Source organism: Mobula hypostoma, chromosome 20 (assembly GCF_963921235.1).
Source record: "Mobula hypostoma chromosome 20, sMobHyp1.1, whole genome shotgun sequence".
Taxonomy (NCBI): Eukaryota; Metazoa; Chordata; class Chondrichthyes; order Myliobatiformes; family Myliobatidae; genus Mobula; species Mobula hypostoma.
This window is the reverse complement of record NC_086116.1, coordinates 43485891-43774248: the sequence shown is the minus strand read 5'-3', so window position 1 is coordinate 43774248 and position 288358 is coordinate 43485891. Positions and strand designations below refer to the sequence as shown.

General features: G+C 43.9%; 1 protein-coding gene across 1 annotated transcript; it reads right to left on the bottom strand.

The window, feature by feature from the left end:
• Nucleotides 1-72732: 72732 nt before the first annotated feature.
• On the bottom strand, nucleotides 72733-200083 carry prkcq (protein kinase C, theta). Its single transcript, XM_063072161.1, has 18 exons — nucleotides 200022-200083; nucleotides 146384-146521; nucleotides 133257-133456; nucleotides 124890-124950; nucleotides 112628-112790; nucleotides 111264-111295; nucleotides 111091-111176; nucleotides 108023-108152; nucleotides 102611-102720; nucleotides 101008-101107; nucleotides 96516-96673; nucleotides 95136-95309; nucleotides 86851-86942; nucleotides 84131-84193; nucleotides 80184-80322; nucleotides 76402-76590; nucleotides 74599-74727; nucleotides 72733-73885 (listed from the first exon to the last, which is right to left on the bottom strand). Exons 2-18 carry the CDS (start codon nucleotides 146496-146498, stop codon nucleotides 73733-73735), a joined length of 2094 nt encoding a protein of 697 aa, XP_062928231.1. The 5' UTR covers nucleotides 146499-146521; nucleotides 200022-200083; the 3' UTR covers nucleotides 72733-73732.
• Nucleotides 200084-288358: the final 88275 nt, after the last annotated feature.

Below are 288358 nucleotides of genomic sequence, written 5' to 3'. Positions count from 1 at the left end.
GCCAGGCAACAACGTGGCTTTGAGGCCCAGTCTTCGCATATACAAGGACGTATAGAATATTAGTAAAAACACAACCAAACAAAAATATATGTACATACAGAATACATGTATATGTAATAAGATCTTATAATCTTATTCTCTTCTAGCAAGTAGATTCAGATTCAGATTTTTATCACATACACAGCGAAACATGAAGTGGAATGTGTTGTTTGTTTTAACAACCTAATGACCCAAGGACGTGCTAGGGGCAGCCCGCAAATGTCGCCACACATTCTGGGGCAAATGTAGCATGCTCACAGTGCACGTTGTATTAGTGCTGAACGTCTGAATCCCGGTCTGAACATGTTGCTGAAACCTGAAACCAAAAGAGAAGGTTTGGAATGCCCGGCAGATCAGTTGGCGTCTGTGGAGAGAGATTAATGGAGTTTAAATTACAGATGCATAACCTCACAGCAGAGCTGATGTGTTCTGAAGCAAACAGAAAAGGAAAGTGCAAACACGAGAAAATCTGCAGATGCTGGAAATCCAAGCAACACACACAAAAATTGCTGGTGAACGCAGCAGGTCAGGCAGCATCTATAGGAAGAGGTACAGTCGACGTTTCAGGCCGAGACCCTTCGTCAGGACTAACTGAAAGAAGAGATAGTAAGAGATTTGAAAGTGGGAGGGGGAGGGGGAGATCTGAAATGATAGGAGAAGACAGGAGGGGGAGGGATGGAGCTAAGAGTTGGAAAGTTGATTAGCAAAAGGGATACGAGGCTGGAGAAGGGAGAGGATCATGGGATGAGAGGCCTAGGGAGAAAGAAAGTTGGGGGGAAGCCCAGAGGATGGGCAAGGAGTTATAGTGAGAGGGACAGAGAGAGAAAAAAGGGAGAAAAAAAGAAAAGGAAAATGATCTGTATTTGTTGAATTCATTATTGAGTCCCAAATGTTTCAGGGTGCCCAGATGAGATGTTGTTCCTCGGGGTTAGGTTGGGCTTTAGGGGGCCACAGAGACAGAGAGGTCAGAATGAGAGTGGGCTGGGGCACTTAGGTGACAGGCATTGAAAGAGTCATTATGATACGACATTGAAACTGGTCTTTCAGCCCAACTTGTCCATGCTGACCATGGTACTGGTCCCATGCTAGTCTCATTTGTTTGGCCTGTATCCCTCTAAACCCCTCTTATCCATGTACTTATCCAAATATTATATTATTATACCTGCCTCAACCACTTTCTCTGGGAGTTCATTCCACATATGCAACACCCTTTATGTGAACTGTGGTAAACCATGTATATATGTTGTAACTGGGTTACCTGTCTGGACACACACCTCTGCTGACTGCCCCTGTGGCTCCTCCCACAGAGTCTTGTACAAAGGTGTTCACCTTGCCCCTCCCCCTCAGTCCGGGGGCAGACACTCACTGTGGAGGTTGTATTGTACAGCGAATAAAAGCCTTTCAGTATTTTACCAAACCTCAGTCTTTTGGAGTAATTGAAGGTGCTTCAATTTTATTCGCTGTACGTTTTAAAACGTGGAACAGGCCCTGAGACCAGAAAAATTAGACCTCGATCCGCAAATGCCTGACGCTGGAAACGCTTTCGAACTCTGGCTGGCCTGCTTTGAAGCGTAACTAGAGGAGATTAAAGCGACCGACCCCGTAGTGAAGCGCAGAGTTCTACTCTCCAGGGTCAGTCCACGGGTTTATTCGCTGATCAGAGACCAGCCGAACTACGACGGCGCGATGAACGCACTCAAAAGACAATACCTGCGGCCGATAAACAGCGTCTATGCTCGGCATCGCTTAGTGACACAGCAACAACGGTCCGGGGAATCGAGTGCTGAGTTTGTCCGGGCCCTACAGACACTCGTGCAGGCCTGCAATTGCCAGGAGCTGACGGCGGCGCAGCATGCAGAACTCCTAGTGAGAGACGCCTTCGTCACGGGGACCAGGTCAGTGTACGTGCGCCAGCGGCTGCTGGAAAAAGCCAATCTTACCTTAGGTTTGGCGATGGAGCTGGCCGATACGTTGGGGGCCGCTCTGCATAACTCCGAGGCTCTCCAGGCACGCGATCCCCCAATGGCCTCGTGGGTGCCGCAGACCCCGCAACCTGCCGGCGAATCGGCCTCGGCTGCCGCCAGTCGTGAGTCGGCGAAGTGCTACTTCTGCGGACTGGAGAAGCACCCCCGGAAACGCTGCCCGGCCCGACAAGCTACCTGCTCCAGCTGCGGAAAGAAGGGCCACTTCGCCAAGGTCTGTAAGTCAAAACTGTGAGCGGGATCGTGCAGCACCGCGTGCGAGACGTGGGGGTTGCCATCTTCCCTGCACGCCGCCACCACGTGTGAGACATGGGGGCCGCCATCTTCCCTGCACGCCGCCACCACGTGCGAGACATGGGGGCGGCCATCTTGGTCGGCGCCACCTCCCACCGCCTACGACCAACGGGTGCTCATGGGCCACCCCACCGCACCGGACCAAGACAGCGACCCCACCCTGGCTTCCGTGACCCTCGACCAAAGCGCTCCCCACCAGCACGCAAGGTTAATGATGGACATCCTGGTGGAGGGGTGCAGGACAAGCTGCCTGTTTGACACAGGCAGCACAGAGAGTTTTATCCACCCGGACACAGTGCAGCATTGTGGACTAATGATACGGCCGGTAAGTCAGAGGGTCACCATGGCCTCCGGGTCGCATACAACAGACATCCGGGGGGGTTGTGTAGCGACGCTAGTGGTGCAGGGCACAGAATATCGGGACTTTACGTTACTGGTCTTGCCTCAACTGTGTGCCCCTGTGCAATTGGGGCTCGACTTCCAGAGCCACCTGAAAAGCATGACAATGAAGTATGATGGGCCCCTCCCACCAATTACTGTCATAAATCCCCTGTTTTGTAGAGATATGTCACGTACCCCGCTACTGACCACACACACACACCGACCCACCGACACACACACATCTCTGCCCCTGATGCTCTCGAACTTCCGGCATATTGCTAGTGTTTTCCACAGTGAAGACTGTCACAAAATAGTTATCCGGTTTGTCCGCCATTTCTTTGTCCCCTATTTCTACCTCTCCAGCGTCATTTTTCAGCAGTACAATATCCTCTCTCGCCTCTCTCTTACTCTATACGAAAAAGATTTCGGTGTCCTCTTTGATATTATTGGCTAGCTTACCTTCATATTTCAACTTTTTCCTCCTTAAGGCTTTTTAATTGTCTTCTGTTGTTTTTTAAAACCTTCCCAATTCTCTAACTTCCCACTAATTTTGTTTTATTACATGCCCTCTCTTTTGCTTTTACACTGGCTTTGATTTCCCTTGTCAGCCACAGTTGTGTCATCCTTCCTCAAGAATACTTCTTCTAATTTGGGACGTATCTATCCTGCACCTTCTGACATGCTCCCAGAAACTCCAGCTATTGCTGCTCTGTTGTCATCCCTGCAAGTATCCCCTTCCAATCATTGTTAGCCAGCTCCTTACTGATACCTCTATAATTCCCTTTACTCCACTGTAATACTAATACTAACTTTAGCTTCTCCCTCTCAAATTGCATGGTAAATTCTATCATATTATGATCACTGAGGTTTCTTTACCTTAAGCTCCCTAATCAATTCTGGTTCATTATGCAACACCCAATCCAGAATAGCTGATCCCCTATTGGGTTCAACCACAAGCTGCTCTAAAAAGCCATCTCATAGGCACTATATAAATTCTCTCTTGTGAGACCGAAAATCGGCACCAGCCTGATTTTCCCCGTCTACTTGCATATTGAAATGCCCCATGACTATTGTAACTTTGCCCTTTTGAAATGCATTTTCTATCTCCTGTTGTAATTTGTAGCCCACATCCTGGATACTGTACGGAGGCCTGTATATAACTCCAATCAGAGTCTTCTTACCCTTGCAGTTTATTAACTCTATCCACAACAATTCTACATCTCCAATCCTGTATCACTTCTTTCTGAGGATTTGATTTAATTTTTTTTAAGTAGCAGAGCCACCCCAACCCCTCTGCCTACCTGTCTGTCATTTCCACACAATGTGTATCCCTGGATGTCAAGCTTCCAACTATAATCTTCTCTCAGCCACGGCTCAGTGATGCCCACAAGTTACACCTGCCAATCTCTAACTGTGCTAGAAGATCATCTACCTTATTCTGTATACTGCGTGCATTCAAATATAACACCTTCAGTCCTGTATTCATCACACTTTTCAATCTTGTCCCCTATTCCACTGCAACTCATCTCTGACTGCAATTTTGCCCCATCATCTGCCTGTCCGTCCTGATTGTCTCACAACGCACTACCTCTGCTTGTGTACCCGCTGCCCCATCCTCAGCCCTATCACTCGGTTTCCTGCCAAATTGGTTTAGACTCGCTCTAACTATACTAGCAAACATGCCTGTAAGGATATTGGTCCCCTTTGGGTTCAGGTGTAACCCATCTCTATTGTACATGTCATACTTTCCCCAGAAAAGATCCCGATAATCCAGAAATCTGAAACCCAGTCCCCTACACCAATTTCTCAGCCACACATTCATCTTCCAAATCATCCTATTCTAACCCTCGCTGGCACATGGCACAGGCAGCACTCCAGAGATCGCCAGCCTGGAGGCCCTGCTTTTCAGCTTCCTACCTATTGTAGCTCCTTAAATTCTTTCTTTAGGACCGCCTCCGTTTTTCTACTTATGTCATTTCTCCATGTCTTCGTGAAACACAGAACATAGTTTTTTTCCTGCCTTCTCCCCACTACCTTTGACACCCTTATTAATTAAGAATCTATCAACCTCCACTTTAAAATGTCCCCGCTTGGTGGCGCAATAATATCAGCGCCGGACTCCGGAGCGAAGGTTCCCGAGTTCAAATCCAAGTTGGGTTGAGCGTTGAGCTAGCAACTCGACCTCGTAAAACAAGAATAGCTTGCTAATGAAACACCGTCAAAAGACAGTGCCCCGATAACTCCACTGCCGAGTTAAGGGCTATTCTTCTTCTTCTTCCTCCACTTTAAATATACTCAATGAGTTGACCTCCTCAGCTGTGTGTGGCGATGACTTCCACTGGCTGAAGAAATTCCTGTTCTAAAGGGATGTCCTCGTCCTTGAATCTCAATCCAGGTAATTTCTGAGGTTAGAGTTGATGCACATCACAACTAAGCTCTCAAAGCACTTCACTACAGTGGGTTTGTCTCCACCATCTGCCCGAATAACCACCATTATTGTCCATAATCGCTGACACCTTCTAAATGTGATGTCACCACCAGAGATACTTTACCTTCCCCCTTCGGCTTCCAAAGGCTTCCCTCTACTACTCTAGTTTTCTTGAACACCTCCACCCCTCAATATCCTCCTTGTAGCAAGTTCCCATGCAACTGGGTCATGCTGACAGCATCAGAGGCACAGGCAGGTAGGTAGTCAGAGTGTTTTTCGCAGGATGGAAATGCCCAAAGGCTTGTGGGTTCGTAAGATGTGGACATGCTATGTTGCTGCTGGAATCATGCCCACGCCTGTGAGCTGCCCCCAGCACATGTTCGGACTGTATTGGTCATTGACGCAAATGACGCGTTTCACTGTATGCCTCGAAGTGGCAAATAAAGCGAATCTTTAAATACTGGAACGCAGAGGTTTCAGGTGAAATGGGAAAGTTTAAAGGAATTTACAGCGCAAGTTTTTTACAGGAGGTATGTGAAGGCTTTGCAGGGCATGTTCAACAGGATACTGCCTGGATTAGAGGACATTAGATATGAGGAGAGCACAGAGCACACTGCAGAACATGGAATATTGAACGTAGAATATGGAATCTGGAACACAGAACACAGAGCAGTACAATTCAGACTCTTCATTCCATGATGTTGAGCCAGCCTTTCAACCTATTCCAACCAAGTTCAATCTAATTCCTCCCTCCCACATAGCCCTCCATTTTACTTTCATCCATGTGCTTATCTCTCTGGCTATCCACCCCATAGGATGATAATGGTTCCTTTCAGTCAGTTAGTGGGGTGGGATACCCCACTCCTCAGAAAGGAACAGCGTGTGCATGAATGGATTTAGGTGAGTAGGGGGTTGCACAGGTCCAGACCCACCCTCTCGACATCCCCTCCCGGATCCAGCGGCATGGTGGGGTCCAAGGCAGCTGGGGATAGTCCTGTTGCAGTGAATGGCCAGACCAAGCTTCGATGCAAAGGATGCCCTTTCCGCGCTTCACGGCACGTGTTTGCTAGGTGGCCGTTGACCCTAGAGAGGGTTTGTCCACCCTTTGACAGGTCTTGTTTTTCATTCTGCAAGGTGTCTAGCCACCTTCCTCACCAGGCAAGCCTGGTGGGGGAGCCAGTTTAGTCGCCGACCACCCGACCATGCGACAGGTAGTACTGGGTTACATGGTACCAGTAGCACTCAGACCAGTGACCTGACCTATCTAAGAGACCCTCAAATGTCCCTAATGTATCTGCCTCTAGCACCACCCCTGTCAGCATGTTCCACACACCCAACACTTTGTGTACAAAACCTACCTCTGACATCCCCCCTATAATTTTCCTCCAATCACCTTAAAATTATGCCCTTCCCCTCTTGTATTCGCTACTTCTGGGCGGGGGGGGGGCGCAGGGGAAGAGTCTCTGGCTGTTTACCCTATCTATGCTTCTTTTAATTTCAATTTCAATTCAAGTTTAATTGTCATTCAACCATACATGAATACTAATGAAAACATCTAAATGATAAAGAGTTACTTTGTGGTCGAGGTGCTGAAACACATTACCAACAGTCACACACAAGAATACTTCCACGGAATAAAAGAGTCCTGATGCCGCCCTCCTCCCTTGACACCGTGGCTTGATGCCTGGTTCCTTGCACACACAAGTCGACAAAGCCGTGCAGAATATCGGCAAAATACAGCGATGCAGAATATGCATGTATATAGTCCTGACCCTCCTCCTTCCCCCAGCCCACCAGTGTCATGTGTCGACCTGCCCCAATGCGCAGACATCCGCCAGGCAACAACGTGGCTTTGAGGCCCAGTCTTCGCATATACAAGGACGTATAGAATATTAGTAAAAACACAACCAAACAAAAATATATGTACATACAGAATACATGTATATGTAATAAGATCTTATAATCTTATTCTCTTCTAGCAAGTAGATTCAGATTCAGATTTTTATCACATACACAGCGAAACATGAAGTGGAATGTGTTGTTTGTTTTAACAACCTAATGACCCAAGGACGTGCTAGGGGCAGCCCGCAAATGTCGCCACACATTCTGGGGCAAATGTAGCATGCTCACAGTGCACGTTGTATTAGTGCTGAACGTCTGAATCCCGGTCTGAACATGTTGCTGAAACCTGAAACCAAAAGAGAAGGTTTGGAATGCCCGGCAGATCAGTTGGCGTCTGTGGAGAGAGATTAATGGAGTTTAAATTACAGATGCATAACCTCACAGCAGAGCTGATGTGTTCTGAAGCAAACAGAAAAGGAAAGTGCAAACACGAGAAAATCTGCAGATGCTGGAAATCCAAGCAACACACACAAAAATTGCTGGTGAACGCAGCAGGTCAGGCAGCATCTATAGGAAGAGGTACAGTCGACGTTTCAGGCCGAGACCCTTTGTCAGGACTAACTGAAAGAAGAGATAGTAAGAGATTTGAAAGTGGGAGGGGGAGGGGGAGATCTGAAATGATAGGAGAAGACAGGAGGGGGAGGGATGGAGCTAAGAGTTGGAAAGTTGATTAGCAAAAGGGATACGAGGCTGGAGAAGGGAGAGGATCATGGGATGAGAGGCCTAGGGAGAAAGAAAGTTGGGGGGAAGCCCAGAGGATGGGCAAGGAGTTATAGTGAGAGGGACAGAGAGAGAAAAAAGGGAGAAAAAAAGAAAAGGAAAATGATCTGTATTTGTTGAATTCATTATTGAGTCCCAAATGTTTCAGGGTGCCCAGATGAGATGTTGTTCCTCGGGGTTAGGTTGGGCTTTAGGGGGCCACAGAGACAGAGAGGTCAGAATGAGAGTGGGCTGGGGCACTTAGGTGACAGGCATTGAAAGAGTCATTATGATACGACATTGAAACTGGTCTTTCAGCCCAACTTGTCCATGCTGACCATGGTACTGGTCCCATGCTAGTCTCATTTGTTTGGCCTGTATCCCTCTAAACCCCTCTTATCCATGTACTTATCCAAATATTATATTATTATACCTGCCTCAACCACTTTCTCTGGGAGTTCATTCCACATATGCAACACCCTTTATGTGAACTGTGGTAAACCATGTATATATGTTGTAACTGGGTTACCTGTCTGGACACACACCTCTGCTGACTGCCCCTGTGGCTCCTCCCACAGAGTCTTGTACAAAGGTGTTCACCTTGCCCCTCCCCCTCAGTCCGGGGGCAGACACTCACTGTGGAGGTTGTATTGTACAGCGAATAAAAGCCTTTCAGTATTTTACCAAACCTCAGTCTTTTGGAGTAATTGAAGGTGCTTCAATTTTATTCGCTGTACGTTTTAAAACGTGGAACAGGCCCTGAGACCAGAAAAATTAGACCTCGATCCGCAAATGCCTGACGCTGGAAACGCTTTCGAACTCTGGCTGGCCTGCTTTGAAGCGTAACTAGAGGAGATTAAAGCGACCGACCCCGTAGTGAAGCGCAGAGTTCTACTCTCCAGGGTCAGTCCACGGGTTTATTCGCTGATCAGAGACCAGCCGAACTACGACGGCGCGATGAACGCACTCAAAAGACAATACCTGCGGCCGATAAACAGCGTCTATGCTCGGCATCGCTTAGTGACACAGCAACAACGGTCCGGGGAATCGAGTGCTGAGTTTGTCCGGGCCCTACAGACACTCGTGCAGGCCTGCAATTGCCAGGAGCTGACGGCGGCGCAGCATGCAGAACTCCTAGTGAGAGACGCCTTCGTCACGGGGACCAGGTCAGTGTACGTGCGCCAGCGGCTGCTGGAAAAAGCCAATCTTACCTTAGGTTTGGCGATGGAGCTGGCCGATACGTTGGGGGCCGCTCTGCATAACTCCGAGGCTCTCCAGGCACGCGATCCCCCAATGGCCTCGTGGGTGCCGCAGACCCCGCAACCTGCCGGCGAATCGGCCTCGGCTGCCGCCAGTCGTGAGTCGGCGAAGTGCTACTTCTGCGGACTGGAGAAGCACCCCCGGAAACGCTGCCCGGCCCGACAAGCTACCTGCTCCAGCTGCGGAAAGAAGGGCCACTTCGCCAAGGTCTGTAAGTCAAAACTGTGAGCGGGATCGTGCAGCACCGCGTGCGAGACGTGGGGGTTGCCATCTTCCCTGCACGCCGCCACCACGTGTGAGACATGGGGGCCGCCATCTTCCCTGCACGCCGCCACCACGTGCGAGACATGGGGGCGGCCATCTTGGTCGGCGCCACCTCCCACCGCCTACGACCAACGGGTGCTCATGGGCCACCCCACCGCACCGGACCAAGACAGCGACCCCACCCTGGCTTCCGTGACCCTCGACCAAAGCGCTCCCCACCAGCACGCAAGGTTAATGATGGACATCCTGGTGGAGGGGTGCAGGACAAGCTGCCTGTTTGACACAGGCAGCACAGAGAGTTTTATCCACCCGGACACAGTGCAGCATTGTGGACTAATGATACGGCCGGTAAGTCAGAGGGTCACCATGGCCTCCGGGTCGCATACAACAGACATCCGGGGGGGTTGTGTAGCGACGCTAGTGGTGCAGGGCACAGAATATCGGGACTTTACGTTACTGGTCTTGCCTCAACTGTGTGCCCCTGTGCAATTGGGGCTCGACTTCCAGAGCCACCTGAAAAGCATGACAATGAAGTATGATGGGCCCCTCCCACCAATTACTGTCATAAATCCCCTGTTTTGTAGAGATATGTCACGTACCCCGCTACTGACCACACACACACACCGACCCGCACATCCCACCCAACATCATGCCAACTGCCACACTACCGACACCACTTGCGGCCTCTCCACCCTCAGGATCCCTCCCCCACCGCTGTTCGCCAACCTGACCCCCGACTGTAAACCTGTGGCAACTAAAAGCAGGAGGTACAGCGCGGGGGACAGAGCTTTCATTAAGTCGGAGGTACAGCGGCTGCTCAGGGAGGGGGTCATTGAGGCAAGCACAAGTCCTTGGAGGGCACAGGTGGTGGTTGTTCGGAACGGGGAGAAGAATAGGATGGTCGTGGACCATAGCCAGACCATCAATAGGTTCACGCAGCTCGACGCATACCCTCTACCCCGCATCGCGGATATGGTCAATCAGATAGCACAGTACAAGGTGTACTCGACCATAGACCTAAAATCCGCTTACCATCAGCTCCCCATCCACCGGGAGAACCGCCCTTACACTGCCTTCGAGGCGGACGGCAGGCTTTATCAATTCCTGCGCGTCCCCTTCAGTGTCACGAATGGTGTATCTGTCTTCCAGAGGGCAATGGACTGGATGGTGGACCAGTGCCAACTGAAGGCCACGTTCCCATATCTGGATAACATCACCATCTGCGGTCATGACCAGCAGGATCACGACAACAACCTCCAAAAATTTCTCCAAGCGGCCAAATCTTTCAACCTCACCTATAACAAGGACAAGTGTGTATTTGGGACCACCCGACTTGCTATCCTTGGGTGTGTCGTGGAGAATGGAGTCATTGGCCCTGACCCCGACCGTATGCGCCCCCTGTTGGAACTCCCTCTTCCCAATACCCTCAGAGCCCTCAAAAGGTGCCTGGGCTTCTTTTCATATTACGCCCAATGGGTCTCTAACTATGCAGACAAGGCCCGTCCCCTGGTCAAGTCCACCACATTCCCCCTCTCTGCCGAGGCCTACGCGGCCTTCAACCGCATAAAAGGGGACATTGCCAAAGCAGCAATGCATGCGGTGGATGAGGTCATTCCCTTCCAAGTAGAGAGTGACGCCTCCGACTTTGCGCTGGCTGCTACCCTCAACCAGGCGGGAAGACCAGTGGCGTTCTTCCGTACCCTTCAAGGCCCTGAAATTCGGCACTCTGCGGTAGAGAAAGAGGCCCAGGCCATAGTGGAAGCTATAAGGCACTGGAGGCACTATCTTGCCGGCAAAAGGTTCACCCTGCTAACTCAGCAGCGCTCAGTCGCATTCATGTTTAATAATCAGCAGCGGAGCAAAATCAAAAATGATAAAATTCTGAGGTGGAGAATCGAACTCTCCACCTACAACTATGACATCATGTACAGGCCTGGGAAGCTCAATGAGTCCTCCGATGCCCTATCCCGGGGAACATGTGTCAGCGCGCAGATCGACCGGCTATATGCCTTACATGTAGACCTTTGCCACCCGGGAGTCACCCGGCTTTTCCACTTTGTGAAAGTCCGGAACCTGCCTTACTCCCTTGAGGAGTTCAGGATGATGACCAGGGACTGCCAAGTCTGCGCAGAGTGCAAACCGCACTTCTACCGACCCGAAAAGGCACCACTCATCAAGGCCACCCCCCCCTTTGAGCGACTGAGTGTTGACTTTAAGGGCCCCCTTCCCTCCACCGACTGCAATGTGTACTTTCTTAATGTAATTAACGAGTACTCGCGGTTCCCCTTCGCCATCCCCTGCCCCGACACCACTACCACGTCAGTTATAAAAGCCCTGCGCAAGCTCTTCACTTTGTTCGGATACCCATGCTATATCCACAGTGACAGAGGGTCCTCGTTTATGAGTGACGAGCTGCGCCAATATCTACTGGCTAGGGGAATTGCAACCAGTAGGACCACGAGCTATAATCCCCGGGGGAATGGACAGGTAGAGAAGGAGAATAGCACAGTGTGGAAAGCCACACTCTTAACCCTCAGGTCAAAGGGAATGCCGGTCTCCCGCTGGCAGGAGGTCCTTCCCGAGGCACTCCACTCCATCCGCTCCCTGTTATGTACAGCCACCAATGCCACCCCTCATGAGCGGCTCTTTTCATTTCCCAGAAAATCGACCACTGGAACCACCCTACCAACTTGGCTGACATCCCCGGGGCCAGTGCTGCTCCGGAAACATGCGAGGAGCAATAAATACTCCCCGATGGTCGAGAGGGTTCACTTACTTCATGCGAACCCCCAGTATGCCTACGTGGTTTTACCTGATGGGCGGGAGGACTCGGTCTCCATCCGCGACCTGGCGCCCGCAGGAGCTCCGGGCCCCTACCCTGAACACTCCGTGGTGACTATTGACCCCATACCCACCAACGAGACACTACGCACTCCAAACCCTACACAGACACCACACGACATTCCCATACCGGGCGCGACGCACACGCACGAGGGATTACCGATGCCTAACGTGCTGGCACCTGAAGTCAGGCCGGAGCCAGCACAACCGCCATCGCCGGTGCTACGTAGATCACAGGGACGGACTTGACTGCCTGATAGACTTAACCTGTAAATATACTTCTTCTAAATATTGTCAGTCACTTCACCCCGCGGGACTCCTTTTTAAAAAAAGGAGGGGTGAATGTGGTAAACCATGTATATATGTTGTAACTGGGTTACCTGTCTGGACACACACCTCTGCTGACTGCCCCTGTGGCTCTTCCCACAGAGTCCTGTATAAAGGTGTTTGCCTTGCCCCTCCCCCTCAGTCCAGGGGCAGACACTCACTGTGGAGGTTGTATTGTACAGCGAATAAAAGCCTTTCGGTATTTTACCAAACCTCAGTCTTTTGGAGTAATTGAAGGTGCTTGAAATTGCTCCCTTATGTCCCTTTTAAATCTTTCGCCTCTCGTCTTAAGCCTGTGCTGTCTAGTTTTCAGTTCTCCTTCCCTGGGAGGACAAAACTGTGTGTTCAGCTTAATGTGGACTGTGCAGGGCTGCTCTGTAAAGCAATCACACAATTCTCATGTGTTTATTTTGGTGCAGAGGGGGCCGCATTGTGGACAGCAAACGCAATACCTGGAACTGGCAGAAACGCCAGTGAGTGGTTGCTTCACCTGGAAGGATTGTCTGGATGGTTGGACGTTGTGGGATTGGGCGGGGGGGGGGGGCGCGGTGAAGCAGATGAATGCGTGCTGTATCCCCTGTGGTTGCACTGGGACCACAAGGTGCATGCTTTAAGACGGAAATAGAAGCCAAAAATGCTGGAAACACTCAGGCCAAGGTAGCAACTGTGGTGAGGGAAATAGTCAATGTGGTTGAGAATTTTTGGTTTCTCTTCTCTGTTCTTATTTTCTTTCATGAACCTTTGAATTATTTACTAAAATAAAGTGTGGAGTTGGGCCCTTCTGGTCCTCCAAGCCTCCCAGCAACACCTAGATTTAATCTTAGCCCAATCATGGGACAATTTACAATGGCCAGTTAACCCACCTACCAGTACGTCTTTGGACTATGGAGGAAACCAGAGCACCTGGAGGAAGCCCAGGCAGACACGGGGAGAACGTACTAACTTCTTACAGGCAGTGGTGGGAATTGAACCCTGAACCCTGGCCACTGGTACTGTAAAGCACGATGCTATTGTGCGGCCTGATTGTCTTTATAGATTGCTGTTGCTGACTTTCTCCCATGGTCCACCTTCCTCTCCAATCAGATTCCCTCTTCTTCAGGCCAGTTTCATCTCTCAGCTTCTCCCTTCATTCCCCCCCCCCACCCACCTTCCACCTTGTATTCAATCCCCTCCCCCCCACCTTCTTTCCCCTTGCTTTCCAGTCCTGATGAAGGGTCTCAGCCTGAACTGTTTATTGACGCTGCCTGACCTGCTGAGTTCCTCCAGCATTTTGCATGAGTTCCAGCATCAGTAGAATCTCTTGTGTTTTTGTTGGTGACTGTACTTGTAATTATAGGGTAGAAGGAGAAGTATGGCTTGCTGTGTGTTGGATATGCTGTGTTTATCAGACTTCACCATCTAGTTTGCTTTGTCTATAAGATGTTGTGCCCATTTGATATCCTTGGACTGACGACCAATATCTGAAATGCTATCACATTCCACTGGAAGAAATCACATAAGTATTCTTTATATTTGGGTATAATTTCAACAAGCGATAAATCTACAGCAAAAATATTGTAAGGTGCTTGCAGCGCTGGCATTTATAGAAAGCCTGGATGCTTAAGACCACAGCGTGGAAGATGAACCGTGTTCTGCAGTGTGAACGTTCAAAGTGATAAGATGACTGAGATTCTGAAGGTCATCATGACCATTTCAAACTCTCTGGCCACCATAAGCATAAATATTGTATAAGAGATTTTGCAGATGCTGGAAATCCAGAATAGCACGCACAAAATACTGGAAGAACGCAGCAGGTCAGGCAGCATTTATAGAAATGAATAAACAGCTACGTTTAGGGCTGAGACCCTTCCTCAGGTCAAGCAAAAACTGCTATCTCTCTGTAGCCTTTGTCCTGTCAGGAGTAACGCCCGGGGCTCGGTGTTAAGGATTCACTCACTCATTTATTGCTAGCATTCATCTCCCATCCCAAAGTTCCTTTTTCAACAGTAAATTTTAATAATGATAATAAATTTTAATAATAATAATAAAAAATGATTACCTGCGAACCCGGGGTTGACTACATCACTCTGTGCAAGTTTAAAATTAAACAAGGACGAGAGTGGATAATGAACGGTTGTTGAGTGCCATCTGCCTGTACTTGACTGGCCTCTCTCTCCCGCTGCTGTCAATGGAAAGTGCTGGAATCTAGGGTCCCACGCGGTAAGGTTCGATCCCTTCAGTGGCTCGTGGCTGTGGACTCATTTTCAAGGGACTCTGTGGTTTGACGTTCAATGTCCTCAGCGCTGAACGCGGGCTGTGGACTTGCTTTCGGGGATTCTGCAGTCCACGCTCCACGCGTTTTTGTTTACTCTTTATTATTTGCGCGATCTGATCGAGGCGCTCCAGTGCGGAACCCACGCTCGGTGACTCTGTGTGTCTCTGCATTTTGATGACGTTTAATGTTCGCTGTGCTGTTTGCTCGCTTTTTGTTTGCACGATTCATTCTTTTTTTTGCGCATTGGGTGTTTGATGCTCTCTGTAGTGTGGAGTTTTTTTTCAGACGGGTTCTACGCCGTTTCTTTGATTCGTGGCTGCCTGTGGGAAAACAAATCTCAGGGTTGTATACTGCACACATACAATGTCGGTAAAAAGTTTTCACCCCCTTGGAAGTTTTCATGTTTTATTGTTTTACAACACTAAATCACAGTGGATTTAATTTGGCTTTTTTGACACTGATCAACAGAAAAAGACTCTTTGGTATCAAAGTGAAAACAGATCTCTACCAAATGATCTAAATTAATTATTTTGTGTTTTATATTTGTAATTAATTTATATCACTTTACAGTATAGAGATCTTTTCTCGCTTTGACAAGGGAAAATCTTTTCTTGTTGATCAGTGTCAAAAAAGCCAAATTAAACCCACTCTGATTCAATGTTGTAAAATAATAAAATATGAAAACATGGGGGAATTCTTTTTATAGGCACTGCACTTTGATAATAAATGTAGGTTGAAGCTTTGAAAAGTATACAAGAGAGTAAACACAGTGCAAGCATATTTTATATACTTAATATCATATGGATAATGCATTTTAAACCATAGCACCATTACCACTCATGTCAAATAGCTCATTAAACCATATGGGTGGCAGGGAGTCAGTAATAAATAAAGGCAACATTTCCCACTCATGAATGGAGAAGAAACTGCCCCTTATTTTGGGGCAGATTTGAACAGGTGGCAGTGAAGTGCCTTGATTTAAGATTAAGATTTAATATTCACTCTATTTGTCACATGTACTTTGAAACATCAAAACATACAGTGAAGTACATAATTTACGCTGACAACCAACACAGTCCGAGCATCTATTGAGTGCAGACCACGTGTGTGCCAACACAACATGTCCACAACTCATTAACCCTTTGCAATGTGGGAGGAAACCCACGCAGTCATAGCACAGGCAACGGCAGAAATTGAATCCTCACTGGCACTGTAAAGTACAGGTCGACCTTCACTAATCCGGCACCACTGGGACCTGAGGAGTGCCGGATTAGTGAAAATGCCGAATTACAGAAGGATCACATTAAGTATAATCAGTGCCGGATTATCGAAGGAACCGGATCACAGGTAGTCGAATTAGTGAAGGTCGACCTGTATTATGTTAACTACAGTGCTGCTGGTTGTTTGAGAGATTTCCTAAATGGGCTCGGCCCCTCCAGTAGCAGAAGGAGCCCAGACTGTGCTCCTTCCCTTCAGAGCCGTGACATTGGCTGCACTGAGCTTTAGTGCATCCCTCAGCATGTATTCCTACAGCCTGGAATCCCACCCTAAATACCCCTACCAATTGCCACTCTTAAAACTGAGGAAAGTTGCTGTGGGCTTGAGGTCACAGTTTGATCAGACTGGATAGGGTTAATGTGAGCCAGATGGATTTTTACACTGTCACCATTACCAATTCCAGATTTTTATAAAGGCCCAGATACTCACTTGACTAAAAGAGTCAAGAGTCACAGAGTCCCTTGAGTCAGTGAGTCGACTCCAACTATTTACACTAATCCCATTTTATTCTCCCCATTTTCCCATCAACTCCACCTCCCACCCCCCCCCCCAGATTCTACCCCTCACCCACACGTGGTACAATTTACAGTTAACCTACCAACCAACATGCTGTTGGGATGAGGGAAGAAACCAGAGCACCCAGGGGAAATCTGACAGTCACTAGGAGAACATGCAAACTCCACACAACAACGGTGGAGAGGGGGATTGAACCTGTTTCACTGGAGCTGTACCAGCGTGCTGTATTGTCAGTCTGGGAATGTAAGATCCAGTAATTTAATAAAATAGAGATAAAATAATGAAATAATAAAACACCAACAACAATAATAAATAATTATTGTGATACTAATTAATTATTAATATTAATTTCTGTACCACAGGTTCTTCCAACTTGAGCTGAGAAAAAACTAATAATAACTGCATGAAAATGGGCTATCAAGTCAGAAACAACCATATGAATTATATCTTGACACGCCTTCTATACATGGACGACATGAAATTATACACTCCATCAGTAAAACTAAAGCAATTCTGGTAAGGAGTACACACCACCAAACTTAAATGAAACCACACCCTATGAAAATGAAGAAAGTATTACTACAGAAGGAAAAATTAACCAATGGAAGAGCATGACCCTCTATGGAAACACATCCCTATGATCTGAGAAGACTAGATGTCGACAAGGAAGTGTTGAACACCCAGCTCAGAGTTAGAGAGCTCTTCCCAGAAACAATACAGGACAAGATGGTTAACAGAAAAAAATACCAAAAATACATAATAAAAGACCAACAATTTCAAGACAATAAATGCAGAAAATGCTAAAAGAATTGGAAACAGTTCAATACATTACAGGATCCTGCAGCAGTTTAACTCAATCTGATTACTCACACAGGCACAATCAAGTGGCAAACATCATTCACCAAAATCTTGCTTTAAAATACACACACATAAAAGATACCATACTTTCCTGTAAATACAAACCTGATCCAGTTTTAGAGTCAGAGTCCTACAAATTATATTACAACTGATCCATTATTACAGGTAGAACAATCCATAATAATCATCCAGATATAATATTACAGGATAAACAAGCAAGAGCAACTTAATAGACATAGCCATTCCAAACACACAAAACAAACAGAAATCAATCAGTGAAAAACACCAGAAACATGCTGAATTAAAAGAGGAAATAGAAAGACTATAGAACACGAACAGGATTGTCCAAATAGTTATAATGCCACTACACAATAGCATTCAACAATTAGGCCTATGCAGCAATATTTATGTAAATGTCCAGAAAGCAGACCACGGTACGTGTGCATGCAACACTGTGTGTCCGACAGAGTGATCAGCAGCACTGGGGCTCCACAGGGGACTGTCTTGTCTCCCTTTCTCTTCACCATTTACACCTCGGAGTTCAACTACTGCACAGAGTCTTGTCATCTTCAGAAGTTTTCTGATGTCTCTGCCGTAGTTGGATGCATCAGCAACGGAGATGAGGCTGAGTACAGGGCTACGGTAGGAAACTTTGTCACATGGTGTGAGCAGAATTATCTGCAGCTTAATGTGAAAAAGTCTAAGGAGCTGGTGGTAGACCTGAGGAGGGCTAAGGCACCGGTGACCCCTGTTTCCATCCAGGGGGTCAGTGTGGACATGGTGGAGGATTACCAATACCTGGGGATACGAATTGACAATAAACTGGACTGGTCAAGGAATACTGAGGCTGTCTACAAGAAGGGTCAGAGCCGTCTCTATTTCCAGAGGAGACTGAGGTCGTTTAACATCTGTCGGACGATGGTGAGGATGTTCTACGAGCCTGTGGTGGCCAGTGCGATCATGTTTGCTGTTGTGTGCTGGGGCAGCAGGCTGAGGGTAGCAGACACCAACAGAATCAACAAACTCATTCGTAAGGCCAGTGATGTTGTGGGGATGGAACTGGACTCTCTGATGGTGGTGTCTGAAAAGAGGATGCTGTCTAAGTTGCATGTCATCTTGGACAATGTCTCCCATCCACTACTTTTAAATATTGGTTGGGCACAGGAGTACATTCAGCCAGAGACTCATTCCACCGAGATGCAACACAGAGCGTCATAGGAAGTCATTCCTGCCTGTGGCCATCGAACTTTACAACTCCTCCCTTGGAGGGTCAGACACTCTGAGCCAATAGGCTGGTTCTAGACTTATTTCCTGGCATAATTTATATATTACTATTTAACTATTTATGGTTTTATTACTATTTAATTATTTATGGTGCAACTGTAATGAAAACCAATTTCCCCTGGGATCAATAAAGTATGAGTATGACTATGACTAAATACAAAACACCACGAGAAGAGTCTGAAAGTTCCTAACAATTGTGAAATAAGTGTGCTTGGCTATGCCCGTACCTCAGGTTTTACCAGCTTGATTTGAGAAAAAAATAATAATATCATGGAACTACTGTATTGTCCAAAATATTCTCCACTGGATTTACTAATATCTTTCATCAATGGGAATCATAGCAAAAACAAACATGGAACTCAAGTATAGGTCAAGACACTGCAAGAAATTGCAGAGAGTTGTGGACACAGCTCAGAACATCACAGAAAACAGTCCATGGACTCCGTTTAAACTTCTCTCTGCCTTGGTAAAGTGCCAACATAATCAAAGACCCCACGCACCCCGGACATTCCCTCTTCTCCCCTTCCCCATCGGACAGAAGGTACAAAAGTCTGAAAGCACGTACCACCAAGCTCAAGGACAGCTCCACCCTGCAGTTATAAGACTATTGAATGGACTCCTTGTATGTTTAAATTGACTCTTGATCTCACAATCTACTTCTTGACCTCCGTACTTTTTGCCTGGACTTTATCTATAACACAATATTTTGCATTTTGTTATTATTTTTCCCTCAGGTTACTGATGAAGTGATTTGTAAGGACAGCCTGCAAGACAAAGTTTCTCCCATAGTAAACCAATTTACCAGTTTGAAAGGTAACAGGTCATAGTGATAAGGCATAAGGACAGAATTAGGCCAATCGGCCCATCAAGATATGGTGATGAAGAAATCCAAATCAGAATTAGATTTACTATCACTGATCTACACCCAGTGGCCACTTTATTAGGTACGCCTGTACACTTACTTGTTAATACAATTATCTAATCAGCCAATCATGTGGCAGCAACTCAATGCATAAAACCTTGCAGACGTGGTCAGAAGGTCCATTTGTTGTTCAGACCAAACATCAGAATGGGGAAGAAATGTGATCTAAGTGACTTTGATGTGGAATGATTTTTGGTACCAGACCAAATGATTTGAGCATCAAGCTCATATAAACACACACTACAACAGTGCTCATGTTCAAGTTAAAGTTTTCCAGTTGCCCCCTCACATTCCAAAGGTGTACGGGTTTGTAGGTTAATTGGTCACATGGGCATAATTGAACAGCATAATCTTAAGGTGACTGGAGGACAGTATGAAGGAGATGTCAGAGGAAAGTTTGGATCACCCTGGCAGATGCATTAGGGACATTTAAAAAGCTCTTAGATAGGCACATGGGTGATAGAGAAGTGGAAGGCTATGTGGGAGGGAAGGGTTAGATTGACTGTAGAGTACGTTAAAAGGTCAGCACAACGTTGTGGGCCAAAGGGCCTGTACTGTGTGCTGTAATGTTCTATGTTTTGATTTGGGCAGTGTAGGCTTGTCAGGCTAGAAGGACCTTTTACCGTGCTGCATCTCTAAGTTAAAATAAAACCCTTGGATAGAAACTTCCTCCGTTTCACCACCTTCTTACTTGAGTGGTTGACCCCTTACTTTGAGACTGTAACCCCTAGTTTAAGATGGTCCGGTCAGGGAATAATCATCAGTACACTATCTACTTTATGAAACCCAGTAAGAATTTTGTCAACAACCACAGTCTTTTTATATTTATAGGAACGTAATCATCTCTTTATATCAGGGCAAGATGATGGTGTAGCAATTAGTGTAACAGTTTACAGTGTCAGTAGTTGGGGGTTGTTACTTCCTCTACTTGTTTGTTCTTTATCCCCGTGACCTCTGTTTCCCCTTACATTCCAAAAGGCACGGGGTTAGTAAGTTGTGGGCATGTAGTGATGGCGCTGGAAGCATGGGGATACTTGTGTGCTGCCCAGCGCAGTCCTCGGACAGCGCTGGTCGTTGGTGCAAACAACGTTTTTCACTGTGTGTTTCGATGTACATGCAACAAATAAAGCTAAAGAAGAAATTAAAAATTGGCTTTATTCATCACCTGTGCATCAAAATACACAGTGAAATGCGTTGCTTGGTTCAAACCCAATCTGAGAGGATTGTGTCGGAGGCAGCCTGCAAGTGTTGCCATGCTTCTGGCGCAAAATAGCATGCCCACAACTTAACCGTACGTCTGTGGACTGTAGGAGGAAACTGAAACACCCAGAGGAAACCCACGCAGTCATGGGGAGAGTGTTCAAACTCTTTATAAACAGCGGAGTGGATCGAACCCTAATCTTACAGCTGGTGCTGTAAGGGTTTGTACTAACCACTATGCTACCACATCACCCGAATTAGTTAATCCTTACCTTTAAGAATTTACCTGTCTTACTTAAAATTCATCCATTCTAATGCTGGATTCTGACACTGTTTGCAAACTATGTTTGCCCCAGGTGAGACTGACAACTATTGCCCACTTCTACATCTGAAAATGGAAGCATTTAGTCAATGAGGAAAATGCTTGCACTTGGCTTGGATTTGAAGCAAGCCAGCATGCCTTTCAAAAGAACAGACGGTAGGACTAACATATGTTAGGCACAAAGGGCCCATTCACGGCTGCTCTGCAGTAAATGCTAATGGAAAGCAAGCCCCACAAGGCAGTCCTCTCAACGGCTGTCACTTTGTTGTAGTTATAAATAATTTCATTTATGTGGCTCGTCATTCCTTAGCAGCTCAACAGACTCAGGCCCAAGTGCTACCTTGGATCTTGTCTGTTGGCATCAAGTTGTATAAGACATAAGAAATCGTAGCAAAATTAGCCCAGAACTGCTCACAATACTCTGAATGTCGTCAAACCAATGCTTTATATAGCCTCAGCATTACATCTTTGCTTTCATATTCTCGTCCTCTGGAAATGAATTCTAACAAGGTGAGCTACTGTTAGTCATTTCTCTTCTTTCTGCTACATTCCTTGGGTGACGCTGATGACAAGTTCTAAAGGGAGATGCAGAATGCTTCACAACTTCATTGGGAAGAAGGTGCAGGAGCCTTGGGTTCCATACCACCGGGTTCAGGAACAGCGATTACCTTTCAACCATTAGACAACTGAACCAGTGTGGGTAACTTCACTCACCTCAACACTGAACTGATCACTGAAAAGAACCAATGAACTCACTTTCAAGGACTGTACAACTCATCTTCTCAGTATTATTTATGTACTTATTTATTTATTATTACTTTTTATGTATTTTCGCAGTTCGCCTTCCTTTCCACATTGCTTCTGTGTAATTTCTCACTGATTCTATTGTATTTCTTTGTTCTACAGTGAATGCAGGGTGGTACAGTACATGGTGATGTATACATACCCTGATAACTATTGTGAATTTTGAACTTTGAACATCACTTTGGCCAGAGTTAGATACTGTTTCAATGTGCCCTAGACCTGAATTGATTGGTGACTTCCATGACCTTACTACTACTCCCGTCTGGTTTGCCAGGAATCACAGAGGAGATATAGCAATCATGACAGAGTCCAAACATTTTGAGTTCACGACGTGCTCCAGAGGTTTGAGCTCAATCAACTCGATGAACCCTCCCGTGTAATACCAAGAAAATGCTGCCCTGGCGGAGGCACCGTCTTCTGGAAGAGACATTAAACCAGAGCTTTGTGGGTACAAAGGATCCCAAGACACAGCTTTGAATAATGGGCGGGGGGTCGATATCTCTGGCCTGTACTTAAAGTCCAATCAGCATCTTTGAGATCAGAATATTTAAATATAATCATGTTTTCAGATTGCAGGATCTTCTGTCTGTCTTGTTGTACGTTGGCTGTGTGCCCTTCTGAACGTTGTGGGCATGCTACTGCTTTTATTGAGATAGAGATAAAGTGCAAAACAGGCCTTTCCAGCCCAACGAGCTGCATCGCCTAGCAAACCTCCTATTTAACCCTAGCCTAATCACAGGACAATTTACCCCGACCAATTAATCTACAAACTGGTACGACTTTGGACTGTGGAAGGAGACTGGAGAACCTGGAGGAAACCCATGGGGAGAATGTACAAACTCCTTACAGACAGCGCTGGAATTGAACTTTGAACTCTGGAACCCACCCCACCCGAGCTGTAATGGCATCGTGCCAACCCCTATGCTACCATGGCAACACCTACAAGTTGACCCCAGTGCTTCCCCAGCCTGTGTTGGTTGTTAATGCAAAAGGCCCATTTCACTGCATATTTTGATGTACAAACGTTTGTACATGTGACTAATTAATCTTATCTTGTATCTATTTCCCACCCAGGTTTCCCGTCTACAAAGTCACCACACTCTGTCTCACATCCGACTAGTTCCTTGATGGAAAGACCGATGCGGAAATCATTCAGCCTCTAAGATCAGCAGTCCGGGACCAAGGTCACTCGAATCTCGGTCGTCGAGTTGTGGTAGACATGTTGATGCACCATAGAAACCATCCTATCCAAAAGCATCACGGCTTGGTATGGCAACTGCTCTGCCCGTGGCAGCAAGAAACTGCAGGGAGTTGTGGACAACTCTGCACGTCACAGGAACCAGCCTCCCCTCTGTGGACTCCGTCTACATTTCTCCCTGCCTCAGTAAAGCAGCCAACATAATTAAAGCCCCTTCCCACCCTGGATATTCTCTCTTCTCCTCCTCCCATTGGTCGAGAAGATACAAAAGCCTGAAGGCACATATCTCCAGGCTCAAGGGGTTTCTATTCCACTATTATCGGACTCTTGAACAGACGCCTTGTACGATAAGATGGACTCTCGGCCTCACAGGCTACCTCATTATGGTCTTTCACATCAATGTCTACCTGCACTGCACTTTCTCTGTAGCTGTAACACTTTATTCTGCATTGTTATTGTTTTACCTTGTTCCACCTCTAAGCACTGTGTAATGATTTGATCTGTACAATCACTATGCAAGCCAAGCTTTTCAATGCATCTTATTACATGTGACAATAATAGTCCTGACGAAGGGTCTCGGCCTGAAACGTCGACTGTACCTCTTCCTAGAGATGCTGCCTGGCCTGCTGCGTTCACCAGCAACTTTGATGTGTGTTACAATAATAAACCAGTTGCAATACCCATGATTCACAGGAATGGTTACCAGGAAGAGGGATTTCAGCCCCAAGGTTAGACTGGAGAAGCCAAGGTTGTTGTCCTTTGGATGGAGAAACTGGAGAGGAGATTTGATAGAGGTAAAATATATCGTGAAAGGTTTCAATGTGGTTAATAGAGTGTTCAGCTGGTGAGTTATAAATTGTTTGGAGAGTGGGTGGTTGATGGTTGATGCAACACACTCAAAATGGTGGAGGAACTCAGCAGGCCAGGCGGCATTTGTGGAAAAGAGTGAACAGTCGACGTGTCAAGCCGAGACCCTTCAACAGGGCTCTTCATCTGCCCCAGTGAAGGGTCACAGCCCGAAACGTCGACTGTTCACTCTTTTCCATAGATGCTGCCTGGCTTGCTGGGATCCCACAGCATTTTGTGTGCGTTGCTTGGATTTCCAGCATCTGCAGATTTTCTCCTGAGTTAGTGGTTGGTGTGGACTGGATGTCCCAAAGGGCCAGTCCCCTCTCCATGGACAACATCGGTGGTGTGGAGAGGGTAAACTCGCTGCTTGGGCAACTGGCGGTCTTCCACACAACCTCGCCTAGGCCTGCGCCCTGGAGAGGCTGAAGCAAGACCTTCCAGGCGCAGATCCACGGTCTCGCGAGACAAACGGATGCCATCCCATGACTCTGTATGTGAGAGCTGGTCTACACATTGCAAGAGACGACAGATAAGGTGAAAGAAAGACTATGCAGGATACTATCTAAAGATAATTTCAATTATGTTGAGTCAGCTCAAACTTATTGTTATGTGCACAGATACAGTAAGTTATGGGTACAATGCTTACAGCAGGGACGTAGGCACAGACAACACACAGAACATAACAATGTAGAAATTACACATAAATTACACCAAAGTATGAAGAAAAAGACCATGCAAAACAAGACGCTACTGCAAAAAGAAATTCAGAGATGTCCATGGGAGTGCAAGAGGTGGTCCGTAGTGTTTCGTTGCTGAGGTGGGGTAAGGGTTTTATGAGAGGTATAGATAGGGTAAAGACAAGGAGGCTTTTTCCACTGAGGTTAGGTGAGACTAGTACTGGAGGCCATGGGTTAAAAGTAAAAGGTGAAATGTTTAAGGGGATCCATTTCACTCAGACAGTGTTGAGATTGTAGAACGAGCTGCCAGTAGAAGTAGTAAATGTGGGTTTGATATCAATATCTAAGAGAAGTTTGGATAGGTACACAGATGTGAGGGATATGGAGGACCATGGTCCAGGTGCAGGTGCGGGTCAACGGGACTACGCAGACTAATAGTTCAGTACATGCCTAGATGGACCAAAGGGCCTGTTCTATGACAATGTTTGGGTTTTATCATGAACGAAACCAGCCATTAAAGAGTTAAAGGTGCTTCATTCATGCGGATAAGAATCTATTTTTCCCTTGGCAACATACTGAGCATGTGCAGAGAGTACAGCTGTGTACAGCAGAAAGCCCCTTGAGGCTCCCCAGTCAAGTCCTGCCTTCACTGGGGCGCACCTGAGCAACTCAAAGGCAGTGAACCCTTACAGAAATTCTCAGCAGCTCCAGTGCTTTTTAACAACATGCAGGCTTCTTACATCCTGTTAGGCAGGAAGAGCAGCCTGAAATGGTAGGTAGGGATACCAATCACATCTGAGGCACCTTATAGAATTCAACCCATTTAAAATAACTCACCTCATTTAAGTAGTGTCAGGGTGAGGGAAGTCCTGGAAGCATGTTAAGTTTTTTCTTGTTAGTTGCCTTGGAGTAAGGTTGGGAACTCTTGGACAATATGTGTCTCCTGGATACCGTACGTGGAACATAGAACACAAAATATAGAACAGTACAATGCCACATGGGTCCTTTGGCCCACAAAGTTGTGCCAGCCTACAGTATATAAACCTATTCTATGATAAATCTAACTTTTCCTTCCTACACATACCATAACCCTCCATTTTTCTTACATCCATGTGCTAATCTAAGAGCCTCTTAAATGCTCTTATTGTGTCAGCCACTAGCACCATGCTTGGCAGTGTGTTCCATGCATTTACCATTCTCGAAATCCTATCTCTGACATATATGTATCTTGATGATAAATTTTACTTTGACTTTGATTTTATCTCCCCTCACCTTAAATGCACATCCTCCAGTATTAGAAAGAGGTACCAGCTGTCTACTCTATCTACTCCTCTCATAATGTTGTAATCTTCTAGCAGATCTTCCTTCAGCTTCCACTGCTAGAGAGAAAACAACTCAAAGTGGTCCAACCTCTCCTTAAAGCACACGCTCTCTAATCCAGACAGCATCCTTGTAAACCTCTCCTGCACCCTCCCCAAAAACTTCAATAGAGTACAGAGAAAGAAGTGATGGTGGGAGTGTTTGCAGTGCTGAGAGCTGGCATTGACTCGATGGACTGAATGGCTTCTTTCTTTGTCGTAAGAAAATATGATTTCCCCCACAACGCATTCCAAAACTTAGGGATGTGTTCTGAAGGTTCCCTCCTGCGGAACTCTCTAGATCAAGCTCTCTGTGTTTAAAATATATGTGATGTAAGTTTTTGTAAGGTAAAAAAATAGTTTATCTGATCCATCGAGAAAGATTTAACACATCACTGAGTGGCAGTGAATTAAAGGTGGGTTTGTTGCCCCAACTTTATAGCATCCTGCCATCAGTCATTCAGAGCTTGGAATCTGGTTACAGTTCCTATTGAAGGTAATGTGTCTGCTCTCTCTGACAAATCCTCTGCTCAGTCTGCTTAATCACCTAAGTACACAGCCAGAGACATTTTCAGTTCAGCAGTAAGGTGTACGTGTGCTTGATCACATCGCATTGGAGGCCGGCCTCTGTGTTAGTCAGACCACACTGCATCCAGTTGGAAATGAGAAACCACTCCTTTCCTCTTAACCTCTCATGTGCTGATCTCCTGCCTGCTTCTTACTCTACCCTGAGGATGCACAAAGATGAGTTTAAAGATGAACAAAGTGCTTTATTTATTTCCTGCAGGTATAGCGAAACATACAAGGAAATGCAACTGTTTGCGTCGGTGACCAGCGCAGTCCGAGGATGCACAACACAGATGTGGAGGGGAAGGGAGGGCTGTGGTCCAGGAGTGAGTCGATGGGACGAGGCAGAATAACAGTTCAGCACGGGTTAGAAGGGCTGAAGGGCCTGTTCCTGTGCTGCCGTGCTCTGTTGCCGTATGTGCTGGAAGCAGCACACAAGTGTCGCCATGTTTCTGACACCAACGTAGCGCGCTCACAACTCACTAATCCTAGCCCGTACGCCTTTGGAATGTGGGAGGCAACAGGGGAAAACCCACGTGGTCGTGGGGTGAACGTACAAACTCCTTACAAACAGCAGTGAGCACTGGACCCAGCTCACCGGCACCGTAGAGCGCCGGGCTGCCACTACGCAACCATACCACTCACATACTGCATTCAGTCAGACCAGCAGAAAAACACATTCTGCAACATTTCAGCTAATCTTGTGTGGGAATGTATAGACCGTAACAGAAACATCTGTAAATGACTGACAGTTATTGAATGGTTTATTGTACATAATTTTACTGTTGAATAGAGTATATCTTGTAAAAAAAAATTTTGTGGAAAGCCTATCGAAAAGCAGATTCTGTCAGACTGAACTGTGTGGCCCATTCTTTTACTTAAGGTGTCGTTCCACGCAGTTCTGACCGCAGGATTCTGGGAGGGGTTGGCAGGGTGTGGACTGCTGAAAAGTCTTGAGCAAGCAGTCACAGTCTCAGTGTATAGGGCTGGTCTCCTGCATGAGAGATATTTCTTGACACTGGGCTCTGTGAATGCTTGAAACTCCCTCACTCTCTCCCCAGAGAGCTGTGGATGTCAGTATTAAGTGTGTTCAGTGCTGTGATTTGGACACAGATGATATGGGGAGTCAGAGAGGAAAGTGGATTAGTTTTCATCTAGCCCCTGGTTCTTGTGTGTGTGTGTGTATCCTGTAGCTCTGTGTGATTTCACATCTGCGTGTGAGTATGTATTTAAAGATCCTGTCACTTCTGTTTTATGCTCCAGCTTACAGGATGAGTTCTTCGAGCTGTCAGTACTGGGAGGAGGTTTCATTGATGCAGAAGGAGGTCAGAAATTACAGATTGCAGTCCGATGGTTTTGTTACGCGTAGCAGATTGTATAGAATTTGTAGTGCAGGAGAAGGCCGCTCTCGATGCCAAGAGCATTCCAGACCTGTGACCTGTACTCCGCAGAAGAACAGACATGGTGGGTGTGGAGTGCCACAGCCTGCAGATTCCCCTCCAGCCTGGAAACACACGACCCAGGCTCTCCATCACCGGTGCCCCCTCCCCAACACCACTGAGGCCAGCACCAGTTTGAGGAAGATCACCCGCTCCTTCTCCAGCGTAATTGGGGGTGCTGGCCTCGTCGGTACCGCCCACATCCTGTATATGGAGTATATTGCACTACACCAAAGCCAGTTTCCCAGACAATGCCTCTTCTACACCTAATCCAGTTTAGGGCAAGTCCCTTCAAATGTAGACTGACTGAGACAGACCCAAGTATTCTCCTCCCCCCGCCCCCCCAGTATGACCGGCAATGCGCAGTAGTACAGGTTTAATGTGTGGGGGCAAAATCAAAAAGGGCGATGGATAGAGGACTGAAGGTGTTATATTTGAACATATGCAGTATATAGAACAAGGTAGAGATGATCTAGTAGTGTGGTTAGGGATTGGCAGGTATGAATTTGTGGGCATCACTGAGTCATGGCTGAAAGATTATAGTTGAAAGCTTAACATCCAAGGATACACACTGCAGGTAGGCAAAGGGGGTGGGTGACTCTTGGTAAAATGTGAAATCAAATCTTTAGAAAGAGTTGACATAGGATCAGAAGATATAGAATCCTTGTGGGTAGAGTTAAGAAATGGCAATGTTAAAAGACACCGATGGGAGTCATATACAGGCTTCCGAACAGTAGCCAGGATGTAGGCTACAAATTACAATGGGAGATAGAAAAGGCATGTCGAAAGGGTAATGTTATGGGAGATTACAAGATGCAGGTAGATTGGAAAAATTAGGTTAGTGTTGGATCCCAAGACAGAATTTGTAGAATTCCTCCAAAGTGGCTGTTTAGAGCAGTTTGTGGTTGAGCCCACTAGGTGATCAGCTATTCTGAATTGTGTGTTGTGTAATGAACTCCATTTGGTTAGGGAGTTTAAGGTAAAGGAACCCTTAGGAGACAGTGATCATATGCTAGCATTCACCCTGCAATTTGAGACGGAGAAGCTAAAGTCAAATGTATCAATATTACAGTAGAGTAAAGGGAATTACAGAGACGTGAGAGGGCAGCTAGCTAAAGTTGATTGGAAGGTGACACTAGCAAGGATGACGGCAGAGCAGCAACGGATGGAGTTTTTAGGAGGAATTCAGAAGGTGCATCCCAAAGAAGAATAAGTATTCTAAGGGAAGGATGTCACAACCATTGCTGACAAGGGAGGTCAAAGCCAACATAATAGCAAAAGAGAAGACATATATTGGAGCAAAAATTAGTGGGAAGTTAGAAGATTGAGAAACTTTTAATAACCAACAGAAGGCAACTAAAAGGGCCATAAGGAGGGAAAAGGAGGGGGTAAGCTAGCCAACACTATCAAAGGGGATGGCTCCAGAGGACTGGAAAATTGCAAATGTCATTTCACAGACATCCCACCTCTCCTGAAACTTCCGGGAGTCTCCAGCATATTAATAGTGGCTCCCTGATGCCTGCAAATTATATACAGTATCATGGAAATCAATTTTTTTGAGAGCGAGCGAGAGAAAAGCAAGAGAGAGTGTGAGAGTGATCACGAGAGAGAGCGCGTGCAAGGGAGAGAGCGAGAGCGAAGGCAAGCGAGCGCGCGAGTGAGAGAGCGAGCGAGCGAGAGAGGGAGAGAGAACGAGCAAGAGAGAAAGCAAGCAAGAGCGTGCGAGTGACTACGAGAGAGAGAGAGAGAGAGAACGAGTGAGAATGCGCCATGGCAGAGTGTTCCAAAAAAATATATAAAACGTATGTCACCCCAGACTAATAGGGGCCAAAATAATGACAGTGTTGCTCGCTGCGCTGTTTGCAACAGTGACTTTTCTATTGCTCATGGTGGGTTAAGACTGTAAAAGACATGTTGAGGTGAGTTTAACAGGTGTCATTCGTTCATTAGCATAGCTAACGTTATTTAAACTAGCTGGCTGCTAAGGAGCTACTCTATTGCAGACATCCCACCTCTCCCGGAAGTCTCCCGCAAATTGATGGTGCTACCTCCCTGAAATGAGTTTTTGCAGGGTGGGGTGTCTGATTTCACTCTTCAAGAAAGGAGGGAGGCGGAAGAAAGGAAATTATAGGCCAGTTAGCCTGACCTTCGTGGTTGGGAAGATGTTGGAGTCGATTGCTAAGGATGTGGTTTAGGATTTTTGGAGGAACATGCTAAAATAGGCCAAAATCAGCATGGTTTCCTTAAGGGAAAATCTTGCCTGACAAACCTGTTAGAAATCTTTGAGTAAATAATAAGCAGGATAGAATTGGTGGACTTTGTGAACTCCGATTATCAGAAGGCCTTCGACAAGGTGCCACACATAAGGTTGCTAACAAGATAAGAGCCCATGGCATTACAGGAAAGATTCTAGCACAGATAGAACATTGGCTGATTGGCAGGAGGTAAAGAACGGGAATAAAGGAGTCTTTTCTGGTTGACTGCTGGTGACTAGTGGTGTTTCTCAGGGGCTGGTGTTGGGACTGATTCTTTTTACCTCATATGTCAATGATCTGGATGATGGAATTGATGGCTTTGTGGCCAAGTTTGTGGATGATATGAAGTCAGGTGGAAGGGCAGGTAATATCGAGGAAGCAGAGAGACTGCAGAAGGACTTAGACAGATTAGAAGAATGGGCAAAGAGGTGGCAGATGGAATGCAATGTCGGGCAGTGTGTGGTCATGCACTTTGGTAGAAAGTATAAAAGCATGGACTATTTTCTAAGTGAGCAGAAAATTCAAAAATTCAAGGTATAAAGGGGCTTGAGTATCCTCATGCAGGATTCTCTGAAGGTTAATTTGTGGGTTGAGTCAGTGGTGAGGAAGGCAAATGCAATGTTATCATTCATTTCGAGGAACGAGAATATAAAAGCTATGACGTAATGCTGAGGCCCTATAAGGCACAGAAGAGGCCTCACTTGGAGTATTGTGAGCAGTTTTGGGTCCCTTATCTCAGAAAGGATGTGCTGACATTGGAGAGGGTTCAATGAAAACAATTCCAGAAATGAAAGGCTTATCATATGAAGAATGATTGATGGCTCTGGGCCTTTACTTGCTGGAATTTAGAAGAATGAGGGGGGATCTCACTGAAACCTATTGAATGTTGAAAGGCCTAGATAGAGTGGATGAGGAGAGGATGTTTCCTACAGTGGGGGAGTCTAGGACAAAAGGGCACAGCCTCAGAAGAGAGGGACATCCATTTAGAACAGAGATGAAGAGGAATTTCTCTAGCCAGACAGTGGTGAATGTGTGGAATGTGTTGCCACAAGGAGCTGAGGAGGCCAGGTCATTAGGCAGAGGTTGATAGGTTCTTGCCTAGTCAGAGTGTGAGAAGTTATGGGGAGACGTCAGGAGGATGAGGTTGAGAGGGATATGGATCAGCCACGATGAAATGGCAGAGCAGACTCAATGGGCCGAATGGCCTAATTCTGATTCTGTGTCTTATAGTCTAACACTTGAGCACTTTTGGGCCCTTTATCTGAGAAAGGATATGCTGACATTGGAGAGAGTGCAGAGGACGTTCAGAGGAATAATCCTGGGAATTAAAGGCTTAATATACGAGGAGTGTTTGATGGCTCTGGGCCTGTACTCACTGGACTTTAGGAGAAGAATCAGCAATCTCATTGAAACTTACTGAATAGTGGAGAGAATATTTCCAGTAGTGGGGGAGTCTAGAACCAGAAGGCACCGCCTATTATATAAAATACACTTCATTGTGACTTTGTGATGGATGTCCTGACTGTGAACAGTATACAGAAGTGTTCATATAGTATTTCCCAAACCTTGTGATCTAAAAGGACAGGGATTTTGGGGGCATGGTTACACCGCCACCTGCAGGTTCCCCAGTATTTACATGGAGCGCTACCACAAGAAAGCAGTATCCGTCATCAAGAATACCCACAGCTCCAATCTGATTCTGAAACCTACAGGCTCACTTTCAAGGACTCTTTACAACTCATGTTCTCAACATTATTTCATATTTTATTTGCACAGCTTATCTTCATAGGCACATTGGTTGTTTGCCAGTCTTTGTAAATTTATATATTTTTTGTCATTATATTCTATTATACTTTGTTTTCCTGTAAATTCCTGCTAGAAATGCAGGACCTTCCCCAGCATTCTGGACATCTTCAAGACGCAATGCTGCAAGAAGATGGCATTCATCACTGAGGAGTCCCATCACCCAGGACATGCCCTCTTCTCATTGCTCCCATCAGGGAGGAGGAACTGGAGCCGGAAGGCACACACTCAAAACTTCCCCTCTGCCATCAGATTCCTGAATGGACATTGACCCATGAGCACTACCTCACTACTTTTATTTCCAGTTTAGCACTACTTATATCAACAGTTTTCACAACTTATGCTGATGATATTAAAACTAATTCTCATTCTGAAAATGAATCTCAAGCTAGCATATGGCAACAAGTGAGTACTTTGATCATAAGTTTTACTTTGACTTTGACTGCTTTGAAGTCACACAGTCACTTGATACAGCCTCACCCTTAGTCATAGACTCATAGCGTCACGGTGTAGTACAGTGCAAAAACAGGCCCTTCTGCCCAATTGTCCAAGATGATCACCTAAACTAGAGTAACACATAAAATGCTGGATTGGCTCTGCTGGTCAGGCCCCATCTATGGAGAGGAATAAATAGTTAACATTTCAGACCGAGAATCTTCATCGGCAATGGGGCAGAAGCCAGAATAAGAAGATGGGGTGGGGGAGTACAAGCTGTCAGGTGATAGGTGAGACCAGGTGAGGGAGAAGCTGGGTGGGTGGAGGGGGGGATGAATTAAGAAGCTGAGAGGTGATAGGTGGAAGAAGTAAAGGGCCGAAGAAAACGCAACCTGATAGGAGAGGAGGGTGGACCATGGGGCAAATGGAAGGACGAGGGGCACCAGACAGAGGTAATGGACAGGTGAAAAGAAGGGAAGGGATGAAGAGAGCCAGAATGGGGAAAGGAAAAAGAGAGAAAAGGCATTTTGCTCCTATCCCTCTAAATCTTTCCTATCTATGTACTAATCTGAATCTCTTTAACTGTTGTTGTTGTATCTACCTCAAACTCTGACAGCTTGTTCCATATGCACACCACTCCAAATGAGAAGTGCAATAATGATTTCTATCTGATTTCTTGGTAGCTATTCCTGAAGTTGGTGAATTGCTGCTACAGAAACTCAACCTTTGACACTTTCGAGATGGTTGTCAACAGGCCCACCCCTACGGGCTCATCACTTCTTTTCAGAGTGTCAAAGTGGTCCAGACCTTGGAACCCTGACAACTGAAGGCATGGCTTCTAACCTAGAGATGTCCTTGGCTCCAGTGTTGTGAAACTACACAAATAATGGTGATCCTATTTAATAGTGAATTCCAGAGTTTAGAACCAAAAGACCATAAGACATAGGAGCAGAATTAGGCCATTTGGCCCATTGAATCCACTCTACCATTTATTATCCCTCAACCCCATTCCCCTGCCTTCTCCCTGTAACCTTTGACACCCTTACTAATTAAGAACCCATCAGCTTCTGCTTTAAATATAACTAATGACTTGAACTCCTCAGCTATCTGTGGCAATGAATTCCACAGATTCACCACCCTCTGGCTAAAGAAACTCTTCCTCATCTCTGTTCTAAAGAACATCCTTGTATTCTGAGGCTGTGCCCTCTGGTCCTAGACACCCCCACTATAGGAAATATCCTCTCCACATCCATTATATATAGTCCTTTCAACATTCGATAGGTTTCAGAGAGATCTCTCCCTCATTCTTCTAAATTCCAGTGAGTTCAGGCCCAAAACTATCAAACACTCCTTATACATTAACCCTTTCAGTCCTGGGATCATTTTCATGAGCTTCCTCTGGACCCTCTCCAATGCCAGCACATTCTTTCTTAGATATAGGACCCAAAACTGCTCACAATATTTGACCAATGCCTTAGTGCCTTGACACTAAGACTCCCAACTCCCTCCGCACCTCCAATTTCTGAATTTGCTCCCCATTTAGAAAATAGTTTATGCCTTTATTCCTTCTACCAAAGTGCAGCTTACCTTCATATTTCATCTTTTCCCCCTTATAGTTTTTTTTTAGTTGCCATCTGTTGGTTTTAAAAACCAGATAGGTGGAGGGGCAGATAGAGTTGAGGAAGCATGAAGTCTGCAGAAAGTCTCAGATAGACTGGGAGAAGGGGCAAAGAAGTGGCAGCTGGATTGTAGTGTATGGTCATGCACTTTGATAGAAGGAATAAAAGCTAAAACTATTTTCTAAACAGGGAGAACATTTTTAAAAAATGAGATACAAAGCATTTTGGAGTCCTTGTGCAGGATTCTTTAAAGGTTAATTTGCAGATTGAATTGGTGGTGAGGAAGGCAACTGAAAGGTTGGCATTCATTTCAAGAGGACTAGAATATAAAAGCAAGGATGTAATGCTGAGGTTGTATAGGCACTGGTTGGGTCTCACCTGGTGTATTTTCAGCAGGTTTGAGTCCTTTATTTAAGAAAGATATTGGAGAGGGTTCAGTGGAGGTTCACGAGAATAATTCCGGGAATGAAAGCATTGTAAGATATTAAATGCTGAAAGGCCTGGAAAGAGTGGATGTAAACAGCATGCTTCCTTTGGTGGAAAAGTCTAGGACCAGAGGGCACATCCTCAAAACAGAGGGCCTTTCATTTAGAACAGAGATGAGGAGGGATTTCTTTGGTCAGAGGGTGGTGTGTCTATGGAATTCGTTGCCTGATTAGGTACCTGTGGAGGCCAGGTCACTGGGTGCATTTAAAGCAGAGGTTGATGGCTTCTTGATTAGACATAGTGGGAAAGATTATGGTGCAAGGACAGGAGTACGGAGTTGAAAGGGAAATGGATGAGCTATGATGAAATGTGGGAGCAGGCACAATGAGATATGGCCTAATTCTGCTTCTATTTCTTGTGGTCTCATGGTCTATCTTTGTATCATCCGCAAGCGGCCACAAAGCCATCAATAAGGTGAAAAGAAGCCGGCGCTGACAACTGAATTCAGAGATGTCCTAAGCACCAGGGTCGTTGAGGTCAGAATCAGAATCAGGTTTATTATCACTGGCATGTGACGTGAAATTTGTTAACTTAGCAGCAGCAGTTCAATGCAATACATAATCTAGGAGAAAAATAAATAAATAAATTACAGTATACATATATTGAATAGATTAAAAATTGTGTAAAAAAACAGAAATACTGTATATTAAAACAAGTGAGGTAGTGTCCAAGGTTTCAATGCCCCTTTAGGAATCGGATGGCAGAGGGGAAGAAGCTGTTCCTGAATCGCTGAGTGTGTGCCTTCAGGCTTCTGTACCTCCTACCTGATGGTAACAGTGAGGAAAGGGCATGCCCTGGGTGCTGGAGGTCCTTAATAATGGACGCTGCCTTTCTGAGACATAGCTCCCTGAAGACATCCTGGGTACTTTGTCCCTGGGTCACAATCAATTATGATTTTATTCAACAGTGGAATAGGAGTAGAGGAGGGGAGCCTTAGTGACATGATTAATTTGCTCCTTCCTGTATTTTATGACAGATATGACAATGAACATATCTTATGACAGATATGACAAACAGTTGGGGTTTCACGACTGGCCATTATCCAACATGCCAAGGATGCGGCCTAGGAGCTTAGATTGCCTTCAGAGGCCTGGGATCTTGTGGCTCTGGAGACGGGCAGGTTGAAGGTCGGTGTCCCCGCAGGAAATGGGTGTGTCACGGGAGTTGTAAGATCTCTGGCTGTGTGCTCAGAGACCTGAGACCTTTGGGCACAGAGCTCGGAAAAAGCGATGCAAGGGACTTTTAACATCGTAAACCAGTGAGTTGTTTGTTATGTCTCCCCTCTCGTTGTGAAACAGAGACACTTTTTTCTTCCTTATCAGGGGGAGAGAGAGCCTGTGGAATGTTGAATGCCAGGTGAACGAGTTGTCTTTGGGGTACTGCAAGTCTGTGACTTTGCTGCTACTTCGCTGCACACTTGAGTGTTCAGTGGGGGGTGCCGATGCTATTTTTTGCTGGTGGGGGTAGGGGGGATCGTTGCTTGCTGCCGCATACGCATGGGAGGGGGGAACTTTAGTGTTCCAACACCTAACTGTCATTTATCCTTTGGCGGCACTCCTCTGGTTTCGTGGATAGTTGTGAAGAAAAAGCATTTCAGGATGTACATTGTATACATTTCTCTGACATCAAATGATTAAATGTACTTTTGAAACCTTTGAAATTAAGCACGCATACTGGAGGATCGTAATTCCTTCTGCCCAGGCTGAAGCAGTACTGAGTGGAGCTGGAGCCCATGGGCTGCAAGTGAGACAGCACGCAGTGCACGGACACAGCCTGCGGAGATGGTGTCAGATGCTGGGAAATGGCGTGTAATGACACTGCGGTGATAATATGATATACTTCATTGAAAAGGAAGCTGCAAACTCTGGGATCACTGTCTCACACTTACGATTTTAATTTGCTATGCACTGAATAAATCCCTTTTCTTATATTTAAAGACATTAGAAATGAAAAGATTAGCTTTATTTGAGACATGTACATTGAAAAATACAGCCGAATGTGTTGTTTGCATCAATGACCAACGCAACCCGAATAGGCGGTCTGCAAGTCTCGCTACGCTTCCGATAGCAACATACCATGTCTGCAACGTCAAACAAGAGAAAATCTGCAGACGCTGAAAATCCGAGCAACGCACACAAAATGCTGGAGGAGCTCAGCAGGCCAGGCAGCGACTATGGAAAAGAGTGAACAGTCGATGATTCAGGCCGAAACTCTTCGGCAGGACTGGAGAAAGAATGCCGAGGAGTAGATTTAAAAGGTTTGTTTGTGATTGCTCTTGTTTGTGATCGGATTACTATTCTGTGAAGTCTCTTCCAGGGATGCCTATCCTGAAGAAGTTTAAATCTTCCACCTTCTAAATCTACTCTTCGGCTTTTTTCTCCAGCCCTGCCGAAGGGTTTCAGTCCAAAACGTCGACTGTACTCTTTTTTCCACAGCTGCTACCCGGCCTCCAGCATTTTGTGTGTGTGTCTACAACTTACTGACTGTAACCCACACAGCCTTGGAATGTGGGATCCGGTGGAATCCCACACGGGTACTGGGAGAACGTACAGACTCCTTACTGACAGCATCAGGAATTGAACCCTATCACTGATTACTGGCGTTGTGAAGTGTTACGCTAGCCACTACACTGCCTTGCCACCCACTTTTGTTGCATGTATTGAAAGATAGTGAAAATCTTCACATTTGTTTACTTATTTATTTAGAGATATGACATGGGACCGGCCTGTCCAGCCCAACGAGTCAAACCACCCAGCACCCACCTATTTAAACTTGGCCTACTCGGGTGCTTGCTATCCAGACCGATAACGCGGACGGTGAAACGCAAGTCCGGAGGTTGAGGTCTGTTAACCAGAGTCCTGGGCCTGCGAGTCCATTGGGATAGTCACGGGCCCAATGTCTACATCTCTGAGTCTGGATCCAAGTCTTCTGGAGGCTGGAGTCCAAGGAAGACGGCCTTCCTTGGGGTTAGAGGACTGTGTTTGTGTGTGGGTGGGTGTTGTTTTGCTTGTTATGTTCTCTGCTGTGCGTGCTTTGTTGGTACCGGAATATGGGAGCCGGGATCTCATGCTACAGCTCTGTAAAACATCAGTTAGGCCACACCAGGAGTATTGTGTGCATTTCTGGCCACGGCACACTATAGTGGGGGATGCAATTGCACTGGAAAGGGTGCCGAGGTGACTCCAATATCTGAGAGTGCAATCGCGGGCAGTACCATATAAACACTCTCCAAGGATCGTCACCTTGTTGTTGAAGAGAGGCCTGTGAGATCCTGAGAGCAACGCCATCAGCTGTTTAACCATCCGGAGCTTAGCTTCTGTTAGGGTCACCCATGGCAGAAAGGTCAAAGGGGAGATTCCAGTCAAAGAGCGTTCCAACCAAGACTGTCAGAAGATAATGATACGTCACAACTGTGATGAAGGTGGGGAAAGGCTGTAGCAGTGAAGGGCCCACAGTCATCACACATTCCATGCCACAGGATCCTGACCCCCGATCTGTCGAGGACTGTGTGGTGGCGGCCCAGGGTACTTTAAATAACGTCACGCACAGGGTTCTCTGCTAAGGGAATGCACCCTAACGTCCTAGAAATAGCCCCTTAGGAGAACATCATCTTCGACCCACGTGATCACACTAATACAACAGTAGGCACCCGGTAGCCCTAGAACATTACCACTGAAGATCCTTACAAAAGATTTTGAGGATCATCCGGAAGGACAGATGCAGTAACACCATGAACACTGGTGGAGGCCAACATGAACAGCATCTCCACCAGGATAAAGCAACACCAACTCCGATGGATAGGTCGTGTCTCCCCGATCAGATCCTTTACTCCCAGCTGAGGGAAAGCCAGTGAGCCTCTGGTGGGCAAAGGAAACACTTCAAAGCAAACATCAATATCGGCCTGAAGATATTCAACATTGCATCTAAAAGCTGGGAAGACATTGCACTCACTAGATACACCTGGAGGAGATCTGTTCAAGAGGGAGACGTAACCTCTGTTATGTTGCAGAGAACAAGCAGCAGCTGAAAAACGAGGGACCGAACAACCAGAAGACCCAAACACTCACCACAGCCACCACTTCCACTGGCACACACTGCACCAGAATATGTGGATCCCGGATCGCCCTCTACAGCCAACCTGAGGACCCACCAACAGGCAACCCCTTTGGGAGAACATCGTACTCGACCCGAGTGATTGCACTTAGACTTATACCATATAAAAAAGGCCAGCTGGTGAGCCAAAGCTCTCAGCTGCTATCTGCTAAGCTCGTCCATCTATAAAAAAAGAGCTTGATTCAAGTAGTCGCTCTAATAAACAGGCAGTGGTTCATCTTTTATTTATCAGATTAGAGCTTACAGTGCATTAAGAAGAAGAAAATAAAACCCTAATGCTACTGTCCTCAGTTTCCCTTCTTCCTGAAGCCATTAAATCATCTGCAAAGCCTTTATTTCCAAAGCCTTTGCCATGCTTAGTAAATGTTCTCTTAGGATCAAGGATCACTATATACCGTACATTTACACGTGTTAGGAGTTTGCTGTGGTGTGTTGGTCACAGTTGTCATGCAACAGGAAGCAACAACATTCAACAATTGTAAAGAGTATCTGAATCAGAATCAGGTTTATCAGCACTGGCATATGTTGTGAAATTTGTTGTCTTCTGGCTGTAATACAGCACAATACATTAAATATATTATAAATTATATTACAGCATAAAGCATTAAGTCATAGGAGCAGAATTAAGCCATTCAGCCCATCGTTTTCTCTGCTATGCCATCATGTCTGATCCCGGATCCCACTCAACCCCATCCTCTTGCCATATCCTTTGATGCCCTGACTGATCAAGCAAACTATCAACTTCTACGTTAAATATACCCATGGACTTGGCCTCCACCGCAGTCTATGGCAGAGCATTCCACAGATTTACTACTCTCTGGCTAAAAAAAATTCCTCTTTACCTCTGTTCTAAAGGGTCGTCCCTCAGTTTTGAGGCTGTGCCCTCTAGTTCTGGATACCCCTGCCATATTAAGGAATATATACAATTAATTAAGTAAGTATTGCAAAAAGAAAGCAAAAGGAATAATAAAGAATTATATTCAAATAACTTCAAGGTAAATTCATTATCAGAGTACATTTATGTCACCATACACGACCCTGGGATTAATTTTCTTGCAGGCATTCACGGTAAATACAAGAAACACTACAGAATCAATCAAAGACCAACAGCACAAACAACCAATGTGCAAAAGACAACAAACTGTACAAATACAAAAAAAATTGTAATAATAATAATAAATAAATAAGCAATAAATATTGAGAACATGAGATGAGAGTACTTGAAAATGAGACCATAGGTTCTGGGAACAGTTTAGTGATGGGATGAGTGAAGCTAAGTGAAGTTATCACCTTTGGTTCAATAGCCTAATGGTGGAGGGGAAGGAACTCTTCTTGAACCTGGTAGTGTGGGTCCTGAGGCTCCTGTACCTTCTTCCTGATGCCAGCAGCGAGATGAGAGCATGGCCCGGAAGGTGGGGGTCTTTCATGATGGATGCTGCTTTCCTGTGATGACGTTCCAAGTAAACATGCTCAATGGTGGGGAGGGTTTTGCCCACGATGGACTGGGCCATATCCACTACTCTTTGTAGACTTTTCCGTCCAAGGGCATTGGTGTTTCCATACCAGGCCGTGTTACAACCAGTCAATATGCTCTATAGAAGTCTATGTAAGTTAGAAGTATGGGTATAGAATAAAATGTTCATAAATACAGAAACACCAGCATGTATTTACAATGTAAAGAACATCATAAAATGTGGTTTAAAGCGTTTACAGTGCAGTGCAGTGATGGGGGTTGTAGATAGAGAGATGGGAGGCAGCTAACCAGAATGATTGATCTAATCAACTGCCTGGGGGAAGAAACTTTTAAGATGGCATGAAGTTTTGGTTGTAATAACCCTATAGCACTTTCCAAAAGGGAGCTTTTGGAAGATTTCCTGAAAGTAAGTGAGAAGCTGCCTGAAATATCTTCAATATCTAAAAGATGAAATGTCCTTGGATGCATTGTTATCCCCCACAAATACTTAAAGCAGTGTTTGTGCTCTGCTTGGGTTTTTATCACGTTGTTTTGGCTTCATCTCAGACATTTGACTTGCATTTAAACAGAGCCTGTCGTGTGATCAGGGAATTGCAAATTTAATTATCCTTCTCCTGTAGAAAATAATGGTGCAGGCAAGATTAGTAATTACTGCTCATTGAGAAAATGTTGAGAAAACGGAGGTAAGCCACCTTGAACCATTGCCGTCCTTCTGGTGAAAGTGCTATTGCTGAGGAGGAAAAGGTTAAAAGGGACTTGAGGGTCAACTTATTCACATGGAGGGTGCCAAGTGTATGGAACAAGCTGCCATATGGTTGACACACATCAAAGTTGCTGGTTAACGCAGCAGGCCAGGCAGCATCTCTAGGAAGAGGTACAGTCGACGTTTCGGGCTGAGACCATTCGTGAGGACTATCGACGAAGGGTTTCGGCCCGAAACGTCGACTGTACCTCTTCCTATAGATGCTGCCTGGCCTGCTGCGTTCACCAGTAACTTTGATGTGTGTTGCTTGAATTTCCAGCATCTGTAGATTTCCTTGTGTTTGCCATATGGTTGATTTAGGTTAATATCTATCTATGTGTCTATCTATCTATTCATTTATTTATCACATGTACATCACAACATATAGTGTAATGAGTTGTTTGCATTAACAACCAACACCCAAGGTTGTATAGAGGGCAGCCCACAAGTGTTGTTACACTCTCTGACTAGCATATGCACTGCATTGAAACCACGCTCCGTTAAATATGACGTTGGAAAGGCAATAAAGAACATCTTGTTAGCATTCAGATTTCTTTCTGCAACCGAAAGTCTTGATATGATTTTCTGAACGTCAGCTTCAGCTGAAAGCCCTTTTGCAGTGAGATCAGTTCATTACAAGTACTCAAGAATGGATTTATTACCCAATCTGGAATTTGGATCGAGAGAAGATCCTGAAATCTCCCTGACATGCCTTTATGCAGCTCACCCAGCTGAGCACAGTATACTTGAAGATCAACATCTGGTATTCTTTCTTTATCTTCCAAATCAGAGAGGCTCAGAAATTGGAAAGGGTCTTGACAGCCAATGTTGCACTTAAATGTGAAGATGACCGATTTGACTTTGATAAGATTTACATCATTTCCTTGCAATTGAAGATTGATTTAATTAAACTTTGCAAATACCTCTGACAAATATGCAATGTCATGCCTAATATTCTTGAGCTGTTTACTAATGTAGGATTCAAGTCTTCAAATAATTTTATCACAGTTTCAAAAAGCGCATAAAAGCATTTCAGAAAGTTTCCCTTGAGAGCGAACTGTGTCTAACAGCAAGCATTCAAACTGTTCACCGTTCTCAATACAAAGATCTTGAAATAGTCGAGAATTGAGAGCAAGGGACTTGGTTTTATTTGCCGCTGTGATAACAGTATTTAATGATTTGTGCATCTGATCACTTAGGTTTTTTGCAACAAGATGTTGAAACAAAATAGTGAATGGTAAGTATGTTAGGTGCAGCTATTCTAACCCCACAGTTGTGCCCATCTGTTGCACAAGCAAGAATGCTGGTGAATATACTTTATACTTTATTGTCGCCAAACAATTGATACTAGAATGTACAATCATCACAGCGATATTTGATTCTGCGCTTCCCGCTCCCTGGATTACAAATATTAAATATTAAAAATATTAAAAATAGTAAAAATTAGTAAATATAAACATTTAAAATTATAAATCATGAATAGAAAATAGAAAAATGGAAAGTAAGGTAGTGCAAAAAAACCGAGAGGCAGGTCCGGATATTTGGAGGGTACGGCCCAGATCCGGGTCAGGATCCGTTCAGCAGTCCTATCACAGTTGGAAAGAAGCTGTTCCCAAATCTGGCCGTACAGGTCTTCAAGCTCCTGAGCCTTCTCCCGGAGGGAAGAGTGTGTTGGCTGGGTGGGTCGTGTCCTTGATTATCCTGGCAGCACTGCCCTGACAGCATGCGATGTAAAGTGAGTCCAAGGACAGAAGATTGGTTTATGTGATGTGCTGCGCTGTGTTCACGATCTTCTGCAGCTTCTTTCGGTCTTGGACAGGACAACTTTCATACCAGGTTGTAGAATGCTTTCTACGGTGCATCTATAAAAATTAGTGAGGGTTTTAGGGGACAGGCCAAATTTCTTTAGTCTTCTCAGGAAGTAAAGGTGCTGGTGGGACTTCTTGGCAGTGAACTCTGCTTGGTTGGACCAAGTCAGGTCATTTGTGATATTGACCCTGTGAAACTTAAAGCTTTTGACCTGTTCCACTTGCGCACCACTGGTGTAAATTGGGTCGTGCGGTCCAGTACTCCTTCTGAAGTCAACAACCAATTCCTTCGTCTTGCTGACATTGAGGGATAGATTATTGTCTTCGCACCATGCCACTAGGTTCTTAATTTCCTCTCTGTACTCAAACTCATCATTACCCGAGATACGGCCTACAATTGTTGTGTCATCAGCAAACTTATATATTGAGTTTGATGGAAACTTGGCTACACAATCATGGGTGTACAGTGTCCTTCTCTTTGAAAAATTGCTCAACAACCTGAAATAAATAAATCATTAAACAGATTAATGAATATCTATCTATCTATTTATCTATTTGAGACGTGCCACCCAGCAATCCCCAATTTAATCCTAACCTAATCACAGGATAATTTACAATGACCAATTAACCTATCAACCAGTACATCTTTGGAGTGTGGAAGGAGACCAGCACATCCAGAGCAAACCCGTGCTTAAAGTCCTTAAAGGCACCTGGGTTGCTGGTACTGGCCACTATGCTACTGCACTGCCTCAAAGATTGGTGCTGCCAACAGAGGATATAACGGTTAATATTGACTCCCCCCCTGTATTTGTTTCTCGTCCCCTTGCAAGTAACAACTCTTGAACTATCTTTCATCTTTCATGAAGCGAACATAACCAAGCAATAAAGATTCGATGCCCAGCAAAGTTGATTCATCCAACTGCAGAGCAAACTTTGATGTCCTAGGTATGTTGCACAATATGTCTTTCACATTCTTAGACGTTTTATCTCTTTGTCTTTGAACAGCGTTGTCACTGAGCGGAATCGTTTTAATTATTTGGTCTGGTGACTCATGCAAAACCATAAATCAGCTCTTCTCCAATTGTATGGGGCTTCCCAGACTTAGCAATGGGCAATGAAACGTTGCATGAAGCACACATCCACCGCTGTTTTGTTGTGAAGCGCTAGCAAATATGTTTTGAAGTGTTTTCCATTTCAGAAAGTCTGCACAGAGTGACCGAAAAGAAGCCAAGTTCTTGTTTGCTTCATCAGAGTGTATTCTCTTCAAATGTCCAAGGATGGTTTAGAGTTTGTAAAATGTGTTCAGGAAAGTTTTCTAAATCAGTATATAGAGGGACCAACTAGAGCGGATGCAATATTGGATCTCCTATTAGGAAACGAATTAGAGCAAGTGACAGAAGTCTGTGTAGGGGAGCACTTTGGTTCCAGTGATCATAACACCATTAGTTTCAATTTGATCATGGACAAGGATAGATCTGGTCCTAGGGTTGAGGTTCTGAACTGGAAGAAGGCCAAATTTGAAGAAATGAGAAAGGATCTAAAAAGTATGGATTGGGACAGGTTGTTCTCTGGCAAAGATGTGATTGGTAGGTGGGAAGCCTTCAGAAGAGAAATTTTGAGAGTGCAGAGTTTGTACGTTCCTGTCAGGATTAAAGGCAAAGTGAATAGGAATAAGGAACCTTTGTTCTCAAGGGATATTGCAATTCTGATAAAGAAGAAGAGGGAGTTGTATGAAATGTATAGGAAACAGGGGGTAAATCAGGTGCTTGAGGAGTATAAGAAGTGCAAGAAAATACTTAAGAAAGAAATCAGGAGGGCAAAAAGAAGACATGAGGTTGCCTTGGCAGTCAAAGTGAAGGATAATCCAAAGAGCTTTTACAAGTATATTAAGAGCAAAAGGATTGTAAGGGATAAAATTGGTCCTCTTGAAGATCAGAGTGGTCGGCTTTGTGCGGAACCAAAGGAAATGGGGGAGATCTTAAATAGGTTTTTTGCGTCTGTATTTACTAAGGAAGCTGGCATGAAATCTATGGAATTGAGGGAATCAAGTAGTGAGACCATGGAAACTGTACAGATTGAAAAGGAGGAGGTGCTTGCTGTCTTGAGGAAAATTAAAGTGGATAAATCCCCGGGACCTGACAGAGTGTTCCCTCGGACCTTGAAGGAGACTAGTGTTAAAATTGCGGGGGCCCTGGCAGAAATATTTAAAATGTCGCTGTCTACGGGTGAAGTGCCGGAGGATTGGAGAGTGGCTCATGTTGTTCCATTGTTTAAAAAAGGATCGAAAAGTAATCCGGGAAATTATAGGCCGGTGAGTTTAACATCAGTAGTAGGTAAGTTATTGGAGGGAGTACTAAGAGACAGAATCTACAAGCATTTGGATAGACAGGGGCTTATTAGGGAGAGTCAACATGGCTTTGTGCATGGTAGGTCATGTTTGACCAATCTGTTGGAGTTTTTCGAGGAGGTTACCAGGAAAGTGGATGAAGGGAAGGCAGTGGATATTGTCTACATGGACTTCAGTAAGGCCTTTGACAAGGTCCCGCATGGGAGGTTAGTTAGGAAAATTCAGTTGCTAGGTATACATGGGAGGTGGTAAATTGGATTAGACATTGGCTCAATGAAAGAAGCCAGAGAGTGGTGGTAGAGAATTGCTTCTCTGAGTAGAGGCCTGTGACTAGTGGTGTGCCACAGGGATCAGTGCTGGGTCCATTGTTATTTGTCATCTATATCAATGATCTGGATGATAATATGGTAAATTGGATCAGCAAGTTTGCTGATGATACAAAGATTGGAGGTGTAGTAGACAGTGAGGAAGGTTTTCAGAGCCTGCAGAGGGACTTGGACCAGCTGGAAAAAGGGGCTGAAAAATGGCAGATGGAGTTTAATACTGACAAGTGTGAGGTATTGCACGTTGGAAGGACAAACCAACGTAGAACATACAGGGTTAATTGTAAGGCACTGAGGAGTGCAGTGGAACAGAGGGATCTGGGTACAAAATTCCCTAAAAGTGTCGTCACAGGTAGATAGGGTCGTAAAGAGAGCTTTTGGTACATTGGCCTTTATTAATCGAAGTATTGAGTATAAGAGCTGGAATGTTATGATGAGGTTGTATAAGGCATTGGTGAGGCCGAATCTGGAGTATTGTGTTCAGTTTTGGTCACCAGATTACAGGAAGGATATAAATAAGGTTGAAAGAGTGCAGAGAAGGTTTACAAGGATGTTGCCGGGACTTGAGAAACTCAGTTACAGAGAAAGGTTGAATAGGTTAGGACTTTATTCCCTGGAGCGTAGAAGAATGAGGGGAGATTTGATAGAGGTATATAAAATTATGATGGGTATAGATAGAGTGAATGCAAGCAGGCTTTTTCCACTGAGGCAAGGGGAGAAAAAAACCAGAGGACATGGGTTAAGGGTGAGGGGGGAAAAGTTTAAAGGGAACATTAGGGGGGCTTCTTCACACAGAGAGTGGTGGGAGTATGGAATGAGCTGCCAGACGAGGTGGTAAATGCGGGTTCTTTTTTAACATTTAAGAATAAATTGGACAGATACATGGATGGGAGGTGTATGGAGGGATATGGTCTGTGTGCAGGTCAGTGGGACTAGGCAGAAAATGGTTCGGCACAGCCAAGAAGGGCCAAAGGGCCTGTTTCTGTGCTGTAGTTTCTATGGTTTCTATGGTTCTATGGATCCTGGACAGTTTCATTGGCTCATTTGAAAGAAACTTTTTCGCATATCAGACATATTGTCTGCTGTTGGTTGCTTGGTGCTGGAATTAATCCAGATTTCAGCTACCCTGCACTCTGCTGTCTACACTCCTTTTCCATTTGGTTTGCTTCTGCCATTTTCATTATGGATTATTGATCATGGTCAACCACCCATGCTTAAGCTTAACTCCAGCACTGTGATCAATAAAAGGGAAAAATATGTCATCATAGTTCAGGCAAAGCCTGATTCTGACTGAACATCACAAAGTGGGGCAGTGATATCTCAGTTGAGCCGTTGCTACAGGAATGCAGCCAAGATAATTCGTAAGGTCAGATTCTGCACTGAATGCCATACCCTAATTCACACGAATGTGTGTCACGGTGTGATTAGAGTATGGGAATTGTATTAGCTAACACTGTACTACAGTAGTGAATGGCAATAACGTGCAGGTTGCGTCCAGAAATAACACAATTTTTTCAGTTTTTTCTCATGCTGAAGTGTCACATTGCTTCTCTACAACTATAATGAAGTCTAATTGAGTGAAGTCTAAGAGAATGGTGGGTTAAAAACAGATGAGGTAATTATAGGGTCATTGTAATCAATTATGAGGCACTGAGGATGAAATACTTATAATAAATAATTCATTTCTTAATTTCAAACTGTCCTCCCATTGCCTCCTTTATTGCCCCCTTAGAAACTCCTACCATGAAGTCACCCACTTTCGGAATCTTTGGTTTAGAGGAATATGGGCTAGACACAGGCTAATGGGACTAACTTAGATGGGCATCTTGGTCAGCATGGACCAGTTGGGCCGATGGGCTGTTTTCCATCACTGACTCTGTTACTGGAATGACCTGTCTCGAGAGAACTCCTGCACGACATGAACAAGATACTGGAAATCCGAGCAACACTCACAAAATGCTGGAGGAACTCAGCAGGCCAGGCAGCGTCTCAGGAAAGAGTACAGTCGGTGCTTCGGGGTAGATCCTTCAACAGTCCTGCGGAAGGGTCTTGGCCCGAAACGTCGACTGTACCCTTTTCCGAGACGCTGCCTGGCCTGCTGGGTTCCTCCAACATTTTGAGCCTGCTGTTCCTGCTTCCCCTGGTGGCCACCCATCTCCCCTTAGCTTTGGCATGACCTTCCTAAGTATAACGTCGACCACATTTTCCACATAGCAGATTCTCCATATGGGTCCCAGCTGTTCAGTATGGTAGACAGAAGCTGCAACTGAACATACTCCCTGCAGATATAGTCAGCAGGGACTTTGGGAACGTCTCTGATCAGCCACATATAACAGCAGGACTACTGCCCCAGCTCTCATATTCCTTATCCCTAATCCCTTCTACTGAGAAAGAAAGAAAGAGAAAGATTAGCTTTATTTATCACATGTACATTGAAACATGTGTCATTTGCGTCAATGACCAACGCTGTCTGGGGATGTGTTGGGGGCAGCCTGCAAATGTAGCCGTGCTTCTGGAACCAACATAGTATGCTCACAACTTACTAACCCTCACTAACATATATGTCTTTGAAACGTGAGGGGAAATTGGAGGAAAGCCACATAGTCACAGGGAGAAGGTACAAATTCCTTACAGACTGCATGGGAATCGAACCCCACTCGCTGGGGCTGTAAACCATTAAGCTAGTTACAATGCCACCACCCGTCACTTCACACCCTCCTCACAAGCCACAAGGGTTTGGGGCAATGAAGTCAAAGTGCGGCCACTGCTGAGAATTGGCCTTCAGTGAGGAAACATAGAAACATAGAAAATAGGTGCAGGAGTAGGCCATTCGGCCCTTCGAGCCTGCATCGCCATTTATTATGATCATGGCTGATCATCCAACTCAGAACCCCGCCCCAGCCTTCCCTCCATACCCCCTGACCCCCGTAGCCACAAGGGCCATATCTAACTCCCTCTTAAATATAGCCAATGAACTGGCCTCAACAGTTTCCTGTGGCAGAGAATTCCACAGATTCACCACTCTCTGTGTGAAGAAGTTTTTCCTAATCTCGGTCCTAAAAACCTTCCCCTCTATCCTCAAACTGTGACCCCTCGTTCTGGACTTCCCCAACATCGGGAACAATCTTCCTGCATCTAGCCTGTCCAATCCCTTTAGGATCTTATACGTTTCAATCAGATGCCCCCTCAATCTTCTAAATTCCAACGAGTACAAGCCCAGTTCATCCAGTCTTTCATCATATGAAAGTCCTGCCATCCCAGGAATCAATCTGGTGAACCTTCTTTGTACTCCCTCTATGGCAAAGATGTCTTTCCTCAGATTAGGGGACCAAAACTGCACACAATACTCCAGGTGTGGTCTCACCAAGGCCTTGTACAACTGCAGTAGTACCTCCCTGCTCCTGTACTCGAATCCTCTCGCTATAAATGCCAGCATACCATTCGCCTTTTTCACCGCCTGCTGTACCTGCATGCCCACTTTCAATGACCGGTGTATAATGACACCCAGGTCTCGTTGCTCCTCCCCTTTTCCTAATCGGCCACCATTCAGATAATAATCTGTTTTCCTATTTTTGCCACCAAAGTGGATAACTTCACATTTATCCACATTAAATTGCATCTGCCATGAATTTGCCCACTCACCCAACCTATCCAAGTCACCCTGCATCCTCTTAGCATCCTCCTCACTGCTAACACTGCCACCCAGCTTCGTGTCATCCGCGAACTTGGAGATGCTGCATTTAATTCCCTCATCCAAGTCATTAGTATATATTGTAAACAACTGGGGTCCCAGCACTGAGCCTTGCGGTACCCCACTAGTCACCGCCTGCCATTCTGAAAAGGTCCCGTTTATTCCCACTCTTTGCTTCCTGTCTGCTAACCAATTCTCCGCCCACACCAATACCTTACCCCCAATACCGTGTGCTTTAAGTTTGCACACTAATCTCCTGTGTGGGACCTTGTCAAAAGCCTTTTGAAAATCCAAATATACCACATCCACTGGTTCTCCCCTATCCACTCTACTAGTTACATCCTCAAAAAATTCTATGAGATTCGTCAGACATGATTTTCCTTTCACAAATCCGTGCTGACTTTGTCTGATCATTTCACTGCTTTCCAAATGTGCTGTTATCACATCCTTGATAACTGACTCCAGCAGTTTCCCCACCACCGACGTTAGGCTAACCGGTCTATAATTCCCCAGTTTCTCTCTCCCTCCTTTTTTAAAAAGTGGGGTTACATTAGCCACCCTCCAATCAAGAGGAAATCAAGAGTTTATCTTTATCACAAGGCCATAAGACATAGGAGCAGAATTAGGCCATTTGGCCCATCAAATCTGCTCCACCATTTACTTTCCCTCTCAACCCCATTCTCCTGCCTTCTCCCCATAATCTTTGATGCCCTTACTAATCAAGAAGCTATTAACCTAAGCTTTAAATACACCAACGATATATGTCCTTCATGGCTATCTGTGGCAATGTTTTCATAGAATAGTACAGCACAGTACAGGCCCTTTGGCTCACAATGTTGTGCCGACCCTTAAACCCTGCCTCCCATATAAGCCCCCACATTAAATTCCTCCATATACCTGTCTAGTAGTCTCTTAAATTTCACTAGTGTATCTGCCTCCACCACTGACTCAGGCAGTGCATTCCACGCACCAACCGCTCTCTGAGTAAAAATTTTTCCTCTAATATCCCCCTTGAACTTCTCACCCCTTACCTCAAAGCCATGTCCTCTTGTATTGAGCAGTGGTGCCCTGGAGAAGAGGTGCTGGCTGTCCACTCTATCTATTCCCCTTATTATCTTGTACACCTCTATCATGTCTCCTCTCATCCTCCTTCTCTCCAAAGAGTAAAGCCCTAGGTCCCTTAATCTCTGATCATAATGCATACTCTGTAAACCAGGCAGCATCCTGGTAAATCTCCACTGTACCCTTTCCAATGCTTCCACATCCTTCCTATAGTGAGGCGATCAGAACTGAACACAGTACTCCAAGTGTGGCCTAACCAGAGTTTTATAGAGCTGCATCATTACCTCGCGACTCTTAAACTCTATCCCTCGACTTATGAAAGCTAACATCCCCATAAGCTTTCTTAACTACCCTATCTACCTGTGAGGCAACTTTCAGAGATCTGTGAACATGTACCCCCAGATCCCTCTGCTCCTCCACACTACCAAGTATCCTGCCATTTTCCATAAATCCACCTCCCTCCAGCTAAAGAAACTGCTCCTCCTCTCTGTTCAGAAGGGACATCCTTCAATTCTGAGGCAGTGGATGCTGTCTACCTGGATTTTAATGAGGCACTTGTCAAAGTCCCATGTGGGAGGCTAATCCAGATTCGGATGCATGGGAACCACAGCGAGTTGGCTGTTTAGATTCAGAACTGGCTTGATCATAAAAGACAGAGGGTAGTAGTTGAAAGGACTTCTTTAGCTGGAGATCTGTAACCCTTCCTTGCTCAACCTACTCTCTAATCATGGCAGCATCCTGGTAAATCTTCTCTGCATCCTCTCCAAAGCTTCCACATCCTTCCTATAATGAGGTGACCAGAAATGAACACAATATTCCAAATGTGGTCGAACCAGGCTTTGATACAGCTGCAACATTAATTTGCTTTGGTGTTTCTTTGGAGTTTATTTTGGTGAATGGTACAGTCTATCCCCAGATTATGAATGCCCTTACATACAATTGAGCTCCCATAATGATACTCCATTTAAAATTCCAACACGTGTACAAACATTCATTGCTGTAAACAGAACTAGTTTCCTTTCTCCCTCCACTTTTAGTAATTATTCCTTTCGAATCAGTATTAGGAGCATTAGATGCAAAATTATGAGGGCTATAAATAGGGTCAATGCAAGCTGGCTTTTTCCACTTAGGTTGGGTGCGACTAGAGCTAGAGGTCATGGGTTAAGGGTGAGAGGTGAGTTGTTTGAGGGCAGGACGAGGGGGAACTTCTTCACTCAGAGGGTGATGAGAGTGCAGGACGAGCTGCCAGTGGAAGTGGTGAATGCGAGGTTAATTTCAACATTGAAGAGAAGTGTGGGTGAGAGAAGTATGGAAGACCATGCTGCAAGTGTGGGTCAATGGGACTAAACAGAATTACAGTTCAGTGCAGATTAGATGTGCCAGGAGACCTGTTTCTGTGTTGTTCTGCTCTATGACTCGAAATCAGAAATAAACAAATAAATAAGACTCCAAATAAGAAATAAACAGGCAAAGCTTGGTCAAAGAAGCTGGTTTAAAGAAAATTCTTAAAAGAAGGTGTAAGGAGTGGTGTAAGGAGTGAATTGTCTGAGGGATGTAGATGGGAAGAGTGACGGGCAAAAGAAAAATAAAATTATGGGAGGCATAGATAGAATAGACAGTCAGAATGGGCAGAGACAGCAAATACTACAGCACATGTGTTTAAGAGGGGGAACATTTAAAGGAGATGTGGGGGTGGGGGACAGATTTTTACACTGAGAGTGGTGGCTGCCTGGAACGTGCTGCTTGGAGTGGCTGTGGAACAGACAGAATGGTGGTGTTTAAGGGGTTGATAGATATGTGAACGTGCAGGGGATGGAAAGATATGGATTATGTGTGCAAAGTCTGACGCAAACTGGAAAAGCTGGTTATTTGAAATGGTCGAAACCAGCGTTAAGTCCGAAGGCTAATAACATGCATGACGATGAGCTGCTTTGTCTCGAGCTCCGATGCGGACACACTCCAGTTTGGAGTCAGTCCCTACACAGAGGAAGGTGGTTGTTGTTGTCGGAGAGACAATCATCTCTGCTCTAAGTGATCACCACCACTGCTCCTCAGGGCAGCATCCTGGCTCCAAATATCTTTAGATGCAATCGTGAACATTGTGGCCGATGTTATAAGATTTTCTATGCCCGCACTTCCAGAATGAAAAATAGCTTTTTCCCCGGAGCTATAATTGCTCTGAACCAATCGATCAAGCATCATCCATAAATTTGTTATATTGCTACTTTAATACTGGGTTTATGGCTGTCATGCATCTGAGTTGTGCTTTTGTACTGCTGGACATTGCGTGTACTGGCTGGTTACTTGATTTTATTTATTGTGTATTTATTTTATTTGTTGTTTTATAGCATTGAGTATGAGAGTTGCAAACTCATTTTCGCTGTATTGGTGCATGACAAGTGGTACTATTCAATGACAATAAAGATAATTCATTTCATTACTTCATTAGGAGATTCCAGATGTCATCAAAGACTCTTAACCTTTCTACAGGTGACAGGGAACATTCTGACTGGTTCCATCACCGTCCAGTATGGAGCTTCCAATGCACAGGATGACAAGAGGCTGCGGACGGGGATGAACTCAACCAGCTCCATCATGGGCTCAATCTCTCCACCATCAAGGACATCTTCAAAAGACGACGCCTCAAAAAGTCGAAATCCATCACTGAGAACCCTCACCATCCGGGACGTGCTCTCTTCTAATTACTACCATCGGGGAGGAGGTACAGGAGTCTGAAGACCCACAGTCAATGACTTATGAACGGCTTCTTCCCCTCTGCCATCAGATTTCTGAACAGTTCATGAATCCACAAGCACTATCTTATTTGTGTTTCGTTTTATTTATTAATTTATTGTAACCGTTTTTAATGCTTTGCAATGTACTGCTGCCATAAAACAACAAATTTCATTCCATATTTCAGAGATAATAAGCCTGATTCTGACATGCACACAGAGTGCAAAATATTGTTCTGCATGCCATCCATAACAATTATTTCATCACATATCAGGACATTAAGGTATTACAAGGGAAAACGATAACAGAATACAGAATCTACACTCAGTGGCCACTTTACTGCTCATTCATACTAATATCTTCTCAGCCAATCATGTGACAGCAATTCAGTGCATAAAAGCAGGCAGACATGGTCAAAAGGTTCAGTTGTTGTTCAGACCAAACATCACAATGGGGAAGAAATGAGATCTAAGCGACTTTGAATGATTGTTGGTGATTGAAGGTGGTGTGAGTATCTCAAACATTAACGACCTCCCAGCATTTTCATGCACAACAGTCTCTAGAGTTTACAGAGAAACAAAAACAAAATAAAAACCATCCAGCGAGTGGAAGTTCCATGGTTGAAAATGCCTTGTAAAAGAAGTGAGGTCAGAGGAGAATGGCCAGACTGGTTCATGTTGACATCAAGGCGACAGTAACTCAAATATCACACGATGGTGTACAGAAGAGGATTTCTGAACCCATAACGTTGAATCTCAAAGTGGATGGCCTTCAGCAAAAGACCACCGGGTTCCACTCCTGTGGCCACTTTATTAGGTGCTCAGCGTACAATCGTGTTACAATTACAGTGGAAGTACAGTTTAAAGAGAGAGGGCCACAATGAGGTTTGATCTAGTATTTGATCAAATCGCAGGTTTAACAGAATAAGGGTCACCATGTAGTCATTAGCTAAGCTCGGTGGTTATTTGCATCTGCTTTAACGACAGCCATTGCCGTTCCAGGGACCGAATGGATGAACCAAGGGCAGACAGCACCACCTAGTGTCCTTACATTGACATGCAGATGAAGGTGCTGTGTTAGGGGTTTGTATAATTCGAAAACAAACTGCAGAGGGTTGTCGACATCAGGGACACAAGCCTCCCCATCATCGAGGACATCAAGAAGGCAGCATCCATCAGAAAGGATCCTCACCATCTGGGGATACTACCCCGTCCATCACTGGTAAAACCCTCCCCACCATTGAGCACAACTATAAGTAGCACTGTTGCAGGAAAGTAGCAGACATCATCAAGAGCCCCCACCATCCAGGCCATGTTCGTTTCTCACTGTTGTCATCAGGAAGGAGGTACAGGAGCATCAGGACTTAAACCACCAGGTTCAGGAACAGTTATTACCCCTCAACTATCAGGCTCTTGAAACAGAGGGGATAACCTCACTCACCCCAACACTGAACTGTTCCCAAAACTTATGGACTAACTTTCAATGACTCTTCATCTCATGTTCTTTATATTTATGGCTTATTTATTAATTATTATTTTGATGTTTTTTATATTTGCACAGTTGGTTGTTTTTCCATCTTGTTTTTTTTTCATTGACTCTATTGTCTTTCTTTGTACTTACTGTGAATGCCCACCAGAAAATGAATCTCAGGGTTGTATATAGTGACATATATGCACTTTGATAATAAACTTACTTTGTACTTTGGGGACTTTTTGAGACCCCAAAGGTGATAACCTCCTACAAAAAATTCTCTCAGGTGCCATGCTAATTTTGAGTAGAGATTATCAATGATGAATGAATTAGTAACTTTTTAAAGGTAAAAGGATAAGTCACATTGCTTTTTTATGTGTATTCATTGTTTTACTATTAATACAAAAATAACAGAGACAGGTTGAAATAAATGAAGCATTTTAGAAGCTTGTTAAAAATTATTAATTATTTTTTAATATTAAAAGATTTAAAAAGACATTTGAAAAATAACATTATTCCTAAATATTGTTGGTATTTGTACCTCATATAAAACATAAGAAATGTGAATGTAAAATTATAAGCTTTGGGGAATACCTGGATCATCTTGTGAGACACACAGGCCTCTGTGCATTTCTAAATAAAGTCCGTGACAGCTGAGGCATACTCATCGATGTAATATTGCCACTGCAAGATTTTTATGACAGTTATGGCGGAAGTTATATGTGGTATTTTGTCCTGGGTATGACTCTAAACTGCAACTGGTGATGAGGCTCTGACTGGGGACTTTCAGAGCTTTGAGGAAAGTGGAGTTACCCCTTAGTCATTCATTGCTCCCAGGGCCACTCTGACCCAGAACGGTAGCACCTGCAAGGGTTCCTGCTCAGGATACGAGCGAAGGCCAACAGCAGATCCGGCAGGTTCAGTAACTGAACCTATGACGGAGAAGGCGGATGAGCTAGGATCTCAAATGTCAACGGCTATAGTACAGGTGGATGAACATTTGGGAAGAGAAATGGCGATTTCTTTAGTTCGCCCAACGGTAGGCAATAGCAAACCACCATTGCTAGATATAAGGTTTCCTAGAATCTATTTGCTGAGAAAACCATGGTCAAACTCACAAAATGTATCACACAACAACAGCATCAAGAGGATCTTCAAGACAATTCTGAAGATGCTTCCCGCGGTAGGGTTGATTCTGGTCAGCAGGGGATCCCCGGCCGTCATCAAGCTACTGCTCATAAAATTCAAGTAACACAAAAAAAATTATTGCCACTTGGAATGTAAGAACCCTTTATCAAGCAGGAAGATCGGACAATGTGATAAATGAAATGGAAAGACTAAAGATTAATGTCATGGGAATTAGCGAAGTTCGTTGGATAGTGCTGAAACATGTCAGAATAGAAATAAAACACTAACTTATTCTTGTGGAACATCCCATATTAATGGAGTAGGAATTCTTATGGATGAAAACATGGCAAAAAGTATTTTAGGACATTCGGCAACATCAGAAAGAGTGCTCCTTGTTAGATTCAGAGGACAACCATTTGATTTAGCAATTATATAGGTATATGCACCAACAACAGATGGAACAAATGAGGATATAGATAAATTCTATGAAGAGCTTGAACAAGCAAAGAATGCATGCAAATCTCAAGATGTTGTTATTGTCATGGGAGACCTAAATGCTAAAGTAGGACAAGGTGCTGATGAAAATACAATAGAAAAATTTGGACTAGGGGAAAGAAATGAAAGAGGTGAGAAATGGGTAGAATGGTGCAAGATGAATAATCAGGTCGTTATGAATACCTGCTTTAAAAACCATCCAAGACACCTGTGGACCTGGAAAAGTCCAGGTGATAACACCAGAAATCAAATTGAGTTTATTACTATAAACCAAAGATTTAGAAACTCAGTGACAAAACATATCCAGGTGCAGACTGTAATAACAACCATAATGCAATATATGTCATGTAAAAGTAAAACTTTAAAAACTAAAGAAGCAAAAACCTGAACAATCCCTCGACTACTTGCAATTAATTAAAGAAGAAAACTTAAGACAAAAATTTACAATTGAAGTAAGGAATAAATTTCAAAGTCTCGAAATAGAATCTGTTGAAGATGATAGCAATCATGTAGAAATGAAATTTAACTCTCTAAAGGATGCCTTGGTAGAATCAGCAAAGTCAGTGACTCCTAAAAAAGAAAAAAGCACCAAGAATAAATGGATGACAGACGGAAGAAAACAAATCCTAAAGAATATAAGTCCTTAGATAAAAAAGTTAAAAGCTTATGTCAAGGAGTCAAAAAAGAACGGTTAAACCAGGAATGTGAGCAAATAGAAAGAATCCCTATTACTGATCCAAAAAGGTTACATCAACAAATCAAGAATATCACTGGTAAAAAGCTCCTCTGTTCTTCAGTTGGATGTTTGAAGGCAAAGGACAGTACCATTATCATGGAAAAAGATGAGATTATGAACAGGTGGACTGAGTATATTCAGGAATTATTTGAAGACGATCAAGGCGAAAAACCAGAAATTAAGAAAAACATTGAAGGCCCAAGTATTTTAAAATCTGAAGTTCGTAATGCAATAAATAAGATGAAGAAAGGAAAGGCAGCAGGTCCTGATGAATTAGTAATGGAACAAATTATCGCCCTTGAAGATTATGGAATTGAAAAACTTACTGATTTAATCAATGACATTTATGAGACTGGAATAATACCAGAAGAGATGAAAATATCAGTATTTATCACTCTTCCTAAGAAACCTGAAGCAATAGAATGTGAATTACACAGGACCATAAATTTAATGAGTCATATCACCAAGATACTTCTAAGAATTTTGATGACAAGAGCTAAAAATAAGATACAAGCTGAAATAGTTAAAGAACAATGTGGTTTTGTGAAAGACAAAGGTACAAGAAATGCAATATTGATGTTAAGGATACTATCAGAACGAGCTATTCAAGTGCAAAAAGATTTGTTTGTTTGTTTTATCGACTACACAAAAGTATTTGATAAAGTGAAGCACAATAAGTTATTTGAAATATTACAGAAAACTCTAGATCTAGATTCGAAAGACCTCTGCCTAATCAGAAATCTGCACTGGGAATAAACTGCTGCTGTAAGCATAGATGGAGAAGCGAGTCAGTTTACGAAAATCAAGAGAGGCATTAAACAAGGGTGTGTTTTCTCCCCTGATTTATTTAATGTGTACAGTGAAACAATATTACAAAAATAAGAGACATCTTGGGAATCAAAGTTGGCAGTGAAAACATCAATAATTTCAGATATGCGGATGACACTGTGTTAATTGCAAGTACGGAGGAAGAACTACAAAACTTAATTGATATAGTTGTTGAAGAAAATGCAAAAATGGGTCTATCTATCAATTGCAAAAAGACAAAATGTATGGCGATATCCAAAAAGAAGGAGAATCCTATCTGCGGGCTGACAATAAATGGGGAAGACATAAAACAAGTACAGAACTTTTGCTATTTAGGGAGCTGGGTGACATCAGATGGCAGGTGCGACACGGACATCAATAGAAGAATAGGGATGGCAAAAGACACCTTTATGAGAATGAAGAGTGTACTGACCAACACTAAACTAGGCATGACAACCTGCCTCAGAGTACTGAAATGTTACGTTTATCCAGTTATGCTATCTGGGTCAGAATGTTGGACAATATCTAGTAACTTGAAGAAACGAACTGAGGCAGCAGAGATGTGGTTTTTGAGGAGGATGCAAAGAATAGCATGGACGAAACAAATATCTAATGAGGATGTCATGAATAGAGCAAACACAAAAAGAGAAATAATGTATGAGATCATGAAAAGGCAACGTAACTTCATTGGACATGTGATTAGGAAAGAGGAGTTAGAATGCACGGTAATTATGGGAAAGATTGAAGGGAAGAAAGCAAGAGAAAGGCAAAGACAAATGATGATGGAGACAGCAGCCAGAGAACTGGAAATGAATACCAATGAATTGATCCACTTGACCCGAAACAGGAGTGTGTGGGCCATGGCAGTCAAAGCTCAAACTGGGCACGACACCTGATGATGATGATTTACCGATGTTATCACTGAATATCCAGTGTTCACTCACAAATGCTGGAAGAAAAAATATAACCAGAGCAAAGGCAACGCTGACTGGCCCAACATTTTACCATCCAAATCTTGATGTGCACACTAGGTATGTGAGGATTTCAAAACACATCGTCCAATGTCACGTGTTCTCACAATCATCTGGCTGGTGTGAGGCATCTCCGCTGAAAATATCTTACTGCTCTCAGGTTGTAAAAATCATTCACTGATGCATTTACCAGTAAAGATAATCATTATTTATCTTTTTATTATGGTTGGGGTTTAAAAAATCCAGGGGTGGCACTGCGTGCTGCACGTCGACAAAAGTTTTGCACACCATCTTGGGCACGCGTGCCACAGATTCGCCACCCCAGACAGACCATGGGTCCTTTAAGGAACACTGGTTGTAGTACCCAGAACTGCCACAGTAATCAACACTGCGATCAAGTAATATCTTTGCTCTATGATCTAACATATTGTGGACGTGTTCACAAATCATGACAAGACAGAAAGAAAGTTTAAATAAGTAATTTAATGTGATATAATTCTATTGGGCCAAGAGGTCTAAAAATAAATGAAGAGCTTATTATTCAATTACATGAAATGGTGACATTTTAAATCGGGAGTATGTAATTATTGTAATAGAATGCCACTCCAAAAGTGTTCTGTTGCCCTTTGTTGCAGGACCATGCTGGCAGAATCCAACTTGGCCCTGCTGTTAGGAGTGCACAGTGGTAGAGCCAATGCCTCACACCTCCAGAGACCTGGGTTCGATTCTGACCTCCGGCACTGTCTGTGTGGAGTTTGCATGTTCTCCCTGTGAATGTGTGGGTTTCCCCACATGTCCCAAAGATGATGTGCGGCCCACGTCCCAAAGATGTGCAGTAGGACACTGTAATATTGCCCCTATTGTATAGAATCTTCGGGGGGGGCAGGGTTTTGATAAGGAGATTAAAGTCAGATTAGTTTAGTATTAAACTGGGCACATGGCCAAGTGATTAAGGCATTGGACTAGTGACCTGAAGGTCGTGAGTTCGAGCCCCAGCCGAGGGAACGTGTTGTATCCTTGAGCAAGGCTCTTAACCACACATTGCTCTGCAATGACACTGGTGCCAAGCTGTATGGGTCCTAATGTCCTTCCCTCGGACAACATTGTTGTCGTGGAGAGGGGAGACTTGCAGTATGGGCAACTGCTGGTCTTCCATACAACCTTGCCCAGGCCTGCGCCCTGGAGAGTGAAGACTTTCCAGGCGCAGATCCATGGTCTCGCAAGACTGATGGATGCCTTATAAACTGGCCATTGATGGCTAGCAAGCTCTGAATGGGCTGAAGGGCCCTTTTCCTCACTGTGTCACTTGATGACAGAAGTTCCATCAATCCTATGCCTCACTGGGGATCTAAACAGTCAGGAGCCCATATCTTGTAGGAAGAGGGGTGTTCAAGGTACAGCATTAATTAAATTAAATTTACTATGGTTTATTATACTCATGTGCACCAAAATACAGTGTAAAACTTTTGCATGCCGTCCATGCAGATCATTTCATCACATCAGTGCAAGGATGTAGTGCAAGGGTACAATGTACAGATAGAAAATAAGCTGCAAGTCTGTAAAGAGGTAGGTTGTGAGTTCTAGACTCCATTTTATCGCACTTGGGATCCGTTCAGTAGTCTTGTAAAGGCACTGTCTTTGAACCTGGTGGTACATGCTTTTGGGCTTTTGCATCTTCTGTCTGACGAGAGAGAATGCCCGGGGTGGGTGGGGTCTTTAAAGATGTTTGGCTGCTTTACTGAGGCAACGAGAAGTTTAGACGGTCAATTGCAGCCGTTCCGGGTGAAGATATATCTGCTGCTGGTGCTTATCTGTTTGTTCAAGGTACTGGTTTGATCTTTTGTACCAAGCTATATGCTGTGCAGAAAATTGATTTGGAACCAATTGATGAGGTAGATGCCTTCCTAAGGCAGAGCCTCGTGTAGGTACAACTGATGGTGAAGAGGGGCGTGTCCATGTTGAACTGCTCTCTGCAGCTTCTTATATTCCAGTGCATTGAAACTACTGTACCAGACCGCGATGCAACCAAACAGGATACTTTCTCCAGTACATCTGTACAAGTTTGTTAGAGAGTTTGGTGACAAGCCAAACCTCCTCAACCTTTAAGAAAGTAAAGATGCCTGTATCTATTACCGGGCTACGCAGAAGGGCTTGAACGGCAACTTCACGGACAGGACGGTCAGGACAAGCTGCTGGAGAAAGTGGTTGAGGCAGGTACATTAACAATATTTAAAAAAGACATTTGGACAGGTACAGTATGTGGATAGGAAAAGTTTTGAAGGTTATGGACCAAACATGGACAAATGGGACTAGGAGAAATGGGAATCGTGGTTAGCATTGACCAGATGGGCCAAAGAGCCTCACAATCTACCTTATGATCTTGCACTTTATCATTTAACTGCACTGCACTTTTTCAAAAACTTTTACACTTTTCTCTGCATTGTTATTGTGTTAACATACTCTAGCTCAATGCACCGTGTAATGATTTGATCTGTGCAAAAAGTATGCAAGACAAGTTTTTCACTGTATCTCACTACATGTGACAATAATGGACTAATATCAATACCTTCAATCAGGTGGGAGATAAAAACAGCTGAAAGCAAGTACTACCGGGCTCAAGAACAGCTTCTACCCTGCTGTTATAAAATTATTAAATGCTTCCCCATTATCATAAGATGAACCTTTGACCTCTGTGCTGGACAACTCCAAGTGGCTGAACCATGTGGCCTAGTTCGGAGTTCATAAAACACTGAGCTTGGCAAAGTCGGTCTGATTGCAAGCTCACTCTCGAGAACTCCTCATCAAAAATTCTCAATATTTATTGCTTATTTATTTATTAATTATTGTTATTTTGTTTGTTTTATTTTCTTTTTGTATTTGCACAGTTACCTTTTCCACATCGGTTGGTTGGCTGTCTTGTGTGCGGTTATTCATTGATTCTACTGTGTTTCTTTGTGTTTACTGTGAATGCCTGCAAGAAAACGAATCTCAGGGTGACATATGTGTAGTTTGATCATAAATTTACTTTGATCTTTGAACTTTGGTGTGGCTATTTTGATAGCTTTACCTGTTCCCTCTTCATCTCTACTGATTAAAATTCCTCTGTTGTATTATTAATTTACTTTTTAATTTAACTAATTGTATTTTTTAAATGTATTTCACTTCCACAAATCAACAAATTTCATTCCATATGTCAGTGAGAGTAGACCTGATTCCGAAGCTGGCTCTGGTGCATGTTGTTGGTGGAGGCTGCCCCCTAGTGTCTGTTTTATTGCAGGGCCCGCGGCACAGCCAGGCAGCCACAGGCAGGCAAGGATCAGGAGGATCATTTCTGTAATCCTCTTTGTTGAGAGCGAGCCACATTCTAGGGCTGGGATTCCGCTGAGTCGCATGTTGCACAAACTCTAAAGTGCTGAATCAGTGGGATTCCGGCTCGTGGCACATTATTCCCCTGACCTTTCCTGTACTGCTGAATTATAACTTGGTGTTCCTCCCCCTGCTCTGCCAGGAGCTATGTAGCGTCAATCTCAGCCAGTCTCAAAATGTGAATTTTAGCAGAAGGTTATTCTGCCCATTATATCTGTGCTAGCACCCTAGCCTAATCCCATTCCTACATTTATGTACCCATTTTACATACATCTGTCAGCCCACCCCTCAGTCCCCTGGGTGGGAGAGAGATCTTATTGAAACCTACCAAATATTGACAGGTCTAGATAGAGTGAACACAGAGAAGATGTCTCCAAAAGTGAGATAGTCTTGGACCAGAGAGCACAGCTTCAGAGTACAAGGACGCCCCTTCAGAAAAGAGATGAGGAGTAATTGCTTTAGCCAGGGGGAAGGGTGGTGATGTGTGGAATTCATTGTTTCAGATGGCTGTGAAGGTCAAGTCATTCAGTATACTTGAAGTGGAGGGTGAAAGGTTCCTGATTAGTAAGGGCATCAAAGGTTATGGGAGAAGACAGGAGAATGGGGTAGAAGGATAATAAATCGGCCATGATGAAATAGTGGACTCAATGGGCCAAATGGCCTAATTCTGATCCTCTTTCTTATGGTTCAGGGAAAATAAATCCAGCCTATTTTGCACAACAACACAGTACTGGCCACTGATCTCCATGCAGAATACTCTCCATTTACTACCACCCTAGCTGGCTAGTGGTGTGCTGACATCCACACTGGACTTTGAGGCGAATGGTCCTGGGTTCGAATCCAGCCGGCTCCTTGCACACTTACCTTCCGTGCTGGGCTGAGCATCGAGCGAACAACTCGGCCTCGTAAAAAAGCAGACAAATGCTAAGGAAACAGCAAGGTTGCCACCCGAGGCACCACAAGGCACAACAACAACTACCACCCTCTGCCTTCTGCGGACAAACCAGTTCAAAATCCATACAGTCAAGTTTCCCTGATCCCATACGACTACCGTGCAGAACTTTGTCAAGTGCCTTACTAAACTCTGTATACATCACATCCACCATTCTGCATTCATTAATTTGTTTCATCATTTCCTCAAAGATTTCAATCAGGCTTTCTGCAGCAGGCCCTGCACTCTCACAAAGCCGTACTGATTATCCCTCATCATCGAACCTGGGACCAAGGCTTGGGCCTACTCTGGCTGCTTTGGGAGTGGATTTGGGACTCACTCTGGTTCGGAATACTGTTGGTTTGCTTTCATTGTCAGCATGATTTGTGTTTTTTCCCCCTCCCTCTTTCTCTGTACAGTGGTTTTTGGTTTTTAAATTTTTTTAAAATTCAGGTTTCTTGCTTTGTGGCTGCCTGTGACAACTCTCAAGGTGTATAATTTATACATTCTTTGATAATAAATGTGCTTTGAATCTTTCGGAAGGATCTAGAAGCTTTAGAGAGCGTGCAGTGGAAATTTACTGGGATACTGCCCGGAGATGGCATATATATACAGAAGCGTGTTAGTAAAGGGACAGTAACATCATGAAAGATCCCCCTACTCTGCTCACGTCCCACTCCCATCAGGGAGGAGGCTTCGAAGCATCCACACCAGGACCACCAGACTCAAAAACGGTTACTTTCTCTAAGCAGTAAGGCTGATCAACACCTCCAGCTACTAACCCACACTTCCACACCCCCAACCACCACTACTTAATCATTCCCTGTTAGTCATCTAATAGACAATCAATCTATGTATATAACCTGTCTTCTGTATTTTTATGTATTTATTGTTTTTTTAAATTATTGTGCTCTTTGTCTTAATGGGTTTTTTTGTGCATCATCATCAGTGCCAAGAAACAGTTATTTTGTTCTTTTTTACACTTGTGTACTGGAAATGACATTAAATAATCTTGAAAGCCTATCTGAGAGTCTCTTAAATGCCCCTAATGTATCTGCCTCTACCACCACCTCTGGCATTGCATTCCATGCACCCAACCACTCTCTGTAAATCACTTCCCTCCGACAAACCCCTATACGTTCTTCCAATCACCTCAAAGTTGTGCCCCCTCATATTAGCCATTTCTGGCCTGAGAAAAAGGCAGTGATTGTCCACACTACACAAACCTCTTATCATCTCATACACCTCTATCGAGTCACCTCTCATCCTCCTTTGCTCCAAAGAATCAGGCCTGCGTCCAAACTCTGAGTGTGGTAGGACGTGGCAAAGGCCCCCCGTCTCCGCAGAGGCCTGGAATTCAGAGTCCCCTGATCGGCAAGTCCTGCTGCTTTGTATAATGTAAACTCTTTTTATAACACTGCAAGAGCTCTGGATGGAAGAGCAGTCAAAAGCAGAGGGGTCACAAGTAAAGGGCTATAGAACTAAAGATGTAAAGGCAGAGTGGAAGTGAGGAGAGGGTTCCTTTTCCCTCAGAGGGTGGTTGAGCCCACAACTCGTTATCCGAAGGTGTGACAGAGGCAGAGATCATCCTCTAATCAGTACATTGTATGTGCTTGGAGAGCTGTGATCTGTAGGGGCTCTGGTCCAGTGTGGAAACAGGGATTAGGCTGTGGGAGTCTTCATCAACTGGCATGGGCACGAAGGGTTGTCTATAGTTCTATAAAGCAACATTGACAGCTCAAACTATTGGCTAACACGTACAAAATTCTGGAGGAACTCATCAAGCTGAGTTCAGCCAGTGTTTTGTGTGTGCTGCCCAAGCGTTCCAGCGTCGGCAGAATCTGGTGTTCAAACAGTCGGTGGTTCTTCATTGTGGTCCACACCACCGACCAACACCTTCGTTAGGAGCCCAGACTTGGAAAGAAATAGCGAGGCAGACGTGAGGAACAGAGGGTCGGAGGGGATGGAGAGTGTGTGTGTGTGTGTGTGTGTGTGTGTGTGTGTGTGTGTGTGTGTGTGCGCGCGCGTGTGTGCATGTGCGTGCATGTATGTGTGTGTGTGTGTGTGTGAATGTGTGTGTGTGTGTGTGTGTGTGTGTGTGTGTGTGTGGGGGGGTGTGTGTGTGGGGGGTGTGTGTGTGTGTGTGTGTGTGGGGTGTGTGTGTGTGTGTGTGTGTGTGGGGGTGTGTGTGTGTGGGGGTGTGTGTGTGGGGTGTGTGTGGTGTGCGTGTGCGTGTGTGTGTGCGTGTGCGTGTGTGTGTGTGGGGTGTGTGTGTGTGTGTGTGTGGTGTGCGTGTGCGTGTGCGTGTGCGTGTGCGTGTGTGTGTGTGTGTATGTGTGTCTAATATTGGAAAACTCAATTTTCATGCCACTACGTCCCATTTTTGTTCCCCTTCCCACCCATCTCCATCCCACCCCCTTCACCCCTCTTTGTTCCTCACCACCCTCCCCCCATCCACCTTCATACACAACTCGCACTCCCACTACCTCCCCACCCATCTCCTTTCTGGTTTGAAATGTCATTCACCTCTCCTTTCTCCTCTAATGGTTCCCAGTCTCACCTCCTTTACTGTTCTGTATCCTGCTCTGGTACCCCTGTTCATCTTTCTCCAGCAGCTGTCTCCACCCTTACACTCCTCTTCTCTCATCTCTTCATGTTTATTTTCCTCTTCCCCCCCCTCACTCTCCTGCCACTGTCTCCCAAATTCACCCCGCTCTGCTCCCTGACCTCACACTACCCGTCGTCATCTCGCACCCCTCCTCGATCCGCCAATCACCTCACCCCGTCCCCTTCTCCTTTTACTGGCCATCTCCCCACTCCACTCTCAGTCCCGATTCAGGCTTTCAGACCAAAACGTCGACAGTTTCTTTCTTGACGCTCAACCCACTCAGTTCCTCCAGCCTTCCCGCACTGTTCTGGGGTTTTATATTAAAAACTACAATAATTGAGGGGCTTCCTCTCCCACCCGGCCCCTCCCTCTCCAGTGGAGAGGAACCCCACACCGTGGTCCTTCCCCACCGAGCCCTTGCAGTGGCTGCACCGAGTTTCAGTGCGTCCCTCAGCACGTACTCCTGCAGCCTGGAATGTTCTGCATTCTCCCACAGACATCTCGACAGGCTAGTAGACCAACAAGTTTCAGACAGACCAAGAGGGTCTGCCGTCAGCACTTGACGCTTGTCCCTGTGTGTGCCCCCGGGAGCAGCCCATAGATAACAGCGTCTTCTGTCATGCAGCTGTTTGGGAGGAAACACGACACAGGTCCTTCACAAAGCCGCAGCCTGCAAAGAGGTGACTGTCTCTTCCCCACTGCGGTCATCCAGTGGGCAGTGGGCTGTGGGGATGATGCTCTGGGCAAGCAGGAAGGATCTGACTGGGAGGGCCCCTCTCCCAGCCAGCCAGGTGAGGCCTTGGTAATCTGCCAGATGGGCTGGACAGCCTGCCAGGGAAACCACCCCACTGTGTCCGATGCGGTGTCTGCAGGCCATTCCATGCTGATGGTCTTGTGGTCAATGGTGTTGGTCCAGAAGAACTTTCCAATGAAGGACAGGTAGCGGGGCACCGTCCAGCTGTCTGGAAAGTTGTGTGGCAACGGGATCAGACCCATCTTTCGCAAACACTGGGGACAGCACGTAGTGGTACTTGGTGTCCACGCACTTACGGTCTACACACAGCCTGATGAATCCACACACAAAGGTGGTCATCAGGGTGAGGGCAACATTGGGAATGTTTTTGCCCCCATTGTCCAGGTACTTGTGCATTGTGACCCACCTAACCTGCTCCAGCTCGGATCCCCAGGTGAAGCTGAAGATACCTCGGGGGATTCCCAAGCTGGAGGTGTTGGGCCTCAGCCTGAAGGCACCTCACACCCGATGACCAGCTTTTTCCCAGTCCCAGATGGAAACACGCTCCCCTCAGTCCCAATTTCTGTTTTACCTTCCCAGCCCACTCCAGCCAATTCTTATTGCACGCCTCAGCCCCTCTGAACCAGATCCCCGGCACCTTCATGTAATCAGACCTGATGTTGAAGGGGGCACTGGATCGGTCAGGCCAGTTGCCGAAGAGCACGTCCGCAATCTTGGTGCTGTTGACCCTGACCCCTGATGCCAACTCAGAACTGGTCGCAGATGCTGATCAATCTGCGAACTGACCTCAGATCCGAGCAGAAGTCATCCATGTTCAGCAACACACATCAAAATTGCTGGTGAACACAGCAGCCCAGGCAGCATCTCTAGGAAGAGGTACAGTCGACATGTTGGGCCGAGACCCTTCATCCTGACTCCAGACTTGATGGGGAAGTGATCTGTTTCCCAACCTTTGACGGGACTGCACTACAGATGTCTGTGTAGAGCAGTTGGATCCAATTCCTGATTCCCTCCCCAAAGCCTATTTTGGAGAGTGTGCCCATCATGTAAGTGTGTGATATCCTGTCAAAGGCTTCCTCCTGGTCCAAGCTGACCCAGACAGACATCTCCCACACCCCCCCCACCCACATAGGCGATGGTGTTCCCCGGCAACATGAGGCTGTCAAAGATCTTCCCGCCAGGTACAGCAGGTTTGGCCCAGGTGGGTCACCTCACACAGAACAGACTTGACCCTGTTGGCAATGGCCTTGGACAGGATCTTATAGTCCACATTCCAGAGCAAAATGGGTCTCCAATTGCTGATGTCGTCCCTTTCCCCCTTCTGCTTGTAGGTGAGGGTAATGATGTGCTTCCCCATGGGGTCTGACATGCTGCCTGTTAAAAGGTTAGCATTGTACACTTCCAGCAGGTCTGGGCCCATCCAGTCCCACAGAGCCAAGTCCAACTTAGCTGGTAGGCTCCTCATTTATTAAACCTTCCATTCCTGGCAACATCCTTGTGAACCTCCTCTGGACCCTCTCCAGGGCCAGCATAAACTTTCTGACATATTGGGCCCAAAATTGCTCACAATATTCCGAATGTGGTCTGACCAACATCATACAAAGCCTCAGCTGTACATCTTTACTTTTATATTCTCGTTCTCGAAATGAATGCTATCTCAAACAATAACAAGGTAGCCTACAGGGAAGAAGTCATCTCTCTGACACTGTGGTGTCAAGAAAACAACCTCTCCCTCAATGTCGCAAAAACAAAGGAGCTGGTTGTGGATTACAGGAGGAATGGAGATGGGCTAACCCCTATTGACATCAAGGGATCTGGGGTTGAGAGGGTAAACAGCTTCAAAGTTCCTCAGCATCCACATCACCGAGGACCTCACATGGTCTGCGCACACCAGCTGAGTGGTGAAAAAGGCACAATAGCACCTCTTTCACCTCAGACAGTTGAGGAAGTTTGGTATGGGCCCCGAAATCCTAAGAACTTTGTACAGGGGCACAATTGAGAGCATCCTGACTGGCTGTATCACTGCCTGCTATGGGAACTGTACCTCCCTCAATCGCAGGACTCTGCAGAGAGTGGCGTGGACAGCCCAATTCAGGACATTTACAAGGACAGGTGTGTAAAAAGGGCCTGTAGGATCATTGGGGACCCGAGTCACCCCAACCACAATCTATTCCAGCTACTACCATCTGGGAAACGGTACCGCAGCATAGAAGCCAGGACCAACAGGCTCCAGGACAGCTTCTTCCACCAGGCCATCAGACTGATGAACTCACGCTGATTTGAGTGTACTCTATATTACATTGACTGTTCTGTTTATTATAAATTACTATAATTGCACATGGCACATTTAGATGGAGACGTAACGTAAAGATTTTTACTCCTCTTGTATGTGAAGGATGCAAGAAATAAATTCAATTCAAAACCAGGACAAATATGCAAATCAAGAAACACACAGGTAGGCATTATTGCCATTTTTCAACACAATTTTACTTTGTACAAATCTAATGAGGTAATTATACACCTGATGTAATTCTATCATACAACATCCACAACTATGTAATCACTTCACTGTTAGGGGTGAGTCTAAGTGCAAGATATGAGCATGCAGAATGCCAGTGATGGAGGCTGGAATGCCCTTTTATATATTAAAGACCAAGTGTCCATAACAAATAACCCTAGGCAAGGAAGAGTTTCAGATGGAGATTGAACTGCAGATATACCTACATGAAAATATCCACAGCTTTGTGTTATGAGGTTTTTTTTTAAAAGTTATAAATTGAATTGAGAGTTCCAAAATGTTATTTCTTAGGTTATTAGAGTCAGCAGTCAGTGGTGGCTCATGATTTTATTGAAACCCCTGACCTCTACTCCCCCCGCGCCCCCCCCCGGAGAGTATGGGAACGGTTACAATTCACAGTGTAACTAGATTCTGCTGTACTGTATTTTGAAGTGTGACTTTGACCTTTGTGTGTCATGCTTTCAGCACTGCACATTAACATCTCATAACCCATCTAAAATTTTCTACTTTGTATCAAAACAAACTGAATTGTGGCAAATTATAATACCTTCATTTAATACCTCAGACCCATTCAATCCCGTGGTGCACCTCTTGTGATCTTTGACCAAGGCAATATAACACCAGGGACATTAATATCTACCCAATATATTTAAAAAGATAGCTTTCAAATCCACGAGTAGAATATATGACCCAATAAAGTCCTTTAATATTCCTTTCGGTGGCCTAATGGAACAACAGAGGTAACCACCAAAATCATATAATGCCTCATATCTTGCCACATTTCCATTCTAATCAAATCCAAATTGATTCAAAACAGATGGCCTTGGAAAAAGTTATGACTTGCACCCATGTTGAAATTTTGTGTTAATAGAAATCAAGTATATTAGTTTTTCAAAGGTGTCAAATGTCCAAAAAATCCTTAACAGAGGAAATTCCCTTTCTGCAACTTTTTTGCAGATTTAGTGACAAAAACAATAATTACTTTGCACAGTTTGCTCATTAAGGTATCTGAATCTTTTTTGCTCTCTCCAGGTTCATACAATCAGACCACTGAAAGCTTCCAACATTGGTGCATTACTTGGAGACTTTTTGGTATCACAGTGCACAGAACATTGCATCTTCCCTCTTTGACAAAGATATCCAACTAGCCCTATACCATCTGATTCACCCTCATAAGTTTTCCCATTACATTATCCAACTTTCTTTGCACATTGGAATTCTAATTCCAGAACAAGATTACACATCCCAGCTGCTGGAAGTGAACCACCTTTCTCTTTATTACAAGTTGACGTCAACAGGGTAGTCAATTGTCCTGGTACGAATGCTCCCCAATCCAAAGCTTTCATTACTGTAATACCATTTCTTACTGTCAGCATCAGCTTGTCATAAAGATGAAGATTGTTCTGAAGATAAACCACAGACTCCTTGTGAATTCATTCCATCTACAGAAGACTCAGTCAACATTGATCCAAGAATGATACATGCCAACAACAGCAGTCTTTCCCGACTTAGCCTGCACAAGCTCAATTCTGGTTACTTCACTATAGGAAAGCTTTAAGCAGGGTGCAGAGGAGATTTACCAGGATGCTGCCTGATTTAGACAGCAGGTCTTATAAGGACAATCTTAATAAGCTAGGACTTTTCTCTCTGGAGTGAAGGAGATGGTGACTTGATAGAGGCAGAGACAGAGAGTGGACAGCCAATGCCTTTTTCCCAGGGCAGAGATGGCTGATACAAAAGGGCATAATTTTAAGGTCATTAGAATAAAGTAAAGCGGGATGTCAAAGGTAAGTTTGTTTTTACACAGAGAGTGGTGGGTGCATGGAACTCGTTGCAAGGGGTGGGGGCAAAGGCAGATACATTTGAGACATTTAAAAAACTCTTAGATAGGCACATGGATGAAAGAACAGTGGAGAGCTATATGGAAAAGAAGGCTTAAGTTTGATCTTGGAGCAGGGTCAACTCTACATCGTGAACCGAAGGGCCTGTACTGTGCTGTAATTTCTTTGTTCTAAGTTGAGGGCATTCCTTTAAACTGATGCAAATCTGGTGGGGTAGAACCTTTAGCCAGAGGATGGTGAATCTGTGAAATTCATGGCCAAGGACTACTGTGGAAGCTGAGTCAATGGGTATATAGGTTGCTAGGCTCTAGATTAGTTAGGGTTTCAAAGGTTACAGGTAGAAGGCAGGGGAATGGAGTTGAGAGGATAATAAATCAGCTATGATAGAATGGCATAGACTTGATGGGCCAAATGGCCCAATTCTGCTCCTATATCTCATGGTCTAATTAAGCAATGCCTCCTAGAAAAGAGCCTTTACTTTTCTTGAATATCCTAAAGTTGAGAACTGTAATAAGGGTGGAAAGAAGGGGAGGAGGAGAACTGAGAAAAATCAAGCAGTTTGTTTGTCTTCTGAATACCCATAGATCGGAAAAAGAAAAAAAACATAAATAAGGATTTGCCTTCATCTCTGCGGACACTGAATTAAGCACGGCTTTGACTGTAAAATTCTCAGCCTCGCTTTCAAATCCCTCCATAGAGTTAGTTGATCCCATCTCGCCACCTCAATCTCTGAAATCTCCTCCAGTTGTTATTATTTAGAGATACAGTGTGGGACAAGCCCTTCCAGCCCATTGAGCCTCACCGCCCAGCAACCCACCAATTTAACCCGAGTCTAATCGCAGAACAATTTACAATGGCCAATCAACCTACTAACCAGCTGTGGGAGGCAACTGGAGCACCCAGAGGAAGCCGACCTGGTTCACGGGGAGAACGTACAAACTTCTCATAGACAGTGCTGGAATTGAACTCTGAACTCTGGAATGCCCTGATTCCTGTCATGCTCCAAGATCTCTGCACCCTGTAATTCTGTCCTCTAGATCGTCCTTGGTTTTGCTTGCTCCACAACAGCTGGCCATGCCTTTAGCCATCTGCTCCAAGATCTGGAGTTACCTCCCTCCACCTCTCCACTATAAGCATGTGTCTTGGCCAGGCTCCTGATCTTATGCTTGATGACAATTTATGATTACAGTCTTCCTGGGACACTCTGGATAGTGATGCAAGTGGGCTATTTGATGCAGGGCAGGAGAGGGTTGTGCGTGGAAGGTCAATTCAGCACTGTGGCAAGTGAATCAGGTTGCCTGGGCCTGGAGTTTGGGAGACAATTCAGCAAAAAATCATTGAAACCAACAAACGAAAAATTGCAGTATAATGATGAAGTTATGACCTAAATAATTCTCACCAGAGTAAGATTGGGTCTGTTAGAAAACTTGATTGAACTATTGTACATGACCCTTTTTTATAGGGTACTTGAAACTCAAGTTCATGAAAAGCCAGACCCCTACATAGGATGATCCCAATTACATCCCACTCTTCAAGCTAATGCTCAGTACATACGTTTCCCTTTTTACCTAACTCCATATATATTTCCAGTGCTTGACTCATTGGAAAAGCCGACTACAGTATGTCAACACGCTTGGATTTCTTTTCAAACTTTCGGACTCCATCCAATCTCGATTGCTAGAATGGCCCCTGTGAATTTTCCTATTCTATTGCCGTTGACAGGGCAGTGTTAAAGGAAGTTAGCAGAACCATGCCAGCCACAGCTCATCATAACTAACTGATTAACCACCCCACTGGTAGAATACACATGAAACACAGAGACCTCATGTGTACAGGACACACCAACGCGATCCACACAAATACTACCCCAAGCACTTCTACAGTATACACACCCACACACACTTCTATACTATACAAACACCCCGCATGAGTTTCTATAACATAGTCTTATAGATACACACAGTTACTTCTACACTAGACACACACATCTCTTACACCATATCACACAGAGCAACACCCTCCACACAAACACACACAATCCAATTGCCCCGCCCCACTACAAACAGACCCACACCATACACATGCGGAAATATCTGCACAATCCCCCTACACTACTTGTGCCCTCCCCCCCAACACACAAACACAGCACAACTACCTGCTTCACACAAACACACACAACCCACCAACTGCACCCCCCACGACACACAGACCAACACCATACACATGTGGAAATACCTGCACAAACCCCCCACTACTTGTGCCCTCCCCCCACACATACAATCACACACACATCTCACACATCAACACACTCTCCCTCACAGTCACATACACACATACACTTCTACACCATGTAAACACATACTAGTCACATATACACATATCTGCATCACATACAAGCACACATACATGCATAAGTTCCCACACGCATGCACCACACACATGCACACACAGATCTCTATACCACATAAACACATACTGTACCCCTGCATCTCATACACACAAACAAAGCCAGCTGAAGGACAGATCCTGACACTAACATTGGTTGAACAGGATACCAGTGGGGATGGAGGTTGAGTTACTAGAAACAGATCTGGTGTGTTGAGGTCAGGGTGGGAAATGTTGCCAAGATTTTCATTTTGCTGACTCAGCAAGGGCAGTCACTGTGGTATGCAGTGGGTCCACCCGCACCAATTAGGAACTCCCGCTCCAGTTCACCGAGGCCTGTGCACGGCTCGCGTTGTCGGTCTGCCAGCTCAGACACAACCTTGTGAACTATGTTGAAGACTTTGGCATAAGTTCAGCATATCACTTGGGAGGAAACATTGCCGCATGCCCACAGCTCGAAAATGAGGAAACACCTTCCAAGAAACAGCAGTCTTGCCTCATGGTGTGTCCACATGAATACTTTTAAACACAAAATCAAAAACTAAACATTTCTACATGCAGTGATAGCCCAGTCCTTCAACAACTGTGCTTGAAGATTATAGACACCATAATTAGATACAAGTATCTTGTAGGTTTAGTCTAAGAAACAGTTAGGTTCTCTTCTCAGATACTAAGGATGATGTGCTCACAAAATGGCTTCCAATGCACATGTCCAGGTACACTTGGGTATATTTAACAAATGTGATACCACTAATTCATGCCACATGTTCAACACAGAACCTCGCAACAACTGATTCCAAGAGCATGCTGTCTTCAAGTGCAAACAGAGAACTTCAAACTCTTCAGTGTTACAGAAGTAAGATATTCTATGACATCATTTAATCTTCATCAAAGCATTCTCTCCATCTTGGGGTTGGTGAAGGAGAAATTGTTGAACATGTTTTGATCCATACTGTTGATGAGGGTCCTGTCTGCACACGACAGTCTTGGCTTCTCATTCAAGAATTCCTTGTCAAAGTTGCTGCAGTCACTTGTTGATTTCTGTCAAGGGGACAATGAAAGCATGAAGATCTGAAGAGCCTCATTTCAATAATTAATACAGCAGAATTAGGGCAATAACTGGTAGTACAACATGTTAGGACAAGAATTAGGGAAATCATAGGAAGGATATAGGTTTCAATGGGACAATGATAGGATGCAAAGCTGGGTGGAGACACGGCAGATGGAGTTTAACCTGGAAAACTGTGAAGTGATTCACTTTGGAAGGTCAAACCTGAAGGCCGATATAGGGTTAACGACAAGAATTTTAACCATGTGGAAAAACAGAAGGAACTTGGGGGCGCACGTTCTCAAAGCTGCAGTGCAAACTGAGAGAGTGGTTAAGAAGTTGAATGGTGCGTTCACCTTCATGGTAGAGGCAGATGCATTAGGAACTTTTAAGAAACTCTTAGATGCATGGAAGAAAAAAAATGTAGAGCTCGGTGGGAGGAAAGGGTTAGATTGATCTTAAGAGTAGGTTAAAAGGTTGTCACAACATTGTGGGCCAAAAGGCCTGTACTGTGCTGTGATGTTCTATGCTTACAGAAATAAGGAGGTTCTTATGCTTTGGGGATACATTGTGAACCTTATATAAAACTGTAGTTTCTATGTCCTGTTTAACCTTATTAAAGTCATGATGCAGGGTGGGAGCAATAACTGTGGAAGGGGGATAAAATGATGTGCCAGAGGCAGACACAATTGAAGACTGCACTTACCACAGTAGGTTTGAATGGTGGGTCCACTTCTCTGTTTTCCAGCGCCTGCCAGTTAATATCCCGGAAAAAGGAATGTTGACGAATATTCCCCTTTATTCCCAACCTTCTCTCGGGCTCCCTGACAAAGAGCTGGAAGAAGAAAACTAGTCACTGATCATGCAGCTTCTTATCATGAACCAAGGTATGTTCAGGCAAGCATGTTTTCCACTTGATTTACTGAAAACTTCTGCTTCATCATTTGGTTGTTCACGTGCGCAACCATCTGTCTTGATGGCATGCAAACAAAAGCTTTTCACTGTAACTCAGTGCATAATAATAGGCAGCATGTTAGCATCATGCTTTACAGAGCCAGCGACTGGGGTTCAGTTCTTGCTGCTGTCCGTAGGGAGTTTGTACCTTCTTCCTGTGATTGTGTGGGTTTCCTCTAGGTGTGTGTGTGGGCACGTGGCCAAGTGGTTAAGGCATTGGACTAGCGACCTGAAGGTCGTGAGTTCGAGCCCCAGCGCCCAGCAACTTGTTGTGTCCTTAAGCAAGGCACTTAATCACACATTGCTCTGCGACAACACTGGTGCCAAGCTGTATGGGTCCTAATGCCCTTCCCTTGGACAACATTGGTGTCGTGGAGAGGGGAGACTTGCAGCATGGGCAACTGCTGGTCTTCCGTACAACCTTGCCCAGGCCTGCGCCCTGGAGGGTGAAGACTTTCCAGGCGCAGATCCATGCTCTCGCAAGACTAACAGACGCCTCTAGGTGCTCTGGTTTCCTCCCAGATTCCACTGTTTAGGTTCAGTGAGTTGCTGGCATGCTATGTTGGCAGATGAAGTGTGGTGACACATGTGCTGCCCAGCACATCCTGGATCTGTCTTCATTGTTGACACAAACAGTGCATTTCATTGCATGTTTCGATGTACATCTGTTTAATCTCTTTAATCCCCTTTACCTATTACTGAAGGCCAGAAGACGGCATTTAATCTGATCTTGGCTTCAACTTCATCTTCCTGCCTGATTCCAAAGCCACTCATTACTCCACAATCCAAAAATCCACCTCAGCTTTGAATATATTCAGCCACTCTGCCCTTCAGGTTTCTGGTTAGAAAATTCCCTAGAGTCACCATCCTCAGAGAGAAGCAAGTCCTCTTCATTTTCAGTTTTAAATGGGCTCCTCTTGTGCACCCACACAAGGGGAGACATCCTTGCAGTATCTAGACCACAGCTGAATTATTGGTTCACTTCTGTCACCTCATTGTAGGAAGGATATGGAAGCTTTAGAGTGAATGAGAAGGAAAATAAATCAGCCATGATCAAATGGCAGATTCTTAAGGGCTAAAGAAGGCCATGAAGATCAAAGAAGCTCTTCTACTTCAAGTGAGAACAGGGATAGTGCTCATATGCTGGATATTACTTTCTCCTCCAATAGCCAAACCCTACACTTTGTTCATTATCAATCTGTTTTTGGGTACTTACTGTGCACAAATCGGTTGCTATTTCCACACCAAGAACACCTACTTCCCTTCAACCACTTAGTTCCTGAACCAGTCATTTGGATTTGAACCCACTGGCAGAATGCTAATCACCACTCCAGGTAGCAACACTATGTCCACTCTGATCACTTTGCGCTAAAATGGGCAATTCTTTGGTTCTAATTGTTTTTCATTTCTTGTAAAAATTGTGTATGTTTAATTTGTTTATCTGATTTTACGTACCTGTGATGTTGCTGCAAGTAAGTTTTTCATTGCACCCCTGCATACATGTACTTGTGCAAATGACAATAAACTCAACTCCAATATTTAAAAACATTCTTACTCTGACTAGGATGTCCTTGGCTTCCTTGCCCAGCCAGCGCGGGTAGATGGGATCATCTGTGCGGATGGATTGGAAAAGTTCATCTTCATCCCCACCGTGGAATGGTGACTGGCCAATCAGCATCTCATAGAGAAGAACCCCAAAAGACCACCAATCCACTGACATGCTATACTTCTGTCCAAGCAGGATCTGCACAGTGGAACAGATGGAACTCAGAACCAGAGAGAACACATTATGCTTCACTGCAGCATTATCAATTCCTGGGACTCAAACGCTCAGCAGGGATTTTATCTGAAGCATCAAGCTCTATGTCTTGGATTTGGCCCAGTGGGTTGTGTGTTTGTCTGTGAATCAAACCAGACCTTAACAAAGCCAATCTGAATGTAGCCAACACAAAACCAATATGACCACGACCATAAGACCATAAGATATAGGAGCAAAATTGGGCGATTTGGCCAATCGAGTCTGCTCTACCATTCTATCATGACTGATTTATTATCCCGCTCAAGCTCATTCTCCTGCCTTCTCCCTGAAACCTTTGATGCTTTTACTAATCAAGAACTGATCAACCTCCATTTTACCAGTGCGGCACGGTAGTGTAGCGGTTAGTACGATGCTTTACGGTATCAGTGACTTGGGTTAATTCCCACCACTGCCTGTAAGTTTGTAAGTTCTTCTTTTGACTGTGTGGGTTTCCTCTGGGTACTCTGGTGTTCTCCCACAGTCCAAAAACCTACCAGTTGGTGGGTTAATTTGTCATTATGAATTGTTTCATGATTAGGCTAGGATTAAATCGGGGGTTGCTGGGTGACATGGCTCAAAGGGCATATTCTGTGCTGCATCTTAATAAGTAAAAAATAAATAAATAAATGTTCCAATTACTTGGCCTCCACAGCCACCTGTGGCAACAAGTTCCACAGATTCATCACCCTAAAGAAATTCCTCCTCATCTCTGCTCTAAAGGGACCTCCCATTCTGAGGCTGTGCCCTCTGGTCCTGGAATCTCCCACGATAGAAAATACCCTCTCCACGCCCACTCTATCTCGGCCTTTCAATATTAGATAGGTTTCAATGAGATCTCGCTCCCCGCCCCCCCCCACCCGATTCTTCTAAACTCCAGCAAGTACAAGCCATCAAATGTTGCTCATATATTAACCCTTCCATTCCCAGGATCATTCGCTTGTATCTCCTCTTGACCCTCCCTAATGCGAGCACATCCTTTCTTAGGTAAGCGGTCTGAAACTGCTCATAATGCTCCAAGTGTGTTCTGATCAATGCCTTATAAAGCTTCAGCATTGCATCCTTGCTTTTATATTCTAGTCCTCTCAAAATGAATGCTGACGTTGCATTCGCTTTCCTTACCACCAAATCAACCTGCAAGTTAACATTTAGACGGAGACTTCCTAAAACCAACCCGAACCCTACCTGACCATAACCAATCTGAACCCAACTTGACTATAACCAAACAAAACCCAATCTGACGATAGCCAATCCAAACCCAACCTCAACATGACCATTCCAAATCCAACCCATACCCAAGGATTTGTAACTTGTTCTGTATCTAGTCCAGGTATTGTTGTAACTGTTGTCCAGCATTACAGTACTAAACTGTGTTTAGTACATTACGTTGTAGTGAAGCACCAATCCAGCTTTGCCACTTTGGTGGGAGAGTGAGTAGGTTTGAGAGAAAAAGTTCGGGAAAATTAGTAGGGATAGTCATTCATTGGATGCTCTTACAACTGCCAATTACTTGATGTGACTTATTTCTTAATGGCCTCTTTATGCCATTAGGAAATAAGAAATATGGACCCATCTGCAAATTTATAATGTCTTCCAAGCAGAATAAAGTGTTACAGTTACAAAGGAAGTGCTGTGCAGACAGACCGTAAGGTGCAAGGTCATATTGAGGTAGATTATGAGGTCAAGACTTCACCTTATCCTACCAGGACACTGTTCAATATTTTTAATAACAGCAGAATTGAAGTTTGGAACTTTATTCAATGGAGCACAGGAGATGAGGGGTGAACTTATAGAGGTGCATAAAATCACAAGGGACCTATGATGGGTGAATGCACACTGTCTTTTACCCAGGGTTGGGGAATCAAAAACCAGAGGGCATAGGTTTAAGGCGAGAGGGGTGCGATTTAATAGGAACTTGAGGGGAAACCTTGTCACTCAGAGAGTGGTCTGTATATGGAATGAGGAAGTGGTTGTAACAAGATTTTCAGGCAAACGAACCCAGATGCAGAGATGCAAAGTAGAATGTAACAATGAGGATTTATTCCAAGAACATAACAGAGGAATAACAAGCGACTCAGAGTGTACTTACTCGAGAGGGTTAGTGTATGTAGAACGTTAGTCCCCTCGGAACCCAAATTCAGGACTGAGCGATGAACGCTAGTTGTGATGAACGTAAATAGTGTATATGTAACCTGTAAATCAAAACTCAATATACTAAAAACAGGATGCATGAGGAACTAGTTTTGGTCAGCATGGACTAGTTCCTGTGCATACAGTGATTGGCATGGTCCTGAAACAGATACAGTGGGATCCAGCTGAGGGTTTGGGTAGCTGCAACTATCAGTCCCCAGAACTCAATCAGTTTCCAGGGCTGGCCAAGTGGCCCAGGTAGTAGGGCTGCTGTGTCACAGCTCCCGAGACCAGGACTTGGGTGCAGTCTGTGTGGGGTTTGCAGGCTCATCCTGTGACCAGTTGGGTTGCCACTAGGCATTCCAGTTTCTTCCCATCTCCCAAAGATGTGTGGGTTGGTGGGTTAACTGTAAATTGACTCTAGCCCGTAGACAAGAACCTAGGTGGAACTGATGGAAATGCCAGGCTGGAGCTAAACACAAGTTAGAGGAACATCTCATTCCATCTGGACTGTCTCAAATTACCGGCATCAGCTCCCTCTCTGTCTTTCTGTTCCTTTTTCTCTTCTCCACCTGATCTCTAGATCAAGGTCTCCTAAAGGACTTTTGCTTTTGCTTGCTTGGGGGGGGGGCGCGGTTGGTGCTTTTGCTGGTGCAAATGGGGAGAGGGTCAATGCTTCTGCTGCTGCTTGTGTGAGTGAAGGGGGCTTTGGGGTTCCGATATTGCTGTCACTCATTCTTTGGGGTTTTTTGTTTTGTGGATATCTGCGAAGAACAGGAATTTCAGGTTGTATACTGTACACATTCTCTGATATTAAACTGAACCACTGATTCTACTGACACCCATCACCTAATCTCTTTCTCTTCCCCCACCCCCTTTATTCCATGCTCCACCTTCCTCATCTTCAGTCCTTCCACTCAGTCATTGCACAACTCCCCGCATCCCGCACTCATCAGCCTCATCCATGTCATCTGGACCCAGCCATCACTGACTGCCTCTTGCTGCACCCCATTCCCACCACTATTTTATACCCACTATCATTGCTCTAACTTTCAGTACTGACGAAGGTCTCAATCATAAACATCAACAGTCCCTATCTCTCTGTTTCAGACCGAGGCCTTTTGTCAGGACAATTTATTCCTCTCCACCTGCTGAGTTCCTCCAGCATTTTGTGATTTCCAACATCTACAGAATCTCTTGTGTTTATGATTTGCTGGCATGTTATGTCTTCATTATACAATGAGTAATTTATATGTAGATTTCATAGAGAAATCATTTTCTCTTTTGTTCCCACACCTTCTGGTTCATTCAGCCTTTCTTCAGCAGCAATCTTTTCCCTACTTATTCTGATGAACTGTAATACCTTTTGGGAAGAATGTCACTGGTGTAGCCAAAATAACAGATACACTGACCTCGGGTGCTATATAGTCAGGTGTTCCACAGAACGTGCTGGTCCGTGCATCGTTGAGAATATTCTCTTTACACATGCCAAAATCTGCGATTTTAATGTGGCCGTCGCCGTCCAGCAGAACGTTGTCCAACTTCAGGTCCCTGGAAGTGAATTGGGAAGTTTTGTGCTGAGCAAGTAACATGGATATCTACACACCAGTGGATACGGACCTGTGTACATGGGAATGTCTTTTGCTCCAAACATACGAACTTCGTAGGTTCATGATTATATACGTACTCCCTGTAGTCATGGCTGGCTGGTGGCATAGTGGCATCAGTGCTGGACTTCGGAGCGAAGGCTCCCGAGTTCGAACCCAGCCGGCTCCCCAAGCACGCTTTCCATCCGTGCTGGGTTGAGTGTCGAGCTAGCAACTCGACCTCGTAAAAAAGAAATTGTCTGCTCTCTCGTGAGTTTAAAAGGCAATTTCCTTTTTTTCTCCCTGTAATCATGGGTGTACATAGACATATACTTAAAAAAATCATCTTGCATTTATATAGCTCCCTGATCTTCCAATTTACCTTTTCATGGCTCTTGAACTTTCTTTACCAGAACAGCACTTTTTCTGTCCCTGCTACATTTACCCTGCATTCCATTTTCTTTTTAACATGGAACACTACAGCACAGTACAGATCCTTTGATCCACGATGTTGTGCCAACCAACACTAAGATCAATCTAATCCTTCCTTCCTACATTGCCCTCCATTTTTTTAAATCCTCAATTCCTCAATGTGCCTATCTAAGGCTTCCTTAAATATTCCTAATGCATCTGCCCCCACCAGCACATCGGCAGGGCTTTCTACACACCTACCACTCCCTGTGTAAAAAAAAACCTACCTCTGACGTCCTGCCCATACTTTCCTCCAATTATTTTAAAATTAGGCCCCCTCGTGTTAGCCATTTCTGCCTGGGAGAAAGTCCCTGGCATTCCACTCACTCTATGCCCCTTATCATCTTGTACATCTCTATTGCTATATTGCTACTTCAGTGTACTTCTGTGTGGTATGATCTGTCTGGATTGCACACAAAACAAATCTACCCGAATAAGCAGATCCCTCTCTAGGTGAGTACTCTGGGGTGGTATTCCAAATTCCCATACAATAACAGTAAGAGCTCCCTACACCTGTAATCAAATCCTTTTGTAATAAAGGACAGATTATGGTTTGCCTCCCTAACTGCCTGGTGCATCTGAAGATGAAAGATTAGCTTTATTTGTCATATGGACATCGAAGCATACAGTGAAACATGATGTTTGCGTCAAATCAAATCAATGAGGGTTGTGCAGAGTTCTGCTGATGGTGCTGAGCCACACTTCTGACATCAACATAACATGCCAGCAACTCAATAACCGCAATCCAGACATATTTGGACTGTGGGAGGAAACCAGAGCACCCGGAGGTAATCCACACAGTCACAGGGAGAATATACAAACTCTTATAATCCCTATGTTGGCTTGTGTGGAATGATATCAAGTTGGAAACATGATGACATTCCCTGAATATTGACATTTTCTAATCCGACAACATTTCAAACATACTCTGTTATTGAGTTTTGTACACTCCAGTTTTGGCATATTCTATTTCAGCTGCACAACCTTGCACACTGATCTTACCCAGATCTCCCCCGAAGCCTCTGTGCCCATGATCCCACCCTAGTTTAGCATCGTCAGCAGGTTTGGAAATCGGTCTGCTCGGACAAATAATGGATATGGGTTCCTGATAGCTGGGGCCCAGGCACCAATCCCTATGCTGGTCAGATCTTGCTCACTGAAACAGGACCCATATAGTTCCACTATAGTTGAGATGTTTTGTCAAAGTTCTATAAGATGTTGGTGAAGTTGAATTGAGAATACTGTGTGCAGTTTTGGTCACTTACATAGAAGAAAGATATCAATAAGATTGAAAGAGTGCAGAGGAAATTTACAAGGATGTTGCCAGGACTTGAGGACCTGAGTTATAGGGAAAGGTTGAACAGTTTAGGATTTTATGCCCTGGAGCGTAGGAGAATGAGGGGAGATTTTATAGAGGTATACAACATTTTGAAGTGTATAGATAGGGAAATTGCAAGCAGGCTTTTTCTGTCAGTGTGGGTGAGACTAGATTGAAGGCCATAGGTTTAGAGTGAAGGGTGAAATGTTTGAGGGGAATTTGTGGGGGGACGTCTTCACTCAGAATGGTGTGAGAGTGTGGAATGCGCTGACAGTGGAGATGGTGGATATAGGCTCGATTGTAAAGAGAAGTGTAGATATTACATGGATGAGAGAGGTATGGAGGACTATGGTCTGGGGGCAAGTAGGTGGTTCCAGGCAGAAGACCAGACTGGCACAGACTAGATGGGTCAAAGGGCATGTTTCTGTCCTGTCATGCTCTAAATTATATGTTTATATATTCATAATCTTCTGCAGGGACCTCATCAAATCTTCTGAAAATCTAAGTAGACCACATCCCTTTTGTATTTTACATCACACAACCTTGAAGACCACTAACAAATTCATTTATACTTATCCTTGTAAGCGGAACAAGTGCTACACATGCCCTTACACTTCCTCCCTTACCACCATTCAGGGCCCCAGACAGTCCTTCCAGGTGAGGCGACACTTCACCTGTGAGTCGGCTGAGGTGATATACTGCGTCCGGTTCTCCCGATGGTGCCTTCTATATATTGGTGAGACCCGACGCAGGCTGGGAGACCACTTTGCTGAACACCTACGCTCTGTCCGCCAGAGAAAGCAGGATCTCCCAGTGGCCACACATTTTAATTCCACATCCCATTCCCATTCTGACATGTCTATCCACGGCATCCTCTACTGTAAAGATGAAGCCACACTCAGGTTGGAGAAACAACACCTTATATTCTGTCTGGGTAGTCTCCAACCTGATGGCATGAACATTGACTTCTCTAACTTCCGCTAATGCCCCACCTCCCCCTTGTACCCCATCCGTTATTTATTTTTATACACACATTCTTTCTCTCACTCTCCTTTTTCTCCATCTGTCCCTCTGACTATACCCCTTGCCCATCCTCTGGGTTCCCCCACCCCTGTCTTTCTCCCTGGGCCTCCTGTCCCATGATCCTCTCATATCCCCTTTGCCAATCACCTGTCCAGCTCTTGGCTCCATCCCTCCCCCTTCCAAATCTCTTACTAACTCTTCCTTCAGTTAGTCCTGACGAAGGGTCTCGGCCTGAAACGTCGACTGTACCTCCTCCTAGAGATGCTGCCTGGCCTGCTGCGTTGTGTTGTTGTAACAAATTCATTTGATTGGTTCCCCCTTATCTATTATATTTGACGTGTCCTTGACAAATAGTAACAAATTAATTAAATATGAGCTCCCTTTCATAAATCCATGTGGACTCTTTCATCTTCTTCACTGTGCGTTCTGATACCATATCCTTCTTTATAAATTATCTAATTCAATGAGCACTTTAACAGAATTTTAACTCTAACATAGAACATAGACCAATAAGGCAAAATATATGCCCTTCGGTCCATGATGTTTGCAGATCTCTTAGCCTACTAAAGATCAATCTAACTGTTCCCTCTATTTTTCTTTCATCCATATGCCTATATAAAGGTCTTCTAAATGTCCCTAATGTATCTGCCTCTACTACCACACCTGGCAGTGTGTTCCACACACCTACCACTCTCTGTGTAAGAAACCCCTGGATTTTCCCCCCTGTACTTCCCTCCAATCACCAGAAGTTTATGCCTGCTGGTATTAGTCATTTCTTCCCTAGGAAGAAGTTGCTGTGTGACCACTCGATCTATGCCTCTTATCTTCTCGTTCATCTTCTTGGCCTATGGTTAGCAACGGCTTTGCAAAAACAAATTTCTCAGCTCAGGGTGTTTGAGTGAATCTACAACTAAAATTCAGAAGTTATGCAGAAAAATGTGTGTTCTTGGGCCTCAATTACCTGTATATGATACCCCTGGAATGAAGAAACTGGAGACCACAAATGATTTCAGCCGCATAAAACCTGCAATGAGATTTAATTCCATGAAAACATTTCATATAAACAATTTCTGAATTAATATGTTTTATTCAATCATCAGATCCTCTGCAACTGATCTTCAACAGCGACTGGTGACTGTTTTCTCTCTTACCGCAGACGGTAATTTACTTTATAACTTACTTAATCCCTGGGGTCAAACCAAAGAGAGTCAGAGAAAGTGTTACCCATGGTTTTTGAGCAGGTACATCGAAACACGTCTTTTGTGTCAAATCAAATCTGTGTGTATTGTGCTGGGCCCGCAGCCGTTGCCATGCCCACAACTTATTAACCTGAACCTGCATGTCTTTGGAATGTGGGAGGAAACCAGAGCACCCAGAGGAAACCCACACAGTCACATGGAAAGTGTACAAACTCCTCGGCGGGAACTGAAACCCCATCGGTGACATCTGGAACAGCCGTAATGTTATGCTAACTACCACACTATCGTGCGGTTCGATTGGTGTCAATCTCCTTTCTGAGTTAGAAGGTTGGGATAATCATGAACCAGAAATCCAGAAATCTGGTCATGCAGCACTGAGGGAGAGTGGCAACGTCAGTGATACTGCCTTTTGGAATAGGATGTTAAACCCAGGCTCCATATACAGTGGGTCTAAAAAAAAAATCAACAGGCTTAGTTTGCAGAAAAGCAAAGGAGTTATCCCTATTGCCTGAGCCAATGTTTATCACTGATTGATCATTATTTAGTATTTACTGTATACAACTTCCTGTTCATTTCCAAACTGATAACAGTGATTCCATTTCAGGAAGCACACTTTAAATCCCTCTGGACTTTGCAAAAAATGTGAAAGGAATATAGAACATATGCACGGGAAGCTGTTGAGAGATCATTTGCTAAACCATTTCTGTTTTCCCAAGCAGTTTATTGATTGATTACCATAATATTCGTACATAATACCACAACCCTCCTTGCCATCGAGTGACAGTGCCTCAGGAAAAGAGACATCCATCTTCTTGTTACCACCATCACAGAGGAGGTACAGGAGCCTGAAGGCACACATTCAACACTTCAAGAACAGATTTTTTCCCTCCACCAGATTTCTGAGAATGGCCCATTAACCTATGGTCACTACCTTGTTATTCGTCTTTTGGACTATTTATTTATTTATCTTGTAACTTAAAGCAATTTTTATGTCCTACACTGTACTCCTGCCACAAAGCAACAGATTTCACTGACATTTTATACTGTATGTCTGTGATAATAAACCTGATTTTGACCTTTATCACAATAGAGGTCCTTCAGCCCACAATGCTGTGTCTGCCTTTTGACCTACTCCAAGATCGATCTAACCCTTCCCTCCAACATAGCCTGAATTTTCTATCATCCATGTGCCTATCTAAGAGTCTCTTAAATGTCCCTAATGTATCTGCCTCTTCCACCGGCTTTGCAGTGCTTTTCATTCACCCGCCACTCTCTGTGTAAGGCCTACCCCTAACGTGCTGCCAATGCTTTCCTTCAATCACCTTAAAATTATGCCCTTGTGTATCAGCTATTTCCGCCCTGGGAAAAGGCACTGGCTGTCCACTTGATCAATGCCTCTTGTCATCTTATATATTTCTGTGAAGTTACCTCTCATTCTCCTTCGCTCCAATCAGAAAAGCCCTAGGTCACTCAATCTTTCCTCATCACACATGCTCTCTAATCCAGGCAGTATCCTGGTAAACGCAAACAACAGGAATTTTGCAGATGCTGGAAATTCAAGCAACACACATCAAAGTTGCTGGTGAACGCAGCAGGCCAGGCAGCATCTCTAGGAAGAGGTACAGTCGACGTTTCAGGCCGAGACAGTCCTGACGAAGGGTCTCGGCCTGAAACGTCGACTGTACCTCTTCCTAGAGATGCTGCCTGGCCTGCTGCATTCACCAGCAACTTTGATGTGTGTTGCTTGAGTATCCTGGTAAATCTCTTTTGCACCACCTCTAAAGTCTCCACATCCTTCCTACGAGTTAACCAGAAACAATAATCCAAGTGTGGTCTAAGCAGTTTTATAGAGCAGTAGCATTACCTCATGGCTCTTGAACTCAATCCTTCAACTAATGAATGTCAACACATTTACCTTCTTAACCACTGTATCAACTTGCATTCTAATGGACCCATGGAACTTTACGTTTGTCGAGTTCCCTCTCACTGGTGGATACCGAAGCAAAGTATTTCTTAAGGATCTCCTGTTCCAACTCTAAGTACGTGTCTTAGTGATGAGAAACTGGTGCGTATAAAACAAGCAAAATCTGGGAACATTTGATGCACCTTAGTGCTGAGTTTCATTGTTTCAAGTTTTTCTGTTGCCAAGAGTGATAAGGCTGTTTAAGCGTGTACTGGGTTTGTAAATTCCATCAAGAATTCAAGCAAAACCTTAGGATAATGACCTGGGTATGGTAGAAGAACGGATGTGTTACTGGATTTCTTTGGAGCCAGAGTTGGAACCCACTTTGGAAGCTGAGGAATTTGGTTAACCCTGGAATGAAATACCACTTGCAACCAATAGTTTCACACCCACTCAGGTCCTTTATGGAAGGTCTAAATGTGACTCCAGACCACTACAAGGTTGACACTTAGTTGCCAGCTCAATGGACAGAGACAGCGGCATAGTCAGAAATGACATCAGAATGAAGAACTAACTCACGTTGCTCTTGGCACTTCAAACCTCTGGCAGCTTTGGATGTGAAACATCAGGTCCCCACCATTCAGATACTCCATTACAAAGAACAGGTTCTCCTGTGTAGAGGGAAAATCAAAGATCGATATACCGGTCCAAAACAGGAGGAATACAAAACGTCCCGATCAAAAGGCAGAGGTTCAATTAATCTCATAGTCACAGAATCACAGAGCAGTACAGCATGGATACAGGCCATTTGGCCCATCTAGTCAATGCCAACCACAGTGCCCACCCAGCTAGATCTAATCTCCTGTGTTCAGTCCATACCTTTTAAGCCTAGCCCTCCATGTACCTATCCATGTGCTTCTTAAATACTATTGTCGATCTGGATCTGACAGCTCATTATAGAGATGCAGAGAGGTGCAGTATGAAGCAGCCCCTTTATCAAAACAATTTGAACCAACCATCGGTCACCCATTTACAATAATCCTACATGAATCCTATTTTATTCTCCCTGTATTCCCATCAATTCCCCCTTATTCTATCCCTCACCTACACACTAGGAACTTTTTACAGCAGCAAGTTATTCTCCCAATCTGCACGGATTTGGAATGCAGATAGAAAGGCGGAGAGAACTCTCGCGATCACAGGAAGATTGTTCAAGCTCCACACAGACCGTGCTGTGGGATTTAGGGATATGTGATCTCAGTGCCAACTGGAGTTGTTTGCCTTAGCCAAGGTGATTCGAGTGTGTGTTAACCATTGCACTTAAATATAAAGATCATAAGGATAAAGATTAGGGTCTGCTTCTGTCCCATAGGGCGCTATGAGACCACAAAGGGGAGTTAACACTAAGATGTTACTCAGCTGGAATTGGCACAGATTCATTTTGTGGCAGCAGTACAGTGCAAAGTCATAAAATTGCTATAAATTACAGAAGTGAATAATAGTCCAAAATAAGAAGGAATAAAAAAAGTGTTCATGGATTCATGGACCATTCAGACATCTAGTGGCGGAGGAGAAGAAGCTGTTTCCTAATTGTTCATACTCCTGTACCCCCTCCCTGATGGTAGCAATGGGAAGGGGGCATGTTCTGGATGGTGAGGGTCCCTAGGGATGGATGCCATCTTCTTGAGGTAGCTACCTCCTCTCAGGAGACCCTCGATGGTGGGGAAGCTTGTGCCCCTGATGGAACTGGCTGAATCAACAGCCCTCGGCAGCCTTTTCCATTCCTGTGCACTGGAGCCTCCCTTCCAGGCTGTGATGCAACCAGTCAAGATGCTCCTCACTGTACATCTATAGAAATTCGGTAGAGCCTTTGGTGACATGCACAATCTCTTCCAGCAGAGCCCCTGGTGTGCCTTTCATCATGACTGCATCAACGTGTGGGGCCCAGGATGGATCTTCTGAGATGCTGATGCCCAGGAACTTGAAGCTGCTCAACCTTTCCACCGCTGATCCCTTCAAAGAGGACTGGGGTGTGATCTCCTGACATCTCCTTCTGGAAGACCACAATCAGTTCAGGGAGAGTGTGGAGGAACCAAATACTTTCTCACCTGCTGGAGTTGTGTGGCTTGTTGGGGCCATTTCACAGAAAGAGGCCCTTCACCCCAACATAACCATGTTGACCATCACGTACGTGGTAGATAAGGATCAACCACACTCCTCTGAGATGGTGGACTATTCTGCTGTACCACTGAGGTGAACTTTGATAACAACATGGCAAATTTATAGCCTTCCCTTCTACATTCATTTAACATGTTGAATTTAAATTCCCCACAGCGAGATCTGAACACCGGACTCCTCATGAATATCTCAGGGTTTTGATACTGACTCAGAAATCAGACTTCACAGAGCTGTGTCCTCAGTGATAAAATCAAAATGATAAATATGCATCAAACTGATAAGAAATGATGAACAGTGAGACAGAGATGAGGAATTTCTTTATCTAGAGGGTGATGAATCTGTAGAACTCATTGCCATAGAAAGCTGTGGGGGCTGAGTCAAAGGGTATATTTAAAGTGGAGGTTTTTGATTAGTAAGGGTGCTAAAGGTTAAGGGGAGAAGACAGGAGAATGAAGGTGAGAGAGACAATAAATTGGCTACAATAGAATGGCAGAGCAAAAACTTGATGGGCCAAATGGCCTAATTCTGCTCCCACATCTTAAGGTCATAGCTGATCAAAAAGAGTAGCTCAGCCATCCACTGGAAGGGAAATCAGCTGCACTTTTACATGTTATGTAAGAAAACAAAGTTTACCAAACAGAGACAGATATCCTTCAAGATCTTAATAGTTTGTGAGGTTGTGTTGAACAAATAAAATCTACTTTGCCATTACGATCAGATTTCCTTTATTTCCCCCACAAATTCACCATAATTATCCATTATTCTTGATTCAATCACTCCCATGTTTCTAGTGATCCCTACATAACTGCTCTGCAGATTCTTAATATACTTTATGTCACCATTCTCACTTATCTAATGTTCTTCATGCTGTTATATACGTGCTTCATTACTCCCTACATAATCATTCACATAAAACTTTGCGTTACTCTGTTCCAGCGATGAAACTAACGTCCAGATCCACTGCGGCATCAAGCTTTGTGTCACTTATCCGTGCGGGCTATGTATTAGATAAACCAATAAACGCAGCACAATCACCTCTGAATCGAGTTACCGTCTGAACATAGTCAGAATCTACAAGGAGTGCTGGCACAAGAAAACAGCATCTATCAAGGACCCGCACCACCCAGCCCATGCTCTTTTCTCACCGCTGCCATTGGGGCAGGAGGTACAGGACACGGGTCCCGCATCACCAAGTTCAAGAACTGTTATCACTCTTCAACCATCAGGCTCCTGAAACAGCATGGACAACTTCAGCTCAACTCTGAAATGACTTCACAGCCTGTGGACTCCCGTTCAAGGACACTGCAGCTCATGATCTCAGTATTATTTATTCTTTGTATTTGCACAGAGTGCCTTGCTTTGCACATTGGTGGCTTGTCAGTCTTTGTGTGCAGCTTTTCATTGATCCTATTGTGTTTCTTTGTTCTACTGTGAATGCCTGCAAGAAAATGAATCTCAGGGTAGTGTATGGTGAGATATACGCACTTTGTTGCTGTTCTGCTGAACACTGTGGGCATGCTATGTTGGCGTTTGCAGGCTGCCCCCAGCACATCCTCAGGTTATGGTGGTTGTTGGTGCAAATGACACGTTTCACTGTATGCTTTGATGTACAGGTGATAAATAAATGAACCTGAATCTGCAGTTAGCACTTGAGGTGCATGTGACAAGAAAGGGGACACAAAGTTGGTTCATCAGTGGGGGCTGGGGGTAATATTGGCTAGTGGTATCCAGTGAGTAGTAGTTCCATGGGCAAAAATACCTTGTCAACGAGAGAGGTCAGAGAAGCACAGCCAGACTGGTTCAAGTTGATAGGAAAGTGACAGTAACTCAGGTAACCAGGTGTTACAACAATGGTATGCTGAAGAGCATCTCTGAATGCACAAAATGTTGAATCTTGACAGTGGAACCAGAAAATCATGAACGTACATGTAGTGGCCACTTTAGCAGGTACAGGAGGTACCTAATAATGTGGCCACTGACAGTATGATCTAAATGACAGCACCCTGTAGAATCTTATGTGGAAATGGAGTGGGCAGTGCACAGACAGAGCAGATGTAATCAATAGGTAGAAAGTGCTTTGTTGTTTGAAAAATGTCCTTGTCTATAGAGGATAAAATCCAAATAGATTGCGTTGATTATCATTTTAAAGTGTTACTATAAGTAAACAGCTTCATTTTATTACAAACTGATTCCACTTGCACGTTTCTCTCCATCACAGTGCAGGGAAATTTTGGTATTATCACTTTGACCTTTGATTGTTATCGTGAATGGCAATTAACTCATTTCTGTGGGTGTGAGTTATTTGAGAAGGCATCTGCTGTCTGTCTCTTTGCCCTTCTTTATACACAGGTGTGGAAGTCAAGCAACACTGTCAAGGGGGCGAGTTATCGTTGAGGGTACTTGGGCTCGGATCAGCCCTTTCAGTCACAGGTTATTCACCGTTCGTAGTCTCATAGCATGAGAATATGCCCTTTGGGCCAGCTGGTCCATGCCGACCAAGATTCCCAAATACACTCAGACTCCACGTGGCGCTGATTCGTTACAATGAGGTCATTTAATTCTTCATCGAAATTTTTTTTAAAAAATGGCAAAAATTCTTTCTAAGCAAGAGTTATAACTTCTCAAGAGCAGCCACCATTACAGTAAACATTCAATCAGCCAATGAGAGTGCTTTATGTACGCTCTGAGCCACTCACAGCCAATCACATATTACTTCACGCTCTGCCTCCCCAGCGTGTGTAAACGTTCTTGCTCCCTCGCCAAGTTCTTCCATTTTTTTTCACCCATCATGACTGGCAAACGGCTTGCAACTTTCAGTGAGGGTAGTACATCTAAGATGATTAGGAAAAGCATCAGCACGGATGTGAAACTGCAAGTGACATGGCGTTTGGAAGCTGGTGAGCGTAAGGTTGATGTTGGCGCCTCTTTGAAATTGGCTGCATCGACGATCAGAACAATTATAACAAAATGCAGACAAGATAAAAGCTTCCGCAATGATGACCTCAAAGTTATCATCGATGAAGGTGACTTGTTCAAGGAGCTATTTGCTTGAAAAAAATGGAAAATAGGCCTAAATATGCGGGTGGGTGACCAAACACAATGAAGCATGCCCCTAGGCCAGCAGATAAACCAGCACCCACTTCCCTCCGGTGCTGCTATGAAGTGTTCCTGCTCCATTGATGAACAGGTTAGGCCTATTTGTATGTTTTTTACTCCATGAATTACTGAGTATAAATAAAATAATATATCATATATCTCAGGTTTGATTTCTTTACAATCAGGCGCACATGTCCATTTACATAATGTTATAATGAGCCTGCATAGCACTGACTTACAGAGCGCTCCATCTCCAAGGAGGGCATCCTCAGCGTTAAGCAGGGTCTGGCTGTATGCTGGTCCCGTTTGCCAGCACTTTTCATAGAGGACACGCTCAAAAAGAGGTGCCCCAAGAAGACGGCATCCATCACTGAGGACTCTACCACTAAGGAAGTGCCGTCCTCTCATCATTACCATCAGGGAGGAGGGACAGCAACCGAAGGACCCATACTCAATATTTTAGGAACTTTCGGTTTCACCAGGACCATTCAGTTCCAGGTGGGGACCAAGGGCTGAATTTCAAGGAATAACAACAAGGCAACATTTTGAATAGAGCGGCTGGGTCTGCATACATAGAACATCGAACATTGTAGCCGAGGTCTACGTACATAGAACATAACATCACAGTAAGGTCCTTCAGCCCACAATGCTGTACTGACCTTTCAACCTACTCTAAGGTCAATCTAAGCCTTCCCTCTGACATAGCCCTCCATTTCTGTCATCCATGTGTCTGTCTAAGAGTTTCTACCCAAAAGATCTGCTTCTCGTAATGCCCTGCCACAGCATTCCACACACCTACAATTCTCTGTTTAAAAATACTACCTCTGACATCCCCCCATACACCCTATCCTCGTTATATGCGTCTGCAGACAATGCGGATTCACAGTTATGCGAGGAACCTATTTCTACCAACGTCTCCTTATATGCGTCCAAAACTCACAGTTATGCGAGGAGCGCTGCTTTCCCGCCAATACAAGTCAGGTGCGCAGGCTCCACAGTCTCACTGTTGGGACAAGAAGCACCGCTTTCCCGCCAATACAAGTCAGGTGTGCGCGCCTCACAATCTCACTCCCGCCAGTCTTGCATTGGTTTTGGCAAGGTGTGGATGCGCGATCTTCCGCTCTTAAACTTCTGTTGGTTTTACCTACGGTGTAGTGATTTTGTGCTTAAAATATTTAACTATGCCTCCTAAACGTCCGATGTCATGTACTGGGCCGTTAGCCGAGCAGCAGAGAACCGCTTTAACACTTGAAAACAAGTTGGAAATTATAAATAGCGCGGTATCAGCTGAAGGTAACACAGCTCTGGGACGCTACTGCCGGGAACAGAATCTTGCCTTTGAAGTTTTTTTGTTGCTTGACAATGCACCAGACCTCCCTAAACATTTGGACAGCATTCATCCCAACATAACAGTGCTTTTCCTGCCGCCTAACACAACATCACTGATCCAACCACTCGACCGGTGTAACCCACATTCAAGGTGTACGTTTTTTTTACCGCGAACTATCTCTCAGATGCTGCAAGCAACAGACGATTTTGAAAATCCCGAGGGTTTACCAACGGTGAAGGAATGGTGAAAGTTGGAACACTTGGCACAAATGGCGATGGACACGGACCCAAGTTTAGAACGGAGTCAGCATTTCAGTCGTTCCCTGCTGTCAACCCTTCTTCCCTATAAGCAAATTTTTGCTGAAAAACAAAATGCTGCCAAGCAAACAACCCTCACCACTTTCTTCAAATCGGTGTCATCTTTTGCTGCCGGCAGTTCTAAGGGTTCTGTGAGTCTTCCTTCACCCCTTGTCGTGCTTGATATGATCCTGACGACCACAACCATCCACCTTATCCGTGTAAAGCTGCCCGACACCACAACAACCACTCATCTCCCGGAGCGAACACACCTGCCACTGGTGAGTACTGTAAACCCTCGGATGTTAACTTTCGATGATTTGTTATGTTGAATATTACCTTAAATTGATGAAATATAATACAAATGTTGTCTTGTGGTACTGCTTTTGTGTCGTATTGGTATGAAAATGTGAATAAATTACAGATAAAACATACTTAGGAAGCCCTCTGGAACGCATCCCTATTTTCTCCATTTAAATAATTATTCACATTATGCGTCAACTTCGAGGAACGTATCCCCTTGCATATAACGAGGATAGGGTGTACTTTCCTCCAATCACCTTAAAATTATGCCCCTGGTTATAAACATTACAAGGCAAGGCACAGAGAACTTTTAGAGGATCAAATGTGGCTACCCATGCCAAACGGCTACCAGGAAAATACCAATTATCAGTTAGAGAATCAAACTTACTACCTTTGATATTTATAAAGATAAAGATTAGCTTTATTTGTCACATGTACATCGAAACACACAATGAAATGTGTTGTTTTTTTGTCAATGACCAACACAGTTCAAGGATGCTCTGAGGACGGCCCACAAGCATCACCATGCTTCCATCACCAACATAGCACGTCCAAACTTACTAACCTTTATGCCGTTATATTTAACACTCTTCCCATTACTGAGTCTCTGACCATCTACGTACTGGGGAGTGGGGTTACTGACCTGGGAGACTCACCAGCCTGAGGTCCAGCAGCCCTTGTCCACGGGACTCACTGACCCTGGGGATTCGCTGGCCTTCATCCTCAGCACCTGCCACCATGACCTTAATCCTCAGTGATCACTGGCCTTCGAACACACAGCACTCTGACCCTGGATTCCAACCTCCGACTCCGGTCCCTAACTCTTCAACTCTTCATTTACTGCCCGCAACTTCTAACTTTCCCCCATCCTTGTCCCTCAACTTTAACCTGGCCCATAATTCCCTGCACTGCCTCCAAAACCTTCCCTACGAACCTAAACTAAGTAGGTAAGTCTGAGCCATGACCTCGATGGACTTTGCAGCTTAGCATTATTCTGACTGGATGCTCCCTCCAACTCTGGGGCATGGTTACTGCAGTGAGCAGTAAAATTTTACCAAAATTCACTGCAGTTACCCTGCCTAGTCTGACAGCACCTCTCATACCTGGGACCTAACCACACAGAAGGACAAGGCAACAGACGTATAGGAACACCACCTCTTTTAGTTTCTTTACCAATTCACACACCCTCTTGATTTGTAAATATATCTCTATTCCTCCAGTGAAATTGAATCAACATTAGGTAAGCTTAGGGGCAACGTTCTACAACACCAGTAATCAGGGTTCAAATCCCATCGCTGTCTGTAAGGAGCTTCTACATTTTCCCAAGACTGTGTAAGTTTCCTCTGGGTGCTCTGGTTTCCTCCCACGTTCCATAGATGTATGGGTTAGGTTTAGTGGCTCGTAGAATGCTACACTGGCACCGGAGGCATGGTGACATTTGCGGGCTGCCCCCAGCACATTCTGGGACTATGTTCGTCATTGACACAAAAACCCGTTTCACTGTATGTTTTGATGTAAGTGACAAGTAAAGCTAATCTTTAACGTCTCTTTAATCCTGAAAGTGCCTTCCCCAATGCACTGTAGAAGCCACTTACCTGAAGGACAGCAGGTGTTCAAGAAGGAAAAGTAACTTTAAGAATGAATTAGTAAGGGAATCCTACCTTCGTTTGGAATGTGCAGTAGAGATGTGTGAGAAACGGGTGTTCCCAAGCAAGGGACAGAACCCTTTTCTCGACCATGGTGCATTCCACGTCATCGTCCATCAGCACCACGTCCTTCTTTAGCGCCTTGATGGCAAAGAACTGGTTCTTGCCCTTTAGCTCCGCAAGAAAGACCTGTCAGGATCACAACAGGTACAAGAAACATTATCAGTTTGAACGGAGAAGATAGAACATTACAGAACAGTACCGTCCTTTTGGCTCACAATGTTGTGCTGACCTTTTAACCTACTTTAAGATCAATCTCACCCTTGCCTCCTACATAGCCCTCCACTTCTCTTTCATCCATTCTTTCAAGAAAGAGATTCTTGCTAAGAGTCTCTTAAATGTCTTTAATGTATCTGGCTCTATAATTACCCCTGGCAGTGTGTTCTTTATGTAAAAAACTTAACTCTGACATCCTCCAATACCTTTCTCCAATCACCTTAAGATTATGCCCCCTTGTAGTAGCCATTTCTGCTTTTGGAAAAAGTCTCTGGTTACCCACTCAATCTCTGCCTTTTATCATCTTGTACACCTCTATCAAGTCACGTATCATCCCCCGCTTCACTCCACAGAGAAAAACCCTAGCTTGCTCAACTTCTCCTCATAAGACATGCTCTTCAATCCAGGCACCATCCTGGTAAATCTCCTCTGCATCTTCTCTAAAGCTGCCATATCATTCCTATAATGAGGTGACCAGAACTGACTGGGGAGGGCTATTTCTCAATTCTTTTGTGGATGAGAAAGTACACAGAATGGCTCAGCACAGGAACTGGCCCTTCAGCTCATTTTCTATAGTCTAGGGCCAGAGGGCAAAGCCCCAGAATGGAAGGACATCGCTTCAGAACAGAGATAAGGAGGAATTTCTTTAGCCAGAGGATGGTGAATCTGTGGAATTTTTACAGCTGTGGTTGATATGTTAGAGGGTGTCAAAGATATCAAGGAGAAGGCAGGAAATGGGGTGGAGAGGAATAATAAATCAGCCATGATGAAATGGCAGCACAGGATTGATGGGCTGAATAGCCTAATTCTGCTCCTATGTCTTATGGTTTTATCTGTGTTGACCATGATGGTAAGCTAAACTAGTCCCACCTGCCTGCACACAGTCTATACCTTTCTATTCCCTGCCTGTTCATGTGTCTGTCTAAGTCCCTCTTAAAAATTGCTATCATATCTGCTTTTACCACCTTCCTTGGCAGTGAATTGCAAGCTTCCATTAGAGATGTGACCAAGGATAGAATTGGACAGCAGACTTGATGGGCTGAATGGCACACTAGTTCTTATACCTGTGAATCCTTTGTAATCTGTGACTGACGGAATGAAGTACTTTTATCTTCTTACCTTGCCAAAGCTGCCTTTCCCCAACATTTTGTGCAGAGTGAAGTCATCGATGATAAACTTTCGCTGGTCGACCCCGGGTGGTTCTTCATAGATGGGAGAGTCCGGGGGACAGCTCTCTCCCTCTTCTGTTGGTGTTTCCCAGCTGATACCTTGCACCTCTGGGGACAGGAGTGAGGAAAGGTGAAAGATTAGCTCTATTTGTCACACGTATATCAAAATATACATGTATACCAGTGGTGGGTGCGTGGAAAGCCCTGTCAGGAGTGGCAATGGAGGCAGATACATTCCAGGGATTTAAGAAACTCCCTCGAAGATGAAACAAAAATGCAGGACTATGCAGGAGGAAAGAGTTCGACTGATCGTAGAGTAGGTTAAAAGGTTGGCACAACATCTTGGGATGAAGGGACTGTACTGAATGGCAATGTTGTATATTCTATGATTCATCAAAATATACCGTACAAGGACAAACACAGTCAAAAATGTATTGGGGGTAGACTGCAAGTGTTGCCATACTTCTGGTGCTGACATAGCATGCCCAGAACTTACCAACCCTAACTCGTCTGTCTTTGCAACGTGAGAGAAAAACGGAGGACCTGGAGGAAACCCATGCGGTCACGGGGAAAGCAGAGATTGAACCCTGAACATTAATGCTGTAAAGTGTTCTGCTAACATGCACAAGGATCAGAATTAGCTCGCTATGCGGGGAGCTAATCTCAGATACTTGTTCCGTCTCAGAGATCCGGTCCAGAGCACATCTTCTTAAGGCACATCATGTCAATAACCGTAGACTTGGAGTTGTTAGGAGGAGTTAAATACTCAAAACAATGGACAGCAAGTCTAACTGGACCTCTGCTGTTGCTTTGTTTCATTAGATGGTTATTTAAACAACCGTGTAGTGTGGGAGAACTACTGTCTTGTTTGAGTGTTGTTGGTCACAGAGTCATAGTGTCACGCAGCAGAGAAACAGACATTTCCTCCCACCCCATCCACGCTAGCCTTCTTGCTCAATTACACTGATTTCATTTGCTTACATTAGGTCAGCTTAGTGTGACAACTGCTCCGCCTGTGACCGCAGGAAACTGCAAAGAGCTGTAGACCAGAAACCAACCACTCCTTCATGGACTCTGTCTACACTTGGCACTGCCTCAATAAAGCAGCCAGCATGATCAAAGACCCCACCTCCACCCCCGCAAACATTCTCTATTCTCCCTTCTTCCATTGGGCAGAAGCTATAAAAGCCTTAAAGCACTATACCATACCATCAGGCCCAAGAATAGCTTCTACCCCACTGTTATCAGACTCTTGAACGGACCTTCTGAATGGACTTGTCCTCACAAACTACCTCATTATGATCTTCACTTTATCGTTTAGACGCACTGCTGTGGAAAGGAAGGTAGCAGAAGCCAGAATAAGACAGTGGGAAGATGGGGAGTAGGAGGAGGAGGGGAATGCCACCTTCTAATTCTGGTTTCTGGCCCCTTCCTTTCCAGTCCTAATGAAGGGTCTCACCTCAAAGTGTCAATTCTTGAGTGTGTTGCTCAAGATTTCCAGTATTTGCAGCATCTCTTGTGCTTATAACTTTTGTAACGCCCGGTTCACATTTTTCCTGCTATGCTGTAGGTATTTCAGTTTAGCAGTTCTGCAAGACAATCTGTTCCGCTTTCAGCTTGTTTGGGTTATTGTTGAAGGTAAGGGATGCTGAGGAATGTGTGTCATCCAATTGGGATGGTGGAACTGGAAGGTTTTGTGAGGGACACTAAGGTTGGTCTTGGGTTTTTGTTTGTCCGGTGGGAGGTGAAGACAGAAGACACCGGAGAGAACCTGTTGTAGGATTCGACCTGGTGGGGGACCATGATTCGATGGAGCAAAGTACTGAGGTCTACTGAGGATCGGTGAATAAGACTTTTGGAAGAGCTGAGCTACAACTTGTGCACATTTGACTTTAGTTATAATGGGCCCTTTTTGTTTTTTTTCTTTCCTTTCTTTACTAACCCTTTAGTAAAGAAAGATAACTATAATTCCTTTAACGGTATGCAGTGTGCTGTCCATTATTTCTGGGCACTGAGTTGTAACAGGGTAGCAAATTACACAGCATCCACACAAACCGGGGTTTGGGGTGGGAGTGCCATCTCAATCTCATGGGACCGGAGCGTGTCTCTCCTAGATTTACACAGCCAAGGAAACCAGTGGGGTTTCACTTTGAAGAGAAGCTGCATGTATGGAAACAATGATGTTTTAAATTTTCCTTGTCCTTCCTGAAACAGCCACTCGAGGGAGACAAAGGACAATAACTCAGCAGAGAGAATGCATTCCCTCACAGGAGACAGGTAACCCAGATTGTCCTCGCCACCCACCCCCATCATCCGCAGACGCAGGCAGAGAGAGGAGAAACAGTCCCAAAGCAGCTGGCCGTATTAACACACACCCGTAAGGAAAGAGACCCCTCAGGACGCGACTGCTATTAAGCTACGTGATTTGAAGATCGGCCAGTAACTATCAAAATGACAACCAGGTTTAATGTTACTGACATGACATTTGTTGTTTAGTGGCAGCAATACAGTGCAAGGCATAAAAGATATAAGAATCTTAAAAATTAGTTTCATGTACATCGAAACATATAGTGAAATGATCGACACAGACCAAGGATGCACTGTCTTCTGGCAGTAATGTGGGATGCCAAAAACTTACTAACCTTAACCGTACATCTTTAGAGTGTGGGAGGAAACCGGAGTATCCGGAGGAAGCCCACGTGTCACAGGGAGAATGTACGAAGTTCTTAAAGGCAGTGGCAGGACTACTCTGCCACCCTTGAACTGAAAGGTTGCTAAAAGTTACAAAGAGTGCAAAAGAGGAATAGTGAGCTGGTGTTCTCTTGTGCACAGATTGTTTGTTTTGCAACTTAATTTTAAAAAATGTACTGCTGCCACAACTCAGCAAATTTCACGATGTATGTCGGTGACAATAAACCTGATTCTGATTCTGAATTCGTGGACCGTTCAGAACCTCATGGCTGGAGGGGAAGAAGCTGTTCCTAAAATGTTGAGTGTGGGTCTTCAGCCTCCTGTAGCTCCTTTCCGATGGTAGTATTGAGAGGAGGACATGTCTCCCGTGGTGACGGTCCTTCACGATGAATGCTGCCTCTTGAAGGCGGTTGACTGACTCAAGGTAATCGCAGATAGTAATGAAAACTCAGAAAGGGATTTAGGAAGGACGTCTACTGAAGCAGACATGATGTTGTGTCGACCTTTTAAACTACTCGAAGACCAATCTAACTCTTTCCTCCCACATAGTCATTCCTTTTAATTTCATTCGTGTCCATCTAAGAGCCTCTTAAATGCCCCTGATATATCTGCTTCCACCACCACCCCTGGCAGGGTGTTGCATGGACCCACCACTCTCTGTGTAATTAAACTACCTCTGACATCTCTCTTATACTTGCCTTAAATCACCTTCAATTTAGGCCCTTTTGTATTAGCCATTTCTGCTCTGGGGAGAAAAGATGCTCCATTTATGCCTTTTATCATTTTATTCACCTCTCAATCTCTTTCACTTTAATGAAAATAAGCCCTAGTTCGCACAACCTTTCCTCATGGGACATGTTTTCTAATCCAGGCAGCATCTTGGTAAATCTCCTCAGCACCCTCTCCACATCCTACCTGTAATGATGCCGCCTGAACTGAATAACTATGTTAGTCCTTTTGTCTGTACTATTTATCTATGTTATTTAATTATTTGTGCAATTTTTGTACAGTATTTTTATGTCGTTGCACAGTATAGCTGCCACAAATTTCACATCATACAAGTCAGCGATTATAAATCTAATGGTACACACTTGTGTTATCAAGATGTATGTCCCTCACATGGTTTTCCAAGATTGTTATAGTTGGGGGTGATAGTGGGGAACAAGCTCCCGCTACTTATTAAATGCTCCCAATGGTGTACATCTCAAGTAGCCTCTGATAACCAAATCCAGTTTCTGGTCCTCACGTGTGGATTAGCTACTGAATCCAGCAGAACCTTTTCTACTGACAGGAGAAGGGGCGAAGACAGGTTACTGGTGCCTTAAAGCCGTGGTTGGCAGCTCATCCAGGATGAGGAAAACTCTAATCTCAAGTTTCTGCTGTCTTGTGAATAAACCCATCATGGGGACAGCCTTGGGAGTAAACCTTGAGGAAAAGTCCAGAACTGGAGTCCCTAAGGTAGTCCTACTTTGAGTTCAATGCTGACCGGTAACTCCCAGAAGGTCACTGATGCCAAACTGTATCGGCCTCTGCCGTTCCTTTGGATTCTTCAGCTATGTGGAGGCGGGGGGCTGTTGCATGGGCAGTTGCTTGCTCCCCATATCGTACTGCGTTAGCTTCCGTATTGACTGAACGTAGACATCTATTGTCAACCCCGACTAATGGAGTGCCTCTTTCTTCTCTTCCTCTCTCACAAGTAACATTGGTTCCAGACCCACCACACAGAGAGTGACAAGACCCAATTACATTACCTTTCACAGAAGCTACAGCCTGCTGAGTGTCAGCTGGTTTTTTGAAAACGCTAACAGGTCCTTCTCGACTTACGTACTCATTGTCACGCAGAGTACGGGCCTGCATTTAAGAGACACAGAAAAAGGGCATTAAAAGTTCAGTGGTTGGATTTGGATGTTCCTTGAAACTTTGATTTTCTGTGCCCGGTGTCTGCAGTCCCCCATATGTCATTTCCAACCAAAATGGCAAATTTAAAACATGTGAAGGAGATGTATGGGATTCCTTATACACCCAGTGGCCAGTTTTTTACTGAAACCATCCCATCTGGGACCAACAATCACTTGGTCAACATGGTCAAAGTCACTTCGATCACATTTCTTCCCCTGTCTGATGTTTGATCTGAACAACAACCGAACCTCTTGACCATGGCTGCATGCTTGAGCTGTGCAAGTGTACAGACAGGTGTATCTAATAAAGTGGCCACTGAGAAGAAATCCTTTATTTCTCAGGAAGAAATACTTCCTCACCCAGTCTCAACACAGAGAGTGGTGGATCTGTGGAATGCTCTGCCTCAGAAGGCAGTGGAGGCCAATTCTCTGGATGCTTTCAAGAAAGAGTTAGATAGAGCTCTTAATGATAGTGGAGTCAAGGGATATGGGGATAAGGCAGGAACTGGATACTGATTGTGGATGATCAGCCATGATCACAGTGAATGGCGGTGCTGGCTCGAAGGGCTGAATGGCCTACTCCTGCATCCTTTGTCTATTGTCAATAACCTGTCCATTCACCCAGTCTCAGATTGAGTCCCAAAGCTGGATTTGTCTCTGCAGCCCTGACTGTAGCAAGGAACTTTGAGACCAACAGGCCAGGGAGAAATTGGTCAACCATTCTCTGTGAATCAAACAGATCACATAAAATGCTGGAAGAACGCAGCAGGTTAGGCAGCATCTGTGGAGGGGAATAAACAATCAATATTTCTGGGCAAGACCTTTCATCAGTCCTGCATAAATCAGGCATGACATTAATTCTAACTAAATGCTTAGAATTCCTTCCCTGCTGCCGTCACTAACCATGTGATAAAGGATCTTGCCCCGAAATATTGTCTGTCCTTTCCTGTCCACAGATGCTGCCTGACCTGCTGGGTCCCTCCAGCATTTTGTGGATGTACCAGCCGGAGTTTCCCTCTCCACAGATGCTGCCTGACCTGTTGAACATCCCCCACATATTTCCGATTTACTTAAGCTGCCCTCATTTTAATGCGCTCTCGGGAATTACAAAACACCAGCTGGAGAAATTGGTTTCTCTTCCTCTTTTTGACCTGCTTTCAGTTTTGCTATTATGGAAGCAGCTGTTCTTTTGTAAATGACCTTTTGCTCACAGAACAATAATCAACTGAACTTAGTTTTGATAGTCCTGGTGAAGGATCTCAGTCCAAAATGGAGGCTCTTTATAGCTCTCCATAGATGCTGCCCGATCTGCTGAGTTCCTTCAACATTTTGTGTGTGTCCTGCAGATTTGCAGCATCTGCAGAATCTCGAGTTTTCATTGGGTCTAGCTTTGCATTTGTTGACGTTTTACCTGGCGCGGAGGTGAGAAGCCAAGAAACAAGCAGTGATTCTGTACCTGTTGTTCACTCTCTATCTGGGCCAAGGCCTCAGCCATCATCTTCTGATTCACCCCGCACAGGTTGGCCACTTTGTTCTGACACTTGTGGTGGACGTTCATTCCACATTCTGTCAGAGAGAAGAGCAAACAGCAATCAGGGCTATCGTGTTAACCACACCGGTACAGGGCAAGGGCTGCTCACTAAGACGTTCTGCTCTACTGGAACTTTAAGACAATCCACAGGAGTTAGAAGCAACTGTTGGACGTCTATTGCCATACTGGTCTTCAGCTGTACCAAGTGCCTCTACTACCTCAGAGGCTAAGGAAGTTCAGCATGTCCCCATTGACCCTCACCAAATTTAATCAATGCCCCATAGACTCCACCATCCCCAGATGCACCACAGCTTGGTATGGAAACTGCACAGAGCCGTGTACACAGCCCAGTCCACCATAGGAATCGGTCTACGGACTCTGTCTATGCTACTCCCCTATGTTGGGAAAGCTGCCGATATAATTAAAGACCCCATCCACCCCAGACATTTTCTGTTCTTCTCTTTCTCATTGGGCAGAAGATAAAAAAGCCTGAAAGCATTTACCACTAGGCTGAAGAATGGCATGTGTCCCGCTGTTATAAGCCTATTGAATGGTTCTCCAGTACAATGAGATGAACTCTTGACCTCACAAACTACCTCTTCATAATCTTGCACCTTATTGCCTGCCTGCACTGCACTTTCTCTGTAACACTTCATTCTGCATCCTGTTATTACTTTACCCTTGTACTACCTCAATGTGCTGATGTGATGAGGGGATCTGCAAGGATGGCATGCAAAACAAAGATTTTCACTGTATGTCAGAATCAGATTTAATATCACAGACATGCCGTGAAATTCGTTAACTTTAACGGCAGCAGTACAATGAAATACATGATAAATATAGAGAAAAATACTGAATTACAGTTGTATATTAAATAGGTAAGTTAAAATAAGTTGTTGCGTAAAAAAAATAAGTAGTGAGGTGGTGTTCATGGGTTCAATGTCCATTTAGAAATCAGATGGCAGAAGGGAAGAAGCTGTTCCTGAATCTCTGAGTGTGTTCCTTCAGGCTTCTGTAATAATCCAACCAAATACCCAGCTCCCAATGTTCTGTTTAGTTAACTTCTATGAAACTGCATTTCCAAGTTCACAATAAAGAGAGGGCACACTCACACTCGATTAGTGCTGGTGATAAAAGACCAAGTTTCCCACTTTCCATAAACCTTAAACTTGAACATGATGTGAACTGGAGCTTGTTTATTTCTGTTACATGCACTGAGATACAGTGAAGAACTCTGGGCTGCATACATTCAGACAGATTACGTCGTATGTTCATTCCTAAAGCCAATATAGATCAGTGGCAGATATGGGAGGGGAAATGGTAGACGGGGGTTAATCCAGGCAAGTGTGAAGTGTACATTGGGAGATCAAATACACACTGTTTATGGCAAAATGTAGTCATGTACAGAAAGATTTTAGGGTCCATATCCATAGCTCCCTGAAAATGCCTACACAGGAGGCAAAGAAGGTGTTTGGCATGCTTGATTTTAACCAGCTTTATAAAGGTCTGCTTAGGTTGTATCTTAAGTATTGTATTCAGTTTTCGTTGCTCAGAAGGATGTGGAGGCTTTGGAAAGGGTGTAGAAATGTTTTACTAGGATGCTGCCTGGATTAGAAGGTATGTACTATAACAGGAGGTTGGACAAACTTGGGTTTGTTTTCTCTGGAGCAGCAGAGGCCTAGGGGAGACCTGATAAAAGTTCGCAAGATTATGAGACGCATACACAAAAGTTGATAGCCAGTAGTTTTTCCCTGGGTTGTAATGTCTAATACTAAAGGGTATGCCTTTAAGGTAAGGGGGGGAAATTCAAAGGAGATGTGTAGGTCAGTTGCATCTTTTAAACACAGAGTGGTGGGTGTCTGGAATATGCTGCCTGCGGTGGTGGTGAAGTCAAACATGATAAAAGTGTTTATGAGGCTCCTGGCGAGGCACATGAAGAGTGGGATATGGACATAGAACGGATTAATTTCATGAGTCATTTAATTGCTATTAAGTTAGTTCAGCAGGGCATTGTGAACTGAAGGGCCTGTTTTTATGTTGTACTGTTCTATTCTCTGTTTTAAGGCTTATGTTTGACCCTGGTGTCTCCATGACACACAGTCCACCCAGCTCACTGTAAATGGCCAACAAAACTGGGATAATCTGGCTCCCTGTCTCCTGGAATTTTGCTTCAACTAACACTGCCTCACTTCAAAGGGACCTTGATAATCTTCGTGTGCTCCAGGCTCTTCTTTCATGAGAGACAATTACACAACCAGCTGGCCAGTGAGGTAAATTCACCTGCCCATTGCTCCAATCCACTGCAAAGCTGGGCAAGAAATAGCAAAGGGAAACACAAAGAAAGATCTCCTGCCATCTAGTTCTCAATGCTCGATCCTTAAAAAAACGTAAGACATAGGAGCAGAATTAGGCCACATGGCTCATTGAGTCTGCTCCACCATTCAATCAGGGCTGATTCATTCTCCTTTTCAATCTCATTCTCCTGCCTTCTCTCCATAACCTTCGACTTCCTGACTTACCAAGAACCTATCAACCTCTGCTTTAAATAGATCCAATGACCTGGCCTCCATAGTCATCTGTGGCAATGAATTCCAGACTCCACAAATTCCTTCTCATCCCTGTTCTAAATAGACATCTCTCTACTCTAAGGCTGTGTGTTCTGGCTCTAGACCCGCCCATTATTGGAAACATCCTCTCCACATGCACTCTTTAAGCCTTTCAATATTCAATAGTGTTCAGTGAGATCCCCCCCCCCCCCATTCATCTGAACTTCAGCGAGTACATTTCGGCACGAAAGGTTTCATAGGAACGCTCTACATTAGCGGGGGAAATATGGGACAAGGGCTGTCCCATATATGGACAAATCAATTTCGCCCAATATACGGGAAGTCCCGGCAAATACAGGACAGTTGGCAACCCTTGAACAGTTCAAGTTCAACAGTGCGTGACAGGGAATGAGGAAAGGTGCAGCTGACTCATATCGTTTCCTCACGGCCCGGTAGCACATGCTTTGGGGACTTTGGTGGTTGGGGACTGCTGCTGTATACTGTCTAAACCTATATGTCTGTGATGCTACTGCAAGTCTGTCATTGTAACTGTACTTGCGCACACAACAATGAACTGGACCTTGCCATTGGCATTGCTCAGTGACCTATGCTGCCCCTCAGCTAAGCCGAGGCTCAATTTAAAGATCTTCGGCCATCTTTTCAAATCTCTCACTGGTTTGTCATCACTTACCTCCACACCTTCAGAAACCTGGGCATTTGTGATTCAGGGGTAAAATCTTCACCTGCTACATGGGAGACACGAGTTCAATTCCCAGCCAATGCAATAGGACTTCTTTTGAATTTGCACTTCATTGTTTACCTGTACGTACTGCACTTTCTCTGTAGCTATTACACTTCATTCTGCATTTACCTTGTTCTAGCTCAATGCACAGCTCATCTGTATGAACAATATGCAAGGCAAGCTTTTCACTGTATCTTGGGACATGTGACAATAATAAGACCATAAGACATAGGAGCAGAATTAGGCCATTCAGCCCATCGAGTATGCTCTGCCATTCCATCATGCCTGATCCTGGATCACAGTCAACCCCATACACCTGCCTTCTCCCCATATGCTTTGAAGCCCAGACCAATCTGGAAATGATCAACTTCCACCTTAAATATACCCACGGACTTGGCCTCCACTGCAGTCTATGGCAGAGCATTCCACAGATTTACTACTCCCTGGCTAAAAAAAATTCTTCCTTACCTCTGTTCTAAAGGGTTGCCCCTCAATTTTGAAGCTGTGCCTTCTAGTTCTGGATACCCCCACAATAGGAAAACATACTTTCCACATTCACCCTATCTAGTCATTTCAACATTCGGTAGATTTCAATGAGATCCCCCGCATTCTTCTAAATTCCAGTGAGTGTAGGGCCAAACACTCCTCATATGTTAACCCCCTTCATTCCTGAAATCATCCTCATGAACCTCTTCTGGACAGTCTCCAATGACAACACATCCTTTCTGAGATATGGGGCCCAAAACGGTTGACAATACTCTCAGTGTGGCCTGACTAGTGTCTTATAAAGGCTCAGCATTACAGAATACCTCTCCAGAACTTGCCGCTCTCTCCCCTTTTCCCAACCAGGATTCCCCTTCCCACTCTCAGTCAGGAATAGAGAGCCACATCAGAATCAGATTTATCACTCACATACGTTATGATTTTTTTTGCAGCAATTGCTATTGTACTGTGCAAAAGCCTTTGGCTCTCTTGCATGAGATGAACCAGTACCCATAATAAACCAATATTAGTAGCTTTCATCACACAGAAGATATAAAAGCCTGAAAACATATTATCACCGGGCTCAAGGACAGATTCTATCACTGTATAAGATTATTGAACAATCCCCTAGTATGATAAGATGGACCCTTGACCTCACAATCTACCTCACTGTGATCTTGCAGCACCTGACTGCTTATATGTACTGCACTTTCTCTGCAGTTGTTACACTTTATTATTGTTTTAGAACGTAGAACGCTACAGCACAGTAAAGGCTTTTCAACCCACGATGTTGAAATAGGTTAAAAGGTCAGCACAATAAGGCCTCCTACATAGCCCTGCATTTTTCTATCATCCATGTGCCTGAGTTTCTTCAATGTTCCTAATTTATCAGCCTCTACCATCACCCCCGGCAGGGCATTCCAAGCACCCACTATTCTCTGTGTAAAAACCTACCTCTGATATCCCCTCTATGCTTTCCTTCAATCACCTCAAAATTATGCCCCCCCCCCGGGTATTAGCTATTACACTCTGGGAAAGAGTCTGGCTATCCACTCTATCTATGCCTCTTACCATCTTGTACATCTCTATCACATCACCTCTTATCCTCCTTCACTCCAAAAGGAAAAGCCCTAGCTTACTTTTACCTTGTTTGACCTCAGTGTACTGTGTAATGATCTGACCTGTATGACCAATATACAAGACAAGCTATCCCACAGTTCCTTGAGTCATGTGACCATGGTAAACCAATTCCAATTTCAATTCTTCTGGCGTGTCTGTCTAATTCTGGCTTCATTATTTCTTTAATATCAATGGTTTGCCACCTGTGCCTGAGTCTTAAGCTCTGAATTCTCTCCCTAAACCATTCCACTTCTCTTTTCTGCATCTTGGCAACCTTAAGACTTCCTTCTGCCACAATAATATCACCCTGCCTTGCCGTTAACTCCGTTATATGTCAAGTTCCTGTTAAAGGTAGCTGTGAAGGAGAAGCTGGAAGCAGCAGAGGAAAAATTCCCAGTGGATCGCAGATAGGAAGCGAGGTGTTCAAGGCGTGACCTGTGCATTTACCTTCGCACTTTAACCCTTGCCTTGCAAGGCCCCAGAGTAGTGTTCCACAGTGCTCACAGAAGGTGGGGCTCTTGTAGTTGTAGACTTTAAACCTGTGTGGCATGTCAATTTTAAACCTCTCCTTGTGAAACTGGAAGGCAAAGGAAAATATTGGCGGTTAGTGAAAAGCCCTGATGAGAGAACATGAGCTGAACATAAAGTGGAACGTTTCACAGATAGATAAGGACAAGATAATTTTTTGGGCTTCTACGGCTGACTCAAGCGGTTGCGTTAGCTACCAAAAACACGGTAGAGTCATTGGAAATACTGAGCTGTCTTATAAAGGTTGATTTGACAATCCTAACACGAGTTAAAGCTTCCACTGCCAAATGTCACGGACTGTTAATTGAGAAAATACTTTCCAACCACTCGAACAATCTAGTTCCACTCCCACAAGCTAAATACTGCCAATCTCAATTGCTGCAGAAAGAAAACACCAAGTGTAATGAAAATCTGCATGAGAGGGAGAAAGTCCTGAGAACCCTTAGTGGGTCAACATGAGCAGACAATACTTCAAGCTGATGAACCTAACCTCCCTTGTTTATAAATTAAATCTGCAATGCAGTGACCTTCCAATTCTGCCTATTAATCTGCTAACTGTGAGTCAACGACAGAGTTTACTGACTTGGAATAATGCGCCTGTCTACATCAATGGTGTTGACATTGAGAGGGCTAAGAGCTTTAAGTTCCTTGGAGTGAACTTCACTGATAGTCTGTGATGACCAAGAAAGCTCACTAATGTCTCTACTAAAGAAATTCAGTGTGTCCCCATTGATCCTTACCAATTTTTTTATCAATTCACCAGAGAAAAGCATCCAACAAGTCACCTCGTTGCAGATGAATCTGAAGAGTGTTGTGGACACAGCTCAGCACGTCTTAGGAACCAATCTCCACTCTATGGACTCTGTCTATACTTCTTGCTGCCTCAGAAAAGCAGCCAGCATAATCAAAGATCCCATCCACCCCAGACATTCCCTCATCTCCCCTGTCCCATTGGGCAGAAGATACAGAAGCTTGAAAGCATGTACCACTAGACTCAAGAACACCTTCTATCTCACTGTTTTTAGACTCTTGAATGGAGCTGTTGTATGATGAGATGAACTCTTGCCCTCACACCCTCCCTTGTTATGATCTTGCACTTTATTGTTAACCTGCACTGCATTTTCTCTGAAGCTGTTACACTTTTCTCTGCTTTGTTGTAGTTTTACCTTGTTCTACCTCAGCGCAGAGAGGGAAACTCTGATTTCAAACATCCACTGCCTTGCGGCCATACCCACTCATGGGAGAGGCTTCGGGAGTAAACCCTGAGGACAAACCCGGAGCTGGAGTCTCTAAGGCAGTCCGATGTTACCTTCAACCTCGTTCTGGCAACTCTTGTGACGACACTGGTGCCAAGCTGTATCGGCCCTTTCCCTTCCCTTGGACAGCATCGGTGTGGTGGAGAGGGGAGACTTGCAGCATGGACAACTGCCGGTCTTCCATACAACCTTGCTCAGGCCTGAACCCTGGCGAGGACACTCCAGACTTTCCAGGTGCAGATCCACCGTCTCGCGAGACTAATGGATGCCACCACCTCAATGTGTAATGATATGATCTTATGAGTAATATACAGGACAAACTTTTCACTGTATCTTGGTACAGGCAACAATAATAAAACAATACTAGTACCAATACCACCCCCGACAGTGGGTTCCAGGCACCCACCACTCTGTGTAAAAAACCTACCCCTGACATCTTCCCTAAACTCTCCTCCACCCAGCTTGAAAGGGTATCCTCTGGTATTAGCCATTGTCTGCCCGGTAGTCCAACCTATCGATACACGTCTATCAAGTCCACTCCCTCCTCCTTCACTCCAAAAAGCTCCCTCAACCTTTTCTTTTGTTTCTTTGTTTGTTTTGTGTTACATAAAGTGCAGTGACCATGAGACAAAGGAGCAGAATTAGGCCATTTGGCCCATTGAGTCTGCTCCACCATTCCACCCCCTGATCTTTGTTCTAAAACAGGGGTTCACAACCTTTCCTTATGCAGTGGACGAAGGGGTCCATGGATTTCAGGTTGGAAGCCTCTGTTCCAAAGGGACGCCCTCGTTCTATACTGAAACTGTGAGCTGAAGGCTTCCAGTTTAATTGCATTTTGCTGGGTCAGTGTGGGGACCAAGTCTGAATGAACATGATAAAAGAACACCCTTTCGAACAGCCTCATTCAGCTCCACTGTCACAAGGATCGCCACAGAAAATCTTTCCCACCAAATGCAATAAGCATATATAACAGTTCATCTCTGTGCGACAGGAGAACACAAATCATAGTACAATAGCCTCTGTTTTATTATTTCGTACATTATTATTGCATATTGGTAAATTATTGTGTAAGTTATTATTTTGTACTTTATTATTTAATATTGTTATTATTATATTTACTATTAAATTTAGTATTATTTTTGCTAATTGTGTTTTTAAATGTTGCTGCTTGGGATCCCACGGGATAGATAAAGTATTTATTATTATTAATTCACATCAGCTTTGAGAAATAATTCCTGGTTAATGCTAACATGTAGGGATGTGTGTGCGTGTGTGTGTGTGTGTGTGCGTGCGTGCTGCATGGGTGCTCCCTATTGGGCACGCTACGTTGGTGCCAGAATGTGTGCGCTGCCCCAGCGCATCAGATTGTTAATGCAAAGGACACATTTCACTGTCTGCGTTAATGTACATGTGATAAATAAATGAACTCAAATCTGAATTTGAATCTGGATCCTCCGGTTTCATCCCTCATCTCAAAAGCATATGAGTTAACAAGCTAACTGGCTGCTTGAAATTGTCGTAGTGTGTCAGACAGTGGTAGATTCTGGGGGATAGGAGCATGGACAGATCAGTGTAGGATTAGAGTAAATTGGGGATCAATAGTTAGTGGTCCGTTTTTCTATGACTGTTTAGCTTAAACTCCAGGAAAAATACATCCCTTCATTATGCCTTGCCAATTGTAACGTACAACACTTTCTCACAGCTGTTCTGGGGCTGAGTTTGAATACGTACAATTGTCTCCCTACTGTTCACAGCAGACCCTGTGCACTTGGCGATGATCTTATCAATGCACTTTTTGTGAATCGCAGCATTGCACTCTGGAAGGTAAAAGGAAGGTGGAATTAGACAAGCAAATCACTATCCAAATCTTTCCTGGAAATGCTTGGAAGCTGAAAGCAACTTACGTCTGCACTGGTATCCTTGTTTATTCAGCCCCCTGAAAGAAACAAGAATAGGTAGATTTTAACCTGTCAGTACTTAAACCACAAAAAATCAGGACCAGGAATAGGGTGCTTGGATCTTCAAGCCTATCCCACCATTTGATACCAATCACAATCTAGTCCAGGCCTCAGTTCTAAATTGCTGCCAATCCACTGATCTTTCAAAATAAGAGCATGTCAAAGGAGCAGAATTAGGCCATTTGGCCCATCGAGTCTGCTCTGCCATTTTATCATGGCTTGTTTATTATTCCCTTCAACCTCATTCTCCTACTTTTTTCCTGTAACCTTTGATACTTGCTGATCAAGAAATAAACCAATATACCAATGACCTGGCCTCCACAGCCATCGATGCCAATGAATTCCAGAAATTCACCACCCTTTGGCTAAAGAAACATCATCTACCTCCTCTTTAAATCCCTCTCATGATCTAGACTCCGCAACCCTCCGGGGTAAACAATTCCAGAGATTCACCACCCTCCGTGAGTGAAGCTCATAGAACTGAATTAATACAGCACAGGACCAGGCACTTCTTTCCACAATGTTCAGCCATAGTAATTAAATGGTAAACTAAACTAATCTCTTGTCCACATCGCTCGCTTCCAAAATTCATGGGTGGCACGGCAGCGTATTGGTTCGAGTAACGCCATCACAACACCAGCGACCCGGGTTCAATTCTGCTGCTCTCTATAAGGAGTCTGTACATTATCCCCATGACAACATGGGTGCTCTGGTTTCTTCCCACATTCCAAAGGGTTAGTAGGTTAATTGGTCACAGGATTGCAATTGGGCAATGCGGTCTTGTTGGGCCGCAAGAGCCTGCTAACATGCTCTCTCTCTAAAATAGAAATAAAATTAAATTAAATTAAATGTGCCTGTATAGGAGCCCCTTCAATGCCTCAATTACATTTGCCTTCATTACCATCCCAGGTACTCACCCTTCTCTGTGTAAAAAACAACCTGCCCTGCACACCTTTGAATGTATCCCCTCTCACCTTCAACACATGCCTTCCAGTATAAGTATTTTGATCCTGTGGAAAAGACACTGGCCATCTTCTATACCTATACCTCTCATAGCTTATAAACTTCTATAATGTTTCCCTATAAGTTCTTGTTCTCCTTAGTTTTAAACGACTCCCTCCTTAACATGCAACAATGTCCCCTCCTTCGAGACTCTTACACTGGTGAATACATCTCAAGATCAACCCTGCCAAGCCCCCACCCTCTTCAGCTGGCCCCGTGAGCTTAAACCAACCTCTGCCCCTTTTACACCAATCAACAGGAAAGTGAATTGCCGCGTTTACGATGTAGCGTAAGTGAAAGCGGTGTACCAAACAAACTCATGGCAGACGGAGCAGAAGGTGGGCTGCGGGAAGAAGGTGGCGATGAACTCGTGACACTTGACGTTGTGAACTTTGGCCTGTTTGATGGCTCCCCTTCGTTGGCGCAGGGCGAACAAGCCTTCAGTTTCACCTTCCCCATTCTCCTTGTTTTCTGTTGGGAGAAACAGACACAGTGTCACACCACCAGCTTCAGGAACAGGTATTACTCGTCAACCAGAACCAGAGGGGAAAACTGCACTCAACCCAACACCAAACTCACTTTTAAGGACTCTACGATTCATGTTCTCAATATTTATTACTTTAAAATTATTTATTCATTATTAGGTTCCTCACGGTTGTCAAGGTTGTCTTAGCCGGGGGGAGGGGGGTGGGTAAATGAGCTCCCACTACCCTATTAGATGCTTCCAATGGCGTGCGTCTCATTAGCCTCTGATAACCAAATTCAGCTCTTGACTTCATGTGTGGCTTAGTTACTAAGCCCGGCAGAACCGTTTCTACTGAGAGGAGAAGGGACAAAGCCAGATCACTGGAGCCTTAACACCAGTTGCTCTGGACAGATGGGGCTCGTCAGCTGAGGTTATCATCTACGGGCAGGAAGACTCTGATCTCAAACCTCCAATGCTTTGCAGCTACGCCTACTCATGGGGAAGGCTTTGGGAGTAAACCTGGAGGAAGATCCGGTGCTGGAGTCTCAAAAAGTTCTACGTTGAGTTCAATGATGACTGGCAAATCCTGCCGTGCCTCTGGTGCCAAACTGTTTTGGTGTTTTGTTAAATTCATCAGCTACATGGAGAGGGTGCATGGGCAACAGCTTGTTCTCTATATCCTACTGCCCTGGCTTGCCTATACAGAGACAACCAGGATACAACATTCAATGGTTGGCCTTGACCAATGGAAGCTTCTTTTATTATTATCTTTTACTATTTTTTTCTTGCCTTTGCATTTGCATAGTTTGCTGTCTTTTGCACAATGGTTGCTTGTATTTGTTCTGTGTCTTTTCATTGATTCTATTGTGTTTTTTTCCCCGTATTTACTGTGATCGCCCACAAAAAAAATGAATCAGGGCGACATACACACACTTTGATAACAAATTTACTTTGAACTTTGAGAGCTGGAGGTTGGGTTTTGGAGGCAACTATGTACCGTAAGACTATAACCACAAAGGAGCAGAACTAGGCCATTCAGAACACCGAGTCACCACCACCATTCAGTCATGGTTGATTCATTATTCCTCTCAACCCCATTCTCCCCAGAACCTCTGACTAATCAGGAACCTATCAATTTCTGCTTTAAGTATACCCAATGACTCAGCCTCCATAGCCGTCTGTAGCAATGAATTCCACAAATATACTACCCACTGGCTAAAGAAATTCCTTCTGATCTCTGTTCTAAAGTGGTGCCCTTCTGTTCTCTGGTTTTAGACTCCCCCACCATACGAAGCATCTCCTTCATGTCCACTCTATCTAGAGGGTGATATTGCACCCTCCCCTCCGTGCCAGCCAACCTTCCCCTCAGTGATAATTACACACAGTCAACAGCGGGAATCAGGCCACCGGGAAAGCTGGTACTCCAAAGCAGAAAGTGCAATGTTCAAAGTAAAACTTATTATCAAAGTACCCATATGTTATCGTATACTATCTTAAGACCATAAGACCATAAGACAAAGGAGCAGAAGTCGGCCATTCGGCCCATCGAGTCTGTTCCACCATTTTACCATGAACTGATCCATTCTCCCATTTAGTTGCACTCCCCCACCTTCTCACCATAACCTTTGATGCCCTGGTTACTCAGATACCTATCAATCTCTGCCTTAAATATACCCAATGACTTGGCCTCCACTGCCACCCGTGGCAACAAATTCCATAGATTCACCACCCTCTGGCTAAAAATCTTGAGATTCATTTTCTTGCAGACAAATAAAAACAATACAATTTACAAAAAACTGAAGACCGATAAACAACATTCTGCCATTACACTCAAAGCTGGAAGAACACAGCGAGTCAGGCAGCATCATGGGAGTGAAATGAACAGTCGACACTTAAGAGTCAAGACTTTTCATTCCATGCCATCTTTTTGCAGTTACTACAGGGCAAGAGGTACAGAAGCCTGAAGTCCCACACCACCAGGTTCAACAACAGCTACTTCCCTTCAACCATTCTCTTTTTGAACCAACTGGTACAACTTTAATCACTACAGTTTCGCAACACTTTGACCACTTTGAACTAAAATGGACTTTGTTTTCTCTTTGTCTAATTGTTTCCTCATGTAAAAATTGTGTTTTATTTTTGTTCTGTGTGCTGCCTATATGTCCCTGTAATAATGCTGTACGCAAGGTTTCAATTGCACGTGTGCAGACATGTACTTGTGCACATGACAACGGTGGCTCTGAAGCGTAGTGGTTAGTGACACACCCTACAGCACCAGCTGTAAGATCGGGATTCAATTTTCACTGCCGTCTGTAAGGAGTTTGTACGTCCTCCCCGTGACTGTGTGGGTTTCCTCTGGGTGCTCTGGTTTCCTCCCACAGGTTCCTTTTAATTCTTTCCTGCTACCAAAGCCTATGCCTCATTGTTTTGGTCTTCCCCACCCTGGGTAAAAATAGTTACCACTCACCTTGCCTGTGGGTAAGATGAATTTCAGGGTTGAATACTGCATACGCAGTTTGATACTAAACGAATTTTGAATCTTTGAATCTATGCTCATCATATTTTAAAACTTTTCTACAATATGACCCCTCATTCTCTGAAGTTCTAAGGAAGAAAAACCCAGCCTGGTCAACCTCTTTGTATAACTCAGGCCCTCGAGTCCCAGAAACATCCTCGTAAATCTTCTCTGCACTCTTTCCAGTTTAATCACATCTTTCCTTTAAAAGAGTGACCAAAACTCTCCATAGTATTCTGTGTACGTAAACTTTACAAGTTACATAGAACATAGAACATAGGAAACCATAGAAAAACTACAGCATAGGAACAGGCCCTTTGGCCTGCAATGTTGTGCTGAAATTGCTGAAAAATTAAATCAAACACACCCAAAAATGAATCCCACCCTACCTATACAATGTCCCTATCCCTCCTCTTCCTCACATTCATGTGCCTACCTAAATGTCTCTTAAAAGCCTCTAATGTATTTGCCTCCACCACCATACCAGCCAGCACATTCCAGGTATCCACCATTCTAGGGTTGCCAGCATAGTGGATGCCTGAGAGTTGATCTACCTGCCAAGAGACGAGGGATTTCACTGACAAGTAAATGCAAATCAAAAGTAAATGCAGATGCTGGAAGTCTAAGATATAAGCAGAAAATGCTGGACATACTCAGTAGGTGATGATATGCCTGTGGCAAGATGTGGCCTGACTTGGTGAGTGTTTTTATTTCAGCTATAAGATTAGAATGGGGACACAGGAGCCTGTTCTCCTTGGAGCAAAGGAGGGGTGACCGCATGGGTCCTATTGCCCCACTCTAACCCCGTAACCTGCAACTCCTCATTTCTCCCATTTGTTTGAGAGAAGCAGAGGTTTACAGTTTTGGGCAAAAGATACCAAGGATAAATTTTATTCACCATATACTGTCTAATGTATTTGCCTCCACCACTATACATGTTTTAGCAATTTGCTCAGTGTGTTGGTCAGGGCAGGACATGCAACAAAAAAGCAAGAACATTAAACAATTATAAAGAATAATTATACAAGTTGGAGGTTAAACTACAAATATGGAATAAAATGTGCATAAATACATAAATCCCAGCATGTATTTGCATTGTAAACAGCATTATAAAAAGAGCTTTAAGGTGTTTATTGTGCAATGATGGGGGTAGTAGACAGAGGGGGCGGAGTGGGGGGCTAACCAGAATGATTGATCAGATTAACTGCCTGAGAGAAGAAAATTATAAGATGGTGTTAAGCTTTTGTTTTAACAGCCCTATAGCATTTTTTGGAAAAAAAGTTTGCAAAATGGGTAGTCTCAACAATGACTTCCATGTCCTGGCCACATACAAGTCCCTGTAGCGATGGTAGACTGCAGCCAATGATCTGTGCTGCTGGCCTGACAGTTCGCTGTAATTTTCGTGTATATTGAGAGGAAACCAATGGCTGATGTGAGGATGCTCTCTATGATGGCACCAGGGTGGTCTGGGGAAGACCAAATTTTACCAGCTGCCAAGGATATCGGTCGGGAATGAGAAATTCACTGCAGACTCTCAGAAGCAATCAGAAGGAAAATGGAGAGGTAATAAGTTCTGGGTCTCTATGAATAGATCAAGGAAAGGGATTGTTCTTCCAGGAGTAACACACAAAGTCCTGGAGGAACTCAGCAAGCCAGGAAGGAAATGGACAGTCAATGTTTCAGGTTGAGTCCCTTATCTGGACTGAAAGATAGAGGGGAGATAGCCAGTATAAGGAGATAAATTGGCTTATTAATTTCACATGACCCAAGGTACAGTGAAAAACTGGTCTTGCATACCATTCATACAAATCAATTCAATCTAATAGTGCCTCACGGCAGCACAGAGCAAAGCAATAACAGAATCTTAGAACCAGAATTAGAATCAGCCTTATTATCACTGGTCTATGTCGTGAAGTTTGTTGCTTTGGGGCAGGAGTACAGCACAATACATAAAAAATACTGTGAGTTACAACAAGAAATATATATTTTAAAAAGTAGTGCAAAAAGAGAGGTAGCGTTCATGGATTCCTGAACCATTCAAAAATCTGATGGAGGAGAGAAAGAAGCTGTCTCTAAAACATTAAATGCAGAATGGCGTGTCTGAGTTACAGAGACAATAAGGTGCAAGGTCGCAACAAGGGAGACCATGAGGTCAACGTCCATTTTATCATATTAGGTGGAGCAAGAGCTGGCAGGTGAAAGGTGAATCTGGGTGGGGGGGATGCGATAGGCAGGTGAGGGGGAGGGAGAGTGGGAATGGCGTCAGAGCTGGGAGATGAGAAGGGGTCAAGAATGAACCTGGATCACTGGTACTGTAAGGCAGCAGTTCTACTAATGGCACTACCGCGTGGCAGAGTTTAGCAATTAAATTAACCCCCTTTTGCAAAATGTATTCAAGTATTCTAGGAATCTCATTGGAAGTAGTTAGTTAGTGGCGGAGGGAGGAAACATTTAGAACCCCTCCTTCCACAGCCACAGACGGAGAGCTATTCCACTCTGATCCCACTTTCCAGCTGACGAAACGTTAACACGCTTGAGACACGCGCAAAATCCCTGTCATTCTCACCCATTCTGCTCCGAGCCAACTTCGGATCCAGCACCATTTTCCCTCGGATCTCACTGGATTTAGTTTCAGTGTCCACTCTGCCAGTGTGCTTTTATCCTGAGGCCTGGCTTGCTGAGATTCATTTGCATTACATCAGACATCCAAACGGCAATTTTTCCTTTTGAAGCATAATTGCCTCTCTTTCTTTGTATTAGGGAGGAAGCAAGGATTCTAGAATTATTGAATACAGGACTGTGGAGGTATGCACAGATTGTGGCTCTGTTACCATAGCAACCAGATGGCTTAAATTACTTGAAATGTTGGCAATTTAAGGGAGCTTTCTGGCATACACTTAAAATAAATGGCACTCTGGGTAATTTGTGATGTTTTGAAGGGCCAACGCTAATTTACTTGGTAAATTAAATGCTGCTTCTATTTGGTTTAGAGGCCTTGGTGCTGATCTTTCACCCCATAACTGCAAACCGCAGGTTGTATCAGGACTCCTGGGCGGAGAAAGGTGATATTGCTGATTTTGGCCCTAGGAAAGAGTCAAGTTATGAAGTGCGGCTATTGTTAGAATGGGAGCGTTTATGATTCAAAGGCTTCAGCTGAGAGGATTCAGGAGGTCACAAAAATCTCATGCAGAAGTAGTAGTTCAAAGTTCATAGCAACTTTATTATCAAGGTACGTATGTCACCATATACTCCCCTGAGATTCATTTTCTTGCAGGCATTCACAGAATAAAGGAATACAACAGACTCAATGAAAAACTGCACACAAAGACTGACAAATAACCAATATGCAAAAGAAGACCTTTTCTGCAAATGCAGACAAACAAATAATACCGAGAATGAGTTTTAGAGTCCTTGAAAATGAGTCTGCGAGTCTGTAGGTTGTGGGGTCAGTTCAGAGTTGAGGCGAGTGAGGTTATCCACCCTGAAGGGGTTCAGTCACAAGGCAAGGACAGATGAGAATGAGATGAGATATCAGTCCGAATGGTCATTCCATCGATGCTTTCAATGCCTGTTCTCCGATATAACATCGGCAGACACTGTAACTCAGCTGACACAGAGAACCAGCAGGGAAGTTCATTTGTCCATAAGACACAGAAGCAATATTAGGCCATTCTGCTCATCGCGTCTGCTGGGCCATTCAATCACAGCTCATTTCTTATCTCTCTCAACCCCATTCTCCTACCTTTGACACTCTTCCTAATCAAAAACCTATCACCCTCTGCTTTAAGTATATCCAATGACTTGACCTCAACAGCCCTCTGTGGCAGTGAATCCCACAGATTCCCCATCCTCTGGCTAAAGAAATTCCTTCTTATCTCTGTTCATTCACTGTGTGTTGTCCTCTCCAGGGTGCGGAGGTTCCTGGAGAAGACGCTTTTGGTACATACTTAGATAATAAATTTGAACTTCGAACTTTGAATGTTCTCGGAGAGAGTTTTAAGGAGTTTTAGATTGGAGGCAGGAGTAGCCCAAACTAGAGGAGTTTTAGAGACTGATAAATATTGAGAATATAAATATCAAGAAGGGGCAAATAACAGAGCAGAAAATATAAAATAATTGGAAACAGTGAGCTGGTTACCAATCTGTTAAGTGGAAAAAAAGGTGTTAATGAAGGGCTCTAACAAAACAGAAATGTCAAGTGTGCGTGGACCAGCCGTGTAAAGACAAAAAATTTACAATCTGAAGGAAACTTTCATAGGCAAATTCTCCGAAAGGTGCAAGGAACTATTTGTGATGCATCAGTAACACTCTCTCAGAACAGAGCAATTCAAAAAATGTTTTTATGGACAAGGCTTTATTAAAGTGTGAAGACAGGTCATTCAAATGCTCAAAGTAAATTTATTAAGTATATGTCATAATATACGAAGCTGAGATTCATTTTCTTGCAGGCATTCATAGTAGAACAAAGAAACAAAATAGAATCAGTCCAAAGTAAAATTTATTATCAGAGTACATACAACCCTGATTTCTTTTTCTGCGGGCATACTTAGCAAATCTATGAACAGTACACTGTAAACATCAAGAAATTTAAACTGTAAACAAACTGTGCAAATGCAGGTATAAATAAATAGCAAAAAAATGAGCATGAAATAACAACATAACAGAATCCTTAAATGAGTGTAGTTATCCCCTTTTAGTTAAGAGCCTGATGGTTGAGGGGTAGTAACTGTTCTTGAACCTGGTGCTGCAAGTCCCGAGGCACCTGTACCTTCTACCTGATGGCAGTAGTGAGAAAAGAGCATGGCCTGGGTGGTGAGGATCTTTGACGATGGACGCTGCTTTTCTACGGCAACATTTCATGTAGATGTGCTCAGTGGCTGGGAAGGTTTTACCCGTGACGTACTGGGCCAAATTCACTACCTTTTGTAGGATTTTCTGCGCAAAGGCATTGTTGTTCCCATACCAGGCCGTAATGCAGACAGTCAGTACACTTTCCACCACACATCTGTAGAAGTTTGCCAAGGTTTTCGATGACATGTTGAACCTCCACAGACTCCTGAGGGAGTAGAGGTGCTGTTGTGCTTTCTTTGTAATTATATTGAGATGATGGGCCCAGGACAGGTCCTCTGAGATGGTGACACCCGGGAATTTAAAGTTACTGACCCTCTCTACCTCTGATCCTCCGATGATTACTGGCTCATGGACCTCTGGTTTTCCTCCCCTGAAGTCTAAAATCAGTTCTTATTGACATTAACTGAGAGGTTGTTGTTATTTTACTACTCAGCCAAGTTTTCAATCTCCATCCTGTATGCTGATTCATCATCCCTTTGATACTGTCCACAACAGTGGTGTTGTCAGCACACTTGTATGTGGTGTTGGAGCTGTACTTAGCCACATGGTCATAGGTAAAAAAATCAATGAAAACCCGTAGACAACAGGACGGACAAACAACCAGTGTGCAAAAGACAAGAAACTGTGCAGATACAAAAAGAAAAGAACAAACAAAATAATAATAAATAAATATCGAGAACATGAGATAAAGAGTCCTTGAAAGTGAGTCCATAGGTTGTTGGAATAGTTCAGTGATGCGATGAGTGAAGTCGAGGGAAGTTGAGGGAAGTCATCGACAAATGCAGGCACTTCATAGTTAAGTTTCACTGCTGGGTGAAAGGGACATACCTGTACCAAAAGCGTCTTCTCCAGGAACCTCCGCACCCTGGAGAGGACAACACACAGAGAATGAACAGAGCTAAGGGGGAATTTCTTTAGCCAGAGGATGGGGAATCTGTGGGATTCACTGCCACAGAGGGCTGTTGAGGTCAAGTCATTGGTTACACTTAAAGCAGAGGGTGATAGGTTTTTGATTAGGAAGAGTGTCAAAGGTAGGAGAATGGGGTTGAGAGAGATAAGAAATGAGCTGTGATTGAATGGCCCAGCAGACTCGATGAGCAGAATGGCCTAATATTGCTTCTGTGTCTTATGGACAAATGAACTTCCCTGCTGGTTCTCTGTGTCAGCTGAGTTACAGTGTCTGCCGATGTTATATCGGAGAACAGGCATTGAAAGCATCGATGGAATGACCATTCAGACTGATATCTCATCTCATTCTCAGCTGTCCTTGCCTTGTGACTGAACAGATGCACAGAAGTTAAATTGGTAGTTTGGATATCAAGGATTCCATTCAGGACAGACAGATAAAAGGGTTTGGGGTTGTAGAAAAGCCGGCAGCCTTCATCCCAAGACGGCGCCGATGATATACGGTGAAGTTTCTTCAGCTCACAAAACCACTAGATATTCCTTCTCAGCTACGATCACTGCAATCTACAGCCTGTAATTTCCCTTTAAGTAACATACTTCTGAACCATCTAATCAAACTGGTGATTTTACGATCTTCTGATACTTTTTTAAAAAATTTGCATGGTTTGTCCTCATTTGCACATTGGATATTTGGCACTCTTGGTTGTTTGTGTGTTTTTTTTTGTGGATTCTGTTGAGTTTCTTTTTTTTTGTGAGTGCCTGCAAGGAAATGATTCTCAAGGTTGTATATGGTAGACATACTCTGATAATAAATTTACTTTGTGCACTGGCACGTTTTATGAGATGATAGTTAAAGTCCAAAGTACATTTGCCCCAAAATATTGTGGATGCTGCCTGACCTGTTGAGTTCCTCAAGCTTTTTCTATATTGCTTTAAATAACAGCTGTACTATGTCTCTGCTCAATCTGGAAACCAATTCTTATGACTCATTTTGACTCTTCAACTGTGCTGTGGCTTCCTGCACTTTTACAACTGCACCCTGGGCAACCTTGTGAAACAGCAATTCCTGCTCCATTGCTACACACCGGACTGGACACTTAGTTCTCCAACTTCAGGCAACATCTTCTGTGTCAGAACTGGCCATTTCTGCTAGTATATTGTGAGCAATTTTGGGCTCAGTGTCTAGGGAAAGATGTGTTGGTCTTGGAGAGGGACCCGAGGAGGTACTAAAGAATCATTCAAGGAATGAAAAGCTTTTGGTGTCTTCGGTCCTGTACTAGATGTGGTTCGGAAGAAAAAGCTCAAAGTAAATTTATTAACCATTTGCTACCTTGTGATTCATATTCTTGCAGGCATTTACAAGACAAAAATATATACAATAGAATTTACAAAAAGCTACATATACAAACAGAGAAAGACTGACAAACAACCAAGGTGCAAACTATGCAAATTAAACATAATTTTATAGCAGGATTTTGTTGAAAACTGACAGATACTGAAGGTCCTAGTTAGAGTGGATGAGGCAAGGTTGAGTTCATTAATAGGAGAATGAATTTGTGGAATTCATTGCTGCAGATGGCTGTGGAGGACAAATCACAGGTTGAAAGGTTCTTGATTGGGGGGGGGGGTTAAGGTTCCACCAGGTGTGCCAACCCTGCCCTTCCTCGGGGTGAAATTAATCCTGGAGTTCCTTTCAGAACACAGGCCTCCAATATGCAGTTTGGAGGTGGGGGGAGGGGAGGGTCCGCACTAGTTTGCTTTCACAATGCCTCACGTACGTGGTTGAGGTCAGAATCACAAAGGGGAACACGAGGGAGGGAATGAATCCATTCTCTCAAGGGGAAGCAAATAATTTTCCCAGCGTTCCAAAATTCGGCCCGGCAGCCACATTGAACTCAGCTGGGTTGTTGTGAGCACTTTAAACCCTCAGTGACCACTTCGGAATGGAAACTAGTATGGTCTTCTGCTGTTGTAGTCCATCCATTTCAAGGTTCGATGCGTTGTGCAACCAAGAGATGCTCCTGCACTCCACTGTTGTAATGCATAGCTATTTGAATCACTATTGCATTCCTGTCAGCTGGAACCAGTCTGGCCATTCTCCTCTGACCTCTTTCATTAACAAGGTATTTTCACTCACTGGACATTTTTTGGGGTTTTTTTTGCACTATTCTCTGTAAATTCTAGAAACTGTTGGGTGTGAAAATCCCAGGAGATCAGCAGATTATGAGATACTCAAACCACCCCGTCTGGCACCAACAATCATTCCACAATAAAAGTCACTTAGACCACATTTCTTCCACATTCTGGTGTTTGGGCCGAACAACAACTCAACCTCTTGACCATGTCTACGTGCTTTTAAGCGTTGACTTGCTGCCACATGATTGGCTGATTAGATTTTTGCATTAACAAACAGGTGTACAAGTGTACCTGATAAAGTGATCACTGTGTACACTAGACCCTGTGGTGAGATTTGGATTGTGAACTTCCTCCCTTATTCTCACTTCCTCCTTTTGCCTCTGGAATACAGCCCCAGACCTCGCCTGCTCGGGGAAACCCCCCCCCCCTTCTAACTGCACTGCCCATTCTCACAGCCCACAGGCTGACTCTGTCCTTACGCCTTCCCTAAACTCTTGTGCAGAGCTCCTCTCAACCCCTGCCTTACACAACATCAAAATCAAACTTAAACATTTCTCGATTTATTGTAATATGCACAAGTATCAGAATTCGAACTACAGGTGATTGGTTTAGAGCAAAATGTTTAAAGGCTATCTTCTTCACTCAGAGGATGGTGCAGGCGCAGACTTAATTGGAACATTTGACAGAAGTTTGGATGAGTGCATAAATGGGAGGGGTATTGAGAGCTATGGTCTGGGTGTGGGTAGATAGTACTAAACAGAAAAACAGGTTGGCACAGACTGGATGGGCCGAAGGGCCAGATTTTGTGCTGCAGTGCTCTATGACACTAAGTGTATCTATACACAGATGCAGCGTAAAAACCTACCTGTGGCAACTTCGCAGGCACACAGCACAGCATTCACATAAACACGTTAAATATAAATTATTCAAAAACCATACAAGAAAGAACAAGATTACAACAAGAAAAATCAAAGTCCATTGCAGTGCAAGGCGGTCATAGTGTTGCCCAACTGAGGTAGTGATTAGTGTTTTGCTGGTTGGTTTGTAAACCAGATTTGAAGGGAAGTAACTGTTCTTGAACGTGGTGATGTGGGACTTCAGGCTTCTGAGCCTCCTGTCCAATGGTAGCTGTGAGAAGAGGGCACGGTGACATTTGATAGTCGATGTTGCCTTCTTGAGGCAGTACCTCATGTGGATACTACTGACGGTGGGGAGGGATAAGATTGAGAGAGTACAGAGAAAACTTAGAAGGAAGTCGCTGGGACCCGAGGGCCTCACTTATAGGGAAAGGTTGATTAGGTCAAGACCTTATTCCCTGGAGTGTAGGAGAATGAGAGGGTACTTGATGGGAACTTCTTCATTCAGAAGGTGATAAGTGTGTGGATTGAGCTGCCAGAGGAAGTGGTAGATGCAGGTTGGATTTCAACATTAAGTTTGGGTAAGTACATGGATGGGAGGTGTATGGAGGGCTATGGTTGGGGTGTGGGCAAATGTGACCAGGCAGAATAACAGTTTGCCATGGCTGGATACTGAAGGGCACCTTTCTGTGCTGTAGCATGCTATGACTCTGCTTGAAGATGTCTCTTTGACCCACTCTGCTTTTTGAGTCCCAGCAAGCAGCAGGAACCCTTGATGTTTCGGGATGTGATACGGCACATCTTGCCCAGTACAAGTAACAACAGGAGCAGTCGCTTACCACTTTGCTCTAGGAAGTACTTCACGCTCATTAGCATTCGGCCCCGTGGCTTCAAATCCAACTATATCACAAAAAAAAATAATAAGAAGAATCAATGTGGGAAGGAAAAGATGATTAAAATATTATGCGCTTTTCACATATTTCTGCAGATTTAAAAATACCAGAGGGTAGAGAAAGGGGGGAAAGTTGAATTCTTAGCTGCTTAGGAATCTCCAAGTCCAGCCAGTTGAACTAATATCTCCTTCTGTGCCCTGTTTGCCAGAACTTTGATCTGATAAAATGCCTCAATATACTTGAAGTTACAAAGGCTGCTACATAAATAAAAAAATTGTAAAGTAAAAGACTGCAGATGATGCAAATCTGAAATAAAAACCGAATATGTTGGAAATACTCAGCAGGTCAGGCAGAGTTTGGGGAGAGAGGAGCTGAGTTAGGTCAAATGTAAGGAGACAGTACACTGTTAATGGCAAGACCCTTAACAGTGTTGATAAGCAGAGGGATCTTGTGATCCAAGCTCAGGCTCCCTGAAAGGGTGGCTAAAAAGGCTTATTGCAAGATTGCCATATGCTTTCTTAACTATTTGTTGAGCCATTGAGTTCAAAAGTCAGGAAGTTACGTTACAGATTTATAAAACTCTAGTTAGCCCACATCTGGAGTATTGCATACAGTTATGGTCACACTATAGGAAGGAAGTCGAGGCTTTCAAGAGGGTGCAGAAGAGGTTTACCAGGATGCTGCCTGGATTAGAGGCCATGTGCTATAACAAGGAGTTGGACAAACTTGGGTTGTTTTCTCTGGAGCGACGGATGCTGAGGGAAGATCTGATAGAGGCTTATATGCTCATGAGAAGAATAGATAAAGTAGACAGACAGTATCTTTTTCACAGGGTTGAAATGCCTAATACTAGATGGCATGAATTTAAGTGAGGGGGTAATCTTAAAAGAGATGTAAGGTGCAAGTCTTTTGTTTTTAAACACAGAGTGGTGGGTGCCTGGAATGTACTGCCTGGGTACTGGCAGAGGCAGAAACATTAGGGACTTTTAAGAGACATTCAGATAGGCACTGAATGTGAGGAAAATGGAGGGATATGGACTTTGTGTGGACAGAAGAGATGAGGTTAATTAGACATTTGATTGCTAATTTAATTGGTCTGGCACAACATTGTGGGCTGAAGGGCCTGTTCCTGTACACTACTGTTCGATGTTCTAACATTTCAGGTTGGTGACTTTTCATCAGAACTAGGAAAAGTTACAAGATATTGGGGTCATAGAAACACAAGGGACTGTATTTGCTGGAAATATGGAGCAACACAAACTTGCTGGAGGAACTCAATAGGCCAGACAGCATCTGTGGAGGGAAACAGACAGTTGGGTCGAGACCCTTCATCAGGACTGGAAAGAAGGGAGACAGTCGCAATAAAAGGGTGGAGAGAAGGGCTGGAGTAAGAGCTGGCAAGTGATGGGTGGATACAGGGAGGGGTGTCATAGGATCAGAATCAGGTTTAATATCACCAGCACGTGTTGTGAAATTTGTTAACTTAACAGCAGCAGTACAATGCAATACTTGATAATATAGCAAAAAGTAAAAGATATATATTTATGTTAAATAGTTAAATTAAAAATAGAGCAAAAACAGAAATAACATAAAAATAGCAAGGTAGTGTTCATGGGTTCAATGTCCCTTTAGGAATCAGATGACAGAGGGGAAGAAGCTGTTCCTGAATCTCTGAGTGTGTGCCTTCAGGCTTCTGTACCTCCTACCTGATGGTAACAGTGAGAAGAAGGCCTGCCCTGGGCGATGGTGCTCCTTAATAACGGACACCACTTTTCTCAGGCACCGCTCCTTGAAGATGTCTTGGATACTACAGGGGCTAGTACCCATGACAGAGCTGACTAATTCTTCAAGTTCTTGTAGCTTCTTTCCATCCTGTGTAGTAGCACTCTTACCTGCACCCCCCCCCCCGCCACTGTACCAGACAGTGATGCAGCCTGTCAGAATGCTCTGCATAGTATATCTGCAGAAGTTTGAGTGTTTTAGGAGAAAACCAGCATCTCCTCAAACCCTTAATGAAATATAGCTATTGTCCTGCCTGCTCTACAGTTGCATTGATATTTATCTATTTTTAATTTATTGGGACCAGGTTAGATCCCCAGAGATCTTAACACTCGAAATTGCTCACTCTCTGCACTTCTGATCCCTCTGTGAGGATTGGTTTGTGTACCGTCATCTTAACCTTCCTGAAATTCACAATCAGCTCTGAGGTCTTACTGACATTGAGTGCAAGTTGTTGCAGCAACACCACTCCACTAGCTGGCATATCTTGCTCCTTTATGCCCTCTCGTCACCACCCGAGATTCTGCCAACAATGGTTGTATCATCAGCATGTTGAAAGATGGCATTTGAGCTATACCTAGCCACACAATCATGGGCAGAGGGAGAGTGGAGCAGTGGGCTAAGCACATATCCCCGAGGTGCGCTGGTGTTGATCGTCAGTGAGGAGGAGATATTATTACTGATTTACATAGATCGTGGTCTTCTGGTTAGGAAGTTGAGGATCCAATTGCAGAGGGAGGTACATGGGAATGATGGTGTTAAATGCTGAACTATAGTCAACGAACAGCACCCTGACATGGGTGTTTGCATTGTGCGTGTGATCTAGGGCTGTGTGAAGAGCCATTGAGATTTCCTCTGCTGTTGACCTATTGCAGTGATAGGCAAATTGGAATGGATCCAGTAGGCAGGAGGAAGGCGAGAGATGGGAGGAAGTGGGAAAAATGCAAGGAGATGGGAGGGCATTGATGAAAGTGATAAAGGGCTGACGAAGATGGAATATGATAGGAGAGGACGGTGGACCATGGAATTAAAGGAAGGAGTTGAGGAAAGGAACTGGAGAGGGTTTGTGGGTGATGGGTAGATTGAGAGGGCAAGGGAGCAGAATGAGACAGGGATAATGGGGGCTGGTGGAATAAACGGGGAGGAAAAGAGAGACAGAGAGGGGTGGTTACCAGAAGTTAGAGAAACCCATGTTCAAGCTGTCAGATTGGAGACTATCCGCTTTGTTTAACAACAAATACAAAATGATAGAGGAACTCAGCAGGTCTCGCAACATCTATGGAAAAATTCAAGATTCAAGATTGTTCAATGTCATTTCTAATACTCAGATGTAAAGGAAATGAAATAATCGTTACTAAGGATCCAATGCAACACAAAAAAGCACAATATGATAAAGAACACAATAATAAAAAACCCACAATAAATATAAATAAGAAAGATAGCGTATATGCATAGATTTATTGTGCGTCTACAACGTGACACGAGGCACAGGAGTGCCCATACATAAGATGACTGACAGGAAATGATAAGGTAGTTGTGGTTGGGGCTGTGGATGGGTGGATGGGTGGATTAGCGGGTGGAGCTGTTGATCAGTCGTTCTGCTTGGGGAGAGGAATTGTTTTTGAGTCTGGTGTTATAAAGGAATAAAGAGTCGACCCTGTGGCCTGACACACTTGATCAGGACTTCTAGCACCTGCAGCATCTCCTATGTTTCTGATTGTTGAACATTGTTTAGACAATAAGGATGAGCTTGAACTTCCGGTTTCCTGTCATGCTAATTCCCCATCTCATTTCCAGTGTCATCTCCCAGCCTTTAGCCTTCAATAATATTTCAGTAAAGCCGAACATAAGCTTCAGGAGCAGATTAGTCAGGTCACAGCCCTCTCTGGAATGAAGAGCCTGTTGTATACTCTATTAACGGGTCCCTTTCGGAATGGCAGGTGGTGACCAGTGGGGTACCGCAGGGTTCAGTGCTGGGACAACAGCTGTTGCCAATATACATTAATGATTTAGATGAAGGGATTAAAAGTAACATTAGCAAATTTGCAGATGACACAAAGCTGGGTGGCAGTGTGAAATGTGAGGAGGATGTTATGAGAATGCAGGGTGACTTGGACAGGCTGGGTGAGTGGGCGGATGCATGGCAGATGCAGTTTAATGTGAGGTTATCCACTTTGGTGGTAAGAACAGGAAGGCAGATTATTATCTAAATGGAATCAAGATAGGAAAAGGGGAAGTACAATGAGATCCAGGTGTGCTTGTACATCAGTCACTGAAAGTAAGCATGCAGGTACAGCAGGCAGTGAAGAAAGTTAATGGCATGTTGGCCTTCATAACAAGGGGAATTGAGTATAAGAGCAAAGAGGTCCTTCTGCAGCTGTACAGGGCCCTGGTGAGACCACACCTAGAGTATTGTGTGCAGTTTTGGTCTCCAAATTTGAGGAAGGACATTCTTGCTATTGAGGGAGTGCAGCGTAGGTTCACCAGGTTAATTCCTGGGATGGTGGGACTGTCATATGTTGAAAGATTGGAGCGACTGGGCTTGTATACACTGGAATTTAGAAGGATGAGAGGGGATCTGATTGAAATTAATAAGATTATTAAGGGATTGGACACGCTGGAGGCAGGAAGCATGTTCCCTCTGATGGGCGAGTCCAGAACCAGGGGCCACAGTTTAAGAATAAGGGGTAGGCCATTTAGAATAGAGTTGAGGAAAAACTTTTTCACCCAGAGAGTGGTGGATATGTGGAATGCTCTGCCCCAGAAAGCAGTGGAGGCCAAGTCTCTGGATGTTTTAAAGAAAGAGATGGATAGAGCTCTTAAAGATAGCGGAATCAAAGGTTATGGGGATAAGGCAGGAACTGGATACAGATTGTGGATGATCAGCCATGATCACACAGTGAATGGCGGTGCTGGCTCGAAGGGCTGAATGGCCTATTCCTGCCATTGTCTATTGAAAGTATGAACCCATATGTCAGAATTGGCCTGTTCCAATCCAAGGTTATCAATTTGCAAAGGTAGCTCAGCTATTCTCTCCCTACAGCCATGATCAAATGGCAGAGCAGACTTGATGGACCAAATGATCTTATTTCCAGTGCCAGCTGTTATTTCAGATTTTACACAAGTGCAGTGCTTTACATCTCCTGTTCCAGCAAGACTTCCTTTTTGTTCCCACGCTCTGTTTGCACTTACACCTCCTCAGTTCTGATTCAACAGCCTTCACAGTCCTTACTCATCCAGTATCTTCTGGTCTCCACCCTGCTCCCCAGAGATCCCTTTGTTCTCTCCACCCCCCTATTCGGTATGAAGACTCCAAACAGTCCCTTGTCCTGATGAAAACTTAAACTGAAACTTTAACTCTATTCCCTTCTCCATGGACGCTGCCTGCTGAGCATTTGCCATTTACAGTATATAAATGTATTTATTGCCTAATCAACTTCCTCCCACAAACAGTTGTTCTGATGGAAGGAAAAGGAAAAGGGAATAGCTGTCTTGGAGCAGCTGAATGACGTGTCTGGGACAGTCACTCTCTTGCTGGTTTATAAACAGAGAAGTAGAATTTATCAGACAATAACTTCAGTTTGTTTAAAGCCCAAACTGCCATCTCAAAGAGTCAAAAACCATACATAAGGTTTAATGGAATACCTTTTTCTGAATAGCATCTTACAAATGGCCATAAGCTGACTGTTACAATAGAAAATATTGGTTACTTCATTCACTGTGAGAGAGCATTGGCCTCACGCTATATCAACTAGTATGAATTGTTAACACTGATCAGTGTAACTGACTCATACTGGTCAGTATAAGCACCAAATATAATGGTCCATATCCGTGGTTACAATGTACACACACATTCCCCCCCATTTCTTTTTTTTTTCTTTTTCAATCTTTTTATTAATTTCAAAATATAGAAACAAAACATAGCAATAATACAAATAGTAGGAGATATATTGTTACACTTAAAAAAGTAATTGCAAAACCAAATAGCGTAAATTAACAAAGCTCCCAATCATGTAGAACTAACAACGGATAATACAAAGCAAAAAAAAACTGGGAAAAAAAATCATGAAAAAGAAAAAAAAACAAACCCCATCCCCAAAGAAAAACAGAATTAATCAACTAAACTAAAAGACTTGGGCAAAACTAACAACTTAAAAATGGAAAAGAAGAAAACCTTAGTGTCGACGACTCCATTCCCCTCCAACAACAGTACAGAGAGATAAAACAAGTTTGGAAATGATCAACACCCTCATCTCTCTCTCACCCTCCCACCCTCTATGTATGATTACTATATTCACATATATCCAGTCTCTCTCTCTCCCTGTCCTTAGCATGCACGCGCACACACACACGCACACACACACGCACACGCGCACACACACACACACACACACACACACACACAGAATTTACAGAAACTGGAGGTAGGAGTCTCTCTATCAACTTCTCTGTCTGTGAACTAACTCAGGAGTAGGTCTTTCTGCCAATTATTTCAGTTTTACAGATTCCACCGTGTATTCTAACTCATTTAAACTGAAAGCAGCAGTGGGTTCCCTGATTCATACAGTACATTGTCGGATCCTAGTTGATTTAAACAGGCCACAAGCATTCAGACTCTTCATTCATACATTTTACCTTCCTGCCTCTGTTCACTCACCGTGTGTGTGTTTCACGGATTTACACTGGCTTGTGGCTAAGCTATGCCTTGCCTTGATTTTCAAATTCCCATCATAGTTTTCAAATCCTCCTCTTGAACTTTGCTCCCACTGACCGCTCTGTGCATCTTCAGCATGTTGCTGGGGGATATTGTTGACTCTAACGTTTATTCCTCACTGAGTTATGAGACCATAAGAGATAGGAACAGAATTAGGCCATTTGGCCCATTGAGTCTGCTCTACCATTCCATCAAAGCTGAATTATTATCCCTCTCAACCCCATTCTCCTGCCTTCTCCCCACAACATAAGAACATAAGAAATAGGAGCAGGAGTCAGCTATCTGGCCCATCGACCCTGCTCTGCCATTCGATAAGATCATGGCTGATCTGGCCATGGACTCATCTCACCTATCTGCCTTTTCCCTATAACATCTACTATGCAAAAATCTATCCAACCTTGTCTTAAATATATTTACTGAAGTAGCCTCCACTGCTTCATTGGGCAGAGAATTCAACAGATTCACCACCCTCTGGGAAAAGCAGTTCCTCCTCATCTCCATCCTAAATCTACTCCCCTGAACCTTGAGGCTATGTTCCCTTGTTCTTATCTCACCTACCAGTGGAATCAACTTTCCTGCCTCTATCTTATCTATCCCTTTCATAATTTTATATGTTTCTATAAGATACCCTCTCATTCTTCTGAATTCCAGTGAGTACAATCCCAGGAGACTCAATCTCTCCTCATAGTCTAATCCCCTCATCTCTGGAATCAACCTGGTGAACCTCATCTGCACCACCTCGAAAGCAAATATATCCTTCCTCGAGTCAGGAGACCAGAAATGCACGCAGTACTCCAGGAGCGGCAACCTTTGATGCCCTTGCTAATTAAAAGCCTATCAAACTCCACTTTAAATTTACCTAATGACAGCCTCCACAGTTGTCTGTGGCTATAAATTTCACAAAGTCACCACCCTCTGCTTGATGAAATTCCTCATTTCTGTTCTAAATGGACATTGTTCTATTCTGAGGATGTGTCCTCTGGTCCTAGACTCTATAGGAAACATCCTCTCCACATCGATTCTACCCTGGCTTTTCAATATTCCACAGGTCCCCCCCCCACCCCGATTCTTCTAAACTCCAGTGAGTACAGGCCCAGTGCCATCAAACACTCTTCACACTGTACGTTAACCCTTTCATTCCTGGGATGATTCTTGTGAACCTCCTCTGGACCCTCTCCCACGCTAGCACATCCTTTCTTAGTTAAATAAAACTGTTCACAGTACAAAAAGTGCATTCTGACCAAATCCTTATAAAGCCTCAGCATTACGGAAAGACACAATTTGGAAACAGCCCATCAGTCACCCATTTACACTAATCCTACATTAATTCCATTTTATTATATTCTCCCCTCATCCCCATCAACTCATCGCAGACATTAACCCTCACCTCCCATGGTAGGGCCAATATACAGTGGCCAATTAGCCTCCCAAAGCCTCGTCTTCAGGATGTGGGAGGAAATTGGAGCACCTGGAGGAAACCTATGCGGTCACTGGGAGAACATGCAAACTCCACACGGAAAGGACCCGGAGGTCAGGATCGAACCTGGGTCTCTAGCACTGTGAGAAGACAATAGTCCATTAGCTGAGCCACTGTGCTGTCCCAACGACTGCTCCATCTAGCTTTAGACTTAAGCTTCCCAATTTGTAAATGCGCTCTTGGAAAAGGTCAAGACTCCTACGAGTTTTATAGCATTACCCTGCTCTCAGTAAAGGTCTCTCCTCACCTCACCAGTCCTTCTCATTTGGAAGATGAGCGAAAGGCACTGGTTTATTATCAATAAATTTTGCAATAATTGTAAAGCAAATCATTGAAATGTTACCCAGATGTCAGCTTTTCCTTGGTTGCGTTTACATTTCTCGGCCAGGGAATTCAGTTCCACTGTGGTCTCAGAGATCAGCTCCACTGTTTTGTCCTTGATGACAATGTGCATGACGCGGCCCTTGTTGATGTGGGCATCGAAGGTGCTGTTCCAGGGGGGGTACATGGTGGGCTTCTTCTGCATGAAGATCTGACCCTTCTCTGTGGAGAGATTTATACACATTAAGAGTGAGCAAGGTGTCAGGTGCACAACCCAGGTAGGGGACTAACTACAGTCTTTAAACCAGAGGAACGTTTAAGGAAGATTTATGAGACAAATTTTATTCACACAGTTTTTTGGCTTATTGTAGTCTCATGGAGTCGTACAGAATGGAAACAGGTCCTTTGGCCTGACTGGTCTTCATGATGACTAAGATTCCCATCGTTGGCAGCATGGTAGCATAACGCTCAGCATAATCCTTTATAGCACCAGTGATCCGGGTTTGTTTTTGCTGCCTGTCTGTAAAGAGTTTGTTCATTTTCCCTGTGACTGCATGGGTTTCCTTCAGATACTCTTGTTTCCTCCCCCAAAGACATACGAGTTAGTAGGTTAGTTGGTCACATGGATGTAATTGAATGACAAGGACTCATTGGGCTGGAAGGGTCTGGTACTGTGCTGTATCTCTAAAATAAAAAAAAACATCTAAACTAGTCCCATTTGCCTGCATTTGGCTCACATCCCTCTAAACCTGTCCTATCCATGTACCCATCCATGTGCTTTTGAAGTGCTGTTAGTGTATCTACCTTAACCGTGTCCTCTGGCAGCTGATTCTATATACAGACCACCCTCTGGGTCAAAAAGTCACCCCCCCGCCCCAACCACGTTCCTATTAAATCTCTCCCTCTCCTCACTCTGTCCTCTAGTTCTTGATTCCCGAAACCTGGAAAAAAAGACTGAGTGCACTCACTCCACCCATGTCCCACATGATTTTATAGACTTCTATAATACCATCCCACATTCTCCCACGCTCCAATAATGTCCCAACCTGCCCAACCTTCTCCCACTCTCCTATGAATAACGTCCCAACCTGCACAACCCTCTCCCACTCTCCAATGAATAACGTCCCAACCTGCACAACCTTTCCCCACGCTCCAATGAATAACGTTCCAACTTGTTCAACCTTCCCCCACGCTCCAATGAATAATATCCCAATCTGCTCAAGCTTCTCCCACGCTCCAATGAATAATATCCCAATCTGCTCAACCTTCCCCCACGCTCCAATGAATAATATCCCAATCTGCTCAACCTTCCCCCACGCTCCAATGAATAATATCCCAATCTGCTCAACCTTCCCCCACGCTCCAATGAATAATATCCCAATCTGCTCAACCTTCCCCCATGCTCCAATGAATATCCCAATCTGCTCAACCTTCCCCCACGCTCCAATGAATAACGTTCCAACTTGTTCAACCTTCTCCCACGCTCCAATGAATAATATCCCACCTGCTCAACCTTCCCCCACGCTCCAATGAATAACGTTCCAACTTGTTCAACCTTCTCCCACGCTCCAATGAATAATATCCCACCTGCTCAACCTTCTCCCACTCTCCAATGAATAACATCCCAACCTGCCCAACCTTCTCCCACTCTCCAATGAATAACATCCCAACCTGCCCAACCTTCTCCCACTCTCCAATGAATAACATCCCAACCTGCTCAACCTTCCCCCACGCTCCAATGAATAACGTCCCAACCTGCTCAACCTTCTCCCACTCTACAATGAATAATGTCCCACCTCCTCAACCTTCTCCCACGCTCCAATAAATAACCATAAGACCATAAGACAAAGCAGCAGAAGTCGGCTATTTGGTCCATCGAGCTTGCTCCGCCATTTTATCATTGCTGATCCATTCTCCCATTTAGTCCCACTCCCCTGCCTTCTCACCATAACCTTTGATGCCCTGGCTACTCAGATACCTATCAATCTCTGCCTTAAGTACACCCAATGACTTGGCCTCCACTGCTGCCCGTGGCAATAAATTCCATAGATTCACCACCCTCTGGCTAAAAAAAATTCTTCGTATTTCTGTTCTGAATGGGCGCCCTTCAATCCTGTAGTCATGCCCTCTCATACTAGATTCCCCCATCATGGGAAACAACTTTGCCACATCCACTCTGTCCATGCCTTTCAACATTCGAAATGTTTCTCTGAGGTCCCCCCTCATTCTTCTAAACTCCAATGAATATAGTCCAAGAGCAGACAAATGTTCCTCATATGTTAACCCTCTCATTCCCGGAATTATTCTAGTGAATCTTCCCTGTACCCTCTTCAACATCAGCACATCCTTTCTTAAATAAAGAGACCAAAACTGCCCACGGTACTCCAAGTGAGGTCTTACCAGCGCCTTATAGAGCCTCAACATCACATCCCTGCTCCTATACTCTATTCCTCTAGAAATGAATGCCAACATTGCATTCACCTTCTTCACCACCGACTCAACCTGGAGGTTAACCTTAAGGGTATCCTGCACGAGGACTCCCAAGGCCTGTTGCATCTCAGAAATTTGAATTCTCTCCCCATTTAAATAATAGTCTGCCCATTTATTTCTTCTGCCAAAGTGCATATTTACTCACCAGTTGTGGGCTTTGTTAATTGGCGGCTGTTCGTGAGGTTGTCTGCACTTTACACCACTTACAAAGAGGGACAGGAGGAATGCTTTTCTCACATTTGAATAGTTCTTCACAGGAGAATGTGCAATTTGAGAATGACAAAATGCTGTTTGGAACTCAAAGAGGAACACACACAAAATGCCAGAGGAACTCAGCAGTTCAGGTAGTAGTTATGGAGGGGAATAAACAGTCGATATTTCGGACTGAGACTTTTCATCAGGAGACCCTTCACTGAGGCTTGTAACTCAAAATGGGTGGTACTTGATGATGGATGTGCCAATCTTTCAATAACAATTACAACAATTTATTCAGAGTACCCCATAGCATTGAGAGCCCAGTTATGCTGTCAGCTATACTGGCAAGGTCACAAGTCTGTCATCAGGCTTCCATAATTGACACTCTTTCAAGCTCTTCCTCAAAAGGAGTGAGTAGATGAACATAGGAAAAGATTTCCTCTTCAACTTCACCAATGATGTTGAGGTCGAGAGGGCTGACGCCTTCATGTTCCTAGGAGTAAACTTCACCAATTGCCTGTTCTGGTCCCACCACATTGATGCCACAGCCAAGAAAGCTCACCAGCACCTCTACTTCCTCAGGAGGCTAAAGAAATTTGGCATGACCCTGTAGACCCTTAGCAATTTTTATTGATGTATCACCCTCTCTGGACGCATCATGACCTGGTATAACCACTCTGCTCGTGACTGCAAGAAACTGCAGTGGACACAACTCAGCGCATCGCAGAAACCTGCCTTCCCTCCGTGGACTCTGTCTATGCTTTTGTAAAACGACCAACATAATCAAAGCCACACACACACACACACACACACACACACACACACACACACACAGCAGGGCCAAAACATCGACTGTACTTTTTCTCCCCCATAGATGCTGCCTGACCTGCTGAGTTCCTCCAGCATTTTGTATGTGTGCTCGGATTTCCAACATCTGCAGGTTTTTTTTCTCTTGCTTGAACATAATCAAAGACCTCACCCACCCTGGATATTCCCTCTCTCCTCTCACGTTGATCAGTAGATACAAAAGTTTGAAAGCACTTACCAGCAGGCTCATGGACAGCTTCTGCCCCCTGCGTTACTGGCTTATCAAAATGAACAGGAAGGCTCTGGGCAGTGTTTCAGTACAGAGTGACCCAACAGTACAAATACATGGTCTTGCTGTTTTCAGACTCATACCACTGTGGAAAAAGCTCCCCTTTAGATCCTTTATAAGCCTCCTACTCCTCAACAAATCTTTGCCTCTTTCATTAGATACTCCTACCATGAGAACTAGCATTTTACTATCTACCCCATCCATCCCCTTTATAGTTGTCTATACTTCCATCAGATCACTCTTCAGTCTCTTGCATTCCAGGGAAACATACCTCGCCTACCTGGTCCTTTTAAAAAAAAAACTAAACGGCTCCGATTCAAGCAACATGCTGGTAAATCTCCTCTCTATTCTCTCCAGCGCCATAGGAGCAAAAAGATAGTGTAGCAGTTAGTGTAAAGCTTTACAGCACCAGCGATCGCCGGTCAGGCTTCGATTCTCGCCGCTGCCTCTGAAGAAATTTATATGAGTTCCTAATGACTGCGTTGGGTTCCCCCGGGGGCTCCTGTTTCCTCCCGCACTCCAAAGACGTATGGTTAGTGTGAGGGTTAATGAGTTGTGGGCATACTATTATGACACTGACATTGGAAGTGAGGTGACACTTGCTGGCTGCCCCCAGCACTTCTTTAGACTGTGCTGGTCTTTTGACGCAAAACCGTGCACTGGATCAGCACGGTGGCGTAGGAGTTAGTGCAAAGCTTTACAGCACCAGTGAGGGGTGTACCAAATAAACAGGCCACTGAGTGTTGACTTGAAAGCATTTTGGAACCAAGATCAAGTGGGCAGAGCTGGGAGATAGCAGCAGGTAAGTGATAAAATGCAGGCAGACAGAGCCTCCATTTGGCCGAATCAGCATACAGGAGGGAGACTGAAAATCTGGCTGTGTGTTACCACAGCAACAACCTCTCACTCAATGTCAGCAAGACCAAGGAGCCTTCAGGAGAAGGAAACCAGAGGTCTATAAGCCAGTCCTCATTGGAGGTGTATCAGAGATGGAGCTGGTCAGCAGCTTTAAATTCCTTGGGTGTTATCATTTCAGAGGACACGTCCTGAGCTCAGCATACAAATGCAATTACGAAAGAAGCACAGTAGCACCTTTACTTCCTTAGGAGAATTGGCATGACATCTAAAACTTTGACAAACTTCTATAGATGTATAAAGGAGAGTATATTGACTGGCTACATCACAGCCAGGTATGGAAACGCCAATACCCTTGAATAGAAAGTCCTACAAAAAGTAACGGATATAGTCCATTCCATCATGGGTAAAGTCCTCCCCATCACGGATTACATCTGCAGGAGAGCAGCATCCATTATCAGGGACTCCCATCACCCAGGCCATGATCTATTCACGCTGCTGCCATCCAGAAAAAGATACAGCAGCCTCAGGGCTCACACCACCAGGTTCTGGAAGAGTTATTACCCCTCGACCATCAGGCTCTTGAAGCAAGGGGGATAACTTCACCCAACTTTACTTGCCCCATCATTGAAATGGTCCCACAACTGATGGGCCCGCTTTCAAGGACTTTCATCTCATGATCTTAATACTTATTGCTTATTTATTTTTTATTATTATTATTATTATTTGTATTTGCAGAGTTTGTTGTCTTTTGCACACTGGTTGAATGCCCATGTTGGTGCAGTCTTTCACTGATTCTGTTATGGTTATTATTCTATTATGGATTTATTGAGTATGCCCGCAAGAAAATGAATCTCAGGGTTGTAAATGGTGACTTTGATAATAAATTTATTTTGAGCTTTGAACAAAAAGGTACTTCACCATTAATATTGTCCTGGCTGCCCTAGATACTTAGGGGAACTGGCAGGATGGAGTTTCCTCGGAAGTTGGACAAGAGGATGTGGTTTGTGAGAGACTAATTATAGGAACTGCTGATTTTTTTTTTCCAAATGAATTGGCTGTCATTTTCAGACTGTGTGGAGGGGATGGTGAATGGGTGGGGCAAGAAGCATGTGGGAGAAATGTGTTTTCAGCAAACTTTCATCCATACAAGTGTCGCAATTAGGCTGTAAGTCTTGGTGCTTAATTCACCAAAACTGAAAAAAAATTCACTAAATAACGATGGAATATTTTCTGCACTGGTTTAATGGCCCAGAGATTAATTCCTGGGGCACTTGCACTGAATACCCTAATTAGTTACATCAGTACCATCTACATTTTTGCTGAAATACATGAATTTTAGAAGCATGGATGGTTTTGTTACTAAACAGAAGGAAACTTTTGGGCAAACATGGAAATAAAACCTCAGATTGTGTGAAATCTAAAGTAAAAGCCATACTGCCTTCAACCTGAAATGTTATCTCCATTTCCCTTTCCCTGTTTTAGATTAGCTCACTACTCTACTCTCTCATACACATGACAGTGTGGCCAGACACAGCTCAAGCACCACCTATAAATTTGCTGACGACATCACTGCTCTTGGCAGAATCTCATATGGTAGCAAGGGGGTGTACAGCAGCAAATCAGATCGTCTAAACTTCATTAGGAGTTTGGGGAGATTTGGTATGTCCCTAAATCTCCACAGATGTACTGCGGGGAACATCCTGACTGACTGCCTGGTATGGTGATGCCAATGCACAGCTGCAGAGTGTTGTAGACTCAACCACTCCATCACGGGCACAACCCTCCCCACTCCATCATGGGCACAATCCTCCCCTCCAAGGACGACTGTGAAGATCATGATTTTTGATTTCTCAAGTGCCTTCAATACCATACAGCCCTCATTGCTGGAGGAGAAGCTCCGTTCAATGCAGGCTGGCACTTCCACTGTACCCTGGATAATGGACTTCCTGTCTTGACAGACCACAGTTTATACGGCTTCAGAGCTGTGTGTCAGACATTGCTATAAGCTGCACTGGCCCCACAGGGGACTGTACTGGCTCCCTTCCTACTTGCCCTGTATACTTCGGAGTTCTGAGTCATGTATTCTGCAGAAATTCTCTGATGACTCAGCAATAGTTGGGTGTATAAAGAGAGGATGGGAGGATGAATACAGGGCCCTGGTGGAGGACTTTGCCAAATGGCGCAAGCTGAACCATCCGCAGGTCAGCATCAGTAAGACAAAGGAGATGGTGATGGACTTTAGGAAGATTAAGCCTGCACTGCTCACTGTTACTGCTGATGGTGAGGATGTGGATGCGATGTGGACCTACAAGCACCTGTGGGTGCAGCTGGACGACAGAATTGAGTGGAGCACCAACACAGAGGCTGTGCAGAAGAAGGGCCAGAGTTGCCTCTACTTCCTGAGGAGACTGAAGCCCTTTGGAGTATACAGGCCTCTCCTTCACCTGTTGTGCCAGTCTGTTGTCGCCAGTATGATCTTCTATGCAGAGGTATGCTTTGGTAATGGTATCAACACGGGTGATGCCAACAGGCTCAAAAAACTGATTAGAAAGGCTGGCTCTGGTACAGGAGTCAAACTGGACACTCTGGAGGCTGTGGTAGAACAAAGGACTCTAGCGCAAGATTCTGGCAGTTCTGGACAATGTTTCTCACCCTCTGCATGCCACCTTGGCTGAACAGAGGATCACTTTTAGTAACAGACTAAGACAACTTTATTGTTCCACAGAGTGCGATACGGGGATACGAGGTCATTCTTACCCTCAGCCGTTAGGCTCTATAATGAGTCGACCTATAGGCTGGAATGTTAGACCGTTGAAATAACTTATTTTTAATTCTTTCTTACTTCTCTTCTAATATTTGTATAACTGTGCACTTACAATGCAACTGTGATATGTAATTTCCTTTGGGATCAATAAGTTATCTATCTTTAAAAGGTGATAGCTCAGGAGGTCAGCATCCATCATCAAGGACTCTCACCATCTGGGAGATGCCCTCTGCTCATTACTCTCATCAGAGACGAGGGTACAGGAGAATAGTGTCTTCCCCTCCGCCATCAGCATTCTGATCTGTCCATGAACTCAAACGTGTGTATTTCTCTTTAGCACCATTTATTGTAACTTACAGCAATTTTTTAAAAATTTCTTGTACTGTTGAGGCCCACCTTTGGTCAGGGTTGAGTATGGATATTGTACCCTGGCTGTCTATGTAATGTACAATATGGAGAGCAGGCTGTTGCTCGTGCAACAGGATCCCCCTCTCCTCGCAGGAACGGCAGAGCCCAACACAGTTTGGCACCTGTGGTGTTGCAGGAGTTGCCACTCAGCGTAGGACTGCCTTCAGGACTCCAGCTTCAGATTTTTCCCTTGGGCTTTACTCCCGAAGCCTTCCCCGTGAGTGGGTATAGCTGAGAGGCAGCAGAGGTTTGAGATCAAGATTTTTCTTTCTCCTAGACGAGCTGTCAAACACGGCTGATGAACCGCACCCGCCTGAAGTTACTGGTTTTAAGGCACCAGTAACCCACCTTTGCCCCTTTTCCTATTAGTAGAAACAGCTCCACTGGGCTTAGTAACAAAGCCACACACGAAGGCAAGGAGCTGGACTTGGTTGTCAGAGGCTATTTGAGACTCAAGACATTGGGAGCATTTAATAGGAAGAGGGAGCTTATCCCCACCACCACCCCCAGCTATACCAACCTCAAAGAGCCTCTTGCACTTTACAGCTACCACAAAACAACAAATAACTTACATCAGAGATAATGAACCTGATTCTGAGCTTCTGGGCTAACGTGGTGTTCTGTTTTTGCACACTGATATCTAATAATTTATTAACTCAATAAAATAGCACATTTAGATAACAAGAGAAAATCTGCATATGCTGGAAATCCAAGCAACACCCATAAAATGCTGGAGGATCTCAGCGGGCCTGGCAGCACCTGTGGAAAAGAATACAATCGACGTTTCGGGCTGAGACGCTTCAGCAGGACTAGAGAGAAAAAAAATGAGGAGTAGATTTAAAAGGTGGGAGGAGAGGAGAGAAACACAAGGTGTTCAGCGAAACTGCGGCGGGGGGGTGAAGTAAAGAGCTGGGAAGTTGATTGGTGAGAGATACACGACTGGGGAAGGGAGAATCTAATAGGAGAGGACAGAAGGCCATGAAAGAAAGAAGAGAGGGAGGAGCACCAGAGGGAGGTGATGGGCAGGCAAGGAGGTAAGGTAAGAGAGGGAAAAAGGGATGGGGAATGGTGAAGGAGGGGAGGCATTACAATCAGAAAACTCCTGCTTTGCAGTGAATTCAAGACTTCACTGTATCAAGAACGCCCCATCTCAAATTAATATGCCATCAGTTCAACCTTAAACTTACACACAGTGGCCATTTTATGAGGTATCTCCCATACCTAATAAAGGGATCACTGAGTGTATGTCTGTGGTCTTCTATGCTGTAGTCCATCCACTTCAAGGCTCAACGTGTTGTTCATTCAGAGTTGCTCTTCCGCACACCACTGTTGTTACACTTGATTATTTGAATCGATTGTCACCTTCCTGTCAGCTTGAATCAATCTGATTATTCTCCCCTGAACTCTCTCAGTAACAAGGCACTCCCCCACCCCCCACAGAAATGTCACTCACTGGATGTTTTTTGTTTTTCACACAGTCCTCTGTAAACCCTAGGGTTTGTTCTGAGTGAAAATCCTAAGGGTTCAGCAGTTTCTGAGATACTCAAACCACCACGTCCGGCACCAACCAGTCCACAGTCAAAGTCACTCCGTTCACACTTCTTCCCCCAATCTGATATTTGGTATAAACAACAAATTAACCCCTCGAGCATGCTTGCACGTTGTTATGCACAGAGTTCCTGCCACATGACTGGCTGATTAGATATTTGCATTAACAAAGTGTACCTAATAAAGTGACCCCTATGTGTATGTCAATAAAGAAAAGTACATAATTGAAAACAGGTATAATAAAAATGATATAGAATATCTTGTACAACTGCAGCATAACACCTTAATTCTTATACTCAACGCCCCAACTGATGAAAGCTAGCATGTCTTCTTCACCACATTTGATGTAACTTTCCAGTTAACGAATACATTGAAGATGGAGATTGACAGAGGTTTCAATATTAAAGGGAATCAAAGGATATGGGGTTTGTGAAGGAGAGTGACGCAGTGGTGATAATTATTAGCCATAGTCTTATTGAAGTTTTGAATTTTCACAGGTGCTGCATGACCAACTCCTGTTTCTAGATCCTATACTCCTACAGGTTAAATGCCTCAAAGAACAGACTTTGCTGTGTGGCTTATCGAAAAAAATAACAAACACCCACTGAAAGGTGAACAGTTCAGCTCCAAACATGAACCGAAGTAAAATCACAGAGATGCAGGAAGGGTGAATATTTCATAGGAGATGATGGCAGTTTTGGTTATCACATGCTGTGTGACTTATTACGTTACTTACAGCTTCCTAATGAGAAATTTATTTATTTATTTTTTATACATACTATTCTTGCATAGTATCAATGCTTTTGAAAGAATATAAATTATTGTATTTTTGGCAAAATCTTTGGAATAATTGATGCTGAGATGTATCCCAGGATGCGCTGGGACACATCATCAGTGAATTAAGCTGGGGTCATCAGGTGTTTCAGGTCTTTCAACAGCAGACCCCCTCACCCAGGTGACCCAGGTGATCGCACCTGTTGACCCATAGCCATCTGGAGTCATGCTCAGCAGCCTCTGCGATTGTTCTGATGGCTCTTCTCTTTACAGCCCAGCTCCAGCCAAGGAGAGAGTAGGCTCTACAGCAACCACTACACCCCACCTCTAGAAGCTCCACCCGTCTCTGGAACTGCACTACCAGCCCCTGATATTAGGCCTTCTTACACTCTAACGCCTCCTCAATCCAGTCTTCCCAAGACACTGTTAGCTCTACCATGACTACCTGCTTTGAGGTTTCTGACAGAATGGCCATGTCAGGCCTCAGTAATGAAGATGCAATAAAGACAGACATCTTATTTTGTTTGCAAAGTATAATCTTTCCGAAAGGAAAGAAGTGTTTACTTTGACGGAGGCCTCCCCTCCATGCACTTCCTTTGCCTCGAGAAAATATACAGCATAACGAGACCATAAGACATAGAGGCAGAATTAGGCCATTCAGCCCATCAAGTCTGCTCCGCCATTCGATCATGATTGATTTATTTTTCCTCTCAACCTTATTCTCCCTGTAACCCTTGATGCCCTTATTAAGAATCTATCATACTCCACTTTAAAACTACACTACGTTAGCTCCCACAGCCATCTATGGTAATGAATTCCAGAGATACAACAACCTCTGGGTAAAGAAATTCCTCATCTCCGTTCTAAATGGACGGCTTTGTACTCTGAAGCTGTATCTCCCTTCTACTATTGGAAAAATCCTCTCTATGTCCAGTCTATCTAGCTTTACAATATTCAGTAGATTTCAAATGAACTCCCCCCTCATTCTTCTAAACTCCAGCAAGTACAGACTCAGAGGCATCAAACACTCCTCATATGTTAACCTCGTCATTCCTGGGATCATTCTCGTGAATCTCCTCTGGACTCTCTCCAATGCCAGCAAATGCTTAGATATGGGGCTTAAAGCTGCTCACAATACTCCAAGTGCAGTCTGACCAATGCCTGATAAAGCTTCAGCATCACATCCTTGCTCTTGTATTCTAGTCCTCTCAAAATGAATGCTAAACGTTCCTTTACTAATGACTCAACCTGCAAGTTAACCTTTAGAGAATCTTACACTAAATTTGCTCCCCATTTAGAAAATACTCTACGGCTTCATTTCTTCTTTCAAAGTGCATGACCATATATTTCCCTACACCATATTCCATCTGCCACTTATTTATCCATTCTCCAAATCCTTCTGCAGACTCCCTGCTTCCCCATTGCCAACTGTCTTTGTACTATCCACAAACTTGTCCACAAAGCCATCAATTCCATTACCCAGATTATTAACATAATGTGAAAAGTAGCGGACCCAGCACACAGCCGTGGGGAACATCACTAGTCGCTGGTAGCCAACCAAACCTCCCACTCCGGACATTCTCTCTTCTACCTCCTTTCATCAGGCAGAAGACACAAAAGCTTGAGTTCTCAGAGCACCAGGCTCAAGATGAACTTCAATCTCACTGTTATCAGTGACTTGAATGAACCTCTAGTACGATGAAGGCGAACATTCAATATCTCTCTCTCTCTCTCTCTACCTTGACATGGCCTTGTACCCTATTGTCTACCTACACTTCATTCTGCATTCTGTTATTGTTTTTTTTTTGTGTTACCTCGATATACTGTTGCTTTGAGATGATGAGCCTGGATGGCACGCCAAAACAGAGCTTTTCAGTCTACAGCAGTACATGTGACAATAATAAAACAATTTCCAGGTCACTTTGCCAAGTGTGGTCCTGTAGGATTCCAGGAACAATCCCATCGTGGAGAAAATAATGGGTCCAAAGAGGTTGCCATGGCAACTGATTGGGCAGGGACACTTTGAGGATCTCCACTGGTGCAAACATGGCAGCTGGCGTTTAGAAGTGGCCTCTGATAAGAAAGAGTGCTTTTTCTGTGGCTATTTTAAGCAAGGTACCAAGAGTGGGGATTCCACGAATTTCATAGATACCCATTTCAGTGCTTAATTTTTATTTGTTTATTTTATTTCGAGATAGAGCACTGTAACGGGCCTTTCTGGCCCAATGAGCCTGAGCTGCCCAATTACACCCATTGTGGCCAGTTACAGTATCGTAGTTGTTAGCACAACAGTTCACGATTTCTGCAATCACAATTCAATTCTGCCTCTGTGAGTAAGGAGTTTGTACAGTATGTTCTGGGTTAGTTTCCTCCCACAGACCAAAGACATATGGGTTAGGGTTAGTAAACTGCAGGCATGCAATGCTAGCACTGGAAGCACGGCCATACCTGTGGGCTACCCCCAGCACGTCCTCAAAATGTGTTTGCTGTTGACGCAAACGATGCACTTCACTGTACACTTGGTGGCCACTTAATTAGGTACTAGGGTGGAACCCAGTCTGGTCTTCTGCTGCTGCAGCCCATCCACCTCAATGTTCGGCGTGTTGTGCATCTAGAGATGCTCTTCTGCACACCACTGTTGGTTACTTGAGTTACTGTTGCCTTCCTGTCAGCTTGAACCAGTCTGACCATTCTCCTCTCACCTCTCTCGTTAACAAGGCTTTTCCCCCACAGATCTCAGCGTATGTTTCAATGTTTCAATGTACATGTGATAAATAAAGATAATCTTTATCTTTGACTAACTTATTAACTCGTACGTCTTTGTGCAAGGAAACTGAAGCACCCAGAGGAAACCCACGGGGTCACGGGGAGAATGAACAAAGATGGCGGCGGGATTTGAACCTGTGTCACTCACGCTGTAATAGGATTAAGCCCTCTGCTATGCTACCATGCCACTGCGTTTGAAAACAACTGCGTGGTGATGATTCAGTGTGAGTGGAGGAAAGGAGATTCCTACCCGTGTCCACTGTTTCTTTCACAATCACTGCACAGTAAGGGTTCTGGATGTCTTCTGCCGGCTGTGGGGGTCCGATGTCAAAACTGGAGAAACCGATGCGGAGGAAGGGAGACATTTCAGCGATCTTCACCGTCAGACCTTGTGAATGAACAAGAAGAGGAACACTTAGAACATAGAAAAGGGAACAGTATTGCATAGGACAGGACATTCAGTCCACAACATCTGTGCTGACCATGATATCAAATCAAACTAATCTCTTCTGCCTGCAAGTGATCCATATCCCTTGATTCCCTGCGTATTCATGGGTCAGCCAAAAAGCTTCTTAAACATCACTGCTGTGTCTGCTTCGATCACTGTTTGGACTAGCAAATGAGACAGCGACATCTTGTAGGGCAGGAGCCATTTGAAAACTGCACGTCTTGTTGGGAGTGAGTCATTGTTTGAGCCAAAAGAAAGAAAGTAAAGAGGTGTAAGCAGAGCAACCAGTGTGTGAGTGGGGCAGTGTTAGAGTGTTCTGGGTTTGACGCAACAGGCTTCAGGGAGAACAGGCTTGAGCAAGAACAGACGTGGGCTTCAAGTAAGCTTTTTTTTGTTAGTACATACCTGGTGTGTTGAGAATGGGTCCAGAGTTAGTAATATGTTCCCTATGTGGGATGTGGGTACTTTGAGAGATCTCCATTCTCCCTGTTAACTACATCTACATGAAGTGCACCAAGCAGCAACTGCTTAGAGATTAACTGCTTAAGGAACCAGAATAGCAGCTGGATGATCTTCCCTTCATAAGGGAAAATGAAGAGGTGATAGATAGGAGCTACTGGGAAGTAGTCACCCCCCAAGTTGCAGGAGGCAGGTACCTGAGTGATTGTCCGGAGAGGGAAAGGCAATAGGCAGCCAGTGCAAAGTACCCTGTGGCCCTTGCCCTCAATAATAAGTACACTGCTTTGGATGCTGCTGGGGGTAGGGAAGACATTTTACCAGGGAGGAGCCACAGTGAGCAGGTCTCTGGCACGGAGTCCGACTCTGTGGCTCAGAAGGGAAGAGGGGAGAAGAGGCATGCTGTAGTAATAGGGGATTCATTGATTAGGGAAACAGAAAGGAGGTTCTTTGGGCGAGAATGAGATTCCCAGATTGTATGTTGCCTCCCGGGTGCCAGGACATCTCAGATCAAGTTCACAGCATTCTAAAGGGAGGGGGTGAGCAGTCAGAGGTCGTGGGCCACGTTGATACCAATGATTTAGGTAGTATGGGCGATGAGGTCCTGCAAAGTGAGCTTCGGGGACTTAAGTGCCAAGTTAAAGGACAGGTCCTCCAGGATTGTCTCCCATGCCACGATACTGAGACCAGAAATAGGAAGATCATACAGCTTAACAGGTGGCTAAGGAGTTGGCGCATGGCCAAGTGGTTAAGGCGTTCATCTAGTGATCTGAGGGTCGCTAGTTCGAGCCTTGGCTGAGGCAGCGTGTTGTGTCCTTGAGCAAGGCACTTAACCACACATTGCTCTGCGACGACACCGGTGCCGAGCTGTATAAGTCCTAATGCCCTTCCCTTGGACAACATCGGTAGTGTGGAGAGGGGAGACTTGCAGCATGGGCAACTGCCGGTCTTCCATAAATCTTCCCCAGGCCTGCGCCCTGGAAACCTTCCAAGGTGTGTGTGTGTGTGTGTAGAACTTTGCGTAAATGCAGTGTGATGAAACACAGATGGTCGGATGCATTTCACAGAGCAGTGACGTTATGTGCGTACTGAAAACTGCATAACAAGTACTCACTAAGACCAGTTGGAAATGTCACCGTCTGTGATAGCACATGGACAAATCCTCAGTGCATAATCACAACAACAATGTTGCTTCATTCTTGCTAGGATATGTGATCATTTCTTTTAAACATCATTTTAATAATAATGTTTATAATAATAGTCTGAATGGAGACTTTGCAGGTCAATAAGTGGGCTATGCAGGTCAGTAGACTAGTGATGAACTTCACGACCTAGACACCAACTCAAATCCCTCACCACAAAGGGGAAAGCGACCTGAGGGGCAACTTCTTCTGCAGAGGGTGGTGACTATATGGAATGAGCTGCCAGAGAAAGAAGCTGAGGCAGGTACAATTGAGGCCCAAGGACAGCTTCTATCCCTCTGTTGTAAAGCTATTGAACGGTCCCTAGTGTTGCTCTCTCAGTCTATGTTGTCATGGCCCTTGCACCCTTATTGTCTGCCTGCACTGCACCTTCTCTGAAATTCAGCACTTCTCCCCATTGACCCTCACCTATTTTTGACAATGCACCACAGACCCCATCCTATCCAGAAGCATCGTGGCTTGGCATGGCAACTGCTCCATCCACACTGCAAGAAACTACAGAGAGCTCTGAGTGTAGTTCAGCCCTTCATGGAAACCAGCCTCCCCTCCACAGACTCTGCCTGTACTAGGTAAAGCAATCTACATGGTCAAAGACCCTGCCCATCCTGGAATCCTCACTCCCCCCCCATCCCATCCAACAGAATATAGAAAAGCCTGAAAGCAGGTACCACAAGGCTCAAGAACAGTCTCTCTCCCAGTGCTATAGGACTATTGACCTGCTCCCCAGGATGACAGATGAGCTCACAATCTATACAATTCTTACTGCAATTTATGGTTTATTTTAGGTCTTACATTGTACTGTTGCCACAAAACACCAAATTTCACAACACACGTCAGTGATAATCAACCTGATTCTGATTCAGATCCAATTTAGCAGCAGAGAGGTGAATACCTACCAATGGGTGACATTTACCACTAAGCAAACACAAAGCTACAGCAATGAATCTTTGCAAGAGTAACACATACAAAACACTGGAGGACTTCAGTAGGTCAGGCTGTGTCTATGGAAAGGAATACACAGTTGATGTTTTATGCCAAGACTTCATCAGAACCAGAAAAGCGGAGGAAGAAGCCAGAATAAGGAGAGGGAGGGGAAGGAGTACAAACTAGAAGGTGAAGCCCACTGGGGGGGGGGTGGATAAAGTGAGAAGCTGGGGGCTGATAGCCCCAACCTTCTTATTCCAATTTCTCCCCCCACTTTCCAGTCCTGATTATAGGTCTCAGCCAGGAACATCGACTCTTTATGCCCTTCCCTAGATGCTGCCTGACCTGCTGAGTTTCTCCAGCATTTTGTATGTGTTACTCTGGCTTTCCAGCATCTGCAGAATCCCTTGTGTTGGCGATAACGGATCTTTGCTTGTTGGAGAAGCTCCTCACACAGTGCTGTGTAGTGTCTATGGTGCGGGGGTAGCGTCTATTTGTGACACCTCTGGGGGTTGAATTTGCACAGTGAGTTTTCAGCATCAAAGTATGAGAACTCTCTGACTGAGCTGCTGTCTAAATACACATGTTAGCACCTTTATCCAAGAAGCTGATAAAAACAATTCTGCATTCATTCAGTTATTCCAAGCAACATGCAGTAGAGTGAAAGGATGCAAGTTACTGTATGAGACGGTAATTTGTGATGACCGACAGTTTACTTCACAACACGTTCTGATTTATATTTCCGCTGGAGCCAAAGAGCAAGCTAATCATGGCTGAATCTCCAAGACAGCAACTGATAGGGAGCAGCATTGTCAAAGATGTCTCATTTAGACAAAACATCAAACTGAGGTTTACTGATGTAATGGGCCCTTTTTTGTTATTCATATAAAGGATGATATCTTTGCAGGCTGAGCCAGCATTTAATTGGCTATCCCTAGCTGCCCCTGAGAGGTGGTGGCGAGCCACCTTCTTAAACCATTGCAGATGTGGGCAGACCCACAATGGTGTTGGGTACAGGTGTCCAGGGTTTTGACCCAGCAGCGGTGAAGGAACAGCAATATACACTCAGTGGCCACTGTATTAGGGCCTCCTGAACCTAGAAAAAGACCACTGAGTGCATGTTCACGGTCTTATGCTGCTGAAGCCCGTCCACTTCAAAGGTCGACATGTTGAGCATAAAGAGATGCTCTTTTGCACATCTCTGTTGTAACACATGGTTATCTGAGTTATTGTTGCCTTCCTGTCAGCTTGAACCAGTCAGACCTCTGGCGTTAATGCATGTTCTCCCACAGAACTGCTTGTTTTTTTGCACCATTCTCTGTAAACTCTAGAGTTTCTGAGATACTCTAACCACCCTGTCTGGCACCAACAGTAATTCCACAACTAAAGTCACTTCGGTCATATTTCTTTCCTATTCTGATGGGCTGGTCTGAACAACAACTGAATCTCTTGACCATGTCTGTATGCCTTTATGCATTAAGTTGCTGCCACATGATCGGCTAATTAGATATCTACACTGACGAGTGGATGGACTGGTGTACATAATGATGTGGTATTTCTGTGCTCTATGACCTTGAGGGCCATATCCAGGGTGTGGCGTTCCCTGGCCTTTTGCTGCCCTTGTCCTTCCAGCTGGTGGAAGTGGTGGCTTTCGAAGATGCTGTCTGAGGACTTTGGGCAAGTTGCTGCAGAGCACCCTGTAAACGGTACAGACTGCTGCAGTGTGTCGGTAGTGGAGTGAGTGAAAGGTTGTGGATGGCGCGTCTATCAAGCAAGCTGTTATGTTGATGTTCTTGAGTTTTATTGAAGCCGCACTCATCCAGGCAAGTGGAGAGTGTTCCATCGCACTGCTGGGGTGGCATGTTAGTGTAAGACCATTACAGTACCAGCAACCCAGGTTCAATTCCGTCACAGTCTGTAGAGTGTTTGTACTTTCTGCCCGTGACCGTATGGTTTTCCTCCAGACACTCCAGCTCCTCCACATTCTAAAGGCGTACAAGGTCATAGGTTAATTGATCACATGATGGTGGGGAATTGGATGACGGTGGGGGATTTGGTAATGGGGGGGGGGTCCGGGGAATGGCAATGCCACTGAATGTGAGAGGGTGAGAGCGGGTTGTTTCCTTGTTTGATATTGTCATTGCCTGGCACGGAGGCTTTATAAGGTATTGGTCAGGCCCCTTTGGAGTATTGTGTGCAGTACTGGGCCCCTTATTTAAGGAAGGATGTGTTGGCGTTGGAGAGGGTCAAGAGGAGATTCATGAGAATGATTCCAGGAATGAAAAAATTAACGTATGAGGAACAATTGATGGCTCCGGGCCTATGCTCACTGGAGTTTAAAAAAAAAGGCGGGGGGGGGGGAAGGGAGTCTTATTGAAATGTACACAATTTTGAAAGGCCTAGATCAAGAGGCTGTTTCCAATCGTGAGGGTGTCTAGGACCAGAGGGAAAAACTTCAGAACAGAATGGAGATGAGGAGGAATTTTTCCAGCTAGAATCTGTGGAATTCATTGCCACAGTCGGTTGTGGAAGCCAATCATTGGGTATATTTAAAGAAGAGATTGATAGACTCCTGGTTAGCAAGGACATCAAAGATTAGAGGGTGAAGGCATTGAGAATGGTGTTGAGAAAGAAAATAAATTAACCATCAAATGGTGGAGCAGTCTTGATGGGCTAATTAGCACAATTCTACTCCTATGTCTTAATGGTGTGTGGTTCAAAGTTAGTTGTTTACCGTAAGTCCAGGTCTTGCGACTTTTGGTTGTGGACTGCTGTTATACAATGATCCCATGATATAATATTGATGAAGGGATTAGTGCCCTGGTCAAAATCTGTCCCTCAGAACAATAAATAAATCCTCCTTGACCATTTTGTCATTATCACAACCTTGCATCACCATACTGCAATCACTGAGAGTACTTGTGCATTAGGGTGCTGGGGCTGTGTGTGCTGCTATAGAAATGAAAGCCTCTTCACAACTCACCTGAGATCAAGAAATTGTGAAATTGAATGGCTTTTGGGAGGAGAACTGTGTGTGTCTTTAATGTTATGAAATAGGTGTGTGTGCATGAACCCATAATTTAATTCTTGGTGAATTATTGGGGAACCATTTACCCACTTCCCAAGATTGTTAATGTTCTGATTCACAGACACAAGGAGAAGAAAATTAAAGATAAATGAACTGAAGATTTGCCACAATTGCGTATTCACACTACCCACAGTATGGATGCAGACACAAGAAATTGCAGATGCTGGAATCTGGAGCAAAAAAAAATCAAACAGCTGGAAGATCTCAGAGGGTTGGGCAGCATCTGTGGAGGGAAAGGGACAGCCGATGTTTCGTATTGAGTACCTGCATCATGGTTGGGTGAACTGCTTCATGAGATTGTGACATCACAGTACACTAGAGTTTAGTGCTTTGCTTTACAGCACCAGTAATAAGTGATCAGTGTTTAATTCCTGCTGCTGCTTGTAAGGAGTTTGTAGGTTCTCCATGTGGGTTTCCTCTGGGAGCTCTGGTTTCCTCCCACGTTCCAAACATGTATGGGTTAGGGTCAGTGAGTTACAGGCATGCTCTGTTGGTGCAGGCTGCCCCAGCACAATCCTCACTGATTTGATTTGGCACACGTGATGCATTTCACTGTATGTTTTGACGCACGTGTGACAAATAAGATAATCTTTATCAGCTCGTCACTGAAAAGCCATTTGTCAGTGGGACATTTTTAAGCAGCTGATGAACTGATCTGAAATTTCAGGTATATTTTAAAATTCTCATTGAGAGGCAGCTGCCATTGAAGGTTTTAGATGGAACTCTATTGGATGTTCAAAGGACAGAAGCATTCTCTGACAAACAAAGACATTCTTTGCCCTTTCATTACAATTTGACATGACAGAAGGGCTGCTGCTTTTTTCAGGAAACACTGACTGGCTTCACAGCATAATTATGCCTCATTTTACAGAAAGTCCCGGTTAAGCATAGAAATACTCACATAGGCAAAATGCAGTTTAAAATTGCAATGCACATACACAGAAGTATGAGATATGCAGTGAAATGTATGTGCACACTTGCCTTTAGATGGCTTCAAAGCAAGAATAATGTGTTGCATTTGCAATGATAGACTTCCGTGTAGGTTCATGCATTATAATTTTGCCACAAGTTAGGAATTTAAGTAAAACTTTGAATTCTCTAATAAAATGCGGTTGAAAAAGTTACCCACCTCAATAAACTGGTTTATAGCAGGAAACACTACATATAACAATAAAAATAAATCCTATTCTCAAATGTTAAGGCTTTTTTTTATTTTGAAAACCAGTAAGTGGATCTCAGAACAAGTGATTTCCATTCAAATATCAAAACTTTCTCTGTACAGATGCTGAAGATTACTCTCAATTTTAGAATGATTTCTCAGCTCTGCAAATGAGGAGCATACGTTTTATATAAATGTATATATAATAGAACCAGAAAATTCTAGAAACACTCAGCAGGTCAGGCAGCACCCGTGGAGGAAGATTTTTAAATCAATATTTCAGGTCAAATGCTCACAAATGATCTTCAACCTGAAATGTTAACTCTATTCCTCTCTCCGCAGATGTTGCCTGACCTGCTGAGCTCTTCCTGCATTTTCAGCCTTCATTTCAAATTTGCAGAACCTGTATTTTTTTGTTTTGACATATTATTTATTTGACCAGAAATTTATTCAGCAAGGTATGGATTTTGCTAAACAAGTTTTAATATGAAGTTATTATTTACAGAATATGATTTTTTTTCCATGAACACTAGAAGCCAAGCCTTCAGATTGACAGCTGTCCCTTAAGTGTTGTCACACATTCACACATTTTTTGCTGTGTTAACTGCAGTAAAAGGTCGGAAGGAAGTGTCTCCAGACCAACAATAACAACTTGAATTAATGTGGTACCCTTCAATGCATACTAAAACTGTTTTCCTTGAATTTGTGAAGGAAGTTGGTGCTCAAAGACCTTAGATGTGACATAGCTGGAGAAAGAAACTCAGTAAGGGCAACAGCCAGTGTTATTTAAGATGGTCAGAAAGCCCAAGCATTATTATTATGTTATTAGTGCTATCTTTATTACTGCTAGGTTATGAGCTGATACGGTTTGCATTTTATGCATCAGAGTGCCATGGATTTAATGCAGTGATTATTTTGTTAATGAATTTTAAGGATAGTTTTTAAAGACGATTAATTGCTCAAAGGCCTAGATAGAATGGATGTGGCGAGGACGCGGAGAGAACATTTCCAGTAGTGGGAGACTCTTGGATCAGAGGCTCAGCCTCTGAATAGAAGGATCCTTTATCTAAGAAAGGATGTGTTGCCACTGGAGACAGTCCAGAGGTGGTTCAGGAGAATGATCCCAGGAATGAAAGGGTTAGCATGCAGCTTATAGAGCATTTGATAGCTCTGGGTCCGTGCTCACTGGTGTTTAGAAGAATGAGGGTGGGGGGGGGGATCTCACTGAAAACTATCGAATATTGAAAGGCCGAGTTAGAATGGGTGTGGAGAGGCTGTTTCTGATAGTGGGGGTGTCTAGGAGCAGAGGGCACGGCCTCAGAATACAATAACATCACTTTAGAACAGAGATCAGGAGGAATTTCTTTAGCCAGAGGGTGGTGATCCGTGGAATTCACTGTCACAGAGGGCTGTGCAGGCCAAGTCACCAGGTATACTTAAAGTGCAGGTTCTCAATTAGTAAGGGCATCAAGGGTTATGAGAAGACAGAAGAATGGGCTTGAGAGGGGAAAAAAAAAATCAGGCATAGTCAAATGGCAAAGCAGACATGATGGGACAAATGGCCGAATTCTTCTTCTATATCTTATGGTCTTGTAAGAGACCAGAAAATTCAGAATCAGGCTCATCAATATTAGATAACTTGAAGTTTTCTCTTTTGCAACAGCAGTACCGTTCAAAGACATAAAGCAAATAAATAGTACAAAAATAAGGAATAAGAAGGTCGTGTTCATGGATCACGCAGAAATCCGATGGCAGAGGGCAAGAAGCTGTTTCTAAAATGTTGAGTGTGGATCTTCAGGTTCCTGTACCTCTCCCCTGATGGTAGCGATGAGAAGAGGGCATGTTCTGGATGGTGAGGGTTTTTCCATGATGGATGCCGCCTTCATGAAGCACTGTCTCGTGAAGATGTCTTCAACAGTGGGGAGGGTTGTGGCCACTTTGCAGCTGTATCATCTTGTGCACTGGCACCTCCCTAATAGTTTGTGATGCAAACTGTCTGAACACTTACCATCGTATGTCTATCGGCCATGGGGAAGTGATCTGTGTACTTCCCTCCTGTATAATACATGACCTTTCATTATCATTCACTGTTTCTGTTCCTAGAACATGTTACAACCAGTTTTACTCTTTGGTTTTCATGACATACATATTTTGTGGCCTTTTGGAAGTTCATGTAAACCATGACTGCATTTCACCCACCAACCCACTCTGTTAGTTCATCAAAATACTCCCAGCTTCTTTAGTGTGAGTTGTCTTTAACAAATCTATGCTGGTTCTCTCCAACCAATACGCACTTGTGCAAATTGCAAACAATATGGTTGTGCTTCAGACGGTTGCTAGGGAGATTGAGAGGATGGACAGCTGGTGAACAGAGAAAGCCAGATATATAGTGGGTGAAAACATTACCTACACCTACTGAAAACTCACCTGGTATAACTCTCAGCTGCAACAGCATAGGAATGAGCCATTCAGCCCATTAGGTACATACTGACACATAACAGAACTATGCTAATTCCCACTCACATCCTTCGACTGGAACATCATCAGCATCTACAACAAGCTCATTTCTCATTGCTACCATTAGGGAAGTAAGTACAGGAGCCTGAAAAACCCACAATGAATGAGTCCCAAAGAGCTTTTCCCTCTGAACAGTCGATGAACATGACCTCATTATTCCTCTTTTGCAAATTTATTTATGTGTTATTGTAATTTATAGTAATATTTTATGCCTCAAACTGTACAGCTGCCACAAAACATATTTCAAAACATATGTCAATGATAATTAAAAAGGTTATGGCTGAGAGGTTTCTTTGCTTTTCTTCATTTTCATATTAATGATTTTATTGAATTTACATGTTTTTTTAAATTGATGCATTTAAAAATCATTAATTTTGATAAACTTTTTCCAATTTTTTAATTAATTAATTTAATTCCACTGAAAGTCTCTGACCATAGATGTAGGAAACAGAGTGAGGTCTCTAGTAGTACAAACTGTCAACAGGTGACTACAGGGATATGACTATTTCTCTCTCCTGCTCCCTCCTCTCTCTCTCTCCCCCCCATCTATCTATCCATGCATTTATTAACTATTGGAACCTATAGTAAATTTTTTATGTCTTTCTCTGTACAGCTGCAACAACACCTCACGATATATATCAGTGAAAATAAATTTGGTTCTGATTTCGATGTATCCCTGCCAGCTTCTCTCCCACTTACACCCAACATCTGTCCTTTGACTCATTAATTTACATCAGCCAACCAGCTTACTAGTATGCCTTTGTACTGTGGTAGGAGATAGGAGCCATCAGGGACCCACAAGGTCACCAAGAGCACAGACAACACCCAAAGTCAGAATTGAACCAGAGTCCCTGGAGCCACAAGGCAGCAGTGTTATTTGCAACAAGGGCAGAGCACGAAGGTGGAATGATGTGGGGAAGCTGTACATTGTCGCTGTGTGACCAGACTGAGACTTAGCCAAGGGTGTCTGGGCCACGAGGGAGCGCTGGAACTTCTGGTCAGTTCCATCTTTTGAACAACGGGTACCAGCAATTAAAGATTAGCTTTATTTGCTACATGTACATCGAAACGTGCGGTGAAATGCATCGTTTGTGAGATATTCTGGGGGAAACCCTCAAGTGCCTCCATGCGTCGCACCAACATAACATTCCCACAATTTACTAACCCTTTTGGAATGTGGGAGGAAGCTGGAGCACCTGGAGGAAGCCCATGCGGTCATGGGGAGAATGTAGAAACTCCTTACAGGCAGCACCGAAAATTGAATCCCAAATGCTGGTACTCTAAAACGTTATTCTAGTTGCTATGCTACCGGACTGTCCCAGAGACGAGTGAGTTTCATAGAACATAGAACAGTACAATACAGGAGTAGGCCCTTCGGCCCATAATGTTGTGCTGACCTATGTAAACACCTAGCTAAACTAGTCCCTTCTGCTTACACAAGGTTCCTATCCCTCCAGTTTATGCACGTTCATTTGCCTGTCTAAGAGCTTCTTAAGTACCTGTGTTGTATCTGCCTCCACTCCCATCCCCGGCAGGGCATTCAAGGCACTGTGCAAAAAAAAACTTGCCCCTCTCACCTTAAATCATGCGCTGTAGTATTACGCGCTTTGATGCTGGGAAAAGAAACTGCCTATCAATGCCTCTCATACTCTTATGAACCTCTATCAGGTCTCACCTCAGAGAAAACAACCTACGTTTGTCCAACCTTTTAATAAAGCAAATTCCCTCTCGTCCAGAAGATAAACCTCTTCTGCGCACTCTCCAGAGCGTGCACATCCTTCCTACCATGGGACAACCGGGACTGAACGCAGTACTCCAGATCTGATGGTTTTATACAACTGCAACATAATTTCTGGACCCCTGATCCCAGTGTCCCAACGAATAAAGGCAATCATGCCATAGGTCTTCTTTACCATCCTATCAAACTGCGGAGAATGGCTGCGTAGATCATTCATAGAGATTTATTTAACCAGGTTCAAATTCTAAACACAAGAGATTCTGCGGATGCTGGAAATCTTGAGCGATACGTGTAAAATGTTGGAGGGACTCAGCAGGTCAGGGAGCGCCAACTGAAGGGAATAAACAACTGATGTTTTGGGCTGGGCCCTTTCAGGAGGATTGGAAAGGAAGGAGGAAGAAAGCAGGTTGAGTAGTGAGGCGAAGGGAAGGAATACAATCTGGCAGGGGGATTGGTGACGCTAGGTGAGGGGGAAGGGGGTCGTTGACGTTTTGGGGTTGAGACCCGTCATCTTCCGGAGAATCCGGAGGTCCAATCGTCAGCGGGAGCAGAGAACAGTGACGAGGCTTCTCGCAAGTCAGCGACACTTGTTTAAAAGGAGAGCTTCGTGGGCGTTGGGACATTCCAAAGGCCCAATCAGCAGTGGGAGCAGAGCACAGCAATAAGGTTTCTCAGAGGTCAGTGATGCTTCTTTAAGAGGAGAGCTTTGCGGGTGTTCGGATATTTCAGAGGCCCAATCAGCAGCGGGAGCAGAGCACAGCGAATTAAATAAAAGTACAGAAGGGCCAAGTGGGGCAGCCATTGTTGGGAGTAGGCTAGTAGTGAGAGCAGTGGCTCAAAGGAGGCTTCAGCTCAGAAGAGGTGTTGGCTCTGGGTAAGTTTCTGCTAAGGTTCCCTTTTTTTCTCTCTCTTGTTGTACTTAGAGGAGTAAGTGGGTGTCATGTGTTCTTCAAGCCGGATGTTGGAGCCCAGGCAGACCCAGAGTCTCCCAGGGAACTACATCGGCATGGCGCATCCAGCCGCAGCTCCTTGGAGATCGTGTTAGGGATCTGGAGCAGCAGCTGGATGACCTTTGGCTTATATGGGAGAGTGAAGAGATAATTGAGCAGAGTTACAGGGAAGTAGTCGCCCTGAAGTTGCAGGAGGCGAGTAGCTGGATGACTGTCAGGAGAAATGGAAATATGAATAGCCAGTTAGCGCAGAGCACCCTGTGGCCATTCCCCTCAATAATAAGTACACAGTTTTGGACACTGTTGTGGGGCATGACCTCCCAGGGGAACATCACTGAGACCAGGTTACTGGCACAGAGCACGGGTCCATGATGCAGAAGGTAAAGAGGGGGAAGAGGGGAGCGGTAGTGACAAGGGACTCAATAGTCAGAGGAACAGACAGGAGATTTTGTGTTCGTGAACGGGACACCTGAATGGTATGTTGCCTTCCAGGTGCCAGGGTCAGAGACATCTTGGATCATGTCCACAATGTTTTAGAGATGGACGGAGAGCAGCCAGATGTCTTCACACATATTGGTACCAATGACACAAGAAGGAGAAGCAATGAGGTCCTGAAGAGAGAAATTAGAGATCTAGGTAGAAAACTGAGAAGCAGGACCTGCAGAATAGTAATTTCTGGACTGCTGCCTGCTAGTGAGGGTAGAAACAGGATGATCTGGCAGATAAATACGTGTCTGAGAAGCTGGTGTAGGGGACAGGGCTTCAGGTTCTTAGATCATTGAGATCTCTTCTGGGGGAGGTGTGACCTGTACAAATGGGATGGGTTGCACCTGAACGAGAGGGGGACCAATATTCTCACGGGCAGGTTTGATAGAGCTGTTGTGGAGGGTTTAGCTAATTTGGCAGGGGGGTGGGAACCAGAATAATGGACTCAGGATAGGACGGATAGTAAAAAAGCCAAGATAGCATGCAGTCAGACTGTCAGGAAGGGCAGACAGATGATCAGACAAAATAGTAGCCAGTAGAACATAGAACAGTACAGGCCCTTCGGCCCACAATGTTGTGCCGACCCTCAAACCCTGCCTCCCATATAAGCCCCCACCTTAAATTCCTCCATATACCTGTCTAGTAGTCTCTTAAACTTCACTAGTGTATCTGCCTCCACCACTGACTCAGGCAGTGCATTCCACGCACCAACCACTCTCTGAGTAAAAAACCTTCCTCTAATATCCCTCTTGAACTTCCCACCCCTTATCTTAAAGCCATGTCCCCTTGTATTGAGCAGTGGTGCCCTGAGGAAGAGACGCTGGCTATCCACTCTATCTATTCCTCTTATTATCTTGTACACCTCTATCATGTCTCCTCTCATCCTCCTTCTCTCCAAAGAGTAAAGCCCTAGCTCCCTTAATCTCTGATCATAATGCATACTTTCTAAACCAGGCAGCATCTTGGTAAGTCTCCTCTGTACCCTTTCCAATGCCTCCACATCCTTCCTATAGTGAGGTGACCAGAACTGGACACAGTACTCCACGTGTGGCCTAACCAGAGTTTTATAGAGCTGCATCATTACATCGCGACTCTTAACCTCTATCCCTCGACTTATGAAAGCTAACACCCCATAAGCTTTCTTAACTACCCTATCCACCTGTGAGGCAACTTTCAGGGATCTGTGGACATGTACCCCGAGATCCCTCTGCTCCTCCACACTACCAAGTATCCTGCCAGTAGGGCAAGTATCAGTGCATTAGGGATGCTGAATCAATACAGCACTCTACGTATTATATCTCAATGCACGGAGTACAGTATGAGAAATAAGGTTGGTGATCTTGTTGCACTTTTACAGATTGTCAGGTATGATGTTGTGGCCATCACTGAATCGTGGCTGAAGGATGATTGTAGTTGGGGGATGAATGTCCAAGGTTATGCGTTGTATCAGAGGGATAGGAAGGTAGGCAGAGGGAGTGGTGTGGCTCTGCTGGTAAAGAATAGCATCAAATCAATGGAAAGATATGACATAGGATCGGAAGATGTTGAATCTTTGTGGGTTAAGTTAAGAAACTGCAAGGGAAAAAGGACCCTGATGGCAGTTACAGTATATATAGGCCTCCCAACAGTAGCTGGGGTGTGGACCACAGATTACAACAGGAAATAGAAAAGGCATGTCAGGAGAGCAATGTTTTGATAGTCACGGGAGATTTTAACATGCAGGTCGATTGGGAGCCAGTGATCACAGTATAATTGAGTTCAACTTGAAATTTGATAGGGAGAAGATAAAGTTTGACGTAGCAGTATTTCACTGAAGTAAATGAAATTACAGTGGTATGAGAGAGGAGCTGGCCAAAGTAAATTGGAAGGAGCTGCTGGAAGGGATGACAGCAGAGCAGCAAAGGTGCGAGTTTTTGGGGAAAACGAGGAAGGTGTTTTCCATGGTGAGGGAGTCTAGGACAAGAGGGCACAGCCTCAGGCCAGAGGGGCGTTCATTTAAAACAGACATGCAGAGAAATTTCTTTAGCCAGAGGGTGGTGAATTTGTGGAATATGTTACCAGGCGGCCAGGTGGTTGGGTGTGTTTAAAGCAGAGATTGATAGTTTCTTGATTGGACACAGCATCCAAGATTACAGGGAGAAGGCCAAAAATAGGGTTGAGGACTGGGAGAAAAAAGGCTTAACTATCTCAAGGTGCTCAGTAATTCTGGAATCCTGAAAAATGATTAGTCTAAGTGACAATCACTATGAAACTACTGGCCTTTGACAAAAAGCTCTGATTTTCACTAAGTTTTTATAATTTTTGTTGTAACATAGTGTTTTTAATATATCGCACAGTATTGCTGCTACAAGACTACACATTTCACAATATATGTCAGTGATAATAAACCTGATTCTGAATTTGTCTCACTCGCATTAATTAAGGAGAGGTAATTATCATTTTTGTCTGTTCCTATAGATGTGTGACTCCAGATCCACTTTTAGGGTTCAGGAGCAACTAGAAATGGATGCTGCAAACTCATCTACATCACAGGGTGGATTAAATAAAACAACGACATCACTCGAGATTCTTGAGATTAAATTCCAAGAACCCAGTCATAAGACCACAAGACATGAGAGCAGAATTAGGCCATTTGGCCCATCAAGTCTGCTCTGCCATTCAATCGCAGCTGATCCATTTTTTCCCCCTCCTCAACCCTATTTTTGGCCTTCTCCCTGTAACCTTTGATGCTGTGTCCAATTAAGAAACTACCAATCTCTGCCTTAACCTTGAAGGAGGCTGAAGAGGGTTGTGGATCTAGTCAGCTCCATCTTTGGTACCAGCCTACAAAATGCCCAGGACATCTTCAGGGAGCGGTGTCTCAGAAAGGCAGCGTCCATTGTTAAGGACCTGGGACATGCCTTTTTCTCACTGTTGCCATCGGATAGAAGGTACAGAAGCCTAGAGGCGCACACTCAGCGATTCAGGAACAGCTTCTTTCTCTCTGCCATCTGATTCCTAAATGGACATTGAACCCTTGGACACTACCTCACTTTTTTAAATATACAGCATTTCTGTTTTTTTGCGCTTTTTTTAGTCTATTCAATGTATGTATACTGTGATTGATTATTTTTATTTCATATATCTTTTTTTCTGTATTATGTATTGCATTGAACTGCTGCTGCTAAGTTAACAAATTTCTTTTATTTGTAATTTATTTTTTTATTGAAGTTCATCAAACAAACATTTCCATAAGATGTATTTCAGATATTGTACATATATCATATAATCATATTTGCCACAAATCTCCACATAGTATTTATCTGAGGTATACACCAGCAGTATATTCAGTTTTGAAAAGCTTAAAGGGAAACACTTATTAGAAAAACAAGACTTTTATTGGTATCTACAGATGTGACAGTCTGTTAATAGGAGGGTTAAAAATATAACCAAGGCAAGTACATGTTTGATAGAGCTATTTAGAAAAGCATATAATTCAGATAACAGTAGTAGAATCATTTCACGCCTGTATAAGGGTTTGTCAAATCTTAAAACACATTTGACTTCATACAGTAAAACAGAATGGGAGAAGGAAGGAGGGATAATTATATCTGAGCAAGAATGGACAATAATAGCATTTCAAAACTGAAAGTTAACAAATTTCACATCACATGCCAGTGATAATAAACCCGATTCTGACTGAGGTGATTGGAGGCAAAATAACCAATCTGAGGATGCCTCATACTTTGGGATCAAATAATGAAAACATCGGTTCAGATGGAAAGACATTGAAAATGTAGATATTTACATTTTTATAAAGGTACAGATATTCCCGGCAACTTCAGCTTTAATATCCCATATCATTGGTGAAGTGAATTACAGAGTCAGACAGCACAGAAACCCTTTGCCCAACTGCTGACCAAGATGCCTATCGAAGCTTACCCCATTTGACCATCAACCCACTGTCACTTCATCAAAATACTTCCAGTTCATTTGCCAGGAGTTGCCTTTAAAAAAAATCCATGCCAGTTCTCTCTCCACTTGTGTGAATTGCAAACAGTTTGGTTCTGCTTCAGACGGTTGCTAAGGAGACGGAGAGCCCGGTAATTAACAGCACAGCCCTGGATTTGGAGTTAAATATGAAGTATGGGGGTTTTCCTTCCCTCCTCCCCCATCAAATTCATGAATAGTTCATGAACTCATGAATGCTACCTCATTACTGTATTCCACTTTCACACTACTTATTTAATGTTGTAACTTATCGTAACTTTTATGTACTGCTGCGACAAAACAACAAATTTCATGTCATATTTTAGTTATATTAAACCTACTTCTTCTGATGTTGATCCATTGACTTCACTACTGCACTTCTACTTCACAGTTATTTAAGCAACCAAGCTCAAATTCTAAACACAAGAGATTCTGCAGATTCCAGAAATCCTGAGCAACACGCACAAATGGTGGAGGACCGCAGCAGGCCAGGAGTGTTTAGATAGAACGGTCCACTTCTTTGCAGCATTCCATGTATAATCCTTCCAAGAACTGTCAGATTATACAGCATTTTTAAGAGTGGAATAAACAGTTGACGTTTTGGGTCAAGGCGCTTCATCAGGACTGAAAAGGAAGCCAGATTTGTCATGGTGGGATTTAAACCCACAACTCCGAATCACTAACTCAAGTCTCATTTACACCAGACATCCCACCTCTCCCGGAACTTCCGGGAGTCTCCGGCATATTAATAGTGGCTCCCCGATGCCCGCAAATTATATACAATATCACGGAAATCAATTTTTTTGAGAGCGAGCGAGAGAAAAGCAAGAGAGCGCAAGAGCGACCATGAGAGAGAGTGCAAGAGTGCGCGAGCGAGGGAGAGAGAGTGAGTGAGACAGAAAGCAAGCGAGAGCGCTTGAGTGCTCGAGCGACCACGAGAGAGAGAGAGCGCAAAAGAGAGCGCGCCATGGTAGAGTGTTCCAAAAAAAAATAAAACGTACGTCACCCCAGGCTAAACTAAAGTGTACCCCTGCCTAATAGGGGTCAAAATAATGACAGTGTTGCTCGCTGCACTGTTTGCAACAGTGACTTTTCTATTGCCCATGGTGGGTTAAGACTGTAAAAGACATGTTGAGGTGAGTTTAACAGGTGTCATTCATTCATTAGCATGGCTAACGTTATTTAAACTAGCTGGCCGGCTGCTAAGGAGCTACTCTATTGCAGACATCCCACCTCTCCTGGAAGTCTCCCGCAAATTGATGGTGCTACCTCCCTGAAATGAGTTTTTGCAGGGTGGGATGTCTGTTTACACACAGTAAATGTTGTGCGACCATCTCCCCGTGTCTGTTGAATAAATGGAATGAGGTAACCCAGGAAGGTGATGGAAGCAGGTAATGTGAAGAAATTTTTTGGGGGGGGGGGTTGCTTTGCAATATTACTTGAGAGGAACTCAGCAGGCCAGGCTGCATCTATGGAAAAGAATACAGTCGATGTTTCAGGCCGAGAGTTGCTGAGTTTCTCCGGCATTTTGTGTGTGTTGCTTGGATTTCCAGCATTTGCAGACTTTCTTTTGCTGGCAAGTAATGTCTGGTAGTCCTTGGAAGGATATCATATGGAATGCAGCAAAGGAATGGGGCCTTCTGCAAGTCTTTATGTTTCACTTATGCTTTCTCCATTTTTTCCTCATCTAAATTCAACAGTGTGATCCTCTGTATTCTAGCCACTGCTCGAGATAAGATCCTTCTTCTGAATTTTCTTGGACTTCATGGTGACCATTTTCCATCATGAAGGACTCTTTACCATCCAAGACATGCCCTCTTCTCATTACTATCATCAGGGAGGAAGTACAGGAGCCTCAACGGTTTAGGAACAGCTTCGTCCCTTCCGCCATCAGATTTTTGAACAGTCCATGTTGTTTTTTTTTGGTCATCCTCACAAGCAGATTGTCAAACCTTAATTTTAAAAACTTAAAAGCTTTAATTGAAAGCTTTAATTCTGTTAGGTCACTGCCAAAGTACTAGATCAATGAGTTTGAAGAGATTTGGCATGTCATCAAAGACCAGCAACTTTCTACAGATGTACGTTGGAGAGCATCCTGACTGGCTGCTTCACTGTCTGGAGCCAATCGGGAAAGAGCTACAGAGGATTGTAAACTTAGCCAGCTCCATCATGGAAACTAGCCTCCCCACCATCGAGGGTATCTTCAAAGTGCAGTGGCCCAATCATGAAGGACCCTTTCCATCCAGAACATGCCCTCTCCTCATTACTATAATCAGGAAGATACAAGAGCACGCTCAATGTTTTAGGAACAGTTTCTCCCCTTCTTCCATCAGATTTAAAGTTGAAAGTAAATTTATTACCAAAGTACATATATGTCACTATATACAATACTAAAGTTTGTTTTTCTTGCAGGCATACACAGCAAATCCAAGAAGCACAATAGAGTCAATGAAAGACCACACACAACAGGACGGACAAAAGACAACAAACTGTGCAAATACAAAAGAAAAATAAATAAGCAAAACATATAGAAAACATGAGACAAAGAGTCCTTGAAAGCGAGTCCACAGGTTGTGGAAACAGTTCAGTGATGGGACAAGGGAAGTTGAGTGAAGTTAACCCCTCTAGTTCAAGAGCCTGATATCTGGGGGGTAATCACTGTTCCTGAACCTGGTGGTGTGGGTCCTGAGGCTACTGTCCCTTCTTCCTGATGACAGCAGCGAGAAAAGAGCATAGCCTGGGTGGTGGGGATCCTTGATGATGGATGCTGCTTTCCTGCCACAGTGCTCTACGTCGATGTGCCCAAGGGTGGGGGTGGCTTTACCCGTGATGGACAGGGTGGTATACACTAAGCTTGGTAGGCTTGTCCTTTCAGGGGCATCGGTGTTTTCATACCAGGCTGTGATGCAACTGGTCAATATACTCCCCACCACACATCCACTGAAGTTTGTCACAATTTTAGATGTCATGCCAAATATTTGCAAACTTCAAATGAAGTACTGCTGTGCTTTCTTTAATGGAATTCACGTGCTGGGCCCAGGACAGCTCCTTTGAAATAATAAGACTGAGGAATTTCAAGTTGCTGACCTCTCCACCTCTGATGAGGACCGGCTCAACCACATAGACACTATAGAAACTACAATGAGTTGTGGTCACAGCTCAGCACATCAAGGAAACCAATCTCCCTTCCATGGGCTCAGTCTACACTTCTCACTGCTATAGTAAAGCAGCCGACATAATCAAATACCTCACCATTTCCAGTCATTCTCTATTCTCCCCCTCCCAGAAGACAGAAAGCCTTGAATCACCTACCACCAGGCTCGAGGACAGCTTCCTTTCCACTGTTATAACACTATTGAACTGTCCTCTGGTACGACAAAATGGATACTTGACTGCACAGTCTACCTCATTATGGCCTTGCACCTAAATGCCTTCCTGCACAGCACTTTCTCTGTAACTGTAACACTAATCTGCATTGAGATTGGTTTATCTTCCACGGCCTCAATACACTGTGTAATGATTTGATCTGATCTGCATGCTTTTCACTTAATCTTGGTACAAGTTCATAATAAACCAATGTATTATCCTTTTATTCTGCCTTGCTATGATTTCCTCCAAGGAAGTCACCACATGCAAATGTACTCAAATAAAGGTTCACTACAGATTTGAAGACATGAGGTGCTAGAATTTGGAGTGAAAGTTGAACTGTTGGAGGAATTCAGAGGGTTGTGCAGCAGTTGGGGAAGGAAACAGACAATTGACATGTTGACCAAGATGCTTCATCTGGACTGGACGAAAAGTTTTGAACCAAAATGTTGACTGTCCATTTCCTTCCAAAGATGCTGCCTGACCTACTGAGGTCTTCCAGTAGCTCGTTTTTTTTGAAACTTCAGTGCAAGTTTGACAGAGCTTCACTAATTGCATTCCATCCCTCTGGATATAATCTCTAATGCCAGGCTCTTTTTAAGGTTTAAAATGGGCTTAGCTTTATTTGTCATGTGTACATACACTAAAACCTACTGTGAGACATTCATTTGTTTAAATGACCAACACAATCCGAGGATGTGCTGAGGGCTGCCTGTAAGTGTTCCTGTGCTTCTGGCACCAACATAGCATACCCACAACTAACTACCTATACGTCTCTGGAGTCTGTACGGCAGGAAACCAGAACACCCAGGGGGAAACGGACAAGGATACGTTGGTGGGGGGGGGGGGAGGGACAGAGGATCACTGACGCAGTAAAGCATTATGCTAACCGCTATATTACGATAGGTGTGTGGAATATTCAGACGACCGATCCGTTCCTTCGCTCGAGGTTAGTAAGGTGATTGCACCATCTTCACAAAGACGAATGTGAAATATTTCAGACAACAGTCAGGAGCTGTTTGTGTTGCCTCTACCCCAATGCCATCCCGAGTACTCATCCCTCTCCCATCGTTAACCACGTTCACTAAAATCACAATGCAACCTTTGCATAAAAATACTATAATTCATGCTCTACAATTCATCAATTTCAAACAAAAGACAAAGAAACATTAACTTATCAGTAAGTTTCTAACAGGGCCAATGGATCTCTGATTATGTGAATCTAGAAGGATAATAAACAAAAACAGCTATGTGAGTCTTTATGGATAGAAACAGAGCACTGATGAACTCACTGGAAGTAGATGTTGTATGCATGAAAATGCAGATTCTCGAATTGAAATGTCAACATGCTCCCTAAGCGGGAAGAATCACAGAGCACTCCGGCACGGAAATAGGCTTTTCAACCCATTCAGTCCATCCTGACCTGGTCTTCTGCCAAGCCTCATCTATCTGCACTGGGACCATAGTCCTCCATACCCCTCCCATCTACGTACCTATCCAAACTTCTCTTAAATATCACAACTGAACCCACATGCACCACTTGCTCTGGCAGCTCGTTCCACATTCTGAGAGGAGAAGCTCCCCCTCAGGTTCCTCTTAAATATTTCAGCTTTCGCTCTTAACCTCTCCCCTCTAGTTCTAGTCTCGACCAACCTGAGGGGATATGTCCACATGCATTCACTCTAACTATACACCTATATGATCTCCCCTAATTTTCTTACGCTCCAGGGAATAAAGTCCTAACTTATTCGACCTTTCCCTCTAACTCAGGTCTACAAGTCCTGGCAAACATCATTGTAAATTTTCTCTGTACTCTTTCAAACTTTCTTGTAGGTCAATGACCAGAACTCCACGTAATTCTCCAAATTAAGCCTCCACAATGTCTCATACAATTTCAACACAACACCCAAACTCTTCTAACTCATTACTTTGATTTAAGAGGAGCAATGTGCCAAACCTGTCTTTATGACCCTATCTACCTGTAACCCCACTCTCAAGGAATTTTGGGTCTGTATGCCCAGCTCCCCCTGTTCTACCACACACCTCAGTGTCCTACTGTTCACTGTCTAAGTCCTATCCTGGTTTATCCTCCCAAAGTGCAACACATGATTACAAGCAGAATCACGTTCCTGACTTGTAACTGGCTTTGGGGCATCAGAAATTAAGTCGCCCAGCATAGGATTCATGCCCTTTGACCTGTTCTTGTCACTAAATTATTTTTGTAGATCATCTAAATTGACTCTCTGGTCAGTGGTGGCAATCATAGTAATATCACTGGTTGTCTGGGAGAAGCAATTAGACTCACTCTGGTTAGAAGTACGTAGACGGCCTACAGAGTCGACCCACTTCCTCTCCTACCGGACTCTACCATCTGCAGCTCTTTGTTGCCTTCACCTATCACCTGCCAGCCTCTGTCACTATTCCCACTCCCCTCTCCTCTACCTGCCCATCACTGCTCCTCTCCTGCATCCACCCACCACCCGCCAGCTCCTGGCCCAGCCCCCTCCCTCCACCTCCTTATACTAGCTGCATGCTGGCAGCAGTGTCATAGTGGCTGGCATAATGATGTTACAATGCCAGCAGCCCTGGTTCAATTTCCCCGCAGTTTGCCCGTTTCCCCCATAGCCACGTGCGTATCCTCTGGGTGCTCCAGTCCCCGCTCTCACATTCCAAACACATTTGGGTTGGTGGGTTAATTGGTCACATGGGTGTAATTGGGTGGTGCGGGTCCGATGGGCTGGAAGGGCTTTTACAGTGCTGAATCTTGGGGAAAAAAGAAACAGACTCGGAGCTGATGGTCTTAATAACAAAAGGATCACATCTTTAGTATGTACAAGTGCTATATGTTTTGCAGCATCTGAGTACAGTTTTACTTTTTTTTAAAAAACACAAGATATGGTGGCAAATTTCTGGATTCTGGTACTGCTCGAGCATGGACCATTAGAAATCGGTGGTTGTGTCGCCATCAAGTATCAACACACCCACTCATTTCTAAAAATAAGACTCACATTATCCCTGCCATTTTCCCCTCTGGAAAGAGAGTTCCAGTCTGTGTCTGAAATGTGTCACATTTATCTTTATGTCTGATTGTGCAAGTGGTACAGAAACTCATGAATCATCTTACCATTCTCGAGCGAAAGAGCAGTTCGGTCCTCTGAATGTTGCACACCCCGACGGCAAGACAATGATTAGTGCAATGCTTTATAGATCCAGCGACCCAATTCAATTCCCACCACTCTCAGTAAGGAGCTTATACTTTCTACCGGTGACTGTGGGGAGAAAGTACAAACCTGGGTACTCCAGCTTCACCCCACACATGTTCCAAAGGTGTATAGGTGGCAAGCTGTGGGCATGCTGTGTTGGCACTAGAAGCATGGAACCATTGTGGGCTGCCCCCAGTTCATCCTCAGACTGCAGACCTTGTACTGTCCACGACGAAGAGTCGTGCAGGAAAAGTTATTGTGGATGCTACCCTCCCTGCAAACTGCCTCTTCCAAAAGCTCCCGTCTGGAAAGTGCTGCAGGGCTATTAAAACAAAAGCGTCACACCAACGTAAAAGTTTTCTCCCCCCGGCAGTTAATCTGATCAACTATTCTAGTTAGCCATCCTCAAAACTCATTATTATCCCAGTCACTGTACTGAAACCAGTTTAAACCACTTTATATAATGTTTGCATTGTAAATACATGCTGGTACTTATACCCATTTTATTATATATATACCTCCAACTTTGTTTTAATAAAATTCTTGGATGGTGTTTTTGTTGCACGTTGTGCCCTGACCACTGCAAATTCCTAATATAATGGATTCCAGGTTAACGGATCTTAACTCAGGGCAACTACTTATTTGGGATAACTCTTAAAGCACAAAAACTAATTGAAAATATAGCTGGTATTCCCTTTGTCTATTTGGGACACTATGCCCCTTAAATAGGACAGGAGACTGCTGCCAAAGTTTCAAACTAGCGTCAGTTGGGTGCACTTGTGCGGCTGCTAAGCACTACACCGTGCTTAGAACGAAAAGTTTTTAAAATTGTGCCAGTTGCGTGCGTTTGTGTTCAAAAGCCAGTGATTTTTGTTACTGATAGGTGGCAAGAAATAAGCAGTTAGAAAATTCAAAACTGTTTCCACTAAACCCGATACCATGCTTAGAGCGAACAGTTTTAAAAGTCGCACCAGTTGCGTGTGTCTGTGTTCAAAACCAGTGATTTTTGTCTCTGATAGTGAGCAAGAAATAAGCAGTAAGATAATTTGGAACTGTTTTGCTCACAGCAGTTTCAAGCATTCAGGCTTAGCAATGCCAGAAACAGCCAGGAGTTAAAATTAATCAATTTAACTACTACAATAAGTTAGGAACTAGGAAGAATTTGAAGATATTGACAATCATCTTGAATACTGCAATGAAAATGAAGGTTTAGAGAGGAAGCAATCGTCGAAAGCAACGTATGGAGCCAGTCCATTATCCGCACTACGTGTCTGTGGGGCTGATTTTGTTCCCAGTTAATCAAAAGAACACGGCAACGTATACTGCAGATAAACTTCTCCATCGATAACTATTAGGAATAATAACTTTATAGTACTGTAGAATTTAAATTTGTTCCGTATTTCATTTAACAATACATAAATTGTCACTCAGTTAAATGGAAGTTTTGTCTTTTTTATACTTCTTAACTATTTCTTTGAAACTTCAACAAATTAGGGCAGTCACTTAATTGGACCAAAATGTACCAGATGTGGTAACAAATGCTACAGATGTGTCCAAATTAGCTGAATACACTGTACATGTAAATGCAGGTGGTGAACAAAGTTGATTTTAAATGCATCATCCTGCACATCTTTGGGATTGGGGAGGAGTCTGTAGCATGCCAGGGGAATCTCAGGTGGTCGCATGAAGAACATGCAGACTCCACAAAGTCAGCACTGGAGGCCAGAGGAGCAGGGAAGCAGCAGCTCCATGCGCAGCAGGGAAGTGCCTGTGAACTTCATTCCATGTTCACTGAAATGATTCCCAGAAACAAGCAGTAGCAACTGCTCTCCCTGGACAGTGGGAGGCTGCTTTAAGTCTGAAAGCCAGGCATAAAAATCCAGCAGTAACAGCGAGCAGCTGGTCAGTTGCATTAATGCTCTCTGCTCTGTCTCTGAAATCCATTAAGCTGTGATCATTGCAACAGAATCCCCAAGGTAGAACACAGCCGCAGAAAGGCAGCATGCATCTTGAAAGACCACACCACCCAGGAACGCCCTCTCCTCAGAACAACCATCAGGGAGGAGGTACAGGCTCCTGAAGACACAAGTTCAACATTTTAGGAACAGCTTCTTCCCCTCCGTCATCAGATTTGTGAACGGACGGTGAATCCATGAACACCACCTCGCTATTTTTGCTCTCTTTTTGTACTACTTATCATTCTTATATATATTTATTATAATTTGCAGTATATTTTATGTATTGACGCAAAACAGCAAGCCTCATGGCACACATCAGTGATAACAAACCTGATTCCGAGCTAGCTAGCACAACTGTCCGACACTTTTAGCACCACCGATCTCTAGGGTTGTTTCAAACCCCACTCCTCTCCCACGATTCCCCTCTACCCTGCCCAGCTCCCTCACCTTTATCCCATGCTTCATCATCTTCTCCCACCAGTTTCCACTATCCACAGCCTTCTATCATCCGCCAGCCTCTGTCACTATTCCCACTCCCCCCCTCCATCTGCCCATTACCCCTCCTTAATTGGAGCCCCCCCTCTATCACCCGCCAGCCTCTGTCACTATTCCCACTCCCTCCCTCCATCTGCCCATTACCCCTCCTTAATTGGAGCCCCCCCCTCCATCACCTGCCAGCTCTTGCCCCCATCACTTCACTTCACCTCCTTGTATAGGTGGGAAGCATGACAGCTCAGGAGTTAGCGGAATGATAATGCAGCACTAGCGACCCAGGTTCAATTCCCACCTCTGTCTGTGATGAGTTTATATGTATTCCCTGTGACCACGTGGGTTTCCTCCAGGTGCTCCAGGTTTCCTCCCACATTCCAAACACCTACAGGCTTGGTCACATGAGTGCAACTGGGCAGCATGGTCTCATTGGGCCAGAGTGGTGGGCAACTGTGCTCTAAATTGTAGATAAAATCTCCCTCTACCTTTTAGTCCAGATGAAGGGCCTCAGCCAAAAACATCGACTGCCTTTCTCCCTCCACAGATGCTGCCTGACCTGTTGAAAAACCTCCAGCATCTTGTGTCCGGAATAAGTTTCAAGCAATCCGACTCAAACACAGCACACTGCGCTTAACACATGACAACTTACAACGGCAGAACAGCAAACTCAAAATGCTGGAGGAACTCAGCAAATCAGGCAGCATCTACAGAGGGCAATAAGCATTTCAAGCCGAGGACCTTCATCGGGATGGGAGAGGAAGGGGGAAGAAGACAGAATAAGGTCGGGGGAGAAGAAGGACTAAAAGCTGGCAGGTGATAGGTGAAAGGGGGGAAAGAGGGAAATTGGGTGGGTAGCGGAGAAGCGGGGGGATGAAGTAGGAAGCTGGGAGGGAATAGATTCTCTCTTATATTCTGTCTGGGTAGCTTCCAATCTGACAGCACAAGCATTGCTTCCCCAACTTCTGGTAATTTCTTCCTCCCTCCCCATTCTCTCTTTCTTAATTCTCCATTTTGACTCCCCTCTTCCCCCTTCTCATCGTCTGCCCATTACCTCCTTCTGGTGCCTCTTGTACTTTCTTTTTCCCCATTGTCTACTCTTCTCTCCTATCACATTCCTTCTTCAGCCCTTTACTTCTTCCATCTATCACCTCCCACTCTCTCACTTCATCTTCCCTCCCCACCCCACCCACCCACCTACCCCCTCACCCGGATTCACCCATCACCTCCCAGCTTGTGCACCATCCCTTCCCCCACCTTCTTATTCTGGGTTCTCCCCCTTTTCTTTCCAATCCTGACGAAGGACTCCAGCCTAAAACTTTTGACTGTTTATTCCTCTCCAGAGATTCTGGATTTCCAGCATCTGCAGAATCTCCAGAGTTCATGACTTACGGTGATGTTAGAAGATGTTCGCTTTTTAATGTAGCCCCTGTGGCTGTGAAAATCTGTCAGAGAGTACATGGAACACTTCCAACAGGATAAAGTGAATAAAAGCTTAATATCAGTGTAATGACTTTAATTGCTGGTACTTTTAAATGCCTAGTGCTTAACTCACATCTTAAGCCAATGTAATGGCAAGAAACCTGTAACGCCTGCACTGGGGGACACAGCCATCTTAACAAACCTTGGCAAATAGGGTGATGTCAATAGTTAATATTAAACCCTTTTTCTTTTGAGAACAGAAGTTTATGAGGTGCCTCGTCGAGCTTGTAAAGATGATTATTGAGTGGATTCAGAGGGGCAATTTCCTCTTGTGAAGAGCATAACTAGAGGCCACCATTGTAGGTAATCACCTCGTTGGAACTGAGAAAAAGACTTCCATTTCCAAAGATCTGTAAGGACATGGAGATCCCGCTGGCAGGGAGTGACAGAGGGGAATAGGAGGATGGATTTAAGGGGAGGCTGGACAAATGGTTGATGGTAAAGTAACAATGGGGTCACACTGGAGGAAAAGAAAAGAGGAAGAGTGAGTGAAACACAAACACTGGCATAGATTTGCAAAGATAAAGACTTGCTTTGTTTGTCACGTGCATCGAAGCATACAGAGAACTGCACTATATGTGTCAAATCAAATCCGCAGAGATTGTGCTGGACACAAGTATCATCGGCATCACCATAGCACACCCACAGCTCACTAACCCCAACCCTACATCTTCAGAACGTGGGAGGCAGAACACAGAAAAAGGCCCTTCAGCCCACTGAGTCTGTACTGATCAGCCACTAATCTGGCCTGAATCCCATTTTTTATTCTCCTCACATTCTCAACATCTACCCCTGGATTCTACAACTTAACTCCACACCAGGGGCAATTATTATTTTTATTTAGAGATTATTTTTATTCAGCAACAGGCCCTCCCATCCCCAAAAAAAGCCCACGCCATCCAGTTACACCCGTGACCAATTAACTTTGACTCATATGTCTTTGGAACGTAGGATGAAACCCACAGGGTCAAGGATAGAACATACAAACTCCTTACAGACAGCAGCAGAATTGAACCGGGTCACTGGAATGGTAATAGCATATGATAAACGCCACACTACGGTGCTACCCCAATTTACAGCAGCCAGTTAACCTCCCAAGACAGAGGACTTTGGGATGTGGGAGGAAATTGGAGCAGCCCCAGAGGACAGAGAACACGCGAACAGCACACAGGCAGCGCCCCAGATCAGGATTGAACCTGTATCTCTGGAGTTGTGGGACTGTGAATTTACCAAATAAACCACTGTTTCACCCACTATTTGTGCTTGCATTTTAGATTTCTGTTAACAAAACTTACTAAGAGCTAGGAGAAATGTGTGGTGTTTTGGGCTCCCACTGCGACCGTACAAGTCACTGGAGAGGCCACACATGATGTACTGTATATAATTCTGGTCATCCAACAGCAGGAAGGGTGGCATTAAGCTGGAAAGGGTGTAGAAAAGATTCACGAAGACATTAGTGGGACTGCAAGTGAGTGATGAGGAGAGGCTGGGTAGGCTGGCACCTTCCTAGGAGGCTGAGGGATGATCTTATAGAGTTATCAACTCTAGAATGGTTATGAATCATTCTGGTGCCCCTCTCCCCCCTTTTCTTCTCTTTACCTCCCTCTGATGCCCCTCCTTTCCTTTCTCCTATCAGATTCTTTCTTCTTCAGCCCTTTACCTCTTACACTTATCACCTCCCAAGTTCTTCCTTCACCCCCCCCACCCCCTCACTATCCCCCCACTTTCCTCCTCACCTGGCTTCACTTATCACCTGCCAACTTGTACTCCTTCCTGCCCCACTCCTCCTTATTCTGGCTTCTTCCCCCTTCTGTTCCAGTCCTGTTCAAGGGTCTCGGCCTGAAATGTTGACTGTGCTCTTTTCCATAGATGCTTTCTGGCCTGCTGAGTTCCTCCAGCATTTTGCGTCTGTTGCTTTAGATTTCCAGTATCTGCAGAACGTCTTGTGTTTATGAAATTATATGGTGGTTGGCATCCATCTGTCTCAAAGGACAATGGGTGATCACGATGATGATTGTCATCTACACAAGTCTGGGCAGAAGATATGGAGACCCTGAGATGCCCAGTCATCAAGATCCCCCTCTTGATCTCACCAGTGTAGTCCAAAGGAAAGCTCATGAAGCAATATGTTTGGCTGCAGGAGCTGTCAGAAGGACATTCAATAATGTCCAGCCACTTTAGGGGCTCCACTCTGGATTTGCTGTCTAGGTTTACTCCTGTAGCCTTTGTCTCTCCCAAGACCGCCCACAAGACAGTGGGGCTATTTACCCATAATGTAAAATTATAAGGCAAGGAGTCAGTCTTTTTCTCCAGAGTACAGGAATCTAAAAGTCGAGGGCCCAGGTTTCAGGTGAGAGGAAAACGAGAGGGAAAAGGTACCCTAGGAGTAACCTTTTCAGACTGAGGGTGATGAGTATACACAGTATAATAAGCTACCAGAGAGAACTATAGAGGCAAGAACAATTACATTGTTTCAATCACATTTGATCAGGTAGGTGGATTGGAAAGGTTCAATGGGATATGGGTCAAATACAGGCGAATGGGACAAACTCAGATAGATATCTTGGTCAGCATGGATGAGTTGGGCCGAAGGGCCTGATTGTGTTGAATGAATCTGTGACTGTAATCGCAGTGTGTCAGCAGACGGCTAAACGTGCTCAGACCCATCATAACGTCCAGTGAGAGATGCAGAACCACGAATGAGAGAATACAGGAACAACAGCGACCAGGGTGGTGAATCTATGGAATTCATTGCTACAGACTGCTGAGGTGGCCAAGTCATCTGGTATACTGTACTTAAAGCAGAAGTTGATAAGTTCTTGACTGGTAAGGGCAAAGTTTGCGGGGAGGAGAAGAATGGGGTTGGGAGGGAACATAAATCAGCCATGATCGAATGGCGGAGCAGACTCTAGGCCAGACGGTTTAATTCTGATCTTATGTCTTATGGTCTTATCAGTTGGAAGCATTTTAACACAAGGAAGGTGTTAAATATAATTTAATGACCAAGGTTTCCTCGGTAGAGCACCAAGAGTGAATAGTGACTGAAATCCACCCACTGCATGGTAGCGTAGGGGTTAGTGGAAAGTTATTACAGTGCAAGTGACCCAGGTTCAATTCCCGCAGAAGCCTGTGAGGAGTTTCTACCTTCTCCCTGTGACTGTGTGGCCTTCCTCCCACATTCCAACGACCCTTAGGTTAGAGGGTTAATTGGTCACATGGGTATTACTGGGCAGTATGGGCTCAGAGGGCCAAAAGGGCCTGTTACTCTGCTGTATCTCTAAATAAAAATAATCAATAGAGAGAGACTGCAAATCCATTGAAAAACTACAGGCTAGAGGCTGAGCGTATTATCATGGTAATAACTTGGCAGTCATTCAAACTAAAGGTCTTCAAATTAGTACTAAAAGGGACCTGGAAATAGATTAATCGGAATCAGAAATATCGAATGCAATCAGGCACACTTAAAAGCAAACTTCTGGAAAGAAATGCATGCTATCAGTAAGTGCTAAGCCATTATTACTTATTATTAAACAAAGAGGTGCGATTCAAAATTGTAAAGATGCTGTGAACAACATGTCGGTTGCTGAGAGTCTCAAGACCTTTTTCACTGGAGCGAAAGGGCTGGAGGGGTGGCTTTTCAGAGGTTTACAGCACCGTGAGGGACACGATTAAGGGGAATGGTCGCAGTCTTTTCCCCAGGGTAGGGGAGTCCAAAGCCAAAGGGCGCGGGTTGAAAGTAAGAGGGGAAAGGTTTTCACACTGAGGGTGGTAAGCATATGGAACAAGCTGCCAAAGGAACTGCTGGACGTGGGTACAATCATGACATTTAAAAGAAACTTGGGCAAGTACACAGATAGGAAAGGTTCAGAGGGATATGGGCCTATCTTCGATGGTAATCTTAGAATGCAGAACAACACAGCACTGAACTGTGGCCCACAATGCTATACTTACCTTTTAACCCATTTAAAAATTAATCTCGCCCCACCCTTCTACACAGCCCTCCATTTTCCTGTCATCAGTGAGCCTATTTAAAATCCCTAATATGTCAGACTCTACCACCACCCCCTTATTTACTAAACGGGGAGAAAATTCAAAAACCAGAGGTGCAAAGGGACTTGGCAGCCCTCGTGCAGGATCCCTTGAGGTTTAACTTGTAGATTGTGTTGGTGGTAAGGAAGGCAAAGGCAATATTAGCATTTATTTCGAGAGGACTAGAATACAAAAGCAACGATGTAATGCTGAGATTTTGTAAGGCATAGTCAGACCACACTTGGGAGTATTGTAAGCAATTTTGGGCCCCTTATCTAAGATAAAATGTGTTGGCATTGGAGAGAGTCTAGAGGAGGTTCACAAGAATGATTCCGGGAATGAAAGGGTTAATGTGCGTACAAGGAATGTTTGATGGCTCTTGGTCTGTACGGAGTTTAGAAGAATGCTGTGGGGGCGGGTGAGGTGCAGATCTCATTGAAACCTATCGAATATTGAAAGGCCGAGATAGTGTGGATGTGGAGAGGATGTTCCCTGAAGTGGGTGATTCTACGACCAGAGGGCACAGTCTCAGAATAGAGGATGTCCATTTAGAACAGAGGTGAGGAGGGATTTCTTCAACCAGAGGGTAGTAAATCTGTGGAATTCATTGCTACAAATACCTGAGGAGGCCAAGTCATTGGGTATGTTTAAAGAGGAAGTTGATAGGTTCTTGATTAGTAAGGGCTTCAAATATTATGGAATGAGATTGAGAGGGGTAATAAATCAGCTCTGATGGAATGGTGGAGCAGACTCAGTGGGACAAATGGCTTAATTCAGTTCCTTTGTATTATGGCAATGTGCTTCATGCACCTGCCACTCTGAGAAAAAAATCTTACCTCTGACATCACCGCTATACTTTCCTCCAATTTCCTTAAAACTACGCTCCCTTGTTTTAGCCATTTCTGCTCTGGGAATGAAGTCTCTGACTATCCACTCAACCTGTGCCTCTTATCACCTTATGTACCTCCGTCAAGCCACCTCTCATCCAAAGAGAAAAGCATCAGCTTGTTCAAACTTTTCGCACAAGTCATGCTCTCTAGTCCAGGTAGCATTCTGATAAATCTCCTCTGCACCTTCTCTAAAACTTCCTCCTGGGTTGGCATGGGCATGTTGGGCTGGCGGGCCTGTTTGGGTGCCATATTTCTCTAGGCTCTCAAGTAGGGTGCTTGAGTGGCACCTCATCTACCTCCCTGAACATTCCTTCCTTCCTTGCTACCGGTGCATTGAGGTCACAGTGTGTTTCATCTACCAAATGCCAAGCAGTTATTCCTCTCTGTTCCTCCATAAGTCTATCCACACCTGTGGCCTCTACCACTGAGGACAAAGTTAACCCAGGCAGGGCATCACCACCACCTAGTCAAGTCAAGCACTATCCCGAGTTAGAAATATATGTGTCGCCGTTTCTTCATTGCCCCTGGGTCTAAATCTTGGAGGTCCCTCCCCAGCAGTGCTGCAGGACCCTCTTCACTAGAAGGACTGCAGCTGTCCAAGAAGGCAGCTCCTTCTCCAAGTCAGGAGTGGGACTGAATACTGGCCAATGTCCGGGTTCCTAGATTCTAAACAGAAAAGATTCTGCAGGTGCTGGAAATCCAGAGCAACACACATAAAATGCTGGAGGAACTCAGCAGGTCAGGCAGCATCAATGGCTATTTGGATGCAATTCCTATCTACTTAATACAGAAAGAATCCATTTTCATTTCTGTCAATAGCGGGGAATGCCCACATTCTTTTGGAACATATCCAAATTATTTTGCGCACTAATTTAACGGATTGAAAGCCGTGTGGGTTCTACTTCACCATATTTTGAGCAGCTGGCAATAATGGAAAATGATTCGGTTCTCTATCCCACGCACTGTTTACAGGAGAGTCATTATTACCTTAACGCCAACACCACTAATATCCCAATTATGACACCAACACAACAGAAAATGATCTTGCTCTTGAACTAAAAGCACACAAAAGTGGCTCAAATATTTGCATTAAAATATGGCCTCATCTAAGGCTGGAGACTGCAGTGTATAAATCACAGAGAGGCGTGGGATTGAAGATAATTGTAAAAGGGATTGAGGGAATCTCATCTGCCTGTCAGTGCCCAGTTTGGGGATTTTTCCTGCTGAGAACAGATCATAAACTAAAATATTTATAAAATTGGCGTGAATAAGCATCAAAATAATGATTCCAAAAACACTATGACATAGGACAGTACAGCACAGTACGGTCCTTTGATCTTTGAACTTACTCCAAGTTTAATCTAACCCTTCCCTCTTCCATAGCCCTCCAGTTTTCTTTCATCCATGTGCCTAACTAAGAGTTTCTTAAATGCCCTTAATGTATCCACTGTGTAAAAAAAATCCTCTGACACTAATTAAGCCCTCCTGCATTAGCAATTTCTGCCCTGGATAAAATATGTTGGCTATCTACTTTATCTATGCATCTTATCTTATACACCTCTGTCAAATCAACTCTCATCCTCTTTGATCCAAAGTGAAAAGCCCTAGCTCGCTCAACCTCTCCTCATAAGACATGTTCTCTAATCCAGACAGCAATCTAGTAAATCTCCTCTGCACCCCATCTAAAGCTTTCACACTCTTCCTATAATGAGGCGAGCAGAAGTGAACACTGTATTCCAAGTCTGGTCTAACCAGAGTTTTATAGAGCTGCGTATTACCTCATGGCTCTTGAACATGCTTCACAACAACACAGGAACTAGGAACAGGTCCAACCATGCCATCTTCTAGCAGCTACCATCTGGCAGGAGGTAGAAAAGCCTGAATTCCCACATCAGAAGGTTCAAGAACAGCTATTTCCCTTCAACAAGTTGAACCAACCAACATAAGCTTAATCACTAACTTGATTGCAAAATTTAAGAGAAATTTGTTTAAGTACATGGATGGGAAGGGTCTGGTGGGCTATGGTCCATGTGGGACTAAGCAGAATAAGAGTTCAGTATGTACTAGATGGGCCGAAGAGTACTACAGCACATAAACAGACTCTATGACTAGAATAGCTGGTCGTTAAGCTTGCTTCATCATTCATTGACATCACGGTTGATCTTCCACCTCAGTCCTATTTTCCTGACCACCTCTGTATGTTGCAGACCAACATAATCACAGACCCATCCCTCTCCACCATAGGTAGTATCTACATGTAATGCTCTCTCAAGAAAGCAATGACCATCCAGGCCATGCCATTTTCTCAGAGCTCCCATCGGGCAGGAGCCCGAAGTCCCACACCACTCGGTTCAAGAACTGCTATGTCACCTCAACCATTCAGTTGTTGAGCCAACCTGCACAACCATATTCACTATTTCAGTATAGAAGCACTACGACCACTTTGACCTGCAATAAGACTTCAGAGATAAACAGTTTTATTTGTCACATGTACATCGAAATATCAAATATATATAGTGAAAGGCACCATTTGCATCAATGACAAACGCAATTCGAGCACATGCTTCCAGTGCCAACATAGCATGCCCACAACTTACCAACTACTAACCTGTACGTTTTTGGAATGTGGGAAAAAACTGGAGCACCCAGGTTCAATTTTCTTTATTGGTTAAAAAAAATGTGCATAAATTATCTTTAATCTATGTTTATCTTGTGAAAGCTGCTTATCTGATGCTATTTGCTCGTGACGCTGTTGCAAGTAAGGTTTTCATTGCACCTGTGCCCACATGCACTTGCACATATAAAAGGTAAAGATTCAAGGTTCGTTTTATTTGTCACATGTACTTTGAAACATAGAAACATGCAGTGAAATGCATCAGTTGCACCTAATCAAATCAGCATGGGTTGCGTTGGGGAGGGCCTGAAAGTGTCACCATGCTTCTGATACCAACTTTATTAATAAAATGACAATAAACTTGACTTTGATTTTGATCCCTTGATTCCTTTGTTGCCCAGATACCTATCAATCAGTTTCAAAGGAGCGCCATGTCTTGGCCACAGAGAATTCCAAGAATTTACATTTTCTGAATGAAGAGATTTTTCCTCGTATCATCCCCATACGGCCTTCCCCTTTTTCTGAAACTGTGATCACAGGCTGTCACTCAGTTGGAGAAAATCTCCTCCAGCATGTCAAGTCCTTTTAGTTTTGCAACTTTAAGAGTGTTCTTGCTACTCTGGGGCTTACATTTATTCCTCAGCTCGTGAAGTCAAGTGGAATTGACTTTATTGCCATGTGCATAAGTACAGTGAGGTACAATGAAAAATTTGCCTGCAGCAGCATCATACGCACATCAGTACAGACAACACACAGATTTATGTCAATGTTGAGGTGACCTTCAGGCTGTGCAAGGTGCTATAAGAATGCAATTCGTAGTTTCTTTTCACATGTTATGATGACCTTTTAACCTGCTTTAAGATCAATCTAACCCTTCCCTCCCCACATAGTTCATTATTCTTTCATCCATGTCCTTAATGTATCTGCTTCTACCATCACCCTGGCAGGGCGCCCCATATACTTTCCACTCTCTGTGTGAAAAACATTCCGCCTATACTTCACTCCAATCACCTTAAAATTACGCTTTCACCTTAAAAAAAAAATCGCTGTAAATTATCTTTATATTGTTCCAAAAGTTCTGCCTTTCTAATCCATTCTCAAACCTTTCATTGACCATAGAACACTATAGTACAGTAGAGGACCTTTGGCCCTTGATGCTGTGCCAATATCTTAATCTAGTCTAAAATCGGCACATGGCCAAGTGGTTAAGGCATTGGACTAGCGACCTGAAGGTCGTGAGTTCGAGCCCCAGCCAAGGGAACATGTTGTGTCCTTGAGCAAGGCACTTAATCACACGTTGCTCTGCGATGACACTGGTGCCAGGCTGTATGGGTCTTAATGCCCTTCCCTTGAACAACATTGGTGTCATGGAGAGGGGAGACTTGCAGCATGGGCAACTGCTGGTCTTCCGTACAACCTTGCCCAGGCCTGCGCCCTGGAGAGTGAAGACTTTCCAGGTGCAGATCCATGGTCTTGCAAGACTAACGGATGCCTTTATTATTATTTATTCTAAAATCAATCTAATCCTTCCGTCCATCATGGCCTTCTTTCATTCATATGCCTATTTAAGAGTCTCTGAAATGTCCTCAACATACCTGCCCTTACAAGCAACCATGGCAGAAAATTCTATGCACCTACCACTCTGTGTAAAAAAAAAACTACTTTTGATATCTACCCTGTACTCTCCTTCTATCACCTTAAAATTGTGCCATCTCATATTAGACATTTCTGCCCTGGAAAAAGGTGGTGACTGTCCAGTGTCTATAAACACAAGAGATTCTGCAGATCTCCAAAATCAACACACATAAAATGCTGGAGGAACTCAGCAGGTCAGGCAGCATCTATGGAGAGGAATTAAGAACTGATGTTTCTGGCCAAGGCCATCTGTCTATGTTTCTCATTATTGTGACTGGTGTAAAAAGTTAAAACTGAGGAATTAATAGCTGACAGAGAGAAAACAATCGGTAGAATGGAACACTGCAAATTATAAGTAGTTTGCAAAACGGAGAACTTTGGCACCTGTTACTGGGACAGCTCACAGACCCTGTACTGACAGAGTTCACAACCTACATGTAATCGACTGAGGCTTCCTGTATACACGCTCGTGTGCGGTTAGTTCACATCCTGCGTGACGTCTGAAATAACTGTGTTTACTTTTCAAAGAGGCTGCACATGTGCACTCTCCCAAAATTGTCCATTTTGCAGCAAAAACAGAGAATGCTGGGAATACTCAGCGGGTCAGGCAGCAGATATGGAGAGAGAAGATTCAGGATTCAAAACTCAAGATTGTTTATTGTCATCCTTTAGTACGCAAGTGTAAAGTAGAATGAAATAATTCCAGAACTAATGCTGCATAAAAAAAACCAAAATGACAATAAATATAAATTATAAAAGTAATCCTATAAAACACAATGTACAAATAACTGCTCTATACATAGGTTGATTGTATGTACATAAAGTCACACTATGCGATGTCTACGTAGTGGTGGTGGGGGATGGAATGGTGTGTAAATGGGTGGAGGTGTTGATCAGCCTGATAGCTTCAGGGAAGTCACTGGTTTTGAGAAGTGGTGGTCCTGGCATGGCGGGGAAACAGTTAATATTTCAGGTCTGGGACTCTTCATCAGAACTAGCAATAAGAGATGTTAGTTTTAGGTAGCAGAGAGGGAGGGGGGAGGGTGATCAGTAGAACAAAGTGAATATCACTGATAAAGGTAAGACCAGATGACTTAAATGTGTGATTTAAGTGGAAGTAAATGAACTATACTGAAATATGCCTTTTAATTTTGTGTTTTATATTCTCTGCTTTTTGCTCTTTTATTGTTGCCACTTGCATGATTCCTTTTTGCATGCAGGGAGGGGGTTTTGATGTTTTTCTTTGAATGGGTTGGTTCTATGGTTTTTAGTTTTGTGACCGTGGGGAAGATGAATTTCAGGGTTGTATACCACAAACATACTTTGATAATAAAGCACTTTGAATCCTTTGAAGTTATAATATTAAATTTCTTTGTTCATCAAATCCTATCCTATCTTGTGTTGATGATTAAACCAATGGTTACTGAAGAACTGGCTGATCAGGCCAACTGGAAGGATCCATTGCTGAATCCCTCAAATAACTTTGAAAGGATATCCTGTTCAGATCTCATCTCCTCAAACTCTGCTGGGAAACTGCGCGTGACTGCTCTGCCAACTGCGTGTCCAATTGAGACCCCGGACGCCGAGAGCTGGCTGTATTAGTAATGGATAAGATCAACAGTATCGCTGGCGACAGGAATGCACTGCCTGTCTTCAAAGGTATTGGATCCGCAGGGCAAAATCGGAGGCGAGGCTGAGCTGGCAAGGGACTTCAACTTGCATGGCTTACCGTTAAGTACGGCCCTGATGGAGATCTGTAAATGAGACAGTGATCGTGTTCTACAGGAGATTGTCACTACTGGTACGACCTACAGTGACTGCTGCTCTGACCAAAGCATAGTGCGCTAAATGGTTCTGCTTCCCAATACTCGTACTTGGTGCTGCAGTTTCTACCTAGCCACCCATTAAAGATTTTTCTGTTAAAGAAGCTTTCCTGCTTTTCTATAACATATTGGAGCAGAATTAGGGCATTCAGCCCATTCAGTCTGCAATATCATTCCATCATGGCTGGTCTATTATCCCTCTTAGCCCCATTCTCCTGCCTTCTCCCCATACCCTTTGACACCATTAGTAATTAAGAACCCATCAACTTCTGCTTTAAATGTACCCAATGACTTGGCCTCCACAGTCATCTGGGGCAATGAATCCCACAGATTCATCATCATCTGACTAAAGAAATTCCTCCTTATCTAAAGCGAAGTGCTTCTATTCTGAGGTTGTGCCTTCTGGTCCTAGACTTCCACACACTCTACGCCCACTTTATCTAGTCCTATCAATATTCTATAGGCTTCAAAGAGATCCCTCCCACCCATTCTTCTAAGCTCCAGCGACTACAGGCCCAGAGCCATCAAACTCTCCTCAAATGTTAACCCTTTCATTCCTGTGATCATTCTTGTGAACCTCCTCTGGATCCTCTCAAATATCCTCTCACATCCTTTCTTAGATAAGGGGCCTAAAACTGTTCACCGTATTCCAAGTGTATTTGACTGATGCCTTATAGAGCTTCAGCATTAAATCGCTGCTTTTTTCTTGCCTTTCCAAAGTCCATTGTAACACAGAATAGGATGGTTTGCCCCATCAAGTCTAAGCTAGCTCATGGAGCAATTCAATTTGCTCACTAATTTTCCCTGCTAACATTGGTGTCACCATTCTGTCAAACTCGCCTTGCCCAGTCAACCAGAGTTCTGGAGACCCATGAGAGCTGCGCTAGCTGGTATACAGATTACAAGCATCTGGACAGCTGTTTAAGTGTAACATCTGTCCAATAATAAAACCCCAGTGCAATAGATTGGGCAAAGAAATGGACTAAAACAAAAAAAGACACTGAAATTTTCCCCTTGCATCTTAATCCAATGCCCTAGAGTTTTTGATTCCTGAAATCTGGGAAAAGGACTGAGTCTATTCACCCCATTATCTTCTATAAGAGCACCTCTCAGTCTCCTGCACTCCAAGGAATACAGAACTAGCTTATCCAACCTCTCCCTATAACTCAGTACCTCAAATCCTGGCAACATCCTCGTTATTGTACTGGAAAGAGTCTAAAAAAGCTCCACACCTTTCATATAGAAGGGTAAGCAAGATTGAACACATTCTCTAAATATTGGCTCAACAGTGTTCTAAACAACCTCACCATGATCTCCCAACTTTTATACACACTGCCCTGACTTATGAAGGCCAGTGCGTTGACACTATTTTTCACCATCCTTTCTACCTGTGATTCCACTTTCAGAAAACCATCGACATGTACTCTAGGGTCTCCCTGTTCTACAACACTCACCAATGTTCCGTTGTTCCCTGTGCAAGTCCTACCTTAATTTCCACGATACAATGCCTCACACTTGGCTTAATCTGAATTTTCCAATCCTTGGCCCTCTTACTCAGCTGATTAAGATTCCCCTATAATTTTGAAAACCTTCATTGTCCACTGTTCCATCTATTTTAGTGTTACTAAGAGCATAACACATAGGAGCTGAATTAGGTCATTTGGCCCATTGAGTTTACTCTGCCATTCTATCACGGCTGATTTATTATCCCCCTCGAGGTCATATCTTCTATCTTTGACACCTTTATTAAGAACATATCAACTTCTGCTTTAAATATACCTGAGCAACACACACAAAATGTTGGAGGAACTCAGCAGGCCAGGCAGCATTTTGTGTGTGTTGCTCAGATTTCTAGCATCTGCAGATTTTCTCTTGTTTGCGCTTTAAATATACCCAATGAGTTGTCCTCCACAACCGTCTGTGGCAATGAATTCCACAGATTCACCACCCTCTGGCTAAAGAAATTCCACTTCATCTCCATTCTAAGGGGTTGTCCTTTATCCTGAGGCTGTGCACTCTGGTCCTAGACTCCCACACAAAAGGAAACATCCTTGCCACATCCATTCTATCTTAGGCCTTTCAATATTCGATAGGTTTCAATGAAACACCCCCTCATTCATCTAAGTGCCAATGAGTAAAGGTCTAGTGTGTTTTGAATTCTCATCATATAATAACCCTTTCATTCCCAGGATCATTGTCGCAAACCTCCTCTGGACCCTCTGCAATGCTAGTACACACCTTTCTTATACAAGGGGCCCAAAACTTCAGCATTAAAGAATAAACCAGTCAGCAAAGAGAATGTAAAAATGACAGTCACATTTCACTATGGTGGTAAAAATACTTTAAAAATAAGTACTGTTTGCATTGACAACCAACGATGTGCTGGGGGCAATGTAGCGTGCCTACAATACTTGGCAGAACACAACAAAACAGAGTGTAACAAACAAAACCAGCAAAACAAGCCATGTTCCTCCCATCCATCTGGGCTCACATACAGCCCTCTAACCCCAAGACAGTCCATATTCTTTGGCCTGCCGCCTCCTGTGGACCTGGACTCGGACACACAGTTCAGTGAGACCCCCTCTTACTGCTCCCCCTCTGTGATCTCTGCAGCTCTTTGAGCTCGTGCTCGTGCAACGGCCTCAGGTCCTTCCCAGCAACTTGCATCCGCTGCCATTTTGTACTACGTGGTTACCAGCTTCATTTTGAAGCATCCCAGTTTGGATCCCACCAACTCATCAGGAACCTGCATTTGACTGTTTATTCATCTGCATAGACACTGCTTGACGTGCTGAGTTCCTCGATCATTTTTTATCTGTTACGCAGACATTGGGCCTATGATACAAAATGGATGAACACAAACTGACAAAACACTGTGTTCCAGTGGGTCCTCTCATACAATGACTAATTTTTTTTTCTACTGTGCTTTGCATTTACTGATTTTTTTCAGAAATTGTTTTGATGGAAAGTTTGCTCTAATTGGCCCATATTTCATGGTGGAACTACTGGGGCTTGCCACTGTTTCTGTGTGAAACTGACAATGACACTGGGATTTCCATGGTGAACTACAGTTGCAGAGATCCCAGAGACTATAACTGGCTAGGTTGCATTCTTTGTGAAATAATCCACTGTAATCAAGGGAAATCACTTGAACTGATGTAAAGTTAAACTATTTACAGATCAGTCTCACTTTTCAAATGTTATATATAGCTGTAGGGTTTTGTTACATAATTACTGCACAGCAAATTATCTGCTGCTAAATAAATCATTCTATATTTATGGAGATATTTCAAAATGCATGGTACTTTGAAATGAAAAATAACGTTATTTCATGCGTGTGCTGCAATTTCACGCGTGTGCTGCAATATTTAATCAGTGAAATGTTTTGCTCTAATTATTTAATTTTATACATCTTAAAAATGCAATTTATAGAATTTTTATATTTGCAGTGTACTGCTGCCTCAAAACAATGAATTTTAGAAAGTAAGTCAGTGATATTAGACCCGAGCAACACACACAAAATACTGGAAGAACTCAGCAGGGCAGGCAGCATCCGTGGAGATGAATAAGCAGTCGATGTTTCAGGCTGAGACCTTTCTAGAAAAGAAGAGGGGAGAAGCAAGAATAAGAAGGTGGGGAAAGGGGAAGGAGTACAAGCTAGAAGGTGATAGGTGAAGCCAGGTGGGTGGGGGAGAGGTGATGAAGTAAGAAGCTGGGACATGATAGGTGGAAAAGGGCTAGAGGAGGAGTCTAACAGGAAGGGAGAGTGGACATTGGGAGAAAGCGAAGGAGGAGGGGCACTGGGGGGGAGGTGACAGGCAGGTGAGAAGAGAAGAGGTAGAGGGGGAAAAAATTACTGGAAGTTTGAGAAATCAATGTTCATACCATCAGACTGGAGTCTACCCAGATGGAATATGAGGTGCTGCTCCTCCAACCTGCGAGTGGCCTCACTGTGGCAGTAGAGGAGGCCAAGGACCCAGATGTTGGAATGGGAATGGGACTGGGTATTAAAATTAAAATGGTTGGTCACTGGGCAATCCTGGTTTTTGCAGATGGAGCGAAGGTGTACAACAAAGGAGTCCGCCAATTTGTGTCGGGTCTCATCAATGTAGAGGAGGTGACATCAGGAGTACCAGATACAGCAGATGACCCCAACAGATTCACAGGTGAAGTGTTGCCTCGCCTGGAAGGACTGTTTACAGCCCTCTATATGTTCCTCCTTCATTCCTTTTGTGCATTCTCCTCTCCTGTCAGATTCCCTCTTCTCCAGCCCTTTACCTTTTCCACCTATCGTCTCCCAGGTTCTTACTTCATGCCGCCTCCTCCACCCACCCGGCTTCACCCATCATCTGCTAGCTTGAATTCCTTGCCCTCCCTCCAACTTCTCATTCTGACTTCTTCCTCCTTCCTTTTCCCGTCCTGATGAAGAGCCTCGGCATGAAACAATGACAGTCGCTTTCATAGATACCGGAGATGCCTAACCTGTTGACTTCCATCAGTGTATTCGGTATAAACAGAGTTTGAACATTTTTAAGGTAAAATGGATGCATTCTTGATAAGCAAGGGGGTGAAAGATAACCGAAGGGGTAAAAATACTCAATGGGCTCAATGGTCTAATTCTGCTCCAGGGACACCTCTTTAAGGAAAGTGGAAGAAGGTTAAGGCAAATGACAGAGGTGGTGTTTGTCTTTTTAAACACAGAGAGTGGAACGCACTGCTGGGTTGGTGGTAGAGATAGATATAATAGAGACATTTAAGAGACTCTTAAATAAGCACATGGATACAAGAAAAATGAAGGATTATGTTCTTCGTAGGAGGGAAGTACTAGATTGATGGCAGAGTAGGTTTATTAAGATCGGCACAACATTGTGGATTATATAAACTGTGCTATCTTCTATGTCTTATGGTCTTACTGAATCCACAGCTGGCTTGAGGTGCTTCTGCTCCCATTCCTTATGATTCAGTGGCCACATTAGCTACAGGAACCCAGTGCGGTCTTCTGCTGCTGTAGCCTATTCACTTCATGTCGTGTATTTAGAGATGCTCTTCTGCACGCCATGATTACTTGAGTTACGTTCGCCTTCCTGTCAGCTTGAATAAGTCTGGGCATTCTCCTCTGTCCTCTCTCGTTAACCTCCACAGAACTGCTTCTCACTAAACATTTTGTTTTTCCACTCCATTCTCTGTAAACTCTATACACGGTTGTGTGTGAAAATCTCAGCATATCAGCAATTTCAGAAATAGTCAAATCACCTCGTCTGGCACAAAAAATCATTCCACTGTCAAGGTCACTTAGATCACATTTCTTCCCCATTCTCACGTTTGGTCTGAACTACAGTGAATCTCTTGACCATGTCTGCATGCTTTTATGCATTGAGTTGCTGCCATATGGTTGGCTGATTAGTTTTTTTTGCATTAACAAGGCATGCAGGTGCACTTAATGTAGTGGCCACTGAATATATATGGGCCATCACTGGTTTATGCCCAACTTAAGGACACCTCCACATACAAACAAGCTCTTACAACATTACTAACTGTAAAAGTCTGATGTAGGTACATTATGTTTGTTCCTATGAACAGCAGGATTAATTTTCACTTTCCACTTTTACTAAGTGTTCTTTCATACAGTCTGATGTGCTTTTTATTCCATTCACTCCAATGGTGTGGAGGTGTGGTTACCAGATCAAGTGAATATTGTGTATTTTTCAACTTATGGATAAAATAGTCTTAAGAAATTCTGTAAAAGGGTGCTGGGTGTGTGGAATGCACTGCCAGCAAAAGTGGTAAAGATGAGAACAATAGGGTCTTTTAAGAGATAGGTACATAGTGCTTACAAAAACAGGGGGCTACGCAGTAGGGCAATTCTAGATACCTTCTAGAGTAGGTTACTTGGTCAGCACAACATTGTGGGCTGAAGGACCTGTAATGTGTGCTGAAGATTTCTATGTTTTATGTCCTAAAAGCGGAACTGTTTGTTATCCGCTGATGGCTGTATGTGTTTGTATTTTCATTGGAAGATGTAGTGGGAGAAGACAATGAGATGTATTTTTAAGAAGGTTTTGCAGAAAGTACTTGTGAAAAGTATTGGCTGATGAAGACAATTTTAAATACATTCAGGCAGATTAAAAGCATGTGATTATTTCACAGTTCTTAAATAGTATTTTAACTAATCTCTAAACCAGCACAAGTTTGATGTGCACAAGATTACCTCACCATTTTGCTCTTTTAGCCTATTTATTGGTTTTTATATCTTCTTACTGTAATTTATTTTATATATTGCTGCTGCAAAACAACAAATTTCATGGCACGTCAGTGATAATGATTCTGATGATATTCTTGAATTCCTTAGCTGAAAGTTAACACAGCAAAGTGGTAAATTACTAACCAGTAGATCAAATGTGCCACCATCAAAGTCAATGCCAGGATAATTCAAGATATTATTGGAGAATTACTCCCTGACCATCCCTTTTTCATTGAGGAGTTCAGAACTCAGGGAAGTGGCAGAAAATTGGAAGCCAAAGTTTGGGGGCGAAGTTAAGGAACACTTTGAAACAGAGGATGAGAGGTATCTGGAACTCTCTTCTGTAAGTAGCTTTTGCTGAATTCAAATTTTAATTCTGAATCTGTGGTTGAAAGATGTTTATCAAAGATATGAAGTAACATGAAACGTACAGCAGGTCACAACAAAGTGACAGAGAAATATCACATTTAATGCTTGGACTGACTAACCTTCTCCTGCCCTTGCAGAGGCTTGACTCTACGGTTCACAATTAGAAACCTGACGAAGGGTCTCGGCCCGAAACGTCGAGTGTACCTCTTCCTATAGATGCTGCCTGGCCTGCTGCGTTCACCAGCAATTTTTATGGGTGTTGCTTTTAATTCATGAGTGCCTCTGCTGTTGGCAGCAATCTGAAACCTGTCCAGAACTTGGGAGTTTCAGATACTAGAGCTCTGAACTTTTCAATACAATTGCAACATGCACAGTCACTACAATGCTGCGGTGAGGGTGTAAAGGCCCCCCCCCCCCCACCCTGGTTATCCTCTCTTCCCCACTCTCCCATCAGTACCAAAACTTGAGAACACACACCACCAGGACAGCTTCAGTTTCACTGTTATAACACTCTTGACTGGACCATTTGTATGATTAAGACGAATTCTTGACTTCTCAATCCACCTTGTCGTAACCTTGCACCTTATTGTCCATCTGCACTGCCCTCTCCCTGTATCAGTAACACTTTATTTTGCATTCTGCCGTCACTTTCCCTTGGACTACCTGGATGTACTTATGTGCAAAACAAAGTGTTTTTACTGAATCTTAATACATGTGACAATAATAAACCAATTTCAATTAGACGAGAGGAAAATGATACGGAAAAGTTATGATCTCACTGGTAGGTTTGAACGAGAGCACATATTTTCCTCCCAAGAAGCTTTACCAGTAATTAGGAAACTGAGGTTTGCCAAACCAGAGGCTTAACAAAATCAGCTTCATTCAGGTCTGATGAAAGGCCACTGGCCTGGAACATTAACTTTGTTTCTCTCATATTTAGATTTATTTATCACATGTACATCAAAACATACAGCAAAATGTGTTGTTTGTGTTAACAGCCAACATATCAAAGGATGTGCTGGGGGCAGCCCATGTGTCTCCACACATTCTGGCACCAAAATAGCCAGAATGCCCACAATACCCAGCAGAACAAAACAAAACACAACAAAACAACAGCAAAACAAGCCTCACCCACCCACAAACACGGGCAGTCTTCCAACCTCAGGACAAGCCCCAGGCCTCCAATCTCCAACTATGGAATGTCCATTCGGGTTTGGACTTCATCCTTCAGTATCGAATTGCTTGCCTTGCTGAGTACTTCCAACATTTTCTGTTTCTAATTCAGTTTTCCAACATCAGTATAGTTTTATCTTTGCTTCTCTAGATTTAAAACTGTAAAGTCTGCCCTAAACACTTGTCCGTTATAACGTCAAGGGCATCCTCAATATCAGTGATAGGTATTAGAGCCATGAATTCACAGACAGATACAACACTGGCCCTTCAGGCCAACAAGTCCATGCCAAGCAATAAGCATCCAATCACATTTACACAGAGTAGGTTTAAAGGGATATGGCCCAAATGCAAGCAAATTATATTATTATGAATAGGTATCCTAGTTGGCGTGGATGAGTTGTGCCAAAAGCCCTGTTTCCATGCTGTATCCAATAAGACCTAGGAGCAGAATTAGGTCACTCAGCCCACTGGACCTGCTCTGCCATTCGATCATGGCTCATTTATTATCCCTCTCAACCCCATTCTCCTGCCTTCTCCCTGTAATTTTTGATCAAGAACATATAAATGCAAACACGAGGAAATGTGCAGATGCTGGAACTTCAAGCAACACACAAAGTTGCTGGTGAACGTAGCAGGCCAGGCAGCATCTCTAGGAAGCGGTACAGTCGACGTTTCGGGCCGAGACCCTTCGTCAGGACTAACTGAAGGAAGAGCTAGTAAGAGATTTGAAAGTGGGAGGGGGAGGGGGAGATCCAAAATGATAGGAGAAGACAGGAGGGGGAAGGATGAAGCCAAGAGCTGGACGGGTGATTGGCAAAAGGGATATGAGAGGATCATGGGACGGGAGGCCTAGGGAGAAAGAAAGGGGGAGGGGGGAAGCCCAGAGGATGGGCAAGGAATATGGTGAGAGGAACAGAGAGAGATGGGGCATTAACAGAAGTTAGAGAAGTCAATGTTCATGCCATCAGGTCGGAGGCTACCCAGATGGAATATGAGGTGTTGTTCCTCCAACCTGAGTGAGGCTTCATCTTTACAGTACTCTCTACTGTAAAGTTCATCTCTACTGTACCTCATCTGTTATTTATTATTTTAATATAAATATTCTTTTTCTCTCTCTCCTTTTTCTCCCTCTGTCCCTCTCACTATACTCCTTGCCCATCATCTGGGTTTTTTCCCCCCTTCCCCCTTTCTTTCTCCCTAGGCCTCCCATCCCATGATCCTCTCATATCCCTTTTGCCTATCACCTGTCCAGCTCTTGGCTCCATCCCTCCCCCTCCTGTCTTATCCTATCATTTTGGATCTCCCCCTCCCACTTTCAAATCTCTTACTAGTTCTTCTTTCAGTTAGTCTTGACGAAGGGTCTCAGCCCAAAACGTTGACTGTACCTCTTCCTAGAGATGCTGCCTGGCCTGCTGCGTTCACCAGAAACTTTTAAGAACATATAAATCTCCACTTTAAGTATACGCAATGACCTGGCCTCCACAGCTGTCTGTGGCAATGAACTCCATAGATTCACCACCCGCTGGCTAAGGAAATTCTTCCTCACCTGTTCTAAAGGGACATCTTTGTATTGTTAAGCTGTGCCCTTTGGGCCTAGACTCACCCACTATGGGAAATATCCTCTGTATATCCGCTCTTATGGATACACTTAATCCACATACACTCTTATGAATTGATTAAACCTAACACATTCTCTGGCTTCCACCCCCTTCCTTTCCAGTCCTGATGAAGGGTTTCAGGTTGAACTGTTAGCTCCCTATGCCTCTCCATAGATGCTGCCAAGTTCCTCCAGCATTTTGTTCGTGTTGCCCTGTTTCACCAACTCCCAGATTTTACCACTCATCGACACACCGTGGACAATTAACCAGTAGTTCTCGGGATGTGGGAGGAATCCAGAGAACCCCGAGGAGGCTCACGCAGGTGGTCACAGGGAGAACGTGCAAACTCCACACGGACAGTGCTCGAGGTCACATTGAGCTTCGATTATTGCAATTCTACCCGCTGCCTCACTGTACTGCCCTCTTCTATCCATGGACAGAGGCAAGATAAGTCACACCCTGGTTGCACGAGGCCAAGGTAGAGTCATAGACTGGACGTAATACTGTATAGCTTTCATCAGAACTATGTCAGTGATCCAATGAAGATGCAAAAAGTCCTCACACTTCGGCAAGGACAGCTTCCACTCTGCTGTTATCAGACTTTTGAGTGGATCTCTTGTACGTTAAGAGGGTACATATGACAATAATAAACCAATATCAATCACCACTTGTGTCATTGGCCAGAGTCGGCACAGTAGCGTAATACTTTACAGTGCCAGTTTTATGATTGGGGTTTAATTCCCACCGCTGTCTAAAAGGAGTTTGTACGTTCCCCCCATGACTGCATACTTCAGTTTTATCCGTGTGCTCCGCTTCGTCCTACATTCCAAAGACAGATGGGTTAGAGTTTGTATGTTGCGGGGATGCTATGTTGGCCCAGAAGGATGGTGACACTTGTGGGCGGCTCCCAGCACATCCTGGAGCTGTGTTGATCATTGGCACATGCAACACCTTTTCAAAGGTTCAAAGGTCAAGTTTAATGTCAGCAAAATGTATACAATATACATCCTGAAATGCTTTTGCTGTATTTTTCAGTGTTTACGTGACAAATAAAGCTAATACTTAATCTTTCCTCTATCTGAGTTTGCATCTTAATCCATTTTTAGTTTCCTTGTGCCCAGCGAAGGAGTAACTTGCATTTGTATATCACCTGCTACAACCTCACCAATTCCTCACTGTCAACGAAGTCGAAAGTGTAGCAAACGCCCACAACGTGCAAGTCAGAAGAAACATAATGGACTTTAGCGCTCTCTCGCCAGCTCACATTTGAAAGAGTGTGATAGGCACCAGGTGGAACATTGCTTTCACATCTCATTTCCATGACTGCATCACCCCCTCAGTAAACCTGGATGAATACCCTCATTCATTTGTGACTCGGGGGGGGGGGGGCGGGAGAAAAAAAATCCCAGTAGCAGAGCCATAGACGACTCAGGCAAATCAAAAAGACCACTGCAACAAATGGAACAATTCTGACAACCTTCCTTTGAGTGAGAAAGTAATATTTTGGTGCAAAGAAATAAAACCAACTCGCCCTTTATATAGGGCATCATCCTGTACTCACTGAAGTTTTCGGTGTATCAGAGTCATACAGTGCAGAAACAGGCCCTTTGGTCCATCTAGTCTGTGCAGAATTGTTATTTTGCCTAGTTCCATTAAATGGTATCTAGATCATAGCCCTCCCGAGGTCTGTTCGTGATCTTCTGCTGCTGTAGCCCATCCATTCAGAGATGCTCTTCTGCACACCCCTGGTGTAATGTGAGCTTATTTGAATTACTGTCGCCTTCCCATCAGCTTGAACCAGTCAAGCCATTCTCCTCTGGTTTTCACCCATTCTCTGGATAATATCGCACCAGCCTCTGTAAATTCTAAAGACTGCTGTGCATGAAAATCCCAGGAGATCAGCAATTTCTGAGATACTCAAACCACCCTGCCTGAAACTAATAAACATTCCACAGTCATAATCACTTAGATCACACTTCTTCCTCATTCTGATGTTTGGTCTAAACCTCTTGACCACGTCTGCATGCTTTTATGCCATGAGGTGCTGCCTCATGATTGACTGGTTAGATATTTGCTTCAACAAGGTGTACAGATGTAGCTAATAAATTAGCTACCAAGTGTATGCTGTGTCTTTGTTCATGTGACAATGACAAACCAATCCCAATATTCTTGGCTAATTTGTTGTCTGCAACTCTGGAGGAGACAAGGATTGGGTTCGCCTGAAAGGCCATTGTCTTCAGGAAGGAGAGGTTTATTTTTCTACACAAACTAGACAGGGGTTAGCCTGTGCTGCCGATAAAGGTGAAGCTGAGTTTACTGTGATATGCACCATATGACATAGGAGTAGAAACAGGTCATTTGGCCCATCAATTCTGCTCTGCCATTCAACCATTGCTGATTTGTTTTCCCTCTCAACACCATTCTCCTGCCTTCTCCCCGTAACTTTTGACACTCTTACTAATCAATAACCTATCAACCTCCACGTTGGAGTTTCCATAGCAGTCTGTGGCAACGTATTCCACCTATTCACCACCCTCTGACTAAAGAAATTCCTCCTCATCTCTGTTCTAAAGTAACGTCCTTGTAAGCAGAAGCTGCACCCCTGGTCCTACATTCCACCATTATTGGAAACATCCTCTCCACATCTACTCTATCTACACCTTCCAATATTCAGTAGATTTTTGCATACACACACACACACACACACACACACACACACACACACACGAGTTCGCACATGCACAGGTGCAAATGAAAAACTCACTTGCAGCAGCATTCACAAGAAAAACAAATTAAATATTAAACTATACACAATTTTTTTTTACAACAAATAACATAATTAGAACAAAACAAAAGTCCATTTTATTGCAAAGTGCTCACGGTGTTGCTAAACTGTAGAGATTAAGGTTGTGCTGTTTAATTCGAAAACTGAAATGTTGAAGGGAAGTAGTTGTTCCTGAACCTGGTGGTGTGAGACTTCAGGCTTCTGTACCTCCTTCTCAATGGGAACAGCAAAATAATTTCATTCTCAAAGTGAGTTTTAAACAGTAGTCTTTATTTGGGAGCCCAGAGGGTTATCGGGCTTGGATCTACTTATTATAGGTTCTTGATTCGCAAGGGTGTCAAAAGTTGCAGGGGAAAGGCAGGAGAATGGGGTTGAGAGGGAAAATAAATCAGCCATGATGGAATGGTTGAACAGACATGAGCCAAGTGGCTAGCTCTCCACTTATATCTTGTGCTCTGTGGTCTTGTACTGTGATCCCGATGCTCTTGAGTTAAATATGAGAAATCAAAGCAGGATTTGGCCAGGTTATGGTTCAAGCTGCTGAATACAAACATGGCTGATCTAAACCTGGCTTAGGATCCTCTTTCCCGCTTCTGTCCTATAACCCTTTTCCACTTGGCATATCAGAAACCCATCTGCCTTGGCCATGAATGCTTCCCAAGTTCCTCGGAGTACAGAAGTCCAAAGATTCTTTGGACATGCTCTGGGGGAAGAGGCTCTGCCTTAAATGAACAATGTTTTATTCTGAAATTATGCCCCCTAGTTCTGGATTATCTTAAGGTGCTAAAATCCTCTCTGTACCTAGATCAAATGTTCCCAACCTGGGGTCCACAGACCCCTTGGTTAATGGTTCATGGTTCATGGCATAAAGAAGGTCGGGGACCCCTGATCTAAGGTAAGACTTACACAGTGAAGGGGAGGGCAGTGAGGAGTGCAGTAGAGCAAAGGGATCTGGGAATACAAATACATAATTCTTTGAAAGTGGCACCACAGGTAGATAAGGTTATAAAGCAAGCTTTTGGCACATTGGCCTTCACTCATCAGAGTACTGAGTACAGGAGTTGCAATGTTATGTTGAAGCTGTATAATACATTGGTGAGGCCAAATTTGGAGTATTGTGTGTGGTTTGGCCACCTGTCTACAGAAAAGGTATCAATAAGATTGAAAGAGTACAGGGAAAATTTTCAAGGCTGTTGCTGGGTCTTGAAGACCTGAGTTATAGGGAAAGGTTGAATAAGTAGGGTAATTTCTCGGCAGTAGGGTAATTCTCAGCAGTTTCTAGAGTAGGTTACATGGTCGGCACAACATGGTGGGCCTGTAATGTGCTGTAGATTTCTATGATTTGTATGATTCTCCTTGGAGGAGAAGATGGCGGCGCGCCTGCATGTGCGCAGCCCTCCGGTGAAAAATGATATCGTATCTGTTAAATAGGGGCCGTGGACAATTCTGATTTGATGGAGACAGACGTGAAAGCACAGAGGAACATCTGAAGAAATTTCTGAAACGCCGGTTCGCTGCTGTCATTACTGTGTGGTCAGGAATCTTTCGGAGGGTAGGCCTCAAAATCCCTGGTCTTGCCTGCTTTTGGTGACCGAGAAGGAAGTCGAATTGTTCGGACAAAAGTGGCGCTCAGTACTCGGTGCTGGAGAGCTGATCAGAGCTCGAAGTTTTCGGATGGCTCAGAGTCGGATTGTGGTCGGCATGGCAGGGAGAGTTTTTCTTCCTTCTCCCGTCTGCGTGAGATGTGGGACATTTGAGAGACTTTGAACTTTACTGTGCTCATGGACTTCATCAAGTTATGGTATTGTTACACTGTTTGTAACTATATGTTATAATTATGTGGTTTTGTCAGTTTTTTCAGTCTTGGTTTGTCCTGTGTTTTGTAATATCACACCGGAGGAAATAATGTATCATTTCTTAATGCATGCATTACTAAATGACAATAACAGAGGACTACGTGTCTTCATAATCATAAGTTGGGACTTATTCTCTGGAGTATAGGAGAATGAGAGAAGATTTGATTGAGCTATACACAATTCTGAGAGGCATAGATAGGGTAAATGCAAGCAGGCTTTTTCCACTAAGGTCAGGTAAAACTAGAACTAGATGTCATATGTTAAGGGTGAAGGGTGAAATATTGAAGAACTTCTTCACTCAGTGGGGCTGAGAGTGTGGAATGAGCTGCCAGCAGAAGTGGTGGATGTGGGTTTGATTGCAACCTCTTCATGCCTCCAGTTCTGGCCCCTTGAGGCAGAGTGAAAATATGCCGGGGATGGTCAAGGGGCCAGAGTCAAGACAGTCTTGACTAAGTACCTGGATGGGAGGGGTATGCAGTGCTCTGATCCAGGTGTGTTCTCCCAGACAGACAAAAGTCTGAAATCACAGACCACCAAGCTCAAAGACAGCTTCTAACGCACCGTTATAAAACTATTAAACGGTCACCTAATATCATCAGATTGACTCTTGACCTCACAATCTACCTCATTGCACCTTGCACCTTATTGTCTACCTGAACTGCCTTCTCTGTAAGTTACTCTGCATTCTGTTACTGCTGTTACCTTCTATTACCTCAATGCACTGTTGAAATGAATTGATCTGATGAACGGTATGGGAGACCCTTTTTTCTGTGTATTTCGGTACACGTGACCAATTTACCTGATTTCTCCTACCACAGGCGCTGCGTGGAGAACTGAACAGGCACTCTTTAGGATTTCTAGCATTAGCAGTATTTTGCTTCACGATTTTCTCCGCACTATGCCCTGAGGTTACTCCGGTTCGGAGCCCAGACACCCGAAATCATTGACCGGTCACTTGGACTTCAGTTGCCTGTTTACAAAGCAAAATGGCTCAAAGCCATTCAACCGCTGTGAAACACCCACCAACCATCAACAAAGGGCAGATGTCCTCAACTTGACAGGAATTTTATTAGTACCACCGATCAGTCATACAATCAAAACTTAGGCTAAAGTGGCAGTTAATGGTGAAACAATGAGCTTGCAGAAAGTTTGACTTAAGCAACTCGACATTAAGAGTACAGGTATTGAGAAGCTTTTGGCTTCGACATTTTTTTCTTACAAACCACACACAACTCTGTTAGTAATTCCAATAACATTTTCCATCAAAACACACTGCCAATTACAGACACTACGCTATACATGGCAGAAACTTAGAATTTCGCTCCACGCAATTCACATATTTGGTTTACAAATTCATTAAAGAAACAACCATCTGGATATTTCCAGCAAAATAACATTAAAAAAAACACGGTTCCGAAAAAGAGATCGAGTGTAAAGTCTCACCGGCGCTGGAAGAAAAGCACGAATATGCAGAGACTCCCTCCTTGCGGTCCGCTGGGTTTCGAGTTAACTCCGTAACATATGTCCAAGTGCAACTACAGCTAACACCACCTTCTCCAACACCGATTGGTTCCCCAGAGGAAGCTGGGGAGCCTGTTTGAAGGGCGCCTTTTCGCGATTGGGCAATGGAGTTGCCAATCAGGCGATGTCACGCCAGCCGAACCTACTTGAAATTGATACTGAAATGTGCAAGTGTTCTCTCTCTCGCTGTCTTGCAGTCTCAAATCTTTTTACAGGGACCTCCTCGATAAGTGGATTTCGTTTTGAGTTTTAATTAACTTTTCCACAGCACCAAATGCGGCAAGTACAGGGATATAGAGAGACAGAGAGCAAATCCCAAACATTGGAAATGTGAGGTTCTAATATAGGATATATATTTAAGATCTCTGTCATATATATTACAAAATAATCCTAATACTGAATCTATCTATTTATCAATGAGATTTACAGGAAGATGGTGTTTCCCTCTTGGCATTGCTTCCAGCCGCACCTCCAACAGTGCCCTGAGGTTAGCTGCGGGGTAAATATGTACATCGACTTGAAACCTTGACTGGTGATTTCTGTAGAGTTCCTCACCCCCCCCCCTCGGTTCTGGAGTTCGTAATCTTAAATATTAGTATGGACTATTATATAAATAATATTTGGTCATAATGTAAACATCTCAACAATATTTTATAGCGGCAATCTAAAATGTTTATATGTTTAACGTTAAAGGTAAATTGATTATCTAACTATGTATATGTCACCATATACTCCCCTGATATGCAATATTTAGTAACCCATGCTATACTGTAGTCTAAAATGGTATCAAGGAATGTTACGGGGGAGGGGAGATTCTGCAATGTTATATATTACATTGCTGTATTGGACTTTTTCTCCCGGAGCGAGTATTCTCGCTTCAGCGTGGTTTAGGGGTTTATAAAGTGCACTCGGCGTTTCCTGTTGTGCCAGTGCAATGCCGGGCACTGTTCCCACCTCAAACACGCCGAACTCTGCGGCGCAGATTAAAAAGAGACACAGAGTGGGTTTGCACTTGTAAGATGCTCTCCAAACGGAGCATCTGTCTTCGCGAGAAAGCCCACGCACGGGGGCGAAGGAACAGGATCGAACACAAGCCGACTGCCAGAACCCCGCCTCCACACGCCGTGATGCACCTGGAGTCTGCGGCTTCAGAGAAGTCTCGGGGCTGGAGGAGACTTGAATACCGAGCATAGAGTGAACAGGGGCAGCAGGTTAACATATGATCGATCACTTTCCTGCAATAGATGGCGAAAAGTATAAAATAAACGGGAACATAAGGTGTTGGAAACACCCAGCAGGTCAGGCAGCATCTGCGGAGAAAGAGTCAAGGTTTCAAGTTGATGACATCACTGTCGCGACTTGAAACGCTGACTCTGCAGGTTTCCATTACTGGACGTTTGAGTGCCGCATCCGCACTATACGTTAATAAATACGATTAATTTAAAATAAAATATAAACACATTCAGCACCTTCGAATTTCCCACAACCAGACTAACAGTTGATATGATGCAGTTAAGTTCATTTGATAATTAGTTTGGGGTGTAGAACTCCGACTGGAAACTCGATGAATTTCAGGATGGAAGGGCTCCTGACATTTTTTTTAAGAGTTTTTCTTAAACTGTGCGGCATGAAAACATCGAGGCTACAAATCTGGAAAATTGTAGCCGTAGTTAGTTGAAAAGTTACGATATCTTTGTTGGAAAATATGACTTGAGTTTACCAGCCGGCTGCGTGTGCTAAGTTTCCGGTGTTTGTATTTCACGCGCGTTTCACTCTGAAATTAAAGCGAGTCTGCCTTGAGATTGTCGGGTCTGTGGTGCTGACGGTGATAAATTCAATGGAAAAAGGGCCAATCACTAGCCTAGTAGGGGTGGCGAGGAAATTGACTTCGTAGGCAAAGTTTTAAGGAGCCGTGGGTTGGGAAAAGGGGACTTTTTACCAAAAAGAAATCAAAGGATTCTTCAGAGACACAAGAGATTCTGTAGATGCTGGAAATCTTGAACAAAACACACAACATGCTAGAGGAACTCAGCAGGTTAGGCAGCTTCTATGGAGGGGAACAGACAGTCAATATTTCAGGCTAAATCCCTTCATCAGGACTGGAAAGGAAGTGGACAGAATCCTGTATAGGAAGGTGGAATCTCCCTTCTGCTCCTACTGCCCCCTTCCCCCACCTTCTTATTTTGGCTCCTGCCCCCTTCCTTTCCAGTTTTGATGGAAGATCTTGGCCCGAAACGCCGACTCTTTATCTTCTCCATAGATGCTGCCCAACCTGCTGAGTTTCTCCAGCATTTTCCGTGTGTTGCTTGGGAAAGTGTTCTTGCACTGTCTGCAGAAACCCCGGAGTTGCTCCCAGAGTTGTGAGCAGGAAGGAGTGCAGACATGGGAGACCAACTGGCCCTTCAGTTCTGTCCCACTATTCAATGAGATGATCTGTGAAGCAAAGTAAAAAGCAAACTCGGAGGAATTCAGCAGAGACAAGAGAGACTGAAGTTACTTGAATCTTGAACAGCACTTGAATTGTTGGAGGGAATCAGTGTGTTGGCAGTATCTGTGGAGGGAGGTAGACAGCCGACATTTCGGGTCAAGACCGTCCATTTGAAAGCCCTTGTCTCCTGCCCCACCATCTCTGACAGTCTGTCTCACCTATCACCTTCCAGTGTGTACTCTCCCCACCATCTTATTCTGACTTCTGCCCCCTTCCTTTTCAGTCCTGAATTATGATCTGGGCCAGAAACATCGACCGTTTCTTCACTTCCATAGGTGCTGCCTGACCTGTTGAGTTGCTCCAGCATTTTGTGTGTTTTCCTTTGAATTTACAGCATCTGAAGAATCTTTTGTTCCTTGATTGCTGTTTGCTGAGAACAATTCCGAAATTTCCAGCGTAATCTTGATGTAACAGTGGTTCTGAACTTCCATCTGGAGCCCCTGCCTCTAGTTTTTTAGGCTGCGTGCCCCTGGAGCCAGATTCTCCTTGGCAACACCCTTGATGGATCCCCCATTAATATCTCAAAATCTTCAGAAGTCCCAAGTTCATTCCAAATCCAGAGGGAACAGTCTTAAAAGGTGGGTAAACGGTGGAGAACAGGAACACTAGAAGCAGTGATAGGCCCCTTGGTATCTGGCACCTGGTCCACTATTTACTTAGAGACTGGCTTCAACCTTCACTGCTGTCTCTTTGTACCAACACCACATCCTTCGGTTGCCTGTAATATACAAAAATCTATTGGTTCACATATTTAGTGTCCACGCCTGCAATATCCTCTTGGGTAAGGAATACCAAAGATTCAGGAATCCAGGAGTCAGTCTCAGAGCTCTCTGAGAGTGGCCACACTAGTAGATATGGTGGGAACGAAGGTGTATGGCATGCTTGCTTTCATTGGTGCGGCATTGAGTACAAGAACCAGGGAATCAGGTTGCAGCTGTTTAAAACTTTGGTTTGACCGCACTAGAGTTTTGTGTGCGGTTCTTGTCCCGTTACAGGAAGGGTGTGGAGACTTTGGACAGAGTGAATAGGAGATTTACCAGGAAGCTTCCTGGATGAGCTATAAGGGGAGTTTGGACAAACTTGGCTTGCTTCCCCTGGAGCGGCAGAGCCTGATAAAAGCACATGTTAATCTGCCACTGAGATCCATCAGCTTAGAGTACAAGCGGGAGAAACCCCGAACGGTCATTGAGCTAAGGGACTCCACTGACCCGCTGGTGAGGAGAGCCAATGCCACAATCCGTACTGGCTGTAAATAGAGAGCTCAAGCTGAAGCAGACCAAGCCATCAGCAGCAAAGGGTTGTCGGCAGAGCCCAGAATGGACATGCAGGACTTGGCTGGGGGAAGGCAGCACATTTCTGGTTCGAGGCCTTGAAGAGAAGGAAGCCATGATTGTGGAAGAGGTGTCAGGGACAGAGCAGGAGTGCTACAAGGTGAAAGCAGTGGCACAGGGCCATCAGGGAAGCCGGACAACATGGGAAGGCACCATCAACTGGTGATTCAGCTGGTCTTGACCTGTGGAAGGTCCCACAAGCCTGACTCAGCTTCCTCATCAGGGCAATCTGTCCCCGAAAACTTCACCAGTGGTTCGGCACTGAAGGTAGCTGCCCCCTGTATGATACCACCAGTGCCAACCTCCAACACATCCTGGCAGGATGCAAGACTGCGTTGTCCCAAGGGCAGCACAGAGGGTGAAACAACCAGGTCCTAAAATTGCGGGTGGAGATCCTAGAGACCTGCAGGTGGGATGCGGGAAGAGACCTTTTCCCCAGTGGGACGAGAACTCATCACATTTGTTAAGGCATCTGCCGCAGACACAGTACTGTGGTCCATGGCTGTCAAGACAGATCTCCTCGCTGAGCCAACCATCACATGGGAGGAAGGAGTGGAAGCTGAAGTTTTCAGATCTGGCAACTGAGCGTAAGGAAGTTGTTGGGAGGACCATCATCTACCCTGTGGAGGTAGAATGCCTGGGGCAGTGACTGGTATGAGGCTCGGTGGGGGGTGGGGGGGTGGGCACCAGAGAGTTGGCTGAAGAGGCAGAGAAGGGCAGCTTTTGGCTGTGGCTGAGGAGGAAGGACCGAAATTTAAGGACTGACTAACCCCACTGAGAGCTGGAGGGGTGGCAGAGAGATGCCCTCCCACTGCAGCAGCACCAGGAGATGTACCAGAGGTAAAGGAGCGAAAGATCAATGAACGGTGGTCCCTGGCTGATGACCCCGCAGCTGACGCAGGGGCACAGTTGGAGGTGCGCCAGGCAGCAATGCCGAAGAGGAAACGTCTTCCTGTAAATCTCACTGAGAGGCAGAGTTTGAGTAGTAGTAGTACTGTAAGCTGCTGACAAAGTGAGTCTCAGGTCTTAAACAACCAGATTAACGAACAGTTATTACCCTTCAATCATCAGGCTACCGAACCAGCATGGATAACTTCACTCACCTCAAAACCAAACTGATTACACAACCTATGGACAGCCTTTGAGGGACTGGACGGCTCATGTTTTCAGTATTATTTATAGTCATAGTCATAGTCATAGTCACACTTTATTGATCCCAGGGGGAAATTGGTTTTCGTTACAGTTGCACCATAAATAATAACTAGTAATAGAATCATAAATAGTTAAATAATAATATGTAAATTATGCCAGTAAATTATGAAATAAGTCCAGGAGCAGCCTATCGGCACAGGATGTCTGACCCTCCAAGGGAGGAGTTGTAAAGTTTGATGGCCACAGGCAGGAATGACTTCCTATAACGCTCTGTGTTGCATCTCAGTGGAATGAGTCTCTGGCTGAATGTACTCCTGTGCCCACCCAGTACATTATGTAGTGGATGGGAGACATTGACCAAGATGGCATGCAAATTAGACAGCATCCTCTTTTCAGACACCGCCATGAGAGAGTCCAGTTCCATCCCCACAACATCACTGGCCTTACGAATAAGTTTGTTGATTCTGTTTGTGTCTGCTACCCTCAGCCTGCTGCCCCAGCACACAACAGCAAACATGATCGCACTGGCCACCACAGACTCGTAGAACATCCTCAGCATCGTCCGGCAGATGTTAAAGGACCTCAGTCTCCTCAGGAAATAGAGACGGCTCTGACCCTTCTTGTAGACAGCCTCAGTGTTCTTTGACCAGTCCAGTTTATTGTCAATTTGTATCCCCAGGTATTTGTAATCCTCCACCATGTCCACACTGACCCCTTGGCTGGAAACAGGGGTCACTGGTACCTTAGCTCTCCTCAGGTCCACCACCAGCTCCTTAGTCTTTTTCACATTAAGCTGCAGATAATTCTGCTCACACCATTGTGGCAAAGTTTCCTACCGTAGCCCTGTACTCAGCCTCATCTCCCTTGCTGATGCATCCAACTATGGCAGAGTCATCCGAAAACTTCTGAAGATGACAAGACTCTTTATCTGTTTATCTGCTATTTATTATTATTATTTCTATTTGTATAATTTGTCTTCTTTTGCACATTGGTTGTTTGTCCGTCACTGTGTGTAATTTTTCATTAATTCTATTACAATTCCTTGTTTTACTGTGAATAAAGAAAATTAAGCTCGGGGTAGTACATTGGGACATACTGTATAGGTACTTTGATAATAACTTTATTTTGAACTTTGGGTAGACGGAACCTTTCTCCCAGGGTAGGTATTGTGAATGTAAGACTCTATTGGACATTGATGAAGTAGAATACTGCAAGACTGGTTCACTGGTTCATTGGCAGGGAAGCTGTGTGGCCTCCATTGTTGCGTGTACCATGCCCTCATACCGTGGGGTTGCCTTTTCAGCCGCCCGGGGAGGAGACGCCAGAGGCGGCGTGGGAGAGGGCAGAGATGTGGAGGATGCGCTAGAGCCCTTGCGGGGAGTGCTACCTCCTGTCAGTGCTGTTCTCTGGTGTTCGCTCGGTGGAAGACAAGCTGGATTGTGTTCATCTGTGGCTGCACTAGCACGTGATGAGGAACTGCTGCGTGCTCGTCCTTGCAGAAACATGGCTGCAGGACAACCCTCCATTCACCATCAATCTACAGGCCATGACGCTCAGGGATGTAGGATGTAGTGTTTTTTTTTGTTTGTGACTGTATGTTTATCTGCTATTGTAATCGTGCTGTCTGTGACTGTTGGTACTGTGCTTTGGAGCACAGGAGGAACAACAGCCCTGGAGAAACGCCGTTTCGTTTGGCTGTATCCATGTGTATGGTTGAATGACAATCAAACTTGAACTTGAATGATATTCCAAATGCTAAGGAGGATGTATTTAAGGTAAGAGAGGGAAAATTTAAAGGAGATGTGCAGGACAAGTTTTTTACCCAGAGAGTGGTGGGTGCCTGGAATGGACTGTGGGGATTGTGGTAGAAGCCGACACTGATTCAGATTCATTTGTTTATCACCTGTATATCGAAATAGCTTGTGATGCGTCATTTGCACCAACAACCAACACAACCTAAGGGCAGCCCGCAAAATGTCACCGCACATTCCAGCACTAACACAACAAGCCCACAGTGTTTAAGAGGCTGTTAGCTGGTTACATGTATATGCAGGGAATGGAGTGATATGCAGGCAGAAGAGATTTAGTTCATTTTATCATGATGTTCAGCATGGACATTGTGGGCTGAATGGCCTTTTCTTGTGCCGCACTCTTCTATTCATCACCCTCTGGATGAATTTTTTTCTCTCATCTCCTGAATGATGCTTTCTTATTCTGACACTGCAATCTCTATTCTCGGTGTCAAGACCTAGGGAAACATTATCCCTCCTCCTACCCCTTCGACTCCCTAAGAGCTTTGTCTGTTCCGGTCAGGTAATCTTGTATGTCTCTCTAAGAAGGCTGCTGCCTGGATTACAAAGTATGAGCTCAGCAGAAAAGATTTGGTTTAATTTGACACTGCGGTTGGCAAAGGGCCTGTTCGTGTGTTGCTTAAATATCTCCCCACGGGGCAGTCCCACCCCTATTGCAGAAATAGGAAGAGAGAAGAAATGGATTGGTTGTTGGCTTGAGGGGAGAGCTGTGATTGGTTAACCTACATTTGGCTTATTGTTTCATCGCCGATGGGAATTGTCTGCTTTGTTTCAATTAAAAGGGGAACATTGCATTAATTTTTATTGTTAATGAGGTTGAGATGTCAGTTGACTATTTGTTATTGAATGCCCAGTCGTGAAGGACTTTTGCCTTCCAGTCCTGCTACACTGAATGTGTCGACATCTTGGGCCGAGACCCCGCATCAGCATTTGATTGTGGGAGACACAGACAAAGTAGATGGTCTCTTTTCCCCAGGGTGGAGATGTCTAATTCTAGTGCGCATGCATTTAAGGTGAAAGGTGATAAACCCAAGCAAGATGTGTATGGACATTTAAGGTGCACTTAGACAGGCCATGACTGAGCAGAAATGGAGGGATATGGACATTGTGTAGGAAGGAGAGACTATTTTAATTGAGCATTTGATGACTAATTTAACTAGTTCATCACAACATTGTGAGCCGAAGGGCATGTTCCTGTGCTGTAGTGTTCTATGTTTGATGTTCTTTTAGGAGAGACTAGATAAGCTGAGTTTGTTTTCCCTGGAAATGATGAGGCTGAGGGTGGACCTGACAGTGGAATCTTCATTTCCATCATGGGGATGCCCTGTTGGTTGCCATCAGGAATTAGTTCATCGTAACATGGTGCTTACCATATAATCAAACTGGGTGAACAGCCAATCACATTTACAAATTCTTACAGAGCCAATCAGAAAGCAAAAAGCACAATTTAAAATGCATTAAATACTATGCGGAGTGCTAAATAAACATTGGAATATGCTCATATTATTAAGACAGAGGCAATAGCATCAACAAACATGCTTTATGAAAATAAATCTGTTACGTTTTGAAATACTTATTTGGGAAATCTAGAATCCACACGCAGTTATCTTTAACGACAAACGTTTTGTTAAATTGTAATTATAGATGCACACACGTCATTCAACAAAGTGCAAGACTTTCAGAGTATTTGACAGTGAGTTTATTTCATAAATGTTATAGGGGCAGTGCACAAGCTCCTGTCTACGTCAACGGTGTTGTAGTTGAGTGAGTGAGAACTTTACGTTCTTAGTAGTGAACATCACCAATAGCCTGTTCTACTCTAACCACCAATGTTCAGAAAGCTCAGTAATACCTCTACTTCCTCAAAAGGCTAAAGAAAGTTGTCATGTCCCCATCAATCAATTTTTGTTTACAAACCTATCTGAATGCATAATGACTTGCTATGACAACTACTCTGCACATGTCCACAAGAACTGTGGAGAGCAGTGGACACAGCTCAGCACATCATGGAAACTAGCCTTGCTTCCATGGACTCTTTCACTGCTTCAGTATAGCAACCAGCATAATCAAAGGCTACACCCACCCTGAACGTTCACTCTTCTGCCCTCTTCCATCGGGCAGAAGATACAAAAGCCTGAAAGCACATACCACCAGGCTCAAGGACAACTTCTATCCCACTGTTACCAGACACTTGAACAGACCTCTTGTTTATTAAATTTGAACTCTTGATCACGCAATCTATCTTGTCGTGGCCCATGCACATTAATGAGTGCCTGCATTACACTTTCCCTGTAACTCTGAAAACAATATTCACCATTCTGTTGTTGTTTTCCCTTGTACCACCTCAGTTTGAGACGATCTGTCTGGATGACATGTGTTTCACTGTATTTCAGTACATGTGACAACAGTAAGTGAATTCTAACTCCATTTCCAGAAGGTAGTAAAGTGATAACCTGCTGACAGCAGCTTGGACTTCTGACCTTATACTGTGGATGCGCAAAAAGGGCGAAGCAGTTGCCAATTTCACAGTGTGAAGCTTATAGAATTTTCTGTCATTAGTAATGCAAAATCCAAGTCAGTGTTGCTAATGTTCACTGTGACCATATACAGTACAGCCAATGGAAGGTCAATGGTCAGTATAATTGCTTCCTTTGTGCTGATCTAACTCTGTAATAATGTGGAAGGTTAACAGTGATAGCTTAATTCTGGTACCATATATTCTTCTTTACAGTTTCTTTAATGTAATACATTACAAAAGAAAATGCCAGGAACTGCTGATCTCTTGGGATTTTCACACATAACATTCTCTAGAGTTTACAGAGAATGCTGCAAAAAAAAAAATCCGGCGAGAGGCATTTTTGTGGGCGAAAATGCTTCTTTATGAAAGAGGTCAGGGGAGAATGGCCAGACTGGTTCAAGCTGACAGGAAAGTGACAATAACTCAAATAACTACACATTAGAACAGTGGTGTATGGAAGAACATCTTTGCGCAGCCAACACTCGAACCTGGAAGTGGATGGGCTACAGCAGCAGAAGACCACGAACGTACACGCAGTGAATGTATGTTCTTCTTTGCGGTTTGTTGAATCAGGAAAAAAGCAGCTTGCATGTGGGGATGATTAACACGAGAAGATGTATAGAATTCAAGAACACAAGAATGAAAAAACATAAGAAAGAGGAGCAGTATCCACCTTCAGGCACCCTCACTCCATTATTCAATAAGGGCATGGTTAATGTAAACTTGACCTCAGCATTACTTTCACAGGACAAACATAGAGCATTACAGCACAGCACTGGCTCTTCTGCTCATGATGTTGTGCCAAACATTTAACCTATTCCAAAATTAATCTAGCCCTTTGCTTCTACAGAGCCTCCAATTTTCAATCATTCATGTGCCTACCACCACCAGCAGTGTGTTCCACGCACCTACTACTCTCTGTGTAAAAGCATTATCAGCCCATAACTTTTGACTGCCCTGTAGGTCAAAAATCTACTTTGAATTTGAATGTGCTCAATGTTTCGGCCACATCAACACCCTGACAAACGTCATGTCAAACCACAAGTATTAACAAGTATCACCCTTGCCTGCAATTTAACTGTTTAAAGTCCAACATCTCTCAGATCGGTAACACTGTGTGTCATTCGATAGATTCAGGCTGAGTGTTAGTCATAGAGCTGTAGACTTATACAGCAGGGAGACAGACCTTTCTGCACATGTCAGTCGCTGTGTCTGAGATGTTAATCTGAGCTAGTCCATTTTGCCTGCAGTTGGACCATAACACTCTAAACCTTTCTGAGCTGTGAACTTGTCCAAATGACTTTTAAAGATGGTAACTGCATTTGCCTTTATAGTTTCCTCTGTCAGCTCATTCCATATACCCACAACCTCCTGTGTGAAGAATTTCTCTCTCGGATCTCCTTTAAATCTTCCCCTTCTCACTTTAAATCAATGCCCTCTAGTTTTAGATTCCCAGACCCTGAGGAAAAAGAAATCAAGATTCAAATTTGTTTATCATTCTGTTCTCGCTGCCACTGTTGGGTGGAAGGTGCAGGAGTCTTGGGTCCCACTCTGTCAGGTTCAGGAGCAGTTATTGTCATGCAGCCATTGGGCTCCTGGACCGGCTTCACTCGCCTCAGCCATGGACAGGCTCTGCAGCTGTGGACTCACTTTCGGGGTCTCTGCAGTTCATGTTCCATGTTCCGCATGTTCTTGTTTACTTTTTATTACGATTTGCACAATTTGTTCTTTTTTTCACACCTTGGGTATTTGATGTGTGGGCTTTTTTAAATGGTCTCTATTGTGTTTCTTTGTTTCGTTCCTGCCTGTAAGAAGACGAAACTCAAGGTTGTATACAGTATACATACTTTGATAATAACTGTACAGTACTTTGAACTTTGAACTACATTGAAACATACAGTGCAATGTGCCATTAGTGATAAAAACCAACAAACCCTAGGGTACGTTGGAGGCAGCCTGCAAGTGTCACCACACGTTCCAATGCCCAACTGTGACCTTCACCTTATCTATAGACCTCATGATTTTGAAAAGCTCTTGAATGTCACCCCTCAGTTCCCTGCCCTCCAGGATAAACAGTCCCGGTCTTACTGGCCTCTCTTTATTACACGGTTGTTTCTTGGTAGGGCACTGGGGAGTGTTGTAGAACACAAAAGAGCCTTCGAGTACAGGTACAGGGGTTCCTGAAAGCGGTGTCACAGGGACAGAGGGTCATGAAGGTGGCTTTTGGTGCACTAGCCTAAATCAGTCAGGGCAATGAATGGAGCAGTAGAGTTGTAACATTGCAGTTGGACAAGACTTTGGTGTTCAGTTTTGGTCACCCTGATATAGGAAGGATTCGATGAAGCTGGAAGGAGTGCAGAGGGGATCTACAAGGATGTGGAAAGGTGTAATAATAACAGGGTTGTCGTGGTGGGACTTCTTAATTTCCCAAATATCGATTGGCATCTCCTAGAGTAAGGGGTTTAGATGGGGTGGAGTTTGTTAGGTGTGTTCAGGAAGGTTTCCTGACACAATATGCAGATAACCCTACAAAAGGGGAGACTGTACTTGATCTGGTATTGGGAAATGAACCTGGTCAGGTGTCAGATCTCTCAATGGGAGAGCATTTTGGAGATAGTGATCACAATTTTATCTCCTTTACCATAGCATTAGAGATGGAAAGGAACAGACAAGTTAGGAAAACATTTAATTGGAGTAAAGGGAAATATGAGGCTATCAGGCAGGAGCTTGGAAGCATAAATTGGGAACAGATGTTCTCAGGGAAATGTACGGAAGAAATGTGGCAAATGTTCAGGGGATATTTGTGTGGAGTTCTGCATAGGTACGTTCCGATGGGACAGGGAAAGGATGGTAGGGTACAGGAAGTGTGGTGTACAAAGGCTGTTGAAAATCTAGTCAAGAAGGAAAGAAGAGCTTACGAATGGTCAAAAAGCTAGGCAATAATTGAGATCTAGAAGATTATAAAGCTAGCAGGAAAGAGCTTAAGAAAGAAATTAGGAGGGCCAGAAGGGGCCATGAGAAGGCCTTGGTGAACAGGATTAAGGAAAACCCCAAGGCATTCTACAGTATGTGAAGAGCAAGAGGATAAGACATGAGAGAATAGGACCAACAAGTGTGACAGTGGAGAAGTGTGTACGGAACTGAAGGAGATAGCAGAGGTACCTAATGAGTACATTGCTTCAGTATTCCCTATGGAAAAGGATCTTGGCGAATGTAGGGATGACTTACACCAGACTGAAAAGCTTGAGCGTGTAGATATTAAGAAAGAGGATGTGAAGGAGCTTTTGGAAAGCATCAAGTTGGATAAGTCACCGGTACCAGACGAGGTGAACCCCAGGCTACTGTGGGAGGTGAGGGAGGAGATTGCTGAGCCTCTGGTGATGATCTTTGCATCATCAATGGGGATGGAAGAGGTTCCGGAGGATTGGAGGGTTGCGGATGTTGTTCCCTTATTCAAAAATGGGAGTAGAGATAGCCCAGGAAATTATAGACCAGTGAGTCTTACTTCAGTGGTCGGTAAGTTGATGGAGAAGATCCTGCGAAGCAGGATTTATGAACATTTGGAGAGGCATAATATGATTAGGAATAGTCAGCATGGCTTTGTGAAAGGCAGGTCGTGCCTTACGAGCCTGATGGAATTTTTTGAGGATGTGACTAAACACGTTGATGAAGGTAGAGCAGTAGATGTAGTGAATATGGATTTTAGCAAGGCATTTGACAAGGTACCCCATGCCAGGCTTATTGAGAAAGTAAGGAGGAATGGGATCCAAGGGGACCTTGCTTTGTGGATCCAGAACTGGCTTGCCCACAGAAGGCAAAGATTGGTTGTAGACGGGTCATATTCTACATGGAGGCCGGTGACCAGTGGTGTGCCTCAGGGATCTGTTCTAGGACCCTTACTCTTCGTGATTTTTATAAATGACCTGGATGAGGAAGTGGAGGGATGGGTTAGTACATTTGCTGATGACACAAAGGTTGGAGGTGTTGTGGATAATATAGAGGGCTGTCAGAGGTTATAGCGGGACATTGATAGGATGCAAAACTGGGCTGAGAAGTGGCAGATGGAGTTCAACCTAGATAAGTGTGAACTGGTTCATTTTGGTAGGTTAAATATGATGACAGAATATAGTACTAATGTTAAGACTCTTGGCACTATGGAGGATCAGAGGGATCTTGGGGTTCGAGTCCATAGTACACTCAAGGCTGCTTTGCAGCTTGACTCTGTGGTTAAGAAAGCATATGGTGTATTGGCCTTCACCAATCGTGAGATTGAGTTTAGGAGCCGAGAGGTAATGTTGCAGCTATATAGGACCCTGGTCAGACCCCACTTGGAGTACTGTGTTCAGTTCTGGTCGCCTCACTACAGGAAAGATGTGGAAACCATAGAAAGGGTGCAGAGGAGGTGTACGGGGACGTTACCTGGATTGGGGAGCATACCTTATGAAAACAGATTGAGTGAACTTGGCCTTTTTTCCTTGGAGCGAAGGAGGATGAGGGGTGACCTGATAGAGGTGTATAAGATGATGAGAGGCATTGATCATGTGGATAGTCAGAGGCTTTTTCCCAGGGCTGAAATGGCTAGGATGAGAGAGCACAGTTTTAAGTTGCTTGGAAGTAGGTACCGAGGAGATATCAGGAGTAAGTTTTTTACACAGAAAGTGGTAAGTGCATGGAATGGGCTGCCGTCGACAGTGGTGGAGGCGGACACGATAGGGTCTTTTAAGAGACCCCTGAATAGGTATATGGAGCTCAGAAAAATAGAGGGCTATGGGTAGCCCTAGGTAATTTCTCAGGTAAAGACATGTTCAGCACAGCTTTGTGGGCCGAAGGGCCTGTATTGTACTGTAGGTTTTCTATATTTTATTCTCTATGATATTGCTGGGACCTGAAGGATTGACTAATGGAGAGAAGTTGATCAGGTTGAGATTTCAGTCATTGAAGTCGAGAGAAATGAGGGGTTTATATATAGAGGTGTGTACTATCATGAAGGACAGAGATAGGGTCAATGTGTAATTTTTTCCCCCAGGGTTAGGGAATCAAAAACTAGAGGACATAGGATTAGGGCGAGAAAGGAGAGATTTAAAGGAACCCAAGGTGCAACTTTTACACCCAGACAACGGTCAGTGTAAGGAGTGAGCAGCCAGAGGAAATCATTGAGGCAGGTACATTAACAATTCTTAAAAATCACATGAATAGGAAAGTTTTATAGGGGTATGGGCCAAATGCAGGCAAATGGGACTGCCTTATTTGGAGATCTTGGTCGGCGTCGTCCAGTTACATGCGATAACTGAATTTAACCTACCTACATATGACAAAGCTTATCTTAAAGGTTCAGGTTCAAATTCGAGTTCATTGTCATTCAACCATACACATGTATACAACTAAACAAAACATTCCTCTGGGGCCAAGGTGCAAAGCACAGTACATATGGTTACACACACACCACACACTTAGTTTCCTTAACAAGCCATATAGTTATGACACAGCACAAGACAGTCACAATGTAATATTATCTCATGTCTCTGAGTGGCATGGCCTGAAGCTTGATGGTGCATTGGATGTTGTCCTGGAGCCACGTTTCTGTAAGAATAAAGATGCAGCAGTTCCTCAAGTCACACTGGGTAATCCAGTTTGAGCTCAGGTGCTGTCTGTGTGAGAAATTTATACTTTCTCCCTATGGATATGCGGCTTTCTTCAAGATGTTCCTGTTTCCTCCCACATCTCAAAGATGTATGGTTTAATTTTCAGCTGTAAATTGCCTCTGGGTTGGAGGTGAGTGGCAGAAATTGAGGTTGGGGGAGTTGATAAATAGTGGACACAGTCTAGTTGGGCTGAAGGGCCTGTTTCTGTGCTCTATGACTCTGAGTCAAACATTTTTCATAATTTTCTGCTTTTATTTCAGAGTTCCACCATCTCCAATTTTTTTAATCTCTCTTTTGCTCAATCACTTCCACTGATAAAAAGAAATTGTACAGAAAGAATTGGTTATTGGAGCTGCAAAATTCATGGTGCTTGTGTTTTACAGCCTCTATAATTTACTCATCTCCTGATGCAATTAAAATCAAGTCACTCTCCACTGCTAAAACACATGGTCTTTTATTTAAGTGAAGGATTTACTTATGTGAGTCACCTCTATCTCTGGAAGTTATGAATTCAATTTTCTTGTCTGCTCTGTAAATTATTCCATATTCACACAGCTAAAATGGCATTGAGTTATGGAAATAGCAAATATAATTATTCCACAGTAGTGGTGCTGTGATAAGGCAATTATGTCATCACTTGAGGGTTTAATTCTTTCTATGGTTTATATTTCCCTTTTAGTGTGCCTGTGGCTCAGTTATTTTAATGCAGTTGTTAACTCATTCTTTTTATGCCTTTACAGGATGTGGGTTTAAGTGGCAAAGCTGGCTTTTATGGACTAATCTAAATTAGTATGAGCGGTTTCTTAGGGTCTGCTTCAGAATAAATTACGTTCTCGGGAGTGGGTTAGAATGGTGAAGTTTAGGACATTAGGTTAACCAGCCTTGTTCCTGGGATGGTAGAGTGGTGCAACAGGTAAGGCAGCCGGCTGGCCTCACCTCTCCAGAGACCTGGGTTTCATTCTGACCTCGGGTGCCATCTGTGTGGAATTTATGCTTTCTCCCTGTGGATGTGTGGCTTTCCTCAAAGTGCTTCTGTTTGCTCCCACATCTCAAAGTCGTGCGGATTAATTTTCCGCTGTAAATTGCCCCTGGAGTGGAGGTGAGTGGTGGAAACTCGGGGGGTGAGGGAGGGTTGTTGGGGAGTCAATGAGGAGAGGACACAGGCCAGTTTATCACAGGGACAGCCCTCCCCACCATTGACAGCTTCTACAAGAGCTGCTGCCTCAACAAGGCGTATCCGTCATCAAGAATCCCCACTATCAGGGCCATGGCATCTTCTTACAGCTACTATCAGGCAGGAGGTACAGAAGCCTGATGTACAACACCACCATGTTCAGGAAAAGCTACTTTCCTTTAACCATCGGGTTCTTGAACTGACCTGCAAAACTCTAATCATTACCTCAGCGGCGCCTTCTGTACTACAGCGGATTGCTCTCTGATTGTGTTTGCTTTGCGCCGTCTTGCATTGCACAGTAATTCTTTTTCACTATCTTGCATAATTCATGGATGATCTATGCTCTGTGTTTTGTCTGTACCTTCGTGCCTGTGATGCTGATGCAAGCAAGATTTTCATTGTCCACGTACCTCAGTTCTCTCGTGCACAAGACAACAAAATGACGTAAGACATAGAACATAGAACATAGAACATTACAGCACAGTACAGGCCCTTCAGCCCACAATATTTGCTGACCTTTTAACCTACTCTAAGATCAATCTAACCATTCCATATTACATAGCCCTCCATTTTCCTATCATTCATGTGCCTGTCCAAGAGTTTCTTAAATGCCCCTAATGTATCTGCCTCTACCACCACCTCTGGCAAGGTGTTCCATGCACTCACCACTCCCTGTGTAAAAAAAACTTACCTTCAACATGGCCCCCTATATTTTCCTGTCATCTCCTTAAAATTATACACCCTGGTATTAGCCCTTTCTACCCTGGGAAAAAATCTCTGCCTATCCACTTGATCTATGCTTCTTATCATCTTGTACACCTCTATCAAGTTATCTTTCATCTTCCTTTGCTGCCCAGAGAAAAGGCCTAGCTTATTCCAATCTATCCTCAGAAGATAGACAGCATTCTAGTAAATCCTGGTTAATCTCCTCCACCCTTTCTAAAGCTTCCACACCCTTTCTATAATTAGGCGATGAGAACTGAACACAATACTTCAAGTGTGGTCTAATCAGGGCTTTATCGAGCAGCAACGTTACATCATGACTTTTGAACAAAATCCTCCAGCTAATGAAGCCAACACACCTGTGTGAGCAATAAAATGGCAGTAGTTTAGAATTAATGTAAATTAGTGTTTAGTAGTTGGCATGGACTCCACAGCTCAAAGAGCTTGTTTCCAAGCTGTGTGACTTTGTGAATCTATGCCCTTGACATCTCTACCTGAGGAGAGATTAGGTCATCTGGTTTGGTGTTCACAAGAAATTTGAAGAAGGAGAGGGGATGTAACTGAATGGGGAATCTAATTCCCCATTGACCTTTACCAATTATTAATGATGTGCCAAAGAAAGCGTCCTGTTTGGATGCACCTTGGCTTGATATGGGAACCTCTCTGCCTGTGATCACAAGGAACTGCTGAGAAATGTGAACACAGCTCAGCGCATCACAGAAACCAGCCTTCTCTTTATGGACTCGGTCAATTCTTCTCACTGCCTCAGTAAAGCATCCAATATTATTAAAGACTCCACCCACCCCTAACGTTCTCTCTTCTTCCCCCTCCAATCGAGCATAAGTTTCAAAACCTGAAAGAACATACCACCAGGATCTTCTACCTGCTGTTGAAGATGATTGGATGATTCCCTGTAGTTAACTTGGACTCTTGACCTCACAATCTACCTTGTTTTGACCTTATTGCCTGCCCGCACTGCACTTTCTCTGTAGCTGTAACAGGAGGAGCAACACCTCATATTCCGTCTGGGTAGCCTCCAGTCTGATGGCATGAACATCGATTTCTCTAGCGTCTGGTAGTTTCTCCCCACCCCATTCGCTCTTCTTCCATTCCCTATTCTGGTTATCCTTTCACTTCCCACAATCTATTCTAATCAGTTTGCCCTACCAGAAAGTACTGCAGCATTAAAACAAGGGTGGGTAACAGCTTCTTCCCCCAGGCTGTGTACACCCAGTACACACTATTTATGACAGTGCCAGTAGCGGAACACTGTTGTACAGTATATTTAACTATATGTCATATATGCACTTTATGTCTTCTTGCACATCTACAGCATAGTCTTTATCTGTCAATATAATTGTGTTAATATTATTTTATGTGCTGTATGTGATATATGTACTGTGTTTTGCACCTTGGTCCCTGAGGACCATTGTTTCATTTAGGGGTTACAGATGTACAGTTGAACTTGAATTTGAACTTGGATATTCCCCCCTTCTCCTTGTTTTCCCATCATCTTCCCCGGGTGCTCTCCCTCTTCCCTTTCTCCCCTGCTCCACTGTCCTCTCCTATCAGATTCCTTCTTCAGTGCTTTTCCACTTCCACCTATCACCTTGTGGCTTCTTACTTCACCCAGCCCTTCCCCTTCGCCTAGTCTCACCTAGCACCTGCCAGCTTGTACTCCTTCCACCCCTCCACTTTCTTATTCTGGTTTCTACCCCCTCCCCTCCTTTCCAGTTCTGGCAAAGGTCTCGTCCTGAAGCAATGACTGTTTAATTCCCTCCATTGATGCTGCTTGACCTGCTGAATTCTTCCAACATTTAGTGTGTGTTGCTTGGAAATATTTTAGAGTTTTGGCAATAACTGGATCAATACTGGATGAATTGGATCTGTCTTCATTCACTAGGGAAGACACAAACAATCTCCCAGATGTAATAGTGGCCAAAAGACCTAGGGTAATGGATGAATTGAAGGAAATTTATATTAGGCAGGAAATGGTGTTGGATAGGCTGTTGGGTCTGAAGGCTGATAAGTCCCCGGGACCTGATGGTCTGCATCCCAGGGTACTCAAGGAGGTGGCTTTAGAAATTGTGGACACATTGGTAATCATTTTCCAATGTTCTATAGACTCAGGATCAGTTCCTGTGGATTGGAGGGTGGCTAATGTTGTCCCTCTCTTCAAGAAAGGAGGAAGAGAGAAAACAGGGAATTATAAACCGGTTAGCCTGACGTCGGTGGTGGGAAAGACGCTGGAGTCAATTATAAAAGATGAAATTACGACACATCTGGATAGCAGTAACAGGATCGGTCCGAGTCAGCATAGATTTACGAAGGGGGAATCGTGCTTGACTAATCTTCTGGAATTTTTTGAGGATGTACCTATGAAATTGGACAAGGGAGAGCCAGTGGATGTAGTGTACCTGGACTTTCAGAAAGCCTTTGATAAAGTCCCACATAGGAGATTAGTGGGCAAAATTAGGGCACATGGTAATGGGGGCAGAGTACTGACATGGATTGAAAATTGGCTGGCTGACAGAAAACAAAGAGTAGCGATTAACGGGTCCCTTTTGGAATGGCAGGCGGTGACCAGTGGGGTACCGCAGGGTTCAGTGCTGGGACCGCAGCTGTTTACAATATATATTAATGATTTAGATGAGGGAATTAAAAGTAACATTAGCAAATTTGCTGATGACACAAAGCTGGGAGGCAGTGTGAAATGTGAGGAGGATGTTATGAGAATGCAGGGTGACTTGGACAGGTTGGGTGAGTGGGCTGATGCATGGTAGATGCAGTTTAATGTGGATAAATGTGAGGTTATCCACTTTGGTGGTAAGAACGGGAAGACAGATTATTATCTAAATGGAGTCAAGTTAGGAAAAGGGGAAGCACAACGAGATCTAGGTGTTCTTGTACATCAGTCACTGGAAGCAAGCATGCAAGTACAGCAGGCAGTGAAGAAAGCTAATGGCATGCTGGCCTTCATAACAAGGGGAATTGAGTATAAGAGCAAAGAGGTACTTCTGCAGCTGTACAGGGCCCTGGTGAGACCACACCTGGAGTACAGTGTGCAGTTTTGGTCTCCAAATTTGAGGAAGGACATTCTTGCTATTGAGGGAGTGCAGCGTAGGTTCACAAGGTTAATTCCTGGGATGGTGGGACTGTCATGTGTCGAAAGATTGGAGTGACTGGGCTTGTATTCTCTGGAATTTAGAAGGCAGAGAGGGGATCTTATTGAAACATATAAGATTATTAAGGGATTGGACACATTGCAGGCAGGAAGCATATTCCCGCTGATGGGTGAGTCCAGAACCAGAGGCCACAGTTTAAGAATTAGGGGTAGGCCATTTAGAACGGAGTTGAGGAAAAACTTTTTCACCCAGAGAGTGGTGGATATATGGAATGCTCTGCCCCAGAAGGCTGTGGAGGCCAAGTCTCTGGATGCTTTCAAAAAAGAGATGGATAGAGCTCTTAAAGATAGTGGAATCAAAGGTTATGGGGATAAGGCAGGAAATGGATACTGATTGTGGATGATCAGCCATGATCACAGTGAACGGCGGTGCTGGCTTGAAGGGCCAAATGGCCTACTCCTGCACCTATTGTCTATTGTCTATTGAATTCATCCAGAATTAAACACTTCAGACCCACAGCAATGTGGTTGACTCTTAACAGCCCTGTGAAATGGCCTAGCAAGCCATTCAGTTGTGATATCAACGTGTATCATGATATGATATGTTTTTTAAAGTTGTCATAGCTGGGGAAGGTAGTGGGAATAAACTCCCACTACCTATTAAATGTTCTCAGTGGTGTGTGTCTCAAGTAGCCTCTGACAACCAAGTCCAGCTCCTGGCCTTCATGAGCGGCTTAGTTACTAAGCCTAGCGGAACCTTTTCTGCTGACAGGAGAAAGGTAAAGGTGGGTTCTGGCGTTTTAAAGCCACTTGTACAATAATGATGAACTCTTGGTCTCTCAGTTATGGTCTTTTTATCTTATTGTCGACCTGCACTAGATTTTCCCTGTTATTGCTTCTCCTTTCGTACCACCTCGACGTACTGATGTTTAGAATGATCTGTCTGGATTTCATGCAAAAGAAAGCTTTTCACTGTATCTCAGCACACATAATTATTTAAAAATAATAACCAATTACCCAAAGACCACCAAGGAGGCACAAGGATCTGCCCTTCAAAGATTGCAATAGGTTAGGAAGGTAGCTCATCTTCTCAAAAGTAGCTAGGGACAGGTGGTTAAATGCTTGCTCAGCCGGCGAAACTGACATCCCTTCAATTAATACATAAATATTTCCATAGCACCTTTCATGACGCAGGACATTACAAAGCTCTTAAGGGAGAATGAAATATTTTAAAGTGCAGTCAATGTAGGAAGGGGAACATCCATTTTGCATAGAGGAGGATTTCATAAACAACAAGATGATAATGACTAAATAACCTATTGGTTGACAGCAACCCTCTCTGCTTTACAGCAAAGGCAGGGGGCCAATGATTTAGCACCTCGTGGCAGAGACAGTGTGCCCGATGTTCCCGTTACCACAGGCTGACTGCTTCTGCGTGAATATTGAGTGAGACTTGAACCCACCACCTCTGGACTCATAGATAAGAGTGGTACCCACTCTAATACTGCTAACAATGCTGCACAGCTTCACTTCTGAAACCTCCGTCTGCTTTTTATATAAATATGAATGCTAGTAGAAAAGAATAATTATTTGAAACTAAAGGGTGAGCGTGTGACCTCCTTGGAAGCTGGAGCAAACTGGCGTGGCATCGCGGTGGCCTAGCAGGTATTACAGCGCGAGTGATCAATGATCAGGACTCAATGTCCGTGAGGGGTTCGTGCGTTCTCCCTGTGACTGTGTGGGTTCCCTCTGCACACGCGGGTTTCTTTCCACATCCCAAAAGGTGTTCAGGTTAGGCTCAATAAATCGTGGGCATGCTACATTTGCACCGGAAGTATAGCAATGCTTGCTGGCTGCCTCTGGTGCACCCTCAGACTGTGTTGGTTGCTGACTCAAAATGGTGCATTTCACTGTATGTTTTGATGTACATGTGACAAATAAAACTGATCTTAATCTTTAAGCTGTTCCCTCTAACTATGCTGGAGCAGAGGCCTCCACCAGGAGAAACTCCTCCCAACTCCTCCTCCCATGTCACTGGAGATCAGCTTGTGTCTTCATTGTTACAGTGAGGGTGAGTATAGCAGGTTCACTGTCTATTTGAATGACTTCCATCTGCAGTGAAGTTAACCTGGCTTGTCTTTAGTCTTCCAATGGGTTTCTCCTTTTGTGCAATGAATCACTGAAAGGTTCAGTTTGAGCTCAGTTATCACACACTACTTCATTGGGAGTTTGAGGAAGTTTGTTAGGTCACCAAAGATTCTGGCAAATTTCTATAGACATACAGTGGAGAGCACTCTGACTGGTTGTATCACAGCCCAGAATGAAGGCTGCCATGCACAGGATCGCGAGAGGCTGCAGAGGGTCGTAGGCTCAACCAGATTCATCACAGGCACAACCCTCCCACCGTCGAGAACCCCTCCTAAAGGTGGTGCTTCTCTACTGACCCTCACCATCTGGGACATGCCTGCTTTTCATCACTACCATTGGGGAGAAGGGACAAAGTCAAAGTAAATTTATTATCAAAGTACATTTACAGTGTGTTACTATATACTACCTTGAGCAGTATTATACAGCAATTTACACGGAAAAAAAGCAACAGAATTTTAGGAAAAAAAACTACAAATAAACAGACAGACCAACCATAACTAATGTGCAAAAGATGACAAATTCTGCAAGTAAAAAATATTACGGAGAATATGAACTGTAAAGTTGTAAACGGGTGGCTGGTGACTGACACTCAGTGATTCAGGATCGGCTTCTTCTCCTCTGCTGTCAGGTTTATGAACCCAGGAACACCATCTTGTTATTCATCGTTTGCTGGGCAGCATCATAGTGTAGTGGTTAGTACGATGCTTTACAGAGCCAATGATGGGTTAAATTTTGCCACTGTCTGTAAGGAGTTTGTATGTTCTCCCCGTGACGGTGTCCTCCCACGTTCCAAAACTACGTCTGGGTGAGTAAGGGTTAGTAGGTTATGGGCATGCTCTGTTGATTTTGGAAGCATATGACACTTGCGGGCTGCCCCAGCACATCCTTGTTGACGCAAGTCATACATTCCATTGTGAGATTTGATACTTTGATGCACATCTGACCCATAAAGCTAACCTATAATCTTTTGCACTATTTCTTTATTTTTGTGACTTACGGTAAATGTTATGTCTTGCACTTTTACTGCTGCCATAAAAAAACAAATTTCAGGCCAATATAGGTCAGCGACAATAAATAACGGATTTCATTTCTGATTCAGACCCGCGTTTGACAAAGTGCTGGTTAAAAGCATTTAAAATCACTCAAGATAGTGGGAAAGGAACTCCATAATATCCTTTTCAGTGCTGATTAAAATACTGGCATATACCAACATCCTCATGAGATTTGAAAAGTAACTCCTGGAGGAAGAAAGTATTAGCCGAATAAGTTGCTCTGCCCTAGATAAAGTTCTCTAGAGATCAAGAGCATATTAGGTTAATGAATAGGAAGGGAGAAACACTTCCATTTCAGCTACAATAAGTAGGATGTAGAAACTCATTACTGTAATGCACCAAGAGTTATATTTGCATGTTAAACATTGTGAGCAGTTCTGTGCCCCATATCTAAGAAAGGATGTGCAGGCATTGGAAAAGTTTCCAGAGGAGGGTTACAAGAATGATTTCAGGACCGCAAGGGTTAATGTATGAGGAGCATTTGATGGCTCTGGGCTTGTACTTGCTGGCCTCATTGGACTCGACCAAATATTGAAAGGCCAAGGTAGAGTCGATGTGGAGAGGATATTTCCATTAGTGCGCAAGCCCAGGATCAGAGGACTCGGTCTCAGAATAGAAGGACATCCCTTTAGAACAGAGATGAGGAGGAATTTCTTTAGCCAGTGGGTGATGTATCTGTGGAATTCCTTGTCACAGACAGCTGTGGAGGCTAAGTCATTGGGTACATTTAAAGCGGAGGTTGGTAGGCTCTTGATTAGAAAGGTTGTTAAAGGCTACGGGGGAGAAAGCAGGAGAATGTGGTTGAGATGGAAGAGAAATCTGCCATAATTGAACTGCAGAGCATTCTCCATCGGCCAAATGGTCTCACTCTTCTCCTATGTCGTATGGTCTAATGGCCAATATGAACAGTCATCTCAATCACGCAATCCATTCAGGCATGTCTGCAGATATCCCACCTCTCCCAGAAGTTCAGGGAGTCTCCCACATATTAATAGTGGCTCCCTGATGCCTGCAAATTATATACAATATCCTGGAAATCAATTTTTTGAGAGCAAGCAAGAGAGAGAGCGCGCGTGAAAGGGAGAGAGAGTGTGTGTGAGAGAGAGAGAGAGAGAGAGAGAGAGCGAGAGAGAGTGTGTGTGAGAGAGAGAGAGAGAGCGAGAGAGAGAGAGAGAGAGAGAGAGAGAATGTGTGAGAGAGAGAGAGAGAGAGAGAGCGAGAGAGAGTGTGTGAGAGAGAGAGAGAGAGAGAGAGAGAGAGAGAGAGAGAGAGCGCGCCATGGCGGAGTGTTCCAGAAAAGAAAATATAAAACGTACGTCACCCCAGACTACACTAAAGTGTACCCCTGCCTAATAGTGGTCGAAATAATGACCATGTTGCTCGCTGCACTGTTTGCAACAGTGACTTTTCTATTGCCCATGGTGGGTTAAGACTGTAAAAGACATGTTGAGGTGAGTTTAACAGGTGTTGTTTGTTCATTAGCATAGCTAACATTATTTAAACTAGCTGGCTAGCTGCTAAGGAGCTACTCTATTGCAGACATCCCACCTCTCCTGGAAATTCTGGGAGCTTCCCGCAAGTTGATGGTGCTACCTCCCTGAAATGAGTTTTTGCAAGGTGGGATGTCTGTGTCTGATTTATTTATTTGCAAAGTATTAAAGCTAGTTAAAAGCTGTTTGCTTTCCTGACAACATGCTAGCAGCCAAACAAGGTGTCAACTGAAGGCTACAAAATATTCCGTTGAGCTTTCCCCCACCAGAAGCCCTGGATGAACCATGAGATCCACAATCTGCTGAGGGCCCGGTCAGAGGCGTTCAAGTTTGGTAACCAAGAAAGCTACAAGAGATCTAGGTACAACCTTCAGAAAGCCATCATGGGGTGAAGAGGCAACTCCAGACTAAATCTGAATCCATGAAGGATGCTTGATGGTTGTGGCAGGACTTGGATACTATCACCTCTTATCAAGTTAAATCAAGCGACATAGGTGACAACAGGGCTTCACTTCCAGATGAACTCAATGCCTTCTACGTTCACTCTGATTGTCAAAATATGAGGGACCATCACAAACTCCCACAGCCCACGATGATCCTGTGATTTCAGTCTCTTGAGGCCGATGTGAAGCATCCTTCAGCACGGTGAACCTATGAGAAACATCTGGCTCAGAAAGGGTACCTGGCCAAGTACTAAAAACCTGAGTTGATCAACTGGCTGGAGAGCTCACTGAGATCTTTAACCTCTTGTTTCGGCAGTATGAGGTACCCACCTGCTTCAAGCAGGCTTCAATTATACCGGTGCCTACGAAGAATGAGGTAACCTGCCTCAGTGACTACCATCCTGTAGCACTTACATCCACAGGGTGAAGTGTTTTGAGATGTTGGTGATGAAACATATCAACTTCTGCCTGAGAAACAACCTGGACCTTCTCCAGTTTGCCTACTGGAGCCACAGGTCCACAAGATGCCATCCCATTGACACTTCTAGATAGCAAAGATGCATACATTGGGATGCTCTTTATTGATTAAGCTCAGCATTCAATATCATCATCCCCTCAAAACTAATCAATAAGCTTCAAGACTTTAGCCTCAATTGGATTCTGGATTTCCTCACTTGTAGACCCCGGTTGGTGTGCATTGGCAAGAACATCTCCATTGTCTCTATCAGCACCGGTGCATTGCAGGGCTGTGTGCATAACCCCCTGCTCTACTCACTTTACACTTATGAGTGTGATTAAAGTCTGTCACAAGCCTTGTGGCCCATCAGGCCAGTGCTTATGCCGGCTTCCGTGGCGTGAAGCGACTGAAAGTACGAGACTCCCCCCCCCCCCCCCGCCGGATAGGATGCCAGTCTATCGCAAGGATAGCTCCCAGCATTTTTGCCAGTACCCACTCTCAGCTGGGTAGACTGGAGCATTGTGTGGTTAAGTGCCTTGCTCAAGGACACACACGCTGCCTTGGCCGAGGCTCGAATCCATGACCTTCAGATCGCTAGTCCAACGCCCTAACCACTTGGCCACACACCACACTTGTGAGTGTGAGGCTAAGCATAACTCCAATGCCATATTCAAATTTGCCGATGACACCGCTGACATTTTAAAAAAAATTTCAAAATATACTTTATTCAAAAATAAATACATACAATAAACCATTCAATAACTTTTCATCCTTTACATACGTTTCCATTATAGTCAGTACATATCTGTATTTATAGCCACCCACGTGGCGCTCCAGTAGTTCAGCTTACCACATCATTGTTGAGGGGTATACTCCCCGCCCTCCGACCCCTCTCACTCCAGCGGTTGGAGAAACCTATACTGTGGTCCTTCCCCACCGGGCCCTTGCGGTGGCTGCACCGAGTTTCAGTGCGTCCCTCAGCACGTACTCCTGCAGCTGAGAATGTGCCAGTCGGCAGCATTCTCCCACGGACATCTCCATGTGCTGGTAGATCATCAAGTTTCGGGCCGACCAAAGAGCGTCTTTCACCGAGTTGATGATCTGCCAGCAGCACCGGATGTTGGTCTCCGTGTGCATCCCCGGGAACAGCCCGTAGATCAGAGAGTCCTCTGTTATGCAGCTGCTGGGGATAAAACATGACACTAGCCCGTCCATCCTCCTCCACACCCTCTTTGCGAACTGGCAGTGTGCAAAGAGGTGGGTCACAGACTCCTCCTCACTGCAGTCCTCCCGTGGGCAGTGGGGTGTGGAGACGACGTTCCGGGCATACAGGAGGGCTCTGACTGGGAGGGCCCCTCTCACCGCCAGCCAGGCGAGGTCTTGGTGCCTGTTGGTGAGATCTGGCAATGAGGCATTTTGCCAGATGAACTGGACAGTCTGCTCAGGGAACCACCCCACTGTGTCCGTCATGTCCTTCTCCTGCAGTGCCTGCAGGACATAGGCCAATCAAAGGTGGTGACAAATCAGCGTAAAGGAAGGAGATAGAAAATCTGACTGAGAGGTGCCATAACAACAACCTCTTACTCAATGTCAGCAAGACCAAGGAGCTGATTATTGACTTCAGGAGAAGGAAACCAGAGGCCCATGATCAGTCCTCATTGGAGGATCAAAGGTAGAGTGGGTCAGCAACTTAAAATTGTTTGGTGTTATTATTTCTTGGTCTCAGCACGTGTGCAATTACGAAAAAAGCACGACACCGCCTCTACTTCCGTAGGAGTTTGCAAAGATTCGGCGAGGCATAGAAAACTTTGACAAACTTCTATGTATGTGTGGTGGAGAATATGTTGACTGGCTGCATCACAGCCTGGTATGGAAACAGCAATGCCCTTGAACAGAAAATTCTACAAAAAGTAGTGGATATGGCTTTGTCCATTGGGGTAAAACCTTCCCCACCATTGAGCACATCTACATAAAATGTTGCAGGAAAGCAGCATCCATCATCAGGGACTCCCACAAACCAGGACATGCTCTCTTCTAGCTGCTACCATCAGGAAGAAGGTATAGGAGCATCAGAACTCTCACCACCAGGTTCAGGAATAATTATTACCTGTCAACCTTCAGGCTCTTGAACCAAAGGGGATAATTTCACTCAACTTTATTTCAAGATTGAAACGTTTCCACAACCTACGGACTGACTTTCAAAGACTTTCCATTGCATGTTCTTGATATTTATTTCTTATTTATTTATCATTATTATTTCTTTCTTTTTGTATTTGCACTGTTTGTGTCTTTTGCACGTTGGTTGAATGTTCAAGTTGGTGCGGTCTTTCGTTTATTCTATTATGGTTATTAGTCTATTATGGATTTGTGAGTATGCCTGCAAGGAAATGACTCTCAGGGTTGTATGTGATGACATATATGCATTTTGACAATACATTTACTTTGAACTTTGATGTTTCATTGTTAGTCTATGGTTTAATCAGTGCAAAGTCGAAGTTCAACCATGGCTTCTATGGATGGCAGATTCTTGACCCAAAACATCAGCAATCCCCTCCAGAGATACTGCCTGACCTGCTGAGTTCTTCCAGCATTTTGTTTTGTGCTCCATATTCCAGCATCTTCAGAATCTCTCGTGAGTTTCTTGAGAATTCCTCTTCAGACTGCTTCACTAATTGTGCTCATGTATGCCCCCTGCTGGATGGAGGAGGAAAGACAGGAGCCTTTGATTCAGAATCATCCATTAATTTATTGCATCGAAGCATACAGTGAAATGTGTTGTTTGTCTTAACAACCAACACAAGCTAAGGGTGTGCTGCGGGCAGTCCTGAAGTGTTGCCACACATTTTGATGGCAACATAGATTGCCCTGCTTTCTTCCACAATAGGGACATAGGGACACAGGACAGAAACAGCCCCTTCTAGTTTATGCCGAAATATTATTCTGCCTAGTTCCATCAACCAGCACCTGGGCATAGCCCTCTATACCTCTCAGATCCGTGTACTTATCAAAATTTCTCTTAAATGTTGAAATCGAACCTGCATCCCCCATTTCTGCTGGCAGCTCGTTCCACATGCTCATCATCCTCTGAGTGAAGAAGTTCCCCCTTATGCTCCCCTTAAATAAATCACCTTTCACCCTTAACCCATAACCTCTAGTTCTAGTCTCACCCAACTTTAGTGGAAAAAGCTTGCTTGCATTTATTCCATCTATACCCTCATAATATTGTTATACCTCTATCAAATCTCCCTTCATTCTCCTATCCTCCAGGGAATAAAGTCTAACCTAGTCAAACTTTCCATATAACTCAGGTCCTTAAGTCCTGGCAACAACCTTGTAAATTTTCTCTGTATGCTTTCAATCTTATTGATAAATTTCCTTTTTAACAGAACACCAACAAAACAAAATAACAAGCCAACTAATCTGTTGTGTATGAGTTGCAGACACGGGGGTGGTGAATTTGTGGAATTCATTGCCACACACAGCTGTGAGGGCCAAGTCATTGGGTATTTTTAAAGCGGAGGTTGATCGGTTCTTGATTAGTAAGGGGGGGGTCAAAGGTAACGGGGAGAAAATGGGAGAAAGGGGTTTAGAGGGATAATAAATCAGCCATGATGGAATGGTGGAGCAGACTTGATGGGCCGAATAGAGTAGTTCTTCTCTTATGGGATGGTGTGTGTGTGTGTGTGTGTGTGTGTGTGTGTGTGTGTGTGTGAGAGAGAGAGAGAATTAGACAACAAGTGTGGGGGAGAAAGACAGTTTGTATGTATGAGGAAATATTGTGTGATTTTGTTGGGGAATGTAAGGGGATACGAGTGAATGTCAATGTGGGTGTGTATGTGGGAAGCAGCTTGAAAGGGACTGCAGTAATGCAAATCTACCATTTACTTATAATTTAATTCAATTGCAGAATCTGGATTCTTTTAAGTTGGTGAATAAGTTTAATCAAAGAATGTCATGGAGAGGTGTTTTCAGAACTATCTCAGCTGGTGTGTGGGAGTGGAAACTCAAGCTACCATGTAAAGTCGGAGATAAGGACGGCTGGGGTCAGAATATTCCACAACATGTATTGTAAAGATTTTTCCTTTCTAGCTCAGTTAGCTTGTGTGTAGGCTTTACTCTCAACCATCAGACAGCCAAAAATGAATGACACCATCTCCCATGTCACTGTCAGAGAGATAGATGTATGCGATCTCCTTTCTGGAATGCCGACGCCTTTTTTGGGCCTTTCTCAGTGCCATGAGACCATAAGACATACGAGAAGAATTACTTCATGCCGCCCAGAGAGTCTGCCATCTGAATGTGGGAAATACTGGTACTTTTCAGCAAAAGTATTGCAGATTACAGAAAAAAGTACCGATAAAACCTCTCAACCCTAATTTGCATTCCAATGGAACAAATGAGTTTTTGTCACTCTAAGTGATTATAATCAAAGATCATGAGCTGAAATTAAGCCGCTGACAGAAACAAAGAACTTTGTAGCATGTTTAGTCAAAATTTTGATCTGAGTTTGATAAATTTTGCCTTCTTTCTCTTCCAGAATCTACTGAGCAACCCAAAATGATGGAGAAACTTTTTGTGTGTGTTGCTCTGGATTTCAAGCATCTGCAAACTCTCTTGCGTGTATTGAACTGATGAGATTTCATCGTGGTTTCAGACCGTCTATCTTTCACAATCCAGTCCATGCTATGAATATGCTTCATTATTTTAGAAATAGCACCACTGAATTTGACTTTAAACTTCTCTGCTGAGACAACTTCAGTACCGATACTTTCCCATTTCAGTGACACATTGGAATAAGCAATTTGTGTAGGTATAGTATTAATGTCTTTTCAAGATAGGGATTGCAAAATTTCTTAGTCCATATTTAATTTTTTTAAATGAAAATTATGAAAAACAGTTCAAATCTGTGCCCAAAATATGCTTTTAATTTGAAATTATTATTGTGTCATTTATAAATAAAATGTATTTAAAATGAAATTTATTCATAATATATATGCAAAACTAAAAGAAAAACATACTGTAAAACTTTAAATTGGTAATATAATTTGATCAATACCATTGCAATTCATTTGGCCTTCAATAATTCATTGATTGAGCGACTTCCCCGCTAGTCTGAGGCCCTCGATGAACAGAAGTGGATGGAGCCTAGACTGTGGTACTTGCCTACAGAGCTTTTGCATTGGCTACTCCAAGCTTCAGTGGAAAGTTCTGGAAGGGCTTGACAGGGTAGAAACCTGAGGTGAATCCAGCAATAGGGAGCACCGTTTTAGTATAAGGAGTTAGTTACCTCTTTAAATCTGAAGATTAAGATTACCATTAGCTTTATTTGTCAGATGTACGTTGAAGCACCAAAACGTACAGTGCTTAGTTTGTGTTAATATCCAGATCAGTCTAAGGATGTCCTGGGGCCAGACTGCAAGTGTCACCAAACTTCTGGCACCATCATAATATGCCCACAAATTACTGACTCTAACCTGTACGTCTTTGGAATGTGTGAGGGAATCCAAGCAGTCATGGGGAGAACTTACAGGCTCTTTGCAGACGGCAGTGGGAATTAAACCCTGAATTTTGCGCTGTAAAGCATTACATAGAAAACATAGAAAATAGGTGCAGGAGTAGGCCATTCGGCCCTTCGAGCCTACACCGCCATTTATTATGATCATGGCTGATCATCCAACTCAGAACCCTGCACCAGCCTTCCCTCCATACCCTCTGATCCCCCTAGCCACAAGGGCCATATCTAACTCCCTCTTAAATATAGCCAATGAACTGGCCTCAACTGTTTCCTGTGGCAGAGAATTCCACAGATTCACCACTCTCTGTGTGAAAAAGTTTTTCCTCATCTCGGTCCTAAAAGGCTTCCCCTTTATCCTCAAACTGTGACCCCTCATTCTGGACTCCCCCAACATCAGGAACAATCTTCCTGCATCTAGCCTGTCCAATCCCTTTAGGATTTTATACGTTTCAATCAGATCCCCCCTCAATCTTCTAAATTCCAACGAGTACAAGCCTAGTTCATTCAGTCTTTCTTCATATGAAAGTCCTGCCATCCCAGGAATCAATCTGGTGAACCTTCTTTGTACTCCCTCTATGGCAAGGATGTCTTTCCTCAGATTAGGGGACCAAAACTACACACAATACTCCAGGTGTGGTCTCACCAAGGCCTTGTACAACTGCAGTAGTACCTCCCTGCTCCTGTACTCAAATCGTCTTGCTATAAATGCCAGCAATACCATTTGCCTTTTTCACCGCCTGCTGTACCTGCATGCCCACTTTCAATGACTGGTGTATAATGACACCCAGGTCTCGTTGCACCTCCCCTTTTCCTAATCGGCCACCATTCAGATAATAATCTGTTTTCCTGTTTTTGCCACCAAAGTGGATAACTTCACATTTATCCACATTAAATTACATCTGCCATGAATTTGCCCACTCACCCAACCTATCCAAGTCACCCTGCATCCTCTTAGCATCCTCCTCACAGCTAACACTGCTGCCCAGCTTCGTGTCATCTGCAAACTTGGAGATGCTGCATTTAATTCCCTCATCCAAATCATTAATATATATTGTAAACAACTGGGGTCCCAGCACTGAGCCTTGTGGTACCCCACTAGTCACTGCCTGCCATTCTGAAAAGGTCCCGTTTATTCCCACTCTTTGCTTCCTGTCTGCTAACCAATTCTCCACCCACACCAATACCTTACTCCCAATACCGTGTGCTTTAAGTTTGCACACTAATCTCCTGTGTGGGACCTTGTCAAAAGCCTTTTGAAAATCCAAATATACCACATCCACTGGTTCTCCCCTATCCACTCTACTAGTTACATCCTCAAAAAATTCTATGAGATTCGTCAGACATGATTTTCCTTTCACAAATCCATGCTGACTTTGTCCGATGATTTCACCGCTTTCCAAATGTGCTGTTATCACATCTTTGATAACTGACTCCAGCAGTTTCCCCACCACCGACGTTAGGCTAACAGGTCTATAATTCATCGGTTTCTCTCTCCCTCCTTTTTTAAAAAGTGGGGTTACATTAGCGACCCTCCAATCCTCAGGAACTAGTCCAGAATCTAACGAGTTTTGAAAAATTTTCACTAATGCATCCACTATTTCTTGGGCTACTTCCTTAAGCACTCTGGGATGCAGACCATCTGGCCCTGGGGATTTATCTGCCTTTAATCCCTTCAATTTACCTAACACCACTTCCCTACTAACATGTATTTCGCTCAGTTCCTCCATCTCACTGGACCCTCTGTCCCCTACTATTTCTGGAAGATTATTTATGTCCTCCTTAGTGAAGACAGAACCAAAGTAATTATTCAATTGGTCTGCCATGTCCTTGCTCCCCATAATCAATTCACCTGTTTCTGTCTGTAGGGGACCTACATTTGCCTTTACCACTCTTTTCCTTTTTACATATCTATAAAAGCTTTTACAGTCAGTTTTTATGTTCCCTGCCAGTTTTCTCTCATAATCTTTTTTCCCCTTCCTAATTAAGCCCTTTGTCCTCCTCTGCTGAACTCTGAATTTCTCCCAGTCCTCAGGTGAGCCACTTTTTCTGGCTAATTTGTATGCTACTTCTTTGGAATTGATACTATCCCTAATTTCTCTTGTCAGCCACGGGTGCACTACCTTCCTTGATTTATTCTTTTGCCAAACTGGGATGAACAATTGTTGTAGTTCATCCATGCAATCTTTAAATGCTTGCCATTGCATATCCACCGTCAATCCTTTAAGTGTCATTTGCCAGTCTATCTTAGCTAATTCACGTCTCATACCTTCAAAGTTACCCCTCTTTAAGTTCAGAACCTTTGTTTCTGAATTAACTATGTCACTCTCCATATTAATGAAGAATTCCACCATATTATGGTCACTCTTACCCAAGGGGCCTCTCACAACAAGATTGCTAATTAACCCTTCCTCATTGCTCAAAACCCAGTCCAGAATAGCCTGCTCTCTAGTTGGTTCCTCGACATGTCGGTTCAAAAAACCATCCCGCATACATTCCAAGAAATCCTCTTCCTCAGCACCTTTGCCAATTTGGTTCACCCAGTCTACATGTAGATTGAAGTCACCCATTATAACTGCTGTTCCTTTATTGCACACGTTTCTAATTTTCCTGTTTAATACCATCCTCGACCTGACTACTACTGTTAGGTGGCCTGTACACAACTCCCACCAGCGTTTTCTGCCCCTTAGTGTTATGCAGCTCTACCCACATCGATTCCACGTCTTCCCGGCTTATGTCCTTCCTCTCTATTGCGTTAATCTCCTCTTTAACCAGCGACGCCACCCCACCTCCTTTTCTTTCATGTCTATCCCTCCTGAATATTGAATATCCCTGAACGTCGAGCTCCCATCCTTGGTCACCCTGGAGCCATGTCTCTGTGATCCCAACTATATCATAATCATTAATAACAATCTGCACTTTCAATTCATCCACCTTGTTACGAATGCTCCTTGCATTGACACACAAAGCCTTCAGGTGCTCTTTTACAACTCTCTTAGCCCTTATACAATTATGTTGAAAAGTGGCCCTTTTTGATGCTTGCCCTGGATTTGTCGGCCTGCCACTTTTACTTTTCTCCTTACTACTTTTTGCTTCTACCCTCACTTTACACCCCTCTGTCTCTCTGCACTGGTTCCCATCCCCCTGTTGTGAACTAACCTCCTCTCGCCTAGCCTCTTTAATTTGATTCCCACCCCCCAACCATTCTAGTTTAAAGTCACCTCAGCAGTCACAACATTACGTGAAATGTTGTGCTACTGCCCAAGGGTCGGAGGTGAAAAGGAATGTCTTATGCCAGTTGGTTGACAAGCTTTGGAATTCTTTACTCTTGAGTGTCATTGAATATATTAAAGGCAGAGACAGACTGTTGGTCATATGCTCCAATTGTCAATGTTAAAATTGGATCGATTGTCATATGCGCAAGTCCATTTACCATGAAAAACGTACTTCCAGCAGCATTATATACATAATACCGGAGGAACTCAGCAAGTCAGGCAAAATCCACAAAAAGGGAATTGTTGTGTATTTAATATTTCTGAAATATTTGGGTAATACAGGTTTCCCCCACCATCTGAAGGTAGAGCGTTCCTATGAAATGGTTCGTCAGCCAGAATGTCGTAAAGTGAAGAAGCAATTACCATTTATTTATATGGGAAAAATTTGTGAGCGTTCGCAGACCCAAAAAATAACCTACTGAATCATGCCAAATAACACATAAAACCTAAAATAACAGTAACATATAGTAAAAGCAGGAATGATATAATAAATACACAGCCTATATAAAGTAGAAATTCTTTCCTGCAATCATTGCTGCACTGTCCACCACAGCGAAAATCTCACGCAAGCGCTCTCAGCAGAAACACTCACTCTCTCCAGTAGCCTTTAAGCTATGAAGCTGCCAAATCATACCAAATAACACACAAAATACACAGCCTATATAAAGTAGAAATAATGTATGTACAGTGTAGTATCACTTATCGGAATCGGGAAGACAGCGAGCACACTGATGATGGTGATGGCTGAGTTGTCAGAGGTTGGGGTAGTGGGACACCGGGGTGTCATCTCATCATCGTCTGTTTCCATCAGGGCAGGCAGGTCATCTTCTTCTATGTCTGCCTACCTCGATGTCGAAGGTCGAGGTTCGGCGTCTGCTGTGGCTGATGTGGAAGACTTAAAAAATGACATTATGCTTGACTGCTTAGCCTCGCGCATTTTTCTATCATACAGTTCTTTGTAAGCACTCAAACCATCCTGCAAAAAAGCCCTAAACCTATGTACCCTTTCAAAATTAAAGTCGTATTTTTCTGCAATCATTGTTGTCAATTGCAGTGAAAATCTCAAGCAGTTGCTTCATGTTCAGTTCCTGGACAACTTCACTTTCGGTCTGTTTGCCTCTGCATTTGGTTTCGATTGTTATTCTTTCCTCTTCCAATTGCATCATAGTCATAATCATAGTCATACTTTATTGATCCCGGGGGAAATTGGTTTTCGTTACAGTTGCACCATAAATAATAAATAGTAATAGAACCATAAATAGTTAAATAGTAATATGTAAATTATGCCAGTAAATTATGAAATAAGTCCAGGACCAGCCTACTGGCTCAGGGTGTCTGACCCTCCAAGGGAGGAGTTGTAAAGTTTGATGGCCACAGGCAAGAATGACTTCCTATGACACTCTGTGCTGCATCTCGGTGGAATGAGTCTCCGGCTGAATGTACTCCTGTGCCCACCCAGTACATTATGTAGTGGATGGGAGACATTGACCAAGTTGGCATGCAACTTCGACAGCATCCTCTTTTCAGACACCACCGTGAGAGAGTCCAGTTCCATCCCCATAACATCACTGGCCTTACGAATGAGTTTGTTGATTCTGTTGGTGTCTGCTACCCTCAGCCTGCTGCCCCAGCACACAACAGCAAACATGATAACACTGGCCACCACAGACTTGTAGAACATCCTCAACATCGTCTGGCAGATGTTAAAGGACCTCAGTCTCCTCAGGAAATAGAGACGGCTCTGACCCTTGTTGTAGACGGCCTCAGTGTTCTTGGTCATGGGATGCCAAAACCTCTTCAACATCATCTTCGTCAATTTCCACAAGCCAAACTCACTTTGTCCTTACTTCGTTCACCATGATTGAAACACTTAATTATGTCTACTTTTATGCTAAGTATAACACCCTTACGAGCTCTTTTAGGCTTTTCCAATACCTTAGAACTCATCTTGCTAACAGATGTTCAAAATAAATCGACATAAAGCACAGATGCTCACAAGCACGTGTTTAAGCAATGCCGGCTAGAATGCAGTTCCAAGGGAGGAGCTTGACTGCTCAGGGTGTGCGCTGCTTTTTTTTGTAACAGTGAAAACACCTTCTGTTAGCGAAAATGGGTAACTAATGTAGGTCTTTCGTAACAACGAGGCGTCGTAAAGTGAACTTTTGAAAAGCGGTGGACACCTGTATCATAAATATATTGTTTGGTTAAGCTTTCTTTGTTCAAATAATTCATTACGGGTTAGATGTAAAAGTACACAAATGATATACGTCTTTATGCCATGGCATAATAAATGTGCAGCTTGCTAAAAGCAAAAACGAAGAGTACACATTTGTCCTGGTCTCCCCATATTTTTCTTTTGATTAGTTTTATGTTTTAGAGTGACAAAGCATAACAGTGGCGGCTAGGCAGTTTGAAATGAACCTGAGACGACTACCTGCAGCGAGAAATGGTCAATTAAAAAAAAACAGGCAGCTTGTGGTTCTTCCGGAAGGGACAGAGGTGATGGAGTTAAAATAGATGATGGATGAAGTCACTGGTTCATAAACAGTGAGAACGGGGTGATAACAATGATAAATTTTTAAAGAAGCAGAAATGGCTGGCCACATCAAAAAGATAAACATGTTCGATTGCACAAAAGATAACTGACTGAAGTACACTGATCAAATTAAGCAGTATTTTAAAGCAAACAGAATAGCCAATAAGAAATGAATATCAGTTTTGCTGAGGACATTGTGTGTAAACAGTTTGTTTAGAAGGTTGACTGGTCCAACCAAACCAGCTGAAATGACGAAGGGTCTCGGCCTGAAACGTCGACTGCACCTCTTCCTACAGATGCTGCCTGGCCTGCTGCGTTCACCAGCAACTTTGATGTGTGTCAGCTGAAATGAACTTTGCTGATATCGTGAAAGTAATGCAGGAACATTTAGAACTGAAACCGTTGTTGATTGTAGAATGCTCTAGTTTCCATAGGTGGAATCAAAGGGAAGGAGAGTCCATTTCAGCGTACATGGCTGAATTGAAGACATTGTTTGAACATTGTCAGTTCAGTAATGGGCTTAGTGATGCTCTGAGAGATTGCTTAGTTTGTGGAATCTTACAAGAACCATTCAAAAATGGCTCCTAACTGAAGCACAACTCACATTTAAAAGAGCAGTTGAAATTGCACTATCCATGGAATCAGCAGACAGAGACACAATTGAGTAGCAGTCATTAAAATTATAACGTCTGAACAAAAATCAGCCTAGCCAAACAAATTGTGTTACCATTGTCCCAGGGGCCCATATACACCAGGTTTAAAGGTGAAACGTGCAGAAAATGCAATAAAATAGGGCATATACAAAGGGCATGTTGGGCAAACCTGAATAAATGGACTGCACAGGTCTACATGGCCACCCAAAATGGATGGAATGTGCAGCAGAGATCCCAGTTGCTACATTTTACCAGTGCAGAGTTGAGCTTGCTCTTGATGGGGAAAGCCTCATGTGGAGATTGAGAGTTGTACCATCCAAGGTGAGAGCTAAAGTGCTGGAGGATCTACATGCTGGTCTTCTAGGTGTGGTCAAAATGAAAGTGTTGGCTTGAAACTTCATCTGGTGGCTGGTGGTAGATCAGCAGATCAAGCAGATTCCTCAAGTCTGCACTGGAAACCACTGGAGCCACAAAAAAGGTCAAGGACAATGAGTTCAAAATAGGAATTGAGCGGATGAGTAAACAGAAAGATAACTGGAAGCTCAGAGTTCTCCTTGGAGTGTGAACAAAGGTGAACTCCAAATCAGCTACTCCATTGGTGATTGCCTTGTCCTATCTAAAGAAAGCATATAGTTACCAAGTGAATTATATTGGAGGGGGAGAAGTGCAGGTTAATAACTGCTTGGATCCCTGGTTGATGGGAAGGCAAGGTGTAAAATGACAGTTACTGCATCTTCCATAGTGTCCTGTTACTACACTGCAACCATCAGGCTCCTGAACCAGTGTGGATAATTTCACTCAGCACAGAGCTGATTCCACAACCTCTAGGCTCGCTTCCAAGGATGCTTTAAATACTCATGTTTTCAGTATTATTATTTTTTTAAATTGCAAAATGTGTCTTCTTTTGCATATTTACTGTTTGTCAGTGTTTATGTACAGTTTTTCATGAATTATATTGTATTTCTTTATTTTCCTGTAAATGCCTGCAAGAAAATGAATCTCAAGGTAATATATGGTGACATATACATACAAACTTTGATATTAAATTTACGCTGAATTTGATAGCTGAGTAGGGAAGTGAGTCTGAAGGAGTGGAGGGATTGGTGGAGATGGAGGAGCTAGTGTAAAAAGGTGGGGTGGGGGTGAAATGGTAAAGCTAGAGCTGGCAAATGATAGGTGGAGCGAGCTGAAGGGGAGGATGACAGGTGTGGGAGGGAGGAGAGTGGCAAAGATGCATGAAGCCAGAAGCTGATAGGTGGAAAAGGCTGAAGAAGATGGAATCTGAAAGGAGAGGACAGTGGATTTTGAAATAATGGGAAGGCGGTGAGGAGGGGAACCTGAGGGAGGAATGTGTTGGATAGAAAAGGTGAGGGAGGGGAAGGAGATGGGGTTATGAAGCTCAGGTGTAAGGGAAAGAAAATGAGACAGAGGGGAATGGTTACTCCCCTCTGTAGTTACAGATAATGATGTTGATGATCATTTTCAGTTTACCTCAGATTTCTAGTGGTTTTATTTTGCCCCAATTTTATAACATTCAGTTTTTCCATGTCACATATGTTTTTGCATTTTTTTGGTGTTGTTAGGAAGGCCTGCGTTGACTCTGGCAACGTTATGCTGATTGAGCTCATTAGGTTGAAATGAGATGCTGATATCATTCTTCTGGGTTAGGAAGAGTTATTTGTGGTAGTTAATGTGAGTGATTCACAAGCCTTTCCTGCTGATCTCTGGTCATCTTTGTTTTTATATAGAAACTTCACTGAAAAGATAACAAGCACTCCACGTGTTAGGGGAAATCACACTAATTTCAAGTTTGAGGCAGTGGGTAAGCAGTTGGCTCTGTGTCTACGCTGTACTACACAGTTCCATTGCTGTACATTACAAAGCTACACTGTGCAGGAGCAGAGGTAACTGATGGAGGAGGTGGATATGCAGCAGTCTTTGCCTTGGCATTGATAGCACATTTAAAGCGTGCTCCTTTCTGCTGAGATTGGTGGGTCAGATTCTCACTTTTGAGACTAAAGCCCAACCACAGAGTTTTAAGATAGATATGGCTGATGCTAACACACAGGGTGTGCTGCACTGTCAGAGATGAAGTCGTTCAGCTCCTATGAAGGGCTATAAAATCTCCCAAGTCTCTGCTTCAAAGAGGAACAGAAGAGTTCTCTCCATATATCCGTTCTATGACTTCTGTGGATCCATGGACTTCCACAGAAACTTCTATAGAAGATTTTACAAACATGGTGGAAAGTATCCTAACTGATTGCATCATGGTCTGGTATAAAATGGCAAACCCTGGAAAAGTAGATACAGCACAGTTCATCACGGGGAAAGCCCTCCCCGTCAATGAGCACACTTACAAGGAGTACTGCCACAGGAATGTAGCATCCATCATCAAGGACCCCATTATCCAGACCATGCCCTCTTCTCACTTTCACCATCGGGCAGATGGTACAGATGGCCCTTAGGTACCACACCATCAGGTTCAGGAACAGTTATTACCCTACAACCATCAGGCTCCTGAACCAATGTGGAAAACTTCACTCACCACAATTCATCTGCTTCTATGACCTACTTTCAAGGACTGCTTACTACTCATGCTCTCAGTACTTCTTAAATGTTGCACTTTAGTTGTTTATCGTTCTTTGTTTATGTTTAGTTTTTATGCAAATCTATTGTATTTTTTAATTTAATTGTGAACACCTGCAAGAAAATGAATCTCAAGCTAATATATGATAAAATATACATAGTTTGATAATGGATGTTGACTCCAAGACCTGCTATTGAACCCAGTCTGAATTATGGGAATTGGGCTTTTTAGACAAACAAGATACTGTACATGTCATTCCCGGGTTACGGAAGGGTTCCATTGCTGAGAAATGTCTGCAGCCTGAACTGTTTGCCAGTTGGAAAAAGCAGTCATGAGTTCCCCCATAGCAGAAGGTGCCTGCAACACCTGCCTCCCCACTCTCCTCTTTACATTGGACTTTGCCCCTCTTCATTCTGTCCTGGATGCAGGGTTTGACCTGAAACATTCACAATTTCTTTCCTCCCACTGAAGCTGTTTGACCTTCTGAGTTCCTCCAGCAGATTGCTTGTTGCAATCCATCCCATGGGTCTCCTAAATGCTTGCTCATATGTACAGGCTGTACCTAAGTCTGGTGTTCATAAGGCAGGGTTGACCCACATTGTTAGCAGTACAACAGAGGCATGGATGCATGGACAGGAGTCTTCACAAGACCGTAGGAGCAGAACAAGGTTCTGCAGCTGCTAGAAATCCTGAGTAACACACACAAAATGCTGTGGAAACTCAACACAACTGGCGGGTGTGTTTACAGACATTTTTAATCTCTCCCTCTCCCAGTGTGGAGTGCCCTCCTGCTTCAAAACATCCACCATTGTTTCGGTACCTAAAAAAACCAAGGAAACATGTTTGAACGATTGGCGTCCTGTTGCACTCACCTTAATAATAAGCAAATGCTTTGAGAGGCTGGTCAAGGACTACATCTGCAGCATGCTACCACCCAACTGGACTCCCTACAATTCGCCTACCTACACAACTGATTGACAGATGATGCAATAGCCACAGCTCTACACACCATCCTTACACATCTGGAGAAGAAGGATGCTTATGTGAGAATGCTGTTCTTGGACTACAGTTCAGCATTCAGCACCGTAATTCCCTCCAGGCTCGACAAGAAGCTCAGAGACCTCGGCCTTCACCTTGCCTTGTGCAGCTGGATCCTGGACTTCCTGTCAGATCGCTGGCAGGTGGTAAGAGTGGGCTCCCTCACCTCTGCCCCTCCACCCTCAACACAGGTGCCCCTCAGGACTGTGTCATAAGCCCCATTCTTTACTCTCTGTATACCCATGACTATGTCACCACCCACAGCTCCAATCTGCTAATTAATTTTGCTGATGACACTACACTGATTGGCCTAATCTCAAATAATAATGAGGCAGCCTACAGAGAAGAAGTCATCACCCTGACACAGTGGTGTCAAGAAAACATCCTCTCCCTCAGTGTCATGAAAACAAAGGAGCTGGTTGTGGACTACAGGAGGTATGGAGACAGGCTAACCATGATTGACATCAATGGATCTGGGGTTGAGAGGGTGAACAGCTTTAAGTTCATCATCGAGGATCTAACGTGGTCTGTACATACTAACTGTGTGCTGAGAAAGGCACTAACGGCGCCTCTTTCACCTCAGAAGGTTGAAGAAGTTTTCTATGGGCCCTCAAGTCTCTAAATGACAATAAACGAGGACTGAGTGTCCTCATAGTCTAATCTAATCTAAACTAATCCTAAAAACATTCTACAGGGGCACAATTGAGAGCATCCTGGCTGGCTGCATCACTGCCTGATATGGGAACTGTACCTCCTTCAATCGCAGGACTCTGCGGAGAGTGGTGCGGGCAGCCCAGCACATTTGTAAATGTGAACTCCTCACTATTCAGGACATTTACAAAGGCAGGTGTGTAAAAAGGGCCTGAAAGATCATTGGGGACCTGAGTCACCCCAACCACAAACTGTTCCAGCTGCTACCATCCAGGAAACAGTACCGCAGCATAAAAGCCAGGACCAACAGGCTCCAGGACAGCTTCTTCCACCAGGCTATCAGGCTAATTAATTCATGCTTACACAACTGTATTTCTATGTTATATTGACTATCCTGTTGTACATATTATTTATTATAAATTACTATAATTGCACATTGCACATTTAGATGGAGATGTAACGCAAAGATTTTTACTCCTCACGTGTGTGAAGGATGTAAGTAATAAAGTCAATTCAATTCAATGCAGGTCAGACAGCACTGCTGGAGAGGAATAAACCTTTGACGTTTCAGGTTGAGACACTTCCTCAGGATTGTAAGGAGCAGAATTAAGTTGTTCGGCCCATTGGGTCAGCTCCTCCATTTAATCATGGCTGATTTGTTTCATTCATGTGCCTATCTAAGAGCCTCTTAAAATGTCTTCAATGTATCTGGCTCTGTCACCATCCCCTGAAGTGTGTTCCATGCACCTACCATTCTCCGTGTAAAAAACATACCACTGATATCCCCCACCCCATACTTTCCTCCAATCACCCTAAAACTATTCCTTCTCATATTAACCATTTCTGCCCTGGGTCACTGGTTGTCCACTAATCATCTTATGCCTCTTATATACTCCCCTCACATCACCTTTCATCCTCCTTGATTTTAAAGAGAAAAGCTCCAGCTGGCTCAGCACTTCATCATATTTTCAGGATTTTTTAATCATAATTAGTTTTCAGATATCTTAAGGTTATATTAGTTCAGATGATTCCATAGAAGGGACAACAGAAGATTTATAAGGATGTTGCCAGCACTTGAGGGGTTGGTTTCTAGGAAGAGATTGGACTAGCTAGGACTTTATTCCTTGCCAGTTTCAAGATTGTGGGTGTCAGCTTCTCTGATGCAATTAAGAAGAAAGCTATATTTCATTCGGAGTTCGAGCAGATTTGATATGTCATCAAAGACTCCAGCAAATTTTTATAGATGGTATGTTGCATTACCAACTAATATGGAGGTGTCAATGCACAGGATTGGAAATGGATATGCCAAGCTTCATCATGGACACCAGGCTCTCCACCATTAAGGACTTCCTCAAAAGGTGATGTCTGAAGAAGGCAGCATCCATCACTAAGGACCCTCACCATCCAGGACATGTCTTCTTCTCATTACTACCATCAGGGCAAAGGTACAGGAGCCCGAAGATGCACATTCAATGATTTAGAAACGGCTTCTTCCCCTCTGCTATCAGATTTTTGAATGGTCCATGAGCCCATGAACACTTCCTAACTATTTTGCTCTATTTTTACACTATTTATTGTTTATATACAGTATTATTATTGTAATTTATAGTTATTTTATGTATTGCACTGTACTACTGCTGCAAAACAACAAAATTTATAACATATGTCGGTGATAATAAACCTGAATTTGATTCTTACTCTGGAGCGTAGGAGACTGAGAAGTGATCTTATAAAGGTGCAGGCTGTAATCGTAACAATCTAATAGGCACTCGGTAGGGGCCAATAAAAAGAAGTGAGGTGTAAGAGTGGCAGGTGTCAGAGAGTTCAGGTTTTGGCTGAACAGACTTGGGCAAGCACAGGCAGAGTAAGTTTCCAGGAAGCTATTTTTTTCTGTGAGTACATAGTTGGTATGATGAGACTGGACCAGAGTTAGAGACATGTTCCTTGTGTGAGATGTGGGAACTTTGGAGGACCTCCAGTCTCCCGGATAACTACAGCTGCACAACGTGTATGGAGCTGCAGCTCTTTACAGAATGTGTTAAGGAAATGGCGATGCAGCTCGATGTCCTTCTGCTTATGCGGGAGAATAAGGAGATGATAGATACGAGCTATGGAGAGGTAGTCTCCCCTGAGCTGCAGGAGGCAGGTACTTGGGTACTTGTCAGGAGAGAGAAAGAAAATAGGCAGGGAGTGTGTGACCATTCCCCTCGATAATAAGTATACCGTGTCGGATGCTGTTGGAGAGGGTGACCTACAGGGGGAAGTTGCAGCAACCTGGTCTCTGGCTCTGGCACTGGCACTGAGTGTGTCTCTGTGGCTCAGAAGGGAAGGGGGAGAAGATGAGTGCAGTATTAATATGGGATTCCATAACTAAGGGAGCAGACAGCAGGTTCTGTAGATGTGAAAGAGACACCCGAGTGGTATTTTGCCTCCCAGGTTCCAGGATCAAGGATGTCTCAGATCAGGTCCACAGCATTCTACAGAGGGAGGGCGATCAGCTGGATGTTGTGGTACATATTGGTATCAACGATATAGGTTGGAAAATGGGGGAGATCCTGAAGAGAGATATCATAGGGAGTTGGGTAGAAAGCTGAAAAGCAGGACCTCCAGGGTAGTAATCTCTGGAATGTTGTCCATGCCACACGCCAGTGAGGGTCAGAATAGGATGATTTGTTAAATGAATGCGCAGCCAAAGCATTGGTGTTGGCGCAAGAGGCAGAGTTTCAGAATTCTGGATCGTTGGGATCTTTTCTATGGAAGGTATGACCTGTACAAAAAGAACAGGTTACTCTTGACCAATATGGGCGACCAATATGCCTGTGAGCAGATATGCTTGAGCTATTGGGGAGGGCTTAAACTAATTTGGCAGGGAGACGGGGACCAGAGTAATAGAGCTGAGGGTGGGGCAGTTGGTATACAAATAGATGCATTGTGCAGTGACACTGTGAGGAAGCACTAGCAGGTGATAGAGCAAAATTTCAGTCAGTGGGATGAATTGAACAATAACGGGGGGCCAGAGTCAAAAAGGGTGATGAATACAAAGCTATTCCTTTTTCTCAATTCCTTTGTCCTATTCTCAGTTCCATCGTCCCATTCCCTTTTCAGTTCTTTCGTATCTGCTGTATCTGTTCCCAGGATGAGGCTTTCTTTTCCAGGACATCAGAGAGCGGCGTTTCCCTTCCTCCACCTTTAATGCTGCCCTCACCCGCATCCCTGGGCATCTGCTTTCATCCCGTCTTCCCGCTGCTTTAACAGGGATAGAGTTCCAATTGTCCTTACCTACCGCCACACGAGCCAATGCATCCAACACATCATTCTCTGCAAATTCCACCAGCATCAATGGGATCCTACCACCAAATAGATTTTACCTCCCTCCACCTTCTGCTTTCCGGCAGGGATCACTCCCTCTGTTGTACTGTATCCGGTTCCCCCAATGCGGTTTCCTCGACAGTGGACAGGTCAGATATAAATTGGGGTGACTGCTTTGTGGAGTCCCTCTACTCCACCCACCAAAAGCAGAATTTCCTGGTGGCCAAACATTTAAATTCTACTTCCCATTCCTCTTCTGACATGTCAGTCCATGGCCTCATCTTCTGCCATGATGAGGACACTCTCAGGGTGGAGGAGCAACACCTCATATTCCAACCTCATGGCACAAACATTAATTTCACTTTTTGATAATTTTTTTCCTTCCCACTTCCCTCTTCTTCTATTCCCCACTCTGGCCTCTTACCTCTTCTCACCAGCACATCACCTCCCCTGGTGCCCCTCTTTCTTCCTTTCTCCCATGGTCCACTCTTCTCTCCTATCACTTTCCATCCTCTCAAACCCTTTACCTTTCTCACCCAGGTGGCTTCACCTATCATCTCCTATTCCTCCCCGCACATTTTTATTTTGGTGCCTTTCCCTTTCCTTTCCAGTCCCGAAGGAGGGTCTTGGCCCGAAAACTTGTCTGTTTATTCATTTCCGAAGATGCTGCCTGACCTGCAGAGTTCCTCCATCATTAAATCAAACTAATCCTGGAATTTATGCATCAATGTAATGTCTGGATAGCCACTAAACTCACATTTTAGGGTTTAAGAGTTCCATGTAAATTTATAGTCAACGTACATATACGTCACTTTGAGATTCATTTTCTTGCAGGCGTTTACAGGGAAATAAAGCACAACAGAATTCAAGATAAACTATACATAACACAGTTCAGTAATGACCTACAGGTCAGCAAATCTGCCTGCTTTTCTTATCTTCATTACTGTGTGGCACATAATCCAGACCAATTGGATTGAATTGTGTAAGGTGGTTCATTTTGGTAGGTTAAATATGATGACTTATGGAGAAGAGGAGTTCGGTGGGTAATAAAATGGATGAGTTCATGGCGCTAGCCAGGTGTCAGCGAACATTTCGGGAGTGCAGTGTTATGTGTTTCACTGGAACGGGGCTGCATGAGGACATACCTGATCAAAAACTTTTCCATGGACGGCTTCTAGAACGTTCGGGCTGACCGGAAGTGCACTGAGAGCGGTAAGCGTTAAGGAGTTGGGTGCTTACTGTTCTGGTTAACAACAGATGGTGCAATCCGGGTCATATTACGATGGAGGAATGTGTTTGTAGACTGGATATTGAACTTTTTACTGTTGGACTTCGGCCATATTCCACTGAGATACAACACTGGGCGGCACGGGAGGTCGTTCCTGCCTGTGGCCATCGAACTTGCAGCTCCTCCCATGGAGGGTCAGACACCCTGAGCCAATAGACTGGTCCTGGACTTATTTTCCATCTGGCATAGTTTGCATTTTGTTGTTTGATTGTTTGTGGTTTTTGTATTGCTATATTTATGCTCTATTCTTGGTTGGTGCGGCTGTAACGAAACCCAATTTCCCTCGGATCAATAAAGTATATCTATCTATCTATCTATCTATCTATGTATTCATGGTAAGACTCTTGGCACAACCTGGATTTCCAGCATCTGCAGATTTTCTCTTGTTTGTCTGTTGTTTGTATATTGAATCTGAACTGCTTTCTAAACTGGTCCAGCTAAACCACTCAGCTCAGGAGAGGTTTGGGGATGAGTAAAAAATACCAGTGATTAAAAATAAAGATTAGCTTTTTTTGTCACATGTACATCAGAAGTGGAGAGAGTGAGCAATTTCAAGACCTTGGGTGCCAATATCTCTGAGGATCTAACCTGGTCCCAACAAATCGACGGAGCCATAAAAAAGGCAAGACAGCAGCTATATTTCATTGGGAGTTTGAGGAGATTTGGTTTGTCACCAAAAACAATTGCGAGATGCATCACGGAGAGGATTCCAACAGGCTGCTTCACTGTCTGGTATGGGGGAGGGTGAGAGGTAGCCACTGCACAAGATTGAAGCAAGCCGCAGAGTGTTGTAAAGTTAGTCAACTCTTACCGTGGGCACTAGCTTTTGTAGAATCCAGGTTACCTTTGAGGAGCGGTACCTTAGGAAGCTGGTATCCATCATTAAGGACCTCCACCACCCAGGACATTGCTACCATCAGGAAGGAGGTACAGAAGCCTGAAGGCTCACACTCAACGATTCAGGAACAGCTTCTTTCTCTCTGATTTCTGAATATATAAAATAGTTAAATAAGTAGTGCAAAATATACCAAATTAAAAAAAAGTAGTGAGATAGTGTTCATGAGTTCAATGTCCATCTAGAAATCGGATGGCAGAAGGGAAGAAGCTGTTCCTGAATCGTTGAGTGAGTGCCTTCAGGCTTCTGTACCTCCTACCTGATTCACACTTTTCACACTTCACAGTAATTCACAGTTTTTTTTCCCTATTATCATGTATTACATTGTACTGCTGCTGCATATGTTGTCAACGTATGCTGGTGACTCTGATTTTGATTGAAACATTGAAGCCTACGGTGAAATGCATAGTTTTGCATCAATGGCCAACACAGTGCAAGGACGTGTTGGGGACAGCCTGCAAGTGTGGCTGCGCTTCTGGCGCCAACATAACATGCCTGCAACTTATCAACTCTAACCCTGATGGTACATTTTTGGAATGTGGGAGGAAACTGGAACATTGGGAAGAAACCCACACGATCACAGGTTAGAAGATACAAACTCTTTATGGACACTGGCAGAACTGAACCCCACTCGCTGATCGATGTGCTGACTATGCCACAGTGATGGTGACACATTGTGCCTGAATAAAAAAGGGACAAGAGGCGAGGCATTAGGAATGTGAACGCCACCACCCTCAGGTTCCCTTTCAAGTCATTCTCATGCCTGGAATTAATACCGCCATTCTTATCATCTAGTTAAAGGTAATTTTCTTAAGAATGTTAGAATTCTGAAAATTCTATTCTAATCACTCTTGTGTCAGAAATGACCACAGCTTCCTCTTCTTTCTCAAGTTGAAACTTGCTGTGATCACTGCGTTGTTAAGTTGGTTCGCCTCCCTCCCAGCAGCAGTGTTCTGCCTCCCAGTGTTCTTCCATCCGCTCCGACTTCAAACCCATCATAAACATCTGGGCGGCTTCACTCAGATCCAGGTCCCTGTGCACGTAGAACAGACGAGATTGACAATAATCAACCACAGTACTTAAACACAAGAGATTCTGCAGATGCCGGAAATCTTGAGCAAAAATGCTGGAGGAACACAGGAAGGTCAGGCAGCTTCTATGGAGGGGAGCAAATAGTTGATGTTTCAGGCTGAGTGAAGGGTCTCCGCCCAAAACGATGATTGTTTATTCCCCTCCGTAGATGTTGCCTGACTTGCTGAGATCCACGGTGATTCTTCTTTTATCATATTCCTTCTGGCTTGATTCACTGGCAGGCGGAGGTTGGAGTTCCAGGAGACGGGAAAGGTGCAGAGGAGTGTCACAATGATGTTGCCGGTAGTGGAGGGCTTGAGTTATAAGGGGAGACTAGGCAGGCGAGGATTATTTCCCCCGGAGCCCTGGAGGCTGAAGGGTGACTTTACTGAGGTTTATAAAATGAAAAGAGGTGTAGATAACTTGGATTGCCATAGACTTTATCCCAGGGTAGTGGAGTCTAAAACTAAAGGGCATAGGTTTCAAGTGAGGGAAAAAAATTTACAGAGAACCTGAGTGGCAAGATTTTACTAAGAGAGTGGTGGAACGAACTGCTAGAAGATAGAGATAAGATTAGCTTTATTTGTCACATGAACATCCAAGCATACACTGAAGTGTGTTGCTTACATCAACAACCAACACGGTCGGAGGATGTGCTGGGGGCAGCCCACAAGTGCCACCATGCTACCAGCACCAATGTAGCCTGTCCACAGCTTACTAACCCAACCCTAACCGGATGTGGGAAGAAACTGGAAGACGCGGAGGAAGCCCACTCGGAGACGGGAAGAATGTACAAACTCCTTACAGACAGCAGTGGAAATTGGACGCCAATCAGTGATTGCTGATGCTGTTACACTAACCACTACACTACCAAGGAAGTGGTGGACGTGGGTACAATTATAACTTTTAAAAAAGACATTTGGACATGTACATGGATAGGAAAAAAATTAAAGGGACGTGGGGGCCAAATGCAGAGCTAGGTATGCTCAGGTAGGTAACCTGGTCAACACAAACAGGTTGGGTTGAATAGCCTGATTCCGTGCTATATAGCTCTATGACTCATTATCCTAATCAAACCTGAGATCTCACTAGAAGATGGCATTCTAGTGGCTTGAAAGATCATTGAGAGATACAATAAGACCATGTAGGTGAAGATTAATACAACACCAGAGCATCTGTATACTGGACTGACATCTACAAAATTATACAAGTCTTGCATCCCTGAAGTCTGGACATAGGTAGGAAAAAGAGAAGATAGCCATTGAGGTAAAATCTAGTTTAACAAGCAACAGGAAGTGTTGTTCACTCACAACTATGAGTGATACATGCATTCATTGATGACTTTTCCAGATCCTCATTCATCAGAAAGATAAATAATCCACATCACAGAAATCATTGCGTAGTTAAAATTCCCTCTGTTTATTACAGGCTTCCTGAGAGATAACTGTGTAAAACTTTTAGAGAACTTAGAGAGTTTGCAGTGACCCTGGTCCATTGTGACTTCAATCCAAAACCATCTGAGAGAGCATGTTTTCACAGAGAGGTGGATCCAAACAGTCAGCATAAACCTAATCTGGACATGGGGTGACAAGGAAGACTGGGGTCTTTTTGCTGCTCTGTATAGATCTCAAGCGTGATGTGAGGATGTCAGCTGAGATATCAAATGGGAGAAAGCACGAGATAACTTTGCCAAACAGCTGTTAATGTTCAAAGGGACCTGGGTGTCTTTACGTACTGTACAAACAATGAAAGCTAAATATGGAGTGCAGTAAGCAATTCGGAAGATGAACGGGATATTGCCATTCTACGCAGGAGTGTAAAAGTGCAGGAGTGAAGATGTATTGGGCCTTGGTGGAGATGTGCTGAGCTGTGTCCTTAGCTCCCTACTCTATTCCCCATGCACTCATGACTGCACGACCAAACTCTGCACAAACTCCACCTACAAGTCTGCAGACGATTCCACTGTAGTGAGCCATATCTCAAGTAATAATGTGTTGGAGTACTGGGTCCATTGATGTTCTCCTTAAAGTGTATTGGTTAATTATTGTCACATGTAACAAGATACAGTGAAGAGCTTGTGTTGCATACTGTTCAGTCTGATAAATCATTACACAATGCATTGAGCTAGAATGAGGTAAACAAGAACAAAAGAAGAATAAAATGTAAACACGAGGAATTCTGCAGATGCTGGAAATTCAAGCAACACACATCAAAGTTGCTGGTGAACGTGGCAGGCCAGGCAGCATCTCTAGGAAGAGGTACAAAAGTCCTGACGAAGGGTCTCGGCCCAAAACATCGACTGTACCTCTTCCTAGAGATGCTGCCTGGCCTGCTGCGTTCACCAGCAACTTTGATGTGTGTTGCAAGAATGAAATGTAACAGCTACTGGAAAAGAGCAGAGCAGGTAATTGATAAAGTACAGGACCATAATGAGGTAGATTGTAATTCCAGGAGCCCATTCAAAGAAGGTGAGCATTCCATATGCCATTTTTACTACTTCCTTTACATCCATGGCCAATTGCAGGGAACTATGGACTTTGACCCCAAGATCCATCTGTACATTAATGTTGTTAATTGTCCTACCATGAACGATATGCTCTTCCACTACATTTGACCTCCTAAAGTGCATCATTTCACACTTCTGTGGATTAAACTCCATCAGCCATTTATCTGTCCATGTAACTTTATTCCAGGGTCGAGTACCAAAGGACATGTATTTAAAGTGAGAGAGGGAAAGCTTAGGTCAGACGTGCAGTGCTAATTTTTTTTTACATGGAAGGTGGTAGGTGTCTGAAGCGGGCCACATGGCTGTGTGTAAAAGTGGATATGATAGTGGCATTTAAGAGGCTTTTAGATAGACACATGGATGTGTGTAAAATGGAGGGCTATGTATAGAGAGGGCTATGTGGGCACGTGGCCAAGTGGTTAGGGCATTGGACTAGTGACCTGAAGGTCGTGAGTTCGAGCCCCAGCCGAGGGAACGTGTTGTGTCCCTGAGCAAGGCACTTAATCACACATTGCTCTGCGACGACACTGGTGCCAAGCTGTATGGGTCCTAATGCCCTTCCCTTGGACAACATCGGTGGTGTGGAGAGGGGAGACTTGCAGCATGGGCAACTGCTGGTCTTCCATACAACCTTGCCCAGGCCTGCGCCCTGGAGAGTGAAGACTTTCCAGGCGCAGATCCACGCTCTCGCAAGACTAACAGATGCCTTTACTATGTATAGAGGTTTAGTTTAATTTTGCATCATGTTTGAGATTGAGAGAGAGATTGAGAGAGACCGTGAGAGTGAGAAAGAATGAGAGAGAGAGAGAATTAAATACAAAAAGTGAGGGAGATTGAGAGAGAGATTGAGAGAGAGTGAGAGGGATAGAGAGAGAGAGAATTAAATACAAAAAGAGTGAGGTAGTGCTCATGGTTTGACTCATTGTCCATTCAGAAATCTGATGGAGGAGGGGAAGTTGCTGTTGGTAAAACACTGAGGCTCCTGTACCTCCTCTCTGATGGTAGCAAGAAGAAGAGGACATGTCTTGAGTAATGGGGGTCCTTAATGATGCATGTTAGCTTTTTGACGCATCACCTTTTGTGGATGTCCTCGACGATGGGGAGGGTAGGGTAGTGCCAATGATGGAGCTGGCTGAGTTTAGAACCCTCTGCACATTTTTCCGATCCCGTGCAGTAGCCCCTCCATACCAGATAGAGATGTAACTGGTTAGAATGCACTCCACAGTACCTCTGAAGAAATTTGCATTTGTGTAACTTCTGCAAGCTCACTGATAAATGAAACAAACAAAATCTAATTTCAAGATGAAAGCCACCCTCTCTATGTTTAACCACATGGGAGGTTGCACCCAGCTGTAGAGAAGGTTCTTGATTTGTAGATTAGACGGATATCCTGCTCTTGATGCCGAGAAGTCACACCAGAGAAGGCAAGGTCTGAATAAAGGGTGATCTATATCTCTGTCAGGTGTGAATAGTAATTAAATAAGCAGATGGATAAGGTTCCATCGAACCTCTCTGTAGATAAATTAATTCCCTGATGTTGAAAGATTGACAATTCTTTTCTCCTCACAGATGCTGCTCGACCTACTGAGTTCCTCAGAAGCCTGAAGCGCCACTCCTCAAGGTTCAGGAACACCTACCTTCCTGCAACCATCAGTTTCTTGAACGCCCTGCAGAACCCTAACCCTACCCCTGCAACAGAAGACTACAGACCCCTTCTTGCATTACTGTGTCTCCAATCGTGTTATTTTTTGCAGTTATATTTTGTTTCGCATGGTATATTTTCTTCCTCTGCCTGTACATCGTCGTACTTGTGCAAATGATAATGGACTTGAGTAAGACATACAAAACGCTGGAGGAACTCAGCAGTTCAGGCAGCATCCATGGAGAAGAATAAATAGTTGACATTTTGGGCCAAGAACCTTAACCTCAGGCAGAAACGTTGACTGCTTATTCCTCTCCATGTGTCTTAGTCTGGATTCTGAGCATTGGAATTATCTCTTTTGTTTACAATGGACTTGACTTGATATTATATTCTTGTGTTTTTCCTCTGAAAATGGATACCCTCACGTGACAAAATATTCCACCTGCCATCATCTTACTCGTCACTTATTATGTCTGCAATTTTTTTTGCCAAACTTTGGGGATCCTCAAAATTTACTTTTCCATCTGTTGCTTTTTGAGTAGAAGGAGAATGGAATGTCACCACCCACCCCAAGAAACCTCCAATGCAACTGAACCCACAGTCACCATTGTGTGTGGCAAATCGATCTTCTGGAGAGTGGACTTGAAGAAAGCATCAGGCCCAGGTGTTGTCTTTGAGCATGTCCTTAGAATGTGTGTGGAACTGCTGTAGGGATCTCTGCAGACATTTTTAACCTCTCTTTGCTTCAGGCTATGGTTCCCTCCTGTTTTAAGAAGCCCACTGTCATCCTGGTACTAAAGAAACACGAGATAGCATGATAATGAAATGCTTTGAGAAGACTGGTCATAGGATTTATTAACTCCAGCCTCCCAGACAACCTCAACCCACTGCAGATAACTTACTGCTGAAACCAGTCTACATCAGACACCAAGTCCCTGGCCTTACAGTCATTTGTGGAGAACCTGGACAAATGTGACACCTACATTAAGAATATTGACTGCTCCCTTAGTACGACAAAATGAACCCTTGTCCACACAACCTATCTCATTTTGGCCTTGAATCTTATTGCCTGCTTACAGTGCAGTTTCTCTGTAACTGTCACACTTTATTCTGCCCTCTGATGCTGTTTTCCCTTCCTCTACCTCGATGAAATGATCTGTGTGGATGGCCTCCAGAACTGGACTTTTCGTTGTACCTCGGTGCATGTGATAATGATAAGAGCAATAACTGATAACCTCTGCATCATCAGCAAATCTGCATTCGGTTACTCAACGCCTTCATCCAAGTCATTAATATAAAGTGTAAATAATGAAGCACTCGCTTGACCCCAGTGGGATCCCATTAACCAAGTTGCCCCCTGGTGTGTAGGGGTGTGGTAGAATCTGGGGGGAATATGGGGTAAATACAAAGGGATCAACGTAAATGAGTGTTGATGGTTGGCCCAGACTCAATGGGCCAAACAGCCTGTTTCCCTGCTGTATAACTCTTTAACGATTTATCCTGATACTCTGGTTTCTGCTAATTGCCAATGTATTGCTCACAGCACTTATGGAAAAACATTTCTAATGGTGGCTTGGTAGGACTGCAATCAGCCCAGCTTTTTTCAGCTGCAGCAATTGGGGTTCAGTTCGGTTACTGTTTGTAAGGAGTTTGTACGTTTTTCCCTTGACTGCCTGGGTAGTAAGTCCTTGGACTGTGTTGGTTGTTGATGCAAACATAGAACGTAAAAATCTACAGCATGTTACAGGCCCTTCAGCCCGCAATGTTGTGCCGACCATGTAACCTATTCTAGAAACTGCCTAGAATTTCCCTAGCGCATAGGCCTCTATTTTTCTAAGCTCCACGTATCTCTCTAAGAGGCTCTTAAAAGACCCTCTTGTATCTGCCTCCACCAGGGGCATCAGCAGTGGAAAACTTACCCCTGACATCCCCTCGGTATCTATTTCCAAGCACCTTAAAACTATGCCCCTTGATAACTATGCCCACCAAATGACACATTTCTCTGTGTGCTACATGTGACAAATTAAAATGATTAAATTAGCTCATCTAATTAAATATCCTTTGATAATCCAGATTCATCATGTTCCCTTCACTCTAACTAGTGAGTCATGTCCAGGCAAAGGTGCAAAGCCAAGTTTAATACATAGACTGCAAGAGCACAGCACTGCCCATTCTCAGACTTACAGGCGGAAATAACAACCAGCACTGCTGTGATAAAATCTACTCATACAGCCACTAATGATGTAAAGTAACAGTTAGATACTCTCATATCTTGAGTCCCATCTGCCAGTTCTTACAAATACGTAGTCAGGACAGCGACACATTATTAGGAAAACTGCACCACCAAATGGCTTGTGAGGCAAATCCATATAGACTAGATGAAGCAGGCATCTTATGCATACATTTAAAAGATTAAAGGTTACAGACACTCTCTCTGATTTACGTACTCGGCAATGAGGCTGTAAAAAATGCATAGGTAAACTGGAAGGAGTGCAGAAAACGTGTACGAGGATGTTGCCAGGCCCCGAGGTTGACTAGGTTAAGTCTTTGTTCCTTGGGACATTGGAGAAAGAGGGATGATATTTTAAAATGTTTAAAATGATGAGAGGTTAGATAGGGTGGATGGTCACAGACTTTTCTCCAGGGTCGTCCAAAAGTGGGGGGGGGGGTCAAAGGTTTAGGGTTAAAGGGGACCTGAGGGGCAACATTTACACGCAGAGGATTGTAGTTATATAGAACGAGCTGCCAGAGGAAGCGGCTGGCTTAGGGACGTATCAGAGGGCATGCATTCGGGGTGAGAGGGGGTCATTTCAAAGGAGACATGGGGGGCAAGGTTTCACGCAGAGAGTGGTGGGTGCCTGGGGTGGCGGTAGAAGCAGAAACATTAGAGACTTTTAAGAGAGATCTAGATAGGCACATAGATGTGAGGGGAATGGACATTGTGTAGGCAGAAGGGATTAGTTTAGCTGGCCAGTTGATTACTAATTTAATTGGTTTAGCACACCATCGTGGGCTGAAGAGCCTGTTTCTGTATTGTACTGTTCTCTGTTCTATGCTGCCCGGGATCCAAGAACACATTAATTTGCACAGCTCATTTACCTTGAAGTAAAGAAAGTTAAACCCTTTCCAATGGATGTTCAAGCACTGGGTGAAAACATTATTATCAGATTCAAGTCAGAACAGTTTCTCATCCAGCATTGACATCTACTGAATAATCTACCAAAAACACTTACAGGAATTTTCACCCTGAATGTTTAAAATGTTGTTCGATGATATCTTGTTAATCCATAATGAGACTTAGCGGTAGATCACTTATTACTAATCATCTGGCGTTTTACTAGACTTTAGACACCCACTTGCTCTAATTAAGTAATTCATTTCAGAGAACCACAGAACTTCATAGCACAGGAGGAGGCCATTTGTCCTGTCATGAATATACTGGCTAAAATTCGAACTTTGGTTAGTCCTATTTCCAACTGGTTAATGCATGGTTCTTACAGCCACACTGTCAGCTACTTGCTATTGAATATCTTTGCTCCCTCCACTGCAAAAGGCAGGATCTTCCAATGGCTACACAGTTCACTTTGACTTTCCATTCTCATTCTGACATGTCAGTCCATGGCCTTTTCTACTGCTATGATGAGCCCAAACTCAGGCTGAACACCTCATATTCCTACTGGGAAGCCACCAACCTGACGGCATGAAGATTGATTTCTCTAATTTCTGGTAATTTCTTCCCCCCTTCCCTCTTTCTTTCATTCTCCACCCTGTTTACCATTTCACCTCTTCTTTTCTCTTCACCTTGCCATTCCCTCCTTCTTCACTTTCTTCCATGATCCACTGTCCTCTACTATTAGGTTTCTTCTTCTTCAGCCCTTCACCTTTTCCAAAGGTAATAACCTCAGCCCAGTCACTCACTCCCCGTGAATGTTTTTCTCCATCTGCTGTGACCCCCTTGTCAGCCCTCATACCATCCATTTGATCCATTTGTGGCAGGCAGCATTTATGGAGAGGAATAACGCATTGGCATTTCTGGCTGAGGCCCCTCATCGGGATGGGAAAGGAAGGGGGCAGAAGCCAGAATAAGAAGGTGGGGGCAGGGGAGGGAGTTCAATCTAGAAGGTTGTTTAAATCCTTTCCATAGTGGCTGAGTTCCTCCAGCAATTGTGTGTGCTACTCTTAGACCACGTTCTCACTAACTGCCAACTCCACCCTCCTCCCCTACCTGGCAACACCTGCCCGTTACCTCACACCCTTCCTCAATCCACCAATCTTCTCATCTTCCTGTTTTACCACTCCCCCTCTCTTCTTCACACTGGCCATGTCCCCTCTCCACTCCTCGTCCTGATGCAAGGATCCATCCAGAATCTCCTGGCCTGCATTCGTTGGGGGATTGCGTTCGATAGCCACAAGGTAATGTTGCAGCTGGTCAAAGCACACTTGTGTCACCTCACTATAGGAGGCTTTAGCGAGGTTTCGTTACACAGAGAGTACTGAGTGTGTGGTATGCCCTGCCAGGGGCAATAAGAGTGATAGATACACTAGGGGCATTTAAGAAACTCTTAGGCACGTGGATGATAGAAAATGGAGGGTTACGGTACGTAGGTGGGAACGGTTCGATTGATCTTAGAGTAGGTTAAAAGATCGGCGTAACATCGGGAACCAAAGGGCCTGTACTGTGCTGTTATCTTCTATGTTCTAGGTTCTAATTCCTTTCCCCAAGCAGATGCGGCTCGACTTGCTGAGTTCCTCAAGTGGATTGTTTGCCGCTCCAGATTCCAGCTTTTGCATTCGCTTCTGTCTGCACCCGGCCTTTGTTTGGCCTTCAGATATTCCAAGGCTGGGTTTTACCTCAAGCTTTCTGCATGAGAACCTTTAGTTTTGTCTTGCCAGATCTTTATTCGATCTAGGTCATGATGATTTTTCCAAAGGTCTAACCTAGGGACATACTTGAATTACGGTTGAGGAAAGGATGTTGGTTCTGCTTACCCGTGGTGATAACTGCCTGTTTCTTTAGCAGGTCAATGGCTCTGAGAGTCAGTGACAGGCTGCTTCCTGTGTGAGAGACCGCATTCTTCAGAGTTGTCAAGGAAGAGAAAAGAACTTATGAATATGCTGCTCATTGTGTTGCGTGCAAGCTACTTAGTTTTCTATTCATATAGACTGATTTACACACTTACCTTCCCAGCTCATCGCTAAGTCATATAGAATGGAAATACATCCTTCAGCCCATCTCACCTCATCTGATCTGGTCCCATTTGCCTCTGTTTGGCATCTATCCCTCTAAATCTCTTCTATCCACATAACTGCCCAAATGTTTTCTAAGCATTGTAATTATACCCAGTTCCACTACTTCCTCTAGCTGTTAGTTCCACATACCCTATACCCTCTGCTCTCCCTTATGTCTTCTTCACAATTTTCTCCCTTTTCACCTTAAACTTAAGTCTTCTGGTTTCTAAGCCTCCATAAGGTCACCCCTCAGACTCCTATGCTCTAGGGAAAAAAAGAACTGAGCAACCTCTCTGGTATTTCCCTTTACTGTAGCTTTTTGAGTCGAGTCATGAGGCCTGCTCCCTTTTGGACTTGGAGTGTTTTTCCAAATCTACACATAGAGTATGCTATTACTTTATGCATGTATATGTCATAGAGTTATACAGTCCCTGATTCCCCGACCTTGGGGAAAACACTGCGTGCCTTCACCCTATCTATGTCCTTCATGATTTTGACCTGGACGAGTTGACCTGACTGGCAGACCACAGTTTGTGCGGCTTCAGAGCTGTGTGTCCGACATGGCTATAAACAGCACTGGGGCCCCACAGGGGAATGTATTGGCTCCCTTCCTGTTTACCCTGTATACCTCAGACTTCAGATACAACACTGAGTCATGTCATCTGCAGAAATTCTCTGATGATTCAGAAGTAGTTTGTGTATAAAGAGAGGACGGGAGGATGAATTTAGGGTCCTGGTGGAGGACTTTGTCAAATGGTGCAGCTGAGTCATCTGCAGCTCAACATCAGTAAGACAGAGGAGATGGTGATTGACTTTAGGAAGACTAATCCCTTCACTGCTCCCTGTTAATATTGATGGTGAGGACATGGATGTGGTGAGGACCTACAAGTACTTGGGGGTGCACCTGGACTTGAGTGGAGCACCAACACAGAGGTTTTGTGCAAGAAGGGCCAGAGCCAGCTCTACTTCCTGAGGAGACTGAGGCCCTTTGGAGTATGCAGGCCTCTCCTTTACACGTTCTACCAGTCTGTTATCACCAGTACAGTCTTATATGTGGTGGTATGCTGAGGCAATGTCATCAACATTGCTCAATATACTGATTAGAAAGGTCAATATACTGATTAGAAAGGCTGGCTCTGGTACAGGAGTCAAACTGGACACACTGGAGGCTGTGGTAGAACAAAGGACTCTACAGAAAATCCTGGCAATTCTGGACAATGTTTCACACCCTCTGCACGCCACCTTGGCTGAACAGAGGAGCACTTTTAGTAATAGGCTAAGACAACTGGGCTGCTCCGAAGAGCGCTATATGAGGTCATTCTTACCCATCAGGCTTTATAATGAGTCAACCTATAGCAGGGGAAGTGATGAAGTAACTGTTTGAAGTAACTTATTTTTTTATTCTTTCTTATTTTTCTTCTAATGTTTGTATATTTGTATATCTGTGCACTTGTAATGCTACTGTGACACTGTAATTACCTTTGGGATCAATAAAGTATCAATCTATCTATCTCCCCTCATTCTCCTATAGCCTAATGAATAAAGTCCCATACGTTGTCTCTCTGGATCTGGTCTATGATGTCACCAACAAAGTTTACCAGGTGGAGACACAAGAGATTCGGAAGATGCTGGAATCTGGAGCAACACGCACACAGAAAATGCCTGAAGTGGAATTTAGTGGGTCAGGCAGCATCTGTGGAGGGAGGAAGACAGTAAGCTCTTTGGGTTCAGAGGGTCCCAATCTGCAAGGTCAACTGTCCATTTCCCTCCTAGTTTAATTCAATCCTAGTTCATGTCAAGAGCAAGTTGTACTGAATGCTGCATCTGGTGGTGCTGCTGTCCCCAAGCTCCAGCTCCAGTGACTCAGGTTCGATCCTGACCTCCAGTGCTGTCCTTGCAGTGTTTGCACGTTCTCCCTTTGCGTTGTGGCTGCTGGAATTTGGTCAAAGGTAGTATCGCAAAGTGCTGGAGGAACTCAGCAGGTCAGCAGGTTGACAGGTTCTTGATTAGTAAGGGCATCAGAGTTTACAGGGAGAAGGCAGCGGAATGGGGTTGGGAGGAAGGTAAATCAAGCATGATGGAATGGTGGAGCAGGCTCAATGGGCTGAATGGCCTAATTCTGCTCCTATGACTTGTGGTGTTATGTCCTTATGATCTTTCAGCATCTGTGGAGGGAAATAAACAGGCGACATTCGGACTGAGGCCCTCCATTAGGACTGGAAAGGATGAAAGCAGAAGCCAAGATAAGAAGGTGGGTGGAGGTGAGGGGAAGGAGTACAATCTGGCAGGTGATAGGTGAGACCAGGTTGTTTCGTGTGTGTTGCTTAGGACTTCAGCATCTGCAGAATCTCTTGTATTTATGATTTTTATACTCCACGGCAAACTCTCTTTGCGGTATAGCTACCCTGAAGAGGTTTCCTCTTACTTCATCCTTCTCTCCCCACCCGCCCATCTTCCCCCTCACCTGGTCTCACCTATCACCTGCCAGCTTGTATTCCCCCCCGTCCTCTACCTTCTTATTCTGATTCTACCCCCTGTCTTTCCAGTATTGATGAAGGCTTCCGCTTAAAATGCTGGCTATTTGTTCCTCTCCTTAGATGCTGCCTGACTTGCTGAGTTCCTCCAGCTTTTTGTGTGTGCTGGGTAAAGGCATACCTTTTCAGGAGGAAACAGGTAGAAAAAAGGAGTAAGATTTAGGTCAGGGATTCCAGAGCCCCAGACGCTGGCTGGTGAAGATGTGACTGTTAACTGTGGAGGATTTGTAAGAGTTCAGAATTCAAGACAAGAAGGACTTACAGTGACGGGAAAGGACAAGGAATTGACACAGAGCAAAGACTTCAAAACGTCAACTTTTCTTCACTGGGTCCCGTCCCAGTGTGGTCAGAATCAAAATCAAATTTAATACCACTGGCATATGTTGTGAAATCTGTTAATTTTACAGCAGCAGTACAATGAAATACATGATAGAGAAAAAATACTGAGTTACATTAAGCAGCAAGCTTAGCGGAGGTGGGAGAACAGATAGATGAGTAATGGCAGATTGTACAGAAGCCTGAAGCCTCACACCACCCAGTTCAACCATTCGGACTTGTACCAACCAGCAAAACCATAATCACTGTCTGGGCACTGGAGCACTTTGCACAATGCACTTTGAATTTTATTTTGTTCTACTTATGTCCATTCTTCTATAATATTATATGAACTTCACACCTAATTTAGGTTTTTCTTGTGAACGCCACTTGTCTGTTGCTAGGTGCATGCGATGCTGTGGCAAGTAGGTTTTTGTTGCACCCGTGAGTGGGACAGCAAACTCCGCGATGACTTTGACAAGGACTCTCGAAAGTCCCCTCTCTTGACTGCACTTCTCAGGGCCTTGGTGAAGCAGCCATAATAACCAAACACCCAGACATTCTCCCTTCTCCCCTCTCCCATATATATAACCATATAACAATTACAGCATGGAAACAGGCCATCTCGGCCCTTCTAGTCCGTGCCGAACTCTTACTCTCACCTAGTCCCACCGACCTGCACTCAGCCCATAACCCTCCGTTCCTTTCCTGTCCATATAGCTGTCCGATTTAACTTTAAATCCCATCAGACAAGAGATAAAAGGCCTGAAAAGCACGGACCACTAGGCTCAAGGAAAGCTTCTACCCCAATGTTTTAAGACAATTGAACAGTCCCCTAGCGCAATAAGATAAACTCTTGATCTCACAACCTACCTCGTCATGGCCTTGCATCTCATTGTCTACCCGCACTGCACTTTCTCTGTAACTGTAACACTTTATTCTGCGTTCTGATATTGCCTGTCCCTTGTACTACCCCCGGTGTATTTATATTGTGAAGTAATATGTATTGATGGCATGCAAAAACAAATTTTTGCACTGTACCTCTGTAAATGTGACAATGAGAAACCAATTCCCCACATTACTGCCGTTGGGGAGGAGGAACACTAGCCTGAAGAAGACCCACACCAGGGCAGCTTCTCCCCCTCTGCTATCAGGTTTTTTGATCTCATGAACACCACCTCTTTTATTATTGTAACTTATAGTAATTTTTTTTTACTGTGAAATAACAAATTTCACAACATATGTCAGTGCTATCAAGTCTCAGCATTCTTAAGTGGGAAGGTGAACAACCAGAGGTGGTGATCCATGTAGGTACCAATGACATGGGCAGGAGTGACGAGGTTCAGCCGAGGGGAGTTCAGGGAGTTAGGCCTGATTCTGACTGAAGTGCAGTGGGCAGCTTCTGCCCGGGAACACTCACCTGCTGAGCAACACTTGACACTTCAAGTTGGGGGTCCCCTGTAACTCTGTACAGAAACATCTTCACATAAATATCTGGGCGACATTTATGTAGATTGAAGCTTCCGGAAAGAAGACTGATAGTCCAATGAGGGAGAGGTAAACAGTCTGGACAAGAGCCAGACTAACAAGGCCTGTCACTTAATAGAATTATTTGTTTACAATGGACTATTTTCTATTCTTTATCCAATGATAATGGGATGCTGCTTGTTGCTAAGTTAATGATGTCACCCTTAAATAACCTGCGACAAAGCCAGTGATGTTATATCAATGCACCACCCTGTTGCTAAGGAAATGATGTCATAATTAATCTGCCTTGCATTTGATAGACGGGTGATTGTGCTATCTTGCACATGAAGTAGTCATGAAATTAAGCTTCTCATAGTGAATTCAGGCTTTTATTTTTATCATTTCTTCCTGCAATGAATTTCGTTTGTCCTTGCCTTTATTATTTAAGGCAATGAGTTCAAGAGTTCAGATATTATGTTGTTGCTTTGTAAAACTTTGGTTAGGCTGCCTCCAGAGTATTTGCATTCATTTCTGGTCACTCCATTACAGGAAGGATGTGGAGGTTTTGGAAAAGGTGCAGAATTAGGCCATTCAGCCCATCAAGTCTGCCTTGGATTGGAGGGCATGTACAATATGGAGAGAATGAACAAATTTGGGTTGTTTTCTCTGGAGTGGCAGAGGTTGTGGGAGAGACCCGATAAGGCTATAGGACATAAACCATCGCCAACCACGCTGAGTACCTACTCTGAGATCAAGCTAACCCTTCCCTCCAACATGGCCCTCCATTTTCCTACCCATGTGCCAATGTAAGAGTCTCTTAAATGTTCGTAAAAAAAGGATCACGGAAAGTTCCTGTCTGGTTATGATCCAGGCACCTTTCACATGTTAGGCGAACATAATAACCACCACAGTACAAAAACATCATTACAGTTGCATCAACTCCTCTCAGATTCTACACTCATCTACTCACGGGGAGGGGGGCAGATCACAGAGCCCAATCAACATATGAGGGGTGATTGATAAGTTTGTGGCCTAGGGTACAGGGAGATGAGTCATTAACTTCAAACTTTCTGCATAATCACTCAAAGAGTTAAACTGCATGTGCATGTAACGAGAGCTGTATAGCTGATCGTCTACCTTAGGCCACGAACTTATCAATCACCCCTGCTGTGGACACTTTCTGGAGGTCCAAGATCTGTATGCTCCATGACTGCTGGACGAAGTGTGTAAATGTAGGAGGGGACTACGTTGAAAAATAAATGTGCTAGGTTTTCTAAAATTGACTCCTTCTACCTTAGGCCATGAACCTATCAATCTCCCCTTGTACTACCCACCCTATGTAGGAAACCAGAGAGTCCAGGAGTATGAAGACCGGAGTCTGCACTCAGACACTGCCTGAGCTCAGTGTTGATCTCTGGTGCTGGCAGGCAGCAGCACTACCCACTACAGCCCTCATGAACAGTGTCTATGTCCCGTCCTGAAGCAATCATCATTGGTTTTATTTTCAAGAGGCAGCTGTCATCTGCTTGTGTGCGTGTCTGTGTCTGCCTGTGTTAGTAAGTATGAGTGAGTGTGTGTGTGAGAGAGAGAGAGTATATGTATATACAAATATTTGTGTCTGACTGCCTCTATATGCATTTTTGTGTGTGTGTTAGTGTGTGGATCTGTGTCTGTGTGTGTGGTATATTTATGTATGAGTGTGTGTGTCTGACTGTCTCCATGTGAATGTGAATGTGTCTCTGTGTCTGTGTGTGAGTGAGTGTGTGAGTGAATGTGCGAGTGTGTGTGAGTGAGTGTGTGAGTGAGTGTGTGTGAATGTGTGTGTGTGAGTGAGTGTGTGAGTGAGTGTGTGAGTGAGTGTGTGTGAGTGAGTGTGTGAGTGAGTGTGTGAGTGAGTGTGTGAGTGAGTGAGTGTGTGGGTGAGTGTGTGTGAATGTGTGTGTGAGTGAGTGTGTGAGTGAGTGTGTGGGTGAGTGTGTGTGAATGTGTGTGTGTGAGTGAGTGTGTGAGTGAGTGTGTGAGTGAGTGTGTGTGAATGTGTGTGTGTGAGTGAGTGTGTGAGTGAGTGTGTGAGTGAGTGTGTGTGAATGTGTGTGTGTGAGTGAGTGTGTGGGTGAGTGTGTGTGAGTGAGTGTGTGAGTGAGTGTGTGTGAATGTGTGTGTGTGAGTGAGTGTGTCAGTGAGTGTGTGTGAGTGAGTGTGTGAGTGAGTGTGTGTGAATGTGTGTGTGTGAGTGAGTGTGTGAGTGAGTGTGTGGGTGAGTGTGTGTGAATGTGTGTGTGTGAGTGAGTGTGTGAGTGTGTGAGTGTGTGTGTGTGAGAAAGGGAGAGAGTGTTTGTCTCCACCAATTCTACTCAAAAGTCGTGAAGCTTCTAGGTTGATTCCAAGTGTTCTGCACAATATGTAGGTTGGTTCCAGTGTCTGTAATCAATAACTGCACCACTGCAGAGGAGAAATCCTCACCGGCACTGGTAATGGGCCCTGCACACCTCTTTTCCAACAAAATGTGGCCCCCAACCTAATTTTAAATCCCCAGTGACGCTAGGATTGATGGAATTGCAGTCGTGACCACCTCTAGAAGTGGGCACAAGGACAAATCAGTGTCTGCCAGCATGTTCCTGCAACAAAGGGTGACAGAGCTCTATTGAAATGGCATTCTAATACAATAATTAAATACTCCAGATTTAATGTACTGTAAAATGTGACCAATTCTTGTAATTGGATAATCAGCATTGTGCTTACTTTCAAACAATATTACCCAAAGGAATCGCGTAACACTGAATTGCATACTTAAACTTTCTTTGTGCCTTTAATGTCATGCTTTCTGATCATAAATGCACACATTATTCCATCATTGAACAAAGGTATCATGATACTGAGAACTGATCGCCACTCTGTGGCAGGTCGTGGTACTGCACCCAGTGCTTTTTATAGGACCCACTGTTTGGCTAAGATTACCTGGGGATTGTTTTAAATTGGGGAATCAGAATCAGGTTTTATATCATTGGCATATATAGTGAAATTTGTTTTTTTTTGCAGCAGTATAATGCAATAAAGTACTATAAATTACAATTGGAAATATGTATCTATCAAAAAATTAAAATTAAATAAGTAGAACAAAAAGAAAAAAAATATTGGGGTAGCGTTCATGAATTGGTTCATTAGTCCATTCAGAAATCTGATGGTGAAGAGGATGAAGCTGTTCCTAAAACATTGAGTGTGTATCTTCAAGAACAGCTTTCTGTCATAGTTCAATCTTTGGGGATCAATCTTTCTGTCAAAGTTACTTTGAACTTTAAACTGATCATTGAACAAAGTATTACAATACTGAGAACTGATCGCCAACCTGTGGCAGGACTCGGTACTGCAACTAGTGCTTCTTAAAGGGCCCACTGTTTAGGGTATGATAACCAGGGGATTGTTCCAATTGGTGGTCAATCTTCAGTTTTGTCATCTTTGAAACATTGGCATTGGTACTCAAGATGATTGTTTCTTTAATATCGCAACTGTTCTCTTTTATCTAAGGTAGCTGGACACCAGGAACACTCTAAGCTCAAAATTCAAAGTTCAAAATAAATTTACCATCTAAGTATTTATATGTCACCATATATTACCCTGAGATTCATTTTCTTGCAGGCATTTACAGTAGAACAAAGAAATACAATAGAATCAGTGAAAAACTAAAACAAAGACGGACATACAACCAATGTGCAAAAGAAGACAAACTGTGTAAATATTACAAAAACAAATTATAATTAAACACATCAATAAATAATTAAATAATACCAAGAACATGAGTTGCAGACTCTTTGAAAGTGAGCCACTAGATTATATAATCAGCCTAGAGTTGAGGTGAATGAAGTTATCCACGCTGGTTCAGGATGAGTGAGGCTGATGGTCTGAACTCTGGTCTGACATTCTTGTCGCTTGCTGAATTTTTATGATTCATCCTATCTGGATGGGTCTCAGCTTGGTATTGGTACGGCAGCTGATCTGCCCATGCCTACAGGGAACTGTAGACACAGTCAACACACCATGGATACCAGCCTCCCCTCCATGAATTCTTGCTGCCTCGGTAAAGCAGCCAGCATAATCAAAGACTCCACTGACCCCAGACATCCTCTCTTCTCTCCTCTCCCACCAGGCAGAAGATACTGAAGCCTGCAGGGACATACCACCAGGCACAAGGACAGCTTCTATCCCTCAGCTATCAGACTATTGGCAGAATCTCCAAATAAAAACAATTAACCACTGAACACCCCTCTTGTGTGATAAGATAGACCCTTGTCCTCTACCTCGTTATTCCCTTTCACCTTGTTGCCTGCCTGCGCTGCACTTTCTCTACTGTAACACTTTATTCTCCATTCTGTGACTGGATTCCCCTGTACTAACTCAATGTACTGACGTGATCAGAATGGGTGGCATGCAAAACCAATGTATTCACTGTACCTCAGGTCATTTGACAACAATAAACCAATTTACCAATTTTTATTGCTGTGATGTCACTTGACAATGCTAGCATTTACTGTCTATCCCTCATTCCCCCCCCCCCCGCCCCCCAGCAGTTAAGTTTCATTGGTGGGTCTGGACACACACACCCCAGACCAGTTCAGGACAGAGGATTTCAGATAATCCTCCACTTCCTGAGGAGACTGAGGTGAGCGAGGCCTCCCCCCCCCCCCCCGCACCTCTATTCTAACCAATGCTTACAGGAGCACCATTGAGAGTGTCCTGACCAGCTGTCACACGTCTGGTATCTAACCACAAGAGCCTACATGGAATTGCAAGGACTTATTAAGGACCTCCATCACCCAAGGCAGGACCTCTTCTCATTGTTACCATCAGGAAGGAGGTACAGAAGCCAGAAGGCACACACACAGCTTCTTCCCCTCTGCCGTATGATTCCTAAATGCACTACAGGAGCCTCCGCTCCCACACCAGTAGGCACAGGAAGAGCTTCTTCCCTGAGGCTGTGACACTGCTGAACCTCACATCACAGCGCTAAGCAGTATTGCACCCATATTGTACTGTTTCAGTACTTTTATATTTGTGTGCTGTAGCACTTACTTTTTAATTTCAGTTATTTTGTAAATAACACTATTCTTTGCATTTCTGGTTAGATGCTAACTGCATTTCATTGGCTTTGTATATGTACTCGGCACAATGACAATAAAGTTGAATCTAATCTATCTAATTGAACCCATGAACACTACCTCACTTTTTCAATATATAGTACTTCTGTTTTTGTACAATTTTTAATCTGTTTAATATACATATATACACTTACTGCAGCCGATTTACTTTTATTTTCTATACAGGTATTATGTATTGCATTGAACTGCTGCTGCTAAGTTAACAAAATTCATCGCATATGCCAGTGATAATAAATCTGATTCTGACTTTCTTCCACCCATCCAAGATGATTTTTAGAAGTGCTGTGTATACAGAGCTATTAGCATTGTCAACGATCCCTCCCTTCCATCCCAAAACTTCTTTGACCCCCCACCACCGGGCAGGAGGTGATGTAGCATTAGGACAAGGACTGTACGGATGGGCAACAGCTTCCTCCCCCAGGCTGTGAGACTACTGAACTACCTGCCAGCACCCAGGTCTTGTCACTTATGGAATGCAGGTAGCATTATACTATTCACTTTTTAACTTGTGTCATAGATGCACTTTATGCTAAACGTCAATCTTCTGGAACATATCTTGTTATTTGTGGTAATATTACTTTCTGTGTTTTGTGTGAGTTATATGTACTGTGTCATGTGCCGTGTTCTGGAGGAACGTTGCTTTGTTTGGCAGTATACATGTGTAGTGTTGACTGACAATACACTTGAACTTGAAGATTATATTACTGAGGACTGCATAATTACATTACATAAACATCGAACAGCACAGTTTTAACCCACTTCCTTCCATATAACCATATAACAATTACAGCACGGAAACAGGCCATCTCGGCCCTTCTAGTCCATGTCGAACTCTTACTCTCACCTAGTCCCACCGACCTGCACTCAACCCATAACCCTCCACTCCTTTCCTGTCCATATAGCTGTCCAATTTAACTTTAAACAACATCGAACCTGCCTCAACCACTTCTGCTGGAAGCTCGTTCCACACAGCTACCACTCTCTGAGGAAAGAAGTTCCCCCTCATGTTACCCCTAAACTGTTGCCCATGTTCCCTCCCACTTAGTCCTCCTTTTTCTTTCATCCATGGAAAGATAAAAAACTTGTACTCCTCCCACTCCACACCACCCTTCCTTTCCAGTCCTGGTGAAGGATCTCAGCCTGAAACATCGACTGTTTATTCCTTTCCATAGGGTCAGACTGACCTGCTGAGTTGTCCTAGTGTGTGCTAGTCTGGACTTGCAGCAGAATCTGTAGTGTTTATCATTCAATGCATACGAAGATTAGATAGTACTAAAGGAGAAACAGGATCAGGTGTATTTTCACAGATATATGTTGTGAACTTTACTGTTTTGTAGCAGCAGTACCGTGCAATACATAAAAATTACTATACATTGCAAAACTAGTGTAAAAAAAGGAATAATGAGGTTGTGTTCGTGGATTCATTTAGAAATCTGATGGCAGAGGGAAAGAAGCTGTTCCTAAAATATTGATCGTGGGACTTCAGGCTCCTGTACCTCCTCCCTAATGGTAAGAGATGAGAAGGCAGCATTTCTCAGACTGTAGTGGTCCTGTATACATTCTGGGAGAAGTAGTTGCAGTTGAGGAGGAGTACAAATACTTGGGTGTTGACCTCGACAACAGACTTGACTGAAAAACCAACACCAAGGCTGTTTACAAGAAGGGGATGAGCAGACTCTATTTTCTAAGGAAGGTGAGATCCTTCTTCGTGTGCAGCATGATGTTGGAGATCTTTTACCGGTCTGTTGTAGCAAGTGCAGTTTTCTTTGCGGCTTCATCAAAAAGGCTGTATCCGTCCTTGGCTACAACTTGGACTCCACTGAGTTAGTGGTGGAGAGGAAGTCACTAAACAAACTGTTATCCATTATGGATAATCAGGCACATCCTCTCCATGACCTACTGAATAAGCAGCAGAGCACCCTTTTGAACAGACTCAATCAGCTCTGCTGTCACAAGAAATGTTACAGAAAATCTTTCCTACCAAGTGCAATGAGCATGTACAAATTGTTCATCACTGTGTCATAGTCCAATAGTCTCTGTTTTATTATTTTGTACATTATTATTGCACAGTTGTGAATTATTATTGTGTATATTATTATTCTGTACTTTATTATTAGTTAATATTATTATTATTATTGCTAAGTTTGTTTATAATTGCCACTACTGTAATGAAATAATTTCCCACTGGGGATCAATAAAGTACTTATTGTAATTGTTATTATGATTATTGATGGATGTAGATAGAATGCAGTATGTAGTGTTACAGTTACACAGAAAGAGCAGTGTGAGTCGACAAAAAAAGGGCAAAGACCACAACAACGAAGACTGGAAGATCATGAGTTGCTCTTATAGGTATTTCGATCAAGAGTCTGATAGCAACAGGATGTAAGTTGTCCTTCAGCCTTGAGTAGGTTTTCCCAAGTTTTTGTATCTTCTGCCCAGACACAAGAGATTCTGCAAATGCTGCAAATTTTGAGCAGCACACACAAAATGCTGGAGGAGCTCAACAAGTCAGGTAGCATCTATGAAGGAGGATAAATAGTCCAGGTGCTGATGAAGGGCGTCTGCCCGAAATGTTGACTATTTATTTAACTCCATAGATGCTTCCTGATCCGTTGAGTTCCTCCAACATTTTGCAAGTGTTGCTCTGGATTTCCAGCACCTGCAGAATCTCTTATGTGTTACAGAATGCAAAGTATTGTGTTACAGTTATAGAGAAAGTGCGACAGGCCACCACAAGGTAGATGGTGAGATCAGAAGTTCATCCTTATTGTAGAAGACATCTATTCAAGAGTCTGGTAATAGCAAGACATGGTTGAGCCTGGTGGTAATGGTCTCAAGCTGTTATATCTTCTGTCTGTTGGGAGGGAATGACTGGGGTGGGAGTGGTCCTGAATTATGTTGGCTGTTTCCCAAGGCAGCAGGAAATGTGAACAGAGTCAATGGAGGTGGTGGACTGGGTTGTGTTCTGAACTCACTGCATTGTCTTGTGGTCTTGTTGTAATCCTAGTCATGAAACATCTGGATTGGACGCTTTCTGTTTCATTCAGTTTTAAAAATGTGTTGTTTTTATGCTAACTGATAGATGCTAACTGCATTTCATTGGCTTTGTATCTGTACTCAGCACAATGACAATAAAGTTGAATCTAATCTAATCTTATTGTTGGATGAGGTTATACTATTGTGGTGTCACATCATAAAAATGTATTGAAACAATTTTTGTGTTTTGTCATTTAATAAACAAAATAAATGACTTATTTATTATGAATATAAGCCCATCTGGGTGTCCCTAATGTGAACAGATTATGAGAAGTGCAATGGATCTGTCATTTGATGCTATTCTGACACTTGACTCAGAGATGTTGTCATTGGAATAATGCAATGGCTCATTCCCTGCCCTATAGTGTGACACTCACAACATGCTGGAGGAACTCAGCAGTCAGGCAGCATCTATGGATGACGATTTGGGCTGAGACCTTTCATCAGGACTGGAAAGGAAGGGGGTGGGGTGGGGTTTGAAGCCAGAATAAGAAGGTGGGGGAAGGGGAGAAGGAGTCCAAGCTGGAAGGTGATAGGTGAAACCAGGTGAGTGGGAAGGCAGGTGGAAGCGGGAGACAGGATGAAGTGAGACCTGGGGTGGGGGTATTAGGTGGAAGGGCTGAAGAAGAATGAAACTCATAGGAGAAGAGAGTGGACAATATGAGAAAAGGAAGGAAGAGGGGCACCAGAAAGTTTCATGTAATGTAGAGAAAACTTGACCCAAGCACAGAGTAAAGTTCATGCCATCAGGTTGGAGGTTACCCAGACAGAATATGAGGTGTTGCTCCTCCAGCCTGAGAGAGGCCTCACTGTGGCAGTAGCGAAGACTATGGACCTAATGTGACTACACCAAATAATTATCTCAATCAGATCCACCAGTTTTAAACATCTAAACTGTGCCCAGGGCAGAACTGGGAAGCTTCAATCTAATACAGTGCTGGAAACTTCCAACATTTCAGACAGTTCCTGTGGAAACCTGAGGACGTTCCCAACAGTGGCGAGTCTAGGACCAGAGGGTACAGCCTCAGAACAGACTGACATCCTTTTACAACATCTAGAGATTCCTCTCTATCAACGCTCCCTGTCACGTCCTCAAAGATTTAGAGCAAATCTTTCACTTTCATTTACCTTTCACAAAATGCACTGGTAGCTTAGTGGTTAGCGTCACGCTATTGAAACATCCGTGACCTGGATTCAGTTCCACTGCTGTCTGTAAGGAGTTTGTAAATTCTCTCTGTGACCATGTGGGTGCCCTGGTTTCCTCCTGCATTCCAAATATGTGCATATGGGTTAGTGAGGGTTGGTAAATTGTAGGTATGCAGATGTGGTGACAGAAGCACGGCGACCATTGCAGGCTTCACCCACCACATTCTCAAACTGTGTTGGCCGTTGATGCAAATTGCACATTTCACTGTACGTTTCAGTGTACATGTGACAGATAAAGCTAATCTTTATTTTTCCTCTTTGAAAAAAACGCGAGGGCTAGCGTTCAGCATCTCAAAGTGGATTGGAGGAGGGAAAAGCTGAGGGAGAGGAAGATAACAAAGGGATTTTATTTATGAATCAGAATCAGGTTTAATATCACTGATTTGTATTGTGAAATTTGTGGCTTTGTGGCAGCAGTACAATGCAATACATAAAAATTACTATTAAAAAATAGGAAATATATACATATAAAAAAATTCAATAAGTAGTGCAAAAAGAGAACTTGATTTTACACCTTTCTGGAACCTGTGTTCAATGAGTTGTCAAGGCACCAAATTGATCTTTAATTGGGAAAAGCACTCCAAGGAGCTTTGTTGGATAAGGCTTTAAGAGTAAGGTCAGATGACCAATGGCTGAGTTAGAAAGTTTTAAGGAGCTCCAAAGATGATGGGCATAGTAGAGACGCCAGGTGCTTTAGGAAAAGAATTCCACAGTTTAGGGCTGATGGAGCAACGGGGGCTTTCAATGGAGTAATTAAATTAATGGATGAAGAGAAAACTGAAATCGGAGGAGGGCAGAGGACTTGGAGAGTGGGTGGGATGTAAAGGATTTATGGGGATTGAATGTGGAGGGATCTGTAAACAAATAAAGGAACCTTAGTCACAATATTCTATTAACATGAGTGAAACTAGTGGCTGTTCAGGAAGGTTTAGACTAGTTTAACAGGGGGATGTGAACCAGAAGGTGGAGGGATTCAACAGAAAGTAGATTTATACCAGTAAGTGTGAAGGGAAGGAGAGGCCGCAGCCGGGAAGTGGAGGATTTGGAGATAGTGCAGAAGAGGGTTACCGAGGTGCTGCCTCAATTAGAGGGCGTGTACCATAAGCAAAAGTTGGACAAACGAGGGTTGTCTTTTTCTGGAGTGTCAGAAGCTGTAGGGAGATCTGATAGAGCTTTATAAGATTATGAGAGACGTAGACAGATTAGGCAGCCGATATTTTCCCAGGGTTGAAATGTCCAATACTACAGGATATGCTTTTAAGGTGAGAGGCAGTAATTTCAAAGGAGATGTACAGGGCAAGTGTTTTTTTTACACAGAGAGTGCTGGGTGCAATGAATGGAGTTGGAGGCAGATATACTAGAGGCATTTTAAAGGCTCTTTGACAAGCAGGTGAATATGCAGAGAGTGGATGGATATAGACATTATGTGATTTAATTAGTCTGGCAAGATATTGTGGGCTGAAGGGCCTGTGACTGTTCATTCTACATTCTTTGAAGCTAACTAACATCCCATGTGGCTGCCTCACACTTCGAAAGACTCACTTCAAGTTTGACCCCGTGCTCTCCGTGTGGAGTCTGCACTTTCCTCCCTGTGACACTGTTGGTTTCTTCCCAGATCCCAAAGATGCGTGGTTGGTAGATTAATCATTGTTGCTCCTCTCTGCGCCTTGTGGCACATCGGGCAGCAACCTTTCCATACCTTTAACATTTGTCTGTTTCCTTACGAGGCCGAGTTGCCAGCTCGGCGCTCGACCCAGCGCAGGTGGAAAGTGAGCAAGAAGCCAGCCGGATTCGAACCTGGGACCATTTGCCTTGAAGTCTGATGCAGATGCCACTATACTGGTAGGTTAATTGGCCAGTGTAAATTGTCCCCTGTGTGTAAATGAGTAGCAGAATCCAGGGAGAGTTGATGAGAATGTGAAGAGAATTTAACAAGAAGCTTTAATGTAGGATTAGTGAAATTCCCACTGTAAGGCTAGTACGGATTGTGGGCTGGAGGGCCCTTATCCATACTGGCCTCTCTATGCTTTTAATACAAAGAAACCCAAAACATAACGTAACAAGAATGGTTGAGGTTTTGTGAAATTTTGCTAATGAATCCAGCCTGGAAAAACATTATCTTGTTTCTCAGAATGATTTGACCTCTGGAAACTAGACAACGTCTGTTTATTTTCAAGAGTACCTGAGAGATTTCACGCTGGCCTGATTAGAACAGATTGGACTGGGCAATTCTCCTGAGGAGTGAAAACCATTTGGGAAAACTATTTTAATCCTGATTAACTTTCTGACCTTTATTCATGTGGAAACACTGAAGATAGGAAGGTTGCAGCACACGACCAATTATTCTGTTCATTGAATTGATTTATAGGGGAACTCTCAACAGAATGAAGTTCGATTCCAGATTGGGAGAGGGAATTAGAGTCTCTACACATAACTGTGCATTTGCAGACACAGTGTTACTGACAGTTATACAGACCAAAGAACACAAAAGCAAACAGTTTTGTAGCCAACAGTACCGCGAAATCCAGGCCACTATGAGTGACATTTCTAATAATTCACCACGGCAAAAGCACAGCTGTGCATCGTACACTTTTAATGCACATTTGGGGCATTGCACAACTACATTAGACAGTTAGAACAGCATCATATAACACATAGCAAATGAAGAAATAAACACAGTGGCCATATTATTAGGTACACCTGTACACCTACTCGTTAATGCAAATATATAATCAGCCAATCATGTGGCAGCAACTGGATGCATAAAAGCATGCAGACATGGTCAAGAAGTTTCAGTTATTGTGTGGACTAAACATCAGAATGAGGAAGAAATGTGATCTAAGTGACTGTGGAATAATTGTTGGTGCCAGACAGGGTGGTTTGAGTATCTCAGAAATTGCTGATCTCCTGGGAATATTCACGCACCATAGTCTCTAGAGCTTATAGAGAATGGTGTGAAGAGCAAAAAAAAAATCCACTGTGTGGCAATTCTGTGGGAAAAAATGCCTTGTTGATGAGAGAGGTCAGAGGAGAATGGCCAGACTGGTTCAAGCTGACAATAACTCAAATAACCACGTGTTACAACAGGAGTGTGCAGAAGAGCATCCTTGAATGATCAACATGCAAAACCTTGAAGTGCATGGATTACTGCCACAGAAGATCATGAACGTACACTCAGTGGCCACTTTACTAGGTACAGGAGGTATTGTATTTAATAAAGTGGTACTGAGTTTACTTTAAAATACAATAAACACAAGCAATACTGCATATGCTGTAAAACTTCAACAGCACACACAAAATGCTTGAGGAACACAGCAAGTCAGACAGCATCTATGGAGGGAAATAAATAATAGACAATTCAGGCCCCTGTAATGTCAACTGTTTATTCCTCCCCATAAATACCGCCTGATTTGCTAAGTTCCTTGAGCATTTTGTGTTTGTTGCTTTAAATACATTAATATCTATTATTCAGAAAATCTTTGCCAATTCCACTGGACAGCAATTTTTTTTTGAAAGTGTTGCTTCCTCAAATTTTGTTTGTTTATGATAGACCACTTGAGGTGAGCACAAGTGTAATTTCAGTCTACTTGTATCATACAGGAATTTGGAAAATCAAGAAAGTAACTTTTATTGAGTATAATGTGTTTAATTGTATAATGGTGCCGACGCTTTACAATAGTTCAACTAAGCTAAAAATGTTTTGTTGATGATTTTTGTTTGTACTTAGTGTCTGAGACTTCTCACTTAAATGTCCAACAATAATCAGCCAGCGTTGATGGATTCCAGTTGCCCTGATACCAGTTCTCCATGACTGCAACGTCCTGGTGAGACCTTTCGCCAAGCTCATCACTAACAGCGCCAAGATCTGCAGGGAAGAAGTCTAAATGGGAATGCAGAAAATGAATCTTCAGTCCCACGTTGTACTTCAGGGCTTTGTCTGCTTGAAGCATGTTGTCAAACAGCTGCATGTAGCTTGATGCTATGTAGTCGGCAAGAAATTTTTCAACAAAATCCTTGAATGCCTTCCATGCAATTTTCTCTGGTCCCACTAGAAGTTCTTTGAATTGCCTGTCATTGATGACTTGTTTGATTTGTGGACCAACAAAAATGCCTTTCTTGATCTTGGCATCAGCTATTCTGACCTGAATTATGAATTGAAATAACAAATACATGTGATTTCAAAAAATGTGTTTTGTGTTTCCTACTCAAATTTTCTTCCAGGATCTTCCATACCATGTTGAAAGAGGATAGTGGTGTGGGGGGCTGAGGGGAAGGGTGCGGGGTTGGTAAGATCACGTGGCAGGAAAATCTTGATGGCCGTGAAGTGTATTGTGTATATAACATCTTTCTATAGAGTCATCAAGTCAAACAGCATGGAAGCAGGCACTTCAACCAAACTCGTCCATGCCAACTGAGGCCCCTACTTGACGAAGGGTCTCGGCCCGAAACGTCGACTGTACCTCTTCCTATAGATGCTGCCTGGCCTGCTGCGTTCACCAGCATTTTTTTATAGGGGCATAGGTTTAAACTGAGAAGAGAAAGATTTAATGGCATATTTTAATGGTGGTGGGCTTATGGAACAAACTGCAGAAGTGGAGAGGACGGTGCAGTTACAATATTAAAGATAGGGAATGTTTAGAGGGATATGGACAAAATGGAGGCAAAAGGGATATGAGAGGATCATGGGATGGGAGGCCTAAGGAGAAAGAAAGGGGGAGGGGACTCTCATATGAGGATCCTCTCATATCCCTTTTGCCAATCAACTGTCCAGCTCTTGGCTCCATCCCTCAACCTCCTGTCTCCTTCTATCATTTCAGATCTCCCCTTCCCCCTCCCACTTCCAAATTTCTTACTATCTCTTCTTTCAGTTAGTCCTGACAGAGGGTCTCGGCCCGAAACGTTGACTGTACCTCTTCCTAGAGATGCTGCCTGGCCTGCTGCGTTCACCAGCAATTTTTATGCGTGTTGCTTGAAATTCCAGCATCTGCAGATTTCCTCGTGTTTGCGCTTTTAAACCTATGTCCTCTGGTTTTAGACTCCCCTACCCTGGGAAAAAGACTTATCTTTGCCCATCATGATTTTTTAAACCTCTATAAGGTCCACACAGTGACTTACCTACCAGTGAAAGAAGCCCAAGTCGATCAACTCTCTCCTTGTAACTCAGAATCAGAATCAGGTTTATTACCACTGACATATGTTGTGAAATTTATTGTTTTGTGACAGCAGTACAGTGCAAGACATAAAAATATTACTATTAAGTTACAGAAATAACTAAATAAATAAATAGTGTGAAAGAGGGATGGGTGAAGTGGTGCCCTTGGAAAATGACACACATTTCAGAAATCTGATGACTGAGGGGGGAAAGCTGTTCCTAAAACATTGAGTGTGTGTTTTCAGGCTCCTGTACTTCCCCACTGATGGCAGTACTGAGAGGAGGACAAATCCTGAATGGTGAAGATCCTTAATGATGCATGCCTCCTTCTTGAGACACCACCTTTTAAAGATGTCCTTGACTGTGGGGGGGCGGGGTTGGCCCCATGATGGAACTGACTCAAGCACGCCCCCTCCCACCAGTCCTTGTCGTATCCTTGTGTATCTTTCCTGCACCTTCTCAAGCTGATTGAGATCCTTCCTATAGTTAGGTGGCAAGAACTGCACACATTACTCCAAGTGTGTCTCACCAATGACTTGTACAATTGGAACATGATCATCCACCTATCGCACAGACTTCATCTCCCGCAATGGAATAAACAGAAGTGTTGGGAAGGAGAGGACAAAGATGCTTTCAATGTCCCAGGATCATCATCATCATCATCAGGTGCCGTGCCCAGTTTGAGCTTTGATTGCCATGGCCCACACACCCCCGTTTCAGGTCAAGTGGATCAATTCACTGGTATGCATTTCCAGTTCTCTGGCTGCTGTCTCCATCATCATTTGTCTTTGTCTTCCTCTTGCTTTCTTCCCTTCAATTTTTCCCATAATTACCGTGCATTCTAACTCCTCTTTCCTAATCACATGTCCGATGAAGTTATGTTGCCTTTTCATGATCTCACACATTATTTCTCTTTTTGTGCTTGCTCTGTTCATGACATCCTCGTTAGATATTCGTCTCATCCATGATAGTTCTTTGCATCCTCCTCAAAAACCCACATCTCCGCTACTTCAATTCGTTTCCTCCCATTTGGTGTATCACGAAAAACTCTGGAAAATTTATACAGATGTACTATGGAGGGCTTTCTGACTGGTTGTATCATCGTCTGGTATGGAGGCTGCAATGCACAGGACTGGAAAAAGCTGCAGATGGTGGTAGACTCAGTGAGCTTCATCACTGGCACCAGCCTCCCTGCCACCGAGGACATCTTTAAAAGGCAATGCCTCAAGAAGGCGGCATCCATTCTTAAGGCACCCAAGGCATGCCCTTCTCTCACTACTACCATCAGAGAGGAGGTAAAGGTGTCTGAAGACACAGATTCAATGTTTTAGGAACAGCTTCTTCTCCTCTGCGGAATTAGGCCGCTATTTCGTCCTGGTTGGTTTATCACCCCCTCAACCCCACTCTTCTGCCTTCTTCCCATAACATTTGACACCCTTATTAATCAAGAACCAGTCACCTGTGGCAATGAATTCCACATATTCCCCACCCTCTAGCTAAAGAAATTTATCCTCATCTCTGTTCTAAAGGGACGTTCTTATATTCTGTGGTCGCAGATTCCCTCACCGAACATTCAGTCTTTCCAGGCCTTTCAATATTCGGTAGGGTTCAATTAAAACTGGCCCCCCCCCCCCATTTTTCTGAATTCCAGCTAGTACAGGAACAGAATCATCAATTGCTTCTCATACGTTAACCATTTATTTCCTGGATGATTCTCATAAACCTTCTCTGCACCCTTTCCAATGCCAGCACATCCACTCGCTGTATAAACATTTCCCCTTTTCTAATATTTTCTTTTAATCTGTAGGCCCATAAACTTCTTGATGTTATGTGGACTGATGTGTGAGCAAGGGCTAATGGGAAAATTTCCAAGGCCGTTCTGATTCTCCGGGCAATGCCAAACCTGGGCAATAGGTGTCCTCAGCGAGCTACTGACTGCACACAATAACCTCTCTTCAGTGGGACACCCCAGAGCCAACAAAATTGCAATCATTTTTCCACATTTCAATCCAACTCCATCGGAGACGAGGCATCAGGACTGTTTTGCTCGAGTGCTAATGATGTTTTTAAATAACTAAAGCTTGATTTGTCATGAGCGATGCTAAAGTAAGGCAACAAAGATAAATGAAGAAGGGAGGAAGGAGTGCGGGGTTAGGAGAGGGTTGGAGGAAGACTGATGAGGGGGTGAGGGATTGGATATGGAGATGGAAAAATATGGAACTGCTATATATCTATAATTAGTAGAGTATAGCTTTAGAAAGCACCAGTGAACTGAGTCAAGAAAAGTTGAAATTCTGTCACACAGCACCAGAGGCAAAATGTGCCAATAAACTGGACTGTTCAACATTGTAAGACTACAGTGATGCTTTGCTACAAAAGTTGTAGCAGAGTGTTTGGAACACAAAAGAACAAGGTGGCGCATTAGACGTCTCAGGTTAACGTAGTACTCTCTCTCAGAAGGATACCTTCTCTCTCGGCTGGGTACCACAGTAGCGTAGCGGTTAGCCCAGCACTATCACAGCTTGGAACTTTCGGAGTTCAGAGTTCAATTCTGCCGCCACCTATAAGGAGCTTGTACGTCCTCCCCCGGGACTCCGTGGGTTTCCTCCGGGTGCTCCGGTTTCCTCCCACAGTCTAGAAGATGAACTGGTTAGTAGGTTAATCAGTTATTGTGAATTGTCCTGTGATTAGGCTGGTGTTAAATAGGTGGGTTGCTGTGTGTTGTGGCTTGTTGGTCCGGAAGGGCCTGTTCCGTGTTGTATCTCTAAATCAATAAAAGGAGGTAATTAGAGAGGCTGATGTCCTCATCCTAACTACTGCAACTATCGGACAGGAGGGACAGGAATCTTATGTCCCTCACCGCCAGCAATTATTACCCTATGAGCGTCAGGCTCCTGAAGTAGCATGGATAACTTCACTCACCACAGCTCTGAACTGATCCATAACATACAGACTCATTTTCAAAAACTCCACAATTCATGAGTCGTGCAACATTTGAGCAAGTTAAAATAATACCTTGCTATTTATAATCAATTAATGAAGCATTATTGATTCTTATTTGTACAACTTGTCTTCTTTTGAACATTGGTTGTTGGACAGTTTTTATTTATGGATAGTGTTTTGTAAATGTTATTGTATTTCTTTATTTTCCTGTATATGCCTATAAGAAAATCAATCTCAATGGTGACATTTATGTACCTTGACAATAAATTTACTTCGACTTTGACTTTGACCATAATATTAACTTGTCTTTTCCTTTCAGGTTTGCTTTTGCAATTTTTACATAAGAAGAGGAGGAGCCTCAAAAGAAAGGGTGAGCAGCTTCATGTTCCTGGGTGACAATTCCTCAGAGGACCTACCCTGGTCCCAACTCATCCTCGCAGGACACTAGACCCAAAAGCAGTTACATTTCCCCAAGCCTTCAGGCTGATCAACACCTCCAGCCATGAACCCACCTCACCATCCTCCACCACCTCTACATACACATCACCAAGCATCACTTGAAGTACATATAATCAGTCCATGTGAACTTGGTGGCCACTTTATTAGGTACACCTACTCGTTAATGCAGATTTCTAACCAGCCAATCATGTGACAGCAATTCAGTGGATACAGGCATGGTCAAGAAGTTCCATTGATGTTCAGGCCAAACATCGGACTGGGGACGAAATGTGATCTAAGTGACTTTGATCGTGGAATGATTGTTGGTGCCAGATGGGTTGGTTTGAGTATTTCAGACACTGCTGATCTCCTGGAATTTTCACTCACAATGGACTCTAGAGTTTACAGAGAACAACGCAAAAAAATGAAAAATATCCAGTGAGTGACAATTCTGAGGGTGAAAACGGCTTGAGAGAGGCCAGAGGAGAATGACCAGACTGGTTCAAGCTGACAGGAAGGTGACAGTAACTCAAGTAACGACACGTAGTTAGAGAGTACAGAGTACAGAGTACAGAGAGGAAATTAAGAACCTGGTGGCATGGTGCGAAGACAATAACCTATCCCACAATGTCAGCAAGACAAAGGAATTCGTTGTTGACTTCAGAAGGAATAGCGGACAGCACGACCCGATTTACATCGGTGGTGCACAAGTGGAACAGGTCAAAAGCTTAAGTTCCTCGGGGTCAATATCACAAATGACCTGACTTGGTCCAACCAAGCAGAGTTCACTGCCAAGAAGGCCCACCAGTGCCTTTATTTCCTGAGAAGACTAAAGAAATTTGGCCTGTCCCCTAAAACCCTCACTAATTTTTATAGATGCACCGTAGAAAGCATTCTTCTAGGGTGCATCACGACCTGGTATGGAAGTTGTCCTGTCCAAGACCGAAAGAAGCTGCAGAAGATTGTGAACACGGCGCAGCACATCACACAAACCAATCTGCCGTGCTTGGACTCACTTTACACCGCATGCTGTCGGAGCAGTGCTGCCAGGATAATCAAGGGCACGACCCACCCAGCCAACACACTTTTTGTCCCTCTTCCCTCCGGGAGAAGGCTCAGGAGCTTGAAGACACGTACAGCCAGATTTGGGAACAGCTTCTTTCCAACTGTGATAAGACTGCTGAACGGATCCTGACCCGGATCTGGCCCGTGCCCTCCAAATGTCCAGACCTGCCTCTTGGTTTTTTTGCACTACCTTACTTTCCATTTTCCTATTTTCTATTTATGACTTATAATTTAAAATTTTAATATTTACTAATTTTTAATATTTTTAAAATTTAATATTTGTAATTTGTAATCCAAGGAGCGGGAAGTGCAGAATCAAATATCGCTGTGATGATAGTATGTTCTATCAATTGTTTGGCGACAATGAAGTATAAAGTATAAGTATAAGTAAAGTTACAACAGTTGTGTGCAGAAAAGCATCTCTGAATACACAATACGTCAAACCTTCAAATGGATGGGCAGAAGACCACGGAGATAAACTCAGTGTCCACTTTATTAAGTACAGGAAGTACCGAATAAAGTCATTATTGAGTGTATATAGCAGTTACTTGTAAATTATATTTTTATGGGATTGCTTTTATGTTTGTACTTTTTTTTATATTTGATTGTGTTCTTTTTTTTGTAATTTATTTTTTATTGAAATCCAGCATCATAGAAACATTTCCATAAGATGTATTTCAGATACTGTATGTACATATCATATATTCATGTTTGCCACAAATCTCCACATTGTATTTATCTGAGGTATACACTTATAGAAAAGACAAGAAAGAAAAGAAAGAACAAACAAAAGGAAAACTATGTACAAGTAGGGAGTGATCTTTTTTCACAACATAATCATTAATTTGTGAGAATAAAATCAGGCCTATGGGGTGTTATGTAGTTAAACCATTTTTCCCAGTATGAATCAAATTGTTCCTATTTATGATTGACAGATGCTGTTATCTTCTCCATTTTGTAAATGTCCATTGTAATTTCCATCCATACATTTAAAGTTGGGCTCTCCTGTGATAACCATTTCCTGGTAAGGGTCTTTTTACCAGCCACCAGCAGTACATTCATTAAATATTTATCTCTTTTCAACCATTCTTGAGGTGTATACCCAAAGTATATGGTTTTACTTTCTAAGGGTATTTCACATTTAAACATGTCTTGTAGGGCTTGTGTATCCCACTCCAATAGTCTTTGATAACAGGGAAATCCCAGAAAATATGGTAATGGTTTGCATGTTGATTTCCACAATTTCTCCAGCAAACAGGGAGGTTACTACCATAATGGGATTTCTGAGAGGGTGTAATAAAATATCTTACCAGGTTTTTCCACCCAAACTCCCTCCATTTCTGTGAACTGGTACACTTCCATTGATACTTCCATATTATTGTCCATTCTTCCTCAGATATAGTTATCCCTCTCAGCTTCTCATTTCATCCCCCCTCCCCACTCACCTGGCTTCACCTATCACCTTCTAACTTGTGCTCCTTCCCTTCACCCGCCTTCTTATTCTGGCTTCTTCTCCCTTCCTTTCCAGAACCAATGAAAGGTCTCGGCCCAAAATGTAGACTCGTTATCATAGATGCTGCCTGACCTGCTGAGTTCTTCAAGCATTTTGTGTGTGTTACTCTCACCTTCCATAGATGTGATTGGTTCATTCTTGCATTCCTGAGAGTAGTTAGCCACATGGCCTGATCCTTAATTGGTGCCGGTTTTAAAGAAGCAAATATTGCTTCCCAATAATGTTCCATTAGTACATGGTTTTCAGTTGGGCTGTCTTCCCAGAGAGAATGGCCTCAGTTCTACATCAAAGCAAACCTACACATGAACCAAGCAACCAATCACAGTGAGATCCCATGCACTTTGGCTCCTTGAGTCTCAGGAATTAATAATTGAAGATCTCCAGGTGATTCGAACTCCGGCAATACAGTGGTGAATAATTCAAATTTCATTTTCACAAGGTTAGTAGTGCAGGAGATTAATAATGTTAGATTAACCCATCAGCCATTATTATTATCAATTATATTTGGCCTTTAACTGGAGACAACAGAGCAGTAATGTGTTTAATACAGTATCAGATGTTTGAGTGAAAACTGTTTACCATCACCCCATGTACTTATTGATCTTTCTACTTATTGTAACCTACTGTAATTTTTTAGGTATTGCTTTGTACGGCTGCTGCAAACCAACAACTTTCTCAACATATATCATGTCTGATACTCAAAAGTCTGATGTACATATATATAATCATGGAACATAGAGCATTACAGCACAGTACAGGCCTTTTTAACCTACTCTAAGATCAACCTAACCCTTCCCTCTTACATGGCCCTCCATCTTCCCTTCATCCTTGTGCCCATCTAAGAGTCTCTTAAATGCCCCTAATGTATCTACCTCTCCCACCAGCCCTGGCAGGATGTTCCACTCTCTGTATAAAAGAAGCAACCTCTTGGTGCCATCATGACACCATGCTGCGAAACTCTCTGTCTCCTTTCTGCACCCTGACCCCTGTACGGCCCACTAGAAGGACTGCTGTGCTTCACCCGCTCCACTCTCCCACCTTACCAAGGGCAATTAGGGATGGGTCATAAATGCTGGGAATGCCAGCGATTCTCACATCTACAGAAATAAATACATAAGTAAATAAACTTTAGTTCTATTTCCCGGCCTTCAGTCAAACCCAGTGATGGGATTAAATTTTCTCCATGATGGAATTTATCTTAAATTCATTCCTCGTCCACTGTTCCAGGATCCAGTGTGATGATCAAATTCCAAAATAGAAGAATGAAAGTTGATATGGAAAGACATTCATACCACCCTGTTTTGTAAGGATTCTTGTCTTGTCTGTGGGTTACGTCCCACACTGCAGCTAACCTGAAAGAAGTTAAAAAGGGGCCCGACAGGGGGGAGAAATACAAAGACACAATAATTTATAGCAATGTTCTCACAGATGTGAAGATGATCTTTCCATAGTAGAATGACCATGTTGGCTAATTACATTAAATGATGTTCAGGGATAAATGTGTGAGTGATTGATGGGGATATAAGGCATGTGATTTGGCCCATCAAATCTGCTTTGAGAACTCCTTAACCATAAACCATCACCATGACAACGCATTCTTCAATTTGCTTTCTTCCTATATAAATATTGTCCTCTGTGTTATCATTGATTCCTGCTTTTCATCAGGACTTTCCATGTTCCCTTTGTGAGGAAAGTTTTTTTTCCCCCTCTCCTTGTATTTTTCTTTAACAAGGTTAGATTTAATTTTAGACACGCTCCCTTGTTGACACTTCCTATATAAGTGGACATACAGTAGTCCCTCCTTATCAACACTGTCAGGATTTCAAACTCTTCAATCAGAGTACTGGTGAACCTCCTCTCCTCTACAGCATATAAATCAAGTTTGTCCAGTGAGTTACCATAATTAGGTCTCCCGAACCCATGCGCTCTAGGTGAATTGTCACTGGAGTTTCTCAAAGGTCAGGGCCCAATTTTATCTAGTGTCTTTATGCTTCGTCTAAGTCAGTGATAATAAATATGAATCTGATTCTGAGGAACAGGTGGATGGCTCTTCAAGCCCACTCTACCTCGATGTACTGACGTTATGAAATGATCTGTACGCATAGCATTCATTGGACAATAGTAAACCAATTGACCAATTTTTATTGGTAATGTCACTATTGTTCATCCCTATTGTCCCTTGCCCTCTCCGTCACCCGCCCCCCCCCCCCCCGGAATAAAGAAGGCAGTTTGGTTTCATTGGTCACATAGGCCAATGTAATCAAAGATTCCACCAGCCTGGATATTCTTTCACCCTCACCCCTCCCTTGGGGCAGAAGATAGGAAAGTCTGGAAGTACATAGCATCAATCTCAAAGACAGCGTCTTCCATGCTGCTATAAGATTGTTAAATGGTCCCCTAGTACCATAAGTTGGATTCATGACCCCACAATCTACCTCATCATGGCCTTGCACCTTACTGTCTGCACAATCCTGATAACTATACCATTTCATTCTGCATTCTGTTATACAACCTCAATGCACTGATGTGATGAAATCATCTGTATGGATGGCATGCAAAACAAAGTTTTTCACTGTACCTCAGTACATGTTCTATGTTCTATAAAAACGGAGGTCTATGTAGGAGAGAATGGTAAGATTGAGCTTCAAAGTTCAAAGTGTCGAAGTACACCATATAGTACCCTGAGATTCATTTTCTTGTGGGCATCTACAATAAATGCAAAGAAACATAACAGGATCAGTGAAAAACCATACATGATAAGGTGGGCAAGCAACCAATGTGCAAAAGACAGTGAACTGTACAAATAGAAAAAGGAGGAAATGGAACTACTAATAAATAAATAAGCAATGTGCCGAGAAGGAGATGGAGGTAGGTTCTGGGAATGGATCAGTGTTGGTGTGAGTGAAGTTGAGTGAAGCTATCCCCTCTGGTTCTTCAAGAACCTTCTTAGGTTTAAAGGTTGGAACAACATTGTGGGACAGAAGGTATCTACTGTGCTGTGGTGTTCTAAATTCTATATTCTATGCGACAATAATAAACAAATTTATCAAAGTGTACACATCCCCAGAACTTCTGAACTTTCAAAGCAAAATTCTGATTGCATAGCATTGCCTCCTTCCTCTTGTCTTCATTCCAAAGCTCATAATATTAAAGTGTTAACAACATTATTTTTACAGTGTGCAGTAAGAGGATTCTCAACATGTTACTGGCTTGCGAATGCCATTAGGATGTCTTAGCAGTGATCACTTTGATAGATCACGACCATCTCCTCAAGCTGTTCCTGCACTCTGCTTGTGAGTAACGACATTACTCAATCTTCATATTTCTGTTTTATTCTTCTTCTGTGCAGGCTATTGTTATCTCTCTCTTGTCACTCCACCACCTGAACTGAACGTGCATTCTGTAATAATTGCAGTGTTGTAATGATATTTTACCTGTTGACTTGAGGAGCAACAGGGAAGTTATCAATAAGACTCCTGAAAGAGTCCAGGGAAGATTTACAATGTTGCCGAGACTTGAGGATCTGCGTTATTAGGGAAAGGTCGAATAGATTAGGACTTTATTCTTTGGATCATTGGAGAATGAAGGAAGATTTGATAAAGGTCTACAAAATTATGAGGGGTGTAGATAGGGTAAATGCAAGCAGACTTTTTTCACTGAGGTTGGCTGAGATTAGAAAGGTGAAATGTTTAAGGGGGACCTGAGGGGTAACTTCTTCACTCAGGGTGTGGAGTGTGGATTGAGAGTGGTGGATGCAGGTTCAATTACAACATCTAAGAGAAGTTTGGATAGGTACATGGATGGGAGGGGTTTGGAGGGTATGGTCCAGGTGCGTGCGATTAGGTACAGTAATAGTTCAGCATGGACTGGATGGGCTGAAGGGCCTGTTTCTGTGCTGTAGAGCTCTATGACTCTATGACAATATGACACTGTAGTGCTTTGTCTTACTGTCCCTCTCCTCACCAAGGGAAAGCTTTACTCCTTACTGGTTCTGAGTGTGCCTGGGATGAGTGCACATGCGGCCTTTTCCCATCCAGTCCAAGCTCCTGTGCAAGGTTTGTATGGCAACTTCTCTGTCCAAGAATGCAAGAATATTTACAAGGAGTGGTGCCTCAAGAAAGCAGCACCCATCATCAAGGGCTCCACCATCCAGGCCATTTCCTCTTCTCTCTTCTACCATTATGCAGGAGGTATAGAAGCCTTAGGTCCCACACCAACAGGTTCGGGAGCAGTTATTACCCCACAACCATCAAGCTCCTGAAAAGGGTGGATAACTTCACTCACTACAAGCCTGAACTGATTCTCTGCCCTACATATTCACTTTCAACCCATGTTCCTAGTATTATTTTTTATTTGCAATTTGTCTTCTTTTGCACATTAATCACTTTGTCAGTCTTTATTTATGTATCTCATGTTTTTGATATTTATTGCTTATTTATTAATTATTATTATTTATATTTTCTCAGCTCAAGCTGGTTAAAACTGAGAGGATAGCCAAGCACGCTCATTTGTCCATTGTTAGGAACTTTCAGACTATTTTAGTAGTGTTTAATTTTGTGGCTTTCTGAAGATTTACATAAATATTGCTGCGTAGCCCCAATTGTTTAATACTATTGTGTAGTGCCTTTGGGATGATACCAGTTGTAGATATTACTATGGGGACAATGTATACCCTGTTCATATTCCAAAGTTTTTCAATTTCCTATTTTAATTCAGCATATTTCTGGTGCTTTTCACTTAGGAGTTCTGTAAGTTATGTGTGTTTGGAATGACTATATCTATTAAGAAAGTTGTTCTTGCTTGTTTATCCTGTATTAATATATCTGGATGGTTATTATGGATTGTCCTATCTATAATAATGGATTGGCCGTAATATAATTTACAGGATTCTGACTCTAAATCTGGATCAGGCTTGTATTTATAGTAAAATATGATTTCTTTTATGAGTTTGTACTTTAAAGCAAGATCTTGGTGAATGATGTTTGTCACTTGATTGTGCCTGTGTAAGCAATCAAATTGAGTTAAACTACTGCAGGATCCTGTAATGTGTTGGATAGTTTCTGGTTTCTCTTAACATTTTCTGCATTTATTGTCTTGAATTTGTTGGTCTTTTATTATGTATTTTTAATAATTTTTTTGTGTTAACCGCCTGGTCCTGTACGGTCACAAAGAACCCTTCTGCTTCTGGGAAGAGGTCTCCAACTTTGAGCCAGGCGTTTGATGCTTCCTTGTCGACATCTAGTCTGCTCAGATCTTGGGGATGTCATCCATGGAGGGTCATGCTCTTCCATTGGTTATCTTTTTCTTCAATAGTGATAATGTCTTCATATTGCTGGGTTGTGCTCTCATTTAAGTTTAGTAGTGTGTACTTCTTATCCGAATTGCAAATGTGTGTGTGGAGTGCTGAATCCTGTTTTCATTGATGAAAGTATATCCTTAGAAGTTTTATCTGACTGTTGTGTAGATTTTTAATGACTGTTATTCCTCTTCCCCCTTCTGTCCTGGGTAGTGTTAACCTAAGCATGCTCAGGTGTACATAATGATTTCTGATATTTGTCATTTCAGTTCCTACTTTTCTTTGTAAATTTTCAAAATCAGTTTCAGACCAAGATATTATTCCAAAAGAATACTTTAATATAGGTATAGTGAAAGCCTTTGTTATATTTTCACTGTTGAATTCTGTTTGGCA

Excerpts from the sequence above, each read along its gene's own strand:
- prkcq (XM_063072161.1), bottom strand. The coding sequence starts at position 146,498 with ATGTCTCCCTTCCTCCGCATCGGTTTCTCCAGTTTTGACATCGGACCC. Across the intron at positions 86,943-95,135 it reads ACTGCACATTCCAAACGAAG|GAGAACCTGTTCTTTGTAAT; the intron begins GTAGGATTCCCT and ends CCCTCTACACAG. Across the intron at positions 73,886-74,598 it reads CACCATTCAAACCTACTGTG|AAATCAACAAGTGACTGCAG; the intron begins GTAAGTGCAGTC and ends TCCCCTTGACAG.